This window comes from Triturus cristatus, chromosome 6 (assembly GCF_964204655.1).
Source record: "Triturus cristatus chromosome 6, aTriCri1.1, whole genome shotgun sequence".
Taxonomy (NCBI): Eukaryota; Metazoa; Chordata; class Amphibia; order Caudata; family Salamandridae; genus Triturus; species Triturus cristatus.
This window is the reverse complement of record NC_140589.1, coordinates 1206465634-1206753991: the sequence shown is the minus strand read 5'-3', so window position 1 is coordinate 1206753991 and position 288358 is coordinate 1206465634. Positions and strand designations below refer to the sequence as shown.

The window sequence follows — 288358 nt, the reverse complement described above, 5'->3', positions numbered from 1 at the left end:
GTAGCATTTTCTATGCTTCTGGAAATGGCATGGGTAAGCTGTGGTGCTTCATCAGGCGAGTTTGGCACAACCTGCTTCATGTCTTTAATTTTCTCTGCAATTCCATTTTGTCCTCAGCATCGGTGGAGTGAATACTGGCTTCTCCATTCATTGTTGATAATCCTTTGTTGTAGTCAGAGTGTGAGCTATTAAGATAGATATTTTAGCTACTTTGCCTTTCCTATCACTGTTCATTGAGATAGAAATATTAGTTTATACGAGGTATATATATTAGCTTGTCTGGTGGGCCTACAGCTGTACAGAGACTGCAACCACTGGTAAAACCCGTCCCCAAATGTCACCTTTCCCTCAGCGCAGCCTTGCTCCGGACAAGCCAGAGAACGAAGTCCCAGCCATAGGGTCCAGTTACACAGGTTCAAGATTCAACTAAAAGGTACCGAGCTCAATCTTCCAAGTCAACAATCGCTTTTTAGCGTATGAAGTGGTTTCAGCTCCGGTTGTGCCCAAATTCACCGGGAAAAGCACCAAAGCTTGCCCCAGCAGCTTCCAGAATCATTGAAATTGCAACTGCACATCGCTTTCAAGTTCTACAAAATGCGCAAGAGTGCGACGCTAATCCTCAATACAATGGGACGAGTAGAGTCCTGTATTTAATTTTGTGTGCCATTCCATGTTGTCCTCAGCGCCGGTAGAGTGAGTTTTGTTTCCTCCATTCATGGATGGTAATCCTTTGTTGGAGCCGGACTGAGAGCTTGTAAAATAGATATATTGCCTTGTTTGCCACTCCTCTCGCTGTCCCTTGAGGTAGCTATATTTTCTTATATGAGGTATATGTATTAGCTTGTCTGGTGAACCCTGCAGCTAAGCAGCGACTGTAATAAATAATAAAACCCTTCCTCTTATGTTCCCTTTCTTCTAAGCACTGCCTTGCTCCAGACAAGCCAGAGAATGATGGAGCAGCAATAGGCTCCAGTTACTCACGGTCCAGATTGGACTAAATGTAACTGGGCTCAAATATTCAAGTGAGCAATTGGCTGTTTAGGGCATGAAGTGGTTTCAGCACCAGTCGTTCCGTGGTCTTAAGGATCAGCATTGCAGTTCTGAGCATTCTGTGGAACTTTAAAGGAATTTCCGGTAGTATTTTCTATGCTTCTGGAAATGGCATGGGAAAGCTTTGGTGCTTCATCAGGTGAGTTTGGCACAACCTGCTTAATGTCTTTAAGTTTCTCTGCAATTCCATTTTGTCCTCACCGTCGGTGGAGTGAGTACTGGCTTCTCCATTCAATGTTGGTAATCCTTTGTTGGAGTCGGAGTGTGAGCTCTTAAGATAGATATTTTAGCTCTTTTGCCTTTCCTATCACTGTCCATTCAGATAGAAATATTAGTTTATACGAGGTATATATATTAGCTTGTCTGGTGGGTCTACAGCTGTACAGAGACTGCAACCACTGGTAAAACCCGTCCCCATATGTCACCTTTCCCTCAGCGCAGCCTTGCTCCGGACAAGCCAGAGAACGAAGGCCCAGCCATAGGATCCAGTTATGCAGGTTCAAGATCGGACTAAAAGGTACTGAGCTCAATCTTCCAAGTGAACAATCGGTTTTTAGGGAATGAAGTGGCTTCAGCTCCGGTTGTGCAAAAATTCACCGGAAAAAGTACCAAAGCTTGCCCCTGCAACTTCTAGAAGCATTGAAATTACAACTGCAATTCGCTTTCAAGTTCTACAAAATGCGCAAGAGTGCGACGCTAATCCTGAATACAATGGGACGAGTAGAGTCCTGTATTTAATTTTGTGTGCTATTCCATGTTGTCCTCAGCGTCGGTAGAGTGAGTTTTGTTTCCTCCATTCATGGATGGTAATTCTTTGTTGGAGCCGGACTGTGAGCTTGTAAGATAGATATATTGGCTCGTTTGCCACTCCTATCGCTGTCCCTTGAGGTAGCTATATTTGCTTATATGAGGTATATGTATTAGCTTGTCTAGTGGACCCTGCAGCTAGGCAGCGACTGTACCGAATGGTGAAACCCTTCCTCTTATGTCCCCTTTCTTGTAAGCACAGCCTTGCTCCAGACAAGCCAGAGAATGAAGGAGCAGTAATAGGCTCCAGTTACTCACGGTCCAGAGTGGACTAAATGTAACTGGGTTCAAATATCCAAGTGAGCAATCGGCTGTTTAGGGCATGAAGTGGTTAAAGCACCAGTCGTTCCGTGGTCTTAAGGATCAGGGCCGCAGTCCTGAGCATTCTGTGGAACTTTAAAGGAATTTGCAGTAGTATTTTCTATGCTTCTGGAAATGGCATGGGCAAGCTTTGGTGCTTCATCAGGTGAGTTTGGCACAACCTGCTTCATGTCTTTAATTTTCTCCTCAATTCCATTTTGTCCTCAGCGTCGGTGGAGTGAGTACTGGCTTCTCCATTCAATGTTGGTAATCCTTTGTTGGAGTCGGAGTGTGAGCTCTTAAGATCGATACTTTTGCTCCTTTGCCTTTCCCATCACTGCCCATTGAGATAGAAATATTAGTTTATACAAGGTATATATATTAGCTTGTCTGGTGGGTCTACACCTGTACAAAGACTGCAACCACTGGTAAAACCCGTCCCCATATGTCACCTTTCCCTCAGCGCAGCCTTGCTCCGGACAAGCCAGAGAACGAAGGCCCAGCCATAGGGTCCAGTTATGCAGGTTCAAGATTGGACTAAAATGTACCGAGCTCAATCTTCCAAGTCAACAATCGCTTTTTAGGGTATGAAGGGGTTTCACCTCCGGTTGTGCAAAGATTCACCGGAAAAAGCACCAAAGCTTGTCCCTGCAACTTCTAGAAGCAGTGAAATTGCAACTGCAATTCGCTTTCAAGTTCTACAAAATGCGCAAGAGTGCGACGCAAATCCTCAACACAATGGGACAAGTAGAGACCTGTATTTAATTTTGTGTGCCATTCCATGTTGTGCTTAGCGTTGGTAGAGTGAGTTTTGTCTCCTCCATTCATGGATGGAAATCCTTTGTTGGAGCTGGACTGTGAGCTTGTAAGATAGATATATTGCCTTGTTTGCCACTCCTATCGCTGTCCCTTCAGGTAGCTATATTTTCTTATATGAGGTACATGTATTAGCTTGTCTGGTGAACCCTGCAGCTAAGCAGCGACTGTAACAAATAATAAAACCCTTCCTCTTATGTCTCCTTTCTTGTAAGCACAGCCTTGCTCCAAACAAGCCAGAGAATGATGGAGCAGCAATAGGCTCCAGTTACTCACGGTCCAAATTGTACTAAATGTAACTGGGCTCAAATATCCAAGTGAGCAATCGGCTGTTTAGGGCATGAAGTGGTTAAAGCACCAGTCGTTCCGTGGTCTTAAGGATCAGGGCCGCAGTCCTGAGCATTCTGTGGAACTTTAAAGGAATTTGCAGTAGTATTTTCTATGCTTCTGGAAGTGGCATGGGCAAGCTTTGGTGCTTCATCAGGTGAGTTTGGCACAACCTGCTTCATGTCTTTAATTTTCTCCTCAATTCCATTTTGTCCTCAGCGTCGGTGGAGTGAGTACTGGCTTCTCCATTCATTGTTGGTAATCCTTTGTTGGAGTCGGAGTGTGAGCTCTGAAGATCGATACTTTAGCTCCTTTGCCTTTCCCATCACTGTCCATTGAGATAGAAATATTAGTTTATACGAGGTACATATATTGGCTTGTCTGGTGGGCCTACAGCTGTACAGAGACTGCACCCACTGGTAAAACCCGTCCCCATATGTCACCTTTCCCTCAGCGCAGCCTTGCTCTGGACAAACCAGAGAACGAAGGCCCAGCCATAGGGTCCAGTTATGCAGGTTCAAGATTGGACTAAAAGGTAGCAAGCTCAATCTTCCAAGTCAACAATCGCTTTTTAGGGTATGAAGTGGTTTCAGCTCCGGTTTTGCAAAAATTCACCGGAAAAAGCACCAAAGCTTGCCCCTGCAACTTCCAGAAGCATTGAAATTGCAACTGCAATTCGCTTTCAAGTTCTACAAAATGCGCAAGAGTGCGACGGTAATCCTCAATTCAATGGGACAAGTAGAGTCCTGTATTTAATTTGTGTGCCATTCCATGTTGTCCTCAGCGTCGGTAGAGTGAGTTTTGTTTCCTCCATTCATGGATGGTAATCCTTTGTTGGAGCCGGACTGTGAGCTTGTAGGATAGATATATTGGCTCGTTTGCCACTCCTATCGCTGTCCCTTGAGGTAGATATATTTGCTTATATGAGGTAGATGTATTAGCTTGTCTGGTGGACCCTGATGCTAGGCAGCGACTGTAACGAATGGTGAAACCCTTCCTCTTATGTCCCCTTTCTTGAAAGCACAGCCTTGCTCCAGACAAGCCAGAGAATGATGGAACAGCAATAGGCTCCAGTTACTCACGGTCCAGATTGGACTAAATGTAACTGGGCTCAAATATCCCAGTGAGCAATTGGCTGTTTAGGGCATGAAGTGGTTTCAGCACCAGTCGTTCCGTGGTCTTAAGGATCAGCATCGCAGTTCTGAGAATTCTGTGAGACTTTAAAGGAATTTGCAGTAGCATTTTCAATGCTTCTGGAAATGGCATGGGCAAGCTTTGGTGCTTCATCAGGTGAGTTTGGCACAAATTGCTTCATGTGTTTAATTTTCTGTGCAATTCCATTTTGTCCTCAGCGTCGGTGGATTGAGTACTGGCTTCTCCATTCATTGTTGGTAATACTTTGTTGGAGTCGAAGTGTGAGCTCTTAAGATAGATATTTTAGCTCTTTTGCCTTTTCTATCACTGTCCATTGACCCAATTCAAATACTAGCATCCCCTCTCACCTACCATTTCTCTCCCAGCAGTATGATGTATAAGTGTAACCATTTGGATGATCCAATGCACCATTACTCCTGTGGCAGGCCAATTGGGTAGCTGAGAAAGATACCCAAAATAGTCATTAGGCAAAAAAGACTTCAGAAGCTGACCGCACTAAACATTACAACCCCTCTCCTCTCGGATCAGTCTACAGACCCCGATATTGGATGATCTTGGATGAGTAAAAAGATAATAACAGGACGCTAGAATAGGGAATTGTGTTTACCTGTATATAAATATATACACTCACACATATCTTTAGCACACAATGCAGTCACCATTATGTAGTTATGGTTTAGACAAATGCTCCATTGAAAAGGCTTTTTCGGATTTCACCAAGACCTTAAACCCTGCAACAAAATTTGCAAGGTTCGGTCCAGCACGCCAAACTGTGTACAGTACTGTACAGGGGGAAAAAGTTAAGAGGAGAGTCGAAAAAAGTAATTATTCTAAATCCAATAAATGTCATTGTTCGCTGACCCTTTGAGAGAACAGCTTACTCATACAAGAAGAATGTGTTTACTAACAGTGTTTTTTTCTACAATTTGTAGTTCAGCAGATCAAGCATTATTTTTTATTTCACTGCAGGCAACTTAACAGTATAATCCAATATTGTACTTAATATTGCAAATAAACATTTTTCTGTTTGAAATCCATGTCTTTCAAGTTAATTACCCCAACGTAAATATGTAAAATAACCAATACATAAAAGGTAACACTGCCCACTGGACTGACAGCTATGATGTGCCTGTTTTGTCAAAAGTGCCGTCACTATTTACAGAAAACAGCAAAAAGTTATGAGGTATCTGCAGGGCAAAAAGGGACTACTTTTATTTTGTAATGGATTGCAAACAGTACAAGTGTCAGATCAGGTATTACGCACTTTTAAATGGGGATGTGGGTATACACATTCTGCAGATTTAGGAAGTAAAAGTAAATATAATCTGTGTATCAATGGCAGAATAGTTGCAAGCTCACCTTGAAAAGTGGTTATGATTTGACAAATATGTTTACTCTGCGTAGGTGCAAAAAAGAGATTTGAAGGGAGCATAGGATAGTCTGGAGGAGAGAAAGAAAGGATGAGAGGCAGACAGTCTTGCAAATTGTGCATTGTAAATATTCATTTATGCCAAGAGTTGATTGGTGGCCTTTATTAATCCTTGCAAAAACAGCATTCATTTGCCATTGATAAACCTTCCAGAAAAGTAATTACAAAACCCCTAGACCATTAAGATTTGGATGCTGTAAAGAAGAGATTGCACAGTTTTGCTTTAGACGGGGGGATAGGGCAAAGGATGAGATTTGCTTTGTATACCATCCACCATTGCAGAAGCCAACTAGATCAAATGCACTGAGACAAAGAAAATATTCAAAAACGTGGTGGACTTTAAAATCCTGTCTTACTTACCCTTTCACCAGAGCAAAGTAGCAATCTGTTGTTCGGCCTCATCATTGCCTCTGTGGTGGGCCAGCGTGGCTGCTGAAGTGGTAAAAATGGCATGAGGCAAAACGTACTCCAAGGCCGACTTCCATTATCCACACAACACCATGCCCAAAATAAAAAACCTTCATCAAAGTGTTTAGCAGCTCCCGCGTTTTAGAAGGTGATCACATGTTCCTTTAAATGCCAAGTTTATCAACCTGATGCAATCTCATGAATTGTATGAGAGGCATGTGCATATAAATGTAGGAATATGGATGTGGTTGAAACTAGAGAGCCAAAATATATCCAATGTGTATCAAGATCTATAACTATTGAACTTATTTACACTTTATTTGTAGGTTAGAGAGTAAGTGCCAGAGAATGAAATGGGGATGCTGAAAGAAGATTGACGTCTAATCCAGACATAAGGGAAAGAAGAGTAAAGGGGGAAGAAATTGACAGAAAAGAAGCTTAGGGGACTTTTCACTTACCCATGCTCTTCCAGCAATATGATGTGGGATGTTCAAAATCAAGGTAACACTCATCTGTCTCATGTAGTCTCTAGAAAGGCATACAGGAAGCTGCAAATAATCAAAAAATGACTTCAACAAAGATTAAGGCCAACTCCATCCTCCACTAATGAGGCTCACATTCCCACTCTGCCCACAGCTTTATATGTGAGGATATAAAATTATTAATATTGTACTACCATGTTATAAAATAAACATTAACCAAATATTGAGAATGTAAGTATATATAAATAAGTATATAGTTTTTTTTTATTTCTCTTTGCTAATGGAAGCTTTAGGTCTGCAGGGTCAGCTGACACCTAGATTTGATTTCATGAATGTTTCATGAGGGTTCTTCATTTATTGATTATGGCTGTGGGGGGGAAACAGTTTGGGTCCTTTGGGCGGGTGTCTCGGGTGGTCTCTGCCCTGCCCTGCCCCTTTTGTTATTTTTCCCACATCCATCCTCGGTCTGGGGTGCTCCAGGGGGAGGGGAGTTTATGTACTCATGTCTACTGCAGTGCTAGTTGTATTCTTTTGGCAAGGGGGTCGTCAGCCCTTTTTCTGGGCCTTGCATGTAAGGGATAGGGTTGGGGGAATGCTGTGGGTGACTTTTGTCTTTATACTGACTTTTTCATTGCAATTTTTGTTCAGGTTGCTGGAAACAAATAAGGCCTTATGGTTGTGGATGGTAAAGTTGGGACCAAGAATGATTCTGTGCTGTTGTTCTCTTTCAGGTGTGCTGGTTGTTCGATCAAGAATGTCCAGGTTTTGCCAAGGGTGTGGTCCTGACCAGCATCTTCATATTCTTTTGTGGAATATCAATGGAATGGAGCATTCAGTATGCATTAGATGGAGAAGCCATTAAAGGCAGTTCAAATAGACCAATAAGTCTATGGAGAAAGTGATCTGGTATTACTCCTGGTCGAATCTTTCTTTTGACCCTTAAGATCAACCAATCCATGGCGATGGATTTTAGTATTTTGGTATATGCCATTCAGAGAGATGCAAGGAATGCTGGAGGGAATGAAGGGGTTTGATTATTTTCTTTATAGTTTAGTGGACCAATTTTTGTCAACCATTTACAAGACCCTAATCTACAGAATAGATGAGCAATTCAAATGTGGTGCTGAACAGTTCATGAACCTTCAAAGGACCATTGTACTTTCTATGTCAGTAGGGCGATGCTCCATTGTTGGAGAAAGATGCCCACAACTGGAGAATAAGTTATATATTTTCTACTTATTTTCCTTGTAGTTTTCATTGTACTTTAATGTGTGCATGTGTATGAGTGTGCATTCTTGTGTATGTATATGTGTTTTTATTTCCAAAATAATTCTGCTTATTTACATTTGCCTTTTTGGGAGTTCTTTTTCAGTAGATAAAAGAAACATGCTGCCTGAATAGCAAATGGTTTAAAAAGTGTTTCTACAGCTAGAATTCATAGCATGGGGAAAAAAAAAAACAATCGGTTGTTGGCACTGGTGTTGATGATTCTTGGCAATTTGTTACTTCCATTAGAGGATTCCCATTGCCCACCAACGGTAAAATACTGTCTCTCCCATAATGGTAATATTTCTTGTCAACTTGTGGTCAGACATGGTATAATGCCTTCCCCTAGTAACATGACGGCCATGGGACAATAAATCCTGGCATGTTTTGGTCATCTGTGATCTCTGGCATTACGATAGTCCTTGGAGAATGCTGGGTATTTTTGGCATATTAAAAAGTGCCATGGTCTGATGGGTCTGCCATAGAAAATGAAACCAGAATGTGGCTGAGAGGGATTGGCTAAACATGTTCTTTAGGATATTCTTAAATATTTCGATTTTATGTTTTTTAAGATATCTATAACATAGATGCTAAAGGTAGAACTAGTACTTTCTAGGTATTGCCATGTTTTCAGAGTATCCTAGAGAGTAAGATATTACCAGGAAAAACATGGCATCCCATTTGTCCCCTTATATGTGGTGTCACTAGGGACAGGAACTTTTGAAACAGCCAACATGGAGTTCAAGGGAAAACGGAATTCTTAGAAGCTTATCGTATCCAACATAAACTTCTATCGTTTGGGGCACTGCTGCAGGTGATATGACAATAACTCTGTTGTTGGATAATCAAGCAATCAAGCCAAATATTATGTTTCAAAGTAGAAAGCACTGCAAGGTCACTGGAAAAAATGTTTTTTGAAAAATGTCTCCCATAATAAGGCATTATTAGAAAGACAAGGAAAAGGTGAATGTTAGTTGTCATGCTAAAAACCTACACTAGAGCCCATTTCATCATAGCTAGCATGGGAGGACATTCAAAACATGGTTCCAATTCAAATTCTAGCATCCCCTCTCACCTACCATTTCTCTCCCAGCAGTATGATGTATAAGTGTAACCATTTGGATGATCCCATGCACCATTACACCTGTGGCAGGCCAATTGGGTAGCTGCGAAACATACCAAAAATAGTCATTAGGCAAAAAAGACTTCAGAAGCTGACCGCACTAAACATTACAACCTCTCTCCTCTCGGATCAGTCTACAGACCCTGATCTTGGATGAGTAAAAAGATAATAACAGGACGTTAGAATAGGGAATTGTGTTTACCTGTATATAAATATATACACACACACATATCTTTAGCACACAATGCAGTCACCATTATGTAGTTATAGTTTAGACAAATGCTCCATTGAAAAGGCTTTTCGGATTTCACCAAGACCTTAAACCCTGCACCAAAATTTGCAAGGTACGGTCCACCACGCCAAACTGTGTACAGTACTGTACAGGGGGAAAAAGTTAAGAACGCAGTTCTCCCGAAGTGTACAAGTGTGATTTGTATGCAATGGGGACGGTAACGCCCTCATTGAACGTTAAGTACGTGAAACCCACTGCGCCCGGCACAATTCTTATTACCAGGATAGTGCGGTTATCACGTGTCAGTAAGTATTTTGAAGCAAGAAGATCAGCTTGCAAAGATTGCAAAATAGCTGAATGCTCTGGCAGCCAGCTTAATTTGGAAAAAGTAGGTTGTACCAAGGCATAAAGTGGCTAGATACGCTGGGCATAATCAGGAATGTACGTACGACCGAAATTCAGAAAGCCCAGCAAAGACTGTCATTTTTTCAGTGTAGTAGGAGCACGCAGGCATGTGCACTTCTCCAGAAAGTGAGGAGCTAATCCTCGGCCTTCATTGTTGAGCTCATAGCCCAAAAACAACACTGTATACTCTGCAATGTGAGATTTTGCGAAGTTGAATTTGTAACCGAAGTCTGCAAACATAACAATAATGCGATCAACGCGACACAGATGCGGCCACAACTCGTCGTCTGTGAGATAAATATCATCAACATACGAGTACACATCCGGGTCAATGCTCTCTAAAAGAGAGACTACACGTGTGGCAAAGACACCTGGACTGTTTTTGTTGTCCATGGCTAATCTTGTAAACTGTTTTTGTTTGCCACCAGAAGTAAACGCTGTCCACTGACTGCTAATAGAGGACAGATTGTGGCTGTAAAAGCCATTGGAAATGTCAAGTGTGGTTTTAAACCTTTTTCCCACGAGACTATCGACGAGAGCCGAACTGTGGGTATTCTGTACCTCGCATGTCCGGCAATGAGAGTTTAAATGACTGTAATCCAAAACTAGGCGGTACGACCCATCAGGCTTCGTCACAGTGAATAAAGGATTATTCATTGGTGACACACATGTTTCAATAACACCTTGATATTCCAATTGTTCAAGGATCGCTGCGACGTGAGGTCTCGCTTCAAGACGCATGGGATATTGGGGTTGTGGCTGGGGCATGGACCGCAATGGAATCTCATGGCTGGGGGACAATTTATCCCAGCCCACCTGAGTACGATACAAAGCCGGTGCTAGCACTAGAGCAAACTTTTTAGCGTGGTCCTTTGGCACTGTGTGCGCAAAGGACGGGAGGATTACCTCCTCCCCTCTAGGAGCATCTAAAATGAATTCGGGGGCCAGTCCGCATCCGCTAGGAGAATGTCATAAGAAGAGGTCAGATTATCCCAAAAAATCCCTTGAATTGTACATTGTATATCACCTTCAATCAAGAGGACTATGTTATATAGCCTATCAGGGGGAGCCACTCTAGTGTCAGCAGTTTCAACAGTAATGAACGTGTCAGTTGCTGTTGCCTCCAGATATGGACGCAGTGCTTGTCGCACTACTGTAACTTCCGCCGCGCTGTCGAGCAGCGTTAGTGCCCATGTCAGGTTCCGAAGCTGCGTCCGCACTATCTGTGGCATAACTTGCTGTTAGCGCAGCAACTTTCCTCTTTTGAAACGGGGGTCGTTGTCGTGCAAACTCGTACTTCTTGCCTTTACCGTCAGTCTGACGGGGTTGCTCACGTCCTTATTGGGCACCCCGACCTTTGCCACGGTCTCCGCCACCGGACTGTGAAGCCGATGTTTCTTGTGAAGAACGAGGAGAACGTTGGTCAGAAACCGGAAATCTATCAGGTGACTTAATACTAGATCGATCGCGCAGATCATATGTGCGTTCACTAGTCGACTGTCGACTGTACGGGTGAGGCAGGACGAGACCCCTGTTTCTGTTGCTGCTTTCCCTGTTTCTTGTTTCGCCAATTTTGTTTTGGATAATTTGGGCGTTCGTCTTTACCAGACAAGCTCACCTTAGTTTGCTGTATCAAATCAGGTATTATTACAGTTGGTTTAACACCTAAGGCACTGCGGCCAACCGTTCTATATGCTTTCGCAATGATCTTAGCGAACTGCTTAGGCCTGTCGAGTTCGTCCACGGCGTCTAATTTATTAGCCACTTGGAATTGCATAGCATCTCCTTTGAGGTTGCCCATTATCATGGAAGCAACCACATCGAACACCCCGACAAGCCGCATTCCTAATTCTACGGCTGCCTCCGCACCGTGATTCTCCTGAACACGTTTAATAACGGAGGGAAGCACAGACATAGACGGAGTGCCGAAGCACTTCGAGTATGTCGCAGCAAAGACCTTGCCCCAGTTGGCGCAATCGGCCTTTTCTGGGACTAAGTCTTTCGGAAAACTAATGGTGAGTATCCTGTGTTTTTCCACAGGAGTAGTATACGGAAAAACCGCTTCCAGTTGGTCAAATTTCTCAGCAAGCCAATAAGGCAATTCATCCTTATTTTGGGGGCTCTTGCCCATAACCGAATTAACCATAACAGGACTAATAACCACTACGTGGTGGTCTGTTGGTTGTCCCGCAACAGCAGGTGCCCGCACCTGCACGTTGTGTGACACGTACTGCACTAAAGCCCTATGCACTGTAATAAGGGCTGTGTGAAGTACACGCAACTCAGCCACCGCCACCTGTAGATAGCGGGGATGAGGCATAAATCCGTCCAGCACCGGCCATGTGGCCCCTGCAATAGACAAAGGGCCCATTCGAGCCGGTGTAACCGCATGGGGAAGGGCGCCATTAAACCAAATACTATGCTGCCAGGCTGAAATAGGAATTTCTTGAGTGCTATATGGTGTAAAGTTTGCAGGTAGCTGCGTGGGAGTATAGGAGTGAAACATATCATCGTCTTCCTCCACCGCCGGCAAAGTCACCCAAGAGTAAAACAACTCGTAAGGAAATGACGCATCGGCACTTACCACAAAAATTACAGCCATCCCATTGTCCGGCATCCCATACTGCGTCAAGTGACGTCGCAGAGGTGCACGGCTATGTGCCGGAATATCGACCGCCATAAGGACACACAGATAATCTACAACGTGTGTTATCAGTAGCACAAGGGTTCAGAAACCTTTGTAATGATCAAGCTTGAATGAACCTATCAGGTAAGTAATAGGTAGGTTAAAATCCGTCACTCCCGTTATCCAGAAACAAGAGTGAGGGTGTCATGGACTAATATAAGCACTACTAAGGCGTTTCAAATCAATAGACCAAACGTTAGGTGCGCCATGTTGCAGCGATTCTGCTCATGCACAGAACTATGCGCAGGAAACCAGGACGTCAGTAAATTATGGTGTACCAAAAACTCACCTCAGAACCCAGAACCCCTATTCGACCAGTATCAGTGTCCCATTCGTTATCCGTATTATCACGGAGGTCCCAATGTATAGACAACCCAGAACAAGCGACTTAGAGTACTCTCAGGAATGGTGGGAATCAGAAATACCTGTTCGTAATTATTCTCATATCAGTCCACAACAAGAGTAATTGGAGACACGGTAAAGTTTAAAGAGTTTATTTTATAAACCTTGTGTCCTAAGATGCAGTACTTTGGCTAACATAAGCAGACAAATGATTAAAATCAAAACCATCAGCATTGTTACAATACCATAGAAAATAAAGGGAGAAATCATGTTATAAATGACAGTGGAGTACAGCCACCTTCCCTTCACTAGTAAGCTAATATTATTATACTAAAAAAGGTCTCTAGGCTTGAATGGGGAACCCCATACCGTAAAGATCAGCTTAGTAGGATCACATCACAGGATCAGGTGTTCTCTGCTCCTGTGAAAGCTCTTCTTCAGAATGTATGTTAAGCATGCAGCCTGCAATATTGAAAGCACTCGACTTTCAGGTATTTGCAGCTGCGTGCGTGTTATGGCTAAATAGTGGGCCGATCAACCTGAACTCAAAAACATACATTGTCTAGCGACCCAGACTGTTTCTTTACACAATGTTCAGACCAAGGTCGCAGCTCACGGCTAGGGATGTGAACAACAGACAGTTCTCATGTGAAGAGAAGGCGAGCAAGCAGTTTTCAAATAATAACATGTAACTGCAGTGTCGTGTGCAAAAGCAGCAAAAGTGGCAAGATGGCGTTCTAGCATCTAACGCAGTAATGCTAACTTAGCAATGTATGTATATAAATTGCAGCCCTCACTACACCCACTCCTGCACAGATGAATGTTTAAGTGATTCTGGAACGAGGTCGGAGAAGGCTGGTAATATTACCGTTTCTCCTTTTAGACAATCCATAACAAACTCAGGATGCACAATCTTTTTCATCCAAAAGGCTATCCTATTCCTATCCAAAAGTCAGGTTCGCCCAACAGAAACCTTTCACTTTCCTTGGTATGTCACTCTCCATTTGGAGTGTTATTTCATGTAACTGATGTGGAACGCTTATCCTTGTATCAGGTGTTTCCACTGTGATATTTTCATTCAATGCTGCTGTCACCAGAAATTCCATCAGGTTCTGGCGAGCTATTGTTACTCTGTTGCACTATCTAGCATCGTCAGAGCCTATTCCCCGTTCAGTAGTTGAGTCCTCAGTAGCCTGGGCATTTCTTATTTTAAGGCAAGCTACCGTCTTCTTTTTAAATTGAGGTTTATATTTATGTTTATCTTCTTGTTTGATAATGTAGTCTGAAGTGCGATGTGCGTCTCTTGGCTTGACTCGCTCTTCTGATCTGCATTCTGACCGTCCTTCCCTTTCTAAGCTTTTTGATGAACTTTGAAAGGAACGAGTAGAACATGTATCAGTATCCTGATACCTATCAGGTTTCCTAATATTGTCACAGTTTCTAAGGTTATATTTCCTGTCAGAGGAGACCCACGCAGTAATTGTGATGTGTTCTGCTTGTTCTTTTCTTGTTTATTATCACATTTCTTTTTAGAAAAATTGAGTGCTTGCTTTGAGTTATCCTTTTCAGGGTTACCCATTAATTGTGGATTAACAGGTCTTGTTCTCAAATTATCTCTTCCCAGCAACATAGGTCTCTTTGATAATTTAACTCCTGCTCCTGTTGTGCAGGAGTGTGTTCCCTCAGGCATTGGTGTATAGCCACCTCTGCTGCCTCCCCTTATATGTTTGCTAACTTAATTGCAGATACCTGGAAAAAATTGCCTTGCAATTTCCTCCTTAAGTCCAGGGCAGGTTCTGCCCCATACTCGTTCTGTATTTGTTTTAATACTTCTGATAAGACTGCTATTGAGGGGTACCATTAGCCCTTGTGTAGACTGCAGCAAAGACTGTACCCCAAGTGGTACAATCCTCTATCAGGAAAGCTATCTCCATTGGCAAGCAAATTGTTAATATTCTGTGTTTTTCTTGGGGACCTGTGTGTGGAAACACTGCATCAAGCTGCACTATTTTCTGTGCTATCCAGAATGGAATTTGCTCATGTTTAGTGGGCATTCTTCCCATATAATTGTGTTCAGTGTTTGTTGGGAGATTTTAGTTGCGATCCCTTGTAGTTGACCTGTTTGAGTTACCGTTGTAGGTTGAAGTGTGAGTGTTCGCATTACGAACTGTGTACGATTTCTGTAAAGTTGTATTATTTCTTTGTGAAGTGGGAGTAAGTCTGTTGCTGGTAATGTGTCAATCTCTGGATGCAGTGTGTAAACAGCTAGAACCAGCCAAGTCGCTCCATTGCTGCTGAGTGGACCGAGTCTCACTTTATTTGTGGTATGGGGGAGGGCACCTTTAAACCAATTTATATGCTCTTGATAAGTTAACAGGACTTGTATGCCCTCATATGGGGAGTATTTATCTGGTATTTCACCCGGAGTGTAGAATGAAATGTATGTGTGCGTGCATCTGCAGGTAGGAATTTGACCCAAGAATAGAAACCTCTGTTCTGTATGCCTTGTGTGCCTTAATTACGAAGATAACAGTCCCACCTAATGCTGGGACCCCTAAATCTGCTCCTTTTAAAGTCAGTGTATTTCTGCAATTTTCCGAAATTTTTATAGCACTTTCCTGCTCTCCTTTCTCTGCTGCATTTGCATTTAATGCAGTCGCAGTCGCAGCCGCAGCGTAATCTTGGACAGACATTTTTCAAGGCAGTTTTTGGTATCGGAAAGAGATAAGGTTTAGCACAATATGGAACTATAATCCTTCTAGCTTGAATATATCTACAGCCAATACATAGGAAATACCTACTCAGCTGCGTCAGATTTTCCCTCCCCACTCCAGACATCTCTGTGTAAATGTGAGTAGGGGTCTCTGAGAAAAGCACGACTGAACTACTGAGATTTGACCATTAAATAAGAACTAAACCAAAGTTGGTGGCACCATGTTGTGTAGTTCCCACAAATCTATATATGATCTACGTGTTTAGACAACATAAACTGAGGAATTGGTGTTCAGACTGATTCCAGACACCCCCAAAGGATGTTAGTCTGTAGACCAGTTAGCTCACAGAGCCACTATCAGTCCCACAACCTTACCAAGGAGCGAATAGTTTCTACCAACTATCGACCATGACAACCCTGACCCCTCTGGGATCGTGGAAACAGTACAGTACTTTTCGCTTAGTCACTCGTGCTCACTTTGGGGGTCATTATGATGGCGGAAGGACCGCCACTGCTGGCCAGCTGTCCCTTTGGCATCTGAATGCCCATTTCCCCCGCCACATTAGGATGAAGGGGATAATCGTTCTGCAAGCGTGGCGGGCGCAAAGACCGCCTGCCACGCTTCCGCCACAGGCAAACGCTACGATTGCCTGGCGGAGCGGATAAGACCGGAGGCTGGATTCAGGGGCCCGTTGCGGGCCCCTCTGTGTTGGGGGAGCCAGTTGTGCACGGGGGGTACCCATGGTATCCCCCTACATTTCCATGCACAATGTGGCAGGCACTGCATGGTGCCTGCCACCTTATGCAGGGAAATGCACAACATGGCCATTCAACATTGCGGCAAGTGCTGCAACCAGCAGCACCCTCCTCAATGTTAAATTGCTGGTCGCATCATAATTAGGGGTGCGGGACCGCCGCCTTACATCAATCCCACTACGATGGCGGGCGGACTTTAGTCCTCCCGCCATCGTAATCAGCCCCTTTGTCTCAGAGAGATACACATAATAAACGGTGGAGACGTTTTCAATAAGCATTTATTGAACCAGCGCCATTCTGGCATAAAATATGTATGTTGCAACAACCATTAGACAGAAACAGCTATATACAATTATAAGCGGTAAATAAAAGGTAGAATTCTACCATGGTGCTAAAACATTGACTATATGCAGGCATATAGATACATAGCAGTAATGATGAGTACTCCTACGATGCAAATCCCAACTAGATGTACCTAGGTGTACCTAGCATGTATGTAGGTGTATAGCCAAGAATCCCCCTAGGAAAGAGCTAACCCCATTACCTGATGGGAGAGAATGAAGGACCCCATCTTGGTCTTGAGTTGGACACCCCGCAAGGGATGTCAGTCCACTGCGTGCTGGTGTGTCTGCGTGCAGGGACTTTAGCGTCTTGTGCCAGCATGGTAATTTCTCCTTTGGTTTGCCCAGTGAGGATGTGGTACTTGTATACCCCAAAGGTAACCTCAGGGGTTCTACCTAGATGTGTCATGGTACTGTGGTAATGTTGGCCAAGGATAACGATAGTGGTGACTTTTGCACAGAGTTATTATTCAGAAGATGGTAATCCTGCTGTGATGCTAAGAATCCTCATGCATAATAAATTAGGCTAATTTTCTAAGAAACCACACAACATTTATTCAGCACCTAACTATGTAAAAGGTCAGTGTCGGAGCCGTTATGTAGAGCAAAGTAGGACAAATGTGGGTAAAACGTTGTGCAACTACCTAGGCCTATATTGGGGTAAATTGGGGCTCATAACAGGTGTTAAGGCTTCAGTGCTCGTAGGAGTCCTTAGGTGAAGGTGTGGTGGGGGCAAGGATCTGATGGGCCCCCGAGTGGAAGATCTTCATGATAAAAGTGATTTTGAGGGTGGTATCAGTGGGCCATGAAGCTAAAGTTTTTTCTTGGCTTAATCTGCTGCTAGTTGTTTAAGCTGTGTTTTTAGGGATTGTAGACTTTTTTTTGGCTAGGAGAGTGAGTAAAGATTTGTACAAACAGCATTTTTAGAGGGCAAAGTTTGTTAGGCCCTTACCTGCAGAACTCCAAAGTGTATATTGAGCCTGTCTGTCACCTAGGAGATTCTGAATTGATGAACGGCTTCCAGCCCCCTCGAAGCAGCCTAAGCTTGACGATTGGCTCCCTAGAACCCAAGCAAGCTCCTCTCACACCTGCCCAGGCACCTAAAGGGTCTGTTGAGGAACCCTAAAACATTCACCTCCATTTTTTTCCCAGTGCCCAATATTGCAGTGACCCAAGGACTAGGAGTTGGTAAGAAGGCAGACTTGTGCTGTCCCTTTCCTGAAATTTACAAACCGATTTTGCTCTACCCCTGACTGCATCATTACCCCCTGTTTTGCTTCTGGTTGTTACAGTTTAAAAATGTATGTTTTTACCTGCCTGTGATTGCATCATTTTACACCTGTTTTGTTTAGAAATATGAGGTTTTTCCTTTCCAGTGACCATTTCATTTAACCTGTTGAATTGTGGGCTTCGCAGTCCAAAATCTGTTGTGCACTGATTGGTGGTTGCATCTGGTGTTTCTATTGCATTAGGGTTAGTGTTCTCTTTGGTTGGGTATGTGAGGGTACTGATTGGTCCTTAGGCCAGTGATTCTATTGATGTAGGGCTTGGGGCTATTGATCTGATTGGTGTATAGATTTAGGGTTTCGGATTGGTTCCTGTGGCTGGGCTTTCTCTTGGACGTAGGATTTAGAGTTTCCTGTATGATTGGCTGCTGGGACTAGAGTTAGGAATAGGGCTGGGGTTAGGCGTTCTATGGATGTAGGGCTTAGGTTGTTATGCCTGACCGGATGCTGGGATTAGGGCTATGATTGGCTGTAACCAGCTTGTCTCCTATTGGTCCTAGGGCTTAGGGCTAGTGTTCTGATTGGTTAGGGTTAGGGCTAGGGTTCCTATTGGCTGAAGGGGTCACCTGATTACTAGGGCTATTCAAGCTGAGGGTTCAGAGCGCCTCAGCCCAGGCATTATAGCTAAGAGCAGAGAGGACAAGGAAAATTGCCTGTTTGAGTCTGTTCGAGACTGGTCAGGACTAGAGCCAGAAATGCTGCCCAATTTCATTTACACCAGCTACCACCCAACCCCATCCACAACAGAGAACACACTCACAACACATGCCCCACTCTAAATACTCATGACAGACCCCTTTTTGTCACTAACAAACCTATTCTCAGTCTTCGATCATTTCTCCAAACAACACCCTCCTCTTCTTTCTACCACAATAATACAACCATACAACACTCACATTCCACTGCACCACATATATTACCTCTTGCAGTAATCATATCTAAGACAAACACTCTTAACTCTACTTCATTCCCTCTTACACATAAAATACACTCTACTCACAAACACAACACCACCACCTTTACGTTCCACTCACAAACAATACTATACAAACAAATCCTCCTCAAAAACAAAGCATAACACACTCACCAGCACAACAAAATCTCTCAAACGCAAGACCTCATAATACTTTTCATCACAAACTACAAGCATACGCCCGCCTTTCAGACTACACAAATGAATAAACTCCAATGCCAAGCTTTCTCTCTTCCACTCTACCTAACACACATACAGCAACACCGCAACTCTCTTTCAACCGCCTCTCATCGATTGGAAAATTTAGAACCTTACTAAATGACCCACATGCTGCACCACCACCTCTAAGTCAAACACCTTCTGCCCTAAACAGACACAAACCAAATAAGCAACATGCCACACCTAACAACTTCTCTACTCCATGTCTACTGCACAAGAAGGTTACACTACAAAAACAACAAAGCACACCAACTCACTCTCAACCACCGGCACCACCAGCTACACATGCAGACTCATCAAAATGCCTTCTTAGCCTGCTGGACAAGGACCACGATACAAAACTGCTACATGATTGCTATCCTCATACAGCTAATACCAACACTAATGACACACCTTCTGCAAGTCCACAAAATATTTCTCACTCTTCTACAAAACAAAATCACACTATCGCCAAAGCACATTTTCGAAACTGTCTACTAATAAATGCTCGATTACGCTCTAAAAATAAACATCACATCTACGACCTTCTCACTGGAGCAAAACCAAACATACTATTCGTACCTGAAGCATGGTTGATGATATGGCTCCAGTCCTGCATGAAGCCATTCCTCTAGGATATCAAACTATCACCCAAAATCATATAGGTAAAAAATGGAGGTGGCCTAGCTGTTGTGTTTAGACAAACATTACATATCACTAAAGCTGATGACATTTCCATAAAGAATTGTGAGGCCTTTTCACTGGATGCAATCCTACACCGGCTTCCTCCTGTAACTTCCTGCTCCTTTACAGACCTCCACCTAGCAATGAAACATTCCCAGACACACTTCTAGACACAGTTTCAAACATGATAACACTACACTCCACCTAGAAGTTTTGGGTGACCTCAACATTTGGTTTGACAAAGCCAATATGCCCCATCGAAAAAAATCACCACTTGCCTAGACACTTTAAACCTGAATCAGATCATCCACAAATCCACACACATCGCTGGACACATCCTAGATGTAATTTTTGCTTGCTTTCCAACATAAAACTACACTAAGCAACGGACCTTAAACCACCATACGTGCATCTACCTATCAGACGTGGAACAAACTCAATTTGGAATATAGGAAACACAACTAACATCCAGTACAGATCTAGACACAATACATTCTGTTTAAAAACTATATGAGTGGCTACAGGAAGCTTTTGATATCCTGATACCACAAAGCACCACACAACAGAACAAAAGAAAACAAGCACCTTGGAGGAATACAACAATAAAAGAGATGAAACGTCAAATTAGAAAGCTGCAATGTGCCTGGCTCAAAACAAACACCAATATGCCTACAGAAAATTAGCAGATTACACAAGTCAGCTATCAAAAAAGCTAGGAACAAATACTATTCAGACAGAATTCAAAATGCTGAATATGCAAATATGCAAATAAAAATTCTATACAATTCTCAATTAATTTCGCAAACCAAATTGCCTAGAAGTAGCTTATCTCATTACTCAAGATTTCACAGACAAACTGGCAAATCATTACACAGCTAAAGCAGACACGTTGGACTCATATTAAAACAAAGACAAAGCACCAGCACTGACCCTTTTTCAAATCAACAATCCAAGAATAATCTAACCCAGCCTCTCCATTCCTTCCAACACATTTCACAAGATGAATTTATGGACCTGATCAAAGCAAGCAGGCCAGCCAGCAGCCCTTGAGACCCCTGTCTACCGCAAACCTTCATGACAATTCTTCTAACAACCTCTGCTGCTACTCCAGTAAGAAAAATCATCAACAATTCCTTAACCACCGGAATTTTCCAGAAGAACTCAGAAAGTCATACATACGTCTGTTACTGAAGAAAACAAACTTGGACCCGCTGAACCCTGACAACGACAGACCAATTACAAATGGACCTTTCTGGGCAAACTGATGGAAGGAGCAGCATCCTCCCATATGACACAATTCATTAAAGATAATGCCATAATTTCAGACTTTCAAATGGGAATCCGTCCAGGAAATACCCCCGTGTGGCGATTGGAAACATTATGAACCGCTCGCCTCGTGACCTGATGATCTGGGAACACCGCCTAAAGTATCAAAGGAAGAAAGAAACCTAGGAATGACAATGGACTCCAAGCTTTCAATTAATGCCCAAGTGGACAGACTTGGAAGAGCAAGCTTTGTTACTATCAAAACTCTGGGACGGATCTTCCCCCATTTGGGATTTGCATATAAGGTCCAGGCTACCATCTCCCTTGTTCTGTTCAAACTCAATTACGCCAATAGTCTCTACTACAGATCAACTTTAACAACCTTGAAATTACTACAACGATTCAGAACTTGGTTGCCAGACTACTCTTACATAAAAGACCACAAGACACAAGATCTATCCCTGCCTTGAAAGACCTGCATTGGTTACTGGTTGCCAAAAGATCCACGTTCAAGCTGCTTTGTATCACCCACAAAGCGAAACATGGAACAGGACCGCTCTTCATCAGGAATAAAATCACCAAACACATTCAACAAAGTGGCACCTCGCCTCAAAATCCCCACATACAAGAAAAAAATCATGGGTGGCACTTCCTTCTCGGTTTAAGCAGCCAAGCTATGGAACTCTTCAGCCCCCAACATAAGATCCACGGATAACCACATTATCTTCAAAAAACTACTCAAGAATTGGCTCTAACCACCATACACAAACAGAAATATACAGCATATCCCTCTGTATATAAGCATTTATTTGTACTATAGATATGTACCTATATATGTGTACTGCTCTCTGTAAACGTGTAGAATAATTATGTTTTTAAAAACTATAGATATTAATGACGTCTGTACATATTACTGATAGTTACAATATTCTGTTTTTAACATGCATTTAAGTGACTGTGTAAATAAGTACATCTTTTATCATAACCATCTACAATTGCTTCGCTATTGAATTACAATTTTTTTTTTAATATAAAAAAATTAATTTATAGTACAAAAACAATTGAAAGCCGGAGTTTAATGAATCTTTAATCTACATATACTACCTTCCTTTATGCATCTATATACCTTCCATGTACTAATGGATCTATACATTTATTACTTTTCTTCTAATTCTGCATATCCAATGCACTATCCTATTCCTCACCCTACACCGCTCTCAATATATCCTCTACCTCAACACTAAGACTAATTTCAAACCACTTTCTACTACTCTTTCTAATGCACTACCCTATTTCTCACCCTATACCCCTATCAATATATCCTCTACCTCCAATCTCTCATTCAACCCAAACCCCATACCACTACTATGATCCCCAAAATAACCCTTTCTAGACTCTTCCCTACTCTACCCCTCCTTGCATCATCTCATACCTTCTATACTATTCTGACCTCCCAAACCAAGCCTTTCTGACACCTTCTCTCTGACTCTTCCCCTCCATCTCCCTTTTACACATCTCAAGCCTCCTCCTACTGCTATGAGCTCCAAAACAGAAAAAAGGTTTCTAAATCCTTCCCTCTTCTATCCCTCCACTATACTTTTCAATCCAAATAACAGACTACCATGTCCACCACTCAAATCAATTTCATATTTCATTATGCTAATCCACCACTATTCCTTTATGGGATTCGAAGTAGCGTGCTACTCACCGACAAAGCGCTTCAACACCCTATCAGGAGTAGCAAGTGCTACATAAATGCAAACCTTTTTCCCTCCTCTATCCCTTCACTATTCTTCTCAATCCAAATAACTAACATACCCACCACTCAAATGTCTTTCATATTTCACTATACTAATTCACCACTAATCCTTCATGGGTTCTGGAGTAGCGTCCTACGCTCCGAAACTGCGCTTCACAACCACATCAGGGGTAGCAAGCACTATATGAATGCCAACTTTTTTCCCTCTTCCATCCCTCCACTATCCTTCTCAATCCAAATAATTGACTAACATATGCACCATTTAAATTACTTTCATACTTCACTATACTAATTCACCACTATTCCTCTACGGGTTCTGGAGTAGCGTGCTACTTACCGAAAAAGCACTTTGACGCCTTGTCAGGGGTAGTAAGTGCTATATAAATGCAATTACAATACAATACAATGCAATTATAGGAAGTTGGGTCGAGACAGTGATGGGATCGAAGTTGAAGTAGATGGAGGTAAATTTATTACAGAAAATTTCAGAGAACTTGTCGTAAAAGGGTGATATTGCTGAAGGTACCAGGAGGCATGGTGAAATTTTTGATGATAAAGATAGCCTTGCTGGCATCAAATAAATCTGCAAGAGCTGTGCACTATTGGTGGTAGTGTCCTGTGGCTGATTTGAAGATGTCATTATCAGTGTTGTCCTGACTTATTCCTTATTTGAGCTTCAGTTGCTTGCAGTGGCATTTTATTAGCCTGAGTTCCTTTGTGTACCAACTGGCCTGTGATCGGGATCTTGTCATTGAGTTGAGCTTGAGGGGAGCCAGGATGTTGGTGCATGCAGCTGTTGAGGTTATTGATGGCTTTCTGCAGGTTGCTGGCGTGCTTGGACCTGTATTCGAAAAGCGTGGAATCCCACTTTTCTGTGATGCTTTTCCAGCTGTGTCTTAAGGGTCCAGTGGTGGCAGGTCTGTGATGTTGCGGGATGGGTATGCTGAAGCTAGCGAGGATGTGGTCTGTCCAGGCGATGGTCACTTGCTTATAAACTGCGATGTTGCTGGCTGGGGAGAAAACCATATCCAATAAGTGTTTATTGGTGTGGGTGGCTTCATTAAATTCTGGGTGAGGCCAAGGTTTCTGAGGTTTTCTATAAGGGCCAAAGAGTTTGGGTCTGTGTAATCCTTTAGGTTAAAGTTAGGATCTCCGAGGTGGATGAAGGTGCTGGTGATAATGGCGGCTGTGAAGAAGTCTGGGATGTTGTTGGTACAACTGGTGCAGGGTACTGATGGTCTGTATACAAAGATTCCACCCAATGAGACGTTGCCTGTGATGCATGTCTTGAATGTGAGGTGTTCATGTAGCTGGCAGCAATGTCCATATTGGTGCTGGAGTTGATAGTATATTTGAATATGGTTGTTAGTTAGGGGTGGTAATAATTAAGAAATCCTAGAAACTCACTCAAAAAGCAAAGGTTTAAGTGCAGTTATAGTTGAGGTAAAAATGTCAGGTAGAAATGCAATTTTAAAGTAAAAACACTGAAATTCCCCATTTACAGTTTACTAAGATGCGCCCACCATGCACTGCTTATGAACTCACATATTGCATCGCTAATGACATGTTTGGTGCTGCTCAATTATTTCAGTTGTAAGATAATAATGGTACTTTTCTGCATGTTATTTTTACAACTGGTGATACCGTGTTGGTGATTCATGCTGCTCACATTCTGTGGAGATGATTCATATTCATCACCATTTCTTGCAGCTAATTGACTCTAGGAAGAATTCATTCTGTGCAATTGGTTGATAGTGATCATTCTGAAAAGTTCATTCATACTGACATACATTGTCAATAATTGCATTTTTTTCAAGATACTTCTTAATATATTGATACCATCACTAACCAACAATCTGTGCAAGGCATTACCGCTGCACAACAGTCTATTTTTCAGCTTAATGCTGAGCATTACTGGGACACTACAGTAGTAGATACTTTTTTGAGGTTAGTATGAACTCTACTTGGTGCAAATCATTTTCCAATATTCTTTTTGGTGAGAGCCTCAGACCCTTCAACAAAAGTCTTTAAAAACCACAGGGCATATTATCAAGAAACGGCGTTAAAATTATCGCCGCTAAAGCAGCAATAATGGGCTTGATAATATGCCCTTGAGAATTTCCATAGAAGCCCATGTTCTGGTGTCAACATGGGCTTTTATTGGAATTCGCTGCGGCATATTATCAAGCCCATTATCGCCGCTTTAGCAGCAGTTTTCTGCCGCTAAAGCAGCGATAATTTTAACGCCATGCTTGACAATATGCCCCCACCCTCTTTACACCTACACTCAGTGTCCCCATAGGCTAGAATGGGCAGTTTGATTATAACACCTTATAACCATAATTGACACAGGGAACAAGATCGGAAAATAAAGTTTAGGATGCCTGAACCTTTTAGAAAGTAGGTGTTTTCTTGCCTCAACATCCAGTATGCCTCTGCTAGGTTTGTGTATTGCATGTCTAGCTTGTGAGTGACAGCATCTGGGAGAGGGCTGCAGCTCCAGCAGTGTGATTAGTCAGGGCTGGGCTGAATGGGACCTGGGTTGAATTTAGAGTAGGGGGAGGATATTTTCTTTCACCTGCCTGGGCCAGGTCTGCTTTCAACAATGCTGTCTCCACCTCCTGCCAGGAAGTAGCTGCACCAGTGAGGACTGAACTGGTTTTGGCTGGGTACAGACACTCTCTGCCTTCAGAGACAAAGGATTTGTGTGTATAAAAAGGGGTACCCAGACCCCAGAACTTTATATCACTTCTGGGAAATCAAGAGGAACCTTTGCCAAGGAGAAGAAACTGTAGAAGCTGAAGGAGGATTACTGCCCCTGTGCTGTTAGTGGTTTGGGGTTGGCCTACAGTGGTTACTTGTTGCCAAGGAAAGGAGAGAAAGGACTTTGCTGTTTGCTTTGTCATCTTAAGGAAGATCTCCAAGGGCTTGAAATTGAGCTTGCCTCCTGTCTGAAGTCTCAGGGACACAAAGACTTCACCACCAGCTCCCCTGAATTTCCTTGCTGGGAATTCTAACCTACAGAGAGGTGGCTGCTGCTGTTCAGGACCTCTAGAGAGTGTATGTCGCTGGGAGCTGGAAGAGCGACGCAACGATGAAGAATCGTGTCGCATCCGCACCGAGACCTGACGCACCGCCGAGCCACAAGAAAGAAGTGTGCCACATCTACACCGAGTCCCAACGCATCACCGAGAACATTATCACAGCGCCTGCCATGCGGCTGCAAAAGTTCACGCATCGGACCGGATCATCTCATCACATCAAGCCGCCATTTTGTCGCATCGCAACAGATCATCGCGGCGCCATTTTGTCGCATCGTAACCGGAACGCAGTAAGAAACTGATATATGCCCTCCTCTCCGGTAAGGAACTGACTCATCGCCTTCCCTATGCCGCAGTAAGGACAGGTTCGCCGCCTCCTCCGAAGCAAGGAACTGACGCTTCGCCTTCCCTGCGACCCTTTTGTTTGTTTTGAGTAACGCATCTAAGGTACTTTGTTGAAAAAGTGTTGCATTTACAAATTGCATTGAACTGAACTATTTCTATCATTGAAGAGCCTATTTTTGATAGTGTATTGTGGATTTTTGCCGTTTGGTCTTGTTTTGATAAAGATTACTTATTTTTCCAAACTGGTGTGGTGTCCATTTGCAGTGTTTTCACTGTATTACTGTATGTGTTCACAAATGCTTTAAACACCGCCTCTGAGATAAGCCTGTCTGCTCATGCCAAGCTACCAAGGGGGTGAGCAGGGGTTATTTTAGGAGTGTGTCCCCCTGTCCCTGACTAGAAGCAAGGGTCCCTATTTGGACAAAGGTGCAAACCATTGCCAACTAGAGACCCCCATTTCAAACACTCTGAGTTAAACTGAACTTAGTTTTTTAATTTTTGGTATGCAAGCTTCAAAAGAGAACCTCCACAATAGTGATTAAGATGCAGTGCACTGAATTTGGTTGGTGTCCCTTAGTTGAAAACCATTGTGGTGGTATTTTAACTCCATGATGCAGAGCACACGGCCCACACCATAATGAAATAAATTCCACTGTTTAAGATGAAGCAACACTGAAGGGCTGACAGTCTGTGTTAATGCTGTAAAATGTTATCTCACTATGTGGTCCATGACATTTGCATGTCTAAAATGAACACTAACCACAATGTAAGAACTTCCTGCAGTCATTTTAAAAAGCTTTTGCACAGAACTGTTTTTTTCTTTCATATGGATTATACTGACCCCATGAGTTAAAGCTCTCTTCGACCATATCTAAATAATTATGAGGAAGACAAAACGTGAGCATAAAGATAAACAGCAAAGTAAATTGTCTTTGATTAAGTCTCTGAATAGGAAGCCCTCTGACGTAGAGACACGTAACACAGTAAGGTACAACAGAAAAGATGCTATGGTGAAGACCATCCCTAGACTGCTTTTATAGCTCAAATCCTCCACTGGGACATTTGGAAAGTCATGCAGCTCCCTGGGGGTGGCGCGTAGCTGCTCCTGCGCATTCCCGTCAAATCAAAACCTTGGATGTCCATCCGGCATGGGCACACGCCCACTGCTGCCCTGCCTCCACCAGGCCTCAATCTTGCGGATAAAAGAGTGGCCGAACACCCATACCTTCTGGTGTTCAGTTTCTGCTTGAGGTAAGTGCAGACAAATGTAAGCTTTGCACACTGCATCCTTACCCCCCCTAGTGCTTACTACTCCAATGTGGTGGGTAGAATATTGGGGGGATGGTTGCTAGGCCTGCTTTTACTCTGAATCTGGCTTGTGTACCCTCACATAGCTTTTGTATGTGTTGGAGTGGCATTTCCCACCACCTTGATTCCCTCCTTTGCGACCCTGAACCGGGCAGCTGATGTCGCCGCCCCTATGCGGAACAAATGTGTGCCAAAATAGGCTGCTGATAGGCCTGCCCTGGTCAGGGCATACTTTAGTACCACCTTGAACTAAAATGTGCTCAGGAACACCCCATTGCAATGCTTGAAGAGAGCCCCCTCTCCCATAGTTCCCAGTTCCCAATACTTCTTCAGCCAGCATACTGGGCATAGAATGGGGTTGGAGAGGCAGTACGGCCACACCTACACCCTTTTGCCAGCTGGTCCGTTTTGGACCTCCTCAGCAGCATCTCCTTCTGCGCAGCACTTTGTTGTATGTTTCGCCTTGCTTCTTGGCTAAATGGGCCCACTATTTTGCTGACCCTGAAGGCCTCAAAGAATGCCAAGGTGAAAGCTGATTTGAACACTGTAGCCTCAAATCTATTTTTGCAGACACAATCTAGTACTCCACCAGCTGTTCCATCATTTGGAATTAAATCAGAAGTCATGTATTCTGTGCCACTCAGCCTTCACCACCCTTTCATTGCTGTCCATATGCAGTGTGAGCTTGTGGGGTGTTATCAGGTGGTGAACTTGGGTACGTGGGCAATTGCTACTAGGTGCGCTTGTGCCCAGGATTTTGAACTCTGCTATTCAAATGCCCACTTTATGAACCACTTGGCCAACCCCGCTGTTGCCTTATGATTGTTGAATATGGCCAACCCTGTTACTCGTTTCCCTGTCTCTGCAAATCTCACTTTCTGTCTGTACATGCTATACTTTGGCTAATCCCCTCTGCACCTGTTGCAATCCATTTGGGCTACGTCCTCTATATTGTTGCCTCCAGGCGGCTTTTAGAGTTCTACTCTTTTCTTTGCCACCCTGTAGTATGTTCCAAGGGTGAAAGTGTCCAAATAATTCCAGGAAGCAAGTTGGAGAATATATATATATATATTTATTCTCATCAATGATGGCCCACGACTGATCACCACAAAGTTCAGCTATCATCTGAATACAACATCAAACATTCTGGAATACAATTATGTCATTCAGAATACCTTAAAACTAACATTCTTTAAAGTAACATCAGACTATTAAAAAGAGATAACAAATACTAACTTACTACACATTCCCCTTTTTTACGGGAGAGCAAACTAAACCTAATACCTAAAGAATAACATTCAGAAAATGACAACAATAAAAATATAATAAACTAATACACTATAAGACAAACAAAAAACAAAATATAAAAGAATAAAATAATTAATTAATTCATGACATAATCACGAAAACGGAGATGTGCTGACCTTATTCTTGCGCCTCCATACATTCTACCTCTACCATCACCTTCTCCTTTATGGGAAATTAAAGGATGTGAGATTTGATGCGAAGAAATCACATTAGAATCACCTTCACCAGAAGATGAGATGGAACTAGTGGAATGATCAGAATGACAAACAGGAAACTGAACAGAGGAATTATGTCGTGCAATAATACTGTCGCAAACACCAAACCAATCTGGTTCAGAATTGTCAATTACATTAGTGTCATGCTTGTTTTCACGAATAATGGCAGCTTGTTTATTGGTTACTTTAATGAGTGCATTTTTGTTCCACCATCCCCGGTCCTGGAGGAGAACTGCCATACGAGAACTCTTATAACTTGAACAGGAGCTGGAAATTTTGACTGACCTTTAGAAACTTTAATGGGTTTTCTGATTAAGACCCAATCTCCAGGAATTAAAAGTTTGTCAGAAACATGCATGCGCTTATCATAATCATGTTTGTAACTTTCTTGTTTTTTATTAACACAATCTCTAACTTTGTTTAAATCCACAAGAATATGAGTAGATTTCTCAAGTAACCATGTGGGATTAAGATTAGAAGTAGGTATACAGCCTCTCAACAAAATAAAAGGTGAAACGCCTGTGGTAGTATGAGGTGTGGTATTGTAATTCCAAATTTTCTGAAATAAAAAAGAAGGAATGTTTAAGTCACTGCTCACAGCTGTTTGTACAGCATCTCTTAATAGACGGTTAACACCCTCAACAAGATCATTTGAAGATGGACTGCACAAAGGAGCTAGGGTATGTTTGACATCTAATTTTCTTAAAACCAAATCAACATCATGAGCAGTAAAATGAGAACCATTATCAGTTATAAGCTCTTCGGGTGTACCTTCAGTGTAAAATAAACGTTGTAAAAATAAAATGGCAGTATTTGCATCAGCATTTTTGACAAAAGCAAAATAAATCAATTTTGAGAAATAATCGACAGCAACAATTAAATATTTCTTGTCTGAATAGAAGACTGAAAATGGACCCGAATAATCTAAACCATTTTTTTTCCACGCTCCACTAGGCCACTGAACAGGACAAAGAGGAGAGTTAGAAGATTTCCAATGTTTGTCTGAGCAAAGACATTGAGGACACTGGTTAACATGTGTTTTGACTTGATTGTCAATACCAGGTCACCAATAAGTTTGTTTAATGTTGTTAACCGTGGCAGTGGTACCTGGATGTCCCTCATGAGCTAAAGAAATTATCCTGTCTCTAATACCTCTGGGGGGAACAAATTTATCCTGGCGAAGTAAAATGTTGTTAGAAAAGGATAATTTAGGAGCAATTTGAGCAAACGTTTTATCTTCTAAAGATAAACTTCGATCCATAGGCCAGCCATTGATTAAATATTTTTTGACATTCTGTAAACACTCATCTTCCTCAAAATTGTGCACCCAATAATCCTATGTAATTTTGTAGCTTTGTACAACATCTTTAACTGAGTACACATATTCAACATCATCTTCAGAATCAACTGACTCTTGAATATGAGGAAGAGAAATGCATGAAAGACAATCTGCTCGTACATTTTTCCCACCAGGAAGATATTTGATATCCAAATTGAATTCCTGAAGTCTAGCTAATAGTCTGACCAGCCGAGAAGATGGTTTATTAGATGAACTATCACCCAGCATGTACATTAAAGGCTTATGATCAGTATATAACTGAAATTTTGTTCCCCAAATGTACATTTGAAATTTTTCCACAGACCAAGTGCAAGCTAAGGCTTCACGCTCGATGGTACTATGATTAAGTTCAGGAGATGTTAACGTGCGGGAAGCAAATGCTATGGTGCATTCTTGTCCATTAACAATCTGGCTCAAAACAGCACCAAGTCCTTTAGCACTAGCATCAACTGTTATGCTTTGAACTTCATACGTAAATGGTTTAATAGCAGGAGCATTAACAATTAATTGTTTGACAGATGTGAAAGCGTCATGTGTATCAGCAGACCAAACCAAAAGGGAGTCTCTTATACATGTAAACACTAAATGGAGTTACAAACATAGTCAAAGGTTGAGATTTGACAGCCAAAGGAATCTGGTGATAGGCCGAGCGTAAATCAATGGTGGACAAGAATTTGCTGCTACCTAATTTTGCAAGCATGTCACGAATTTTGGGTAAAGGATGAGCATCCACAACAATGTTACGATTGAGAATTCTTAATTCCGCACATAAACGAATATCGCCAGAATATTTACGTGCCACGACTGCAGCCGAAACCCACTCAGATGATTCAACAGGACAGATAATATCTTGAGAACACAATTGATCAAGATGTTTCTTAAGATCATCCCTGACAGAGAGAGGTGCATGGCGTAGTTTTTGAACTACAGGAAATACTTTATCATTCAATTTAATAGTGTGTTCAAAGTTGTTAACTACACCAACATCACTACTGAACACAGCTTTGTATTCCTCAAATAATTTGCATAGAATAGGGTCCTGTGTTGTATTTTCACAAATAGATAAAACAGGTAAATCCCCAAGCACAACAGGTTCAGGATGACCTGGTTTCAACATTATACCCAAGCCAGCTTGAGGACGCCATCCTAAAATGTCTCTACCATCCAGTGCAACATAAACTTTTGTGTGGATAACTCTACCTTTGAAATCAATTGTGTAATGTGCATGATGATGTCATATTCACCAAACGCCTTTGGGTTAACATCCGTAGAGAGTAATTTTGTGTTTGGCCACAAGTTGTAAAACGTTTTGTCATCTAAAATAGTGATTGGCGAACCTGAATCTGCCATTACGTCAATAGCAATTGGACCAATTAATACTTTGCAATTAGGTCATTTAACCTTCTTGCCATCAAGACAATTTATGTGTATAGATAGAGAAGCAACATTAAGAGCATCGCAAATCTCATCTTCAGTACGAATAAAGTTAACTTTGCTTTTGTCTTTAGGTAATCTACACATAGAGAAAAAATGCCCGATTCTTTTACAATTATTACATCTTTTACCTTGAGCTGGACAATTTGGATTATTGCCCACATTAAATTTTGAGCCACACCTGTAACAGAAAATGTTAGGTTTACGTTCAAACGTTTTTTTATCTTTAAAACGAGTGGTGACAACATTAACATTGAACTCATTACTATTATCTGAAGATACACTCATAACACTAGTGTTGGTATTTGTGCTAGAAGTCTCAGCTAAAATTTTTGATGATGTAACAGAGCACTCAATACTTTTGGTGATGATCAAAACTTCATCCAACGTAGGATTTTTACATGTTAAAATACGTTCTTGTATTTTTTTGTTGTAGCAGTTAAATACTAGTTGATCACAGAGTGCAGTGTCAAGATAAGATCAAAATTCGCATTTAGAAGCAAGAACTCTTAAAGTTGCTAGATAATCCTCAATGGATTCTTCTGACAATTGTTTTCATTTTACAAAAACATGACGTTCAACCATTATATATGGCTCATCTTTGTATTGTTTCCATAAATGAGCTAAAGCTTTAGAATAAACATTCCAAGAATCATCTGAAGATGGATTTTGAGCAATTGGTAAACTGTCAAATAATTGCTGTCCAGCATCTCCCAGATGATTAAATAAAATTTGCACTTTTCCTCGAGGGAGAATATTCAAGAGCATCTATTGCCTCAAGATAGTTTGTGAAAACTCACAACCATTTATGCCAAGGAGGAGGTGGCTTACCTTCAACCTTCAAAAAACACGGTGGTGATAAAATACTATCATTCGAGTTTGCCATTTGAGGAGAATTAAAACTGTAACTGACGATGTTTCTTAATTAGATAGCTGATGTTCGAATGTTCCAATTACACGTAACGAGGTGAGTATCTTAGTAATGAACTATTGTTGATCGTGACACTCCTTAATGTGTATGAAGATTGTCCCAAACTTTCAAAATGGCCGCTGAAACGTGCTGATTTAATCACGTAATTCAAACAAAAAAAAAACCTGCCCAATGTCTCAAAATGGCCGCTAAAACGTATTGACGTAATCGCATACTTGACGAAGGAGTATAAGTCACCATTCAGGAAGTACGAACGTCGATGGTGAAATGGAAACCAGCAGCCAACATGCGCTTAGAACGAATGGGCAATTCAAAGGACAGCAAAGTTCCTCAACGATCGGTAAGCAAAATTGTTGTATTTCTAAAGATGCTGCACAAGCTAACATCGATCAATGGAAGAACGAAACAAATTAAATGTGAATATTTTTACTCACAAATTCACATATTGAATTGATGGCGAATTTCACCAATCCAAATCTTTAAAATGATGTCGCAGAGGTCGGTGGGTCAATGGGAATTTTCCTCGCAGGTTCTCCACAATTCATTAAATCCAATTTGTCGCCCAAATATGTAGTATGTTCCAAAGGTGAAAGTGTCCAAATAATTCCAGGAAGCAAGTTGGAGAATATATATATATATTTATTCTCATCAATGATGACCCACGACAGAATATATATATATATATTTATTCTCATCAATGATGACCCACGACTGATCCCCACAAAGTTCAGCTATCATCTGAATACAACATCAAATATTCTGGAATACAATTATGTCATTCAGAATACCTTAAAACTAACATTCTTTAAAGTAACATCAGACTATTAAAAAGAGATAACAAATACTAACTTACTACACACCCTCTTCCACTATTTGTTCTGAAGGGATATTGCACCTCATCATCACTTCCATGCTGCTCTTTGCCCTTGTCCAATGGTCCTTGCAACCCATATTCTGTTATGTTTTACTTTTGGGTGTGGCTAGCCACGGTTAGCCTGGCAAAATTCATGTTAAACCAACATAATCTCACATTATGTAGTATTACTTTTGTAATGGAAAATTGCTGAATTACACCACAATGCAATAAGGTGTAATTAAGCCACATTGGTAGCTAAATTTTGCATGAGAGACCGAAAACAACACAAACGCCCAGGATACGAGGGGCTGTTGTTCACATCACTTGTGTTATTTGTGCTATTTTTTGTGTGAAATGCAAACTTGCATCCAAAATGGACACAAGAATGCACTTCATGGTAAAACATAGCACCAAATTCTGGTTTTGCATTTTGAATAATTTTGCGTCATTTTTGCAGAATTCTGTGTAATTACGCAAAAGTGAATTATGTGAACTTAGCACGGCCCTAGTCATTATCCTTGCAGGTCCCAAATACTCTTCCTCTCTTTCACCTAACACCCTGCCACTAGGACATCAAGCAAGGGGAATTTGCATGCTTTTTCATCCTCCTTAGGGTGGAGTCCAGAACCAGAATATCAGCTTGCACCCCAGCAGGCACCACCCTTTCCATTGGGTGCTGCATCTTGTCCTCTCGAGGTCTCAGGAGCTTGCTCATCGAATCTTCTGAGTTCAGTGGGCCAGAAGATGTGTGGGGAGCTCATGAGCTCCACTCTCATTGGATCTCTGAGAAATTCTGGAATTTTGCGCTGAAATAATGGATCAGATGACCTTCCTGCTCCCTCAAGCGGTTATGTGATGTTACCCTGCATGCATTTACCCTGCATGCTTTTACCCCGCAGTTTTTACTTCAATTCGTTACAACGCATTCCCCATTCCAACGCAATTACTATTCTAACTCCAGGGGGCATTAGTTTGGGGAATGCGTTGTAACAGTTTTGCGGTGTAAAGCCCAATGTTATAATAGTTATTGCGGAGTAAAAAATGCTGGGTAAACAATGTTTCTCCCCACAAGCTTGCCGGGAAATTAATCATCATGTGCTCTGTGGTCATTCAACCAATGGATGGCCATAGTGTGCCCTCTGACCCTTCCTCATCCCCCTAGTGAGAATGTCTGACTCTGCTCCCCTGAACCTCTTTTTGCACTTCCTATTTTAAAACTGGTTCTGATGATGTCACTTCTCCCTTGTGCCTTCTGATGTATAATTCCAGTGACCATGAACATAACGTTCATTTCGATGATTTCACTGTCCATATGATCACACCTGCATTTTCTACCTGCAAAGAGGCCCTTGCTGGGGTGGGACTTTGTTTCCCAGCATTCCTTGTGACTCAAGGAGGGGCCACCTGATGCTGTAAAAGCTTCACTGAACTTCAGCAGAGCGGTACGCTCATTTCAACAGTTTCTCTGACCGCTTCTTGACATCTGCATGTTTTACCTACAATGACGCCCTCGCTAGGGTGGGACTTCATCCCCCCATATTGCCCTGAGGCAAGCAGAGGCCAATTAATGCTCTAAAAGAGCAGGTGGAATCCCACAGTGCAGGACGAGCCCGGGCAAAGACCAGGCCAAGACCAGGCCCATCTGCACCCATCCACGGCCGGGTGAGGTTGCGCCCAATCTCATGGTCCCTCGTCATTCTGCAACCTTGCAAATGCTGGACCCTTTTGGGTCGGAGAATATATATTTATTCTCATCAATGATGGCCCACGACTGATCACCACAAAGTTCAGCTATCATCTGAATACAACATCAAACATTCTGGAATACAATTATGTCATTCAGAATACCTTAAAACTAACATTCTTTAAAGTAACATCAGACTATTAAAAAGAGATAACAAATACTAACTTACTACACATTCCCCTTTTTTACGGGAGAACAAACTAAACCTAATACCTAAAGAATAACATTCAGAAAATGACAACAATAAAAATATAATAAACTAATACACTATAAGACAAAGAAAAAACAAAATATAAAAGAATAAAATAATTAATTAATTCATGACATAATCACGAAAACGGAGATGTGCTGACCTTATTCTTGCGCCTCCATACATTCTACCTCTACCATCACCTTCTCCTTTATGGGAAATTAAAGGGTGTGAGATTTGATGCGAAGAAATCACATTAGAATCACCTTCACCAGAAGATGAGATGGAACTAGTGGAATGATCAGAATGACAAATAGGAAACTGAACAGAGGAATTATGTCGTGCAATAATACTGTCGCAAACACCAAACCAATCTGGTTCAGAATTGTCAATTATATTAGTGTCATGCTTGTTTTCACGAATAATGGCAGCTTGTTTATTGGTTACTTTAATGAGTGCATTTTTGTTCCACCATCCCCGGTCCTGGAGGAGAACTGCCATATGAGAAACTCTTATAACTTGAACAGGAGCTGAAAATTTTGACTGACCTTTAGAAACTTTAATGGGTTTTCTGATTAAGACCCAATCTCCAGGAATTAAAAGTTTGTCAGAAACATGCATGCGCTTATCATAATCATGTTTGTAACTTTCTTGTTTTTTATTAACACAATCTCTAACTTTGTTTAAATCCACAAGAATATGAGCAGATTTCTCAAGTAACCATGTGGGATTAAGATTAGAAGTAGGTATACAGCCTCTCAACAAAATAAAAGGTGAAATGCCTGTGGTAGTGTGAGGTGTGGTATTGTAATTCCAAATTTTCTGAAATAAAAAAGAAGGAATGTTTAATCCACTGCTTACAGCTGTTTGTACAGCATCTCTTAATAGACGGTTAGCACCCTCAACAAGATCATTTGAAGATGGACTGCACAAAGGAGCTAGGGTATGTTTGACATCTAATTTTCTTAAAACCAAATCAACATCATGAGCAGTAAAATGAGAACCATTATCAGTTATAAGCTCTTCGGGTGTACCTTCAGTGTAAAATAAACGTTGTAAAAATAAAATGGCAGTATTTGCATCAGCATTTTTGACAAAAGCAAAATAAATCCATTTTGAGAAATAATCGACAGCAACAATTAAATATTTCTTGTCTGAATAGAAGACTGAAAATGGACCCGAATAATCTAAACCATTTTTTTTCCACGCTCCACTAGGACACTGAACAGGACAAAGAGGAGAGTTAGAAGATTTCCAATGTTTGTCTGAGCAAAGACATTGAGGACACTGGTTAACATGTGTTTTGACTTGATTGTCAATACCAGGTCACCAATAAGTTTGTTTAATGTTGTTAACCGTGGCAGTGGTACCTGGATGTCCCTCATGAGCTAAAGAAATTATCCTGTCTCTAATACCTCTGGGGGGAACAAATGTATCCTGGCGAAGTAAAATGTTGTTAGAAAAGGATAATTTAGGAGCAATTTGAGCAAACGTTTTATCTTCTAAAGATAAACTTCGATCCATAGGCCAGCCATTGATTAAATATTTTTTGACATTCTGTAAACACTCATCTTCCTCAAAATTGTGCACCCAATAATCCTATGTAATTTTGTAGCTTTGTACAACATCTTTAACTGAGTACACACATTCAACATCATCTTCAGAATCAACTGACTCTTGAATATGAGGAAGAGGAATGCATGAAAGACAATCTGCTCGTACATTTTTCCCACCAGGAAGATATTTGATATCCAAATTGAATTCCTGAAGTCTAGCTAATAGTCTGACCAGCCGAGAAGATGCTTTATTAGAGGAACTGTCACCCAGCATGTACATTAAAGGCTTATGATCAGTATATAACTGAAATTTTGTTCCCCAAATGTACATTTGAAATTTTTCCACAGACCAAGTGCAAGCTAAGGCTTCACGCTCGATGGTACTATGATTAAGTTCAGGAGATGTTAACGTGCGGGGAGCAAATGCTATGGTGCATTCTTGTCAATTAACAATCTGGCTCAAAACAGCACCAAGTCCTTTAGCACTAGCATCAACTGTTATGCTTTGAACTTCATACGTAAATGGTTTAATAGCAGGAGCATTAACAATTAATTGTTTGACAGATGTGAAAGCGTCATGTGTATCAGCAGACCAAACCAAAAGGGAGTCTCTTATACATGTAAACACTAAATGGAGTTACAAACATAGTCAAAGGTTGAGATTTGACAGCCAAAGGAATCTGGTGATAGGCCGAGCGTAAATCAATGGTGGACAAGAATTTGCTGCTACCTAATTTTGCATGCATGTCACGAATTTTGGGTAAAGGATGAGCATCCACAACAATGTTACGATTGAGAATTCTTAATTCCGCACATAAACGAATATCGCCAGAATATTTACGTGCCACGACTGCAGCCGAAACCCACTCAGATGATTCAACAGGACAGATAATATCTTGAGAACACAATTGATCAAGATGTTTCTTAAGATCATCCCTGACAGAGAGAGGTGCATGGCGTAGTTTTTGAACTACAGGAAATACTTTATCTTTCAATTTAATAGTGTGTTCAAAGTTGTTAACTACACCAACATCACTACTGAACACAGCTTTGTATTCCTCAAATAATTTGCATAGAATAGGGTCCTGTGTTGTATTTTCACAAATAGATAAAACAGGTAAATCCCCAAGCACAACAGGTTCAGGATGACCTGGTTTCAACATTATACCCAAGCCAGCTTGATGACGCCATCCTAAAATGTCTCTACCATCCAGTGCAACATAAACTTTTGTGTGGATAACTCTACCTTTGAAATCAATTGTGTAATGTGCATGATGATGTCATATTCACAAAACGCCTTTGGGTTAACATCCGTAGAGAGTAATTTTGTGTTTGGCCACAAGTTGTAAAACGTTTTGGCATCTAAAATAGTGATTGGCGAACCTGAATCTGCCATTACGTCAATAGCAATTGGACCAATTAATACTTTGCAATTAGGTCATTTAACCTTCTTGCCATCAAGACAATTTATGTGTATAGATAGAGAAGCAACATTAAGAGCATCGCAAATCTCATCTTCAGTACGAATAAAGTTAACTTTGCTTTTGTCTTTAGGTAATCTACACATAGAGAAAAAATGCCCGATTCTTTTACAATTATTACATCTTTTACCTTGAGCTGGACAATTTGGATTATTGCCCACATGAAATTTTGAGCCACACCTGTAACAGAAAATGTTAGGTTTACGTTCAAACGTTTTTTTATCTTTAAAACGAGTGGTGACAACATTAACATTGAACTCATTACTATTATCTGAAGATACACTCATAACACTAGTGTTGGTGTTTGTGCTAGAAGTCTCAGCTAAAATTTTTGATGATGTAACAGAGCACTCAATACTTTTGGTGATGATCAAAACTTCATCCAACGTAGGATTTTTACATGTTAAAATACGTTCTTGTATTTTTTTGTTGTAGCAGTTAAATACTAGTTGATCACGAAGTGCAGTGTCAAGATAAGATCAAAATTCGCATTTAGAAGCAAGAACTCTTAAAGTTGCTAGATAATCCTCAATGGATTCTTCTGACAATTGTTTTCGTTTTACAAAAACATGACGTTCAACCATTATAGATGGCTCATCTTTGTATTGTTTCCCTAAATGAGCTAAAGCTTCAGAATAAACATTCCAAGAATCATCTGAAGATGGATTTTGAGCAATTGGTAAACTGTCAAATAATTGCTGTCCAGCATCTCCCAGATGATTAAATAAAATTTGCACTTTTCCTTGAGGGAGAATTTTCAAGAGCATCTATTGCCTCAAGATAGTTTGTGAAAACTCACAACCATTTATGCCAAGGAGGAGGTGGCTTACCTTCAACCTTCAAAAAACACGGTGGTGATAAAATACTATCATTTGAGTTTGCCATTTGAGGAGAATTAAAACTGTAACTAACGATGTTTCTTAATTAGATAGCTGATGTTCGAATGTTCCAATTACACGTAACGAGGTGAGTATCTTAGTAATGAACTATTGTTGATCGTGACACTCCTTAATGTGTATGAAGATTGTCCCAAACTTTCAAAATGGCCGCTGAAACGTGCTGATTTAATCACGTAATTCAAACAAAAAAAAAACCTGTCCAATGTCTCAAAATGGCCGCTAAAACGTATTGACGTAATCGCATACTTGACGAAGGAGTATAAGTCACCATTCAGGAAGTACGAACGTCGATGGTGAAATGGAAGCCAGCAGCCAACATGCGCTTAGAACGAATGGGCAATTCAAAGGACAGCAAAGTTCCTCAACGATCGGTAAGCAAAATTGTTGTATTTCTAAAGATGCTGCACAAGCTAACATCGATCAATGGAAGAACGAAACAAATTAAATGTGAATATTTTTACTCACAAATTCACATATTGAATTGATGGCGAATTTCACCAATCCAAATCTTTAAAATGATGTCGCAGAGGTCGGTGGGTCAATGGGAATTTTCCTCGCAGGTTCTCCACAATTCATTAAATCCAATTTGTCGCCCAAATATGTAGTATGTGCCAAAGGTGAAAGTGTCCAAATAATTCCAGGAAGCAAGTTGGAGAATATACATATATTTATTCTCATCAATGATGACCCACGACTGATCACCACAAAGTTCAGCTATCATCTGAATACAACATCAAATATTCTGGAATACAATTATGTCATTCAGAATACCTTAAAACTAACATTCTTTAAAGTAACATCAGACTATTAAAAAGAGATAACAAATACTAACTTACTACACACCCTCTTCCACTATTTGTCCTGAAGGGATATTGCACCTCATCATCACTTCCATGCTGCTCTTTGCCCTTGTCCAATGGTCCTTGCAACCCATATTCTGTTATGTTTTACTTTTGGGTGTGGCTAGCCACGGTTAGCCTGGCAAAATTCATGTTAAACCAACATAATCTCACATTATGTAGTATTACTTTTGTAATGGAAAATTGCTGAATTACACCACAATGCAATAAGGTGTAATTAAGCCACATTGGTAGCTAAATTTTGCATGAGAGACCGAAAACAACACAAACGCCCAGGATAGGAGGGGCTGTTTTTCACATCACTTGTGTTATTTGTGCTATTTTTTGTGTGAAATGCAAACTTGCATCCAAAATGGACACAAGAATGCACTTCATGGTAAAACATAGCACCAAATTCTGGTTTTGCATTTTGAATAATTTTGCGTCATTTTTGCAGAATTCTGTGTAATTACGCAAAAGTGAATTATGTGAACTTAGCACGCCCCTAGTCATTATCCTTGCAGGTCCCAAATACTCTTCCTCTCTTTCACCTAACACCCTGCCACTAGGACATCAAGCAAGGGGAATTTGCATGCTTTTTCATCTTCCTTAGGGTGGAGTCCAGAACCAGGATATCAGCTTGCACCCCAGCAGGCACCACCCTTTCCATTGGGTGCTGCATCTTGTCCTCTCGAGGTCTCAGGAGCTTGCTCTTCGAATCTTCTGAGTTCAGTGGGCCAGAAGATGTGTGGGGAGCTCATGAGCTCCACTCTCATTGGATCTCTGAGAAATTCTGGAATTTTGCGCTGAAATAATGGATCAGATGACTTTCCTGCTCCCTCAAGCGGTTATGTGATGTTACCCTGCATACATTTACCCCGCATGCTTTTACCCCGCAGTTTTTACTTCAATTCGTTACAACGCATTCCCCATTCCAACGCAATTACTATTCTAACTCCAGGGGGCATTAGTTTGGGGAATGCGTTGTAACAGTTTTGCGGTGTAAAGCCCAATGTTATAATAGTTATTGCGGAGTAAAAAATGCGGGGTAAACGATGTTTCTCCCCACAAGCTTGCTGGGAAATTAATCATCATGTGCTCTGTGGTCATTCAGCCAATGGATGGCCATAGTGTGCCCTCTGACCCTTCCTCATCCCCCCAGTGAGAATGTCTGACTCTGCTCCCCTGAACCTCTTTTTGCACTTCCTATTTTAAAACTGGTTCTGATGATGTCACTTCTCCCTTGTGCCTTCTGATGTATAATTCCAGTGACCATGAACATAACGTTCATTTTGATGATTTCTCTGTCCATATGATCACACCTGCATTTTCTACCTGCAAAGAGGCCCTTGCTGGGGTGGGACTTCGTTTCCCAGCATTCCTTGTGACTCAAGGAGGGGCCACCTGATGCTGTAAAAGCTTCACTGAACTTCAGCAGAGCGGTACGCTCATTTCAACAGTTTCTCTGACCGCTTCTTGACATCTGCATGTTTTACCTACAATGACGCCCTCGCTAGGGTGGGACTTCATCCCCCCATATTGCCCTGAGGCAAGGAGAGGCCAATTAATGCTCTAAAAGAGCAGGTGGAATCCCACAGTGCAGGACGAGCCCGGGCAAAGACCAGGCCAAGACCAGGCCCATCTGCACCCATCCACGGCCGGGTGAGGTTGCGCCCAATCTCATGGTCCCTCGTCATTCTGCAACCTTGCAAATGCTGGACCCTTTTTGATTATATTGTCTCTCCTCAACTATATTCATTTGCCAACTATGGGGAAGAGAAAACTCCCACAGCCCCCTCTGATGGGCCCTAAAAGAGCTTCTTTATCTCCCCTTATCACCTTCTATGTATCCAGAGCCACGGGTGCCGTCTTCAAGGAACTTGAACTAGTTGAAACATACATTGATGAAGTCCAAAAAATGATCAATGTCCCACCTCTCTCGCCATCATTACTATCACCAGAGGGAGGTGCTCTCTCCACACGTAACACCTAAAAAAAAACAACAACAGGTGGTTCTGCCCTTATTGGAAACCCTTGTTTTGTGCACATCCCTGCCGAGGACACTATCATTCTTTGCCCCACCACATCCCCTCTAAACGTCTCCAAATCACCCCCCCCAACAAAAACGTAATGAAGACAAAACCAGAAAGGGAGAGGTCATGAGTGGGAGAAGTTGGCCTGGTATATGCTGTCCACTAATTAAAGTGAGCACCTTGCACCAGTCCAAACGACCCTTATGATTTAGGAGATCAAAGATAACCTTTAGAAAGCTATCCCAGTGGTAGCTGTGGAGAGCAGCCTTCAGGCTTAATCTTGATGAAATGTAAATCAGCTTGTTTTACCAGAATATCACCTTGTGAATTAATTAAATGAAAGGAGAACTACACAGTAGTTATATAAAAGATGTATTTATTAATATAACATTCTCTAATATCCTCTACCCGAGGATAGAACACAAAGTACACAATACGATATCAATAGAACAGTTGTAAGTAGCACAATACACAGTGGGCTCCAGGGGGAGACGAAACCATATACTAAAATAGTGGTATAACAACCACGACTCGGGTCAAGACAAGGTCTGGAGCACGTAGAATCATTGGGACCCCAAGGAGCCATCCAAGGTGAGTAGATAGGGACCCCACAGAGGATGGGTTCAGTGTGCTAACTGGACCGCGGGCTCCGTACAATTCTGTGGGGAAGACGCGTTGCAATCTTACAGTTTAAGGACCCTTCTAGGAGGATCTTGAGGAAACCCTTCAGAACTTAAGAGGTTGGAGAGCCACCCCACCCGTGGATACCGAAGTACCAGAGTTACCTATCCCAGAGGAAACCGCCGTCATTCTCTATGGAAGGCTTCGAAGAAGGGCTGCTGCCGTGAAGGCGAAAAGGGTCCGGTGGAATCCAAGGATGGATTCTTGAAGAAAGGAACCTGAAAGCAGAGGGGACAGAGTCTGGGTCACTTCAGGGTGACGAGGGGTTCGGGAGACGAATGCCCTCTAATGTTGGGTGTTTCAGGTGCGATGAAGGGATGCGTGACTCTGCAGCCACGAGGATCAGGAGACGTCGACGACAGCCAGGAGCCAGATGCCAGCTGTCCCACAAAGGATGTTGAGTGCTGAGGGGTTGGTGTCCGGCTGGAGCACCAACAAGCCTTCGCAAAAACAACCCACACAGGAAGGTCAAGCAGGTTACGGTTTGGACCAGCAAGGTCCAGGGGACTCACCAAGCAAGGAGGAGTCAGGGCACGTTTGGAGCAACCAGGAAAGCCCAACAGAATTCAAGATGACCCTTAAGAGGACCCACAGCCCGAATGACCAGGAGTTGCGAGGGGACCTCGAGCAAGATCACAACGTACCAGCCCAGGGAGCACTCATTGAGAGGAGGACAGAGTTCATTGGTGGAACTACTGCTCTGGGTCAGCACTACAAAGAGTCCAATGCACAAGCTCGGGAATCGCCAACAAGCATATGCACTTGCAAATAGACGCGGTGTACAGGGGACCAGGTAATGCAGTACCCACGGGGGATACTGGCCTCAAACTTGCTAAGAGGGGAGATCAACTTCAGGGACTTTTGAAACCCACCTCCTGAGATGCTTGAGTCTTCAGAGTCCACAGGAGCTTGGGAGCAGCAGAACGGTCAGTTGCATTGTGGTGCCTGTGAATGCGGGGGAGTGACTCCTTCACCCCAAGGGAGATACTTCAGTTGTCCCTAGTGCACTGCAGGTCCTGCACGGAGCCTGTATGGAGCAAGGGCACAGACAAAGCTTTGGACGGAGAGGGGGGCGAAGTCGGGCCCAGTCGAAGTCCAGTTAAGTCCAGGGTGTCCAGACGGTCGAAGGTCAGTGGTTTCTCCTTGTAGAATCTTGTCCACATAAAATCTAAAGTCTTACAGCCAGGTAAGCCCTGTTGTACCCACTGGAGAGGGTTGGACAGATTCAGGGAACCCACCTAGGGGAGGGTCAGGACAGAGTTTAGTTTAGTTTGGTTTATTTAATTTATAGAGCGCTTGGTTACACCAGACGGTGTGTCCCCGCGCTGAGACATAGGAGAGGGAGAGCTGCAGCAATCTAGAAAAGTACTTGCTAGACATCTATGAGATTTCCGTACTGCTGAACAGCCAGGTTTTTAGTTGTTTGCGGAATTTTTTTTCACATGTCTCTGTTCTTAGGGCTATCGGCAAAGTGTTCCATGTTTTAGCTGCTAGGTACCTGAAAGAACGGGCTCCCAATCTAGCTTTGTATATCCTTGGTACCTTCACCAGGGCTTTATTCCTAAGGACCGCAGAGTCCGACCAGGGGTGTATTCCGTTACTAAAGGATGAAGATAGTTGGGGCCACATTTCTTGAGGATGCGATGGCCATAGCACATTGCCTTAAAAGTGACCCTCTTTTCCACTGGCAGCCAGTGCAATTCTTTCAGGGCCTTCTCCTTGTTTGCTCTTCTGGGTAAACCAAGCACCAGTCGAGCTGCGGCATTTTGTACCCGCTGTAATTTGGCTAGTCCTCTCTTAGTGGCTCCGAGATATAGGACATTACCATAGTCTAGTTCCGAGGTTATGACCGCATGGACAATTGTTTTCCTGGCATTAGAAGGTAGAAGATCGAGGATCTTTCGCAGGATCTTTATTGCTCCGTAGCATTTGCCCGCAACCTTCTGAATCTGGTTGTCGAAGTTCAGCTCAGAGTCGAAACATATTCCTACATTTTTAACTTTAGTTTTTGGGGTGGGCAGTTGGCCTAAGGACTCAGGCCACCACGCAGATGACCATATGGTTGGCGATCTGCCCACCACCATTACCTCTGTTTTATTTCCGTTCAGTTTGAGGCAGTGGTTGGACATCCAGTTCGCGACCTCTGATAAGCATTTGGAAAAACGGGTGGCTGCTTGCTCCTTGTTTTGTGATAGGAGAACATTTAGCTGCGTATCATCAGTGTATGAAACAATCAATACATTATGTTGTTCCACACGATCTGCTAAAGGACCTACGTATAAATTAAAGAGCATGACTCAGTATTGAGCCCTGTGGAACCCCCTGTGTAAGATGCATACTCTTGGATAGGTAGGTTTGTTGAGCCACTCTAAAGCTTCGGCCAGAGAGGAAGGACACCATCCAGCTCAGGGCCTTACTCCTAATGCCAGATGCTTCAAGTCTTTGGAGGAGTAGCTCATGTGATACGGTGTCGAATGCCGCAATAAGATCAAGTAGGATCAGTCAGGCAGTATCACCTTCATCTGCATGTTTTCTCAGTGCTTCAGTGGCAAGGAGTAGTGCCGACTCCGTTGAGTGTGCGCTTCTGAAACCTGATTGCGAATGGTGCAGTAGGTCATTTTTATTTATGTAATCAACTAGTTGTTTGTTGGTTATTTTCTCAGCCATTTTTGCTACAAAATGCAGTAGAGAAATCTGGCGTAGGTTTTCTAATACTGTGTCCTTGATTTGTGGCTTCTTTTCCAGAGGTTTCACAATGGCCTGCCTCCATTTAGCGGGGACCAGACCTTCCTGGAAGGAGCGAGATATAATCTCTAAAATGTATGGCATAATGGGGTTAGCTCCCTCCATTATTATCTCTGGTCTTGCAGCATCTACGGGGGAGCCAGATTTTATTCCTTTAGCTATATCTGTAAGTACGGCTAGATCGTGGATTGTAAATTCATCTAGCGTCCCTCCTACGTAGGGTTCTTGGTCAGAGTTATTGGTGCTGGTACCTAGTCTAGCATCTATCGGGAAGGTGTCGTAGATATTCTTTACCTTCATGGCGAAAAACTCTGCTATCTTATTGCAGCTCTCCCTAGAGGCTGGTTGGTCGTTAATCTCTTTCTGTGTTCTTAGTGTTTTCAGTATGGTGAATAATTCCTTTGGGGCATTTCTGGCTCCTTCAATTCTTTCTGTATGGATTGTACCTCTAACTTTCTTTATTTATGAGTGTTATCGTTTAAGCTCGTGTTTGTACTTTTCTTTGGCCCTATTGCAATAGTCCTTTCTCCATGTTCGCTCAAGCTTTTTACACTTTTTTTTGGCCTCTGCCAATTCCTTGTTAAACCATAGTGCAGTTGCACCATGCCTCTTAGGAGTTCTCGTACTCCATGGTGCTATCTCGTTTAGGGACTTGGAGATCCATGAATCCAGTTGGTCATTCGCTCGATTAATGTCTTTGTCCAATCTGGGTTCCTTCCCTATTAGTGCCTGCGAAAATGAAGTGGAGTTAAAGTTGTTCCACTTCCTTGTAGTAATTTCCTTCCTAGGCTGTTGGAGTTTTTTTATTTGTGAGGGTATTGTAAAGGGGACTAGGTAGTGGTCTGACCAGGGGATTGGCCATGGTGCTCCTACAACTAACTCTTTGCAGTTAGTGAAAATAGGATTTAGTATATGACCCTTTTGATGTGTTTGTGTTCCTACTTTTTGAACCAAATTTAATGTCAGTAGGTCATTACATAGTGTACATATTTCATGGTTCTGCTTATTGTCAAAATGAATGTTTAGGTCACCGAGCACCAAAAAGTTGTTATGTCTGAGTGCAGGTTGCACTATTTTTTCTTCCAGACTTGTTATAAATTGAGTTGCTGGGCCTGGTGGTCTGTAGATTAATAAACCAGCTAAGGTGGTACCTTCTGTTGTTGATAGAGTAAATAAAAAAGCTTCACAGTTATCTATGTCAGCTTGTTTAATATCGCATTTCATAATGGCTTTGTGGATTATAGCGATACCGCCTCCAGCTTGACCCATTCGATCCTGCCTCACCAGCCTGTACTCATCGCTAATGGTATCCAGAACATCTGGGATGGAGCTATCATTCAGCCATGTTTCTGTCAGAAATAGGGCATCCAATGTGCTCTCAACTAACAGGTCCTTGATTTCATACTTGTGTTTTGCTTTTGATCTGCAGTTGAGCAGTGCTAGAAGCAGAATTGAATCTTTGGTGATCTGTGTCTCTGACCTTAGGTTGGTTTGGCAATGCCCGCATTTCAGTATTTTACTGTCTACACTTAACTTATGCTTACATGCTGTGTTCAAAGGTTTTGATAACATAAGTAGCTCCTTCCTAGTATAAGTAATCCTGCTCTGAGGTACTATAGAATCAGGGGTCCTGGCCCTTGGGCCTGGTCTGGCACGGACGGGCGCAGACGCGCTTGCCTTTGGCGCGCCTTCGGCATGCCAGTGATGCGCCCGCTGCGCGCATCCGCTGCGCGGGCGCATGCCCATTGGTGTTTGTAGGGAGTGGCAGGTCAGCTCCTCCCCCTCCTCCCTCCCGGAAATGCCTCTGCTAGCTCGGCCGCGCCCTCCACACAATCGGCACACAGCCGTGATGGACCGGGGCGGGCGGAGCAGCAGCGAGGGAATGCAGGTATGAGGAAGGGGTGAAAGATACAATTTAAAAGCACCTAACAGGACAGAAATATCAACAAGTTTAAAAGAATTAAAGCTAAAAACGCGCTCACTCCGCAATCTCGCTCCGAGTGTCTCTGCGTGGTCGCTTGCCCATCGGTGTTTGTAGGGAGCGGCATGTCAGCTTCTCCCCCTCCTCCCTCCTGGAAATGCCTCTGCTACCTCGGCCGCGCCCTCCACACAATCGGCACACAGCCGCGATGGACCGGGGTGGGCGGAGCAGCAGCGAGGGAATGCAGGTATGAGGTAGGGATGAAAGATACAATTTAAAAGCACCTAACAGGAAAGAAATATCAACAAGTTTAAAAGCATTAAAGCTAAAAACGCGCTCACTCCGCAATCTCGCTCCGAGGTTACTCCCATGTCCCTTCCCCAGGTTCGTGCCAGAGCAGGAGCCAACGGCTCCCAGAACTGGTTTGAGCTGGACTATGCACAGGGACACTAAATGTGCCCCAGGTGAAGACTTTCAGGCGCTCTCAGAGTGCACCCATCCAGCCTCCGTCCACTAAATCCTGTTTGGGAGGATGTCACACCTCCCTGTGACAGGATGCCTATTGTGCTGCCTTCCTCTGCTCGAGCTTGTCTCAGCAGCAGGAGGGCAGAAATGTGTCTCTGGTCGGCAGCATCCATTTTGTGCTGATCAGGTCGAGAAGGCTGGCACCGGATAGACCAGTGACCCCAAGAAGGTCGCTTCAGAAGGGTGGAATCATACCTCCTATGATTCCAAGGTGTTTGATACCAAACATGACATACTTCGTTTCAGCCGCTTTCAAGGTTGCATTTACTGCAAGGTTATAATGCACCTCTACCTATATGTCTGGCTGAGTCACAGACAACCCGGGAGAATGGTCTCCGAAGGCTGCAGAGGAGCTCTGCTCATGCATGGGCGCCCTCTCACGTAAAACCCAGCACAATGCCTTCAGGATTGTTAAGGCCTGCTATAGGGCTGACTTTTAAGTTTTAAGTGTAATGACCTATAGATATAGTGAACCAATATCTAAAGTAAGTGGTGCAAGCACCAGCTTACACAGGCTGCATTAGCAGACCTGCAGTTCCATTTTGCATGGCCTCTCATGGGTGGCATAATAAAATGCTTCTGCCCATGGGAGGCCTTTGGGGTACCTTTGCCCTGGGTGTATGGGTACCATATACTAGGGACTTATAAGGGTACCCCAGTATCCAATCTGGAGTGTACCTAAGTACATGTCTAACATTTTAAAGGACAAAGCAGATAGACTGGGGTCCTGATTAGCAGGATCCCAGTCAGACTAGTTAAAACAGTGTAACATCAATCAAAAAGTGGGGGTAACCATAAGAAGCAGATCCTACTTTCCTACAAAGAGTACCGAGCCACCTATTAAAGTAGCCATGCCATCCTTTCTACCAACTCCATTAGTACCTCTGATCATGATATCTTTATTACCAGTCACAGTTTATGTAAAGCCTTCATTGACAAGTTGGAATCTCTGCTGAAGGAACTTTAACATTTGATCTTGTCTCATTTGAATCGACTAAATGATAAAGTACAAGGCTTATGCAATTACCACCAGAAGTCTCACAAGCCCCAGCCTCCCGAGCCCCCACCACCCAAATTTCGTTATACCTTCATTGTTTCTGCATCCACAACTCTGCCGTTAGCCAGCATCCCTAACTGTCCCTCGCTGGCCCACCCAATCCAACGGACAGCTCCCTTAAATCAAGCCAGTAAAGCACAGGCTGACAGCTCTACTGAACAAACACTGCAAGCAAATACTATGGGTCCTGAATCTACCATCCCTTGTCATTCTGACCACGCACAATTGCCTCCTGAATGTACGCCCTATGTTATCCTTCTTGCAGGCGTGACCCATTGTACAACGACAGTCCAGAAGTTTGGTTTTTAGTTAAATGTAGAGTAGACCAGTGGCTTATGTCTAAATCTGGATGATGGACGACCTTATCATGACTATGATGTCACTGAGAAGTGGTCCCAGAGAGTTTACTCCATCGAGCTGTGTTTATTGGCAACAATTCACTCTATCCTCTCGCATACAACTTGGGACCCTCCATAGGGTTGAATCTCTTTCTCCCTCCTTTTTCTTTTTGCGTAGGGTGCATTGTAAGAATGTAGTTTGAATGAGTGTGAATTTCTGGAATGAATGATCAGGTACATATTTTTGTGGGGTGTCTGATATATATATTTTTCGGTATTTAAAGAAATGATTTCTGGAAAACGTAGCAATCCAATTTTTTATAAAATACAGTAGCTTGGCACAAATATATGTATTTTTGCAACAATTTTTATTGAAATGTATGTTTAAATAAATATATAAAAACAATTATATGTATAATAAAACGTTTTTAATATCTAAAGAATATCTGTGATTAATACAATAAAATGTTCTAAAGTTTGTTAAGTTTGCTGAACTTAGGTGGGGTGTTTGGCATGTTAGAACCTGAATAGGTCATATGGAAATCAAATAAGTCGGAACAGAGGTTCCTCTCAGGAAGGGTCTCCATTATTTGGCTAGGTGATTTTAATATCTCAAAATGATCTCTACAAGGGGACTGAGTATGTGGCTTCATGGATTGGCAGGGCGATGACCTATCCCCATTCCTGCATAACCCATACGGGGAAGTTCTGAATCAGATCATTCTAAAGTATAATTTACTTTTCAATGTAGCCTTCAATAAGAATAGCTTGGTGTCTCATCCCACCTTTACTGGTAAAGGCAGTGGTTCGACCATTGATTTTATCCTGTTTTGCTCTCATTTATCCCCTCTAGTGATGGGTTCATCAATCCTATTTTCCAACCTTAGTGACCACAACCAAGTAACTATTTATCTTTCTTCCCCTGTTACTGATATTGTCCCGCCTGCTCCTCCCAGCTTTGTTGACCTACAATATAGTAAAAACAAGGGGATACGTATGAAGTTGAAAAAGATTAACCTTCAAAACTTGGTTGCCGATTTAGTAAATGAAAGGAGTAAGGACGTGCTGTGCTGGCTCTCAGATTCAAGTGAACCACATATTATTCTGGGCAGTTTCAATGCCTTGTGAACGTCTATGTCCGGCTTGATGACCACCAAGAAACCTAATACTTCACCTTTTCTCCCCCATGCTTCAACCACGCCTGCTCAGTCACCTCTAGAAATCTGAAAATGGCAATAAAGTCCTCCCCTAGAAATATGAACAAAATAAGGCATGCCAGGAGGGCCTATAAGGCGACACGATGCAAGGAAGAGGGCAATCAGAGAGAAGGCCTGGGAGGACTTACTTTTGTCTGCCAAGGCTTTTTGGGACGTGATTAATCATCCTTATTTTTCTGATAAAAATACCCCAAAAATCACTTGTCACATCTCCCCAGAAAACTGGTTGTCCCATTTTAGTCAATTTTACAAGGTTACAACTTCCAATCTTTCCTATGCAGGCCCTCCTAATACTCACCTACCTAGCTCGCAGTATTCTGCTACCCCCAAGCCAGCTGGTACATCCCTGTCGTTCACTATAGATGTGAGCGATGTATTCTCTGCCATCCTAAAGAGTATCCCCAGCAAGGCCCCTGGCCCAGATGGGATCCCAATTGACGTCTTCAGACATAATACATCCTTTTGGGCCTCCTGTTGACAAATGTTTTCTGCGCCCTCTTTCAAGCAGAAATCCAGGATTCCTGGACAAAATCCACCAATGTCCCAATCGTTAAAAAGGATGACAGAAGAGATCCATCATGTTACCGACTAATCTCACTGTTGGACTCCTCTGTCAAATCCTGGGAATAGTGGTCCTCGAGATGCTGAAGGCTTGGGCGGAAGACACTGGCCTCCTTTCTGAAGTTCAGTTTGGTTTCCGACCGGGCGTCCCTCCAACTGCTCCTGAACACGGGGAAGTACACCAAGGCCAAGGGAGGCTCAGTACATCTTGTCTTCATGGACCTGTCCAGGGCATTCAACCTTGTGGACAGGGGCAGCTTGTAGTACCTAACGCACCAAGCAGTGGTTGACACATGTTTGTTCGAGCTCTTCAAGCGCTTACACTGGGATACTTTAGCCCATGTGCGATTCAGCACTGACGGATAATGCACGCTGACTTTTAGGGTGGATAAGGGGGTTACGCAGGGGTGCATCTTGACCCCCTTCCTCTTTTTTTCTATAGAAATTCCCTCAAACTTACCCTCAAGCATAAGGGAAAGGATTTGCCCGTGCCCGTACTCTTCTACGCCAATGATGCTGTGCTATTGTTGCCTACTGCCATAGGGCTATAGCTCTTTCTAGATACATTCAATGACTTTATAATGAACCTAAAGCTAGAGGTCAATCATAAGAGATAATTTATTATGACCTTTGGTCAAAGAAAAACTCATTCACGTCGGCTCACCATGGACGAGACTGCCGTCATGAAAGTCTCAAATTGTAATCACTTAGGGATCCTGCTGGATGCCAACTTCAAATGGGATAAACTCTAGGCAGAGATGGCTCAAAATGGATAGTGCAGCCAAGGCAATTTTTAGATTTGCCAGGAAACTCAGACAAAACCAAATATTGACCTTATTCCCCTTTACGAAGCAAAATGTCTTTCCTTGGACACTTATGGGCCGGGTGTTTGGGAGTACGCTAACTGCCGCTGCTTGCAAGCTGCCAAAAACAAATTTCTCTCTAGATTGCTGGCAGTCCCTAAAAGCACTGCTAACATCATCACCCAAACTGAAGTTGGCTTTTCTTATATCGAAGATGTGATCAAACTGGCACCAGTCTTGGTATGGGCTAAAATCTGGAGTTTCCCTTTAACCAACTTCTCCACCTCGTTATAGCAGACCGTATCAGTCTAGATCATGGCAACAACATTGCTTTGTTCACGTATATTAGGAAAAAATTCTAAGACCTGGGTGTTCCACGCCTCTTCCCTTCCCCAGCGTGATTGATAACAGCCCATAGACCTTGATCCGCTCCATTTTTTATTCAAATAGTAACCTCACTTACAAGTCCCAGGTGAGGACTACTGTACGTTATCACTTGGAGATTACTTCACTTGAGCAGCCAAACTATATCTGCCTGGGTTCCTAATCAGGAGCCCAGATTTTATCTAACACGTTTGAGGTTGTGTGCCGTTCACTTCCTGGTTGCTTTCCCTCAGCAAGGCAGTTGGTTCTCGTCCTTGCCCTGCTGTCCTTGTGACAATACCAGTCAGCAATCTACAATGCACTTTGGGGCAGATTTACAAGCCACTTGCATGACTTTTGCGCTGCAGTTGAGTCCCTTTTTTGACGCAACAGCGGCGCAAACAATGCGGCCTATTTACAACGTGACGCATCTAGGGAGATGCATCACGTTGTAAAGCCCTGCGTCACATTATACCTGCGTCAGGTATAATGTATGCAGGATGGGCATTCCCAAGCAGGAAGCCTTGTAAAAGTGACGCAGTGAAACCTACAAGATTTCACTGCGCCACTTTTAGGACGCCACTGCGTCAAACCCTCACGCCTGCTTCAAGGAGGCGTAAGTAGTGACGCGGTGTAGTGGGAATAGGCCTAAACACGCATTGCTGGAGTTGCGTCGTGCTTGCGACACGACTCCAGCAATGCGTGACTTTTCCACCAATAGATGCGTCAGAATTTCTGACGCATCTCTCAATCCTTGCGCCATAGTGCGCCGTATTGTAAATATGGCACATCTATGGTGGCGCAAGGATTTCTAAGGGTGGCGCAGGGAAAGTGACGCATCTGTACAGATGCGTCACTTTCTTGTAAATCTGCCCCTCTATGTTTTTCTGTAGGTTTTACACTGTGCCTAGAACCCAATTTCTCTGTCCTATTCTACGTTCCACAAATTGTAGATTGCCTAGCCAAAGCCTCAAACTCCTGCAGTGCCTGATCTCTGAATATGTTTGTCACGCTATTATTGGCTTTATTTGTCACTCTTTTAGGATTAGAAGAGACACTAGGATATTGTGTACAGTCGACCTGGATCCGTCTCACTGAATTTACTTCTGTTTTAATTTGTTTTTAACCGTTTGCCATTGCTACTGTTGTTGTTATTAATTTCAGCTTTAACATCCGATCGACGTAAACTATTTTAGTCACGGGTGAATCACCAGCCATTCAGGCATTGTTATTGTCTTATAGATTGTATTTCTATTATGTTTTTATCTGTTTATTGCTGCTGCTCGTTAATGGCCAAAACGGCCGAATAAAGTTTTTACTGACTGAAGTAATTAATTTGCTTTAAGTCTCAACAAGTGGTGGCGCATATCCTCGTCCCTAGAGACTGAACGAAAAAAAATTCGCAATAGAACTTTGTGAAAAAGCCTTCACTGCACCACGTCTGTACCAATCCTTTCTGTCTTGATGCGGTGCTGGTGTGATTCACCACGTGCCTTTCTTTGAACGCAGGCCACGCTCTTTCACAAGTTTACGGCTCCAGCAGCATAATACAGTGACAGCTGCTGCCTGCCCCCACACACCCACACTCGCTTCCTCAGTCATCGCGCAAGAACCACACTCCATGCTGTTACTTGAAGCGTAAAAGGCCATTTTATTAGGACAAGGTTGCAATCATTTAGACTTTATTCGACAGTACATTAATGCACTAAATATACTTTCCCCATCCCATACCGACTCATTCTCCTTTCATCCATTCTCAAAACCATCTCATCTGTTAAGACTCTTCCCCCATTCACTCGGTGACCTCCTTCCACTACCCATTCTCACCTTCACTTGCCCTCCAAGCATCCTCTGTTGAATTTCCTTCATTGGTCATTGCTTCCCGCGCCCGCTATCAGTCACCTGTGTACCGTTCTCCCCCCCCGAGGGGTGGATCCGCCCGTATGTAACTCCCCACCCCTCCAAAGTACCGTGACGCCTCTACTCTGCAACCTGCCCTAAACTGGCACGCTCAGCCCAAAATATATCCCAACCCTTCGCTTAACGTCTGTAGGGTGGGTGGGCAGACAAACTTTAGTCTCCCCCTGGTGGTGCTCAGGTGTCAGGAAGAGGCCGGATCCTCCTCTCCTGACACCTTATATACCCTCCCAACTCCCGCCCCCTCCTTCACTCCTATGATCCCACCCCCACCTTGTCCTTCCGGTCGTTGCGCGAATCCCCCGGGGGAAGACTGGTCTGCGACCTTCACTTTCCCCGGGGGCCGTCATCGCGCAAGAACCACACTCCACGCTGTTACTTGAAGCGTAAAAGGCCATTTTATTAGGACAAGGTTGCAATCATTTAGACTTTATTCGACAGTACATAAATGCACTAAATATACATTCCCCATCCCATACCGACTCATTCTCTTTCCATCCATTCTCAAAACCATCTCACCTGTTAAGACTCTTCCCCCATTCACTCGGTGACCTCCTTCCTCTCCCCATTCTCACCTTCACTTGCCCTCCAAGCATCCTCTGTTGAATTTCCTTCATTGGTCATTGCTTCCCGCGCCCGCTATCAGTCACCTGTGTACCGTTCTACCCCCCCGAGGGGTGGATCCGCCCGTATGTAACTCCCCACCCCTCCAAACGACCGCCAACCAGGGAAACCCCCGAAGGGCGGTTCCCTGCCCCACCCCCAGTTCCAGTACACCTTTCGCCTCCATCCAGTCTACCTTGCGGCACCCTGTGGACGACCCTCCCTCCCCTAAACCTGCGTCCCGTATAAAGTTCACTATTGCCGGGACACCCCTAGACTGCGAAAGGTGCACCTATTCTAAGTAGGACTACCTGTTCCTCCAGTTCGCGTGCACCTAAAGCTTCCCCCACCCCAAAAAGCACCAGGTGGACGACCATCCACCCTTGAAACCTGTGTCCTGTGTTAATCAGCAACATTTACCGGACAAACCCCTTCTGTGGAAAAAATGCACCGTCACAAACAACCACCTGTTTCCCTTCCCACCATCTCCTTAACTGCGGACCGTCCCCCTGTAATCCTGTTCCACAGCCCCCAAACTCCCTTCTTGGCAAGGCACCTTCGGTGGATGACCATCCACCCGTAAAGCCAGTGTCCGTTGTAAACCAGTAACCTTTCCAGGCCAATCCCCCATCCATGAAGAGCGTCCCAGCCCCAAACAAGACCACCTGTGTCCCTTCAAATAGTCCCATTGCCTGTGGGCCATTCCCCTGTAAGCATGTTCAACAGCCCCCAAAGTCCATCCTCTGCAAAGCACCATCGGTGGACGACCATCCACCCATAAAGCCAGAGTCCCTTGTAAACAAGGGACATTTCCAGGGCAATCCCCCTCCATGAAAAGTGCTCTATCCCCAAACAAAACCACCCCATGTCCCCCTCAAACAGGCCCATTACAAGTGGGCTATTAGCTGTTAAGCATGTTCAACAGCCCCCAAAAAATCCCTCCTCTGCAAGGCACCCTCGGTGGATGACCATCCACCCTTACTCCCGTGTCCCTTGTAAACAAGGGACATTTCCAGGACCATTCCCCCCGTGAAAGTGCCCCATCCCCAACAAGACCACCAGTTTCCCCTCAAACAGTCTCATTCCCTGCCGGCCATTTCCTTGTAAGCATGCTAGACATCCCCAGAGACCAACCATTGCAAGGCGCAGCGCTTCCCCATACCAACTTTCCCAAGTTCCCTGTCATTGAACCATATCCCCTGCCATGCCTCTCGGAGTAAAAACAGGCCTGCCATTTTCCTGAGTACTTTCTCTCCCACACCTTTGCTTGTATCAGAGCAAGTTCCTATATCGTATGACACAAAGTCACTCTCACTGGCCGCAACGCTCACCCAGAGTCAATTCTACTGTTCCCCCCCGATCATCATACATCCCAATGACTGCGTTCCCCGCCTGGTGACATCCGCTATGTCTCCTCTGTCGCTGCCCAAGGTTCGGGAGAATGTCCGCCTGTCCAGGCGACCACCCTGGATCCCAGGCAACTCCCACTACCTGCAGTAGAAAAAGAATGATTAGTCCTGTAAGGATTATGTCCCTTTCCCCTCCATCACCAGTCTCTTCAAAACCCCCGCCTAAACCCTTTCTTCTGTACCTATAACGTCACAACACACCCTACCGTACTCCCATCTCCCCAATCTCCGACTTCTCTCCCCCCCCCCCCAAACAGCCCTCCTGATGTCACCTCTGTGACAGCCCCCCGGCGTAGGAATCGTACTTCTCCTTAAGGGAGCCCCGCCCTGTCGACCCAGCCCTTGATTGAAACCTAAATAGCCTGCAGAACCGTTAAACTACCTTCCGCATTTGGCAACCCCAATTCCCAAGCCATAGGCCTCCCTTCTCTTGCCCTCAATCACTGCTGCCTCATGCCCCCTCCTCGCTTTCCCCAGCTCCTTTGCCGCATGCTCCACGCCTCAAGCGCCAACGCTGCCCCATTAGAAAAACATTGTGCCTCGTACTTCCACCCAAACAAGCCAGGTACTAACAGCCTGTCACCACAGCCACTGCACCCGTGTCTGCTGCCCCACCGGGACCATATCATCGCGTCTCCTGTGTCCTGCACTACCATACTCCCAGATGCCCCTGAAGAAATCGTCATATAGTCAGTGGCGTTACGACACGACCACCGTGTGCTGGCTCCCTGCTCCAGACGCGCAACAACATCTCCCCGCCCCTATAAATAACACTGCGTCATGTAAACCAAGATCCCTGTTTCTAAATTATTGCCTGCTACAACCCAGTAGACCACCTCATACCCAAATGCCTCTTGCCATGCCCGAAGGCCCCTAACCCTGTCTGGCTCCCTCAAGCAGTGGCCCATCCCTTCCCCGGCTTGTCAGCTCCCCGCCTGGTGTACCCCCTCAGCCTCCCTTACTGCGATGCCTACGGAAGGCGAGTATCTTATCACGTGGCCAACAAACTACCTGTACCAGTCCCATCCCCAGGCAAGTCCCTGCCTATATACCTTTGCCCCGTCACGCCTCGCGACGCTCGCGCTCCAGGTACTGTGACCCCCGGAGCCCCACAATTCTTCATGACCTCAGCCCCCACCCTGTGTGCACCGTCCATCAGGCAATCCCGCTTCCTCTACATATTTGCCCCGTCTAACAGCTGCCCTCGCACCCAGAGACATCCCCCCCACCCCGGAGACCTCAACTACTCCCAGTCCTCGAATGCTCCCTGTGCAGATGGACTTTGCCCCAGGTCTCCCTTACAAAAAAAGGGGGGGGGCATCCATGATGGCCATCCACGTCTCTCCGTGCTCCTGCTTGCCGCAGCAACTGCTTCCTCTTGTGAGGCAACTAGCGCCATGGACCCATGGCCTCCAAATAATCGAGTAGGACCTCCAGGCCCCTGACTACCCCCAAGGGCTTCCCCCCCATTCTAACGGGGTGGCCCAGCTTGACCCCGTGAATGACTCTCCGTCCCCCTTGACGTCGTTGTCCATCCGACACGGGAGCCCTCACCAGTCGCCCCTGTCCCCCATGTGACCTGTCCGTTAGAAGAAGCCCCAGAAACCCGCACCCCTTCCCTCCAGGTCAACCCCTCCTCTGATTACGTGCCCACCAATGTAAGTGCCGAGAAATCTCCTGCCTGCCCCTCCAGCTGTGGGTAGCGGCTGAATATTGCATTGAAACCCCCCCTCCCCCAGTTGAGCTAAGTTCGGGCTGACCTTATCCCTCCTCCCACCGTTCCAGCCCAGCAAATACACCATCCATCTTATAGTACCCCCAGCTGTCCCCGGGCCGCACACCTCAATATGCTGCCCCATGTGTTTCGAGACCTATATCCACAATGTGAGTCAATTGGCACCCCCGGCTCAAAAGTCACCCTTTAAACATGGCAAATAGCCTTTAAACACGGCAAATAGTGATGAGCTACCCCTTGCTTGCCAGCCTTCTTTTCGCCTGAGATCACAATCGGCCGTTTGAAACCCAAAACCCTCTCATCGCTTGGCCCCAAGGTTCCCATCATCTGACGTACGCTGCCTCCACGCATGTATCTCCACCAAACCCCCCACATTCTCCAGCTGACCGGCTATGCGTCATTTGGGCCCTGGCCTCCCCAGGCCCCCAGCATTGTCCCAACCTTACTGAAGGAAATACCATTGCATACACTTATAACTGAGCACCCGGTGACAACCAGGGAGTGAATACCTAATCTTCGAAGTACGAATCCAAGACCTTAACCCATCATTCTTTTACCTGAGTGTCCGTCCGGGACCTCCTCATCGAGACCGAAGCTGCCATCCCCCTTGGAGCTCCTGGCCCCCGCTCCGTCATAAGCCGCACTTGCCTGCAACAAACAACAAAATGGTCTGGTTACCTGAACTCCCCCCCCCCCCGCCCCCCCCCCGGCAACTCCCCCCCCCGGCAACTCCCCCACTCCACATCCTGCTTCTATCGCACTGTATAAGGCATGCCAAATTCATCATCCGTCGCACACTGTCACATTCCCCCGTCTTCACCCCCCCACAACATCCATGCCATCCTTCACACAGAACATACTCATATCTTGGTAGGATTCACAAGGTTGTATTGCTCAATGCGCGAATCCCTCGAAGGAGGGCAGGCCGCCGCGGATCCCCCTACTGCTTCAGGCCAGCGTCTCGGGGCCGTCGTGCACCCCGCTGGCATCACCCCTTATCTGCCGGCCTTATTCGCCGGTCCTGGATCCCCCCCACTCGGTCGCGCCAACCAAGTGGGTCCCAAGCACAACCGGGCCTCGTGCCGTGATAGCAGTCCCTCACCCGGACTCTGATGACCCTACCCACTATCGCCTGCAGCTCCCCGCCACCTCCTAGGCCCACCCCCCCACACCTCCTTCCATAGCAGCAGCACCTATGCACAGCCCTGCCTCGCTCCTCCTATACTGCCACCGGACTCTAGCCCCCACCCTCTCCCACCACCAAAAACCCAGTCCGGACCCTGAGCCTAGCCGTGGATTCAGCCGCTGGGGTGGGCCCACTGCCCGCTACCTTGGCCGTAATCAACCCCCAATGCCGCCCCCCCTCCCCAACCACGTCCCTCTGAACCAACTTGGGCAATGCGCTGAGCCCGGGTTTTAGTTTTTTTTCTTTTTTTTTTCTATTTTGCATATTTATACAGCGCAAACTCGGCCCGAAGGTATTGGAGCGCTTTACATAGCACCTTATGTACATTACACATTCAGGCCCGGGGAGATGAAGTTATTTGCCCAGAATCACAGGATGTGGACGTGCCCTGTGAGGCTCGACCCTGATTTCCTGCACTCGAGGCGGCAGCGCAGCAGACAGTCGGAAAAAACAGATCCCCCTCCCGGGAAGCAGAAAGAGGAGGGGTGCCGCCTCTGCCCCCCGGACCCCCGTGTCCACCCCGTGCTAAGAAACCGGAGCGCTCCCACCATACCGGGCGACACACGCACGCCCCGCCTTCCCCTGCCTCATTTCCGCCCTGGGCCGCCTGACACAAAATCGCGCCGCCGTGTTGTCCGTCCCCTAGCCCACCCTCCTCCCGCATGAACCATTGCGTCCCGCTCGCGTCGAAAACGGCAGACGCGCAAGCATTCTGCGTCCCCCTGCATCACGGACAACCTTGATATTGCAGCCCCTGCCCCCTACCTGAAACGGCCGGTCGAGTCTGCGATCCAGCGCACGCACCTCTGCCCTTCAGCGCACGCGAGGTCATCCCGGCCCACACGCCTGAGAACAACGCCCCAGGACACAGGAGGTCCACCCGGCCGGGCCAGCCAAGACCTCAATGCTGCACAAACGGCCGCCGCGTCGATGACCCCGTGCCTTACAGCCATCTGTGGCAAATTCACTTTACCCTACCCTAACTACCAGTGCCAGCCCCCCGCCGATCGACCAATCGGCAGATGGCCTAACACTGTGGGAACTATCTCACTACAAACTTTATTCTCCCCCCGGTGGTGCTCAGGTGTCAGGAAGAGGCCGGATCCTCCTCTCCTGACACCTTATATACCTTCCCAACACCCACCCCCCTCCTTCACTCCTATGATCCCACCCCCACCTTGTCCTTCCGGTCGTTGCGCGAATCCCCCGGGGGAAGACTGGTCTGCGACCTTCACTTCCCCCGGGGGCTGTCAATACACCCACCTTGAGGCCTCGGAGTAAAAATTGTCAAAGGCAAGTGCGCACATATGATTGAGTGTGGGGAAGAGGCGGGAATTGCCGGCTGCAGCATTCCTACAGCGCATGGCTGACAAGTGAAATTAATTCCTCAAGAGACACCCCTGCCATTCTATTCAGACTGAAAAAAATGCACTTTCCAGTGACAGAGAGAACATGGAGGGCACGTGACAAGTCTTCATAACAACAATGAATGTGTCCTTGTGTAATGTAACTGGTGCTCATGTAAAGCGCTCCAATACTTTCGGGTCGAGTTGGCGCTATATGAATCAGCAACAGCAACAAAAAAATAAAACGTTTTAAAAAGTCAGTCTTCTCTTCGTGCGAATTATGCTTTATTTCCTCTTCCTAGTGGTGATTATAACAACCCTTTGACAGGACTGTCAGTACTCGTGCCCCATAAGACAGCCGCGTTTTCCCCTAAGGGGAATTGTAAATATCTGGCACGGGGAGGCCCCCAGATCCCTGACTCTGTTACGAGCGATTTCAAGTAGCATTAGCGTCATTGTCCTGCTGTACAGTGACCCAAGGTCATGTAGGGGTCATATAGTGGCGTCTTGTTGTCCCAGTTGGACAGGTTAGTCAGGTTGGTGTGAGTGGCAAGAGGCTGAGGGATAGCGGGGCAGGCACTGGGGGTAGACGTAAGGGACCCAGCACATCAGACCAAACATTTATATTACAGGGCAGGGAATGGACCGGCGCAGCTGACTCAGCAGGGCTGGGAGTGGCCCACTGGCACCGAGGTGAAGTGAGGGTGGAGCCTCGCGTGGCGCACCCGGTAACATCAGGGAAGCCCAGCGTGACCAGTAGACGAAGGCCCAGAATGACCTTGCTGGCCCAAACGATTGGCGGGTCTCAGTGGACCGTCGCATCGTCGCGGAATTATATTGAATGTGCAGGGCCCATGGAGGAGTACCGGCGTGTACAGTCGGCTCCTCCACAGGGACGCAGCAGGTCCGGTAGGGCCTGCAGGGAAGAGTTGTCTCAGGACTGGCTCCAGGTTGGGGGCCAGTGGAGTTGGATTATGACGAAGAGAGTCTTGAGGGAGGGGAACTGCGGGACGAAGGGATTCAGGGACAGGGGGGGACACTCTCACGTTTTGGCTAGTATTTTGCAGGCACCAGCAGTGAAACCGCAGAAGGAACAGGGTCCCCCGGTAAGGGCACCGAGGATAACCGAAAGGAAAGAGCCATTAGCAAGGCTGACTGCAACTGTACGGGCACCCTCCTTGGAGCCAGGTAAGGCAAATAGGGTGCGGGACAGGCCTTTGATGGTGTCAGTAGGGGGAGGGGGGAGGCGGGCCAGGGTAGGTGGAAGGGCACTTGCAAAAAGGTAAATACATGATGGACATTGGGTGGGTACGCAGGACATGGGGGTCACAAAAAGCACTAAAGCGAAGAGCGGTACCAACACAGACACAGTCACGGGTGATGGAGACAAATCGGGTGATAAAAAGGAGGGCCCGGAGAGTAGGGAATTGAAAATTTAAAAACTCTCTTATATGGGAGTAACAAAACCTTTAGGGGCTCACTTATTGTTGACGACCAAAGAGCGTATTTGGAAGGGGGAATACGTTGAGCTGTTGAAGCTCTTACATAGAGAAGTGAGGTCAAAAGAGGGATCCAAGGAGGAACAGTATGAACTGCCCAAGAGCCCAAAGGTATCCCTGATGATAGAAAATTGGACGGCGGCCTTTTTTGTGATTTATGCTAGTGTATACTGCGAGAAGTTCCCGGAGCGCTGCGTAGCTTTATTTAAATATACGGACGTTATTAGAAAGGGCCAAATCACATGGGTGGATATACTTGGGCACAATATGATGAGGAGTTCAGGGCACGCATGGCTTGGGACTCAGAGGCCAAATGGGGGGAACTCAATACGGATCTGTGGCAACATACCATGGGGGCAGAAAAGGGGGGAAAGACCATATTTACGGCCAGTGGCTTACCAATAGAGTACCAGCCCTTTCAGGGTAAGACCCCCTGGGTAGGGATGGAGGGCACGGGAAAGATGCAGTCTGGGTCAGGAGAGGCGTGCTGGGATTTTAATAAGGGCATGTGCAAGCAGTAGTATTGCAGGTTCCGGCACAAGTGTTCCAAATGCGGCGGCCACCATGCATTGGTCAATTGCTGGGGCAGACAGCAACAGGGAGGCCAACAGTGGCATCAGCTGGGCAATAGCGCAGCAGGTCACCCACAGCAATTTACAAATAATAGAGGAGGTAAGGGGCCACAGGGACCTGGGCCCAAAAGCTCGCACGCCAGTTTAACTCGAGAATTTAGAAGAGGGGCTGCAGGGTTATTAGGACTTTGGAGCTGCACAGGTACTACGGGAAGGGTTCAGATGGGGGTTTCGTTTGGGTTACGGAGGTCAGAGACAGAGACGGTGAGCGGACAATCTTAAATCAGCGACAGAACACAGACAAGTGGTGCAGGAAAAACTGTCTAAGGAAGTGCATGAAGGGAGAATGGCAGGTCCCTTTGATGATTGGCCTACAAAGATGGGGGTGGTGTCTAAAAAAGAAGAGGGGCAATACAGATTGATTCAGCAATCAGCATCTGTCATGGCCAGAGGGGAATTTGGTCAATGACTTTATTGATGAGGAGGCGGCCTCTGTATCTTACTCTTCAGTTGACGTGGCCGTGTCACTGGTAGTGACCGCGGGCACAACTTCTGCAATGGCAAAATGTGACATAAAGTAGGCATTTCGGTTGCTTCCAGTCCATCCGGATGAATGGGATCTTCTGGTTATCCATTTCAATGGGAAATGGTACGTGGACAAAGCTCTGCCGATGGGTTGCTCTATGTCATGTGCATTGTTTGAACGCTTTAGCACTTTTCTGCAGTGGTTATTCACTCAGCGCACAAGTCACCGGTTGGTGACGCACTATTTGGACGATTTCTTCTTTGTGGGTTCCCGGGCTCCACGGAATGGCAGCACTGGACACTTTCCATGAGCTAACGGAGGAACTTGGGGTGCCTTTGGCACCGGAGAAGAAAATAAGACCCAGCAAGGCCCTGTCTTTATTGGGCATAGAAATCGATTCCATGGCAATGCGGGCTCGCTTGCCCACGGAAAAAAAGGAAAAAATGTTGGATGTGTTGAGAAGGGTGCTCTCAAAAGATAAAGTCACACTTAAGGACATTCAAGTACTGTTAGGGCATCTCAATTTTGCATTCAGGGTGATCCGGGCTGGGCGGACTTTTTGTAGGAGACTGGGGCGTGCGCTAGCAGGACACCACTTACCTCATCACCATGTGCACCTTTCGACAGGAGTGACGGAGGATTTGAGGATGTGGACAGTTTTTCCGCAGTCCTTTAATAGCTTGCCATTGGCACGGGAGGACGACGTCACTTGGGATGTACACATTTTTTCTGATGCGGCTGGTAGCGAAGGCTTTGGCTTGTATTGGCAAGGCAGGTGGAGTGCAGAGCAGTGGCCACTACAGTGGAAAAGTGGAGGCAGGAGCATAGCCTTTTTGGTATTTTTCCCTTTAGTGGCTGCAATAACACTTTGGGGGGAGGATTTGGCTCACAAGAAGGCTTTGTTTAGAGTAGACAACATGGCAGTGGTAGAGATTGTGAATAGGCAGTCAGCATGGGATGAACAAATTCTTAAGTTGTTGAGAGTTTTTGTGTTGGGATGCCTGAGACATGACATTGCTTTCAGGGCTTTACACGTACCTGGTGTGCTTTGTCTCATTCATGTGAGGGAGATTCCGTGGGCTGGCCAAGGAGGCGGACAGGATGCCGACGCCAATGCCCGCTCATTTGTGGTACGTAGGCAACGTAGGATGCTACATTTGGTGGTAGTCTCATTGTCTTCAGCTACTTGGTCAGCATACAGGTTGGCTTGGAGGAACTTCTTGGCATCAGGTGCCCGGCAGCAAGTTGAGGTCTGGCGGCGGTCAGAAGACGTAATTCAGTTAATTCTCAATCTCATTGAGAAGGATTTATCTCGGGTAACAATCGGCGGGAAACTGGCAGGCATAGCTTTCATGGGTAAATTACTATAGGGTTATACTCCGTCAGCGGGTGAACTGGGGAGAAGGATACTCGAGGGGTGGGCCAGGGAGCGAACTGGGGGGGCGGCATCTGAGGAGACCTCTTTCTTGGCAGACTTTAGCACGGGTGATTGAAGTTTTACCGGGGGTATGCAGGGATGAGTTCGAGACTTGTTTGTCCTCTACACTTATGGTTTGGATGCTTTTCGGGGTATTTAGGGTGTCTGAACTTCTGGGCAACAAGGACGGAAGGGGGGTTGTGTGACAGAACGTGTCTCAAAAAGGTTCAGGTTTACAAATTTGGTTAGCAAGATCTAAAGCAGACCAGAGGGGAATAGGCAGATGGGTCAAGTTGGAGGCAGCAGTTCCTTCGGTGACATGCCCGCTGCGGTGGGCCTGGCGTTGGTTCTCCTTGTCAGGCGGGTCCAGGGAAGGGGCGGTATTTATACCCATTAATGGGCTCAAGGTGATGTATTATCAGCTACGAATGGTGTTGCATAAAGCATTACAATATATGGGTTGGGTGGGGCGCTTTATGGGACTCATTCTTTACAGATTGGAGCAGCAACAGAAGCATGCAAAGGGGTCTGGGCCATGGTGGATATCATGCAATTGGGGCGCTGGTCTTCTGATTGTTTTCAAAGCTACGTTAGACTGGATACAGAGGAGGCGCATGCGTCATCCCCCATTTGTGAGTCTCATGCTGTTTTTTCGTTCCAGGTTCGGTTCCAGGCCCCCACGCGGAGGAATTGACCATTTGGATAGTGGGGCATTCTTTTGTCAAATGAGCGCACATTCAGGCATGCCAGAGTTATTTTAGGGGCCACCTGGGTTTCAATGATCATTTGTTTAAAGTGGTCTGGAAAGGAAAAGGGGGTATGCTCTGAAAGGAGTTGATCCCTTGTTTGAACAGATGGATGGTGGAGGGGTAGGTGTCCAGATGTTTTGTTGGTCCATCTTGGGGAAAATTGCTTGTGCAGGAAAAAGGGGTTGTTTTGATAAGGGGCAATGAAGAAGGATTTGACCTTATTAAAAGAACAATGTGCTGTTGACAGAATTTGTCCCCCGCAGGGTGTGGAGGAGTGCATTGCACCCGAGTGCCATTGAAAAAGCTAGGCGGAAGGTGAATAGCGAAGTGTTCCATTTTTGTAGGAGTTTGGGTTTAGGGAGAGTTAGCCATAAGGACATTAATTTTGAGTCGGTTGAGTTTTTTTAGAGGTGATGGTGTGCATTTGTCAAGGCTTGGTATGGATTTATATTTATTGGAGATCAGGGAGGTTTTGTCTAAATGCCTTAATGTACAGAAGCATTTCTCAGAGGACATAGGTTGGCTAGCCTGTTTTGGGGGACAGAATGTTGGGTAGACTCTCTCCGCCCACTTTCTGGGTGGCGGGGGTTATGGAAAGTTTGCCAGGGTTGGCAGATGTTTTTGGTCATTGTTGAAGTTGCGTTTAGGGACAGGGTAAGGGTAGGCAGGTTATTTTAAGCTCAGTTAGACAAGTTGGCAGATTTACTGTTGTAGCGAGGCAAGCACAGGATGTTGGTTAAGTGAAGGGTAGAATTAAAGGGGATATTTTTAATGCAATGCTTTGTATTGTTGTGTAATTTGTAATGGCAGGGTGGGGGTGGGTTCAGGGGATCTTAGGGGCGGGGCGGGGGCGGGGTCTGGGGTCAGGTATATGGCTGTATTAGTGAGGTTTTAAGTATTGTAAGGCAGTTGCCAGGGATGTTTAATGTTATGTGCACCTCTTTCAGTAAAGCAGCCTTTTACACACAACAAAATGGTCTGTGGTCTGCTCCCCCCTCCCTCCCAAGGGGGTTTGGGGGGTAGCCGAACGCAGGGAGGTCTCCCCCCGGGCTGTTTGAGAGGAGCGGTGGGGGCGGGCTTCAGGCGTACATTTTGTTTTGGGCTATTTTATTTTATAGCCCAATTATAGCCCAACTATAAGGGCTTTGGGCTCCCGCTCCCAGCCACCATTTTAGGTTTGGCGACCTGCTGGCTGGGAGCATTGGCATAGTTAGTTTTTTCCCTCCCCCCTTCCCCTAATCATTTTTCTTTTTGGGGGGAATTTTTTCTCTTTTCTCTTTGGCTTGGGCTAGCTTTCATTGGGACAGGTGAACAAGGGGTAACATGTATTGTCGCTTGGAACAGGTGCAGTGCAAGGGTTATGGAAAGATTGCCAGGGTTGGCAGATGTTTTTGGTCATTGTTGAAGTTGGGTTTATCGACAGGGTAAGGGTAGGCAGGTTATTTTATGTTCAATTAGAGTTGGTCACAATCCGGTAGTTGTCTGGTGTGGTGAGCATGATATTGGCGTGGTCCTGCCGGGGCTTGATTGTGAAGGTGGAGGTGCAGTGTTTCCTCAGTAGCTCCACAAGGTCCTTATGAGTGGCTAAGTTCTTCAGGATGATGGGTGGGATCCGCAGTCGCTTTGTAGGGCCTGAAGAGTTCTCAGCTTTAGCCGTCTCGTGTTCCTGAGGGCTGGAGTCACAATCCAGGGTATTTTGTAGAATCTGAAAGCGGTTTGTAATTGAAATTACAGCGCTTCTGGGAGGTGCGTGGGCAACCTTTGTGGCTTTTTCTGGTGAATTTGGGCACAAGTCGCGACTTCTCTTTGCCTTCGTGTACCATTCCATGTCTTAGGTGTTGCCGGGGTAAGCCATGGTGTCAGCTTCCATCATTGATGATGCTTGATAGGGGTGGAGTGGAGTACCGTGGGTAGATATTTTAGCTCAGATTCTGCTTGTTCTACGGTCGCTGCCCCTGTCTGGTGGTGCTACAGATGACCGTAGCGTAGCATCACTTGGAGGCCCTTTACCTTGGGTTTCCATCCCCCTCAGCGCAGCATTGCTCTGGGCAAGCCTGAGAACGAAGGCCCAGCCTTGGGGTCCAGTCACACAGGGTTTGGACTATCAGCCCTTAACCACTGTGGTGCGCAGCCTGGCCCCGTTCAAGCCAGGGTGATGCAGGCCCAGCACCTAGGTGGGTCTAGGGGAAGTCTGTGCAGTTTTTCAGGTATTAAACCTGCAGCCCTCTCTGGTGCGTAGTCTGGCCTTGGTCAAGCCAGGGAGACGCAGGCCCAGCACCCAAGAGGAGTCAGCTGGGTATGTGGGTCTAGCCCTTCTCCTTCCCCTCCCCATTCACTAGTCACACTTCACATTTATTGACTTCACCGCCTCCTGACATTCTTTTCCCTCACTTTTATTAAAGTAAAAAATACCTAACTGTGCCTTTCTAAACACTCAGGATCCCGTCCTTGAGGCCATAAAGAGACAAATGTATTCCAAAAGAAAGACTTAAGTATTCAAACTGATGCCCCCTACATCTTTCACACTGTTTTCTTCAAAGATATCAACTTAAAATGTATGTTAACTCGAGATCTGCACAAACTTGTGAGATTCCTGAACTTGTTACATCTCACACTCTAGATTTAATATTAATGTTTTTCATGTAGCAATCCCTCTGTCCTCCACCAACATTTAACAAAAAACTTTTTGTTGTACAAAAGAAGAAAACAGAAAAAAGCAACATCATTTTGTGCAGCATCAAGACACAACCAATTGACATTATTTTTCCCAATATTTCTATGAACCACCCATCCAGCAGACAGATTAGAGAATAATAGCAGCGTCCATATGGGGAGAGGAGTTGGCCTAACGGCGTGGGCGGTCGAACTTATCCGTATCTGGAGAACCGAGTTGAGTCTCGGCAAGGGACGCGCAACATCCTGTGATTCTGGGCAAATCACTTAATCTCCCAATGCCTAATAAAAATGAATGTGTTCTCATGTAAAACAACTGGTGCTCGTGTAAAGTGCTCTGATACCCAATAACTTCAGGTCAAGTTTGCGCTAAATAAAACTACGTAAAAAAAATAGATATGTTTCCGGCATTGACCATAAGCTCCCACAATCATTTCTGACCCTATTATCAGATAGCAATTCTCAACCTCGTAAAGATAGACCACAAAAATGGATGCAGCAATGCTCCTGTTGTGCATGCAAAACCATGGCTCGATTTGCACAGTATCAGACTCCCTTCCTTTTCCTACTTTCACAGTATTTCAGTACCCATCAAACTGTACCATAACAATACTACCTGTGTACTTTCATATTATTTGCCATCCCCAAGACCATAATGCTACCCTCTTTGAAAACCCATTTGAGCCCATTTGAAAATACTGCTTTGCATTACCATACTTTACCCTGCTGAACCTTCATAATAAAGGGAAATAGCCAATGCAAATTATGCATCAACTACTAAAAAGCATTTCCATGCATTGACTATGTCAAGAACTTAAAAACACATCAAAATGTCTGATCCCACTGTCTACTAAAAACCACACTAATCACAACAGCCATGCTATCATAAATTCTGTCAATAAGTTTGCTCCTGCCACTTAAATATTCACCAGGAAGAAGCCTTCCCCTCCTGGTACATCAAATAGCTTGAAACAAGCAGAAAATCAATTCGAAAACATCTAGAGAGTGACTGGGGAAGATTTAAAACCTCTGAAAAGAACAATTAAGAAAGGCATGGCTCTCCTCACCTGAGCCAATTTTTCAAAAAGGTCACTTGTGAAGATTCAGGCGTGGAACTTTCTACTTTTCTGTTTTTGTGAGATTAATGTTGGCATCTAGAAAGGTTATTGCATTTATTATTAGTGTACAATATGCTGCACTGGATACTGAACATTTCATTTTAGAAGACACCTAACGTAAATAGACTTGATGTCTCTTTATTTTTGCAGATTGGGTGGAGAGGGGACTTTGTTGCTACTCAGGGGCTTGAATGGAGAGACACGTTCTATAAGAAAGCAGCACCAGGGCTGCAATTGAAGCTTGCTATGTAGATCTCCATCAAAACCAAACGAAAGCTTAAATGTAGCCATTGTGCCTTGATTTTAAAACTGAAGCTTGGTAAACATCGGACAATATTAATGAAACCAGACCTTCTATGCATCAAGCAAGAGAACTGGAGCTTGAAATGCAGACAATGGACATTACTAATAAAATTGAGGCATGGAACACAGACACTGACTGTGCTTTGAAATGTAGACATCCCACATGAAAGTTACCTTTCACTAAAGAAAATCGTTTGTGATAGATTCAATATTACTTGAGGTCACTGTTTAACAATGTTGTCTTTGGTGATCATAAATTGCAAATGAAAGTTTGATTAAAATAATTATACAAATGTGTTGTGTAGTTTGTTGTCTTTGCTTTCGTTCCACTATTACCTAACCATTTTTATGCATGATCTTGAACAATGAATTGTTTTATTTTGAAATATGCTGATATTACAAGATTGAGAAGACAAAGACACAAGAAAAAAGAAAAAAAATAAGAACTAAGATGAGAAGAAAGCTGGACAAGTGCAAATGATGTGTGATTTAAACATAAATTCTAGCTTTAAATGTTATTTGCTTATGATCATGGCCATTTGCAGTGGTGGCTGAGATTTTCTTTTGTTTCATATAAGAGACTGCTTCTCATCTTCCTGTCTTGTAGCCATGCCTGTCCTGACTTTACCCCAAGTTCAGGCATGGCCGTAAAGGAAAGGAGAGGAGCCGCGGGGTGGAAGGGGTAGTTCGTGCCTGAATGAAAGGGAATAAAGACGTGTTTCCCCAGGAAGCCCGTGTCCTTGCACTCTTAGGGCGTAGGACATGAAACTGGCGACAAGGGTGGGATGCGGAGTCACTCCCCTCTACCTCCTGCAAGACTAGACGAAGCGCGCGCTACCGCAAAGGAGAGCGGAGCGTCCAAGCCGTTAGGAAGGAGCACGAGCAACTGACAGCACGCCGATGCGGCCCGTGATCGGGGAGATGCACCCGAGGGCCTAAACGCAAAGGCAGAACCACAACCCTATGAAGGGACAACACGCGAAGACAGGGGTAAGCTAAATGAAAATGCCCCTGTGAAGATTGAAGCATGCGTGCATGAGTCCTTTTCAGCAGCCATTTTAAAGTCAGGCACGCAGCATTGGCCAAGCTTAGTCCTAATGCGGTGGCCATCTTGAAGTCAGGCCACATGCTTTAAACCCTCTGGGGCCCACCAAAAGTGATACTGAGCCACACAGACGCCTCTGAAGCCTAGTAGAGCCACATTGCGCCCCACCACGTCGGACCCTGACTCCTCGCAGCAAGCCGTGCCTGGCCCGGCACACAATGCCCCACCGCCTGGACCGATACTCATGGGAGTATCATACCTGCGCCCTCCTGAACCACTAACGCTGACGTCTGGAAACAGCATGGGCCCCGCGTGGAAGAGTTGGCTTTTGAAAACTTCATGAAGGGGTCACAAGTCCATGACTCTAACCAACAACTCATAGCCCTACATAATCTTATAGGTAAAGACATTGGACAAATCATTAAAGACCTACCACCGGCCAATGCTGCGTCATATGAGAGCGTGAGAGACTCTCTGAATAAGAAATTCCTTCACAAGTGGGACCTAGACTACGAGTATTCTACATTCAACCTTGCATCTCAGGAGTGAGACGAATATATGGGCGACTTTATCTAGCCCGCCATTGTGAATTCGCCAACTTCAACACAGAAGACGCACTTCGCCTACATATCATTGACGGATGCCAATCTGAGTCACTACGCCATCCACTACTGAAGAAGCACTACACTCTCAACGAGATAGAAGAACTCACCCACATCAACGACCAAGCAGAAGAGCACGCACGGAAGATGGAGGCCAGAAAAACTTAAAAAAAAGAACAAGCTCTCCGCGTACAATCTCACATAGAACCGAGGTGCCGTCCGGACCACCACACATCAGTAAGATTTACAAGATCACCTCATACGAAGTTACCCCGCAGAGGGACAAAGAACTGTCACTCCCGAAGACAACCTCCACAGTGCTACCGGTGTGGCTAAGACTACCCTCACACAGGTCAGTGTCCAGCCATTGTCCAACAATGCCACTGATGGAAATATGGATTTTCTGGTCAGTTATGTCCCCTATCTTGGACCCCAACGGTTCTATGTACATGTTACAAGTACATGTATGTTCCCTCCAGTTCCAGTTATGAAGACGCAAATACATGTGCGTCCACCGTCAACATGTCCTCTGTCAGATCCACCATGAATAGGCCGGATATTCCCTTCCTAAGTACGAAAGGCCACCGCCTTTATATGGTTCACTTATGCCATTTTACAGTCCAGGCAAGTAGGCCCTAATTCTGTCATCAAAACTCTTCTTGCCTTCTGCCTCTGAAAGCTCCAGTCTGAGCCTGCATCTGTGACCATGAACTTTGTCTCATTCTCTGCGCGGCTCATGAAGCCTGACATCAGTCTATTCTCTGCCAAGAACTGTATTTCACCTTCGAGTTATCTGCTTCCCCCTCAGCCGATGCATTCCTGCCTAGTAGTTTAAGTAAACATTCTTCTAGCTACCAAGCAAAGGGCCCGGTTTCTCTGTCTTAATACAAGTAATTCATAGCCCTGATACTATGGAAGATTCCTGCCCTCGCATTTAGTGTAGACACTTAGACGCTTGTACACGCATACACAGTCAGTATAGAATAGATTCTGTCCGAGAGTCCTTCCTTTGTGGATAACATAGTTCTTTAAACATAGGATGTTAGATATGATTTGGGATTAGGTTGACTTGACCCCCCAGACTTCTTGTCTCCACATGTAGAGCTAAATGTCAAGTCCCCTTCACCCCCTAGTTACACGTCAATTACACGTCATACTGCTGCGCGCGCATCTATGCCAAGTATTATCTTATAGATCCACCTATACATGACATCACAACCAATTATGTTCCTTTTTACTCCTTATTACACCCATTTTTTGGTTACGTAGATATATCGTCATTTTCCTTATCAATTGTTACGCCTACTGTATTCGCTTCATTGTAATGTATGTTCTATAAAAGCCATTTCATGTCAATAATGTATGTACTTCACTTCCTGAACCTTCGTGGTGACGGAACTTGGAGCATCCGATTATAATCGAGTATTGGAATAAAGCCCATTCCGAACCTCTAATACCACGGATTCTGCCTCTCATTTTATTGAGCTATTTTATTATGTTTCTGTATCAAATTCAGTCCCGGTAAAGGAAAATTATTTACCACATGATGGCGCCCGAACAGGGACACTTTCTCATCTCACGCGCCGGCGGTGAGTTGCAGGCCCGGTCTCCTGCCACAGCTGGACGGACAATAACGCGTACCAGCAGGATTTCCTGTATCTCCCTCCGGTCAAGCGGGGGCGACTGAGACTGCGATCAACACCCAGACGAGGCGGTGAGAAGTGCGAAGTATCCCGACCAGAGCCTAGCTGAGAGAGCAAGATCCGAGGTATACAGAGACCCACCAGTTCGAAGTCGAGTCCAGTGTCCGACGAGTCGAGTCGAGTCCAGTCCGATTCAAGTTCAAGTTACCGAGGCCTTCCGTTTCCGAAGCTACCCGGTGAGTACCATTGCTGGGGAGGCATTTCTGACGTGCACATAGGTTGTGCCGGTCAAGACGGGTTTGGGTACACAAATCCGGTCTGCACTGTTTTAGCAGTGTATCTGTACTGTTTAGCAGTATATCAAGTATTCCGAAGTATCTAGTTATTGTCAAGAATTAAGCTTGGTGATTAGTTATGCAGACGATCATCATTGTTGTTTCAGTTAAAGGTTTAATGTTTAAATGTTAAATGTGTTTAAATACGTTCTGTATATTGTGGTATGAATGACTGTTCATTATCGTGTTTATTGTATTAAGTCTGTTCAAAAATCAAGTATCAGATCAGTTGGTCGAAATCAAGTATAAGGTCAGTTCTCAATATGCCGTTCTTTTCGAAACTAAGACAGATCACTACGAGAAAAGGGGTACTCGAAGAAGCCGTTCCCATTCCTCCTAGGGACACTCCAGGGTACTTCATGTATCATAAACATGGCCTAGACGCCATATTATTTCTTGATTTATGGGTAGACTATACCAAGGAATTACCAGAAAGTCAGAGGTGGCCCACAGCGGGAACCTGGGATGCGGAATGCATCATAAAAGTAGAAGAAGAGTTATGGAAATGAAAAGTCAGACAGTCGCAGAAAGATGCCATTGAATTATGGCGTAAAGAATCACATAGACGAACAGAAAAAGCACGTAGACAGGAAGAGAAGAGTAAAGAGAATTCCAATAAAGTTCGAGAAAATCTATTAATTGAGGAAGGTATCCGAGTGAAAACAGAACAAGTAGACAGACAAAGAAATGCCCTTATGAATGGTATGTATCCCCTTCTGGCCGAAGGATTACCTAAGGCTACCCCAGAAATACCAAAAGACTTGCCACCCCCATTGTTCCCAATAAAGGTACATCCTAAGGGGCATCCTAGAACCGCAGAAGACGTTTTTCTTTCCTCATATTTAGATGACGCAGCTCCCGAATATGCTAATTCCGCCCCGCATAGACCGCATACCAGGGAGATCCAACGCCAAGATCCAGTACCCGTATCCCTACAGCAACAAATCGAGTCACAAGTTCCGGCAAGCACATCTGTTTCTGCATCCGCTCCTACAGCTACTTCTATAGCTGTGTCCACACCTATAGTTGCTGTGTCACGTCCGACGAATCCTTTCACACCCGACACCCCAGATGGGGCCACGGGAGGTGCTACCAATATCTTTTCTACGCCGCCCAGAATAAATAAACTTACTTTTCAAGAGTCCGCACATTCACGTACACCCAAACTCATAAGTGCCCGTGCGCTGAAGGAACTTCTTATAGATTGCAGATATGACCCCGTGCCCGGTAAAGAGGACGAAATGACCCTAGCATCATTACGTATCAGACGAGCCGCAGTGTATTTAGGGAAGTTACCAGGAATGACTGCACATCTAGATAATATATACCATTTTGTCCAAACAGGGCGAGATCCAGAATGTATTCACAGAGCTATGGAATACCAGAAAGTAGAGATACAGGGGGAACTGTTACGTTTCCTCATAAACTGTGTGATCAGAAATCAAGACCGACCGGGGGTAGACCCGGAAGCAATGCAAATTCTTACAAGATGGAGCCAGAATATATCAGAAGGGAGACATGATAAACAAAATTGTATAATAGCCATGTGCCGAAAGATCCGAAAAGAAATAGAACGCCTACACGAAGAGAGATTAGAGGTAGACGAGTTCGAACAAAGCGAGGAAGAAGGGTCAGGACCGCCCACAGGACAGTCAGAAACTATAGCCTATGTAGGTAAAAGAAGATCTTATAATAGTACGAGATGTCTTATTGACCCGATACGCCCGATATGTCCAGACAATAACAGGGGTTTCCCAACACCCATAGTCCATATAAGGTCTAACGAGCATTCGTTCCAAACAGCTGACAAACTACTCCGAGAACGAAGGGGTTATCATTTTCTCGATTCTATGGATGAACAAGATTTAGCCAGGGCAGCTGTCCATTGGGTGGACAGTCCCGGAAAATATAGTGATGATACAGTAGTACGCACATTTTTTAATCTCACCCCAGATGAACAGAGGTTAGCTGGGATTTATATGATTCAACAACTCATTATACTATATCGGAGTCAACATTCAGATCCTGGTCCCTTACCCGACATATTGACTGAATTACTCACGAATAGATGGAGAGGTTCAGGTACTAAATTAATTAAAGAAATTCTAGAATCAAGAAAGCAATATATTCTTTTTGTATGTTCAGAACATGTTTCATTGCCCGTCAAGGAAAGAACCACGTATCACATGGATAGACAGAATCCCTTACGAGAAGTGCACCCAATAAAGGGCGAGGACAACGAGTTCAAGCGCGTATTTGTATACACGCCCATATCAAAAATAGAATTGTTACAAATGAAGAAAGTGGTACCCAGTCATGACAAAGACCCAGCGGGTTTTCACCGAGAAATTAAAGACATGTTACTCATGGGAGAGTATACCTATCCCGACATTATGACAATATTAAAGGTATTGATGCCTGCTGGCATTTATGAGAAACTCAAGGAAAAAGAGTGGGAGGTAGGAGACCAAAAGATAGAATGGTCAGTATTAGAAGCAGAAGAAAAGGCCCGAACTGCAGGAGCAGGACTTGGGGACAAAACTAAGGCATTACCAGGTTTACTAGTACAGGTACTGCCACGTTTATTAACTACGAAAAAGGAAGATTGGGGTACAATTTCAGCCTGTAAACAGAAGCAAGATGAAGACACTAGTGATTACTATGCCCGATTTGAAAAATGTTTTGGTATAAATAGTGGCATAAAAGCAAGTAGCGAATCATACCCACATCTGTTTGTAACAAAATTAGTAGAAAATGCCCTGCCCCCAGTAAAGAATAGAGTATTAAAATTCGAGAGTACCTGGCAAGGTAACACTCCATCACAAATGTTACAAATGTTACAGTACCATCACAATAGAATTAGAGAGAAACAAGAACATGAACACAGACGCATGAAAGACACGAAAATGAAAATGTTAGTTTCCCAGACAGTTCCAGCTGAAGGGCATAAAAAGGGTATGACACATTCCGATTCAGCAGGACCTGTAAAAGGGACATGCAATTATTGTAAAAAGCCAGGTCATTACGTACACGATTGTCCAGTTTTAAAACATAATATCGCCATAGGTAAAACGCAAGAAAGATCACGGCCACTTAGACAAGATCAGAATGAACAAGGAGCTCTGCAGCATGCCCAGGCCATGCCAGCCGCACAACAGCCAATACAGTTCGTGCCAGCTGCACCAGCGTTGCCTGTTGCTGCCACACAGACAACAACACGACAAATGTATCAGACCGCACAGTATGAATATCCTGAGTACCAGCGTTACGCATGAACTAGCCTAGAGAGGGAAGTTGACTTACCCCTTATCGAGATACCAGTAGACCAAGAAGGACCTTATATACATAGTGAATTGTTAGGCCAAGACAGAAAATTTGTACTCGATACCGGGGCAAGTCGAACAACCATAAAACGTAGTGAAGTTCCAGGGGCACCCCTCTCAGGCTCACAAAATATTTCCCTTGGTTTTTCAGGAAAACCTATTGTTAATGAAGTGTCACAACCTCTGCCACTTACGATAGGACCTCTGACCCGAACTACAGATTTATTGCTTACTAAATCATGTCCAGAAAATCTATTAGGAATAAAAACGTTAAAAGCTCTAGGAGCCATAATATGTTGTTCTCCGGAAGGAGTAAGATTGTTTTTACGTGATTTTAAAGGTCACTATGTATCTAGAGACATGGATCCCCGACTGCATACTTTACCGACACATCTATGGGCACAAGGCCCTACTGATGTTGGTTGCATGAATATTACACCATATCGAGTCACATTAAAGGCAGGAGTGGTGCTACCACGAATGCGACAATACAAGTTACCGCCAGATGCTGTAGTGGCTTTACTACAAATCATTGACGAGCTCATTACCCAAGGAGTAGTTGTAGAAACAGACTCCAATGTATGTAATTCCCCGATAATTCCGATTCTTAAACGAACAGATCCAAAGGCCCCGCCAGTCTATCGATTGGTTATTGATCTGCGCGAGTTAAACAAATGCATTGTGCCACAATTCCCTGTGGTCCCAGATATCTCGTCATTGCTGACAGCCATTGATTCCGAAGCAACATTCTTTACTGTAATCGATCTCAAGAATGCCTTTTTCAGCGTCCCAATAGATCCGGAAAGCCAATATTTGTTCGGATTTAGTTTAAATGGACGTAGCTTTAAATTCTCACGCGCACCTCAAGGATTTACAGAAAGCCCCAGCATCTATAGCCAAGCACTGAAACGAGAACTCAACAGTATCCACATGCCAGTTAACACTGCTCTGCTTCAATATGTCGACGATCTGCTGATCACCGCGAGAAGCGAACCGGAATGTGAAAAAGCATCACTGACAGTTTTACAATTTCTAGCCGAAAAGGGGCACAAGGTGTCCCCTTCTAAGCTGCAATTCTGTGTCCAGCGAGTTATTTATCTTGGACACTCGCTGTCCAAGGAGGGAAGGCAGCTTACACCAGACCGCATTCAGTTAATAGCTAACATGCCAATACCCAAGACACAAAAGGAGGTGCGGGCTTTCATAGGCCTCACTTCATACTGTAGACAGTGGATCCCGCAATATGCATTTCTAGCAAAACCACTCATTCAGTTGACAACCCAGGAGGCAGCCACATCGACTGTTCTCCCTTGGACCCAGGAACATACGCAAGCTTTTGAAAGCCTAAAGAAAGCTTTATGTCAAGCACCTGTTTTAGCAACACCATGTTACAGAAAACAGTTTACACTCTTTGTTACAGAACGCGAAGGTACTGCCTTGTCAGTACTCACACAGGATCAAGCAGGAGCACACAAACCATGTGCTTATTTTTCTAGTACATTAGATCCCGTAGCTCAGGCTTTGCCTGCATGCCTGAAATCAGTGGCAGCGACAGCTTTAGCAATCAGACAAAGCGATGCCATAGTGTTAGGACATCCATTGACAGTTCAAGTACCACATGCAGTAGAGGTTCTTGTAAATAGAACGCAAACACAACACTTGACTATAGCGCGACTTACAGGATACGAACTTACATTGTTTCAGCCACACATAGAAATCAGACGCTGTAACACATTGAATCCTGCCACACTTTTGCCAGTAACCGGAACAGACCCACTAGCCCATGACTGTATTGAAGTTATTACTATAACGACAAAACCCAGACAAGACTTGACAGATGTCCCATTGTCAGATCCAGACCTGACGTTGTATGTAGATGGTTCATGTATGAGAACAAGTGCAGGAGAATTAGTGGCCGCTTACGCAGTCACAACAGATACTGAAGTCATTGAAACTAATCGTATAAATACTTTGTCAGCTCAAGCCGCAGAGCTCATCGCTCTGACACAAGCCTGTATTCAAGCCACGAATAAAAAAGTCAACATATACACTGATTCACGTTATGCATTCGGAGTTGTACATGACTTCGGCGTGCTGTGGCGAGAGAGAGGTTATTTAACTTCCCACGGTGCCCACATTCAGCACGGACCCCTCATTCATGCCTTATTAGATGCAATACATCTACCTACTGCAATATCAATTATGAAATGTAAGGCTCATACGAAGGTTACTGATATCATTTCTCAAGGCAATGATTTAGCGGACAGAACAGCTAAACAGACTGCTCAAACTCAAAAACATCCGACATGACAAAGACAATAGTCCCGATGCCGACACATTGTATGACAGTTAAAGATCCTACTCTTGACGTGATTGACATACAGACACATGCTACACCAGACGAAATAAAGAAATGGACTGAATTAGGAGGGATCCAAACGGACCAAGGATGGATGATGAAGGAAAAGTCTGTATGGTTCCTTCCTGATTCAATGGTCCAAGTTATAATTAACACTATACATAGTCCAGCACATCTAGGAGAAAAAGCTATGCTAGACAGCATTCAACACATTTGGTTCAACAAACATTTACGAGCAGCAGCCAAACAAAAGGTCCGTACCTGTATGATCTGTTGCCAGTTTAACCCAGGAAAAAGCGTTCCCGTAGAACAGGGTGGATTTCATCCTCCTAATAATCCTTTTGAAGTACTCCAGATGGATTATATCCAGATGGAACGATGTCGAGGATTCAAATATGTTCTCGTAGTTGTCTGCGCTCTGTCTCGTTGGACGGAGGCATACCCGGTTTCAGATTACACTGCCCCGACTACTGCCAAACAGTTAGTTCGAGAATTCTTCCCACGCTACGGTTTACCACGTGTTGTCTACTCAGATAACGGCCAGCCGTTCTCATCCGAATTAATGAAACATGTTTCACTTCTGCTAGGATATCAGTGGAAATTCCACTGTGTCCGACACCCCGAAGCAGCAGGTCTCGTAGAAAGACATAATCAGATACTGAAAATCAGACTGTCCAAAATATGCAGAGAGAAAGGTGTCGACTGGATAGTAGCATTACCAGTTGCACTCTTTTACATGAGAATGGTAGCACACTCTCGAACAGGGCTATCCCCGTATGAGGTGATCTTCGGCAGACCACCAAATATGTGGGGGACGCCTGTACCACGCAAAATAACTGATATTGACTGTAATATGCTGACAGATTACTTGGCTTCCTTGATGTCTGCACTACAATCTTGTCGTTCACAGGTTGCTGCAGCATTTCCCGACAACACTGAGGTGAAACCCCATGACGTAGTTCCGGGTGATATTGTATTTGTGAGAAATTTCGACCGAAAGACTCAGCTGGAGCCCAGGTGGAAGACACCCAAGTTGGTTCTGCTGACCACAAGAACAGCCGTGAAGATCGAGGGCCGCAAGGGCTGGATTCATTCAAGTCATATCAAGAAATTTCATGGACTATCCTCGAAAATAGACATTATGCCCTGCACTCCCTCACAGACTGATTCAAAACTTCCTTTGGTTGAAAAGACTGAAACCGAACTTTACAAACTAAAGCTTAGGCCCAACAAGTCGAGCAATTTGATTGTTTAAGTCCTCTCCAAGGTGAAGCGGTTGAATTGTCTCTGACATGTATCCCTTGGACCTGAGTAGAGAAAATACCCGGAAAATGTTGAAACGACAGGCGTATTGTAAATCACTGCGTAGCCACTGCATAGTGACATTATTAATTCTGTTTTTATTAAGTCTTTTAATAATTATTACAAGTATGTTGTTGCACATATATTACCCTATTTCTAGACATGTTTATAATATTGCTGCTGAACATTCTTTTAGTGACTTACCTCCGCATGAATTATCTTATAGACTTGCGCTGCGCAATAACACTTTCATTAGTATGTTACATCATTCCCATCAGACTAGTAATGCCACCAATTGTTGGGTGTGTGGTCGGCTCCCTCCCTATCAGAATTATGAAGGAGTCCTGCCTTTCTTTCCACATCCATTTACACGTAATGGCTCCTGTGGAGCATGGTTTAGTTTAATCAATTCCATAAACTCAGACACAGCAGTTTACCAAGATCAGTGGGTATGGGGAAACCTGAACCTAGTTTTACTCAAGGTCTGCTATCCTGACAAGGAGGGTCGCCCCAAAAGAACAGGAACTGATCTAGAAAATGAAGTATATGGATTAGGTAATTTTACACCTAATCTCATGATTCTAAATGTCGTATCCGAAGTTGAACTAGTCTTACCCACCATGTCAGTATTCCCAGCGAAGGGTGAATTGTGTGTAAGAAAGGTTGGTTCCATACATATGGGCCATAGTAAGTGTACTACTACAGTAGAATTCAGTGATCAAGGCAAATCTTCATTCAGAGCTTATCGCCACTCCTACTTTATATGTGGTCAGACTGCATATATGCGTCTACCTCTAGATTGGGATGGTACCTGCTACATTGCATTCCTTTTGCCACCTGTCTTCCTAGCTCCTCCTGATTATTATAGAAATATTCATTTAGTACACAATAGAGAGCGGAGAGATCTCCCCATTGTCGATTACACTGAGACGGCATGGGACAAGTATGTAGATTTTAATAAAGGCATCTTTCCCTACATAGGTACCGTTACTAATAGTAAGCTGATACGTAGATTAACTAGAACCCTTGAAGCAGTAGTGAATGAGACTATTTCCGCCTTAGGCAATTTAACAGAAGAGCAGTCTGCTATGCGGATTGTTGTGCTTCAAAATCGTCTTGTCCTTGACGTCATCCTGGCTGATAGGGGCGGAGCTTGTAGGGTCATCGGATCAAGCTGCTGCGTATTCATACCAGAAAATTCGCCATCTGTATATAAAGCCATCACTCGCCTTCATAAGATTGTAAGCCAGATACACCAGAACCCAGGCACTTGGACTTGGTCCAGTTGGTTTTGGAATGTGATATCAGCCTGGGGATGGAGAGTTTTATCCTTCCTAGGTATTGGCCTTCTCCTACTATTCAGTTGCTGTCTATGTCTACAATGTGGACCAGCGATCTGTGGTCTGTGTACCACATCGTGTATTCCACCACCAAGATTTCATTCGTCACGGAAGAAGAAAGAAGAACAAATGATGCTATATGAACAGATCAATGGATTAATGAAGATTGATATCTCTTGAAGGGCAAGTAGGGGACAAGGAGGGAATGTGGAAATATGGATTTTCTGGTCAGTTATGTCCCCTATCTTGGACCCCAACGGTTCTATGTACATGTTACAAGTACATGTATGTTCCCTCCAGTTCCAGTTATGAAGACGCAAATACATGTGCGTCCACCGTCAACATGTCCTCTGTCAGATCCACCATGAATAGGCCGGATATTCCCTTCCTAAGTACGAAAGGCCACCGCCTTTATATGGTTCACTTATGCCATTTTACAGTCCAGGCAAGTAGGCCCTAATTCTGTCATCAAAACTCTTCTTGCCTTCTGCCTCTGAAAGCTCCAGTCTGAGCCTGCATCTGTGACCATGAACTTTGTCTCATTCTCTGCGCGGCTCATGAAGCCTGACATCAGTCTATTCTCTGCCAAGAACTGTATTTCACCTTCGAGTTATCTGCTTCCCCCTCAGCCGATGCATTCCTGCCTAGTAGTTTAAGTAAACATTCTTCTAGCTACCAAGCAAAGGGCCCGGTTTCTCTGTCTTAATACAAGTAATTCATAGCCCTGATACTATGGAAGATTCCTGCCCTCGCATTTAGTGTAGACACTTAGACGCTTGTACACGCATACACAGTCAGTATAGAATAGATTCTGTCCGAGAGTCCTTCCTTTGTGGATAACATAGTTCTTTAAACATAGGATGTTAGATATGATTTGGGATTAGGTTGACTTGACCCCCCAGACTTCTTGTCTCCACATGTAGAGCTAAATGTCAAGTCCCCTTCACCCCCTAGTTACACGTCAATTACACGTCATACTGCTGCGCGCGCATCTATGCCAAGTATTATCTTATAGATCCACCTATACATGACATCACAACCAATTATGTTCCTTTTTACTCCTTATTACACCCATTTTTTGGTTACGTAGATATATCGTCATTTTCCTTATCAATTGTTACGCCTACTGTATTCGCTTCATTGTAATGTATGTTCTATAAAAGCCATTTCATGTCAATAATGTATGTACTTCACTTCCTGAACCTTCGTGGTGACGGAACTTGGAGCATCCGATTATAATCGAGTATTGGAATAAAGCCCATTCCGAACCTCTAATACCACGGATTCTGCCTCTCATTTTATTGAGCTATTTTATTATGTTTCTGTATCAAATTCAGTCCCGGTAAAGGAAAATTATTTACCACAGAAAGACAACCACTTTGAAGCCGCTTGTGAAGCCCGTCGCACAGACGAGACAGACCAAGCAAAATACAGGATCACGTCACCACGTAAGGGCTGTACAAGGACGAAGAGACCACTCGACAAGCTCATCAAGATCCAGTACACAGTCACACAGCTCATACCGATCCCAGCGGTCAACATCCAGAGAGTCGTCCTCCCTTACTCCCATATCACAAGACAGTGATGAATATGTATGCATGGTGAAAGATACCCAGAAAGACTGAGGAAATACCTGCGAGTACACATCCGAATGGGAAGTCATTCTGCCAAGTTTGTTCTAAACACAGGTGCATCGCTCAACTACAGTTGCGCCACTGAATACCAGAGCATGAATCCGAAACCAAAGCTAGAACCAGCCGCATTATGGGTCTACACGTGGATGTCCATAGAACCATTACCATGTCTAGGACAATTTCGTACCACGCTGACCTACAAAGACAGGAAAATTCAAGCACAAATCCACATGATCGAAGGCCCTGAAGCAGCAGACTGCCTTCTCAGCTTACCAACGGTGGAACGCCTGAAGCTAGTCGAGATCCTGTACAAAGTGGACGACTCACCAGACATTGTCAACAAGTTCCCGAAGCTGTTCAGGGGTCTAGGGAAGCTGGCCCCTTTCAAGGTCAAGCTGCACATCAATGAGCAAGTGACACTAGTGCACAGCATCACAGGAAAGTGCCATTTCACCTACAACAAGCGGTAGATGACGAACTCCAAGACCTACTAAAGGCAGACATCATAGAAAGATAAACTGGACCCACTCCATGGGTGTCGCCAGTAGTGGTCGTGCCCAAGAGGGGTCAGGACAACAAAGTACGCATGTGTGTAGACATGCGAGCTCCGAACATAGCCATCGAACGGGAGCGACACCCAGGACCCCACATCAGCGACATGATCACACGCCTGAGCGGAGCGACAGTCTTCTCGAAACTAGACCTCAACAAGGGGTATCATCAACTTGAGTTGCACGAATGGTCACGATACATCACTACATTCACCACACACCAAGGACTTTTCAGGTATAAGCGCCTCAACTTCGGAATCTCATCAGCTGCTGAGATTTTCCAGGAGGCTATTTGGCGAGTAATACAAGACATTCCAAACACATTCAACTACAGTGACGACATCTTGGTTTTCGGAGAGACCCAGAAGATCACGACAAAGCGCTAGACCGGGTGTGCCACGCCCTCCTTAATGCCAATCTCACACTTAATCAGGATAAATGTGAGTTTCACAAGTCGACTCTCAAATTCTACGGCCACATCTTCTCAAAAGAGGGCATGAGACCTGACCTGGAAAAAGTATCAGCACTATCGGACACTCCACAGCCGCATGATGTAAGCGACATCCGCTCGTTCCTGGGTATGGCCAGCTACTGTGCCCGCTACATCAAAGATTACGCAACCATCAGTTATCAGTGGTCAGCCACGTGTGACCAAGCCTTCAACAAAATTATGACAGCGGTGAGTTCAGCCATCAACTTAGCGTATTTCAACCCCAAGCAGAAAACAGAAATCACAGTGGATGTCAGCCACGTTGGGCTAGGGGCAATTCTGGCACAATACGATGACGAAGCGGACCAACGCCACATCGTCACATACGTCAGCCGCAGCCTCACCGACACAGAAAAAGCATATTCCCAACTGGATAAAGACAGCCTGGCGGTCGTGTGGGCGTGCGAGCACTTTCACCTTTTCGTATATGGCAAGCACTTCACACTCATCACTAACCACCAAGCGCTGCCAACCATCTTTGGGAACCCCCGGGCGAAGATGCCTCCGCGGATTGAACGGTGGGGAATCCGCCTGCAAGACTACACATATACCATCATTCACAAGCCGGGGAAGGCGGAGAACCTGGCAGATTACATTTTGCAGCATCCCCAATCTCTGACGCGAGTGCGACACTCTGTAGCTGAGGGATATCTCTACTTCGTCATTGACCAAGCTCGCCCACCGGCTGTTCCACTAGAAGCCATAATTGACGCATCTGCTAAAGATGTTACAATCCAAAACATCATACATCGTGTTCGCACCGACTCATGGTGACACCTAGAAGAACGGAAGACAAGTGACATCATCAACACACAGGAACTCATGGCATTCAACCACGTCAAAGATGAACTCTCCATCAGTGACAATGGACTACTACTAAGAGATCGGAGGATTGTCATTCCCAGCCAGCTGAAATAGGGAACTGTAAACCTGGCACACGAAGGACAACGAGGGGTGGTAGCCACGAAGAAAGCGCTGCGAGAGCGCATCTGGTTCCCTTCCCATGACCAGATGGTAGAGACCAGGCTCAGAGACTGCCCACACTGTCAACTAGTAGGGGAGAAGAATCACACGCTCCCCTGCAGATGTCAGACCTACCAGATAGTGTATGGCAACAAGTAGCCGTCGACTTCTTTGACCCGCTGAAGTAGGGAAAATACATCATCGTCATCATGGACGAATATTCCCGATTCCCCATCGCTCACCAGATTTCCTCTACCAAAGCGACCACTGTAATACCTGTCATTGATGAAGCATTTCCCGCAGTGGTAAAGACTGACAACGGTCCACCTTGTAATGGACAAGAATTTGCAGAATTCGCGAAACACCTAAATTTCAAGCACCGGAAAATCACTCCCATGTGACCCCAGGCCAACGGGATGGTAAAGCGATTCATGGCCACCATAATAAAGTCAATGCAACAAGCTGGGCTAACTCACCGTGATATTCAGCCAGCACTAAACGAAGTACTACAGGCATACAGGACCACGCCACACAGCACCACAAACCAATATAACCAAGCAATGGGGTTCCATTTTCTGTTGATACTAAAAATCTTCACTCCTTTAAGCTTTATAAATGAGGTTCATGATCTTGAATATCATTCTCTGATCTACCGGGAGTCCGTGAAGTGATTTAAACATTGATGTTACTTGATAACTAATCCCCTGTTTTTAACTTTTTATTTAAATGTGTGATATTTCAATTTCATAAATGTTATCCACAAGTATCAAAACTATAATATCCTCTACAGATATAGAATGTCCAGCATATGCATCACTTAAACAAGTCCAAAAGAGTCCTAAGAAAGACAAAGAAAACGAATCCCAATAGAAAGCTCTACATATGGAGGCAAACACAGAACATAATACAACATCTTTTGAGAATATCAGCCTGTTGATTCAGGGCATGATGTCAAAAAGCAGGAAGACAGATAATTCACTTATAATTCTCAGTCTGCCAGATCCTCCTCTTGCTACTTGCCCTGTCTATACCTTTCTGTACTGTGTACCTCAGCCTTTGGCCTTTGTTGTACATTTCTTAACCAAACCTTTCTCAAAGGTGTCCCCTGTGCCGTACATTTCATGACTTTATGCCTCTTGGACAGAATCAATGAACATAATTAAAGTCTATTTTTCCTCTTATCCTTCTTAGATTTGGTATTCATTCCCAACAGATAGGTATTGAGGCTTTACTGTGCAGCTAAACGGGACGATTGAAATAGCTGCATTTGTATTTACACCTAGTCTGCCTCTTGTTACCTAGTAACAATTCTCTCTGTTCTCTCAATATAATAACCTATTGTCAAAAAACTGGAACTGAGTGATCAAATAGCCCTCCATGTTTGGAAGCCTCAAAGCTGCCTAACCCTCTATAATTCAGCAGTTTAAGCACAATAAGGTTAATTAGGTACGTTTTTATGGATGTTTTGGACAACTGTATGCAAAGCACCATTGTAGACGCTATTATAAAGTCTAGAAAAGAAAAACATTTATTGTGATTTCCACTAGGTGGTGGTTGGGTTGAGTGGGAAGTCTCAGCAGAGGATCATCAGTTTGTGTTGTTTTGCAATGTTCAAGAGAGTTTAGTTCAACCAGGATACCATACTGTTTTTTTCACTTTATGTGATAGTAAAAGAACTTTTCATGTAATTGGGTGTATTGAGTTTCCAGATGTATCTACCAGGATCTCTAATGTAGACCTATTGTAGCCTACATAGGTCTTGGTCATCCAGGATTGATTATGTTTCCGATCTTCGTTATTGTTTATGTCTTTCTCCAGGTTGCTCTATCAGTAGAAATTCAGCTGCATGTTATCACCATAAATTGGGATCTGTTAACTTACAGTTACCTCTGCCATGTGTTCTTCGTATATAGTCAAAAGGAACATTGATAATGTTGAGACTTGGGATGCCACAGAAGTGATTTTTTTTTTTTATGACATGGATCTCCAGATGATGATTAGGGATTTTGTATTTCGCAGGCATAAGCTGCACATGAATCCAAAGGCTCAGGACATCTGTCGTGCTGTAATCTATGCAGGCCTAAAGTGTCTCTGTGAACACAGGAAGACTGATCTTCATGTTTGTGGTAGGCCATAAACCTGATTGCCAGTTGTGAAAAGCCATTCTGTGATATTTGTTGTAAACGTAGTGATAATGTTGCCCATGAAGTGTGTTGGATATGGGCACAACTTTTGAATGCTGTAGATATGTACATAATTTGGACAAAGCATAACTGTGGGTACAAAAAAGGCAGATTTGTAAATGATTCCAAGTTTAGAGGTGTGAATATATATTTTTTATGAAAATTCAGTGACAAACACAACTTGAACTCTGTAAAGTTTGTTTATCACCCACCTTTGCATGAGGGGAACATTTATGACCCCAAAGGATTTGAGCAATGAGAGATTTGTCTATTATTTTGTTTTCCGTAACATTGTTCTACTAATAGGAGGTATAGATGGGTTTTGTCCCTTTATCTTCCACTTCTTGTACATGATATTTACAAAACATCATGAACTTTATGAGGTACAGACACTTTGCAACATTTTATGAACTTAATGAAGTTAAGCTAGACAAAGCTTCATGATTTTGTTACCTAACATTTACATGTAGGTGTGTGCAAAGTTGACAAGTTGACTCTCAACTTCACATCATTTGTTTTTAAGTATTTAAATAAGATGGTTAAAAAAGTGGCAGAAATACATGTTCTTGTGGCTCCTCAGGGCCACAACAGTGTACTAGTGTTTATGTGCTGCTATACGTCCTGATGCAAGGGGCAAACATTAACACTGAAATACAATTTTTTTGTACATTATAGAAAAACAAACATTTGTCCTAGTTTGTACCCAAATAATTTGTACCTAAATACCAGCTTTTCATTTGGAACAAGTATGACCAATTCCCCAACCAAAAGCTAACAAAACGTTAAAAAAAAAAAACATTTTGCAATCTAAAAAGCAAGTTTGTTTTAGGGATTAGTCCCCCAAATAGCAGCTTGTGCAGTACATCAACACTCATGTGTACTACAGATACATATGGAATGAATCTGTCTACCATGCACACATGTCAAAGTTGCATGTCAGAATTGTCCATAATTTACTAGTAATAGCGGGCTATTATCAAGGATGTTCACCTTATCCCAAGATTTTTTTTTGTAAACCTTCTTATTGGATTTTACAATTACCATACAGGGTATACTTCAGTCGATAGCTTTCATCATTGCATAACATTCATTGTCCACATTAATATGACGGATAACATCATGTCTACCGAGTAGTCACCTATCTTCTCGCACACGGTATGCTTAGATGTGTGCCTGTTCGGGAATATCGGGTAACATATGGTAGTGTCTAGTTTTCGGGTGTAACTGTTGTACTTTTGATGTCCCTGTATGATTGTGGAAAGAAACAATCAGTTTGTGTAACCGAATTGGGGAGACAGAACTCAGGGAGATGGGGCAGGGGATAAGGGCATTGCTCTTTGCTGTTTCGATGTCATCAAGAGGTGATTCCTCATCAGGGCGAGTGTAGCGTTCCGCTTGGGACAGTAGGGGGGTAATCTCGCTCAGGGGGTCCTTGTCGGGTTTGAGATGTGCCCGGGTCTGGCGCTGCCTGGGTGGCCTGTGGGGTGTCTGTGGGAGTGTCTTGTGATTATGTAAAGCTGTGGAGGAGCATCGACCACTCCATGGATATGTGGTTTTGCTTTGTGCCTCACGCCTCCTCCTGTCTGATGGTGTCTTCCTCAGCAGCCCCCCATTTCTTGACCGCCCCCTGCCATGCAGCTATTGGGGGACCGTCTGGCGATCGCTAGTGCATTGTAATTCTTCGCTTTGCAAGGAGTATGCCTCGTATTGCAAATCGGATCTCCACCTCTCTCTGTTTGCATCATTTAAATATTCCTAGGGCACTAGCCTCCCATGTGGTAAGTCCTGTCAGGCCCGTGACCGTTAACAGTGTGGCGTGCACTCTCGCCCAAAAGGCTTGCAGTGTGGAGCATGTCCATAACATATGGATGAATGTGGCATCAGGCGCGCGGCAATGGGGGCAGTCAAACTGTGTTGCAGGAAAGAAGCACTTGAGCCGCACCGGCGTGAGATATGCGCGCTGTAGTATGTTGAATTGGATATTTTTGAATCGCTGATTGCGTGACACTTTTTTGTGGTTTTCTAGTGCTGAGAGCCATTCTTTATCGTGTAGTGCCCGACCGAATTCATCCTCCCATTGGAGTCGCAGTCGTGTTAGTAGCATGCATGTTAGTTCCATGTTCTATTTGGATATCCACGTGATGAGGTGTTTCCCTGTTCCCATGTTTAAGATCATATGTAGTACCGGGTGTGTTTTAGGTTCCCCGTTCGTGAGATCCCACGTCATCCTGCAGTCGGCTACCAGTTGCCTGTGTACTAAGAACTGTCCTGCGAGGAGCCTGCTCTCTTCCGTCAACCCCGCAAACTAGGTCAGCTGACCATCGATGAACAGGGCTTCTATCTCAGTGAGCGCGTGCTCCATCCACACTCGCAATTCTCCCATTGTGTAGTGCCCCTTACCTTTAGGGAGAACAGCTAGTGGCAACAGTGGGGAGTACATGGGTGCTGCTCTGGAGAGGCGATGGGTTCGTAGTACGCAGGATCGAGCCACCTTCACCAGCAGAGGGTGTGTCGTGTTGGGTTTGGTCCCTGGAAGGAGCATCCGAGTTATCTCTGGAATTGCCAGTGTTCCCACCTGTGCTTCTGTTTCTTCTAGATGTCGGCCTGCCATCCAGTGCGAGAGCCACTGCAGCTGCACTGCAAGGAAGTAGGCCTCGAAGGACGGGGCTCCCAGCCCTCCCTTATCTCGTGGCAGCTGCAGTGCGTCAAAGCCACTCTACGGGGGCCCTTCCCCCAGATCAGCGAGATCAGTAAGGAGTCTAGCTCTTGAAAGAAGGGTCGCGGTTGGATCACAGGGACATTTGCAAAATAATAGAGAAGCCAGGGTACCATTACCATTTTTGATAGAGCTACCATTACTATTGGGGCCAAGGGCAGCGTCTTCCAGAAGTTAATTTGGGGTTTTAACACTCATAGGGCCCTGTAGTAGTTACCCTCCAGGAGATCTCTAGGTGTGTGATAGAGTTGAATTCTCAAGTATCATGGGGCATCCCCCTTCCAGGACAGTGTGGGGTCTCCTACATTGATCTCCCAGTGTGGTGTATCAGGGTGTAGGGGGTAGATAGTGGATTTGGCCCAGTTCACTCTTAACCCCCCTGGCTTCCCGAATAATTCAGTGAGTGTAGCCCAAAGGGAAGTGAGGTCTAATGTGATGTCCCTGATGTAAATGAGGAGGGCATCTGCATATAGGGATACACTGTGTGCACGCCCCTCAAGTGCTATACCCCATATTTTGCCATCTTCCCTCAGTCTCATCGCCAGCGGCTCCATTGCGAGTGCGAATAATAAAAGGGAAAGAGGACATCCCTGGTGTGTTCTGCGCGTTATCGAAAGGGGCGGTGAGATATCCCTGCCTAGTCGAACCCGTGTGATCAGCCCGGTGTACAGCAGCTGGATGTATGCCATGAGTTGGGGCCCTAGTCCCACCCGTTTCAGAACCTCAAATAAGTACTGCCATGCTAGAGTATCAAAGGCTTTCTCGTGGTCCAGCACGCGGCATGCAGCACGTGGGAATCTGCCTTGCACACTGTCCTGGATCTAAAAAAGCCGGCGTATGTTTTGGGAGGTGTTCCTCCTGGGTACGAAACCGCATTGGTCGGGGTGTACTAGATGGGGGAGCACTTCTGTGATTCTGTCTGCTAAGATTTTCCTGAGTATTTTGCAATCCGCGGTCAGCAGGGTGATAGGCCGGTACGAGGACCTGAGCAGCAGGTCTCGGTCCGGTTTAGGAAACGTCACTGGCGTGGATTCACACATGGTCTTGGGGAGCATCTTTGCCTCCAGCACTGCCTTAAAGACCGTGTCTAACTGTGGGACTAGTTGCTGGGAGAACATAGTGTAGAATTCTATGGGGAAGCCATCGTGGCCGGGGGCCCTGTTTTTGGCGAGGTGACGAATCACGTGTTTGATCTCCATTACTGCGAGTGGTTCATCTAGGGAGGCCCGATCCTCTTCCGTCAGCTGTGTTATAGTGTCAGTATCGAGCATCTTGTGGATATATTCCCTTCTGTCCTGAGCCGGTTCTCTATATAATGTCTCGTAGTACTCGTGAATGGCCGATAGAATGTCTGCTTGCACATACAGAATCTCGCCTACGGCTTTTCTGATACTGGTGATCAGTTGCGTTCGTGTGTCTTGTTTTATAATCCAGGCAAGCAAGGTGCTGGCTCGGTTTCCCTCATTGTGGGCTCTAGTGGCGTATGCACGAAAGTTATCCCGTCGTAGGTCTGCGCAAGCTTCCGCATATTTAGTCTTGGCTTCTGCCACCTGTGCAGGGGGGATCTGTTGTTTGTCCGCTTCCTTAGACAGTCGCCCTACCCGCTGCTCTGTTGCCCGCACTACCTGCTCTAGTGTTTTCTACACCCCGTGATTTGCCTAATGCATGGTCCCCGCAGGACCACTTTGAAAGCGTCCCATTCGAGTGTTCTAGAGTGTGTGGTGCCCACGTCCTTCGAAAAATAGTGTTGGATGTTCTCTGTTTGTTTGTGTTGAAACACTGGGTCCTCTAGGCAGTCTCCGGAAGTCGCCATGTGGGGACTGGTGGTGTGGGTGGGCGCCACCTGAGAGTCATGACATGAGCGTCGTGGCACGATATCAACCTGCCTAAATAGTCAGAGTGTTGGAGGAAGGGGAGGATCGTCCGCGTGCACATGAAGCAGCCCAATCGCATTTGCAGATTATGGGGAATAGAGTGGAAGAAGTAGAGGTTTTTTGTTGGGTGTGCATGATGCCAAACGTCTGTCAGTGACCAATGAGTGGCCCAGGCTTGAAATCGGGCTTTGTGTGAAGGCTAGCAAAGCTTTGGCGGGGGTGGGATTCATCCAGAGCGAGATCCAAGAAATGTTTGCAATCCCCCCTTAATACCCATGGGGAAGGTGTAAATTGCACCAAGTTACGCGACAGGGTCTTCCAAACTATTGTCTGTGCTGTATTGGGGGCGTATATGCTGCCTATTAGTATTGGTTGACCATCTAGTAACCCTTCCAAGAACGCATATCTCCCTTCAGGATTCGACTTCCTACCGGTCTCCAGAAATAGGACTCCCGGCCGGAGCCAGACTACGGTTCCCCTTGCATATGCTAAATATATTGTGGCGCCAAAGGTGCCTCGAGTTTAGAGTGGGAAATTTGATATCGGTCATCGGGGTCATGGCGGCTGATGGGTCGCGCTGTAATGGGGGGTGGTCTCGGGGGCCCCTGTGCAAACCCTCTGGTGTGAATAGTTACTGCCTGATGAGTGGTGTAGACCTATGAGCGCGTGCCTCTGCCCTTTGTGACAGGATAGGTGGGAGGTTCAGGTATGATAGGGAGTCAAACTAGAACGCTGTGGGGATGGAAACCCAATACAGGGGATCTTCTGCAACGTGCAGCACATCCAAACCTGTACTGCCATGTACCTATGAACTAAATGAACAGGGGGGTCCATCTGGCTCGCGTATGCCCCTAAGGTCCTCAGGTGGGGGCCCCCATTATGTTGTGGGTCTGGCCCGTGGGGGGTGCCTTGCGCAGATGCGTGTAGGGCCTTACATGAGCGCGGGGCATAATATGTGGTGTGATGCTACGAAGTGTGAATTGGCTACTGGAGTCCTTATAGCTACCATTTTGCAGGAGTTTCAAATGAGTGTGTCCGCAGTCTGTGGTGTGACCTTTGGCAGGGTCCCGGCGTTCTCGCCAGAGTCACTGGAGTCGTTTGGGTCCTCTTCAGGCGTGAAGATGTATGGAGTGCCTTTGTGGTCCGATGCGGAAAGATTCGTGCCCATTTCTGCTGCTACTTGTATTGCCTTCCGGCGGTCCGCTATGATTTGTTCCAGGTTTGGGAATGTCAGCGATTTGTGAAGTGACTATGTGGCAGAGCGGCTTTGGGATTTCTGGGTACGGCGCCACAGAGGCTGGAGCAACTTGAGTCTAGGTGTTCTTGTGTTCCCCTGCAGCGGATCGAGCCGCAGGTTCAGTTCCATCCAGTTAATGGCTTCTTGTGGATCTGTGAAGAATATTGCCGTGGCTTTGTAGATGATTTTGAGTTGCGCTGGGAACAGCAGTGAGTATTGAACCTTCTGGCTCAGGGCAGCGTGCCGGCACCCTGTGCACTCTTTCATTGGAGAAATAGGGAGTGAGTTCATCACGTGGCGTGGAGGACCGAAGCCAGGATTCCATGTATGCGATGGGGTCCCTGCCCTCCACGCCTTCCGGCAGATTCAGTATTCGCAGGTTGCTCCTCCTGGAGCACCCCTCCAAATTGTCTGTTCTTTCCTCCAGAGTTGTGACTTTGGCCTGCAGTTCTTTGATATAGCATTGTTGCACTTTGGTTTGAGGTTGCCAGGGCTTTTTCTCCGTCCGCCACTTTATCTGCTAATTTGCGGTGATCATCCCGCAGCAGGCTGAGGTCTGTGGCCAGGTTCCCCAAACGCTTCTCCATGGTGACTCCTGAGTGCTCTATTGCTGCCAGGACTCTGTACAGTTTTTCTGACATGGGGGCGTTAGAGTCCGTGTCCGCCTTTGAGCCTGCTGGGGTCGGGGACGTCGACCTAGCTGGAGGAGCTGTTTAAGGAGCTCCGGCTGCCTTAAGGCGTCCGATGGCTGGTGATGGCGTATGAATCGCTTGGTTGCCTGATCACGTGGCGCGGCCTCTGTGCCCAGCCCTGTCTGCTTCCCTCTTTGCTTTTGTGTTAGAGGCTGGGCCTTGAGCACACCGCAGCCTCGTTCTACTCTGGGGCACACAGTCCTGTCTCTCCTCCGGTGATGGGGTGAGCCCATGTGTCCGTTCCTTCTGTGATTGTAAACCTCCGTGCCTGCGGGCGCTGTCCGCCCCCAGCACCCGCCTGTGGAGTGCCCCGTGCGAGGGGCGGTGTTCCCTTCGCTAGTCCTGGTGAGGTTCCTGGGGGTCAACGGGGGGTCAGAATGCCCGAGTTATGGGCCTCACTTTAGTCTTTTCTCCCTGCTGGCCCCCCCTGACTGCTACCCCAAGGGTGGGTGCTCATGTGAGGCCACTCAGTGCTTGTAGTCTGTGTGATGGTGGGACGGTTTGTGGTGAGAGGGGAGCATAGGCCCTCTGTTTAGTCAATTTTGTCCTGGGATGCGACCCCCTCGTTTTGCCCCTATTGCGCCGGCCGAGGACCTGGGTAGTCTAACTGTTTCCGGAGTGGTTGGGGGGCCCTGATTTCCTCCCTTGTGGGGGTGCCTGACGTCTTTCCCCCTTACTGGCAGTTTGATGTTGGACTCCTGTCTGGGAGATCGCCGTGTGCCGGGGGGCTTCCTTTTTCACACTCTTTTCCCCGCCATGCTGTGGATTGCGGTCTCTCCGGTGCAGTCGGGGAACCGGACTTCATCGCCGCGCATCCCGCAGCGTCCCGCCATCAACCCCCAGTCTCTGTGACCGCTTTCTCACTCCAGACCTTCCGCTCACTGCAGGGTGCACATTCTCCAGGGTACCCTGGAGGTGCGGGCTGGAGCACCGAGAATCATACTATCTGCGCGATTTTGGAGTCAGGCGCGCTGGCTTGTCACCGTCCCAGTAGGTCGCCTCCGACTCTCCTCACCCTGTTACCGGCATTTCACCGGTGTCACCAGTGGTTAGGGACTCGTCAGGGACTGTCCTGTCATCCCTCTGTGCCCCTCCGCCTCAGATGGTAGCCGCTTGTCGGGGCCCGCACACAAAGTCTCAGCAGAGCATGTCCGCCATCGCGGCCAGCCCTGTTCACCTTATCCCAAGATACTCATCAGAAACCAAGGACGGACAATATGTGCTGGGGATGACCACCACAGTCCTTGGGATGACCACAATAAAGCCAGGAAGGCAGATAACATGCTGAGAAAGGACATGTTATGCCAGGGACACCAGAAAGCCTACTATTGCCACAATATGCCAAGGAGGACTGTGTATTGCCAGAACCTGCATGAAGCCATGACTACCCACAGTATGCAAAGGAAGGTTAACTTTTGCCAGGGACTTCAGAATGCTCTCACTATGCCAAGGATAGACACTTTATGGTAGAGCCACTAAAATGCTTACAATGCTTTCAATATGCTAAAAGAGGCCATCAAAATGATTAGAATGTTGACAGTGAGTACCCCAGTGAGGGCTGTCTTATGCTATGGCCACTGTGCTTTAATGCATGAAATGGTTACATCAATCTGCAGCAGTGTCGCTTAAACCTCAATATACCTGTTTCCCTATCTCATTCAGTGACCCACAGCTCTCTGTTTCTCTCGCCTCCAGTTTTTACGGATTCGTTCTCACCTGATTATCTACAGCTCTTCCTCATATATAGTTCTCCATATTTTTGTCTTATCACCCCTACATTATTGCTTGCACCTCAGTTCTAATCCTCCTTTATATGGTTCTCAATATTTACCTATCTCAGTCCTTCTAGATTCATATTTCATCTTTTTTCCCTTCTCCTCCCCTGTCCTCTTCATTTCTCTCTCCATCTTTCCATTTATCAATCAATCAATCAAACAATCACTCAATCAGGGGTATTAAAGAGCGCTACTCACCCAGGTCTCAAGGCACAGGGGGGCGAGGGGTTGTGCGAGCAGCCTTGTAGGTTATTCGAAGAGTCAGGTCTTCAGGTCCTTTCTGAATCGGTGCAGTGTTGGGCTTCGTCGGATGTGGTGGGGGAGATCGTTCTAGGTCTTGGCCGCGAGGTAGGAGAAGGATCTGCCACCCGCTCTGGCGCTGTGGATGCGGGGGGACCGTGGCTGGGGCAAGGTCGGCAGAGCAGAGGTTTCCGTTGGGGCGTTGAAGGAGATTTGTTCGTTGAGGTATTGGGGTCCAGTGTTATGGAGGGGTTTGCAGGTATGTGTGAGTAGTTTGAAGGTTCTTCTTTCAACGGGGAGCCAGTGGAGGTCATGGAGGTGTTGGGTGATGTGGTCATGTTGTTTGCCAGTTCTATCATTTGTAATGACTTTTCTTTCTCTGCCTCTTTTTGGGCTTTATTTGAATACTTCCTTTCTCGTATTTGATATGGACTCACATTTATACTTTTTTTTCTTTTTTTCATTTCTTTCTTTCTTTCATTTCTGTTTTTGCCACGCTGGGGCACACAGTCCTGTCTCTCCTCCGATGATGGGGTGAGCCCCTATGTCCGTTCCTCCCGTGATTGTGGACCTCCGTGCCTGCGGGCGCTGTCCTCCCCCAGGACCCACCTGTGGAGTGCCCCGTGCCAGGGGAGGTGTTCCCTTCGCTAGTGCTGGTGAGGTTCCTGGCGGTCAGCGGGGGGGTCAGAACGCCCGAGTTATGGGCCTCACTTTTGTCTTTTTTCCCCGCTGGCCCCCCTGCCTGCTACCCCATGGGTGGGTGCTCATGTGAGGCCACTCAGTGCATGTAGTCTGAGTGATGGTGGGGTGGTTTGTGGTGAGAGGGGAGCATAGGCCCTCTGATTAGTCAATTTTGTCCTGGGATGCAACCCCCTCGTTTTGCCCCTTTTGCACCGGCCGGGGCCCTGGGTAGTCTAACTGTGTCTGGGGTGGTTGGGGGGGCCCTGATTTCCTCCCTTGTGGGGGTGCCTGACGTCTTTTCCCCTTACTTGCAGTTTGATGTTGGACTCCTGTCTGGGAGATCGCCGTGTGCCGGGGGGCTTCCTTTTTCACACTCTTTTCCCCGCCAAGCTGTGGATTGCGGCCTCTCTGGTGCAGTCGCGGAACCGAGCTTCATCGCCATGCATCCCGCAGCGTCCCACCATCAACCCTCGGACTCTGTGACCGCTTTCTCACTCCAGACCTTCCGCTCGCTGCAGGGTGCACATTCTCCAGCGTACCCTGGAGGTGCGGGCTGGAGCACCGAGAATCATACTATCTGTGCCATTTTGGCGTCAGGCGCGCTGGCTTGTCACCGTCCCAGTAGATCGCCTCCGACTCTCCTCACCCTGTTACCAGCATTTCACCGGTGTCGCCAGTGGTTAGGGACTCGTCAGGGACTGTCCTGTCGTCCCTCTGCACCCCTCCACCTCAGATGGTAGCCGCTTGTCGGGGCCAGCACTCATAGCCTCAGCAGAGCATGTCCACCATCGCGGTCAGCCCTGTTCACCTTATCCCAAGATATTCATCAGAAACCAAGGACGGACAATATGTGCTGGGGATGACCACCACAGTCCTTAGGATTACCACAATAAAGCCAGGAAGGTGGATAACATGCTGAGAAAGGACATGTTATGACAGGGACACCAGAAAGCCCACTCTTGCCACAATATGCCAAGGAGGACTGTCTGATGCCAGAACCTGCATGAAGCCATGACAACCCACAGTATGCAAAGGAAGGTTAGCTTTTGCCAGGGACTTCAGAATGCTCTCACTATGCCAAGGATGGACACTTTATGGTAGAGCCACTAAAATGCTTACAATGCTTTCAATATGCTAAAAGAGGCCATCAAAATGATTAGAATGTTGACAGTGAGTATACCAGTGAGGGCTGTCTTATGCTATGGCCACTGTGTTTTAATGCATGAAATGATTACATCAATCTGCAGCAGTGTCGCTTTAACCTCAATATACCTGTTTCCCTATCTCATTCAGTGACCCACAGCTCTCTGTTTCTCTCGCCTCCAGTTTTTACGGATTCGTTCTCACCTGATTATCTACAGCTCTTCCTCATATATAGTTCTCCATATTTTTGTCTTATCACCCCTACATTATTGCTTGCACTTCAGTTCTAATCCTCCTTTATATGGTTCTCAATATTTACCTATCTCAGTCCTTCTAGATTCATATTTCATCTTTTTTCCCTTCTCCTCCCCTGTCCTCTTCATTTCTCTCTCCATCTTTCCATTTATCAATCAATCAATCAAACAATCACTCAATCAGGGGTATTAAAGAGCGCTACTCACCCAGGTCTCAAGGCACAGGGGGGCGAGGGGTTGTGCGAGCAGCCTTGTAGATTATTCGAAGAGTCAGGTCTTCAGGTCCTTTCTGAATTGGTGCAGTGTTGGGCTTCGTCGGATGCGGTGGGGGAGATCGTTCCAGGTCTTGACCGCGAGGTAGGAGAAGGATCTGCCACCCGCTCTGGCCCTGTGGATGCGAGGACTGTGGCTAGGGCAAGGTCGGCAGAGCAGAGGTTTCCCTTGAGGTATTGGGGTCCAATGTTATGGAGGGGTTTGCAGGCATGTGTGAGTAGTTTGAAGGTTCTTCTTTCAACGGGTAGCCAGTGGAGGTTGTGGAGGTGTTGGGTGATGTGGTCATGTTGTTTGCCAGTTCTATCATTTGTAATGACTTTTCTTTCTCTGCCTCTTTTTGAGCTTTATTTGAATACTTCCTTTCTCGTATTTGATATGGACTTACATTTATACTTTTTTTCATTTCTTTCTTTCTTTCATTTCTTTTTTGCTTTAACTCCTTTTACCTTGTTGTCTGGAAGGAAACGCCCCCTGCATGGAGATAAACATGTAATTCTACCTTAAGAGCCTCAGTTGCAGTGATACCTGGATGCTTGGTACCGATTTTTGGTCATGGGCATACATGGACCATTCGTATGGCGCCATGACCTAGGCCTGTCTCACAGATTGAGATCTTGTTTGACCAGGAGGGCTGCACAAATCGCTACCCTCACAGTTGTAAATAGCTACTGCTCTTACCAGGAGTTAAGTAGCATAAGCACGGTGGTGGCAGCATGTCCTATGTTTTGTAATAATGATCAGTAGAGTGGACAGGCATTTTTACTGCTGTCACTAGAATGGGACCAATTGACCCACTTATAAAAATGTTTCACTGCTGTGTGCATATGTTGCAGCGTGAAATCCAAAATCCTCCCTTCGTCACAGACCAAATATCTTACTAACGCATTCAATCAATACATTCATTGGTGGAGCCCATAACACCAACATTCACACATCATTGGTCTGTTCTTTCCGAGAGATGAATGTTCCAAACGCTGACATAAAAGGAATACCTTATGACCTAAAAGAAAATATATCTACATAACTATCATACCTAAGCTTCTAGATATTCCTTCCACGTAATCGATAGATCTAATTTAGTTGTTGGTAAGGTGAATTCCCAATCTCCTAAATTACCTTTAGATCTTAAACATGCTTTAGGAAGAAACGACGCAACTCATTCTGTCATTAATCATTAAAAAACGTTATCTTAATTAATGCAAATTATAATGAACCGTTTATTCAAATCACAGATCACCATATTTACCTATTCTGGCTAATTGTCGTCCTCTAAGTCAATCAAGTCGTCCTGTAGCACGCTACACTCCCATAGATTGGGTCGAGACCATAAGCGCATGCCAGTCAATCTATGCCCCTTAGATTGAAGATTTCAGTTCAGCAGGAAATTGGGCAGCAATTCAGTCCGTCAAAGTTTCAGGGAAACAAGTTGTCCTGCAGTGTCACCGTCCTCTCCGTCAGCATAACGTCAGGAAAAAGGAAAGAGCGCGCAACTCCCTATTCTAGTGTCTTTTTATAATAAAATCGATGTAAAATTGTAACAAATATAAATTTTGGACAGTCTTATTGGTGGGTTTGGGGTCGGTCGGTGAAGTTCTCACATAGTTCATAAGGTTAGGTCATTGCACTTGCTGGGTCCGGTTTTTAAAGATAGTCTATTGTTCGTTGCATCTTGGCATCTCTCCCAGTATGTCCTTGGTTAGAACAGCTTGGCTGGGGTCAGGACGAGGCCACTGTTGCACACTGTAGCGCAGGCACACTTCACCCAGAACCTCGTGGAGTGTTGTCAGTCACGTCGAGTCAAAGGGCCGGCCATTTTGTGACAGGCCCAAATGGTCAACTTAAGTAAAACAGACACAAAACATAATTAAAACATAGAAATGGCTAATAAAATGTTAAACCCTCACTAATTCCCCTATGTGTATGTAATTATCTAGCATGATAGCAACATTCAAAGTGTTTATACTCACCCAGTGATGTCATCTGGTGCAACTTACAATTACATCACAAAAGCAACATATAACAAGCAATATTCTAATTTTCTAATATTAGTATGCGTACATATTTTAGTTTACGAAATATTTTGGCCATGCAAATGCAAATCCCACGTGTAATTCATACGTTAATAGGGTTGATTAGTATTCCACTTCAAACACTTAATATGGTTATAATTAATCGATTATTCTAATTAATATACACATGCAAATTAGGGGGGTATACAAAATTTTGTACTACCCGCTCCAGCACATACATCATGTTAGTATGTAGTGCTGTGCAGCGCATGTTTATCTGCATGTGTATGCTGTGATGAATGTGTGCCGCTGTGTGGTATAGTAGATGAAGGTCAGTGGGTTCCACATTGGAAACCCAAGGTATTGAAAAAGCAAGTGGAGGAGCCATTCCAGACAGATTTGTGGATTGCCGCTTTCTTGAGAGCAGTGTTGGACACACACTAGAGGAAGAAAGAGCCAGTGCACTTCAAGAGTTCTTTGATTCTGAAAAGATCACTGGTAAGCGATACCTAGGCAAATCATAAGGATGATGATGGGCCTGATAAGAGAAACACTGCAGAAACCGGGAATCATAAAGAGAAGGGCTAGGGCCTTTTTAGCCTTTTATTAGGCAGGCATTCAGGTGTGATCCAAGAGTCACTCCCATGGCCGGTGTTGTGGGCCTATCACAGTTGGAGCTTCTGCTGTGACAGACTGTTTCCTGGGGGAAGGACGGACAGGATAGAGGAGTGGGCGCTTCAAAGAAGGCAACCTCCCCAACCCAAACTTCAGAGATTGAGGCTCTAAATCACACCTATGTCTGGAAATGGATTATGAAAACAGGAGCTTGAATCTCCCAAATTGTCAAACAGTCAACCCGTGGCTGGATGTCCCACGTTGAGAAATTCAGCAAGGGTTTTGTCTGCTGTGACCAGGACTGGATACCAAGTTCTATTAGTCTCCCTGCTAAGTGACAAGATATCACCCAGGAGAATCAAGACCACTTGCCCTGGAGCCTGGAGCACCAGCATCTGTCCGCCGCTGAGACCAGATGACTCTGTGAGGAGTAGGTGAGTGTCTCGAGGGGAGTGAGGTCCAGCGGACATCCCGTCGAGTGGTTCCCTGAAACATAGTGTGAGATTCCCATCCTGTCGGAACCACTGCACCGATCTTGTTGTCCGTAGTGTGCTGCTGTTTGCGACTCTTGCATGCCAGGTGGGGGCTGTGGTGAAGATTAAGGCCTGCCACACTTGAACAGCATGCAAAAGTGAAGTGTTGTGAATTGAAAATTAAGAATGTCCCCAGACGCATTGCTGTAACTGAAGAGCCATCGTCCTGGTGCATCACTGTGATTGAAGAGGGCAGTATTGCTGTGCAGTGTTGTGAGCCGGAGAAATAGTTTCCGTGTGCCGTTGTGCATGAACCCCGCATGCCAGGTGGGGACAACGATGAAGAGAGGGCCGTTGCTCTTGATCAGAAACGTTTCGAGTTGCAACCCATATAAGCGGAGCATTGCCAGAATCAGGAGGACTTCCTGCTTGACCGGAGGAGCACAGGGGGCGCCTGCCACTTCTGATCATCCCCCGCCCTTTGACACGTGCCTGGGCCTTTCTTATTGCTACACCAGCAGGTAAAGGAAAGACTGATCAGGGGCCACCGAGCAAATGGGGGAACTTGCTCTGACTGTAGTGTTAGGATACTGAGAAACGTTGGGACAGATTTACAAGAAAGTGACACATCTGTAGAGATGCGTCACTTTCTGAGTCACCCTGAAAAACGCTTGCACCACCATGGCTGCGCTGTATTTACAATATGGTGCAGCACGGCGCAAGGATTGACAGATGTGTCAGAAATTATGCTGCATCTTTTGGCGCAAAAATCATGCATTGCTGGATTTGTGTTGCAAGCACGGCGCAACTCCAGCAATACATGGGGATGCCTATCCTCATTGTGCTGCGTCACTCCTTACGCCTGCTCCAAGCAGGCGTAAGGTTTTGACGCAGTTGCTTCCTAGAAGTGGCGCAGTGAAATCTTGCAGATTTCACGGCGTCACTTCTACGAGGCTTTTTTGCGTGGAAACGCCCACTTTGCATACATTATACCTGACGGAGGTATAATGTGATACAGGGCTTTACAACGTGACCCATCTCCCTAGATGCATCACGTTGTAAATGGGCCACATTTTTACACCGCGGCTGCGTCAAAAAAAGTGACGCAGCGGTGGTGCAAAAATGATGCAAGGGGCTTCTAAATCTTCCCCTTTGATTTTAAAAAAAGTTGTGCAACTTCTAAGACTCATACTAGCAGTACCTGGCTTGAATGTTGCCTTAAGAAAACTGGGAATAACCACAGCCTGTAGACAAGGAAGACTCTGGATCTTACCTGGTCAGTGCTTGAGTGCTGGCCTTACGAGGTCTGTGTGTATTATTTGTGGTCTGCCGTGTTTCACTTTGTGTTCCAAATTAAATGCTATTTTTTCATGGAGGCAAGTATCTGGCTGGACATTCATTTATTGAGGTTACAAAGTGTATTTTTGGTTTGTGTCCATGTAAACCTTGCACCTGCTCGCCCTCTAGAAGCCTTTAGCTGCTCAACCCACTCTACCACTTTGAGTCAAATGCTGAAGGGTTAGTATTTGAACCACTTACACAAAGTCCATATTGAGTTTAGTCCTGGGACATCAAAAATGAAAGCCCTCAACCTCCGCCCACATTTGGGCTTCGTAGCATCTGCTTGTCCTGTAGCACTCTAAAAAGGGATTCTGACATTCTTCTTTCTTTTTTCTGTTCTTTGTGTTACCCTTTGGTTCCACCATCCCTTTGCCATCTGAAGTATTTTCTTTATCACCATCTTACTGTTGTATTTATCATCGTGTGTTCCCTTTTCTAACTGTGCTTCTCCATTTTCAATTTTTTATTTTTCAAAATTCTATTCTTTTTCATTTCCCCGTCCCTTACGTCTTTACTTCTCATCTCCAATTCCACCTTATGCTTTTTTCTTTCTTTGCCTTTCTTTCACATTATACTTTTCCCATATTTTCTTTTATACTAGCTTCTGTTCCATTTGCTTTTCTGTCACATTCTTTTAAGACATGTTGTGGATTCATTCAATGTATTCCCCTACCCTTATTTGTCTGTTTTATTCTTCCATCTTTGTCTTCCTCTCCTTATTTCCTTCTTTTTTTAATTTCCTTCATTCTTTCTTTTGAGCGTTCTCATTCAACATTTCTTTTGTTCAATTCCTTTGTTTGTGTTTCTTCACTTTCTCTTTCTCTTTCATCTTTTTTCTTTTAATAATCGTATTTCTCAGTTTTCTGCATTTTGTATTTTTTTCGATTACCATAGACCTTTGTTGTTTATTCTCAATAATTTTCTTACAACTCTGTCTTTCTGTTTCATTCTTACTTCCCTTTCTTTTCTTTTATTTTTTCTCTCATTTCTTATTTGTTTCTTCTTCATTTTTTTGTTTTTCAATCTTCTGATCTTTCATCCTTCATGATTTGCTTTTTCCTTTCTTTGCTTTTCTCCTTCTCTGACTTTTTTCTCTACTTCTCTTTCATTTGTTCTCCTTTTTCCATCTTTCTTTTCATTCTAATGTTCACTCTTTCTTTCTTCTCACTTTCTTTTTCCCATCCCTCATTTATTTTCTTTACTGCCCCAGTTCTTTATTTTTCTATCCTTGTTTTGTCCTCCTTTGTTACTTGCTTCTTTCTTTTTAATTCTTCTTTCTGCTTCCCTGTTTCATTCGTTCGTTCCTTTCTTCTCTTCTCTACTTTATTCCTTTTCCCCTTCTTACTTGATTTTCCTCCATTCTTCCTTTCCTATATCTCACTAGGTTTATTTCCTCTGTTTAAATTTCTACCTCATTCCATGTTTCTTCACCTGTCTTCTTTCTCTTCCCCAATGCATGGCTTCTTTTGCAGTCCTCCTCCCAATCCCTCATCAGTGTCATGCTGCTTGTGCTATTGTTGGCAGACATGTAAGACTCTAATAAAAGTTGAGGTGAAGAACAAGTCAGAGGTTGAGTGTGACCCAGAACTGCTTAATTTCTCAATGTCTAGGTGGCCCATTGCACCAAAAGCAACCTCCATCGTGTTTCAGAGCTCCACAGTAACACAGTTTTGTGAAGCTCTTCTTATTTTTCGGCACAAAAACACAAACCATAACCATATTATTTAGTCCTCCCTGCCCCTCGCAGGCAGTTTGGAGTGTGTAGTGGGGATTGGGAACACAGGCAGTCAAATCAGTCTAATGTTTCTTTCTTCAAGCAGAAGGGTATGAATTTGACTCAGCTGTCTACCATTTTGAGGTCAATAAACTGAGTATCATAAATTCTATAATAACATCTTTTATGTGCAGCACTTACAGACAGAGGTGTGGTGCTATCAAACAAGTAATTGCTATTGTCCTAGTAGAGGGCAGTTGCCCTGCCGTCCCTCAAGTTAATCTAGTGCACTGGCTCTTCATCACTTTATACCTCTCACTGGCATGACATCTTTGACAAATTCTAAAAATAAAATAAATAAATAAAAATGTGATTAGCTAATAATCCATGCTCTTCCTTTTTAGGCCTCGCCTAGCGTTGCAGTGCGCATGCGGTGCTCGCTTTGCGAGGCATGGTGTATATACTATAGCGAGGAAGCTTCGCATAACCTCTGCCCATTTTTTTGTTTGGCTTACAGCCTAAATGCTGTCTCCTGATTGGTTTCAGTCTTGTAAGTCCCGCCTCCTGACGGCCATGGCGTAATTTGTACACTTCCAAGGCTATTGGCACCTTTACTAAACACTATTTTTTCCCCTGTGTTCCCCCTGCCCCCTCACGCAGTCTGTGATTTTTTGCCAATCCCTCATACCCCACTCCCGTTCGTGCTTTTTTTAACAGCACCAATACCATTTCAAATGCAATACGTCTCGCGTAAATGCGAGTCATACTGCATTGCAAATGCTTGTTTAAAATAGTGCGCATTAACGTGCGCGTGCTGCCTTATATTCTACGCATGCGCCAAAAGTCTGCACGCTTATGTATTCCCTGGCTCACCCGGAATCTGCCTGCAGCTCTGTTGCTCGTTTTGTTTCGCAATGCATCAGGCAGCTTTCTCATTGCTGTCCTGCCCCCGGGCGCCGTGCTAAACATTCAGCATTATCAACATGGGCGCTGCTCTGGAATCATGGCGATAGTGGAGACACTCTCACCGGACTGGGAGTTCAACCGCATAGACGAAGGCTTACAGAGTAAGAGGGCGAGAGCGAGGGCAGCGAGTGATTTGTATTGTCCGGGCTTGGTAATTAAGGGTGCGGCTATAAGAGGAAGGGGAGTGGAGTCAGTGTCTGTAATTTCCTTGGACGGGTTAAGATCAGCTTTGACAGGTTACACGAGATGATCATGTGAGGAGCAGTTCGGATAACATAGCTTCCTTTCTGTGCTCTCATGCACACTGTTTTACTCTGCTACATGTCTTGTACACCATTACACAGCAGCCTTGCAAACCTATCAGTAATCTACTCCCCTGTACTTCCAGTGCCCCCCCTTCTATGTGGCACGTTTCTGTTGTCTTTAGACTGTCATCACTCTTAAAAGTAGCCTCTAATGATGCAAAGTCCCTTTTACTGTAAGCCAAATGGCTCAAAGCAATATATATTTTCTGTGCCACTTCCTCTTCTTACACATCATCTTAATACTGCACAAATAAATAATACGTAATGCATGCATAATTATTGTAGCGTTCCACAACGCTACTCAGTTCTATGTGGTCAGTAATACTTAGGGAAATCTAGACAAGCGCAGACTTAGTTGCTGGTCTTTGAACACTTTCTTTGTTCGGTGACCGGGAAGACAGTCTCTCTCCGTACTGTCCTGAGTGACCCTGTAAGAATAGTCGTCTTTGACAATGTTCTGTCCCGAACATCTGCTTACTTGGGAGTGTCATGTTACCTTCAACTTCTGTAGTGACTTCAGTTGAGGGCGGCTGCTGTCTGGAGCAGCTATTCGACCCTGGTGCTTAACCCGCCTCCACCTGCAGTCGTTCGTGTCGGTCTTCCCTCTGCCCCGATTGTATTATGCGTAGGATTTCAATATTGTCAAGGATTGTTTGAGAGGGGCCTATTCATCCTCAAGCCTAGATATAATGAAGAGGGATGTTTGCTAAGTAAAGAGTTGCTAGGATGTGCTTTACTTTTATAAATGGAGAAGTTTGCATCTTTTCTAATAGGAATGTGAGATATAAATGTTTGGCCAGTTCCCTAATCGATATTTCCCATCATTCATAAGTATGACTGAACACTTCATTGGTGCTTTGCACTGTTGCCCAGATGACTAGTGTTGCTTCCAGTGTATTTGGAGAAGTTGAGGGCTGAAATTCAATAGCTACTATGTGTTAAGACGTTAAGTCTGAACATTCTTTTACTGTGTCTAAGGGGGGTATTCACAAGGACTTATCTCCGATTTATCTCCACCTTAAAGCATCAAAAGTGGAAATAAATTGAACACCCCATTCACAAGCTGGTGCAAACTGCAGACATCGCCAGTATTTTCGCGATAACTGCCCCAAAATTTATCTCCACGGTGGACACCACCAACTAACCCTAATGAGATGCAGAGTAGGCATTCCCGTGCCAAAACACCCGAAAAAACCACAACACCACTTTCACAACGAACTGCCAGATCTGCGATGCGAACCAAAAACAGGCAATAAGCCGTGGTAGCAGCAGGGAATCAACACCTGCCTTTGCTGGTGTTAAGCAGGACGACTACCTGCAGCATAAAAGGGAGCCCAGCCAAGAGCCACACCGGAAGACCCACAGATATCATGGAGACAATGATCATGCAACGCAGATACCCATGAGGGCCACAACACCCACCGCAACCACCCCAGGCCCGCCACCACCCCCAGGACCCGTCCCCGGAACACCACAGATGCAGCGTACACAAAGACACCGGCAGCGTACACAAAGACAGCGGACCCACCTGAAACGCACCTGTCGCACAGACCCAACGCCAGAGGAGAACATTGCCCACCACAGGCCCAAAAGGACACCCATACCCCGCCTCCTGACCCACATCCCCCACCTGCTGACGGTACCAACCCAGCGGACAACCAACATCCCTCCGCAGACAAAGCTTCCGGCAGCGCAGCACATGCCGGCCTCTGGTACCATCCAACCCTCTACTGCCAGAGTCAGAGGAGTCACACAGCCAGCCCCATCCAAGGTCATCACATCTGTCCTGGATCCCAACATCAGCCTGGTACCCCAGCACCCCCACGTCACCCACACTGCGCAGGAGCAGCTGGAGACCAAGCAAGCCCCCTACACCATAGCTGGATTCCCTCACGTGTCAGGGACAATCAACTGCACACATGTACCCCTTGTGCCCGCTGCCCACACTGCACACAACTACCACAACAGAAAGCACACGCATACCATGAATGTGCAGGCAATAGTGGACCGCCCGGGACTCCTCAACAATGTCGTGGCCAACTCCCCAGGCAGAGTGCATGAAACTCACACCTCCAGACAGTCCATCATCACTCAGCGCTCCCAGGATGGCACACATGGAAATGCAGTGCCCGTTGGTAAGTCCAAAATAAACACACCACACACCTCCAGTCCACAGTTATGCAACTCACGACACTGCCAATGGGCACGCAGCACAACTACATTCAACATGACACATAATATGCCAACCGACCAGACACGACAACACGACTCCATCGGGAATCTGGCCTTGCCATGCCCACAACCCAGCCACGGCATGGCACCACAGACACACAATAGCAGGATGTGAAGAGAGAGGCATGGAGCAGGCATGTGCGAGAGCGGCAAGTGACTAAGGAATGTGAACCTACCCATTGCCAGGTGTGGTGTGGAGGTGCAAACCACGGAAATGGCCATGTGGAGATCAACTGCTGGTGCATGGAGTATAGTGGCCAGTGGACGCTTCCATGTCCACACAGGCTGTGGGGCAGAACGTGGAAATGTTGCACGTTACGTCCGCCCCTGCATGCACGTGCGTAGTGGGTTGGACCTGCGTACGCCAGGCCTGCGTAGGGGTGTGAACATAAAGCCCGTCGCACTGGTTGTGGTTCTCATTCGGAATGGACAACACGTCTGCCAGGGCAGTGCCTCTCACCCGCCACGAGTACTGCGCCAAGCGCGGCGGGCCTGCGTCCCTGTGCGCCTGCTGCACCCCGGGTCATTGGTCCCCAGACCCGTCATGCCTGCCCCAGCGCTCCAACGAGGCTCCGCTCACCTGCCTACACCGGCGTGTGTCAAAGAGGGCCCACCACGTGCCGGTGCAAGCTCTAAGCACCAGTCCCGCGACCTTTGCAGCCTCCGCAGACCACCGCTGGCCCCCCCGACGCTGGCCCACATTACTCCTTTCTCATTGACATACTCCACCGGTGTCCCCTTCAGCCCAGTAGGTCCCACATGTGGAACTGTGTCCTGAGTCCTGAATGGCAGTGACCGCAAGTCTGTGGCAGCGGCCACAGCACCAGACTCCCTTCGATCAGTGAGGCATAATTCCATATCGCAGGCCTGCCGAATTGGGCGAGTAGCTCTCGCAAAAATTATTATGGTCCCCAGACTTCTATACCTCTTTGCCTACCTCCCAGTGATACCGCCGCGCCCTTTCTTTAAGGAACTGGATACTCTGCTCACCAAACTGATCTGAGCAGGGGGTCGACATAGGGTGGCACTAACTACACTATATTTACTCACGGACCGGGGGGGTCTGGGAGCACCATCTTTTGAGTCCTACTTCCTAGCGGCCCAACTGCAATGGTTGTCACACTGGACAGCAGATCGACATACCGGAGAGGCCACCACTGAGGAGGGTCCGAATACCACTCCCTGCCATTCATTGGATACTGCTACCAGGCACCAAACCCATGCGCACTCGACCCCTCCTGATATCCATAGCTCGTACATGCATGATGAGAATCCATCGCATGTCCAAAGGTAGACCCCCTTACTCACCCCTTCTCCCCCTGTTGGCCTTTCCCAGAGAGGAGAAATACTATACTGCAGGCACTCTTCAGATTTGGACTGATCTAGCAATTACAGAGATGGAGTCCCTGTTTGAGGGGGACAACTTCGGTCATACGCACAGCTAGCGGACCAATACGGCCTCCCGCCGGGACAGTTTCTAACACATAGGCAACTCATAGATAGTAGCCGCTGTTACTGGGACCCCAACGGAGGGGAACCTCCGATGCATCCAGTAATACACACCATCTTACACATGGGAGCGGGCCGACACCTGGTCACGTGGCTATACAAGGCCATCCAGAAACTGATTCTTCCCCCGTTACAGGCACTGCGTCAGACATGGGAAACGGAAGTAGGCAGAGTTTTTAACGATAAGGAGTGGGATACTGCCTTAGAATATCCCAAAAAAGATCTCCAGAAATGCACGCTTTAGGAACATTCAATTTAATGTCCTTCACAGAGCGTACCTCACACCTCACCGACTTCACCGTTTCTATCCAGACACACACTTTGCATGCCCCCGCTGTCAAACCCCTGAGGCAGACTTTAAGCGCATGTTCTGGGACTGCCCCACCATCCGAGGCTACTGGGACCGTGTTCACAAGACGCTCAGGGCGACGACCAACACTATGACCATGACCACACGGGAAGCATGTGCACTCGGGATCTTCTGCAGGCGGAAGACCGAAAAAGTGCAGAACCGCTTTGTATCTCTTGCCGTTCTTTTAGCAAAAAGAGGAATAGGTATGCACTGGCATGCCCCAATGGGACCGCCAGAAGCAGCGTGGATAGGCGCTGTAGAAAAGTGGGGTGAAGCGGAAGAAGAGGTTTTGAGAGACGAGGAAGTAAAGGGCAGTCGTAAACACCCCATTTCCTTAGAATGGGCACAATTGCTCTATGCATTCACACACGAAACAACCGCGACAGAAGCACAGGTAGCCCTTCAATCCCAGACCCCACCCCAGTCCCCTGCAGAGGCAATAGCAGAAGTCCCACATCAGGACCCTTCCGCCTAGACTCAAGGTCCCGTTGAAGTCATACCAGGAGCTCTTCCCCTCCACACAGGGGTACCTCCCATGAGGGCTTTAACCCTCCCCGCTGCATACGCACCATTGCACCTACGGATCGCCACACAGTACACAGACTATGACACCATCCACAATAGTGACATTATCGACGCACAATCTGACAGCTCTTCTATGCTTCCCCTAGTTTTACCCCAAAGTTGGCAATTAGCCGTTTCACATCGGTAGCTTAGACTCCGATGACAGTTAGATGGGAATACATACAGGCACAATTAGGCATGATAACACAGGGAAGGAAAACATGAGAGTGGAATACATTTACATATTCATCGAAAGCAGGCCCAACCAGGGCATAAGACACTACCACTGACAAGTACAGACCAACAGGAGGGATCCTCACAGAAACGTGTAGATTCCCCTTGGGGTTTTTTTTTGTTGTTGTTGCTGTAATGCAGTAAACATGTGTAAGCTATAGCGCACAATCATTCCGTTCCCAATTTCAGTTATGTGTCAATACAACACGATGATGCCAAATGTTAATGTGCAATAAGTAATGTAAAAATCCCAATAAACAAATTTTAAACAAAAGAAATTCCATATCGCAGGCCCACGACACGTGGTACCACTAACCATGGTCAACGCAAGACGGTGATACGTGGTGCCACTAACCCAATTCTACTATCGATCCCAATGAGGCAGGCGGCCGCGATTGCTTGCCAGTACTGTGTTTAAGTTGAACTACGCTATAATGACACTTGTTTGTGGATAAGGCTCGCTAGTTGTGGCCCTTTTTTTCGTGTTGCGTTTGAATTTGTGCTACCCGCAACGTTTAAAAAAAACTGCCCGTAACAGTGTTTTGCTGTTGCCACACAGTCTTCCTTTTAAATTGATATATGGTTAAGTGCTGATGGTACAGACATATATTATATGAGAGGGGGGCCTCTAATTAAAGAGGCGAGTCTATGTAGAATGCTAACAAATTGAGACACAGAGTATGTTTATCGCTATGGCATTTTGCAATTGCAATGGGCTGAGTTAACAACTTGTGCTGACTCTGCCTTTTCTGAAAACCACTCAATCGAGTCCTTCTGGATCCGAACACGCGTGCGTGGATGCGGAGCCAGGGTACATCACCGGTCCCTCATACCGCGCATGTGTAAAGCGGAGTGTCTTTGCCTTGAGCATAATGACAGATGATGTTGCGTCATGTAGCTAGTTGTTATATTGTAGTGTGCATGCGCTAGAGTGAGTATTTCGAGACTCGCGCATCCCGCCTCTCAGGCGCATGCGGATTGGTTAAGGGAAGATCGGCAGCTGATCTAAATAAAGTGATTCTGAGCAATTAAGACGGATATATAAGGAGCTCTCCCTCCCCCTGCCGTCACCTCCCAGACAGCTCGTAGTCTGGTCTGAAGTACCGACGGACAGGTAAGGAGTGGAGGGCGCCTGTTTTTGTCTGTGACACTTGGGTCTTTTGCTGACTAAATTTAGCAGTGATATGGCAACACTGCTTGAACCTCGTATACTATGGTGTTTTCCCTGGACTCTGTTACATTTAGCTTTTGAGTGAGCCAAGGGGGGTCACACAGATAGAGGTTTCTCTTATTTTAGACTGCATGATTTTTGAGTTTTTTTAAGTCTGAGGTTTCATGAAGGACATTGTTTCCTTCTACCCGCAGTATTGCACCTATTAGGGGTTGAGTGTTGTGGGGTCTTTGATTTTTTAGGTTTATCATAATGTTTGATTTATATGTAAAGTGTGCAGACAGACTAGTATGAGTATGCAACTTTTCTGTTTTACTTCACATACAAACAGAGCGGTGCCTCCATCTCCGAGCAGTCAGCCGGGTGAGGTGAGGTTTTTCTCCCACATAAAGCTGGGTAAGTCAAGTACAGTTCTCTCCAAATCTTTTTTGCATGGAACCACTGTTTGGGTTATTTTGCGATTTAAGCAGGGCATAATGGGCACTGTTGAATAGTAGTCGCTGATGCTGTGATTTATGAGGATACGCTTTTTTGATGGTCTGACTCTTTGAATTCTCTCTAGGAAAGAAGAGGTCGCTCTTACCTCCAAGCACGAGGTTTGCTTGTACTGGTAGGGTGGCTATCGCCACATACTTACCTGATTATTATACTTCCTTTATGAGTGTTGTTTTACACTGGTTTATGTACGAATTGTGTTTATCCTGCAGTAGCCTTTACTCTATTACATCAAGGTCCTGAAGAAAGCCGGGTCAACTGACTCATTCGGCTGAAACATGTTGACCACAATAGACTTAGCCAGGAAATAGTCAATTTTTTCCAGACTATTAGGTTCTTTTAAGTATGACACTTGGACAACTGTTAATAAATATATTTTTTGCCCAGGTAGCCGTTTTTAATTTTCACTTACACTAGAGCACTGCACGTCACTAGAGTTCATATGGTTTGAACACACGCCTTGGCAAGAGCCTTTCTAAGGAACGTCAGGTCAGGTACCCAGCAGGTCTAGGTGACTCAAGACTGTGGCCCTAGATCTAGATTTCCTAGAGGTCCAGATGATGAAGCTCCGCCAGTAAGGGTGGGATGATGGACTCTTAACTCTTGCCAGGTGATGAGCAAATTATCTGAAGAGGTTTCTAAGCATTCTTCACAGCGCTCAGTGGTTTTCTGTTCTTCATGAATAGACTGAGCACCTCCTGTTAGTTGTTAGCCACTAACCCTGTTCAACACAAGCCGGAGACATGTGACGCCACTAACCCTGTTCAACGCAAGCCGGCAACACGTGGTGCCACTAACCCTGTTCAACGCAAGCCGGCAAAACGTGGATGAGGGTTCAGGCCTACCCTGCAGACCAGTAGGTCCCACATCAAGCACATAGTCGTGAATTATGAATGGCAGAGTCCACACCAGTGAAGGCATGGAGAGGAGTATGAGGAAGATGCGGCTCAGTCCGGACGAAAGCCGGATCAGAGTCACGGAGGTGATCGAACACTATCAACAACTGACCTGGTGCCATCAACCCTGTTCACCGCAAGTATGCGTCCTGTGGCGGTAGTCCCGTGCAGAACACTGTGCATCCGGGGCCACTAACTCTGTGCAGCACAAGTCATGGGGCCTTTATGGTTGAATGGTTGTGTCCTTTACGATGTACACTGTTGTCGATTTCTGACTGCACCAGGCAGCCCTTGCCAGCTTGTGTGCACACACCCCACACACATCCAACACAGGTGTCACTCGGTATGTGTGCCTGCTAATAAATGTGGCCGTGCGCACATGCCCGTAGCCGTTCACACCATCGGAGCAAGTGTGTCCGTGTGGTCAGTGTGTCAGCATGATGGGCATGGGCCCTGCAACATCACAGTGTGCTGTCTTCAGCAGACGTTACCATGTAACCGCAGCGTTGGCAGTGACCCTGGACATATAGCTTCGCACACACTCCCCTGCATTCACAAGCGGCGTGTGCTGGTCCGGCGTATGTCAGGTCAGTGCAGGGGTGTGCTGATTCAGCAGGGGGAGCAGGGCGTGGCTCGGACCTGGCCTTGGCCAGGAAGTACAGTAAGAGTGTCTCTGTGTTGAGGTGTTGTCGCCACCATGTGACAGTAGTCAATGTTGCAATGTGGCATGCACCAGGGGGGTGGGCCCACAAGTACGGGGACATGTAGGAGCGCAAGACCGCTCGGTGTCTTGGCACCTGCATGCCAAGTGTTATGTGTATCAGTCCTCCGGATGCATGAGTCAGTTGCCTGGCCTCATTTGCAGCGCGATCACAGCCAGCCATGGGCTGTACACCTGTGTCCGCCCTGTCCGGACCATTGGCCTACACTCATGTGGCCGCACACCTTCAAAGGCCAGCGTCACGGTGTTGTTGGTATGCCGCTGGACATGCGCGGACAGGCATTACAATGGTGTGCCGTAGGAGTGCACTTGATGCAACCGCGATGCGCACACAAGTGTGGGGTCTCGTGGGAGGGAGGAGCAGCTGTGTGGCAACCTAACACACAGTGAGGCCACTCATGTGCCACGTGCTGGGCATATCATCCATGATTCCCAGGGTCGCAGACATCCCACCACACCCACAACAGGCCTCTGTACATCTCCTGTATGCATGCAGATGATGAAGTTACTGTAGGGATAAAAGGTCCTTTGTCTGAACTATTAGGCGGTAGCACATCTGCAGCTCCGAGCAGGAACTTGCATGTGGCCAGCATCCCCTGACAGATATGATAGCATTTGCTTGCAACTCCCACACTACACACCGCCCGATGTGATACCAACGTGTACACATCCCACACACAGACGTCCTTGGTCCTAGTTAGCATGCGTGAAATGGCCTTCGCACGTACTCCCACCCAACCCCATTGCACACAGACACCGCTCAGTACACCGAGCTGTGCCATTTCATCCACAGGACTGGCGCAGGGCAAGCTAGTGCCGCTTCAAGCAGAGCCACTGGCGTAATGGCAGACCATCCTAGACACATGCTCAACTTCAGTCACGTGGACCTGTACCGTGGACTTCTACTGCATGTACTGGGGGCACTGCCGTTGGCAGTGCTGTGGATCAGTTACCAGCTGAGCTTCCGCCTTGCTGACATCACCTACGTTCAGCCTGTGTTGCATTGTCGCTCGTGTATTTTCGAGTGGTCCATGGATGTCTGCCTCTTCAACGTAACGGTAGCTGACCTGGATTACAACGTGTGTGTGCGCCCCCTATTGGCCCACGACAAGGATTGTCATTGTGAAGCCCATTTATGGCATGCATGGATGTTTGGCATGCAGGCTGGTAACTGGACCTGGGAGATTGCACGAGCCGTCGTGTGCAGTGAGCACATTGAGCCACTACCCGATTGGGCTTTGGTGCACATTGGGTCCAGTGGTTGGAGTCAGCACATCTGTCCGGGTCAGCTGGTGGATTACATCGACAACATGTCAGATGTGGTGAACAACGATCGCTCATTGGAGATGTTGGCCTACGCAGCTGCACTCACGTTCATGGACGAGTGACAAGGTACCTGCAGCCACAACTGGATGTGACCCATTGAACGTGTCCTGATGCCTGGTTGCATGTTGGGAATCTGGTCACATGTCTCAAGACGACAATGGACATAGCTGCATTGGCCTGGACTCATGATCCAGATGCGGACAACCAACGCTGGTTGGCACTGACTTGTGTTGGTGATGGACTCCCCCGAGGTGGACATGGGCGCTTTCCTACGTTCCTCATTCAGACATGCTGAAGCATTGGTCTGCATATCGTGGGACTTCTCTTGGCCGTACTAACACGCACTTGTTGGTAAAGTTTCCGCACTTTCACTTGTCTCCAACTGTGTTGTGTCTTGATTTGTATGCCAATGTGTGTGTCACGGACTCTCTGGCTCACTGCCATACGTGCATTGCTACCCCATCAGGACTGTGGGTTTGTACTTGTGCATTATCATGTCCCTGTTTCGTGCCTAGACAGATGCGTATGTCCGTTTACCGGACACAGGCGGGTGCACTTGTGTCCTGTGTTCGGTTGTGCAAATGGTGGTGTCTGTACCACATTATGTTCGATGTTGGGGTGCTCTGCTTCCTAAGCGTGTGTGCTGCATTGTGTGTGAGATGTCTCTTCAGCTCTGATTTGGCTCACCCTTCTACCTTTCAGGCAATGTGGTTTTCACTTCTGTGCTTGTTCAGTTGTGTTATTTTGCCGGGTTGTGTGACTTGTGCTCCTGGTTGGCATTGTTACTCTTGGGCATGGTTTGTCTGCAGTTGTGCTGTGCTTAATTGTGCATGTGTACCATTGTGCCCATCTCCCCCCCGTCCCCCCAGTCCCTGCTGGTCCCTCTCGCTGTTGCTGTTGTGTCTGTTGTTTTGGGCAGTTTCCGGTCCCCAAGTCCTGCCACCATCTCCAGACTGATGTGGTAGACACCATTTCCTCCATGTCATCCAGCTCCTGGTGTGGCGCTGGACTCCCACCTCCGGTGTGCATTGCTGCCTTCTTGTTGTTGGCGTGCCTTTCATATCATTCCGTATGCTCTGTTTTTCTTCCATTATCCTCCTCCGCTCTCAGGCTGCATTCACCTTGTTGCCAATGGGGCTTGTGGGGTTGTCTGCTGGCTCGGGTTGCCTCCATTGTGCTTGGCTGTTGTTTTCTGTTTGGTTTGTCTTTCTTTTTCAGGCTTTCCCTCCTGCTGAGTGTTTCGCGGGCCTGGCGGTGCTTATCCCTGCTTTCCTCATCGTGAATGGGCTAATCGCACATTTTTTTGTGTTGTGGTTTGTGTTTTTATCTCCGTCAAGGTGGTTGTATCGTGGCCATTGGCCGCGGTTTTGGCAAACTATCGCATGGTACCGCCTTGTTGTGAATTCCACGTTGACACAGGGTTATTTTCCCACGGTAGGCTGCGATGTGTAAAGTTGCGTTAGCATTTTTTTGTGATGTTTAGCACACATTCTTGTGAATATCCCCCAAAGAGTTTCAAGATGTTTCCGCTATTTAAAATATCAAAAGGCCCCTTGGAGGTATAATGGGGCAGGAGGAGCGGTTTAATAAGTATTTGTGACACTATTGTGAAACAGCAGCATCTGCTAATATGGCTGCTTGCTCGGGTCTGTTTTCTATCAAAGCTATTGGGTTTTGATACATTTTTGACATTATGTCACTTGTGTTAATGATATTTGATGATGAAAGTGCTCCCCTGATGTTATGGATCACTTTGGGGGATTCTCTGTGGGTAAAATGAATCCCCGATCTAGAAGGATTGAGTTCAAATTTTTCAGTGTTTCACAGCCAGTGTTTTCTTGGAGCGCATAACGTATTTGCAAACGGCTATTATTAAGGGCCATATGTAGGAAGCCAAATTGCGATCCCAAATGCTGAAATTCACAGAATTTCAGCGTTTGCAATCGCAATTTGGGCAGGGTGCTATGTAGCAGACAAAAACCCACTCACAAAATAAGCAATTGCAAAATTTGCGATTCCCTATTTTGCGAATGCATTTTAAGGAATCCCAAATTGCGATTCCTTAAATGCAATGTAGGAAGCACTCAAGTTGTGCAATTTTGGCTTAAGGAATTGCAAATTACCACCAACTTCAGGTTGGTGGTAAATTGCGGTTTCTTTGAAAAATTCACTTTTTTGCATTTTTCAAAGTGCAATGTGGTGCACATACATGCCCTTAGTGCATGTATGTGCGCCACATGTGCTCACATGCTTATTTCAGGGGTGCAACAGGGTGTCCTATTGACACCCTTGCAACCTTGAAATTGCATTCTCAATTTGCAATTCTCTAATTGGGAATCGCAAATTGAGAATGTCTTCCCATTCATTCCTAAGGGCCTTCTAGCCCATAGGAATGAATGGGAAGGTATTCCTTATTTGCGAATCTCAATTTGCGATTCGCAAATTAGGAATATGCAGGATTCGCAAAATATTTAGCAAATCCTACCTACATTGCATTTTGCGATTCTCTAATTGCGATTCCCTAAAAATCGCAATTTGGGAATCGCAAAAAACATTTTACCTACATATGGCCCTAAGTCTCTCCTGATAAATTAAATTAATTTATAACACAGAGATTGGTCCATAGAAATTGTCTTCCACGAGCACCTGTAGATAATAATATTTTTTTCAAATCTTGTATTTTGAGTGATATAACCAACAAAGGACCTGATTCTATGTTAAAACCAGAGCTTAGGAGTATACCATTTCCCCCTAAAAGGCAATATTTCTCTCCATGTGTTCCTATACCTGGAGTGTCACGCGGTTTGGTGCTCACTTTCCCTCCATATTAAAGAACAGTAGATATTTCAGCACCCAGGCTAATATGCTGCATTGCTAAATACATATACGGTCCCAAAGGCGAGACCGATGCATTGCAAATGCTTGTTTTTCTTCTATTACATGTTTCACAGAATGTGTCCCAGGCCAATGATATACCAAACATCCTTGTGGAGCTGCAGTTCTATGTTTTAAAGTTGCAGCTCACCCAGTGGAATCACAACTCATATGATTATGATCTGATTATGTCTCAGGCAATAGGGTCTCCTATAGTGTAATCATAATACCACTCTTGAGAGAGGACATTAATATAATCATGACATTGTCTAAATACCAGAGTTGCATGCTATTGTTCCTGAAGCACCACTGTTTAAGGCCTGCATGAGAACAGCTCCATTAAAGCAATCCAAGCTGGGAAACCTAAATTACAGAAGGAAACATTTGACTGTTCTTGGCAGATTACTATGAGACCACCACATCTGGAAACCACCCTTTGCCATTGTGATGTGATTGTTTCATTTTCGGCCACACAGCAAGCAAGCTGCTCAGTACGGAAGCATCTGAATCTCTGAGAGTGACTGGTCATGGTTGGGAGTGGGGGCGCAGTTTATAGGTCATTGCTATAATTTGGGAGTGACATGAACATGGACACCGTTCAGCTGACATAGATGCTGCTTTGGAGACGTCATTTATACTGGGGCATAGTAAAGATCCCCAACAAAGATCACACCAAAATTGCGTACTTTATCTCCTGGAAATTTGTGGATCACCCAGTTCATCAGGCTCAGGTACAGGGGAGGGGGCTGAAGTGATATTTCACAGGAGCACAATATCCATTTTTTGTTATTCTAGTCAGAGTCTGTTATTCTGATTTCACTGTTGAATCAGAAAATAATCAAAGAAATAAGTTGTGAATGGTGCCATGATCATCCTCAAGCTCGAAGTGGAACATTATATCATCCACATGCATGTGATATTCTATCTTGTAGGAGTCTATGATGACAGCATGCCACGTTCTCCAGCTGTTGATTCCTCCCCTAGAATTGGTCTTACTCAGTGATGAGATCCAGGACATTGCCTTACAGTTGTTTGACGCCTCCTCAGGAAATTGCAGAACTCTGCTAAAAAGTCCTTCAGTAATCAGTCTTCCTTTGGAGGTTGGAGTAGTCTCAAGTCATCAGCCCCTTTCAGGATGCCACTATTCTACTGCTCACCAATGTGTTCCTTTTTAAATGAAATCAAGCACTAACAATCCACATTTCCTTGTGAAATATGTGTGTGACTATCCCACTCAGTGGTGGCTGCTACCGACATGGGGTGGTGCGGTGGGGCGAGGGGATGGAATGGAAGAAAAATATAACACTTACCTGGGTATGGCTCCTGCCTCCGTCCTCTGCTCTTCTGACTCGCAGTTCGGGCTGGACTGTTCCCATTGGGCGCAGGGTCAAGACTGATTTGCATATGGCTGGGTCCAAACTGGAATGGCATGGTGAGCAAAAAAACGATGGATTTAGGCCCAGATCTCTGCACTGGGGTGAATGTATGACATTGTTCTGCATTCGATCCATCAATTGTTCTTTTTGCATTTGTCATCCCGAGTGGGACGGGCATGCCCAGACGTAGGTACTGTGCTCTCCATGCCACTGGAATCAAGCTATTCTGGCTGATGAGAGCTGAAAGCCCGAAACTGGTCCTAGGATGACTTGGCCTGGCAGTTCAGGCTGGACTGTTCCCATTGGGTGCAGGGTCAAGACTGATTTGCGTATGGCTGGGTCCAAACTGGAATGGCATGGTGAGCAAAAAACCGATGGATTTAGGCCCAGATCTCTGTACTGGGGTGAATGTATGACATTTTCTGCATTCTGTCCATCAATTGTTCTTTTTGCATTTGTCACCCCTAGTGGGACGGGTATGCCCAGATGTGGGTTCCTTGCTCTCCATGCCACTGGAGTCAAGCTATCTGGCTGATGAGGGCTGAAAGCCCGAAACTGGTCCTAGGATGCTTGTTTCCAGTCCAGGAAGGACCTGGCCTGGCAGTTCGGGCTGGACTGTTCCTATTGGGCGCAGGGTCAAGACCGATTTGCATATGGCTGGGTCCAAACTGGAATGGCATGGTGAGCAATAAAACAATGGATTTTGGCCCAGATCTCTGTACTGGGGTGAGTGTATGACATTGTTCTGCATTCTGTCCATCAATTGTTCTTTTTGCTTCTGACTCCCGGCAGCACGGAAGCACACAGGCTCTTAGACTCCCCTAGCCAATCACAACGCTGCTGTCACCAGTATGACAGCAACATCATGATTGGGCTGTGCCACCTGGTTCAGCGCTCAGACAGGAAGTGGGAGCCTGTGGATTTTTTCCACCCGGCTGTGCAATACAGCCGGATGGAGAAAAGCTAAGTGCCCAAGATGGCCGGCCAAACCATCATGCACACTTAGAGAGTGACCACAACGCCTCCTCCTGCTCTGGCCAGCCCAGCCCTAGAATGTAAACCAACTGAGCCAGTACAGAACAATATAATGATAATAACATTGCATTATTATGATTTTATTTTTCCTTTTTGAACTACTCAGAGAACAGTGGGGCAACTCTCCTCCACCTTAGCGGAGGAACCACCGCTGATCCCACTGTTGGTTATTTCAGTAATTTTTTCAAAGAAGAGAGACACATATTGGGATAAGAATGATTTGGGTAGAATTTGTGAGATAATCTAGCCTTCCTTTTTTGATCCAAGTACCAGTCATTAATAGGCAATATAAAACATGCTATTTTTAAAAGTGAAGCACTGCTTTACAAAAAGTAAAGGAAAACATTACACAACAAGAGTTAAGTATGAAAAGAATGTTGCCCAGTGCATTACAAATTGAAAATTAGCTATGAGTCTTACTTTTTAAAGTTTTAAACTTGAATTCAATTTTAGGCATTGGTAGAAAGGAAATCACAGGCATAATACAAATCAACAACATAATTAGATGATTCAAGGATTCATTTTGATAGTAGTTTAAAATCCAACTTAAATTACTATTTTTGGAAATTACACTTTTAGATGATTGCCATTTCTCTGCCTAAGCTAAAAGGGCCTTTCAGCCAGGGCCCAGTGTCACCTGACTGTTGAAGAGCTACCCGGAGGGAAGATGTGGATTGCCCCAAGACAGTAGACAAAAGCTTGGGTGTAGAGAGGTATGTTTCCTCATTGAGCAGGATGGCCTGGGGGACTGTACTCAACCCCTTCCTGAGCTTCAAAAATGCCTACCCTGTCAATGGCAGATGTAGCTCACATCTAGGCCTTCCTACCTTTGTCTTCCTAGTCAGCTTGCCTCCAAACCTAGTGGGATGGCAGAGCTGCCAGAGAACTGATTCGGCGTGACCACAAGGGCCCGTTTGCCCAATATCATGCCACTCCTCTGGGTGGGCACTGGAAGCTCTGATCAGGGGAAGAAGGGTTTTGCCATGTTTGATTTAGGAACAGAAGGGGACTGTGGGATAGTTTACAGTAAAATGCACAGGGCATACTGCAAAAGTGGGTAAGGTCACCCCTGGGAACTTTTACCCAATTTCTTAGGGAATGGCCAGGAGTTTCCCTCCAAATGTGGCAACCCCAGCACCACCTCAGAACATACCCTGGATCTTTGGAGAATCAGAATGACTGCCCTGCTGACTTGCCCCAACCACAGGCCAGCACTGGGTATAAGAATGGCAGCGCCAGACCCCTCTCAGAACACTCCTGAACCATTGTGGATTAGAAGAAGGACTGCCCTGATGTCAGAAAAACCTTCTGGAAGACTGGACCTGCTTGCCTTGAACCCAGGAACCCTGGAAGTGACTCCAGGGGGCAGTTAGCTAGCCTCCTGTTTGAGCTACAGCGACACAAGAAGCTTCCAGAGCCTCTCTAACTGCAGCTGCCCAGCTGACCAGTTCCAACTGGACCTGCCCTGGATTCTGCTGCTGTCCTCTGCAAGAGTGAGTCCTAACCCTCAAGTGGTGCCCCCAGGATCTGGACCCTTGGCTGCTGTTTGAGTGTACTTCTCCTTTGCCTGCTGCAAAAGCTGGGGTTTAGAAACTTTTTGCCAAAATTCTGCCTGAGATCCAACGGAGACTGGGGTTGCCATTCAAAGCCGTAGCCGTCAATGTTGACAAAAGTCCAATTGGTCGCACACTACTCTACCTACCAGCGTGTTGCCCCAAAGAATTGTGGTCCCTGAAGTCAGCGTCGGCGGGTACGCCTATGCCCGAGTCTTGAGTGCAAGTAAGAGTAGCGTTAGCCATCCCTGGACACGTGTTTCGAGGTAGTTGCCTCTCATCAGCAGGGAGTAGGTAAGTGTGTAGGGTTGCTGTGTAGGCTGCTAAAATAAGTGTTCTCAGGTAAAGTACCTCTCGTAGCGCGCAGGTGCGTAACCATGAGCTCGTCAGCTCCACCGGCTCAAGGAGCCTGAATATTAACAAAAGTCCAATTGGTCGCACACTGCTCTACCTAGCCGTCAATGTTGAATCACCAGTCGGCCTCAGCTTGCTGGTTTGACCTCCTGAAGAAGGTCTGATTTCAGAAAGGCTTTAACGTTTGAACATAGAAGGCTTCATCAGGACTGACACTGACTGAGCAACAACCCATCAACATCAAGGCATTCCTGAGCACAGACTTTGAACTTTTCCTGCTCAGAGCTTTTCCATCTTTGTTGACAACCACACCATGACATTGTTCTCTAGGAACCTACCACTGTTGAGCCCCACTTCAGAACCAGCTTGCAGATTGCCTTGTTGGCTACTCGTTTACGACCACTTTTTCCTCATAAACGTTTGTAAGTCAGAAGGTAAACTTTTCACAGGGGCAAACCTGGTACTTGTATCCAACCTGCGCTCTATCATGTTCTGCCTTTGACCTGGTCTGGCGTGACTAGATAACTGTGGTTGGGGCTTTGCACTTTTTATTGCAATTTTTAGTTTAAAGTTTAAAGATTCATATCTCTGGTTCTACTTATTAGATTGTTGTCATTGTGGTGTAATTTCATTTATTAATATGTACTTTCTTTTTCTAAATTGTTTTGTGATTTTTCTTAAGTTAGTGTTTTCACTTTACTGCTGTTTCAGTACTGCATAAATACTTCACACATTGCCTTTAAGTTAAGCCCGACTTTTTTTGTTGCAATTTTATGTAGCGTGATCTCGACCCAAAGGTATCAGAGCACTTTACATGAGCACCAGTTGCATTGCAGATGGACTCCTATATTTCCATGCACAGGGAGATTAAGTGATTTACCCAGAATCATAGGATGTTTGAACCTCCTCCCAGACTCAAACCTTGTTCCCCAGATTCAAAGTTGTCTGGCTTAGCATCAAGCTATCACAAGCTTAAGCACAAGTTTATTTAGTTCACCTGTCAAGGATTGTGAATATTGTTTGATTCGGGTTCTCACCACCCTCAAATAATACTCCAATTTTATTTATGTAGATGGAGGGAAGTTACATCGTATTCAGGAGTTTTAGTAATATGATGCCTTATGCATGCTCTATACCCACCTACCCCCATGTAGCAGAGGTGCCAATGAGCTCTTTTGGACTAAAAGCAAAGAAAGGCACAGTCTTTTCACTCTTTGAATTCAATAATGTGGGTACATCTTTTTCCTTTTAACTGTTGCCATTTCAAGACACTGACATCAGTCAGGATGGACTTGACCAATACTTTAATAACAACCAGTTGAGTGCTTCCCATCATAGGAGTCTAATGTTTGTAATTTAAGGGAAAAGAAAATTCATATCTGGAAAATTCACAATTTTGAATGTAGCTATAAAATGCCTTAACTCCTGTTCGAATACAAAGTTCATGATTAAGGTAGGTTTGTTTTCACTTTGAAACCCGAAGCATTTCATTAATGCAATGACAATCATTTTATGACATAAAATAGTAGAGAGGGGATTCTATTACAGAATGATTAGGGTCCAGCAACATTGAGTGACATACTGTAAGATTAAGGTTGGGGGAAGGTTAATGATTGGTTATGTGGTAAGGCTTAACATCCATATTTAATTCTCAAAGAGTCAAATAAAAGGGAGCTCAAACGTAGTCCCAAAAAATATGAATATTTACAGATTTTTCAGATAACAGCAGATTATATAAATTATCCCTATGTGGTTTTCTCTTAGTAAATGTATATTAATTGGTTATCCTGCAAATTGGCTTAAGAGCCATCCGACCAGGGCCTACACTGGACACCACTACAAAATAATTTGATGCTATATTGATGGTGGTGTTGCTGAAGTGCTATGCATTCTGTTATGGCTTGTTCTCACCTTTTTTGTTCTAACTCCTCAAGGTGTTGTAATGCCATGGAGTTTTGTGTACATCATGATCTTTGGAATGTGATGGGCACTTCGCAACAAGGAGAATCACGACTGAGAGGAGCTGTGCTGGCTGTAATGTCCTTGTGGTGAATGCATTAAAGAGAACTGAAGTTGACCTGTGTATCTCTCAACACTGGTGACAAGTTGGAGCACCCACCCCTAAGAGAACCCTGCATGCGCCGTTATTACAAGCTGCATACTGTTGTGAAGGATAGAGTCAAGGAACTGCTTTTGACCTGATTTCCCTTATTATGCTTTGAAGTACAGCCACAGTAGGTAATTTCAAGGTACTTTTGACTGAACTTGTTTGGGATAAGTCCTTTTTGCCTTTGCTGTTTGGGACTTGTAAAACATTATATTTATCTCCTTTACCCTGCCGTTGGCCGAGCGGTGCTCTGTGGCATTTGAATTCTGGTGCACGCAGCCTTGGCGCGCGACCACAGCAGCATTAGAGACTGTGTGAGCAGCGTTGCTGAGGAGCGTGAACTGCATCTCCCCTGGAGGCATGTCTGCTTTGGAAGCCAAATGCCTCATGGGAGTCGTCCCGCATACGTCATTGAGGTAGCTTGTGCGCTTCTACAGACTAGCATGAGGGGAGTCGTTGCGCACACGTCACAGAGGAAGCTAGTGCGCATCTTCTGAATGGTGGTCTTGTGCTATGGAAGACCGATCCGGGGACACTCTCGGTTTAATACTCCCGGCATTTCTGGACATTATTTCTATGTTGCCCTGGAACACCAGTTTATTTTATTTTAGTTTCTCCCAGATATTTTTTTTTAGAGATCCTCTAGTGGTGCGTGCACTATTTAGGACACTGTTAGGTGTTCACCTGACTTGCGTGGCACCAACTCCTCGCTAAATATCTTTAGGAAGTAAGTTGGGCAGCTTTTAACTTAGCATTTCCACTACTACGGCATATGCGGTGATAACTTTGCAGGACAAGGGAATTTAGGTGTTTTTTCTCCCTGGCTGCTATTGGTTTATGGGGACCGTGAATTTTTGTCATTTTTGACTTACACTCAATATTTTAGTTTATTTGGTTAATTTCTTGTGGTACTTTATTATTCTAACTTATTACTTCGACTTATTGTATTTGTTAGTTATTTTAGCTTGTTATGGTGTTGGAGTAACAATACAGAATGTTATATTTGCATACCATGGCTGCAGGAAGCATGCTTCCCCTCCTCAATTCCTCTCTGAAGCTGGCAATCCCATATTGCCGGGGATTTACTAAACAATCTGAAATTGAGGGCCGTGATATATATGAAAGCCTAGATGAAGTTTATTTATTTATTTATTGATAAAGTTTTCTATAGCGCAAACATGATCCCGAAGGATATCAGAGCGTTTTCCAAAATAATTGGAAGGAAGGACAGAAATCCAATATCGACATCACGTAAGAGTACACATCAGGAATAATCACATAATACCCAGACAATCAAATCAGGGAGAGTAATACAATAAACAGGAATTTAGCGGGCTAGGAGGGGGGGCACACAATGCGGTAAAGGAGAGCAACAACAAATGATGGTGCAATGGTTGTAGGATCAATAAATTTGAGCAGGAGAAACCTAGACCCAATTAAGGTAAGAATTTGTTCATTAGGATTCTTTTGGCTTCCTATTTGAAAGCAGTCGTTAAAGAAATTCTGCATGCATCTGGTGGAAGAGAGTACCATATCTTTGGGGCAGCTCCGGAGAAAGCTCGGTGACAAGTTCTCTTTTTGCAAAGGATGAGTGGTTTCAGGAGCAAAGTGTCTGCACTTCTTGAAGCTCTCCCACCACAAGATAATTCAAGCTTTTGCACTAGGTACCAGGGAGTTTTGAGATGCAGGGCTTTGTGCGCCAGAACGGCAATCTTTAACTGAATTCGAGCTTCGTAGGGCAACCATTTGAGAGAGTTTAGTACTGGGGATATGTGCTCATTTTGTTTGGTACCTGTGACCAGTCTGGCCGCAGCTTTCCGTGATGCCCTTAGTGGAGCCACGGTGTATTTAGGAAGACCACAGAGCATAGCACTGCCATAGTCTAGTTTAGGCAAACACGCGGAATTACTTGTTCCGCCCGTTCGCGATACTTTTTTCCTGTTCTCAAACGCTGTTTGCGTGCTCGAGGGGGGGGGGGAATATCTCGCAAACACGCATTTTGAAAGCACGAACAAGCAAAAAATTTCGCATTGCCGCGGATCGTGGAATTTTTGGCAATTCAGCGTTCTCCGCTGAACGCGAAATTACCCAAATTCCGCAAATTCCGCGAGTGGAACGGAATTTACTGCCCAGGTCTAGTTCTCAGTTAACCAATTTTGAGTAGACGTTAGGGTACTGTTGAGCGAGATGATGTTATCCGGGGATGAGATTTTCAGATAAAGTTGTGTGTCGTCCGCATACATATGGGAGAGAATGTTCGTGGAATTTAGTGAGTTAGATAGTGGTTCCAAGAAAAGGTTGAAGAGGATAGGAGATAGGGCGGACCCTTGGGGAACACCCATGAGTACTGGAGAGGGCTGGGACAGGAAGTGGTTTGCCTTGACTCTTTGTGATCTGTGTTGGAGGAAGGACGAGAACCATTGCAACACCCGATCCGAGAAACCCATCCTGTTCTCCAGAATGGATAGGAGGTTGTCATGATTAACCGTGTCGAATGTGGAGGAAAGATAAAGGAGGATTAGAAGGCAGGAATCATTTTGGTCAAGCATTTTTAAAATGTCATCCATAATGCGCGTGAGAGCAGATTCGGCACTGTGCCCCCTTCCGAAAGCCGGATTGATGCTTGTTGAGCAGTTGGAAATTCTCTATGTGGGCACAAAGTTGGGATTGTGCGCATTTTTCTAACAGTTTGGCTGGGGTGGGGATGTTGGAGGTAGGGTGGAAATTATTGAGGTCAGATGAGTCTGTGTTAGTTTTTTTTAGTATAGGTGACACCTGAGCCGCTTTTAGGCAGTCTGGGATCGTGCCTTGTGATAGAGAAGCGTTTACAATCCTTGTCCAGGTGGGGATGAGTACATTCTTGAAATCTTTGAAGATGGCCGGGGGCAACAGGTTACTGAAGTGGTTAGATGGGTTGATGTTCTGAAGAATCTTGTCAATGTCTTTTTCACTGAATGGGGTAAAGGAGCCCCATGATGCGGTGTTCTTAGTGTTCAGGCTGATAGGTTTGCTCTTATCTAAGTCAAGGGGAGGTGCGGACCCAGAGGATGGCAGTAGAGCCTTCTTAGAAGCGAGTTCAATGGTGATGAGTCTTGATTTCTCAGTGAAGAAAGAAGCAAGTTCATCGCAAGAGGGTGGACTGCCTCTGTCGTCAGAGTGGTTTGGACCTACCACTGATTGCTGTTTGACCAATTCGAAAAGTTTCTTGGGGCAGTTTGCAGCTTGATCAAGTTGTTGTCGGAAGTAGTCTGCCTTAGTGCTCTTGATTTGTTTGTTGTATAAGCTCCAAACATCTCTAAGGAGTTTTAATTGTTTCAGGAAGGGTTTGGATCTCCAGGAACGTTTGGCTGCCCTAAGGTTACGGCGTTCAGTATTTAAATTGTCATTGTACCATGGTTTGGATATTTTTGTTGAGGCATTTCTTTGTTGGAGTGGTGCAATGTCATCCATGATGTTGGAGATGGTCAAGTTGTAGGCGTCAGTGAGTAACTGAACCTCAACCAGGTCAGCTTGGGAGGAGAGGGCAGATTTACAGTGGATTGAATTTATTAATCTGAGGTCCCTTTTCCAGATCTTTGATTTCGTTGGCTGAGCCTTCCTCAACGACACCACCCTGTGGGGAATGCTGAAGGGGATTGTAGAGACATTTTTGAGATGTTGTTGCTGATGTTAGAGAAGCATTTTGGACCTCTCATAAACGTAGTTATAGAAATACAAACATTTTTCTCCAGAGCCTAAGGCAAAACAGAGAAGGTGGGTAATTATATAGCTTCTCTCAAAAGCTTGGTGCACACTTGTGAATTTAGGATTAAACAGAATCTTTGATTAGGGATCAACTGGTGGATTGCACAAACACTACAAGAGTCAATCAATCAATCAATCATGGGGTTTATACAGCGCGCTACTCACCCATGAGGGTCTCAAGGCACTTGGTGGGGGAAAGAAGACGGCTCCGGATCAGTCGAAGAGCCAGGTCTTGAGGCCCTCCCTGAACGTGTGCAGGGTAGGGGAGCGTCTGATGTTCACCGGGAGCTCGTTACAGGTCTTTGCTGAGATATATGAGAAGGCTCTTCCTCCGGTCTTGTTTCTGGGGATGCGGGGGACCTCTGCCAGAGCGAGGACGGCAGAACAGAGGTTTCTCTTGGGTGCGTGGAAGGAGAGTCTCTTGTTGAGGTATTTGGGTCCGATGTTGTTTAGGGCTTTGTAGGCGTGGGTGAGGAGTTTGCAGGAGAAGCTTTTCTCAAAGAAGCCCACCCTGAAGGATGCAGTGGAAATTATTGAGGCATGGAGCATTCTATGGGATGGGTCAAGGAAATTCAATACAAACTTCCTGAGAGTTCCTTTATGCATGAACTTTAAGGATGAGGATGAACATCATGTGTCAGTACATAAGGTAGGAGCTGCAGGCTCCAAGTCTAGTTCTAGAAATACAAAGACCAAGTGGTTTGGGACCAGAGATTCCGAGGAGGCATCCAAGATGAGCTGTTACAAAAGTGGAAACATCAATCATCTTTCCTCAAGTTTGAATTGCTTTGCCAGAAATCTCACGTCCTACACGTTGTGGGAAAAAGGGGACACATGGTGAAAGTTTGCAAGAACATGAATGTAAAAGCTATGGATGATCAACCGGATGTGTATTAATATGCCATTCTTTGAGTGTCACAGAATCAATGTGGGGGTCAAGCAAGTGAGGAAGTGGATGCTGGGCATGCGCAAATGCCCAAACGTCATATATCTTTGGATGATGATGAGATCACTGTCCTAGCGGATTCTGGTTTCCCATTCACCCTCATAGGGGACAAGAATCTGGAACTTATTTTTGGTAAGGACAACATTGAACTACGTACACAAGATATCGCACCTGGGGGTTACAGTGGATGAAGATTGATCTCTTGGGGTACATCATTAGGAGTATAAACTTTAAAGGGTATGAAACGGTTGGTAAGACCTACATGGCCAAACGGGGAGACAATCTTTTAGGATGGCGACATTAGAAAACTTGGGGATCATTCTTAACCCTTATGGCACTGATCAAGTTATGTGTTTGCCCATGATGAGCGAGGATGAGGATGTGGTGAGAGATTTTCCTGATGTGTTTAGGAAAGGTTTAGACTTGCTATGGGGTTTGAGCACAGGATTATCCTTAAGAGTAATGCCAAAACCGTTGTTCATAAAGTGCGAAAGGTCACTAACCTTATGGTGCTCCTTTGAAAGAGAAATTTGATAAGCTCATGAGCATAGATGTTGTGGCAGAGATTGAGTCATAGGAATGGTTGGCCAATGTGGTCCTTGCACCCAAGGACAATGGGTCCAACATTAGGATGTGTGTGAACCTCAGGGACCTGAACCAATGTATTTGGATGGACCGGCAGCCTCTTCTAAACATCATAGAAACCATGTCTATGTTAAACGGAGCCCAGATGTTTGGTGTGATTGCCCTTTCTGTGGCCTAACATCAAGTGGTGCTGCACAAAGATTGCCTATTGGCCTAGCTTCAGCCGCTGCCTACTTCTAAAGGCTAATGAAGAGGGTCCTGGAAAGCATCAGTAATGTATTGTTCTTCCACAACAACATCTTGGTTTATGGTAAGGACAGTGAGGCCCATGACAACTGTTTGAGAGGCTAAGGACCTGTGGACTTACTTTGGAGCGTGAGAAATGTAAATTTAGAGTTGGCACTGTATCCTACCTAGGGCATACGATCTCTGGAAAGGGTATCAAGCCTACTGTGAGTTTTACTGAGTCCATCACTGAAGCTCCGGCTCCTATAGACATGGATGGTGTCCGGTCTGTCCTTGGATTGGCTTAATATTATTCAAACTTCATTCAAGGCATTCAAGGGTTTACAAGAATAGTAATGCCTTTGAGATTGTTGCTGAAAAAGGGGGTCACGTTTGAGTGGTCAAGAGAATGTGAGGACATTTTTGCAAGTATTAAGGAAGTGGTTTGAAGCATGCCCACTTTGGGGCATTTTGATGTACCTAAAAGAGCTATTCTAACCACCGATGCTAGCCTTAAGGGTCTAGGGGTTGTCTCCACCCAAATAGTGGACGGTGAGGAAAGGGTGATAGCTTTTGCCTCACGCTCGTTCAAAGGTGCCAAAGAAATATATTCTGTCATTGAGCATCCGACACTTGCATGCGTTTGGGCTGTTCACCACATCAAGTTCTTCCTTTGGGGTTTGCCATTTACCTGGAGGTCTGATCCCAAGCCCTTAGTGCAGATCTTTATGTGTAGAGGTTCTGAAAAAGCCACTCCCAGGATCAGGAGATGGCTAGAGGGTGTAGCGGATTTTAACTTCAAGGTGGAATACCTTTCAGGGGTTTCCAATGCTGCTGCAGATTCTCTATACAGATTGCCTTTGGAAAACAACATTATCTCTGATCCAGAGACTCCAGTGTTGCGGGTGAAAGAATCTGCACTGGGTGAGTTTGAATGGGGTGAAGCTTGTGAAGAAGTTGTGGTTTGGATAGAGGTGGAAAGGAATGTAGTGGAGGGTTGACCTGAACTTAAATTCATTGCAGATGAGGTTAAGACGTTTTGGGGAGTGAAGGAGGAGCCTAGCATCATGGATGGCAAGTCGTTCAGAGGAATCTGCTCAGTTCCACCAGTGGTTTTGAAGGAGAAAATAATTTGACTCATGAAGGCCAAGTAGGTTCGAATCTCAACAAAGCAAGGGTGAGGGACAGCTATTGGTGGCTGGGACTTGATAGACAGACAGAGTCTAGTGAAAGATTGTGGGTTATGCCCAAGCAGTGACAAGTCTAAAGTGGTAAGGACAACACTTTTGTTTCCTGTAAAATGCGGGAGGAGCCATTGTATAAGCTAGGTTTGGGCATTGTTGGCACTTTCAATGTGTTAATCCCCAGTGAAAGATATGGACTTGTGTTAGTTGATTATACCTCTAAATAGGTGTCTGCATGTTCTACTTATCCTATAACCACCACAAGTACAATGGCGTTCCTCAAGTATGTTTTTAGTTGTGAGGGGATACTAAGAGTTATTGTTACGGGCAATGGTGTCTAGTTTGCTTCTGTCGGTAGAGCATCAACGAACAGCACTATATTCCCCCACTCGGCCGATGGCCTGATAGAGAAAATTAATAATCTGGTTAGGGATTGTGCTCAAGCTGCAGTAACAGGCAGGGGGTCCATTGGAGAGCTATTAAGAGACCATTTATGGGCACACTGTACTGCTCCTAACATGAAAATTACGATTTCGCCCTTTCAAAGATTGAAAGGCCATATAGCTGGTTCAAAGCTCAATTCCAGGTGGTTGGCGTGGAAAAGTAATTGGGGAAACCCCAACAGAGACAAGGTGGTGCACCACCAGCGGAGTTTTAAAGAACATTTTGATCCCAGATTTGTTGCTACTTGCAGGAATTGGAAGCTGGGGGAGGGTGCGTTTGTGAAGAGACCGAGGTGGTGTGCCATGGGTGGATCCAAGTTTCAAGGTCTTTCCGCATTGTTGCGGTCATGAGGAATGTAGTGAAACTTGAGAATTGTGAAATGTGGAGCAAATATCAAAGACAAATGGTAGAATTCATTCCTATTTGTAATGTATTTCAACATTTTAGATGCTCAAAGCAATATATGGAGTGTGCCACCCTAGAATGTGTTCTGTCTGAGTGCATTAATGTCTCATGAAATCTGTTGGAGCCTAGACAGATCCCACAGCCGAGGATGCACAGCTTAAAAGAACATAGACCATCCAATGAGTGCAAGCAGTATCTTTTTGTTTTATCCAATTTTATTCCAGAAGTAATCCAAACTTATTCCCAAACTTTTTGTGTGTTTAGTCTGTTTACATAGTTCCACAAGTGCATATATCGGCTTTGCACTTAGACACGAAAGATTCACAATCCATATAGTTCAACGTGAAGATGGTAATCCAAATAATTCAACGTAAATGCGGTAATGCCAATGCATTTCGGGCGGATTTGTCCTACTACAGTGAAAAACATATACATGAAAACCATGTATCATCCAGCCTCATAAATAAAACAAATGAACATCAGCACTAACATCATTAAAACAAAAAGTCATATGCTGCTTTACGTGACCCTACTTTTGTGCTCAATCGTAGTGTCCCTGACTAAACAAACATGCTCATTCCGATACCGCCACTGCACAAACCATGTGCTATGCCCCAACTCTTTAAATCCAGTGCTTAATGTATATGCTACATGCTACATGCTTTATCTCTCTCCCACAATGCCTTCCCAAAAACCACAAAGTTCAACAGCTAGTGAACAGTGAATGCAAACATGCATCCAAGAGAACAAGTGAAAACAACAATGCACCAGTGACTTACCTCCATCACCCAAAAATCTTGCACCTGCCAAACAACACATGCATGATCAAATACATCTTGCATGTTCTAAAAAAAAACACTGTGATGTGTCGGACTTAGATAAATCTTCATGTGATAAATCCACGTCACGTGACATCAAACATCCATGAAAACATAAACAAAATACAAGGGCTTTGGTGCTTAATCCCTTTTTTGTTAATCCTTTTTCCCCGGTGCCAAGCCTTTTTTTGGGCTATTTGGGGTAGTTTGCGCTTAGACCCCTGCAACCTTTTTTCCACATAACATATCCACGTCAACTTTGCATCCTTTTCTTCCAGTATCCTGAGGATTCTGAAGGTACCCAGGGTTTGTTCATATCCCAGGAGGGAACCCAGAAATTAGCCAAAATACAGCAAAAACTTTGGGGGGGGGGGGGAATGGGGAAATAGTGGTGCAGAAGAAAGCGTCATTTTTCTCCCCTGCAAATGATATCATCAAAGGGTTTGAAACAGGCAGACTTTTGTCAGAAAACCAAAATTCTCTATACAGTTTTGGCATTTTACTGGGGCATAGCCTATTTTCCTATTTCTTGTGCTTTAAACCTCTTCCCAGTTAGTGGGAGAAATGGGTAGGAAAGCAATAATGGAATCCATAAAGCTATACATTACTGAAAAGTGGACAACATTTTGAATTTAGCAAGGGGTCATTTGTGTAGATCCTTCAATGTTTTCTTATAGAAACTAAGGGGCAGATTTATGACAACTGGCGAATCCCTGCAAATCAGCAGGGATGCGCCAGGTAAGATGCGCCACGCAAGTTTACCCTTGCGCCACCACAGATGCGCCACATTTACTATGTGGCGCATCGTGGCGCAAGGATAAACAGATGCGTGACGCATCTTCCGTCGGAAGGGTGGCTCATTGCTGGAGTCGTGTCACAAACGCGACACAACTCCAGCAATGCTCGTGGCCTGCCCATACATAACGTGGTGCGTCACGTCTTACGCCTGCTTCAAGCAGGCGCAAGGTTTTGACGCAGCGGCGTTGGAAAAGTGACTGAGTGGAATCTTGTAGATTTCCCTCAGGCACTTTTCCGAGGCTTTACTGCACCGGAACGCCCCCCCCCCCCGCGCCAGAAAGCCAACATGAAACCTGAAGCAGGTTTCATGTAGCGCAGGGCTTTACAACGTGACACATCTCCCTAGATGCGTCACGTTGCAAATAGGGCACAATGTGGCGCATGGTTTACGCCGCTGCATCACAGAAGTGACGCAACGGCGGCACAAAAGTGGCGCAAGGGGCTCGTAAATCTGCCCCTTTGAGTTGAAGTAACAAAATATTGAAATTGAGTTGCAAAAAACAAACATGTGTGCCAAAGTTTTCAACCTGTAACTTCTTCTAAGTACAGCATATTTTTTAATACAATATACCATTACGTTGATTGGATCATTATAGGTGTTGTGACATATAGGACTTGTAGGTTCACCAAGAACCTGAGGTACGCAGAGCCAATAACTGATGTGTACCTTGCAATGGGTTTTCATTGTGTAACGGGTATATAGCAATTTATTTGGTAAAATATAAAGAGTGACAAATAGGTATCAAGGACACCTATGTATTTCTGAAAGGGCAACAAAATATAGTCTAGAAGCAGTAGTTGTGTGCACATCTCCGATATTGTGGGTGTCCATACTAGCCTGTGAATTAGATGACATTTTTCAAAATAGCTTCTTTTTTACACATTGTCTTACATTTGGAAAACAGAAATGCATAGAAAGTCAATTGGTAATAACACTTGTTTTACAATTCTGTGTTTCCCTCATGTGTGTGGGTAGGCCTAGTGCCTGCGACAGGAAAGGGCCATAAACGGCCCTAAACGCAACATTTTTCCAGTGAAAACAGACTCATTTTGCACATTGTATCTAGCTGTGGATTTTAGAACCTAGCTCAGCTGGCACCTAGGGAAACCTAGCAAACCAGTGCATTTTGTAAACCAGACCTAATGGGAAATCCACAATGGGGTGACTTGTGTGGCTCTTACCAGGTTCTGTTACCCAGAATTCCTTACAAACCTCAAACTATGTAAATAACCAGTTTCCTCAAATTTCTGTAACGGAAAGTAATGGAACCTGAAGCGAGCCACAAAGTTCTACCCACCCTGCATAAGTCTCGCAATAAAATTGGCACACCAATTGTGTGGGTAGGGCTAGTATCCGCAACAGTTAACGGCCCAAAACGCAACGTGGACACATCACGTGTTTCCACAGAAAACTAAGTCTTTTTTAGAAATGTGCATAGCTTTGGATTTTGCACCCTAGCTCAGCCATCATCGGGGGAAACCTAGCAAATCGGTAAATGTTTCAAAACTAGACACCCAGGGAAATTCAGGATGGGGTGACTTGTGTGGCTCTCACCAGGTTCTGTTACCCAGAATCCCTTGCAAACCTCAAACTGTGTAAAAAAACACATTTTCCTCACATTTCTGTGATGGAAAGTTCTGGAATCTGCTGGGAGCCACAAACTTCCACCCACCCAGCATTTTCCCCAGTCTCCTGATAAAATGGTACCTCACTTTTGTGGATTGGCCAAGTACCCGCGGCAGGGAAGGGACCAAAACGCGTTGTGGAGAAATCAAAATGATCTATCACAAAACAACCTGGTATCCCATTTTGAAAATGTATTACAAAACAACCTGGTTTTGCAAGAGGGTTACAATACATTTGGCCCCTTCCCTGCTGCGGGTACTTGCCCACCCAAACAAGTGAGGCCCCATTTTTATTGGGAGACCTGAGGGAACATTGGGTGGAGGCTACATTTGAGGTTTTCAGAGGATTCTGGGCAGGAAAAGTTTGGGGAATCCATGCAAGCCATACCACTCTTGCCCCCCCCGGCTTTCTAGTTTTCAGAAATATCTGGGTTAGGTAGGTTTCCATAGATGTCCGCCGAGCCCGAGACCAAAAACGCAGCTGCCCTTCTTGCAAAACCAAGTTGATTTGTGATAGATAATTTTGATGTCTCCACAATACATTTTTCACCCTTCCCTGCCACGGGTACTTGGCCCACCCACACATGTGAGGTATGATTTTTATCAGGAGACTTAGGGAAATGCTGGGTAGCAGGATATTTGTGGTTTCTTTCTGAATTTGCAAAATGATGGCACGATATTACAAGGAAAAGGTGACATTAGTCAAATTTTTTGGTTTGCAGGACATTGGGTGTAAGATAACTTTTTGGTATCCACAAAAGAGACGTCACCTGCACTCCCCTGGGTGCTTAGTTTACAAAAATATGTAGAGTTGGTATATTTTCACTAGAGCGGATGTACACCTTGGCAGAGAAAGACAGCACAACCATCTATTCATCAAGCACACACACATACAGGTTGGATTTGACATGAGGTTTCACAAAAATGAAATGTACTGTTAATAATTGAAAGGACAGAAACTGAGCCAGTGACTCTCAGCACGTGAGCTGTAAAGCTACATCAAGGCCCCAACCGCTTTTTAGGCCATTCACACACTTTTCGCACCGCCAGTCGCGGAGCCAACACATTAAAACATTCACAAAAAGAGACAAACTACTCCCTGCCAGAGAAAGATAGAAAAGACAAATATTACTGCACAACAATCTATTCCTCAAGTAAGCACACATACTGGTTGGATTTGGCACACAGTTGCTTCCATTCACTAAAAACTATTTCCCTGGAGCTAGTGGGTTTTCTACCCCCCAGGGGGCAGATGTGCCTTCAAATAGGGATGATCGGCCACTGGGTAGGGGCAGAAAACAGCCACGAGTATCAAAAAAAAAATTGGGTGAGATCCTTATCCAAGGGATTGCACCCAGCCACAAACGTGCACAAACATTAGAAATCCCTGGTGCTACTCATGTCTTCTGCCTCAAATAGGCCCGATCTGTCCCCAGGGGTGGCAGAAAAGAGCAGATACAAAATGCTCCCCCTTTGGAAGTGACCCTTGCCCACGGAGTTGCTTCCATTTACTAAAAAAGAAAATCCCTGATGCTATTTGGTTTTTTACCCCCTCCGAGGGCAGATGGATCTCAAATAGGGTCAATCCGCCCCTGGAGCAAAAAATGGCCACAAGTATAAAAAAAATGTGGGCGAACTTTGCCCAAGAGATCGCCCCATGCACAAACATCTAGAATTCCTGGTGCTAGTGGGGTTTTTTTACCCCCGCCAAGGGGCAGAAAATTACCAATAGCAAATACCCCCAATAGGAAGTGACCCTTGTCCAAGGGGTCGCTTCCATTCTGTAAAAAAGAGTCCCTAGTGCTAGTAGTAGCATTTCTGCTGGACGATCGTGACCCAATGTGCGATCGTGCAGCAGGAATGCCCCGCAAAGAGACATCAGGGAAGCGGAAAAACTCGTTCCTCTCCCCTGATGCCTCTGAGCACTAAGAAGCTCCTCCCCCCAGGAGCAGGAAACACCTATCTCCTTTTCTGATGCCTGGAATCAAATGGCTTCCAGAGCATCTAGGGGCTCCTGATGATGTTGGCATGAGCCATGCGTGCGGAAGTCATGGGATTGGCAGGGGAGCGGGATCGGGAGAGGCCGCGGAAACTCTTCTGCTGCCATCTCCGTTTGAAGGGGTTAGATGGGCTGCCCATGGGGAGAGAGCCAGCGCTTCCCCCATGGGCGGGTGCAATGACGGGACGGTTCCATCATGAGCACACGCCCACTGGTGATCATGACGGAACTGTTCTGTCATGAGCACTGAAGGGGTTAAAAGAAAAACTGAGTGAAAAACAAAATATTGATTCCAACATGCCCAAAAGTAACATCCTGCTCAACAACATGAAATGTTTGTGTAATAAAACGAAAACTGCAAATATATTGCAACCAATAAAATTATAGTTCCATAATAATTAGGACCAAGATGTTTGCTAGAAAATGCAGTCACAGCAGAAACAGCTGCTCGTATTCTCAGTTCATTGAACTAGGATCTGAAAGTGAACCTCCGGTGTCCTGGGTGTCCTATATTCAAAAGACAGCTGACTTTGCCACACAACACTTTTCAAAACTTTAGTCTTGTATGCGAGTGCAAACTGCACAGTGGACGGAAAATTATATATATCAAAGGCAAATGGTAGAATACACTCCTAATTGAAATGTATTTCAACATTTTAGTTGCTCAAAGCAAAATGTGGGGCATGCCACCCTGGAAGGCACTTTGTTTGGGCGCGTTAATGTCTCATGAAAGCAAATGGAGCCTCGTCAGGTCCCACAGCCCAGGATGCACAGCTTAAAAAACATGGACCATCCAATGAAGTCATCCAGTATCTTCTTGTTTTATTTAAGATGGTAATCTATGTAATTCAACGTAAAGGTGGTAATCCCAATGCATTTCGGTGGATTCCGCCTCCCTCAGGGGTAACTACAGTAAAAAACATACACATGAGAACCACGTATCATCCAGCCTCATAGATAAAACAAAAAAAATCAGAACAATCATCAGTGCACAATAGCGACCTAAAGAATAATTAAGTAAGTGAAATAATTTTAAATAAATGTGTATGTTTTTCTCTGTAGTTCCCCTTGAGGAAGGGCAAATCCGCCCAAAATGCATTGGGATTACCACCTTTACGTTGTATTATATGGATTACCATCTTCACATGGAACTATATGGATTGTGAATTTTTCTTGTCTAGGAGTAAAGCCGATATTGGCACTCATGGAACTATTTAATATGACTGAACACACAAAAAGCTTGGGAAAAAGTTTGGATTACTACTGGAATAAAATTGAATAAAACTGGATTAAACGAGAAGATACTGGTTGACTTCATTGGATGGTCTATGTTCTTTTAAATTGTGCATCCTGGGCTGTAGGACCTGACAAGGCTCCAATTGCGTTCATGAAATGTGGAGCATGTCGCGTCTTGCAAGAAGAATTTCATGGTCAGGGGGGACTGCTGGTGGTGGTTTGCATGTTGTGGATGGTACTAGTGTTGCAGGGATTCATCTCAGGAACAGAACTATGCTTGGGACCATAGAACATCAGTAGTTAGGGACTGCATCACCATACCACCTCAGTAACAAGAGTCCGAGTCTGACTAGCTGTAGCGGCTCTCTTGCCCTCCTACTCATAACCAGAGGAACAAGTGAATTGATACTCAGAACACAACGCTCCCAACAGTCCCAGGGATCGTGGTGATAGGACAATTCCTTTCACTCACACACTCGTACTTGTCGACAATAACTTATGAAAGAGACACGAAGGAAGTTTGAAATGTTTATTTAAACGAATGTGCTCTGAAATGCAGCAAATGTGCCACAATCGAAAAACAACCTCCTAGCAAAACTTCCATCAGCATTGTTAATAAACCGTATATTATGAAAATCCTTGTTAAATTATGAGCCAGTATAGCCGACTCACCCTCCCCTTCTACAGAAGCAAAATTGTTAATACAGCAAAGATCTCTGGGTTTAGCAGTGGACCCCGTACCTTAACATACACTGATGAACGGTATTCATCTCATATACAACCATGATTTTCTCTCTGGAAAATCTCTCTCTCTCTCTCTCTGTGTTACAGTGATGTGCATACCTATATGAAAGGTTTGACATGTTCATAAACAACAACTGTATTTCTGTGTTGTGCTTGGTGCAAGTAAAATAATAAGGGACATCTGTGTTTGACCTTGTCTGCTGTTCAGACTAAATCCCAGAAAAGAACAGAACTAGAAAACAACTGCAGGATCTGTGTGAAAATATAAAGTGGCACAGAAGCAAGCATAATTATGTAGTAACATGTAGAAAGCTAATGCTGCCTGAGTGGTGCACAATTAGGCTAACATAGGATAAACTACAATAGGCCCTATATAGAACACATGACACTTTTGCATGTGATGTAAATCCTGGACAGGGCAGGGGAAGTGCAACTTCTGAAGAAGGGTTTGCCTACTGGTTTGACTCACCCCGTGATACTCAAAACAAGAGGAAACCCTCATACCTCAATGACTAGGGGGCATGTTTACAAGCCCCTATTGCAACGGGAACATTACTTTTTGTGACTTTTTAGGGCGATAGGGGCTTCGCCTTATTTACAAGGCGCGTTAAGCCATTTAATGTGACTTAACTCTGCGTTGTAAATAAAGCCCTCTTTCATGCTAGACTTAGCGTGAAAGGGGTGGGCAATGGGTGTTGCCGTGGGCATTCCAACGTCGTAACACCCTTTGATTTTGACACTGCTCTCTATTTACAGGGGTGGCGCAAAGGCAGCACCAAAATTAAGATTAGGGAAAACCTGGTCATAACATGGTGGAAAGAGGAGAAATGCTTTATTTCTCCTTGTTTTTGCTGTTTCGATGTGTGCTGCATTGTGCAGCATGCATAGGAACATCAAATTGCCATAAATTATTGGTTATGCGCAGGAAGAAGTTCCTTCCTGCACATAACCAATAATTTTAAAAAATGACTATTTGCAAGTCCTATGTGTGCTGCACAATGCAGCACACATTGGAATTGCATATCACCATTCTGGATTGTTTATATGCAGGAAGGGACACCTTCCTGCACATAAACAAACATTCCCTCAATGCAGACACCCTTGCACTACAGAACAAGGGTGCCTGCGTTAATGCTAGATGTGATAAGTGTCCTCTTTCTCATGGTTGCCCCCATTTGTTGCTGAATAGCTGATGTGCTTTGACTGGGTGTGCCCTGGGCTCCTACTGACCAGGTACCCAGAGCCTATGTTCTTTCCCTAAAACTGCATTGAAGCCTAAACCCAATGGGCATCTCTGGCCACAGGTCAGCCCCTTGTAAATGATACCCAGGGCACTGTGACCAGAGAAGGCCTCTAAGGGCTGCAGCACTTATTGTGCCACGCTTAGAGGTCCTGTACCTTGACACTCAAACACGGCCTTTGCAGGCTGCGTGTTTTGGTGCAGAACAAAGTGAAGAGTTGACATGCCTACAACCCACTGCCCTGGCATTGATCAGTCACCCATTTAGCTGGGTGCACTATACTAGTGGCGAGGGTACAGGTGCATGAGCCCTGTACCCCTACAGTGTCTAAGTCCATCTTAGACATTGTGAGTGGAGTGCTGCCATTAAGAGTATATGTTGCTGGGAGTTTGTCAATACGAACTCCACAGCACAATAATGGCTACACTGAAACCTGAGGAGTTTGGTATCAAACTTCTCAGCACATTAAACCCACACTGATGCCAGTGTAGGATTTAAGGAAAAAGGCACACAGAGGGCAATCTTAGAGATGACCCCTAAAAACTAACCTACCACTAGTGTCCAGGCTGAGTGGCTGCTTTCAGCTGCCATCACCTTTGTGAGCTTCCCCAAGCCACTTGCTGCTTTCAGCAACTGATCCCCACTATGCGGGGGGGAGAACCGGCGGGTAAAACAAGTGAGTAAGAGAGGTGTACCCACCACTGCCAACTCCACCCCTCAGGTGGGGGAGGTGAGCTGAAGCACAACTCTCAGTCCCTGCCATCTTGCAGATGGGGGGACTCAGCCAACTAGGGTAAGGCTTATGCCCCCCTCCCACTGGAGGGTGGTATAATAGGGGGTGTACCCACCCCAGGGTAGGGACCCATTGGTACCAACCTTTTACCTACCTGTAACGCCCCAAAAGCTAGTATTTAGGGGCACCCCTAAACCTTGCTTCCTCAGACCAGAAGAAACTACAAGAAAAGAAGGACCGAACAGCTGTGCCGAAGCTAGCAAGAGGAAGACGCCCACTGACTTGGCCCCAGCCCTAACGGCCTGTCTCCACCTCAAACCTGCTCCTGCGAAATCCCAGTGTGTCCTGCAGCCAGCAACCTCAAAAAACCCCAGAGGACCTGCCTGCCTTCAATCACAAAGACTGTGTCTCCCGTGAACACCGGATTTGTTCATCCCCAACCTCTGGCTCCGGCCGGTCACCATGAATCCCCCCCACTCTGCACCCGCCGTGCACGGCCCGAGCTTGAGTGGGCAAACAGCACAAGGAGGTCCCCCCCAGCAATCCTGACCCGAGATCCAGAGTCCGCAGATCTGCCTCAAACCTCGAGCCGACACCTGCAGCCTAAATCCGGAAGGTCCCCCCAACCGCCACCTGGAGCTCGTAAGAAGATCTGACCCTAAAAGACACCCCTGCACCCAAAGCCCCACGTCCTTGGGGGTCCAAACGACGGTGCCTAACCAGCCCCCAAGATCCCAAGTTACCTCTCGAAGTGGTGGTCGCACCCAGAAGACCTTCGTCCCCAAGCCTGCAGCGCCTTTGCAAACCAGAGGTTCCACATTGCAAACAGCAGGGCGCCCAACGTTGAAACAGCAGCCTGCACCCAGCCACCCTAGTGCTGCTGAGGGTACACAGTTGGTGCTACATTGTTTCCCCATTTGCCCTGAGCTAAAGTCTAGGAGCTTTGCTCCCGCAACCAAGTGGTCTCAGCACTCTCAGCCACAAACCGGAGGTCCACATCCCCCGTTGGATAACCTTGGGCCTCAGCACTCTGCAACCGGCCGCCCTAGTGCCACTGAGGGTGTAACGTGAGTGAATCCCTGACCATGGGGGACCCCTGAGTCTAACCCCAGAACCTCAACTCCCACTACTGAATACTTACCCTAAAACCGATAACACTATTTTCCTCTGTAGGATAACATTGACTGTTTTTCTTGGAAAAGTTTCAAAGTGTGGAGTTTGAAAACCTAAAGAAATTCTTTAAAAAAGTACTAACAAACAAAAACTATTTTACTTACCTGTTTACAGGCAATGTCCCAGTGTAGTATTCAGGTATACTACACTGTGTAAGAAAAATAATCTCAAAAGTAATGTACCTGTAATTTTACTCAAAAACCTATAAAAAGTATATGTACTGTATTTACAAAGCATTGCATTTCTCAGAAACAATACTGTAAATCAAAACAAAGTGCATTTACAATTGCAATCTGTTAGATTCGGGGATCTCTGGTTGGCGCAAGGTTGCCCTTGTGTCAAGCAGGGACCCTCTCCTCCACGTCAGGGCGCAGGATAACCCCTCGCGAATGACCCTTGCTCACCCTCTAGGTGCGTGGCGTGAGCAGCCAAGGCGATTCCTCAGGCGTTGTTGGTTAAGCACTTACAATCGTACACACAGTAAATACATCAATCCCCCCAGAAACGGACACCAGACTTGGATATATATAAAAATACGCTTCTTTATGCAAAAATAAGGTATATATATCTCAACAGACTTATCACAAGACCAATAACGTTGCCGCTAGGCCACCAGGTTATACAGTAGGCAAATGTTCTTGGTTCGTAGTTTCAAATGGATACTTCGTAGTCTCTTTACTCGTAGTTCCAGTACTCACAGAGATCGACTCCTGCGAACGGGGAAATAAGGCGTTGCGGGCCCCGAGCCCGATGCTGGAACTTCTTTCGTGATGTGGAGAGTCAGCACAGGTCGGTGCGACTCTCGGCTTGGGAAGTGTTCTTGGGTCCTCAATCAGCAGGTGTAGGCACGTAGGCAGGCGCGGCCAGCGACCCTTTAGCACGGCCGTGCAGGAGGGTCTCCACAGCGGGGGCGGCGCGGCCTGAGGTGTCCGGGGATAGCGAAGCGGGGTCGCAGGGCACGGTCAGTGCAGCTGGATGACCCGGCGTAGATCACAGTCGTCGGACGGCTTCCGGCAGGAGGGGTGATAGCGCGTTCAGCGCGCTCCAGTAGCAGGCGGTGACAGGGATGCAGGCGACCTGGCCCGGGGACAGAGAGCGGCTCGGGACGGAGCGGGGCTCTCACGGGTTTGAGGCAGGCGAGCTTCTGAGTGTCACGGCCCTAGGAGGGGCGATGAGGGGCGCAGTCTCTTTTCCAGCGGGATGCCCACACGGCTCGAATTGGAGGATGAGCAAGAAGCACAGAGAACCCACTGGTCCTGGGGTTCAGTTCAGGGGGCAAGCTCAGATCAAGCCCTTGGAGAATGTTCAAGCACAAAGTAGCAAAGTCTTTTCAGTAAGTCCCTTCCTCTCCTTTCTCAGCAAGGCAAGCAGCAGGCCAGCTCCTCCAGCGTCTTCTTCTCCTTCTAGTCGGGCAGAGGTTCTTTGTGGTAAACAGGATTCTGATTTCTTAGGAGCCAGGCTCCTACTTTTATACCATGATTCTTTTGTTCTTTAGCGCCAGGGGGCCTAGGCCTGGCTCAGTCCAGTTCTGGAGCACTTTGTTATGGTGACTCTGCTCTTTCCTTTCAGCAGCAGGGCAGAGACATCAGCCGCTCCACAGGGGGCGGCGCCGGCTTTGTGGTGGCAGAGCACAGGTCTATTCAAGAGTCAAGGTGTACTCCTCCCACCCATCCTGGTGTCATCTCTCTACCCACCACCTGGCAGCCAACCTGTCTCTGGGGATTCCCCAACCCTGCTCCTTACTGTTGCTAGGCAGAACACACATACACAGCAGAGGCGGACTGAGATGGTCAGGTCAGTAAATACTAACTTTCTAAAAGTAGTATTTACAAACCCAGGATATTAAAATAAACTTGACTACAAGAAGTATTTTATTATTCTGAGTTCAGGCATACTAAACTTGACACTCTACCATGCTCTCTGAGTCCACTGGGGTCACAGCGTTGGCGTGATCCCAGCAGCCCATTCTGGCCTATGGAGAGCAGGTAGCCTTCAATAGTGAAAAACGAAAATGGCTGTAATTCACTACTAAGACATGCCACACACATCGGGGCATGTCCTACCTTATGCCTACAATGCACCCTGCCCTTGGGCCTACCAGAGGGGTGGCTAATATGTAGGTAAGGGAAGGTTTAGGGACTGGCAAGTGGGGGCACTTGCGCAGTCAGCGCGACAGTCCCGGACCGCGCACAGGGTCTGCGGTGGCAGACCCTAGACACATTTTACAAGGCCGCTTCTGTGGGTGGCGCAACCAGCGCTGCAAGCCCACCAGCAGCATTCACATTTACGAGCCCTGGCACTCCTGGTGCACTTTACTAGGGGCTGATAGTAAACCGAATAAGCCAAACATGGACACCAATCAATGTATACATTTTACCATAGGGAGAGCATATGCACCTTAGCACTGGTCAGCAGTGGTAAGGTGCCCAGAGTCATAAAACAGCCAACAACAGGTCAGAAAAAATACAGGAGGAAGGCAAAAAGTTTAGGGATGACCCTGCAAAAAGGGCCAAGTCCAACACAACCCCCTTCCAGCCAAAACGCAGGGTAGACCAATCACCACCGTGATGGTCTTCCCTGCTTGGGGCGATAGAACAAGGACCTGGTCCGCAACTGCAGGGGCAGACTCCATTTCTACGCCAATCTGAACCTATCGGACCCCCTCTGTCCATACTCTCAGGGCCCACCAAGCCAATCCATGGGGAACCCTTCTCCTCACCTGTGGACACCACCTGTGCAGCACCTAACCTTAACTGGCCCACAGGTGTGTCCCAACAGACAGACAGCAAAATGCTACAGTGGCCACTGACAGTAGTCAGGGATGAGACCCAGGCCGTATGCCTCTCAGGGCTCTCAATCCTCTGTGGCGCCAGGGAGCGGGGGGCAGTAGCCCCAGGTGCTTGGCACCCTTTGTCCATTCTCCCCCTTGTCAGGTCAGGTATGACATCCTGGCACTGACCCACCAGCCCCAGGACGGTACCTGGTGGCTGGACCCAAGACGGGGGTGGCCTCTCCCACACTCGGTCCTTCTCCTTGGGGCTCTGTACCCTCCCACCTGGAGTGGTACCCCCTTCCAGAATTGCCAGGGCACCTGGGGCAGGTGTCCTGCGCAATTCGCCCACCAGTTCAGGTGTTCTATCCTGCAACTGGGCGTCCAGGTCAGGGGGGACACCCTGAACCTGGCCCTCCAACCTAGGGTCTAAACCCTTCAGTTGAGCCGGGGTCAGGGGCGAGGACTCCCTCCCTCTGCACCCCCTTCCAGAGTACTGCCCACTCCCATTTGGCGTGGCACCCCCAGAAGCAACATGGGTCAGGACACTGATTACAGTAGTCCCACCCTTCAAGCCAGACAACACCTGAACCTGGCTTCCCAACCCTGGGACCAACCCATGCGGCTGAACGCTCGCCTGGTGCACCAGGACTTCCCGGGGAGCACGCATGACCCCCCTGAGGGTGACACAGAACTCCTGTGTCGCGTGACAGTCTGCCTGGCGCTGATCTCCCGACCCCTGTCCATCCGACAGTGCCTGAAGATCCCCCAGGACAGAAGTGGTGTCACCATGGTCATTCACCGGTGACGCAGCCCTTCTGGCTGGCCCCTGACCCACTGGTTCTTCCACTGGGGACTCTTTCCCCCTCTCACCCCTCAATCTGGACCTCTGCACCCTCCCAAATGGAGCGGTACTGCCAGACACCAGAACTGATGGAGGTCTGATTATAGACACTCCTAGCTCACCAGACACTAGGGGATCCCGCACGACGGGCAGCCTCTCAGGACAGACTAGGCTCCCCACCTGGTGTTCCCTCAAAGAACCATCCAAGCTCTGAGACTTAGGTTGGGCACTACCGGGACATAACCCATTCTCACTCCTTCCCCTTACAGACAGGACGTGAGGCCCTACACCCCTCTCACTATTACAGGACCTAGCTGGGCTACTCTGAGCCACTTCCACCACACTGGGTTTGAAGATACCTGGACCACTCATCGTGGGATCACTCCCCAATGCCTTTCCAGACCCTCTGGACTCCACCAAAAGGTCTGCCTCCAATGTGAGTTCCCTGCGGTCAGAGAACTCACTCTCCAACAGGTGTTGGCATAGCTCTGGAAAACAGGGACTTACAATATGCTCTCCCACAATTGGATCACACAGCCCCCTAGCAGGGTTAACCAAACTATCCTTCACCTTACCATCCAGTGCCTCACACACGTACTCCACACCACTCTCCTGAGACTGGCAAGACAGTATCTGACTGTCTCTGTCCCGCAACCCACACTCTTCTGGGCGGTCTTCACACTCACCCACCAGGACTTCAATTTGGGGGGAACCCCTCTCCCTGTACCTCTCAGCTAGAGTCAGTAGAGTGTCCCTCCCTCCACTAGGACTATGAACCCCTGCGCCAGTTACCCTATTCCCTTCAGGGATACTGCGCACTACTGGAGCTACCTCATGCCCTTGAACCTCCTGGTGTATGTTAACCCCCTCCTTCAAGTCAGGCGCCACATCTCTGGGTGTGCGTACTACTCTCTCAGCACTGTAAAACTCAATATTGCTGCCACCAGAGGGAGAGCGGTCTAAACTCTTGATCTTGAGATCCAACTCCCTCATTCTTATATCATGATCCATTTGGCGTTGCTGTGCCTCCAAGGCCAACTTCTTCTTCTCCATTTCCATTTGTCCTGCCAACTTTGCCATCTCCATTGCATGCGCCCTGTCTGCTGCCCTGTCTGCCAGCTCCTCTGGGGACAGGACTCTGCTGGGCTTCACAAGGTTGTCGGGTGGGACGATGTCCCCCGCATTCTGTGGGTCTCTTGACTCTTTCCAGGCTCTCAACGCCTTGAGGTACTGGTTCTTCTTCTTGAATCCAGTATGGGGAACTATGAATTTTACACTGTAGCCTTTCAATTGCTCCGCTGTGTAACCTTCCAGTCTCTCCCAATCCACCTCATCCATTCCAGAAATCACAGAGAGTGCTCTTCCAGCAGAGAGTGAGCCAGGCATGGTTGCAGTAATGGCAGATGTCTCAACAAAGTTCAACAAATAAAAACCTGTGGCTGCGTTACTTGGTCTGCTCTCACTATCTGGTGATTAATAATTCACTGTAGGCAAATTACAAGTGCAAATCCGAAATCCCACCGCTGCCACCAATGTTAGATTCGGGGATCTCTGGTTGGCGCAAGGTTGCCCTTGTGTCAAGCAGGGACCCTCTCCTCCACGTCAGGGCGCAGGATAACCCCTCGCGAATGACCCTTGCTCACCCTCTAGGTGCGTGGCGTGAGCAGCCAAGGCGATTCCTCAGGCGTTGTTGGTTAAGCACTTACAATCGTACACACAGTAAATACATCAATCCCCCCAGAAACGGACACCAGACTTGGATATATATAAAAATACGCTTCTTTATGCAAAAATAAGGTATATATATCTCAACAGACTTATCACAAGACCAATAACGTTGCCGCTAGGCCACCAGGTTATACAGTAGGCAAATGTTCTTGGTTCGTAGTTTCAAATGGATACTTCGTAGTCTCTTTACTCGTAGTTCCAGTACTCACAGAGATCGACTCCTGCGAACGGGGAAATAAGGCGTTGCGGGCCCCGAGCCCGATGCTGGAACTTCTTTCGTGATGTGGAGAGTCAGCACAGGTCGGTGCGACTCTCGGCTTGGGAAGTGTTCTTGGGTCCTCAATCAGCAGGTGTAGGCACGTAGGCAGGCGCGGCCAGCGACCCTTTAGCACGGCCGTGCAGGAGGGTCTCCACAGCGGGGGCGGCGCGGCCTGAGGTGTCCGGGGATAGCGAAGCGGGGTCGCAGGGCACGGTCAGTGCAGCTGGATGACCCGGCGTAGATCACAGTCGTCGGACGGCTTCCGGCAGGAGGGGTGATAGCGCGTTCAGCGCGCTCCAGTAGCAGGCGGTGACAGGGATGCAGGCGACCTGGCCCGGGGACAGAGAGCGGCTCGGGACGGAGCGGGGCTCTCACGGGTTTGAGGCAGGCGAGCTTCTGAGTGTCACGGCCCTAGGAGGGGCGATGAGGGGCGCAGTCTCTTTTCCAGCGGGATGCCCACACGGCTCGAATTGGAGGATGAGCAAGAAGCACAGAGAACCCACTGGTCCTGGGGTTCAGTTCAGGGGGCAAGCTCAGATCAAGCCCTTGGAGAATGTTCAAGCACAAAGTAGCAAAGTCTTTTCAGTAAGTCCCTTCCTCTCCTTTCTCAGCAAGGCAAGCAGCAGGCCAGCTCCTCCAGCGTCTTCTTCTCCTTCTAGTCGGGCAGAGGTTCTTTGTGGTAAACAGGATTCTGATTTCTTAGGAGCCAGGCTCCTACTTTTATACCATGATTCTTTTGTTCTTTAGCGCCAGGGGGCCTAGGCCTGGCTCAGTCCAGTTCTGGAGCACTTTGTTATGGTGACTCTGCTCTTTCCTTTCAGCAGCAGGGCAGAGACATCAGCCGCTCCACAGGGGGCGGCGCCGGCTTTGTGGTGGCAGAGCACAGGTCTATTCAAGAGTCAAGGTGTACTCCTCCCACCCATCCTGGTGTCATCTCTCTACCCACCACCTGGCAGCCAACCTGTCTCTGGGGATTCCCCAACCCTGCTCCTTACTGTTGCTAGGCAGAACACACATACACAGCAGAGGCGGACTGAGATGGTCAGGTCAGTAAATACTAACTTTCTAAAAGTAGTATTTACAAACCCAGGATATTAAAATAAACTTGACTACAAGAAGTATTTTATTATTCTGAGTTCAGGCATACTAAACTTGACACTCTACCATGCTCTCTGAGTCCACTGGGGTCACAGCGTTGGCGTGATCCCAGCAGCCCATTCTGGCCTATGGAGAGCAGGTAGCCTTCAATAGTGAAAAACGAAAATGGCTGTAATTCACTACTAAGACATGCCACACACATCGGGGCATGTCCTACCTTATGCCTACAATGCACCCTGCCCTTGGGCCTACCAGAGGGGTGGCTAATATGTAGGTAAGGGAAGGTTTAGGGACTGGCAAGTGGGGGCACTTGCGCAGTCAGCGCGACAGTCCCGGACCGCGCACAGGGTCTGCGGTGGCAGACCCTAGACACATTTTACAAGGCCGCTTCTGTGGGTGGCGCAACCAGCGCTGCAAGCCCACCAGCAGCATTCACATTTACGAGCCCTGGCACTCCTGGTGCACTTTACTAGGGGCTGATAGTAAACCGAATAAGCCAAACATGGACACCAATCAATGTATACATTTTACCATAGGGAGAGCATATGCACCTTAGCACTGGTCAGCAGTGGTAAGGTGCCCAGAGTCATAAAACAGCCAACAACAGGTCAGAAAAAATACAGGAGGAAGGCAAAAAGTTTAGGGATGACCCTGCAAAAAGGGCCAAGTCCAACACAATCCAAACTGCGTTACAATCTGTGTATTTACTGCAAAGTACTTATCTAATACCTGTGCCAGGCTTGCTTGGTTCTAGGAAATAAAATAACTAATAGAATACTTTTATACAAAAACAATTGGTCTGAAGTTCAGTCTTTGAGTGTGTGAATTAGTTTGTTGACTGAGTGTGTACAACAAATGCTTAACACTGTCCTCTGATTAAGCCTTGCTGCTTGACCACACTTCCACAAATAGAGAGAGGGGTGCTATTTAACTTCACCGCTGCCTACCTTTGGGGTTCCACTGGACTCTGTGCACACTAAACCTCACTTTGGTATAGTATATACAGAGCCAGCTTCCTACACTAGGCAGCTGAATATAGCGCCGGCACAGGGAGAAATGCAGGGATGTGCTGTATTATTGTAAATACGGCGTATCCCTGTGTTTCTAAAGTGACGAAGCACGGCATTAGCAATTTTGGAGCTAATCTGCGCTTTAATTGTTTTTCGAAAATATGCCCCAATGTCTGATGTTATTCCCTGTGTCATCATATTATTGCACAACTTGTGCCCGCTTGGTTATTATCAAAATTTAGTGTTCTCATCATCATTTCCTGTTTTATTATACTATGATGACATTATGGTATCTGTTTTCTGTTGAGTTATTATAGTATCTTTAGCATGTGTTTGTTTTGTTTGCTTATTGTTTTTTGCTTGTTTTTGTTGGTTGGTATTGCTGAGAGGTGGGAGTGTTATGGCCTGTTCTCATCTTTTTTATACTATCTCCTTAAGGTGATGTAATGCCTTGGAGCTTTGTGCACATCATAATCTGTGGAATGTGATGGTCACTTGGCAACAAGGAGATTCACCAGTGAGAGGAGCTGTGCTGGCTGTACTGTCCTTGGTGTGGATATATCAAGGAGAATTGAAGTTAACCTGTGTATGTGTTCCCTCAACACATTCATTGCTGAATAGAAATAGCAAGTGGGTGAGTTCCTCTATACCTTTCCTTCAGTGTCACTTATTTCTAGCTCTAGCGATGCTGGCTGTTAATATGCCATTGTTTTATGATTATTTAGTGATATGATTACTTACCATGTAGAAAGGACCCACATGTCCAGCTATAATTTTTTATATGGCCAGTCACCAGCCGCCTGTTGGCACTGAAACTCCACTCAATGACCTGTGTAAATCATGGACAGAAAACACACCTTGAAAGGGCTGGGCTATTTCACAAGCGCTTTCAGAGCATTAGACTTTTGAGAACGTGCAAGTCAGAAGTGGGCTGTAAAAGGCATTATTGGACCCAATGTTTTCAAATGTTTCTCATGTGGGAAACCCCACTTGTGGAAAGAAGGCTAACTCGCTTCATTAGCTTGCTGCAGTCTTGCGTTAGGTATCATTCATGCAGGCATAAGGTGGCATAAGTGGTGTAAGTGGCTGGGGTCAAAGTTGGACTTGGACATGCCAGTGGGTGGTGATCTCCTAAGAAAACATTTGTGTAACTGTCCATATTCATTTTTTTTTTAGAAATGAAGCAGTGCTTAGCTGTTCCTACTAAAACTAACATGATAAAATATAGGCTAATTATATTTAAAAATGGAAGGGCGATATATATAGAGAGAGTATGGTGAGTTGATGTAGAGCCCTTTCAAGTGGTCTAGCATTGTTATTTAAAGTTGAACAGGCGATATAATTAATCAGAGTTGAACAAAAAAAACGTTTTTCATCTATGTCTTAATATTAACTAAATTAGCATTATTAATTCTCTGATGAGCCAAATCAATATTGAAGTGGTAGAAGTAGTCTTTATACTCTTTATTTTATACTTTTGTGCTTTTGTTGTTTGAGGTTAGGACTATCATTTTATAGCAGACTTGGCCTATAGCATGATTAGCATTTCTAAATCTCACTGGGGTGAGCACGAGACCGGCTTTCAGCTATATCACAGAATCCTCTCCGACCTCTGCTTCACAGTCACCTGAGCGACCTCTCATGCCTAGAGAGATACCTCTTGCGAACTCCCCCTGTTTATTATGTGTTTCAATATCCACAGTAGATTTGGAAACCCTCTCTATTGGCAGATGCTGATCCATATTGTCCATTTGCCTGAAAAAAAATATATATATATATACATATATCCACTCTGGGGAGAGGATGTGGCCTAGACGCTGGGGAATTGGGTGCGAGTCTCGGCAGGGACGCCCAACATCCTGTGATTCTAGGCAAATCACTGAATCTATATATATATATTTACTGAAAAAACCATAGGTTTCAGGGGCGTTATAGTTAGCTGGATATTTCCCTCATACAAAACCTAGAAATTCCCCCGTTAGAGTTAGTTCAGCTAACTATAACTCGCACCCCCGCAATGCACTGCTGATGACGTCACATATTACATCACTCATGACATGGTCAGTGACATCACTAATGATATCACTGATGACATCTGAAATGACATCACAGATGACATCACTGGGAAACGCACCTGAAACCTATGGTTTTTTCAGTGAATATATATATATATTCACTGAAAAAACCATAGGTTTCACACATGTCATAGTTAGCGGAAATTTTACTGATAAAAAACCAGTGAAATTGCCCCGTTATAGTTAGTGCTGGCAACTATAACTCACGCGACCGCAATCCTCTGCTGATGCTAATACTGTATTTAGACACTTATTTGCCCATGTCTTCTTCCATACATTTTTAGCTATACATATATTACAAATATTTTTTTTTCATAAAGACACATATGTCATCAGCAGAAGATTGCGGTCGCGTGAGTTATAGTTGCCAGCACTAACTATAACGGGGCAATTTCACTGGTTTTTTATCAGTAAAATTTCCGCTAACTATAACATGTGTGAAACCTATGGTTTTTTCAGTGAATTTGCAAGGTTTTTTAAATGCTAATTCCTAACTATAACGTGTGTGAAACCTATGGTTTTTTCAGTGAATTTGTACGGTTTTTTAAATGCTAAGTTACTTTACGCCATTCGAGGCGTGCGCGCCCACTTAACGCAGTTCGTTCCGTGCACGGTTTTTATCAACTTTAATAAGCCCTGTACATTTGGTGGCCTTCGGCCACCAAAAGCACAGGGGGTGGGGTCAATGTGGATAGTGTTTTTTTTATTTCGATTTTATAATTTCATGTTGCCAAAATTTAGTTTTTTTTACCTATTAATAAGCCCTGTACATTTGGTGGCCTCCGGCCACCAAAAGCACAGGGGGTGGGGTAAGTGTGGATAGTGTTTTTTTTTTTTTTTTTTTTTTACCGTACGCTTACGGTAAGCGTACGGTAAGCGTACTCGGCGAAATTGCCGAAAAAAAAATAAAACCGTTTTTGCTCTTGGGGGATGTTTGGGGACTCCCTCAACATGACTGTGTGGGAGGGAGTTGTCAAAAATGCCCCGTAACATGTTTTTGGGCATCAAGTTTGAGAAATAACTCTCAATGCGAGAGACAAAATGGCGGACGCCGCTTCCTGGTTTCGGCCGATTCGAATGTTTACTAAGATCTAAGAGCCAATCAGAATCGCGCTCGCGCACGCCACCGTACGCTTACGGTAAGCGTATGGTAAGCGTACCGTAAGCGGTCTCAGATATATATATTGATTTAAAGGCTATTTTCTCAGAATCTACTGAACAGATTTACACCAAACCTACAAAAGGCACTTCCTTGACCTAGGGACTACCTCTCTGCCAAATTTCTAGTAATTCTGTTCAGCCGTTCGGGCTGTAGCTCATTCTAAAGGTCCTATGGAAAAATGCATGGGAAAAACGCGTTTTGGGACCCCCCTTTTATCTCAGCCCCCGCTTGACGAATCCCCCCGAGACTTTCAGGGTAGGAGCGGAGCGTAGCGCCCCACCTATTTTGAGAAATTCGCGAGGATTCATCGACCGGCGCCAAAGTTATTCAAAATAGAATGTTGAGGTTTTCCTATGGAAAAGGGGTCCTAACTATAACTACCTACTGGCGACCGCCAGTAGGTAATATATATATATATATATATATATATATATATATATATATATTATCTACTGGCGGTCGCCAGTAGATAGTTATAGTTAGGACCATGTTTCCATAGGAAATCTCAAAATTCTATTTTGAATAACTTTGGCGCCGGTTGACGAATCCTCGCGAAATTTTCAAAACTAATGGGGCGCTCCGTTCAGCTCCTACCCTGAATATTTATATATATATATGTGTGTTCAATATTTTCAGATTGAACATTATTGAAACTAGGGGAATCCCCAATTGGAAAATAATTTTTTGGGGTAATGATAACATTTTATTTTTTATATCGGGATTTGCAGAAAACAACTGGAGGATGGCCATGTCCTTTACATCCGGCCACCCGGAGTTCTTGTGACTCCCGGATGTTAGAGTGGTTCTACCTGCCGCATTGTTATTATTCAATACTGCTGCAAACTGTTTTATTGGTTTTTAAACTGTTATACGGCAGCGGCCGTGGGCCTTGGCGCTCACAGCCACAAAGGCCCCTCAGCTCCTCAGAATGCAGGTGCAGCGCACATTCGCATTACTTAAAGCGTCATCTCGGGATTTCATTTCCTGCCTAATGAGATGCAGCAATCACAGGCAGCGCTGCTCACCTCTCCTCTCTTAGAAGCTCACCTCGCCTCCACACAGAGGCTATTCGAAAGGTACGAGGGGTTTCAATTTCCAGAAATTATTTTTCTTTTTCCTCAGCGTTATTGCTTTTCGTGTTTTATGTTCACCCCGGTCATGTCACCCAGATTCGTGGGACTGTGGTGGAAATTCTGCACACACCCAAACTCAAAATGGCGAGATAGCACAGCAGGTTGAAGTCACAGCTTCATATAGATCTGCGCATCCTGCATGTTTGGAATCCCAGCGCTTTCTTGGGCGACAGTGACACCTGTTAGTCAGAACAAGGTAAAAATCCAGCATTTTAGCAGTAAGTGCTGTGTAGAATGGACTCACTAACTTGAAACTTCACAACCAGTTACCCATATCTAAGAGGTACAAAGCGCGTGCTGCGGACATCTGTGTAAAACTTGCAAGTCGCAGGTTCCTATCTCAGGCTTTCATCCTTCCTAGGTCGAACATATTGGTCCCATTGAGTTGCTTATTACAATACATGATATTTTTTAGCGATGTCACAGTACAGTAGAGTGGCAACAAGAGCCTAACTCACCCCTGCCATAAAAAAATCCTTTCTCCAAAGTCAGTGTTAGCTCAGTAAGTTAATGCACTTAAAATATGCGTGCAATTTACTAGTCACAGGTCTTTGCTAATTCGCTCAAGCTTTCAGCCTTCGCATGTCATTAAATGCTAGGTAATTAAATGCTAACTATCGCACTGGGTAAGGATGGCACTTGTTATTAACAGCGCTTGGAAACGTGAAAGGTGTGCTGCAACGGTATATCAAATTTGGCATACTTTTGAGAAAGTTGCATTTATTAATATTACGATTAAGTGTAAAATATAGCAGATTTATCACGAGGAGCTATGATGTCCAATCTGGTTCATGTGTTAATGTTTATAAGAACAAATCCGTCCTTCTGCTCGGCGCTGTACTCGGCACTTCATAGCACTGCTGAATATATTGGCGCTTTTGAGGTTATTTGCCTCAGATTCTGTCCATGTGCCTTGGATTCCAGCAGAGAGGGAACCCCACTGTTGGAAAATAGTTTAAATTAATTTCAATTAATAATACCACAGCCTTTAAGTAAAATTGTCAGCAGCGATGCTCGCAGCGTCCCCTGCGTCTTGTAATGTAATAACTTTATGAATGCAGGGCCTCTGTCACAGGCTTGTGGCTTCGCTGGGCTGTACAGAACAGGTGCTATATTAATTAGCAAATTGTTGGGAAGCCTTTTATCGACACTGGAAGGATGAAATGCTGAGGCTGAAGTTGAGATTTTCAGAATGCTCACAGATTTCTGCAGCAGAGTTACTTACACTATTCAGTTTTAAGACATCTCTCCAAATATTTAACTTTCAGAAAGGGGGGAGAGAGGGTTACATGCCCCTCTACTAAAAGAAAAGTTCCCGTTGTGCCTGACAGTGAGATCACTGACTCTCAGTCTAATTAGACACAGTTGTCAAACACAGGACTACATGAGTTGAGGTAATCCAAAGCATGCGATGGATTCGGGATGCCTCTGTCCACTGATATGTAACCAATTGCTGTGGTGCCCCAGTGACCTGCACACTACCACTTTGGTGTCTCATTAACCTGGACTGTAACCAATGACCAGGCCCAAGTAGACTCTAACCCATTGCATTGGTACCAGAGTAATCTTTAATCAGTCACTTGGGTGTTTCCTGATACTGTAATCGGCCACCTTTGCTGTCCCAGTAATCTGTAACCTGTTACTCTGGTACGATAATCTGTAATCTAACCCTCTAGTTGCCAGTTAATCAGCAGTGGGCCACATTGGATCCCACTGCAATCCACAAGTCATTACTTTTCTACAATGTTGACTTTAGTGTCACAATAACCATCTATTAACTTGGTGCCACAATAACCTGTCATCTATTACTTTGATGGTTCACTAATGTATGATGCTGGTACCCCAGGAATCTGTAATCTTTCAATTTTAGCGGTTGTTATTGTTGTCATTTTCATACTGCGATGCATTAGAAAAGTGTAATCCATTACTTTTAGCTAGATAGGTGCTGCATATTCTGTAATGCATTTGTTTGCATCCTTTAAAGATACAGTCTACCTTTTCTTCCGGTGCGGTTCTGGCAAATAAGGCGCGTTGGGAATGTGCATTGTATTTAAAAGTTTCAACGCAGCGTATGTTTTGTGTTTCTTTGTGTCCTTGCCCTGGTTGCTGTCAGCCATGCTCTGTTGTGCGTTTAGATGGCATCGTCGCTTTGGTTGATCTATTGTTAAGTTATCACTCAGTCTACAGTAGTCGTTGTCAAACTGCAGGGTTGTTCATTTATGGAAAATTAGTTTTCTCTAAGTGCTCCCATTGTTCCCATATCTCGATACTAGACCACAGAGAACTGGCCCAGGGTCACAAACTTGTCACGGGTGGGTTGCTGGGATTACGATTTAGATCTTATGATTCTGCAGCTCACAATTTGTCCATTATTTTGTGTCTCCTTTATTATTGGGTTAACTTTGATTAATTACAAAGTGAACCGGTTGGCCCATATATTGGTAACCCCTTCCCCCCCAGAACTTGTTATTGCTGTTGATTTGAGTGTGTCTGTAATATATATTTTGTTCCACGTCACAGTGACGTTCTATTCAATATTTTTGAAAATGTTTTCTTCATTAGGCACTGAGTTGTAAAATGATGTTGCAGAGGTGTAATTCCAGTGTGCTCTATTATGTGGGAAAGGTCCTGTTTAAGTGAAAATAAAATCCTGTTGTGCTTTTTGAAATGATTTGAGTGAGTTTCATAGCCCTGCATGGAGAATTGTGTGGACTTTGTGCATGGTTGAAAGGGTTGGCAGTGCATGCACCCGCCCTTTTTGTGCTGTAAATCACTGGGGCATTTTTCAATGTGTGCATGATTATATTCGGGCACAAAACTAACCTTACACCCAATAGTATATTGGTTTCTTTTTGAGCACCAAGGATATCAGCAGAACAAGCGATAGACAGTTTTTCCAGTCACTGTCTTTGTTAGAACAGATTCACAATTGCTTTATTAACCTAACTGCTTTCTCAAATTTGCTTGAAAATGCACCATTTGCCCACTCATTTTTCAAACTTTTCTTGGGGAGAAACCTCCCCCGAACCCTCCATAGGTGCTTTGGGCTCGCTCGCTACTCTCGCTCACTGCAGTGCTGTACAACAGTTGGTTTATGCCTCACCACTTTCAAATGGCACCAGCCACCACTGGTGTGAGGACGGGAAAAATATCTAGTTTGTGAAACTTGTTTCATTGGCTTTGTTATCTAAAGACTTTCAGAGTTCACATCTTTTTATACAGGTAGATTGATGAAGTAGCCACTGTTCATTTCAATGTATAATTTCCCAGGTGGATTGTCAGAGTTGCATGGAGAGTAGGGACGTGCCATGGATATTTGTACACCTCATCACTTCTGCTTCCCACTTGGCCTGTAACAGCGGTGGTGATGGGCCTGTTCTCTACCCCTCTTGATATAAAAAGGGTTTGAGGAAGTTAGAAAAAGAAATGGAGGGACAGAAGGAACTGAGAAGAAGAGAGAGTCAGAGAGTGGATGAGAAAATTTACAGGTGAGACAATTTGTCAGAGGAAGATAAATACGTGTAATTGAGAGAGATAACCTAGACATTAGAAGAGGGGGTAGAAGAAAAGGGGAAAGAGAAATACATTTGGAAGGATGGCAGTGAGAGATTGTGAGTGAGGGTAATAGGGTCAAAGCAGAAGTATGAAGAGTGGCACACTGAGATGTGATGAGACAGGTAGGGTGGGCTGTTACGCCACTCCTTCTGGATGCCCCTCCCTCCATCACCATATTTTTAGTTAAAGATTGCCATATATGAAGAAGGAATATTATAATGACATGTGTTTCAATTTCTATTTGATGAATACTAGATTTTTCACACAGTGTTCACGTTTTGGAGATGTAGTGTCTCTTCAGGAGAAGGCAATTAACATGCCGGAAATAAGATATGGGGATGCCCCCTTCTCTGAATGAGGGCTGATCCCAATAGGGGTCTCCCCATCCTAAATAATTGCTTTAATCAGAATGTAACGCAATGACCTTTAACCGTGAGTGAAGAAGTTGCAGATTTAACAAGGAGCTTAATAAATCGCCGATTATGGCTTTTGGTAACTTCCGAACGCTTGATAGAGCCTAATGCAAGGTCCAATCAGAGAGGTCCGGTGAACCATGCCAAGCAGTCACTGAGCTCATATTGAGCCTACAATGACACATTTTCTCTACCAAAATTACAAATGGGTATCACAGAACATATGATACGCAAACAGGTGGTCCCTGGTGATGCCATGGTTAGTCTAGGAAATGTGGGAAAGACAAACCATGGATTATATACTACACTTACGGGCATCAAACACATTTTGTGGCTTTTTTGTCATAAAGAAGTGTATGAAATTGTGTATTTTGTTTACAAAATTTCATTAAACGTTTGTGAAATTATGATTTTTGATCAAAACAAGTTTTGCAGGTATCTTGTGGGACTATTTTCGTGCAAGTATGAACTTTGCATAAAAAAGATATATCGATTTGGGAAAAAGGGGGTGGTGATGGACAGAGTTTCTGAATGATGCAGAATCCTCTTACCAAGTCAAGAGATCATGGTTTTAATCCATCACCGTTTTTTAGCTCACTGCACCATCCCAGCTCAGAACTTGGCTACATGCAAATTAGTCTGTACCTGTCCCAGTGCATGATGGGAACAGGACAAACCAAACTACCAAGCCAATTCTTATACTGGGAAGGAAACAAGCTTCCGGGGACCGGTTTCTGGCATCACAGCCTTCATCAGCCCGGCTTGCCTGAATCCTGATGGTGCAATGAGCAAGGGACTCACGTCTGAGCATACCCTCCCACACTGAGTATAGATAAAATCGATTTGGGAAAAAGGGGGTGGTGATGGACAGAGTTTCTGAATGATGCAGAATACTCTTACCAAGTCAAGAGATCATGGTTTTAATCCATCACCGTTTTTTAGCTCACTGCACCATCCCAGCTGAGAACTTGGCTACATGCAAATTAGTTTGTACCTGTCCCAGTGCATGATGGGAACAGGACAAACCAAACTACCAAGCCAATTCTTATACTGGGAAGGAAACAAGCTTCCGGGGACCGGTTTCTGGCATCACAGCCTTCATCAGCCCGGCTTGCCTGAATCCTGATGGTGCAATGAGCAAGGGACTCACGTCTGAGCATACCCTCCCACACTGAGTGTGGATAAAATCGATTTGGGAAAAAGGGGGTGGTGATGGACAGAGTTTCTGAATGATGCAGAATACTCTTACCAAGTCAAGAGATCATGGTTTTAATCCATCACCGTTTTTAAAAAAGATATATCAACAGGAGATAGGTTTGAGCGGAAAATGTATGTCTGTGAGACATTTTCTGCTTTAAAAAGCCTTCCGTGTGCAAACACTTGTGGAATGTGGAGTATAAATGTATTTCACCAGCATTATAATTTTTTTTGCCCAGGGCTACTTTTTACCCACTTGCAGTGGCTAAGGTCAGGGGTCGATGAACCTTGCAATCTTCTTTTATTGAGAATAAATAATGTGATTACAAACTTGAAAAATATTTCCTGGTTAAAAACGAAACCTTGAGTTTAGTCACCAGGAACTCTGTACTCATTATATGATGTGAGTTGAAAAATGAACTTTGGGCCCGATTATGAACCTAGCTGTCGCTGCAGCAGTCTGGAACACGTCGCCAAGGAGGCGGCATCCCAACTGATGCATTACAACATCACCGCAGGGCTGGCGGTGTGTCTGTAGCACAGTCATGGCGGTGGCATGCTGTGGCTCTAGGAAAGAGCATGCAGCCAATGCCAACCATGCTGCTATGCCCCCTGCAGCACGGTCCTGTGGAGAAGGAGTGTGTGCAATAGGATTGATGGCATGGGGGCAAATACAGTTGGCACCAGTAACATGTCTCAAGGGCACACTCACCTTAGAGACATGTTTGCACCTCAAAACCTGCCTGTCTTCTGACCATTTCATGGCAATGTCTCCTCCATGAAAAGCTGATCGTGAACAGCCCTGCAGTGGTGATGCCAGGACCGGCTCTATGAGCCACCGCTGGCACTGTGGTAGCAGACAATTTGGCGGTGGGAGTGGTCCATCCGCCCTGCTCATGATCCAGCGGTCATACTGCCAAGGTAGTGGGTGGTCGGACTGCCAAACTGCAACGGCAGTTCAAAGACCGCTAGAGTTATAAATGGGCCTTATGTCTCTCACATTTTCAATGCACATGCCAAGAACAGGATGCCTGTATTTCCGGTTTAATTTTAGAAGCATATGGCCAAACATAGGTATTAAATAAGTACGAGAACTTTTTCTGTTCAACATTCTGTGCTTTACAGAGAATAAATAAATGTGAAAAGTGTATATTAAAACATATTCTGAAGAAGAGAGAAAAGAGGATAAGGCCGGTTGGCTCACAGAATCACTGGCATTTTGCAAACCTCACTGTGAAGGTCAAGAAAATATGGTACAGCCATGTCATAGTGAGTAACCACCTGTTCCTCAATGTGTCTAAGTTGAGATGTGTGGCCATTTCTGTTCTGAGAGATACACATTGGGAGGCTTCTCTGCTTCTTCTGCTCTTTTTGACAAAAATATTGGTATTCAGAGTCTACCTTTTCATGTAGATTTTCTTCTGTGTTGCTGGATCCACATTTCTTTTTTGTAGAAGTTGGTCTGAAGAATCCATCTTCTTATGAGACACAAAATCTCTTGTTGGAGATTATATTCATGTCTTTCGAGACCTTATCCATCTTGAGAGCCTCATTGGTTCTTGAGAGTAGAAAGCTATACCCCTGAAGGGTTAAGGTCCGGTTTGTAAAATTTTGGATATTTGCTTTGAATTTGGACTGCTTGCTAGGGAGTCTGAAAGTGGAGCATTGTCAACTTTTCACACAAGTTGGTGAGATGTTCTTCAGATCATTGTTATAATATAATACAATCTACTTGTGAAATATGGGCTAATTACTTTGAATATTGGCTACTTGCTTTGTGGTATAAAAACTGAATGTTATCACCTTGTCACAAATAATTTGGCAAAGTTGCTGTTTCAGTTTTTTTTGTTTCACCAGTTCTTACATAAGCCACTGCAGTTAACTGTGGTTGGGTTAGAGAGGGAGAATAAGGGACTGCATTGATGTTTGCTGGAATAGGCCTATACATCCTGCTGCCCGAGGGCTCACTGAAGTCTGAATAGGAAAATGTTTTTCTTTCCTTGTAGTGTTTGGTAAAGAAACTGCAGCATGAGTGAGGGCTACATGACGGAAAGAGAGAGTCAAACACAGTCCCCCAGGTGTTGCAGTCGGCTAAAGGATGGAACCAGACCATTAGGCAAATACATGGTTAAAATTCTATGTTTTTCCTGTGGACCTATAAATGGAAATACAGCATTAAGTTGACCAATTTTCTAGGCAATCCAAAATGGAATGTCCTCCTGATTAGGCGGGTGTTTGCCCATAACTGAATTCACAATCACTGGACTAATAACTAGTCCCGGAGCTTGGTGTGCTTGAGCAGTAGCATCAGCCCTATCGGACCCGCTAAAAAGGCAGGTAAACAAATTGTATTAAGCGTTGATATAAAAGAACAATCTGGTTACATAACGCATGCAACTCAGCCAAATTTCGGATCAGCCACATTTGAGTGACATGTAAATCCAGCAAGAGTAGGCCAGGTGGCCCTGTCAATACTTAAGGGGCCCATACAAACAATGCTGTGAACATGGTGAAGGGCGCCATTAAACCAAGTCTGGTGTTCCCAGACCATATGAGGAACTTCAAGAAGTGCATAAGGACGATAAACTTCCGCCGCAACAGTATAAATATGAAAGATATTATCATTAGCGTCGACAGCCGGAAAAGTGACCCAGGAATAGAAAACTTCAAAGCGGTACGCTGCATCCGCTTCAATCACAAAAACCATAGGAGCTCCAGCATTAGGGACTCCATGTGCCAGTAAGTGTTGAGTAACTGTCGGGCGGCAATAAGCCTCAATGGTTACAGCCATAATCTACAAGCTAAGGATTCAAAAAGGCAGCACAAACGTGGGTAAGAATGTTTTAATATTCAAGCTGAAAAAACAAGTAAGTGGTCCCTAAAAACTGTGGAGAATAAGTTCCAAACAACACGGACGTCTCTGCAAGATGGTGTAAGGGTATCCTGTAAAGGCATAAGTGCTAGTCAGGGTTCTGGTAAGTAAGTACCAGACCAAACGTTGGCAGATTCATGTTGCAGGGATTCTGCTTAGGAACAGATCTATGCATGGGACGATAGAACATCAGTAGTTAGGGACTGAGTCTCCATGCTACCTCAGTATCATGAGTCCAAGCCCGACCCGCTATAGTGCCTAACTTGCCTTCCTACTGATAACCAGAGGAACAAGTGAATTGACACCCCAGAAAACAATACTCCCGATCCTCGCAGGGATCACTGTGACAGGACACTCCCTTTCACTCAGACACTCATACTCATTCACAGTAAGATATGAAAGAGAGACAAAGGAAGTTTCAAATGTTTATTTAAACTATCGCGCTCTGAAATGCAGTATACGTGCCACACTTAGAAAACAACTTCCTAGCAAAAATACTATCAGCAATGTCAATAAACCATATATTATAAAAAGCCCTGTCATATTATAACACAATATAGCCTAACTCTCCTCCCTTCTACAGAATCAAAACTGTTTATACAGCAAAGATCTCTGGGCTTAGCAGCGGACCCCGTACCTTAGCATACACAGATGAACATTCTACATCTCAGATACAGCTGTGATCTCTCTGGAAATCTCTCTCTCTCTCTCTCTCTCTGTGATACAGTGGGGGAACAACCTTTACAACGCAACTTTTACAACGCACTACACTTACAACGCATTTTTTACAACGCACAATCCATTACAACGCATGACATTACAACGCATGACACTACAACGCATTTTTAAAAACTACCTTTACAACGCATTCCATTACAACGCATACTACCATTACAACGCATACCATTACAATGCATAATATTACACTACACTATCCAACACTTACCCTACTGTTGCACCCCCTGGAGTTAGAATAGTAATTTTTACCCCTATACTATCCAACACTTACCCTACTGTTGCACCCCCTGGAGTTAGAATAGTAATTTTTACCCCTATACTATCCAACACTTACCCTACTGTTGCACCCCCTGGAGTTAGAATAGTTATTTTTACCCCTATACTATCCAACACTTACCCTACTGTTGCACCCCCTGGAGTTAGAATAGTAATTTTTACCCCTACACTATCCAACACTTACCCTACTGTTGCACCCCCTGGAGTTAGAATAGTAATTTTTACCCCTATACTATCCAACACTTACCCTACTGTTGCACCCCCTGGAGTTAGAATAGTAATTTTTACCCCTATACTATCCAACACTTACCCTACTGTTGCACCCCCTGGAGTTAGAATAGTAATATTAACCCCTATACTATCCAACACTTACCCTACTGTTGCACCCCCTGGAGTTAGAATAGTAATTTTAACCCCTATACTATCCAACACTTTCCCTACTGTTGCACCCCCTGGAGTTAGAATAGTAATTTTTACCCCTATACTATCCAACACTTACCCTACTGTTGCACCCCCTGGAGTTAGAATAGTAATTTTTACCCCTATACTATCCAACACTTACCCTACTGTTGCACCCCCTGGAGTTAGAATAGTAATTTTTACCCATATACTATCCAACACTTACCCTACTGTTGCACCCCCTGGAGTTAGAAAAGTAATTTTGACCCCTATACTATCTAATACTTACCTTAAATGGAATTTAATATTATGCGTTGTATTGGTATGCGTTGTAATGGTAGTATGCGTTGTAATGGAATGCGTTGTAAAGGTAGTTTTTAAAAATGCGTTGTAGTGTCATGCGTTGTAATGTCATGCGTTGTAATGGATTGTGCGTTGTAAAAAATGCGTTGTAAGTGCATGCGTTGTAAAATTGTGCGTTGTAACGACATACATCCGATACAGTGATGTGCATACCTATATGACAAAGTTCACATGTTCCAAAACAATAGCTGTATTTCTGTGTTGTTTCTAGGTTCGAGTGACTGACCAGAACAAAATAACAAGGGGCATTGTTGCTTGACCTTGTCTGCTGTTCAGACTAAATCCCCGGAAGGAACAGAACTAGAAAACAACTGAAGGTTCTGTGTGAAAATATAATGCGGCACAAAAGCAAACATGATTATGTAGTAACATGTATAGAGCTAATGGGGGCTGAGTCATGCACAATTAAGCTAAAATAGGGGAGATTACAGTAGGACCTATATAGAACACATGACACTAGTACATGGGATGTAACTCCTGACTAGGGTGGGGGAATTGCTATTATTGAATAAGGGTTTACCTACGGGTTTGACTCACCCCGTGACACTTGTAACAGGAGGAGACCCACATACCTCAAGGACTAGGGGGCATATTTACAAGCCCCTATTGCCTTAGGAACATCACTCTTTGTGACGTTCCTTTGACGATAGGGGCTTCACCTTATTTACAAGGCAGTGTTAGGCCACTTAACGTGGCTTAACGCTACCTTGTAAATAAGGCCTCTTTTCATGTTAGCCTTAGCGTGAAAGTGGTAGGCAATCAGTGTTGCGGTGGGCGTTCCACCGTAGCACCCTTTGATTTTGATGCTGCCCCCTATTTACGTTACAACAAACAAATGATGGACGGAATGCTGACAATGCAGACATTCTCCCCCAGTCAAGAGATCTGGGTTAAATCCATCGTTCTTTTGCCCACTACGCCACCCCAGTTTAGACATGGCCATATGCAAATCAGTCTTGACCCTGTGCCTCATGGGAACAGTCCAGCCCGAACTGCCAAGCCATGCCTTCCCTGGACCGAAATCAAGCATCCTAGGACCGGTTTCTGGCTATCAGCCGTCATCAGCCAGGATAGCTTGACTCCAGTAGCGTAGTGAGCACGGGTCCCACGTCTGGGAATACCCATCCCACTTAGGGCGAAAAGCGTTACAACAAACAAATGATGGACGGAATGCTGACAATGCAGACATTCTCCCCCAGTCAAGAGATCTGGGTTAAATCCATCGTTCTTTTGCCCACTACGCCACCCCAGTTTAGACATGGCCATATGCAAATCAGTCTTGACCCTGTGCCTCATGGGAACAGTCCAGCCCGAACTGCCAAGCCATGTCTTCCCTGGACCGAAATCAAGCATCCTAGGACCAGTTTCTGGCTATCAGCCGTCATCAGCCAGGATAGCTTGACTCCAGTAGCGTAGTGAGCACGGGTCCCACGTCTGGGAATACCCATCCCACTTAGGGCGAAAAGCGTTACAACAAACAAATGATGGACGGAATGCTGACAATGCAGACATTCTCCCCCAGTCAAGAGATCTGGGTTAAATCCATCGTTCTTTTGCCCACTACGCCACCCCAGTTTAGACATGGCCATATGCAAATCAGTCTTGACCCTGTGCCTCATGGGAACAGTCCAGCCCGAACTGCCAAGCCATGTCTTCCCTGGACCGGAATCAAGCATCCTAGGACCGGTTTCTGGCTATCAGCCGTCATCAGCCAGGATAGCTTGACTCCAGTAGCGTAGTGAGCACGGGTCCCACGTCTGGGAATACCCATCCCACTTAGGGCGAAAAGCGTTACAACAAACAAATGATGGACGGAATGCTGACAATGCAGACATTCTCCCCCAGTCAAGAGGTCTGGGTTAAATCCATCGTTCTTTTGCCCATTGTCTGCATTGTCAGCATTCCGTCCATCATTTGTTTGTTGTAACGCTTTTCGCCCTAAGCGGGATGGGTATTCCCAGACGTGGGACCCGTGCTCACTACGCCACTGGAGTCTAGCTATCCTGGCTGATGACGGCTGATAGCCAGAAACCGGTCCTAGGATGCTTGATTCCGGTCCAGGGAAGACATGGCTTGGCAGTTCGGGCTGGACTGTTCCCATGAGGCACAGGGTCAAGACTGATTTGCATATGGCCATGTCTAAACTGGGGTGGCGTAGTGGGCAAAAGAACGATGGATTTAACCCAGATCTCTTGACTGGGGGAGAATGTCTGCATTGTCAGCATTCCGTCCATCATTTGTTTGTTGTAACGCTTTTCGCCCTAAGTGGGATGGGTATTCCCAGACGTGGGACCCGTGCTCACTACGCCACTGGAGTCTAGCTATCCTGGCTGATGACGGCTGATAGCCAGAAACCGGTCCTAGGATGCTTGATTCCGGTCCCGGGAAGACATGGCTTGGCAGTTCGGGCTGGACTGTTCCCATGAGGCACAGGGTCAAGACTGATTTGCATATGGCCATGTCTAAACTGGGGTGGCGTAGTGGGCAAAAGAACGATGGATTTAACCCAGATCTCTTGACTGGGGGAGAATGTCTGCATTGTCAGCATTCCGTCCATCATTTGTTTGTTGTAACACTTTTCGCCCTAAGTGGGATGGGTATTCCCAGACGTGGGACCCGTGCTCACTACGCCACTGGAGTCTAGCTATCCTGGCTGATGACGGCTGATAGCCAGAAACCGGTCCTAGGATGCTTGATTCCGGTCCAGGGAAGACATGGCTTGGCAGTTCGGGCTGGACTGTTCCCATGAGGCACAGGGTCAAGACTGATTTGCATATGGCCATGTCTAAACTGGGGTGGTGTTGTGGGCAAAAGAACGATGGATTTAACCCAGATCTCTTGACTGGGGGAGAATGTCTGCATTGTCAGCATTCCGTCCATCATTTGTTTGTTGTAACGCCCCCTATTTACAACAGTTGTGTAAAAAGGAGGCAGCACCAAAATCAAGACCATGGAAAACCTGGTCCTAACATGGTGAAACGAGAAGAAATGCTTTACTGCTCCTCGTAGTTCTCCTCATTTTTGCTGTTTCGATGTGTGCTGCATTATGCATCACACATAAAAACAGGAAATTGCCATGAATGATTGGTTATTTGTAGGAAGAAGTCACTTTCTGCACATAAACAATAATTTAAAAAATTACGATTTGCAACATCCATATGTGCTGCACAGTGCAGCACATATAGGATATGCAAATCACCATTCTGGATTGTTTATGTCCAGGAAGGAACACCTTCCTGCACATAAACAATCATTCCCTCAACGCAGGCACCCTAGCACTATGGTGCAAGGTTGCCTGCGTTGCCTCTAGGCAGCTGTCTTTAGCACCAGGGCAGGGAGAAACACAGGGGTGTGCTGTATTATATTAAATACAGCGCATCCTGCATTTCTAAAGTGAGAGAGCACTACATTAGCAATTTTGGAGCTAACCTGCACTTTGCCACTTTCTCAAAAATATGTCTGTGTCTGATTTTATTCCCTGTGTTACCATATTATTGCAAAACTTGAGTCCTCTTGGGTATCATCCAAACTTACTGTTCCAATCATCATTTCTTGTACTATTATGCAACGATGACATTATGGTATATCTTTTTGGTTGCGCTATTATAGTATCTTTAGCATGTGTTTGTTTTGTTATCTTATTGTTTTAGGTTTGGTTTTTGTTGGATGGTATTGGTGGGAGGGGCATATAATATGGCCTGTTCTCACCGTTTTTGTACTGTCTCCTTAAGGTGTTGTAATGCCTTGGAGCTTTGTTAACATCATGATCCTCGGAATGTGATGGGCACTTGGCAACAAGGAGATTCACGAGTGTGCTGGCTGTACTGTCCTTGGTGTGGATATATCAAGGGGAACTGAAGTTAACCTGTGTATGAATGTTCTCTCAACACATTCAATGCTGAATACATGTAGCCAAAGGGTGAGTTCCTCTATACCTCTCCCTCAGTGTCACTTATTTCTAGCTCTAGGGACGCTGGCTGTTAATATGCCATTGTTTTATGGTTATTAAGTGATATGATAACTAAACATGTAGGAAAGACCCAAATGTCCAGCGTTGTCTTTTTACATGGCAGCCACCAATCGCCTGTTGGCACTGAAACTCCACTCAATGACTTGTGTAAACCATAGACAGAGAAGTGGGAATCCTACTCTCAGTACACTACCGATTGAATGAATAGGATATGCACACAGCTGGCCACAAATGCAGTAGGCCCAGGGTTGTGGAGTGTGCGGCATGTTTGGCTCTCACTCTCTGTACTGTAAGGTTGGTAGAGTGGCCAGAGAATCTCTAAAACTGAGCACTCAACACCAATCTAAGGTGTACCTCTCTGCATAGAGTCTGATACCTCCCTGTGTTAGAAACTAGCATTTTCTGCTCCCAAACACACCTCGAAAGTGCAGGACTATTTCAGAAGAGCTTTTAGAGCTTTAGATATTTTGGAACGTGTAAGCCTAAAGAAAAGTGGTCTGTAAAGGCATTGTTGGACTGAATGTTTTCAAAACTTTCTCATGTGATGAGCTCCACAAGTGGAAAGAAGGCTAACTGGCTTCACTTGATCACTGTAGTCTTGTATTTGGTATTATTCATGCAGGCGTAGGGTGGCATGAGAGGTGTACGCAGGTGGCGTCAAAGTTGGACTAGTTGGATATTTGCTGGAATGGGCCTATCCATTCTGCTGCTCGGGGGCTCGCTGAACACTGAATAGGGAAAAAATGTATTTCCCTGTGGTGTATGGTTAAACTGCAGCATGCACTTACCAGCTGATAATAACACCAACAGGAGACATTGCGAGCAACAATAGACGTGTTTCTTCTCAGGCTACTGCATCAGGTCAACAGAGCCTTCTTGTCCCACCATTAAATGTGGGTCAAGGAGGGTTGTGGTAGCTGACAGCAGGGTATGTGTCTGGCTAGTCTATTGGGTGTTGTATAAATGCTACAGTACCTGCTGCTGTCTGCAAATCCCAATATTGTTTCTATTGTACTACGTCTAGCATACTACTAGGACCCCAAGGGTGCTGTCGCCTTCTCCAGCCCTCCTTCTCTCACCAATTGAGGTGGGAGATGGTGACTGGGTCATTTGACAGCATAATCTAAAGCCCGTCTTAGAAGCACTGTTTCATGCAGGTAGGTTGAGGGAGTAGCCACTCTCTCTAATATAATCATATTCCAAAGTCTTCCATCAGAGTTGCATGATCTGTTTAGACTCTTCATTGAGGGATGGAGAGGGTTGTGCGAAGAAGAAGGAGTGTCAACATGGCTAGGAAAATGGACAGAGTCAATGCAGGGTAGCAAAACGGAATAAGGCAATGTATTGGCGTGCCCAAGAAATCTGTAGAGGGGTAGAGTGAACAGAAGAGGGGCAAGAAACAGTGAGCTAAAGATGTGGAAGTGTGATAATATGTATTCTGAAAGAATATTTATGGCATCATGTGATCTGATTTTCATCTAGATAAAAGAATGACATTAGAATATTATTTTATTTTAGGATTGCTATTTTTGATTTATGCAATTCTTTAAAATGTATGCTTTTATTTGTTTTATGTGCACCTTGTTGCAAGGCATGTGTGCATTATAAATAAATAATAAATTGGGAAGAAAAGAGAAAGGCATAGCAGTGGCAGTGTTTCTTCCAAATGGGGATAGCTGGAGTATAATTAATGATTGCCTTAATCAGGAACTAAAGGAATGGTGACTAACAGAAAACAAAGAAATTACATATTTATTGAGGAGCTTTATAAGGTAACGTGTGTTGCCCTTGAGAGCGTTTGGCAGATGAAACAACAATTGCTGATGAGAGTAGGTTGGCGTCTAGCAAGACAGGATCAGTGACCTTTCCCACTGTTCACTATATTGAGTGTGCAAGATCACCCTTTCTCACTGAAACCTGTCCAAGGGTATCACAGCATTTGTGCTACTTTATTAAGTAGTGCCTGATGATGTTACCGAGGGATACAATTTGAAAGGGTAAACATGAAAGCAAACATACTCGAGGGCATCTAACACATTTTATTATAAGTTAGCCACTATTATTGTCTGAGGCAATGATTGATGACTCTCATCTTGCCCCATTATTAAGCCTTTCTAGCATTTACAGTGCACATGTCCAAAACAGGAGGGTGATATTCCTTGTACAATTTTAGAAGTATGTGGCCAAACAGAATAAATTAAAATGATGAAAATAAGCCTTTTGCTATTAAAACAACTCCACAAAGTACATTAACCCCTTCGATGCTCATGACGGAACGGTTCCGTCATGAGCATCGGTTGGGCTGTGCTCATGACGGAACCGTTCCGTCATGAGGACAGCCCACGGGGGAAGCGCTGGCGCTCCCCCCCTTGTGCCTCGATCTTGCCCCCCTTTACGGGGGTGGCAGCGGAAGAGCTTCCGCTGCCACCCCCGACCCCCCCCGAGCCCCCCCACGCTTTCTGATGACGTCAGCGCGCACAGCGCGCGCCGGCGTCATCAGGAAGCGTTGGACGCGCTGGAATCCATTTCTTCCAGCGCGTCCAAGGGGAGCAGAGGTAGGTGTTTGTCGTCCGGTGGGGGCCGCGGCGGTGAAATCTGTAGTATTGAGGCATCGGGGGAGAGGAAAGAGTATTTCCTCTCCCCCGATGTCTCAATACAGGGCATTCCTGCTCCACGATCGCGCACAGCGTCGCGATCGTGGAGTAGGGATGCCCCACTAGACACCAGGGATTTAGTATTTCGAATTTGGGAAGCGACCCCTTAGGCAAGGGTCGCTTCCTTGGGGATGAAAATTTGGCGAAGTCTTTTCTGCCCCCCCTGGGGGCAGATCGGCCCGCTTTCTGCGCGTTTCTGCCCCCAGGGGGGGCAGAAAAGCCCACTAGACACCAGGGATGTCGTTTTTACTATGTAGGAAGCGACCCCTTAGGCAAGGGTCGCTTCCTTGGGGGCAAAATTTTTGGAAGTCTTTTCTGCCCCCCCTGGGGGCAGATCGGTCCGCTTTCTGCGCGTTTCTGCCCCCAGGGGGGGCAGAAAAGCCCACTAGACACCAGGGATGTCGTTTATGCTATGTAGGAAGCGACCCCTTAGGCAAGGGTCGCTTCCTTGGGGGGCCCAATAATTTGAAGACTTTTCTGCCCCCCCTGGGGGCAGATCGGTCTTCTTTCTGCCCGTTTCTGCCCCTAGGGGGGGCAGAAAAGCCCACTAGACACCAGGGATGTCTATTTCGTTATGTAGGAAGCGACCCCTTGGGCAAGGGTCGCTTCCTAGGGTGGTAAAGTGAATAGAAGACTTTTCTGCCCCCCCTGGGGGCAGATCGGTCGTCTTTCTGCCCGTTTCTGCCCCCAGGGGGGGCAGAAAAGCCCACTAGACACCAGGGATGTCTTTTTCTTTATGTAGGAAGCGACCCCTTGGGCAAGGGTCGCTTCCTTTGCGGCCTATTTATTTAGAATACTTTTCTGCCCCCCCTGGGGGCAGATTGGTCGTCTTTCTGTCCGTTTCTGCTCCTTGGGGGGGGGGGCAGAAAAGCCCACTAGACACCAGGGATATAAATATTATTGTAGGAAGCGACCCCTTGGGCAAGGGTCGCTTCCTTGGGCCCCTAAATGTTTTGAAGACTTTTCTGCCCCCTCTGTGGGCAGATCGGTTTTATTTTTTTGCCGTTTCTGCTCCCATTGGGGGCAGAAAAGCCCACTAGACACCAGGGAATTAGTTCAATTAGAAATAGAAGTGACCCCTCGCTTCCAGGGTGCAATTTGTTATATGTATTTGGCTCACCTGCCCCGGGACTGAATAGCCTTTTTTTTCCTGATGTTTTCTGCCTGACCTGGCACACAAACCGATTGACCATTTGGGTAGTGACATGGCATGTTATAATGTTTATTGTTATATTTTTTGTGATTTCCAATTGTAATGTTTTTTTTGTTTACTTTTTTGTTCTAGGTGAAGGCTTTTCTTCTGTTCACGGTGACGTTTTGGTTCTGGTGGTTTTGCTGTTTGTGTAGTTTGGTAAGAGACTGTTTTTTTGTACAATGCAAATGTGTTTGATTTCTCTGCCTGTTTTTTTTTGCAAATGGTGTAATAATAGCAGTATGTTTGGTTTTTGAGTTTCAAAAACTTTTTGCATTGGTGCACGATGTGTATTTTGTTGTCTTGTGAGTAATTTGTTTTTTTTTCTTCTTTCTAGTTTGATATCGTTGGTCTTTGCTGTGTCACTGCAGAGTTTGTTTCTGGTGAGTGCAGCTGTCTCTTTTGATTTTGGATTGTATAGTTTTTGAGTACATTGATCTTATTGATATAAGGTACACATTTCTTTACTTACTTGGTTTGCACATTGTTGGTTGTTGTTGACTTGTTTGTGCAGTCTTCCATCTTAGTAGGTATAATGGCTAGCCGCAGGATGACTGCTCAGCAGGTTGTTGGTTTGCTGTTTGAGTCTTCCTCTGATATTGGGTCAGAGACTGACTCTGCTTCTGAGGGAGAGGGGGCAGGGGACGATTCTGGCAGTGAGTTTTCTCTCCGTATGGGGTCATCGGATGATGAAGATACTCTTAGTGCGGATGAAGTGCCTGTGTTAGAGGAGGAGACTGATGTGCCGATAGTGCGGCAAGAGGCATCTGGGCTGCAGCCTGCGGCTGCAAGGCTTCCCGTTGGTGTAGTGCGGCAAGAGACATCTGGGCTGCAGGCTGAGACTGCAAGGCTTCCCGTTGGTGTAGTGCGGCAAGAGGCATCTGGGCTGCAGGCTGGGGCTGCAAGCCTTTCCGTTGGTGTAGTGCGGCAAGAGACATCTGGACTGCAGGCTGGGGCTGCAAGTCTTCCCGTTGAAAGTGATGACCTCTGGGTTGCCCCTGGCATGGTGCAGCCGGAATTTCCTGAGTTTACTGGTGTTCCAGGGTCTAGAGTGAATACCGAGAACTTTTTGCCTGTAAATTTTTTTCAGTTGTTTATGGACGATGTGTTTTTGGCAGAGATTGTTGAGCAGACTAATTTATATGCCGAACAGTTTTTGAGGGACAACAGTGCCAGTCTTAAGCCACACTCTAGAGCTACCCGGTGGACTCCCACAAATGTTGAAGAGATGAAGAAGTTCTTGGGTTTAACTTTTTTGATGGGCTTGCTAAGGAAGCCATCATTGGCTTCATATTGGTCTAGCAGTCCCTTGATGGCAACGTCTATTTTTCCGGCAGTCATGAGTCGTGACAGGTATTTGCTTCTGCTTCGGATGATGCACTTTGTAGATAATGGTTTAGCGTTGCCACGAGATCACCCTGATTGTGACCGTCTTTTTAAGATTAGGCCTGTCCTTGATCACTTTGTTGATCGATTTTCTGAGATTTATGCCCCTGGTAGAGAAATTGCAGTGGATGAGTCTTTGGTGTTGTTCAAGGGCCGCTTGGTTTTTAGGCAATACATTCCTAGTAAGAGGGCACGCTATGGAATAAAGCTGTATATGCTGTGTGACAGTAGGACTGGATATGTCTCTAATTTCAGGGTGTACACCGGTAAGGAATCTAGGTTTAACCTTCCTGGTTGTCCGTCCACTTTTGGAGTGACTGAGAAAATTGTTTGGGAACTTGGAAGAGGATTTTTTAACAAAGGCCACCATTTATATGTAGATAACTTCTACACTGGTGTACGGTTGTTCAGGGAATTGGCCAAAGTGGACACTTTTGCTTGTGGCACAGTCCGCTGTAACCGTAAAGATTTTCCGAAAGAACTTGTTTGTCAAAAGCTTGTGCGGGGACAGTGCAGTGCGTTGCGTTGCCAGGAGCTTCTTGCTGTGAAGTTTACAGACAGGAGAGATGTCTACATGCTGACTTCCATCCATGATGAAAGCACTGCACCTGTGACTGTTTGGGGTCAGGTCGCTGAAGCGCGCAAACCTGTATGTGTTTTAGACTATAATAGGTACATGGGTGGTGTTGACAGAGTAGATCAGAGGTTGGAACCTTACACTGCTCTTCGTAAGGCTTACATTTGGTACAAGAAGTTGGCTATCCATCTTTTCCACTTGGCAATGTTTAATGCTTTTGTTGTGTTCCAGGATTCTTGCCCTGAGTCAAAGATGACTTTTGCTAAGTTTCAGGAGTCTGTAATAGGCAGCCTTGTTGTAGTGGAACAGGCAAGTGTTCCTAGAGTTGGACTGGTGGAGGATGTTGCTAGATTGAAAGAACGCCACTTTCCAGATCACATTCCTCCCACACCCGCAAAAGATTTTCCCAGTAGGAGATGTAGAGTCTGTTGGCGAAGAGGTTTGCGGAAGGAGAGTCGTATGTACTGCCCCGATTGTCCCTCTCATCCTGCACTGTGTCTCTCTGCTTGTTTCCGAGCGTACCACACGCGTAAAAACTTCTGGGAAGATTCATGAGTGGTAAAGTGAACTGCCTGGTCTGTATTCTTTGGAAAATATGATTCTGTTTCAAGGTTGGTGTTAGTGCAATGTATTTAGTTGCTGATTTTCTGTTAGAAGATTTGTATCTATTTGCAATTTGTTTGTGTTTTTATTTTTTTCAAAAAAAATCCAAAATGTGATGGCGGTGTGTGTAGGCTTGCGCTTGGCTGTTGGTGTGTGTGGACTGGCACTTGGTTGGTGGTGTGCGTGGAATGGTGCTTGGCTGACGGTGTGCGTGGACTGGCGGTGTGCATGGACTGGCGGTGTGCGTGGACTGGTGCGTGGCTGGTGGTGTGCGTGGAATGGTGCTTGGCTGGCAGTGTGCGTGGACTGGTGCGTGGCTGGTGGTGTGCGTGGAATGGTGCTTGGCTGGCGGTGTGCGTGGAATGGTGCTTGGCTGGTGGTGTGCGTGGAATGGTGCTTGGCTGGCGGTGTGCGTGGACTGGTACTTGGCTGGCAGTGTGTGTGGACTGGTGGTGTGTGCGGACTGGTGTTTGGCTGGTGGTGTCCGTGGACTGGAGCTTGGCTGGTGGTGTCCGTGGACTGGAGCTTGTCTGGTGGTGTGTGTGGACTGGAGCTTGGCTGGCGGTGTGCGTGGAATGGTGCTTGTCTGGTGGTGTCCGTGGACTGGAGCTTGGCTGGCGGTGTAGGTGGATTGGCGATTGGCTGCCGGTGTGCCTGGACTGGCGATTGGATGGCGGTGTGCCTGGACTGGCGCTTGGCTAGCGGTGTGCGTGGACTGGCGTTTGGCTAGCGGTGTGTGTCGACTGGTGCTTGGCTGGCTGTGTGTGAGTAGTGACTTTCTGCTGGTCACTACACACACTGCTAGCTGAGTGCCACTCCACGCAATCCTTCAGCCTGTGTAGTTGCTGTGTCTGGATTGTGGGCGTGTGAAAGTGATGGGCCCTTGAATGGCGCTGTGTGCTGGTGTGAGTTTTGTTATGTGATGGGCCCGCGGCTGGCGGTGTGAATGGTTTTGTATGTCTCACACGTATGAAAGGTGTATGAATGGCCTGTAAAGAGGTTGGTGCCTTGTCGTGGCTTTACAGCTCACGAGCTGTGAGTCAATGGTTCTGTTTCTTGCCCTTTCAATTATTACCAGTGCATTTCATGTTTTGTGAAATCACTTGGTAATACAATTTTATCTACTGAACCATCACTCACCCTCGTGCCAAATCCAACCAAAATGTGTGTGTGCTTGCGGGTTAGATGACTGTGCAGTAATATTTGTCTTTCTGAAGCAGGGTGTTCCTTGTCCCTTTTTGGTGATTTTTGTACTGTGTTGCTTTTGTACCTGGTGGTGCGAATGGTCTTGTTTGTATCACGTATGAAAGGTGTGTGAATGGCCTGTAAAGCGGTTGGTGCCTTGACGTGGCTTTACAGCTCACGAGCTGCAAGTCATTGGTTTGGTTTTTTGTGAATTTAATTATTGACAGTGCATTTCATTTTTGTGAAATCTCTTGTTAATAAAATTTAATACACTGAACCATGACTTGCCCTCGTGCCAAATCCAACCAGTATGTGTGTGTGTTTGAGGAATAGATGGTTGTGCAGGAATCTTTGTTTTTTGTTTCTCTGCCAAGGTACACTTTCCATGTAAGATTAACCCACCAACTGTAGATATTGTCGAAAACCCTTGGGAGTTCATGGTGATGTCTCTCTAGTGATTTGAAAAATATTTTTTATCCCCATTGTCCTGTAAACCTCAAATTGTCTGCCACATTTTCTTTGCAGTATTATTCCTAAATTCTCACGCTGTAGTAACAATAGGTAATCTGGTTTTGCAAGGGGGGTTACTTTGGTTTTTTGCCCAGGGCTCGGCTGCCATCTAGGGAAACCTTTCCAACCCACGCATTTCTGAAAACTAGACACCCGGCGGCTTCCAGGGAGGTATGCCTTGCGTGGATCCCCCAACGTTTCCTTACCCAGAATCCCCTGCAAACCTCAAATTTTGCTCAAAAAATCACTTTTTTCACACATTTTGGGGTGGGAAAGTAGTGGCATCACCGGGCTCACACAAATTTACCACCACCCAGCGTTCCCCCAGGTCTCCCGGTAAAAATGGTGCCTCACTTGTGTGGGAGGCCCAAGTACCCGCGGCAGGCAAGGGCCCCAAACGTAGTGAGGCGACATCAAGATGGCCTATCGCCAAACCACCTGGTTTTGCAAGGGGGGTCACTTTGGTTTTTGGCCCGGTGCGCGGCGGCCATCTAGGGAAACCTACCAAACCCAGGCATTTTTGAAAACTAGACACCCGGCGGCTTCCAGGGAGGTATGGCTTGCGTGGATCCCCCAACGTTTCCTTACCCAGAATCCCCTGCAAACCTCAAATTTTGCTCAAAAAATCACTTTTTTCACACATTTTGGGGTGGGAAAGTAGTGGCATCACCGGGCTCACACAAATTTACCACCACCCAGCGTTCCCCCAGGTCTCCCAGTAAAAATGGTGCCTCACTTGTGTGGGAGGCCCAAGTACCCGCGGCAGGCAAGGGCCCCAAACGTAGTGAGGCGACATCAAGATGGCCTATCGCCAAACCACCTGGTTTTGCAAGGGGGGTCACTTTGGTTTTTGGCCCGGTGCGCGGCGGCCATCTAGGGAAACCTACCAAACCCAGGCATTTTTGAAAACTAGACACCCGGCGGCTTCCAGGGAGGTATGGCTTGCGTGGATCCCCCAACGTTTCCTTACCCAGAATCCCCTGCAAACCTCAAATTTTGCTCAAAAAATCACTTTTTTCACACATTTTGGGGTGGGAAAGTAGTGGCATCACCGGGCTCACACAAATTTACCACCACCCAGCGTTCCCCCAGGTCTCCCGGTAAAAATGGTGCCTCACTTGTGTGGGAGGCCCAAGTACCCGCGGCAGGCAAGGGCCCCAAACGTAGTGAGGCGACATCAAGATGGCCTATCGCCAAACCACCTGGTTTTGCAAGGGGGGTCACTTTGGTTTTTGGCCCGGTGCGCGGCGGCCATCTAGGGAAACCTACCAAACCCAGGCATTTTTGAAAACTAGACACCCGGCGGCTTCCAGGGAGGTATGGCTTGCGTGGATCCCCCAACGTTTCCTTACCCAGAATCCCCTGCAAACCTCAAATTTTGCTCAAAAAATCTTTTTTTTCACACATTTTGGGGTGGGAAAGTAGTGGCATCACCGGGCTCACACAAATTTACCACCACCCAGCGTTCCCCCAGGTCTCCCGGTAAAAATGGTGCCTCACTTGTGTGGGAGGCCCAAGTACCCGCGGCAGGCAAGGGCCCCAAACGTAGTGAGGCGACATCAAGATGGCCTATCGCCAAACCACCTGGTTTTGCAAGGGGGGTCACTTTGGTTTTTGGCTCGGTGCGCGGCGGCCATCTAGGGAAACCTACCAAACCCAGGCATTTTTGAAAACTAGACACCCGGCGGCTTCCAGGGAGGTATGGCTTGCGTGGATCCCCCAACGTTTCCTTACCCAGAATCCCCTGCAAACCTCAATTTTTGCTCAAAAAATCACTTTTTTCACACATTTTGGGGTGGGAAAGTAGTGGCATCACCGGGCTCACACAAATTTACCACCACCCAGCGTTCCCCCAGGTCTCCCGGTAAAAATGGTGCCTCACTTGTGTGGGAGGCCCAAGTACCCGCGGCAGGCAAGGGCCAAAAACGTAGTGAGGCGACATCAACATTGCCTATCCCAAATGTCGCCTCACTACGTTTTGGGCCCTTGCCTGCCGCGGGTACTTGGGCCTCCCACACAAGTGAGGCACCATTTTTACCGGGAGACCTGGGGGAATGCTGGGTGGTGGTAAATTTGTGTGAGCCCGGTGATGCCACAACTTTCCCACCCCAAAATGTGTGAAAAAAGTGATTTTTTTCAGCTAAAATTGAGGTTTGCAGGGGATTCTGGGTAAGGAAACGTTGGGGGATCCACGCAAGCCATACCTCCCTGGAAGCCGCCGGGTGTCTAGTTTTCAGAAATGTGTGGGTTTGGTAGGTTTCCCTAGATGGCCACCGAGCACCGGGTCAAAAACCAAATTGACCCCCCTTGCAAAACCAGGTGGTTTTGCGATAGGCCATTTTGATGTCACCTCACTACGTTTTGGGCCCTTGCCTGCCGCGGGTACTTGGGCCTCCCACACAAGTGAGGCACCATTTTTGCTGGGAGACCTGGGGGAACGCTGGGTGGTGGTAAATTTGTGTGAGCCCGGTGATGCCACAACTTTCCCACCCCAAAATGTGTGAAAAAAGTGAATTTTTCAGCTAAAATTGAGGTTTGCAGGGGATTCTGGGTAAGGAAACGTTGGGGGATCCACGCAAGCCATACCTCCCTGGAAGCCGCCGGGTGTCTAGTTTTCAGAAATGCATGGGTTTGGTAGGTTTCCCTAGATGGCCGCTGAGCACCGGGCAAAAAACCAAAGTGACCCCCCTTGCAAAACCAGATTAACTATTGTTCCTACAGCGTGAGAATTTTGGAATAAAATTGCACAGAAAATGTGGCAGACATTTTGAGGTTTGCAGGACATTGGGGATTAAAAAAACTTTTTGAATTCACAAGAGAGACATCACCATGAACTCCCATGGGTTTTCGACAATATCTACAGTTGGTGGGTTATTCTTACATAGAAAGTGTACCTTGGCAGAGAAACTAAAGACAAAGATTGCTGCACAACCATCTATTCCTCAAACACACACACATACTGGTTGGATTTGGCACGAGGGCTCAGTGTATTAAATTTTATTAACTAGAGATTTCACAAAAAGGAAATGCACTGTCAATAATTAAATTCACAAAAAAACAAACCAATGACTCGCAGCTCGTGAGCTGTAAAGCCACGTCAAGGCACCAACCACTTTACAGGCCATTCACACACCTTTCATACGTGATACAAACAAGACCATTCGCACCACCAGGTACAAAAGCAACACATTACAAAATTCACCAAAAAGGGACAAGGTACACCCTGCTTCAGAAAGACAAATATTACTACACAGCCATCTAATCCGCAAGCACACACACATACTGGTTGGATTTGGCACGAGGGTGAGTGATGGTTCAGTAGATACAATTGTATTAGCAAGTGATTTCACAAAACATGAAATGCACTGGTAATAATTGAAAGGGCAAGAAACTGAACCATTGACTCACAGCTCATGAGCTGTAAAGCCACGACAAGGCACCACCTCTTTATAGGCCATTCATACACCTTTCATACGTGTGAGATATACAAAACCATTCACACCGCCAGCCGCGGGCCCATCACATAACAAAACTCACACCAGCACACAGCGCCATTCAAGGGCCCATCACTTTCACACGCCCACAATCCAGACACAGCAACTACACAGGCTGACGGATTGCGTGGAGTGGCACTCAGCTAGCAGTGTGTGTAGTGACCAGCAGAAAGTCACTACTCACACACAGCCAGCCGAGCTCCAGTCCACACACACCGCTAGCAGAGCGCCAGTCCACACACACCGCTAGCAGAGCGCCAGTCCACGCACACCGCTAGCCAAGCGCCAGTCCAGGCACACCGCCAGCCAAGCGCCATTCCAGGCACACCGCCAGCCAATCGCCAGTCCAGGCACACCGGCAGCCAATCGCCAATCCACGCACACTGCCAGCCAAGCTCCAGTCCACGGACACCACCAGCCAAGCACCAGTCCGCACACACCACCAGTCCACGCACACCGCCAGCCAAGTACCAGTCCACGCACACCGCCAGCCAAGCACCATTCCACGCACACCGCCTGCCAAGCTCCAGTCCACGCACACCACCAGCCAAGCTCCAGTCCACAGACACCACCAGCCAAGCACCAGTCCGCACACACCACCAGTCCACGCACACCGCCAGCCAAGTACCAGTCCACGCACACCGCCAGCCAAGCACCATTCCACGCACACCGCCAGCCAAGCTCCAGTCCACGCACACCACCAGCCACGCACCAGTCCACGCACACCGCCAGTCCATGCACACCGCCAGTCCACGCACACCGCCAGCCAAGCACCATTCCACGCACATCACCAACCAAGTGCCAGTCCACACACACCAACAGCCAAGCGCAAGCCTACACACACCACCATCACATTTAGGATTTTTTTAGAAAAAAATAAAAACACAAACAAATCGCAAATAGATACAAATCTTCTAACAGAAAATCAGCAACTAAATACATTGCACTAACACCAACCTTGAAACAGAATCAAATTATCCAAAGAATACAGACCAGGCAGGTCACTTTACCACTCATGAATGCTCCCAATAATTCTTTCGCGTGTGGTACGCTCTAAAACAAGCAGGGAGACACAGTGCAGGATGAGAAGGACAGTCGGGGCAGTACATACGACTCTCCTTCCACGTACCTCTTCGCCAACAGACTCTACATCTCCTACTGGGAAAATCTTTTGAGGGTGTGGGAGGAATGTGATCTGGAAAGTGGTGATCTTTCAATCTAGCAACATCCTCCACCACTCCAACTCTAGGAACACTTGCCTGTTCCACTACAACAAGGCTGCCTATTACAGACTCCTGAAACTTATCAAAAGTCATCTTTGACTCAGGGCAAGAATCCTGGAACACAACAAAAGCATTAAACATTGCCAAGTGGAAAAGATGGATAGCCAACTTCTTGTACCAAATGTAAGCCGTACGAAGAGCAGTGTAAGGTTCCAACCTCTGATCTACTCTGTCAACACCACCCATGTGCCTATTATAGTCTAAAATGCACACAGGTTTGTGTGCTTCAGTGACCTGGCCCCAAACAGTCACAGGTGCAGTGCTTTCATCATGGATGGTAGTCAGCATGTAGACATCTCTCCTGTCTGAAAACTTCACAGCAAGAAGCTCCTGGCAACGCAACGCACTGCACTGTCCCCGCACAAGCTTTTGACAAACAAGTTCTTTCGGGAAACCTTTACGGTTAGAGCGGATTGTGCCACAAGCAACAGTGTCCACTTTGGCCAATTACCTGAACAACCGCACACCAGTGTAGAAGTTATCTACATATAAATGGTGGCCTTTGTTAAAAAATCCTCTACCAAGTTCCCAAACAATTTTCTCAGTCACTCCAAAAGTGGACGGACAACCAGGGAGGTTAATCCTAGATTCCTTACCGGTGTACACCCTGAAATTAGAGACATATCCAGTCCTACTGTCACACAGCATCTACAGCTTTATTCCATAGCGTGCCCTCTTACTAGGAATGTATTGCCTAAAAACCAAGCGGCCCTTGAACAACACCAAAGACTCATCCACTGCAATTTCTTTCCCAGGGACATAAATCTCAGAAAATCGATCAACAAAGTGATCAAGGACAGGCCAAATCTTAAAAAGACGGTCACACTCAGGGTGATCTCGTGGCAACGCTAAACCATTATCAACAAAATGCATCATCCGAAGCAGAAGCAAATACCTGTCACGACTCATGACTGCCGGAAAAATAGACGTTGCCATCAAGGGACTGCTAGACCAATATGAAGACATTGATGGCTTCCTTAGCAAGCCCATCAAAAAAGTTAAACCCAAGAACTTTTTCATCTCTTCAACATTTGTGGGAGTCCACCGGGTAGATCTAGAGTAGGGCCTAAGTCTGGCACTGTTGTCCCTCAAAAACTGTTCGGCATACAAATTAGTCTGCTCAACAATCTCTGCCAAAAACACATCGTCCATAAACAACTGAAAAAAATTTACCGGCAAAAAGTTTTCAGTATTCACTCCAGACCCTGGAACACCAGTAAACTCTGGCAATGCCGGCTGCACCATGCCAGGGGCAACCCAGAGGTCATCACTTTCAAAGGGAAGCCTTGCAGCCCCAGCCTGCAGCCCAGATGCCTCTTGCCGCACTACACCAACGGGAAGCCTTGCAGCCCCAGGCTGCAGCCCAGATGCCTCTTGCCGCATTATCGGCACATCAGTCTCCTCCTCTAACACAGGCACTTCATCCGCACTGAGAGTATCTTCATCATCCGATGACTCCATACGGAGAGAAAACTCACTGCCAGAATCGTCCCCTGCCTCCTCTCCCTCAGATGCAGAGTCAGTCTCTGAACCATGGTCAGAGAAAGGCTCAAACAGCAAACCAACAACCTGCTGAGCAGTAATCCTGCGGCTAGCCATTATACTTACTAAGATAGAAGACTGCACAAACAAGTCAACAACAACCAACAATGTGCAAACCAAGTAAGTAAAGAAATGTGTACCTTTATCACAAAGATCAATGTACTCAAAAACTGTACAATTCAATTACAAGAGACAGCTGCACTCACCAGAAACCAACTCTGCAGTGACACACCAAAAACTAAGGATATCCAACTAGAAAGAAGAAAAAAAAACAAATTACTCACAAGTCAACATAATACACATTGAGCACCATGTGGAGGAGTGTGGCTCAATGGTTAGAGCGGCAGACCCTGAAGCAGAGTTCTGGCCAGGGACCAGGGTTCGATTCCTGCCTCGGTGGGGCTTGGGCTCAATTTCCTTGGACCTGTCTATTCTCGCCTCAGTGCCTATTCTAATCATGGGCCCCACACTGCAACTCTGGGCAATAGCTTGCTTAGCCTCCACACCGGCCCCAACAGCGTTAAGGATGCCTGGCTTCACCCTGGGGGTGCCCAGGAGTGAACATTTCACAGGGAAAGCCAGGAGGAGTTCCACAGCGGTATGAGTATCAGTGCCAGAAAACCGCAAAGGCGACACCGCAAGGTGGCTGTCTGGTGACAGTGCGCTCTATAAGTACCTTGACATTTACATTTACATCACCAATGCAAAAAGTTTTTGACACTCAAAAAACAAACATACTGCTATTATTACACCATTTGCAAAAAAAATTCATGCAGAGAAATCAAACACATTTACATTGTACAAAAAAAAGCCTCTTACCAAACTACACAAACAGCAGAACCACCTGTAACAACACGGCAAACTGAAAAGAGCAAAAGCCTTCACCTAGAACAAATAAGTAAAAAAAAAAAAACATTACAATTGCAATTCACAAAAAATATAACAATAAACATTATAACATGCTATGTTACTACCCAAATGGTCGATCGGGTTGTGTGCCAGGTGGAGCAGAAAACAGCAGGAAAAAAAAAAGGCTACTCTGTCCCGGGGCGGGTGGGCCAAATACATATTATAAAAATTGCACCCTGGAAGCGACACTTGCCAAAGGGGTCCCTTCTTTTTTTATTTACACTAATTCCCCGGTGTCTAGTAGGCTTTTCTGCCCCCCCGGGGCCAGAAACGGCTACACAAAAAAACGATCTGCCCCTAGGGGGGGGGGGGGGGGGGTAGAAAAGTCTTACAAATAAAATGGGGGCACAGGAAGCAACCCTTGCCCAAGGGGTCGCTTCCTACAACAACACACACATCCCTGGTGTCTAGTGGGCTTTTCTGACCCCCCTGGGAGTGGATACAGCATCAAAATGAAACCGACATGCCCCCAGAGGGGGCAGAAAAGTCTCACCAAAGAAATGGGGGCCCAGGAAGCAACCCTTGCCCAAGGGGTCGCTTGCTAATACTAAAAAAGACATCCCTGGTGTCTAGTGGGCTTTTCTGCCCCCCCTGGGAGCAGAAACGGCAAATTATAGGACCGATCTGCCCCCAGGGGGGACAGAAAAGTCTTATAAAAATAAATCACCCCCAGGAAGCGACCCTTGCCTAAGGGGTCGCTTCCTAATACTAAAAAAAAACATCCCTGGTGTCTAGTGGGCTTTTCTGCCCCCCCCCTGGGAGCAGAAACGGCAAATTATAAGACCGATCTGCCCCCAGGGCGGGCAGAAAAGTCTTATAAATATTTATCATCCCCAGGAAGCGACCCTTGCCTAAGGGGTCGCTTCCTAAATAAAAAAAAACACATCCCTGGTGTCTAGTGGGGCATCCCTGCTCCACGATCGCGACGCTGTGCGCGATCGTGGAGCAGGAATGCCCTGTATTGAGACATCAGGGGAGAGGAAATACTCTTTCCTCTCCCCGATGCCTCAATACTGAAGATTCACCCCCGCGGCCCCCACCGGACAAGGAAACGTACCTCTGCTCCCTTGGACGCGCTGGAAGAAATGGATTCCAGCGCGTCCAACGCTTCCTGATGACGTCGGCGCGCGCTGTGCGCGCTGACGTCATGGGGAAGCGTGGGGGGCTCGGGGGTGGCAGCGGAAACTTTAGTTTCCGCTGCCATCCCCCTCTGTGGGGGCACGATCGATGCCCCAGGGGGGGAGCGCCAGCGCTTCCCCCGGGGGCTGTGCTCATGACAGAGCGGTTCCGTCATGAGCACAGCCCAACCGATGCTCATGACGGAACCGCTCCGTCATGAGCATCGAAGGGGTTAATACCTATTGTTGGTTCTAAAATAAAACAAGCATATATATTTTTTATATATAAACCATTGGCCTAGAGTTCGGTTATTGAGTGTGTGAGACCATTTGCTGACTGAGTGTGTACAACAAATGCTTTACACTGTCCTCTGATGTTGCTTTACTGCTCGACTAATCTACCACTTTAGAGAGTAAGGTTATATTTAACTTTAGCATCTGCCAAACCCTTGGGGACTGTGGACTCTGTACACCCTGTACCTATTAAGGAACAGTATATACAGAGCCACTTTCTCACATTGGTGGATCAGCTGTGGGATACAAACTTGCATTTGTTGGACTACTTGGTTACCATCTGATCACACGACAGAACACTTAAAATTGCCTTTAGAATTCTGATTGGTATTTTCCAAAATTACTAAAAGTCTTGCTAGGGCATTGCTTAAGTCCCATTAGAATTTTAGAAACATAAGTCACTATAGTCAGGATAGAGGATTAGAACTGTCAGGTTAGAATGACTCAAACAAACCCAGCTATTAGTGAAAATAATAACATGGACCTGGTGGAGGAGCTCGATCTCACACCTTACTTACACTTGTCTTTCAGGGAACTGAGGTCCCTATGCAAACTTAAAAACTTAACAACGGGCCTGCATCCAACCAAACTAGGGCTCCAGGAGCTCTTGGCTGAGTATGCCAAGGACCACCCATCTGAACATGGTGATGGCCAGTCAGATGAAGAAGGGGAAGAAGAGGAGGAGGTTAATAACCCCCCCCCCCCATACTATCCCCTAGGGAGGAGAGGGCACCCATACCCTTCAATCCAAGAATTAGCATCTGGGCACCTAGAGATCACACTGGTGACTTTGGAACCATAGAGATCACTGGGGGACCCACCAGTGAAGAGGACAGCCTTGTGAGGCTGGGCAAAGGATTAGAGCTAGAGACCAGGCTCCTGGCTCTAGAAAAAGAAAGGAGAGAGATGGGTTTAGCACCCATCAATGGTGGCAGCAATAATAAAAACAAGGAAAGGGAGGAAACTTCTGACCTTAAAATCCCCAAAGGGATTGTCCCTAAGTTTGAGGAAGGTGATGATATCACCAAATGGTTCACAGCGTTTGAGAGGGCTTGTGACATCAGAAAAGTAAAAAAACCTCTCTGGGGGGCACTCCTGTGGGAACTGTTTTCTGGTAACTGCAGAGACAGGCTTCTGACCCTCTCCGGGCCAGAGGCAGGATCCTATGACCTCATGAAGAAGGCTCTGATTGAGGGATTCGGATTCACTACTGAGGAGTATAGAATTAGATTCAAGGGGACTCACAAAACCCAGACCCAGTCCTGGATTGATTTTGTAGACTTCTCAGTAAAGACACTGGATGGTTGGTTAGCTGGACATGGTGTGCAGAATTTTACTGGTTTGTACAATCTATTCATGAAGGAACATATATTAAGTAACTGCATAAATGAAAAGTTGCATCAGCATTTGGTAGACCTAGGTCTAATTTCTCCCCAAGAATTGGGAAAGAAGGCAGACCACTGGGTCAAGACTAGGGTGACAAGGACAACCACTGGGGGTGACCAAAAGAAAGTGGTCACAAAACCTCCCCAGGGGAAAGGTGGTGAGAATCCCCAAGATAAAAAGTCTGAGTCTTCCAAAGGGCCCCAAAAACCTGTTCAGGTGGGTGGGACCCAAACTACTCCCTATGTGCCTCAACCCTATAGGGGGAAGAACTATGATCCCTTAAAGGCCTGGTGTAATAACTGCAAGAAGTCAGGACACCTAACTGTATCTTGCCCCACAACAAAGCCCCTAAGGCACTAAGTACAGCTACTCCTGGGGCAGCAAGTGTACAAATGGGATCAGAGGTGTACCCTGAGCAAATCTGGGAACACACTGAAGCAAGTCTACTCTCCCTGGGAGAAGTGGAGTTTGCCACTGTAGCTGTGTGACCACCCAACTTAAAGAAATACTTAGAGTACCCCTGGGTGAATGGAACTAGGGTAGAAGCTCTGAGGGATACAGGTGCCAGTGTCACTATGGTGAAAGACACACTCGTTTCCCCTGAGCAATATTTGATTGGGAAGTCTTACCCAGTCACCAACGCTGACAGTGTCACCACTAGTCATCCCATGGCCATGGTAACATTAGGCTGGGAAGGGGGGGGGGGGTTACTGGCCTGAAACTTTGAGCCCATGCAGCCATGCTGGGCATCCCTGAATTGGTGTGTGTGCAAACCAGAGCACAGAGCAAGAGGAAGGGTGAAACAGTAGGTCTGGAGCCTGAAATAATGGCCCTACCAACCAAGAGAAAAGGTAAGAAGACTGGGGAACCAGCTTCTGTACAGCAAAACATTCAGGACCCCTCTCCACAGGGAGAGGATGTGGATACCCCTGAGGGAACTGAGTCCATGGAGCTTGACCCTTACCAGGTTGAACTCCTTGGCCCAGGGGGACCCTCTAGGGAAGAGCTGTGCCAGGGTCAGCGAGACTGTCCCACTCTTGAAAGCCTGAGGCAGCAAGCTGTTTCAGAAGCAAAGGGAGATGTCAGTGGTACCCACAGAGCTTATTGGGAAGAGGGATTACTGTACGCTGAGGTAAGAAACCACACTCCTGGAGCCACCAGGAGGGTGGTAGTGCCACAGAAGTACAGGGAGTTCCTCCTAACTTTAGCTCATGACATCCCCCTAGCTGGACATCTGGGGCAAACCAAAACTTGGTAAAGGCTAATGAGTCACTTTTACTGGCCCCAGATGTACCAAAAGGTGAAGGAGTTTGTCAGCTCCTGTGTTACCTGTCAAGCCAGTGGCAAGACAGGTGGCCACCCAAAGGCCCCCCTCATCCCACTACCAGTGGTGGGGGACCCTTTGAAAGGGTGGGAGTGGACATTGTGGGTCCACTTGAACCGCCCACAGCCTCAGGGAACAAGTTTATTCTAGTAGTAGTGGATCATGCTACTAGGTACCCTGAAGCAATTCCACTTAGGACTACTACAGCTCCTGCAGTAGCCAAGGTGTCCTGTGTGTCTTCACCAGGGAAGGGTTTCCTAAGGAGGTGGTTTCAGACAGAGGCTCCAACTTCATGTCTGCTTACCTAACACACCTGTGGAAGGAGTGTGGAGTGCAGTACACGTTTACTACACCCTACCACCCACAAACCAATGGCCTTGTTGAGAGATTCAACAAGACATTGAAAGGTATGATCACGGGTCTCCTTGAAAAACTCAAAAGGAGATGGGATGTCCTGCTACCATGCCAGCTTTTCGCTTACAGGGAAGTGCCACAGAAGGGAGTAGGTTTCTTACCCTTTGAACTTCTGTTTGGTCATCCTGTAAGGGGACCACTTTGTCTTGTAAAAGAGGGCTGGGAGAGGGCTCTTCAAGAGCCCAAACAAGACATAGTGGACTATGTGCTTGGCCTAAGGTCCAGAATGGCTGAGTACATGGAAAAAGCATCCAAGAACCTTGAGGCCAGCCAGGAGCTCCAGAAGCACTGGTATGACCAAAAAGATGCACTGGTTGAATTTCAACCTGGGCAACAGGTGTGGGTTTTGGTGCCAGTGGCACCCAGGGCTCTCCAAGATAAATGGAGTGGCCCTTACCCTATCCTAGAGAAAAATAGTGAGGTCACCTATCTAGTTGACCTGGGCACTAGCAGGACACCCAAAAGGGTCATCCATGTAAACCGCCTCAAACTCTACTCTACAATGACAGGGCTGACATCACCATGCTGATGGTGACTGATGAGGAACAGGAAGCAGAGAGTGAACCTCTCCCTGACCTCCTCTCCTACAGCCCACAAGATGGGTCAGTGGATGGTGTGATCTTTTCAGACACCCTCTCTGCCCAACAGCAGACTGACTGGAAGCAAGTCTTGCAAAGGTATGCTAGCCACTTTTCCCTGACCCCTGGTCTGAAAAACTGGTGTACCCATGATGTGGACACTGGTGACAGTGCACCTGTCAAAAACAAAATCTATCAACAGTCAGACCAAGTTAAGGAAAGCATCAAAGCTGAGGTCAGCACGATGCTGGAGTTAAGGGTTATTGAACCCTCTGAGAGCCCCTGGGCTAGTCCAGTGGTTCTGGTCACCAAACCTCATCAACAGGGTGGAAAGAGAGAGATGAGGTTCTGTGTGGACTATAGAGGGCTCAACTCTGTCACCAAGACAGATGCTCACCCTATTCCCAGAGCAGATGAACTGATAGATAAATTAGGGGCTGCCCAATTCCTCAGTACCTTTTACTTGACTGCAGGGTACTGGCAGATTGGCATGACCCCAGGAGCAAAAGAAAAGACAGCATTCTCCACCCCTGATGGGCATTATCAGTTTACTGTAATGCCCTTTGGGTTAAAGAATGCCCCTGCCACTTTCCAAAGGTTGGTGAACCATTTCCTGGCTGGGCTGGAGTCCTTTAGTGCAGCTTATCTTGATGATATTGCTGTCTTTAGCTCCACCTGGCAGGACCACCTGATCCACCTGGGAAATGTTTTAGAGGCTCTGCAAAATTCAGGTCTCACTATCAAGGCCTCCAAATGCCAGATAGGGCAGGGCATTGTGGTGTACTTGGGCCACCTTGTAGGTGGAGGCCAAGTACAGCCCTTACAACCCAAGATCCAGGCCATCATGGACTGGAAAGCTCCAACAACCCAGAACCAGGCCAGGGCATTCCTTGGCTTGACTGGGTACAACAGGAGGGTTGTGAAGGGATATGGGTCCATTGTGACCCCCCTCACAGAGCTCACCTCCAAGAAGATGCCCAAGAAGGTTAACTGGACAGTTAGTTGCCAAAAGGCTTTTGATACCCTAAAGGAAGCAATGTGCTCAGCACCAATTCTAAAAGCTCCAGATTATGCCAAGCAGTTCATAGTGCAGACTGAGGCCTCTGAGCTAGGGATAGGAGCGGTCCTATCCCAGACCAATGATGAAGGCCAAGACCAACCTGTTGCTTTTATAAGCAGGAGGCTACTCCCCAGAGAGCAGCGTTGGAGTGCCATTGAGAGGGAGGCATTTGCTGTGGTTTGGCCCCTGAAGAAGTTGAGGCCATACTTGTTTGATACTCACTTCCTGGTTCAAACTGACAACAGACCTCTCAGATGGCTAATGCAGATGAAAGGAGAAAATCCAAAACTACTAAGGTGGTCCATCTCCCTACAGGGAATGGACTTTGAAGTGGTATACAGACCAGGGACTGCCCATGCCAATGCAGATGGACTTTCCAGGTTCTTCCGCTTAGACAATGAAGACTCCATAGGGCAAGGTTAGTCTCATCACCTTTCGTTTGGGGAGGGGGTTGTGTGAGAAAGTGCCATCTTTCTTGCATGGTATGCCCCCACTTTTTGCTGAATTGCTGAATGTACTTTGACTGAGTGTACCCTGGACTCCTGCCAATCAGGTGCCCAGGGCCTATGTTCCTTCCCTAAAAACACATAACCCAAATTGGCAAACCCTGGCCACATGTCAGCACCTGGTAAATGGTACCCTAGGTACCCAGAGCCCTGTGACCAGGGAAGGCCTCTAAGGGCTGCAGCACTCATTGTGCCACCCTTAGAGGCCCTGTACCCTTACACACACACTGCACTTGCAGGCTGGGTGTCTGGGTGCAAGACAAAACAAAGAGTCAACATGGCACACATCCCTGTGTGCCATGCCCATCACCTACACTGCCATGGCATACATCAGCCACCCCTCTAGCTGGGTGCCCTATGCCAATGGTGTGGGCACAGGAGCAGGAGCCCTGTGCCCCTACAGTACCCAGTTCCATTCCTGGGCTCTGTAAGCGCAGTGCTGCCCTTTAAGAGTACATGGTGCTGAGAGCTGGTCAAACACGAACTCCACAGCACCATAAAGGCAGCACTGAAGACTGAGAAGTTTGGTATCAAACTTCTCAGCAAATTAAACCCACACTGATGCCAGTGTGGGATTTAATGTACCAAGCACCCCAGAGGGCATCTTAGAGATGCCCCCTAAAACCTAACCTACAATCCACGTCTGTTCTGAGGCTGCCCAGGCTGCCACACAGCAGACAGGTTGCTGGACCCCTGGGTAGAAGAGCCCCTGCTCTCCTGGGCCGGCAACAATGCACATCCTGGGTGAGGTGCTAAATCTCCTCCCCCAGGATGGGCAGGGGGAAGCTTCAAAGTGAGTTTCCCCAGGCCACTGCAACCCCCCACTCTGGCGGGAAGCTTGGCCGGAAACCACGAATAAGGACAGGGGATGTGCCAGCCTGCCAACCCCACCCCTCCGGTGGGGGAGGCGAGGTGAAGCACATCCCCGGGCTCTCGCCATCTTGAAGATGGGAAGCCCTAGCCAATCAGGATTAGGCTACTGCCCCCCTCCCACAGGAGAGAGGCAGGATAGGGGGTGTACCCACCCCAGGACAGAGACCCATTGGCCCCTGCCCTTCACCTACCTGTAACGCCCCTAAATCTAGTATTTAGGGGCACCCTGAACCTTCCTTCACCAGTTTCCAGATTCTAAACTACACAGAAGAGCAAGAAGACAGAAGACCTTCCTTGCAGCTGCGGAGAAGAGGAAGACACCAACTGCTTTGGCCCCAGCCCTACCGGCCGGTTGACCCTCGAACCTGCCCCTGCTCCAACCCGGCATCTCTTGTGACCAGCAACCTCACAAACCCCGGAGGACCTGGCTACCCTTCCACTCTAAGCCCCTGGGACTCCCATGAGTAGAGGCTCTACTCAAGAACTTACTTCAAATCCCTGGCAGCAGCCCGGAACCGCGAACCCAGCACACTCTGCACCAGCCAAGCCTGGCCGGTGTCGGAGTGAACAAAGACCCCGAGGACGACCCCACGGCGACTGTGACCCCGAGTCCGGCACCCAAGGACCTCCCTCGACCCTCCTGAAGGAGCCTGCTGCCTCAGAACAAGGTGCCCCCCTACCGCGATCAACTGAGGGTAAGATTTTCCAACACCAAAAGGCACCCCTGCACGCGGCGCCCCGCGTCCCCCTGTGCCCACTCCCGGGGTACATACATATCCTCCAACTACCCAACTTACCTCTCAAAGTGGTGGTGGCACCTGAAGAATCCTCGTCCCCGAGCTTGCAGTCTTTTTCTAAACCGGAGATTTCCCATTGAAATCAATTGAGCGCCCGAAGGCTCAAAAGCACCCTGCACCCAGCCGCCCGAGTGGCCCTGGCAGTGCAACCTCTACACCTATCTACTTCCCCACTTGCCCTGAGTAAGTGACCAGGAGCCCAGCTCCCACAGCCGCGTGGCTTGCTAGTCAACAGCCACCAACCAAGGCCCCCCTATCCCTCATAGGATAACATTGGGCCTAACTCTCTCTGCACCTGGCCGCTCTAGTGCCCCTGAGGGTGAACTAACTGTACCTACCTGACCCTGGGGGACCCCTGAGTCCATGTCCAGAACCTCAACTCTGCCAGTCGAGAACTTAACTTTAAACCGATAACTCTATTTTCTTCTTAGGATAACATTGACTGGCTTTTTCCTGAAATTTGTTCTAAGTGTGGACTTTTCAAATCTTAAAATATTCACCAAAAATCAGCTGAGTAACGAAAACGAAAATACTCACCTGCTCTTAGGTGAGCTCCCAGTGCTGGATCTTGGTGCCCAGCACTGACTCTAAAAAATACTTACAACTGTACTTACCAGTAACCCAATTTTCTCCCGTAGGAAATCATTGACTGTTTTTCTGTGAAATTTCTTCTAAGTGTCAATTTCTGCAATCTTTAAATATTCTTTAAAAATCGTATAATATCTGAAAACGTAATTACTTACCTGTTTTGGATAAAGGTCCCAGTACTGAGTCTCGGCACCCAGTACTGGATTACAAAAGTAACCAGAACCTACTGTACCTGTAACTTGCATTTCCTTCCATAGGGAATCATTGACTGTTTTCTCTGAAATATTTTGTCAACTTTTGAAATAGCTAAATATTGGTTAAAAATCATCACAGTAATTAAGTCGACTTTCATCACTTGATTTTAAGTACTGACCCAGGACTGAATCTAGGATCCAGTCCTGGAATTCCAAAAGTAATCCTAAAAGTAATCTGTTGCAAATAACTTGAAACTTCCATTTAATACAATGCATTATTGTGTTTAATATGGTGTTGCCTATAGCAACCACTTGTAACTGTTTACAAAAGTCAATTGCCTATTGCAAAAGTATTTATATAAAGCATCTCATTCTGAGAAAGTATATTTTAATACCTATTGTTGGATCTAAAATAAAACAAGCATATATATTTTTTATATATAAACCCTTGGCCTAGAGTTCAGTTATTGAGTGTGTGAGACCATTTGCTGACTGAGTGTGTACAACAAATGCTTTACACTGTCCTCTGATGTTGCCTTACTGCTCGACCAAGCTACCACTTTAGAGAGTAAGGTTATATCTAACTTTAGCCTCTGCCAAACCCTTGGGGACTGTGGACTCTGTACACCCTGTACCTATTAAGGAACAGTATATACAGAGCCACTTTCTCACATTGTTGGATCAGATGTGGGATACAAACTTGCATGTGTTGGACTACTTGGTTACCATCTGATCACACGACAGAACTCTTAAAATTGCATTTAGAATTCTGATTGGTATTTTCCAAAATTACTAAAAGTCTTGCTAGGGCCTTGCTTAAGTCCCATTAGAATTTTAGAAACATAAGTCACTATAGTCAGGGTAGAGGATTAGAACTGTCAGGTTAGAATGACTCAAACAAACCCAGCTATTAGTGAAAATAATAACATGGACCTGGTGGAGGAGGTCGATCTCACACCTTACTTACACTTGTCTTTCAGGGAACTGAGGTCCCTATGCAAACTTAAAGACTTTACAACGGGCCTGCATCCAACCAAACTAGGGCTCCAGGAGCTCTTGGCTGAGTATGCTAAGGACCACCCATCTGAACATGGTGATGGCCAGTCAGATGAAGAAGGGGAAGAAGAGGAGGAGGTTAATAACCCCCCCCCCCCCCATACTATCCCCTAGGGAGGACAGGGCACCCATACCCTTCAATCCAAGAATTAGCATCTGGGCACCTAGAGATCACACTGGTGACTTTGGTACCAGAGAGATCACTGGGGGACCCACCAGTGAAGAGGACAGCCTTGTGAGGCTGGGCAAAAGATTAGAGCTAGAGTCCAGGCTCCTGGCTCTAGAAAAAGAAAGGAGAGAGATGGGTTTAGCACCCATCAATGGGGGCAGCAATAGTAAAAACAAGGAAAGGGAGGAAACTTCTGACCTTAAAATCCCCAAAGGGATTGTCCCTAAGTTTGAGGAAGGTGATAATATCACCAAATGGTTCACAGCCTTTGAGAGGGCTTGTGACATCAGAAAAGTAAAAAAACCTCTCTGGGGGGCACTCCTGTGGGAACTGTTCTCTGGTAACTGCAGAGACAGGCTTCTGACCCTCTCTGGGCCAGAGGCAGGATCCTATGACCTCATGAAGAAGGCTCTGATTGAGGGATTCGGATTCACTACTGAGGAGTATAGAATTAGATTCAGGGGGCTCACAAAACCCAGACCCAGTCCTGGATTGATTTTGTAGACTTCTCAGTAAAGACACTGGTTGGTAAGCTGGACATGGTGTGCAGGATTTTACTGGATAGTACAATCTATTCATGAAGGAACATATATTAAGTAACTGCATAAATGAAAAGTTGCATCAGCATTTGGTCGATCTAGGTCTAATTTCTCCCCAAGAATTGGGAAAGAAGGCAGACCACTGGGTCAAGACTAGAGTGACAAGGACAACCACTGGGGGTGACCAAAAGAAAGTGGTCACAAAACCTCCCCAGGGGAAAGGTGGTGAGAATCCCCAAGATAAAAAGTCTGAGTCTTCCAAAGGGCCCCAAAAACCTGTTCAGGTGGGTGGGACCCAAACTACTCCCTATGTGCCTCAACCCTATAGGGGGAAGAACTATGATCCCTTAAAGGCCTGGTGTAATAACTGCATGAAGTCAGGACACCTAACTGTATCTTGCCCCACAACAAAGCCCCTAAGGCACCCAGTACAGTTACTCCTGGGGCAGCAAGTGTACAAATGGGATCAGAGGTGTACCCTGAGCAAATCTGGGAACACACTGAAGCAAGTCTAGTCTCCCTGGGAGAAGTGGAGTTTGCCACTGTAGCTGTGTGGCCACCCAACTTAAGAAATACTTACAGTACCCCTGGGTGAATGGAACTAGGGTAGAAGCTCTGAGGGATACAGGTGCCAGTGTCACTATGGTGAAAGACACACTGGTTTTCCCTGAGCAATATTCGATTGGGAAGTCTTACCCAGTCACCAACGCTGACAGTGTCACCACTAGTCATCCCATGGCCATGGTAATATTAGGCTGGGGGGGGGGTTACTGGCCTGAAACAGGTAGTGTTCCCTCCAAAGTTGCCAGCTGCATGTCTGCTGGGAAATGATCTGGAAACCTCAGCCTGGGCTGAGGTTGAGCTAAAAGCCCATGCAGCCATGCTGGGCATCCCTGAATTGGTGTGTGTGCAAACCAGAGCACAGAGCAAGAGGAAGGGTGAAACAGTAGGTCTGGAGCCTGAAATAATGGCCCAACCAACCAAGAGAAAAGGTAAGAAGACTGTGGAACCAGCTTCTGTACAGCAAAACATTCAGGACCCCTGCCCACAGGGAGAGGATGTGGATACCCCTGAGGGAACTGAGTCCATGGAGCTTGGCCCTTACCAGGTTGAACTCCTGGGCCCAGGGGGACCCTCTAGGGAAGAGCTGTGCCAGGGTCAGCGAGACTGTCCCACTCTTGAAAGCCTGAGGCAGCAAACTGTTTCAGAAGCAATGGGAGATGTCAGTGGTACCCACAGAGCTTATTGGAAAGAGGGATTACTGTACGCTGAGGCAAGAAACCACACTCCTGGAGCCACCAGGAGGGTGGTAGTGCCACAGAAGTACAGGGAGTTCCTCCTAACTTTAGCTCATGACATCCCCCTAGCTGGACATCTGGGGCAAACCAAAACTTGGGAAAGGCTAGTGAGTCACTTTTACTGGCCCCAGATGCACAAAAAGGTGAAGGAGTTTGTCAGCTCCTGTGTTACCTGTCAAGCCAGTGGCAAGACAAGTGGCCACCCAAAGGCCCCCCTCATCTCACTACCAGTGGTGGGGGACCCTTTAAAAGGGTGGGAGTGGACATTGTGGGTCCACTTGAACCGCCCACAGCCTCAGGGAGCAAGTTTATTCTAGTAGTAGTGGATCATGCTACTAGGTACCCTGAAGCAATTCCACTTAGGACTACTACAGCTCCTGCAGTAGCCAAGGCCCTCCTGTGTGTCTTCACCAGGGTAGGGTTTCCTAAGGAGGTGGTTTCAGACAGAGGCTCCAACTTCATGTCTGCTTAGCTAACATACATGTGGAAGGAGTGTGGAGTGCAGTACAAGTTTACTACAACCTACCACCCACAAACCAATGGCCTTGTTGAGAGATTCAACAAGACATTGAAAGGTATGATCACGGGTCTCCCTGAAAAACTCAAAAGGAGATGGGATGTCCTGTTACCATGCCTGCTTTTCGCTTACAGGGAAGTGCCACAGAAGGGAGTAGGTTTCTTACCCTTTGAACTTCTGTTTGGTCATCCTGTAAGGGGACCACTTTGTCTTGTAAAAGAGGGCTGGAAGAGGCCTCTTCAAGAGCCCAAACAAGACATAGTGGACTATGTGCTTGGCCTAAGGTCCAGAATGGCTGAGTACATGGAAAAAGCATCCAAGAACCTTGAGGCCAGCCAGGAGCTCCAGAAGCACTGGTATGACCAAAAAGATGCACTGGTTGAATTTCAACATGGGCAACAGGTGTGGGTTTTGGAGCCAGTGGCACCCAGGGCTCTCCAAGATAAATGGAGTGGCCCTTACCCTATCCTAGAGCAAAAGAGTGAGGTCACCTATCTAGTTGACCTGGGCACTAGCAGGACACCCAAAAGGGTCATCCATGTGAACCGCCTCAAACTCTACAATGACAGGGCTGACATCACCATGCTGATGGTGACTGATGAGGAACAGGAAGCAGAGAGTGAACCTCTCCCTGACCTCCTCTCCTACAGCCCACAAGATGGGTCAGTGGATGGTGTGATCTTTTCAGACATCCTCTCTGCCCAACAGCAGACTGACTGCAAGCAAGTCTTGCAAAGGTATGCTAGCCTCTTTTCCCTGACCCCTGGTCTGAAAAACTGGTGTACCCATGATGTGGACACTGGTGACAGTGCACCTGTCAAAAACAAAATCTATCAACAGTCAGACCAAGTTACGGAAAGCATCAACGCTGAGGTCAGCAAGATGCTGGAGTTAAGGGTCATTGAACCCTCTGAGAGCCCCTGGGCTAGCCCAGTGGTTCTGGTCCCCAAACCTCATCAACAGGGTGGAAAGAGAGAGATGAGGTTCTGTGTGGACTATAGAGGGCTCAACTCTGTCACCAAGACAGATGCTCACCCTATTCCCAGAGCAGATGAACTGATAGATAAATTAGGGGCTGCCCAATTCCTCAGTACCTTTGACTTGACTGCAGGGTACTGGCAGATTGGCATGACCCCAGGAGCAAAAGAAAAGACAGCATTCTCCACCCCTGATGGGCATTATCAGTTTACTGTAATGCCCTTTGGGTTAAAGAATGCCCCTGCCACTTTCCAAAGGTTGGTGAACCATTTCTTGGCTGGGCTGGAGTCCTTTAGTGCAGCTTATCTTGATGATATTGCTGTCTTTAGCTCCACCTGGCAGGATCACCTGATCCACCTGGGAAAAGTTTTAGAGGCTCTGCAAAATGCAGGTCTCACTATCAAGGCATCCAAATGCCTGATAGGGCAGGGCACTGTGGTGTACTTGGGCCAACTTGTAGGTGGAGGCCAAGTACAGCCCTTACAACCCAAGATCCAGGCCATCATGGACTGGATAGCTCCAACAACCCAGAACCAGGTCAGGGCATTCCTTGGCTTGACTGGGTACCACAGGAGGTTTGTGAAGGGATATGGGTCCATTGTGACCCCCCCTCACAGAGATCACCTCCAAGAAGATGCCCAAGAAGGTTAACTGGAAAGTTAGTTGCCAAAAGGCTTTTGATACCCTAAAGGAAGCAATGTGCTCAGCACCAATTCTAATAGCTCCAGATTATGCCAAGCAGTTCATAGTGCAGACTGAGGCCTCTGAGCTAGGGATAGGAGCGGTCCTATCCCAGACCAATGATGAAGGCCAAGACCAACCTGTTGCTTTTATAAGCAGGAGGCTACTCCCCAGAGAGCAGCGTTGGAGTGCCATTGAGAGGGAGGCATTTGCTGTGGTTTGGCCCCTGAAGAAGTTGAGGCCATACTTGTTTGATACTCACTTCCTGGTTCAAACTGACCACAGACCTCTCAGATGGCTAATGCAGATGAAAGGAGAAAATCCCAAACTACTAAGGTGGTCCATCTCCCTACAGGGAATGGACTTTGAAGTGGAACACAGACCAGGGACTGCCCATGCCAATGCAGATGGACTTTCCAGGTTCTTCCACTTAGACAATGAAGACTCCATAGGGCAAGGTTAGTCTCATCACCTTTCGTTTGGGGGGAGGCGTTGTGTGAGAAAGTGCCATCTTTCTTGCATGGTATGCCCCCACTTTTTGCTGAATTGCTGAATGTACTTTGACTGAGTGTACCCTGGACTCCTGCCAATCAGGTGCCCAGGGCCTATGTTCCTTCCCTAAAAACACATAACCCAAATTGGCAAACCCTGGCCACATGTCAGCCCCTGGTAAATGGTACCCTAGGTACCCAGAGCCTTGTGACCAGGGAAGGCCTCTAAGGGCTGCAGCACTCATTGTGCCACCCTTAGAGGCCCTGTACCCTTATACACACACTGCCCTTGCAGGCTGGGTGTCTGGGTGCAAGACAAAACAAACAGTCGACATGGCACACATCCCTGTGTGCCATGCCCATCACCTACACTGCCATGGCATACATCAGCCACCCCTCTTGCTGGGTGCCCTATGCCAATGGTGTGGGCGCAGGAGCAGGAGCCCTGTGCCCCCACAGTACCCAGGTCCATTCCTGGGCTCTTTAAGTGCAGTGCTACCCTTTAAGAGTACATGGTGCTGAGAACTCGTCAAACACGAACTCCACAGCACCATAAAGGCAGCACTGAAGACTGAGAAGATTGGTATCAAACTTCTCAGCACATTAAACCCACCCTGATACCAGTGTAGGATTTAATGTACCAAGCACCCCAGAGGGCATCTTAGAGATGCCCCCTAAAACCTAACCTACAATCCACGTCTGTTCTGAGGCTGCCCAGGCTGCCACACAGCAGACAGGTTGCTGGACCCCTGGGTAGGAGAGCCCCTGCTATCCTGGGCCTGCAACAATGCACATCCTGGGTGAGGTGCCAAATCTCCTCCCCCAGGATGGGCAGGGGGATGCTTCAAAGGCCTCTGTGAGTTTCCCCAGGCCACTGCAACCCCCCACTCTGGCGGGAAGCTTGGCCGGAAACCCCAAATAAGGACAGGGGATGTGCCAGCCTGCCAACCCCACCCCTCGAGTGGGGATGCGAGGTGAAGCACATCCCCGGGCTCTCGCCATCTTGAAGATGGGAAGCCCTAGCCAATCAGGATTAGGCTACTGCCCCCCTCCCACAGGAGAGAGGCCGGATAGGGGGTGTACCCACCCCAGGACAGGGACCCATTGGTCCCTGCCCTTCACTTACCTGTAACACCCCCTGAACCTTCCTTCCCCAGATTCCAGATTCTAAACTACAAAGAAGAGCAAGAAGACAGAAGACCTGCCCAGAGGAAGACACCAACTGCTTTGGCCCCAGCCCTACCGGCCTGTCGACCCTCGAACCTGCCCCTGCTCCAACCCGGCATCTCTTGTGGCCAGCAACCTCACAAACCCCGAAGGACCTGGCTACCCTTCCACTCTAAGCCCCTGGGACTCCCATGAGTAGAGGCTCTAATCAAGAACTTACTTCAAATCCCTAGCAGCAGCCCGGAACCGCGAACCCAGCACACTCTGCACCAGCCAAGACTGGCCGGTGCCGGAGTGAACAACGACCCCTAGGACGACCCCACGGCGACTGTCACCCCGAGTCCGGCACCCAAGGACCTCCCTCGACCCTCCTGAAGGAGCCTGCAGCCTCAGAACAAGGTGCCCTTCCTACCGCGATCAACAGAGGGTAAGATTTTCCGACACCAAAAGGCACCCCTGCACGCAGCGCCCCGCGGCCCCCTGTGCCCACTCCCGGGGTACCTACCTATCCTCCAACTACCCAACTTACCTCTCGAAGTGGTGGTGGCACCTGAAGAATCCTCGTCCCCGAGCTTGCAGTCTTTTTCTAAACCGGAGATTTCCCATTGAAATCAATTGAGCGCCCGAAGGCTCAAAAGCACCCTGCACCCAGCCGCCCGAGTGGCCCTGGCAGTGCAACCTCTACACCTATCTACTTCCCCACTTGCCCTGAGTAAGTGACCAGGAGCCCAGCTCCCACAGCCGCGTGGCTTGCTAGTCAGCAGCCACCAACCAAGGGCCCCCTATCCCTCATAGGATAACATTGGGCCTAACTCTCTCTGCACCCGGCTGCCCTAGTGCCGCTGAGGGTGAACTAACTGTACTTACCTGACCCTGGGGGACCCCTGAGTCCATGCCCAGAACCTCAACTCTGCCAGTCGAGAACTTACCTTTAAACCGATAACTCTATTTTCTTCCTAGGATAACATTGACTGGCTTTTTCCTGAAATTTGTTCTAAGTGTGGACTTTTCAAATCTTAAAATATTCACCAAAAATCAGCCGAGTAACGAAAACGAAAATACTCACCTGCTCTTAGGTGAGCTCCCAGTGCTGGATCTTGGTGCTCAGCACTGACTCTAAAAAATACTTACAACTGTACTTACCAGTAACCTAATCTTCTCCCGTAGGAAATCATTGACTGTTTTTCTGTGAAATTTCTTCTAAGTGTCAATTTCTGCAATCTTTAAATATTCTTCAAAAATCGTATAATATCTGAAAACATAATTACTTACCTGTTTTGGATAAAGGTCCCAGTACTGAGTCTAGGCACCCAGTACTGGATTACAAAAGTAACGAGAACCTACTGTACCTGTAACTTGCATTTCCTTCCATAGGTAATCATTGACTGTTTTCTCTGAAATATTTTCTGTGTCAACTTTTGAAATAGCTAAATATTGGTTAAAAATCATCACAGTAATTAAGTCGTCTTTTATCACTTGATTCTAAGTACTGACCCAGGACTGAATCTAGGATCCAGTCCTGGAATTCCAAAAGTAATCCTAAAAGTAATCTGTTGCAAATAACTTGAAACTTCCATTGAATTCAATGCATTATTTTGTTTAAAATAGTGTTGCCTATTGCAATCACTTGTAACTGTTTACAAAAGTCAATTGCCTATTGCAAAAGTATTTATATAAAGCATCTCATTCTGAGAAAGTATATTTTAATACCTATTGTTGGTTCTAAAATAAAACAAGCATATATATTTTTTATATATAAACCATTGGCCTAGAGTTCAGTTATTGAGTGTGTGAGACCATTTGCTGACTGAGTGTGTACAACAAATGCTTTACACTGTCCTCTGATGTTGCCTTACTGCTCGACCAAGCTACCACTTTTGAGAGTAAGGTTATATCTAACTTTAGCCTCTGCCAAACCCTTGGGGACTGTGGACTCTGTACACCCTGTACCTATTAAGGAACAGTATATACAGAGTCACTTTCTCACATTGGTGGATCAGCTGTGGGATACAAACTTGCATTTGTTGGACTACTTGGTTACCATCTGATCACACGACAGAACTCTTAAAACTGCCTTTAGAATTCTGATTGGTATTTTCCAAAATTACTAAAAGTCTTGCTAGGGCCCTGCTTAAGTCCCATTAGAATTTTAGAAACATAAGTCACTATAGTCAGGGTAGAGGATTAGAACTGTCAGGTTAGAATGACTCAAACAAACCCAGCTATTAGTGAAAATAATAACATGGACCTGGTGGAGGAGCTCGATCTTACACCTTACTTACACTTGTCTTTCAGGGAACTGAGGTCCCTGTGCAAACTTAAAAACTTAACAACGGGCCTGCATCCAACCAAACTAGGGCTCCAGGAGCTCTTGGCTGAGTATGCCAAGGACCACCCATCTGAACATGGTGATGGCCAGTCAGATGAAGAAGGGGAAGAAGAGGAGGAGGTTAATAACCCCCCCCATACTATCCCCTAGGGAGGAGAGGGCACCCATACCCTTCAATCCAAGAATTAGCATCTGGGCACCTAGAGATCACACTGCATATATATTTTTTATATATAAACCATTGGCCTAGAGATTAGTTATTGAGTGTGTGAGACCTTTTGCTGACTGAGTGTGTACAACAAATGCTTTACACTGTCCTCTGATGTTGCCTTACTGCTCGACCAAGCTACCACTTTAGAGAATAAGGTTATATCTAACTTTAGCCTCTGCCAAAACCTTGGGGACTGTGGACTCTGTACACCCAGCACCTATTAAGGAACAGTATATACAGAGCCACTTTCTCACACACGGGCTCCGGGTTGGGAGGCTCCGGAGCATTTACGGAGGAAGGGCTGGACTGGCTGATGGAGATGGGGTTGACAGATCTCTGGCGTTCCCTACTCCTCCAAACAGCTGACAACTCAGTTTTCTCACATGCCCCATAGGATATATGACCGCCTAGACTACTTTCTGGGAACTCGAGAGGTCTCACTCAGATCACTCTGCCTTAATCTTGGAACTCAAACATCCATCCTGGGGGGATTCTAAGTATAGATGGCGGTTCAGAGAGACTAAACTACAAAGACCAGCAGTGGTCACACAAATTCAGTGGGCGATCCATGATTACTTACAGTTTAACGACACCCCAGACGCTTCTACCTTTACTATATGGGATGCTTTAAAACAGTTATACGGGGGGTAATCTTAGCAATAGCGGCAGAAGAAAACCGACAACGTAAGGCTAAGCGAAGAGAACTGCCAGAGCAGGTCAGAGAGGTAGAGCAACTGCACCAACGACTCGGGGCTCTGAGAATATGGCGTCAGCTGGACACTGTGCAAAAGCAGTTGGCCAGCTTGGATTTAGACAGGGCAGAATACTCACTCCTCAGACTAAAATATTCCTTTTATGTTAACAGTAATAAGTGTGGTAGGTTGCTCGTGGCTAGGCTCGGCTCCCAGAGGCAGCAAGCCAGAGTAGACGCTCTTCCTAATGGTGTTAATGAAGAGATAAATGACGATGGCCAAATAGCAGCATGTTTCAGAGATTTTCATGCATCGCTGTATACCGAGCAAGTTGCCGCCTCTGATGCCCCCTCGCACTATTTACGGCAGGTGGCAACAACCCATCTGACTGAATCCCAAGCAGCCTCTTTAGAAGCACCCATCCGTATTTAAGAGATCATCTCCGCTATCTCCAGGCAGAAGGGCCTAAAATCCCCAGTGCCCGATGGTTTCTCAGCAGGATTCTATAAAGATTTTTGCTCTGACCTAGCTCCAGTCCTCACCCGACTTTTTAATGACATTGCATCCTCGGGCCTCCTCCCTCCCACAATGGGAAGTGATGTCATTTGGGATGTCATCAGTGATTTCATCAGTGATGTCACTGACCATGTCATGAATGATGCAATATGTGACATCATCAGCAGTGCATTGCGGGCGCGCAAGTTATGGTTAGTAGAACTAACTATAACGGAGGAATTTCTATGGTTTTGTACGAGTGAAATGTCCAGCTAACAATAACACCCCTGAAACCTATTGTTTTTTCTGTGAATTTCTAAGGCTTTTTAAATGCTAATTTCTAACTATAACGTCTCTGAAACCTATGGTTTTTTCAGTGAATTTCAAAGATTTTTTAAATGCTAATTTCTAACTATAACGTCTCTGAAACCTATGTTTTTTTCAGTGAATTTCAAAGCTTTTTTAAATGCTAATTTTTAAGTGCAATAGTAGTTATATCTATTTTTTTGTACTGATTTTCTACAGTTTTTTAACTGTTTATTTATAAATATTTTATTCATTAAATAACATTATATTTTTCAGAAAATTGCAACAAAATTTTTTTTAAAAAATTACAACTGAAATATTGTTTAATTGTTTTGTTTTATTTTTTATTTTAATATATTTATATTATTTTCTTTTTTGATTTTGATTTTTCCAAATTTTTTTCGGAGTCGCGCACCCAAAGTGTACACTTCACTGTGGGTGCGCGGATTCTAGCCGCCATTTTAGAAACGTTGTGAAGGATCCGCGTACGGCGTACGACGGCTGCGTGTTTTTCAGTTACATCATATACATTTAATATTACGTGATGTGCGCGATTGGTATGCGACCAGTCCGCGACTCCTGTTCGCGACACATGCGCATTACGGTACGCGACGCTTGCGCGGTGGCGGGTCCTGCGTGACGTCATATATGTGCTGGGGCGCACTGGGTGCGCGACTCCCGCAAAAAAAATGCATGTTCTAAAATGATATGTATGTGTGTTTAATATACATATTAGGGCAAGGGACTATCTAAGATATTCATAAAAATAATATATTTGTACTTTTCATAAACTTATATTATTTTTAAATATATTTTCGCGAAGTCGCGTCGGGTGCCTGCTTCGTGAGTGCTGAGTGCTCGGATCCCATGTGACCTAAAAAAAAAAGATTTAATTGGTTCATAATATTTCCCACTGTAACTATTGAAGGACCCCACCCATTTTAATGATTCTTGTTGGAGCATCTTTAGAGAGACATCTCTTTTCCTACAAGAACCCTTTTTGCTTGTTTTTTTTGGTGTTTTTCAAAAAATATCAAACAAAATGGCATCATCTGGACAGCAGCAGGAGGAAGTATCTTCTGAAGAAGAATTCTTGCAGGAGGCACCATGTCCACAGAGGCCGGAATCTGTCGTGTGGAAATTCTTCACTTTTCCACCTGGAGAGAAGAAAGTAAATGCGAGAAAGGTGACATGCAAAATTTGTGACCGGGTCCTGTCAAGAGGCAGTGAAAAATAATACTCTTGTGGCACTGCTTCTATGTACAAGCATTTCCGGACCACACATCCTCTCAATCTTGCTCGGGAGGAAATGAGGCGAGCTGCTTTGAACCCCTCACCTGCTGTGGCAAGTATATCTGGAGCGTCCTCCAGAATATCTGCAATGGACATTAGGCCAGAATTCGCCTTTCTCGAGCAACACTGCGTGAAGTGTAAGAAGCTGATATGCTTCGGTGAGCAGTCGGTGGATGCAGTTTGTGCTGCACAACGCAAACATCATTGTTCATTTTTTTGTTTTTTTATTTTTGGAATGATAAGTAATTCCAAAATGTTTCCTGTTTTATTTGTTCTTTTTTTTGTTCATTTTTTGAAAAAAACAAAAAAAATACTAAATTGTTCAAAAAAATAAAAAAAAATACAAAAGAAAAAAGAAGAAGAAAAAAGTTCTTATCAGAACTACTTTATCTGGTTAAAGAAAGAACTATAATTGAAAGGTAATGTGTGAAAGTTTGGTTGAATAAATGTATACAGCATGATTGACTGAAAGAATGCATTAGTAGTGTATGGTGAATTTATAGGTGAAGATTTATGAGGAAGTACTGCAGCGTGACACTGCAAACTCTTTAGCTGCACTGCACTGTGGCACTTCCGAAGCACAGGGATGTGACATATGTAAATGTATATGTTGCAACTCTGTGCTTCCCTCTGCACTGCTGCACAAACTGCAGCCATGTAGTGACACAGGCACCCTTGCACCATGGTGCAAGGATGTCTGTGTCATGTGGAGATTGTTTTTGTGCAGGAAGGAAGACCTTCCTGCACAAAAACAATCAGTAAAGGCATTTTCCTCTTTCAATGTATGCTGTGGAATGCAGCATGCATTGAACGAGGAAAAAATGAGGAGAAATGAAAACAATTCTCCTCATTGCGCCTTGCTACACCAACTCTAGGATGGCGCAGCATTCACACACATGTCCAGATTTACGATTTCTCATAAATCTGGAGATGTGTCTTGTTCGATGGGTGTTGTGTGGGAACACCCACAGCAACACCTATGGGACACCCCTTCAACGCAAAGTTCTGTGTATGAAGGGGTCGTATTTTTAAGGAGAGGAAAAACCACGCAGGGTGGCTTTTCCTCTCCTTGTAAATATGGAGGAGTGCCTGGCGCCACCACTACGTTACAAAAAGTGACGTACTGGGGCCGCAGGGTGCTTGTAAATATGCCCCATAAGTGCTTAGGTATTGGCAGACTGATACAATAAGAACATAGTGCTGGGTAGGTGATTGAAGAATTGCATGAGACTGACAGGAGGTATCCTACGCTGCATGGGTACTACTTCAGTATTTAATGGAGTGGACCAATAGTATGTATCCGCTTAGAGATTTGTAGGGATTATGCTCAGAATATTTTTTTGTACTTGTGTTGGTGCCTAGGTCATTTTATAAGAATACCACTAGTAACTGGAATGATGACAGTGCTGCAAACAGAGTGAACACTTAATTTATAAGTGCTTACGTATTGGTGGAGTAATAGGATGAGTAGATAGTGGTAGATAAGTGATTAAAGAAGTGCACGGGACAGACTGGACGATCCCTACACTGCATGAGTACTAACTGGGTATTTAGAAGAGTGTATCAATAGTATGTAGCTAGTTAGAGGTCTGCTTGGATAGTGCACAACATATTATAGATGTACTTGTGTTAGTAGCTAGGCCATTCCATAAGTTCATGACTACTAACTAGATTACAGTTTTACAAACAGAGTGTATAGTGAATTTATAAGTGCTTAGGTGTTGGTGGAGTAATAGGATACGTAGATAGAGCTGGATGGGTGATTGGAGAAATGCATGGGACAGACAGGAGGATTCCTACACTGCATAGGAACTAACTGGGTATTTAGAAGAGCGTATCAATAGTTTGTAGCTGGTTAGAGGTGTGCATGCATAGTGTACAAAATATTGTACCTGCACTTGTGTTTTTGAACACGCCATTCCTTAAGTATACGACTAATAACTGGAGTAATTTCAGTTTTGCAAAGAAAGTGCATGCTGAATTTATAAGTGCTTAGGTATTGGTGGAGTGATAGGATACGTATATAGTACTGGATGGGTGAATGGAGAAATGCATGGGACAGACAGATGGATTCCTAGACTGCATAGGTACTAACTGGGTATTTAGAAGAGCGTATCAATAGTATGTAGCTGGTTAGAGGTCTGCATGCATAGTGTACAAAATATTGTATCTGCACTTGTGTTAGTGGCTAGGCCATTCCTTAAGTATATGACTAATAACTGGAGTAATTTCAGTGCTGCAAAGAGAGTGCATGCTAAATTTATTAGTGCTTAGGTATTGGCAGGGTGATAGGATACGTAGATAGTGCTGGATGGTTGAATGGAGAAGTGCATGGGACAGACAAAAGGATTCCTAGACTGCATAGGTACTAACTGAGTATTTGAAAGACTGTATCAAAGCTATGTAGCTGATTAGAGGCCTGCATGCGTAGTGCACAAAATATTGTAGCTGTACTAGTATTGGTGTGTCTATGGTTTCGAGAATAGTAGTCTGTATTTTAGGGTGTGAGGAGGTGCATCAGATGATCACGTAGATGATGTCATCAGTGATGTTATTTGAGATGTCGTCAGTGATGTCATCAGTGATGTCACTGACCATGTCATGAGTGATATAATATGTGACGTCATCAGCAGTGCATTACTTTAATCCAAAAAGCTGGCGGCCATATTGGCCTGGTCACGATGTGAAAATTCAGGAATTGATACAATAAAGAAAAGGAAACAAGTGTTAATATGCACACAATGTCATTTCAGCATATCTTGCCCCATGACTGCCATACCTGTATGTTTGTCAACGTGACTTATTCATAATAAACATACTTAGAATTGCAAACATCAACATAAACAATGGACTACACATTACTTTAAAGTGAAAGGCTATCGGCCATATTAATCTGGGCACGTTGCGTTTTATAATGGTTCTTACACGAAAGAAAAGGAAAAAAAGGGGTGTTAATATACACACACTATCCCTAAATAAAGTTCTAGCGATTATTGTTCCATTCCATTCACAGCTCATTAGAGATGTCATGAGTGATGTAACTGACCATGTCATAAATGATGTAATGTCTGAGGTCATTAGCAGTACATTGCGGGGGTGTAAGTTATAGTTAGCTCAGGTAACTATAACTGCTGAATTTCACTGGTTGTGTATGAGTGAAATCTGAGTCTAACTATACCGTCCCTGTAATCTTTGTTTTTTTCAGCAAATTTCTATTTTTTTTAAGGTTAAGTAAGATGCATATCACAATGGATGGTGGGGGGTTGGAAGCAGGGCCTGGCATTGTGCTGCCCCCACCCAAGCTTGCTGCTCCTGCCTTCCCTCCTCCTAGCCATCCATTGTCCAAGTCCATGTCCCTGCTCCCTTATTACAGCCCTGTGTGGCCGTTGTTCTGCCACTGGCCTTCCCGCCTTCTCTGAACAGTTAACTTCAACTTGCTGCCCCATCCACCTCCTCCCTATCCTCTGTTGTCTGAATCCATGGACTAGCCTCCTCCCTCCTGCCATGCATGGTCTGATGTGCTGCCACTGCCCTCCATTTAGCATGATGTACCAGTCCACTCCTCCTGCCCTCCATTGCCCAATTCTATGCCCCATCATTGACCTCCTGCTTAGCCTCTGTGCTTAGCTTGCTGCCCCTATTCCCCTTCCCCCTGCCCTCCGACGTATTTGTGCATGCCCCTGCTCCATCCTTTTTGCCCACCATGTTCCATGGACCTGCCACTCCTATCTACTCTGAGTGTTCTGTTGAGCTGCCACTCCCCTCCCACCTGCCTAGCATTGTCAGATAACTGTAACCTGTCCCTGCCACCTCCACCCTGCCTGTCCACATTCCATGCCCCTATCCCCTTCCTCCTGTCCTCCATGGTCCATTTTACTGCCACACCCTTTTTCCCTCCCTGGTCTGTTGTGCTGCAACTGCTTCTCTTGCCTGCCCCGCGTGGTCTGTTGTGAGGCCCCTTCCCCTGAACTCTTTTGTCTGTGCCCAGTTCCTGACCCTTCCTTCTATCCTCCATGGTCCTTGGTGCATGCCCCTGCACCCTCCTTCTTGCCCATCATAGCCATTGTGCTGCCACTAACCCTCCCGCTTGCCATGCATGGTCTTCTGTGCTGCCACGGCCCCTCCCACCTTCCCTGTGTGGTCAGCTAGCTGCCCCTGAACCCCTCCCACCTTCCCTCCATGGTCTGTGTGTATGCCATCATAGTCTCACTGTTGCTCTCCATGGTGTGTCTTGCTTCTAGTGCCCATCCTGCCTGACCTCCATGGTCATCTTGCTGCTCCTGCCCTGCCCCCTTGCCCCCAGCCCTCTGTTTCCATGTGCAGACCCATATTCCCTCCCTCCTGGCTTGTCTTTCCATTGTAATGCCCCTGATCCGTCCCTCTTACCCTTTATGGTCTGTTATGCTGCAGCTTTCTCTCCTGTCTGTCCATTATGGTCAGCTAGCTACCATTGCCTCTTTCCCCTCTGTTCTCTGTTGTCCATGTGCATGGTACTGTCCCCTCCCTATTGCTTTCTATGGATTGTTGTGCTGCACTCCCGTCCCGCATGCCCTGTGTGGTGTATTGTGCTGCTGCAAAACCTGATGCCTGCCCTGTAGGGTCAGTTTGGTGCACCTCTACATGTCCCTCCTGTCCTCTGTTATCCGAGGCCATGTCCCTACCCCAATTCCTCCTGCGTTCCATGATCCAATATTCCATACTTGCGAACATTTTGAATTTGGTAAGAGGGAGATTTTGAAAAAAAACTAGGCTATTGATTTTCCCCTTTGAGTTACATCGAAAAACAGGAGATTGTAGACAGGAGACAGATCAAATAAAGCCCATTTGAGCCTAAAAACATTGGACGTTTCCTGGCTGAATCGTGTCTGTTGACATGAATGGTTGGACTACCACTGCCTCTTCCTTCTACCCACAATGGTCTATTATATTGCCACAGCCTCTCTTGCCAGTCCTGTATTGTTGGTTTGTTGCCCCTGCCCCCCTTTCCACTGCCCTCCATAGTCTGTTGTGCTGCCACTGCCCTTCCTGACTGCCCAGTGTGGTCAAATTGTTGCCTCTGCACCCTCCTAGCTGCCTTCAATTTTCAGAGTCTGTGCCCCTGGCCTCTGCCTCTCAACAGTATCCTAATGAACAACTAGATTGGTAACGCTCTATATTTATGACAAAAGTGTGGAACGCCTGACGTCATCTTGATGTTATCAAAACTGTAATACCTAGAGCATTTCCTTTAGAAATTACATATATGAGAGGGTCTTATTTGCATCAAAATGATGGTTAGTGCTCTAAAAAACTAAAATGAGGACATATTTTCTGAGTTTTCAAATAGCGACAAAGCACTTTTAAATGATTTGTTATCTTTATGTTTTTTTATCCAGTTGACCACTTGATTAAATGTTGCACTTAGGGGAGAGGATGTGGTGTTACTTCCAGAGCTGCAGGCCTTGCAACTGGGGAACCAGGTTGGAGTTTCTGCTTCAGCTCGACATTCTGTGATTCTGGTCAAATCACTTAATCTTCCCATGTCTACAACCAAAATGAATTTGTTTTTGTGTGATGTAACCAATGCTCATGTAAAGCACTCCATTACCTGACAAGTCTGCACTATATAAAACTGCAAAAACACAAAAAATAAACAGTGTTTTGCACACTTCTGTCATTGGGCTACATGTGGGCTACATATGGGTGATATCTGTGCTACATTTGGGCTCTTTTGTCTCTGGTGGCCATCTTGGGAGATTTATTTGTTATGAAGTTTCCTAATTTCCTAATTTCCTGCAGTCTCCTTAGTAGGATGTGCTTTCAGTTTTTTACTTTGATTCCATCAAGAAGGTATTCAGATATGTCACACATTTGCCATAAATTCTGAATGTTAGCACTCTAGTTGCTCATTAGATCACTGTAGTAAAGCTACTGCTCACCACGGAAGTCTACTGCTGGTATTAAAAGAGCATGTTTCAGTCTGCATGTCAGAATTTTTTAATGACATAGAAGAGGATTTGAGAAGTCACTCAAAATGTGCCCTAATTTTTCTTTCTTCAGCACTAATCATAATTTCTATGGCCAAATGAACCCCCTCATTGTGTTCCTTTTTAAATTAAATGTTTTAAGTGTTACCAGTTTATTCCAATCAAGATGGCTTCAGGTGTGCCATACTTTTGTCATAAGTAAGACAGTAAGCGCTCTAGTTGTTCTTAAGAACACTCTGGGACATTCTGTCATTGGGCTATACTTGGGCTACATCTGGGTGATATTTGTGCTACATTTGGGCTCTTTTGTCTCTGGTGGCCATCTTGGGAGACTTATTTGTTATGAAGTTTCCTAATTTCCTCATTTACTGCAGTCTCGTCAGAAGGAAATACTTTCAGTTTTTTACTTTGGTTTCATCAAGAAGGCATTCAGATGTGTCACACCTTTGCCATCAATTCTGAATGTTAGCACTCTAGTTGCTCATTAGATCACTGTAGTAAAGCTACTGCTCACCAGGGAAGTCTGCTGCTGGTATTGAAAGTGCATGTTTCAGTCTGCATGTCAGAATATTTTAATGAAATAGAAGAGGATTTGAGAAGTCACTCAAAATGTGCCCTCATATTTCTTTCTGCAGCACTAATCATACTTTCTATGGCAAAATGAACCCCCTCATTTTGTTCCTTTTTAAATTAAATGTTTTTAGAGTTACCACTTTATTCCAATCAAGATGGCTTCAGGTGTGCAATACGTTTGTCATAAGTAAGACTGTTAGCGCTCTAGTTGTTCTTTAAAACACTCTGGGAAGCTGCAGTAGAACACAAAGGAATCAACTGACAGTCTCTGCCCTTGTTGGATGTACATGTTTTACTGAGAATGTCAGACTTCATTCTCACATGACTGAGAAAGATAATGTGAATTTACACAAAATATGCTCTTAGTTTAGCTTATAGATCACCTTCCAAACCTCTGTGGGAAAAGCATGCGAAAATTGTTTTCTCTCAAACATGAGTCATGATATCCCAGCAGAAGGCTTTTTCACATGGTAAAATCACATTAGAACATACCACAATTCCTAAAATTAGTATGGTACTGATTCAGCGCAAAACCCCTGGCAACGGGGAAACAACCCGTACCGGTATCCTCCCTGCGTCACAGACCTAACGTCACACTAGCTCATTCACACATGCAGTCATTGTTGGGGCCCATAACACCAACACTCACATGTTACTTCCACACTGGTCTGCACACACAGGAGGGATGAGTAATTGAAGCGCCGGACATATGAGGGGAACACCTTATAACCTATAGGGAAGGAAAATCATTTACAAAATATACATTTACGCCCTTTCACCTACAGGTCCTTAATCCTAAAACATCAAGGCACTCCTCCCACTTCGGTCAATGGACCAAATTAGTTGGATTGGTTGATGGTGATTTAGAACCAGCTAAAACACATTTTAAGACTTCGGAATCTATTTCTTAAAAAACTCACAACTCATAATTTCTTGTTAATCAATAATTGTTTATCAAAATCTCATAATGATTTAAATTTGCATTTGTCTCGTCAAGTTTAGAAAGTTTTATATCAAAATGTATGTAAATCGCAGAACATCATATTTACCTAATCTGGCTATTTGGAGTCCTCTAATTCATTGGCTCTGCATAATTTTGTCGTAAATCATCCGAAAGCAGGCCAAAGCTCAAAGTTCTTTGCTCAGCACGTTACAGTCCCAAAGATCAGCAAAGGACCAGAGACGTGCAAGCCTCTATCATTGCCCGTAGATTTAGGAAAAATTCGCAGTCATCAGATGATCGGGCAGCATCCGGACCCTCAAAGATTCAGGAGAACGCACCAAACGTAGCAAGGCAACGCAAAGCGACGTGACCCAAAAGTTAGAGCGAAGCGACCAGAGCGATAGATTTTCCTCTCTATTCTACTACTTCTTTTATAATACAATGAAGTAAAGAAGATACAATTTAATATTTTAGGACAGTCATGATTGGCTGGTAGAGATTGTCTGATGTAAGTTTTAGGTTCTCAGTTCAGTTCGAGGGGTGAGGTCATGAGTTACTCCAAAAGTCGGCTTGTTCCGGTTTATTGTAGGGTTGATTGTTCTCTTGTTCCGGCAGACTTCCCGTTCTACATCCTTGACCAGGGAAATGCGGTACAGAGGTCGCTACGAGGTTTAGGAGATTTCTTGCGCATGCGCAGCTCACTCAGCGCCTCATGGAACAGTGGCCACTTCGTCGTGTGGAGTTAGCGGCCATCTTTGATTTAGGCCCAAATGCCAACTTAAGCGAAACAAACACAAAAGAGTAATTAATACATAGAAATAATGAATCTAATGTTAACCCCTTACTAATCCCTCTATGTGCTTGTATTTACCTAGCATATAGCAACATTTAAATCCATTATATTCACTTTTTCGGTCCTCCTCTTGGGCAACATTACAAAAGCAACATATATCATGCAGTATTCTATTACCATATATACTATTGTTAATATGCGTACAAATTTTAGTCATAAAAGATTATTTAGCCATGCAAATTGCAAATCCCACGTGTAATTTGAATATTAACAATGTTGGTTAATATACATGCAAACTCGTTTAATAATATTAGAGTTAATAGATTATGTAATTAGTATTTTCATGTAGAATAGAGGAGGTAAACACAATTTTGCTCTACCCGCTCCATCAGTACCATCAACAAATGATTTATAATGCAACTAAAGTCTTAAAACCTTCTATTAACTGCAATGCTTTTTAATGAGGTGCTATCATGTATATTGGTCCCAAGATGGCTGCCAACACTTCTTGGATGAAGTGCTGACAGCCAATCAGATCTCACGATGAGATGTGTGGTTAGGCTCCGCCCAGATATATATGTGATTTTACTTTTGATTTTCTCAGGAACTACTGGACGGATTTACACCATTTGACCAAAATGCACGACTCTGAACCAAGGGCTACCTTTTTGCCAAATTTGGTGTAATTACGATCAGCAGTTCGGGGTGTAGCTGCGACTAAAGGTTCCTATGGAAAAATTGCATGGGGAAAACATGTTTTGGGACACCCCTTTTTCTCATCCTCCGCTTGACGAATCACCCTGAGACTTTCAGGATAGGAGCGGACCGGAGATGGGCAAAAGTTTTGAAAATTTCGCGAAGATTCGTCAACCGGCGCCAAAGTTATTGGGAATAGAATGGTGCGGATTTCCTATGGAAAATAGGTCCTAACTATAACTACCTACTGGAGACCGCCAGTAGGTAATATATACAGCTAAAACACTTACCTGTGCCAGACTTGCTTGGTTCTAAGAAACAAAATAACTAAAAGAACATTTTTATACAAACAAAATTGGTCTGAGTTCAGTCTTTGAGTGTGATTTTGTTGATTGAGTGTGTACAACAAATGCTTAACACTCCCTCTCTGATAAAGCCTTACTGCTCGCCCACACTACCACAAATAGAGAGTAAGGTGCTATCTACTTTTACCTCTGCCTACCTTTGGGGTTCCACTTGACTCTGTACACACTATACCTCATTTTGGTATGGCATATGCAGACCCAGCTTCCTACAAAATGCGCAAATCTATTTCTAAAGGTATTGTCAACTATTGTATTTATTTCATGCTGTATTTTGTGTTTTCAGTTTCCTGTTTTTGAATGCCCCATCTGCCATCTCCAGGAATCTACGAACTGATTAATTTAAGCCAATTTCAAAATGTTAAGGGTGAGTATCAATTTGTTGTTCAGAGTACAAAGGTGCTTTATTGTTGAAAGAGAAGGGTCAGTGTTCCCTCTGGTTCTCTGGTAAATTATCCGCATGTTTGCCCTGGTTTGGTGGCAATCCTAATTGGTACTTGATTGATGGAGGCATGGCTGTTAGTCTGTTCTTGTTAAGTTTATGGCTGACATGGCCTCTTTTTCTGTTTTGCATTTGTTATCATTTGACGGATTTATGGGGCTCCAAAATACAAAGCTAGCTATTTGAAGCAGAATGTGTTTCACCTACTCAATGGCATGATGCATATTTATCTCACATTCTCATTGGAAGCAATGGGGACACTGTCTAGCTCTTCATGCCTTGGTATTTTATAGCCGAGATATTGAGGCAGAGGTAGAAGCATTTTCTGGATATGCCAAGCAGATGACTTTGGTTTTGCTACTGGAGGCATTTGCACAATAATGCATAACACTCTGACAAGAAACTAGTCTTAGCTCACCAAACACATACTTAGTACCATGAAACAATCACCAACTGAATTCAGGACTTTCTTGTGTGTTTTGTTAAAGACAAATTACAGTGCAGTGCAGTGCAGCACACATTTTGTTTCACTTGGTGGCTGTTTTCTTTTTGGCTCCTCCATGAATGTCTCTCAGGATCTGGTAGCTTCTCTATGACAGGGAAGAGTTTGTCTGCATGCGCAGGGTTGATGTGCAGTTACTAATGATTTGTGGTCTGGCAGGGCCTTTGCTTCTCTGAAATTTGAGGGTTTGCTTTCTGCTTGGCCTTGTTGCTTGTTAATGGCAGTTGGCATTTTGGGGTCTAACTTGGCCCTTGTGTCTTCTTTACATCGCACATTGTTCAGGGTTGGGCAGGCTAGGTGAGGCCAGCCTTACATCGCAGTATAGTTCCTATGAGAGCCTTGAGTTTAATCTGAAGACTAACTGAGAGCAAGTACTGGTTGCAGAGAATAGGTGCTACCTCCTGAAAGCAAACAATGAGGTGCAGAAATATAAGCTTCTGGTATTTATTTATTTATTTGAAAGGTTTTATATAGCGCTAGCTACACCCGAGGGTATCAGAGCACTTTACAATGACAATGAGAAATAGATTTGGACACAACAATATCAATAATTAAAGCAATTAAACACACTGATATATAAAAATAAAGGAAGAAATGAATATTACATATTTTGTGGGTTGCGTAGATTGTAGACAGAAAACAAAATGAGAGGACCAGAATGAAGTTATAGGTAGTAAAATGACAAAATGCCTGGGGGGACATATTGCACATAGTAAGGAGGGGGGGTATGGTGAGCGGAGATCAGGGGAGTGATTACCCCAATAATTTATTGAGAAGGTGAATTTTAAGGTTTCTTTTGAAGCTGTCGTAGGAGGGGTTGCAGCGGAGGACTTTGGGAAGGGCGTTCCAAATGGTTGGGGCCTTGCCGGAGAAGGAGCGGGATTTCGCAGCGTTTTTTTTTTAGAAGAGGGGGTATGAGCAGAAGAGTGTTGGAGCTTCTCAGCGTGCGGGCACTGCCAGCTCTTTTGAGTTTGGTTGAGAGGTAGGTTGGAGCATTCTGGTAGAGGGCTTTGTGCGTGATACATGCAATTTTGTAGGAGGATCTGCCTTCGATGGGGAGCCATTTGAGGGTCTTGAGGGCAGGGGAGATGCGGTCGAGGCGGTTGCAGTTGGTTGTCAGTCTTACTGCAAGGTTGAGGACGGCTTTGATGGGGGCAAGGTGGATTTTGGGAGTACCGGAGAGAAGGGCATTCCCGTAGTCAATTTTGGATAGGACCAGCGATTGGACAATTAGTTTGAAGTCATCAGCTGGAATGAAGGGTTTGATTTTTTTGAGATGTTGGAGTGTGAAAAGTGCACTTTTTGCTGAGTTCTTTATATGGGAGTTGAGTGTGAGTTTATTGGTGATGGTGATACCCAGTGATTTGACAGATCCGGCAAGGGAGAAAGAACAGTTAAGGGCATTAAGGTCAGCGATCCATGATTGGATGGGGAGAGGGTTGTTTTTGGGGGAGAAGAGGATGATCTCAGTTTTGTTAGGATTTAATTTAAGATGGTTATTATGGAACCAGGATTGGATCTTGGTAAGTGTAGTGTTAAGGTGAAGGATATCTGCGTGGGACTTAATTTTATAGTACAGTTGTGTGTCGTCAGCGTATAGGTGATAGTTGATATTTGCTTGTTTGAGTATGATGGTCAGGGGTTCCATAAAGAGGTTGAAAAGGGCGGGGGAGAGGATGGATCCTTGAGGAACACCTGGGGAGACAGGGGTTGGCCTGGAGAGGCTGTTTTGAATTTTGATTTGTTGGGTTCTATGTTGGAAGTAGGATGTGAACCAGGAAAGGACCGTGCTATTAATGCCGAAACGTTCTTTGAGTGCATTGAGTAGGGTAGGGTGGTAGACTGTGTCAAATGCTGCGGTGAGGTCAAGGAGGATGAGGAGGTAGCTCTCGCCCTTGTCCAGGGCTAAGTGAATATCGTCGACTATGTTGAGCTGTGCTGTTTCAGTGCTGCATCCTTTGCGGAAGCCCGATTGAAGGGGGTCGAGAAGGTTAAATGTGTCAATGTGTTTGTCCAGTTGGCGGAGGGCGCATTTTTCGAGGACTTTGGAGAGGAGGGGGAGGTTGGAGATGGGGCGTAGATTGGTAGGGTCATTGGGGTCAGCTTTAGGATTTTTGGGGATGGGGGTGATTTGTCCGAGTTGTAGGGAAATGGGGACATTTCCTGTAGAGAAAGAGGTGTTAATGATGTTGGTCCAGTAGGGAATGATGACGTGTTTGAGATCTTGGACAAGTGCGGAGGGGAGGGGGTCTTTAGTGTTGGAGGAGGGTTTGAGTTTCGTTAGGATGTTGAAGACTTCCTGTTCATAGACGGGGTGGAAGTTATGCCATGTGGCATTATTTTTGAGCGGTAGGATGTTGGGAAGGCTTTCTGGAGGGGTGTCCGAAGGGATGAGGAGTGAGTGAGTCAGCGTTGGGTTCAAGGGGAGAGGTGAATAAGGTGTAGTGTCCAGGGGGTGTTGAGAATTGGGCGAGGGTTGGGGGTGGCGGAAAGCACGGTCTATCCCAGCGATTTTTTCACTGAAAAAGTTCGCGATTTCTTCACATTTGTCAGTGGAGGCCATAGGGTTAGGGAGTGCAGGTGAGGTTTGATTTCTAATAATATTGAACAGTTCTCTAGGTCTGTTTATGGCACGGGAGAGTCGATGACGAAAGAAAGATGCTTTTTCCGAAAAAAATTGTTTTTTGTAGGAGGATCTTGCATTTCTGAGGAGAGCAAGATGGGATGGGGAAGGGTGTTGTCTCCATGTTCTTTCAGCTAGTCTCAGAGAGCGTCTTTCTTTATTAAGGTCAAGGGTGAACCAAGATTTAGAGGGGACATTTTTTAGCGTTTTTGTTTTCAGGGGGGCAAGATGGTCTAGAACCTCAGTGACAGTTTTGTTAAAGTGCTCAGTGAGTTCGTTAGCATTAGAGGAGGGGGCAGTGAGACTTAGTTGGGATTGGAGTTTAAATTCCAGAGTGCCGGGAGGGATTTGCCTAAGATTTCTGGTCACAGTTGTAGTCTTATTTTTTTGTATCGGGGCCGGAGGGGCAGGAGGGAAGATCGAGAACAGGATAAGGTGGTGGTCAGACCAATCGATGGGGATGATGTTGGATAAGGATGTCAGATCAGGGTTGGAGATGATGGCGTCAAGCGTTGCTCCTTTGGCGTGGGTGGGGGAGTGGCAGAACTGTTTGAGGTCACTGATCTCAAGAAGGTTGTTGAGAAGGACAATTGGAGGGTCGTCGGGCTCATTCCAGTGGAGGTTAAGATCTCCAAGGAACAGATCATTGGAGTTGGAGAGTAGCGATTTGGTAAGAAGGTTGGATAGTTCTTCGGCAAAAGGAAGGGATTCGCCAGGAGGGTGGTAAATGTTATGGAGTCGGATTGGGGGGGAATTTTTAATTTTAAGTTCGGCTCCTAGGTATTCAAAGGTTGTGTAGTCAGTGTTGGGAATAGAGGAGAGTTGAAGTTCTTCTTTGTAAATATTTGCTAAACCTCCCCCTATTTTTTCAGTTCTGTCTTTTCTGATAATAGAGTAGCCAGGGGGGGGCAGGAGGTCAAGGATGGGTGTGGAGTGGTCGTTGAGCCATGTTTCAGTAAGAAAGGCAATATCAGCATCCTCGTTGAGGATGATTTCAGAGATTTCGGTCGCATATCGGACAGCCGAGCGGCAATTAAGGAGCATGCAGGAAAGGGGTTTAGGATTTGTATTAGGGGCGGGGAGAAGTTGAATGTTGGTGAGTTGGGGGGGGTCTAGGGGCGCTCGGAGCCTCAGGAATTCTGCTAGTCCCCAGGATAACTGGGATCTTGGAGTGGGTGGGGGAGGGGTCAGTAGGAGGGAGATGGTTAAGGTAGGTGTTGCAGAGAGGCGATGTTGTCCAATGTTTAGGATATGGGTGTTTTCTGTTGCTAGTATTAGGCGCATAGGGCCAAGTGGGGCGGGATATGGGTTTGTGGAAGTTGATCCCAATGAGATCCTTTCTGAGAAGGGTGAGTTCAGTGGTTAGGTTGGAGAGATTGTGGATTAAATTGCGAAGTGTCTGACAGAGGTCTGGTAGGAAGGAAGTGGAGGAGACTGGGATGGAGGAGTGGTTAGGGATGTAATGTGGAGTAGGGGGGGATGTTAGCAGTTTGTAGTGGTCGTATTGCTAGAGGGCGATACAGCAGGTGGTTTTGTGTTAGGAAGGGGGTTGGGAGAGGTTGGGGGAAAGGAGGAGTGAGTGTGCTGGTGTTGGCATGGAGGGCTGGGAATTGCATGTGATGGCTTGGCGGGAGTGGGGGGGAGAGGGGGAGTGGAGGGGGTAGAGTATGGGGGGTGAGGGGGGATGCAGTAGTGGTAAAAAGGGTGGAAGTGAAGTTTGTGAGGGGAGGGGTGGGCATCTGAGGAGTAATGGTTGTCAAGGGACTGGAAAGAGGGGTACAGGGGAGGTTACAGGGTGTTAGAGTGGGTCGGACATTGGAAGGCAGGGGGATTCGGGGGAGTGTATTGTGGGGGTGAGAGGGGGTTAGATCCAGAGAGGAGGGTAGGATAGGCGTTAGAGCGAGGGCTTTGTCACTGAGGTTGGGAGTAGCATGGGGGTGGGGGGTTGGTCTCAGGGGGCGGAGGGGAGTTGTGAGGGGGTCTGGAAGGGGGTTGGTGAGGTGATGGGGGATCGGATTGTGACGGGGGATGGTTCAAGAGAGGGTGACTGAGTAGGAGATGTTGAACTAGGACTGTCATTAGGGAGAGGGTTGAGGGTAGGGGCGGTTTGGGGGGTAGATAGTAACAGCTGGTCGGTAAGAGTGCTAAAGATGAGTTCAAAAATTGTGAGGTGCTGTTCGGAGGCTTGAATCAGGATGTTTCCAGTTTTGTAGATGGAAATGGTTAGTTCACCAGGGAAAAGAGAGGTCGGGGAAGTGGCGAGTTTGTGACCATGGGGGATTTTAATCGAGCTAGATACTGGGAGGTGTTGTAAAAGGGTGCTCTTCCATTTGGAGGGACGTTTGGTGTAGAAAATGTAGTTGGTTTTAATGGGGGAAGTGAGGCTGTGGTAGTTGTCTTCAATAAGGGTTTCAGGATTTCGGATTAGGAGCTTACGTTTGAGGTTCTTTTTGGCATTTTTTGAAAGGTTGGTAGGGTATGGAATTGTCCAAGAGTTGGGTCCATGTTTGGAGAGTGCAGGGAGCTTGTCAGTTAGAGCTTGAGAGGAGCGTGGAGTATGGGTGGGATTGGGGAGGGGCATGGTGGAGAGGTTTGGCTGGGGGGGGAAGTGGCGGCGTACAAGGAGAGGTGGGTGATGATAGGGGGGGAGAACAGGGGGAAGGGTATTTGGGTAAGAGCGATGAGGGGGTGGGTGTAGGAGGGGCGGGCGGGGGTTCGTTTTTTTGAGACCCTGCTGCCGATCCGGAGGGGGAGAAGAAGATGCAGGTGGGTGGGGTTGAAGGGTGGTAGTGAGCGGAGGGCAGGGGGGAGATTAAGGGGGCAGAAAGAGGTCTATGTTGGTGACCGAGCAGGGGTTCAGTGCTAGTAAGGAAGGGGGTTAGCGGGTTGGGGTAAGGGTTGGGGTGAGGTGAGCAGGAGGGTAAGGGAGAGGTAAGAATCCGAGTTTGGGCGGGTAGTGGTGATTCTCCTAGGGTGAGGAGGGGGAGGACTTTGAATAGCAGAGAGGGGAGTAGAATGGATCAGGAGATGAGTGGTAATACAGTAGAGAGAAACAACAACAGTAATGATGAATATAGGATAGGATGGTAGTTTAGATCAATGAAAGACACTGCAATGTCATACTATTTGCAGATTCTTACCTGTACGAGTGCTAATTAATAACAATGTATGAACATTAATTCTATGTATGACAAGGTAACCACTTTTCTCTCTAATGTTTCAGAGATGGTGCTGTTTTTCCCAATGTGGTTCCCGCATGGTCCAGGATGGAAGTAAGATCAATCTTTTTTTCTTCATTGGAATTAGTTCAAACTTCATTGAGTTTTGATAAGCTATGAATAGATATTCAAGCCTGTAATCCATTGGTGATGACCAATAAAAACAATGAGATCAGGGAGTAAACGTTTAATCAAACATTACAATTACAATGCCTAGTGCAAAAGAAACTTTCACTGGCACTAAATGCCAGTGGTTAGCATAACTAAGACACCTTCTTAGGTAGATAAACCCCCCCTCTCCCTCAAAAAATGATGTAGAAACATCCAACATAAGGCATCTAGTTAAAAGAAACTGAAGATCAATAAACACAATTACAGTTTGAAACATGGAACCTCTGCACACTCTTTGAAGAGAAGGAAATTAATTGGCACCAAACATTATGGAACATCTTTTCTCTGGCCCAAGGTATAGGAAACTTACCATAACCGGTAACCTATGTCAAGTGATTCAAACCACTCTCAAAAGGAATCTCCTGTAATCTTCACCTGTCCAAAAGGATTCTTCTCCCTGTCAGGTGACAGTCAAAGGCATTCTCTTGATAAGTTTTCCTAGGATTCCATGCAGGTAGGTTTGGAACTCCCTGACCCGGTATGATTTTTTACGCAGGAAACTTGTGACAAAAGTCCACTGAGAGGTATTTTCGGATTTGGATGTTGCTCACCAGCACAGTGCTAGAATCTGTTGGGTGATGACTGTTTCAATGACCCGGCCATGACACTGGTTTGTGAAGCTGATTAATGCTTATGGGATGAATCCCAGTGGAGGGAGTGCATACAATCTTATCCTATGTATATATGTACAGTCTTTCATGATTGGGTCTCCTCATTCCTCTGATTGTATGTGTGATTATTCATTGCTTACATAAGTGGTGATGAACCTCTCAATGTGGGTCTATATAAAGCCCTTAAGGCTGTAGGATGGTCAACAACGTTTACTGGTAGTTGGAGCTGCTGTCTCCTTTTCTCATCTCTCCCCTCTGTACTGTTCTCTCATTCTACCCACTCGCAAAGGAGAAACCATTGTAGAGCCAATGTATGTGCCTCAGTTCAAATCACAAATTTTAAGACAGCCTTAAAGTTCCTTTGTGTTAACCTTCTGTAGCCCAAACTGGTTCCAGTGGGTTAGCCTATGTCCATCATCAAAGTTGTATACTTGGTGAGACCAAAAGCAAGATAACTTGAATGCCACCCTTTAAGCAGTAGGGAACTCTAGAGCTGAGGTGAATACTTTGTTTCTGCTGCAACATGAAGACGAGAAGGAGAAAGACTCCCTGGAATGTAGAAAATATGACTTGCTTCAGCCCAGAGTTCAAATCGAGCTGCACAGTACACCACAGTAAGAATCCTTGTTCAATAGTCACTACTGAGGCTTGAGGTCTCCAACCACTGCCTAGCTTTAGCAAGATTGTGACGAGTAAGCATTGAGAAAGATAGAGAGTAGAGATGCATTAAGGTGAACCACTAGTTGTCAGTGTGGATACTACTTCCATTGTCTGTGTGTACCCCTTCAAGGCACCAATTCTGTGCATGAGGGCTGTGACAATCTGATGGTGGTGCTGACGGCCCGTGCTGTGCATTGGTGCCGATGAGCATCCAACCTGAGCTTATGCCTGCTTCACCAAGCCGGGGTTCTCCAGCTGCAAGTCTGATGAGTTTGAAGACTCTGCCTGGTGCCATCCCTCATGTAAAACCAGAAGTGCAAGAAACTGTGTCTCATGGGCCATGATATCCATCTGAAATTTCCTATCTGTCCTTGTATCCAGAGACCTTCAGAAGGCACTGCCATTTCTGAAGCAGCATAACCCTCGTCTGCCACCTGCAAACTGATCTGTGTACCTTCTCTGCCTTTAGGAGCTTTGGCTTCAAAAGTAGAATCCTCAAAAGATGGGACCTAGTAATTCAATGAGCTTGCATTAGAATATGGGTTCTCTGGCACCGGAGGCAATAGTACTACTTGTCAAACATTTTCACAGGCCCAAAAGATCTGTACCAACATGGAGATGAACCTTAGATAAGCATTCTACAGTGCGTTCAAACCCTGAAGCCTACAGTGTCTTTAAATAAGGCGGATAAAGGGAATATTCTGGGAACATATTTATCAAGATACCAGATAACCACAACCCCTCCAACATGATGCATTTTGTAAGATTTCCCTCTTGGCCAGCCTGTCTGTGTTAAGGTATCAAAATGTCAGAACTTATCAGGAATATATGCTCTACTCAGTTACCAGCTACATGGCTGGAGCTGTTGAAAGTCTCATTCTTCTATGATATTGGAAATTATTTCTTTACCTTAAGCACTTTCTACCAGGTTGTTGGACTATACTGTAAAATGTCTTGTACATTGCACATCAATGTATCGCTTATCCTTCAAGCTGTAAACTCCATCGATCTGCTCTTCCCTTCTCAGCAGTTGGAAGCCCTGAAAGCCGCAGTATTGATCTAGTAAACATCAATGCAGTTAATGTAGAGTCTCTAAGGCATGTTTACTCAGGCATGAAAGGCAAACAATTGCCTGATGCACAGAGAAAAATAGTTGGACATCAGAGCCGCGTACTTTTAATTTTCCTCTAATTAGGTCATGATTTTGTAGTTTGGTTGTGAAAAACAAAGGATACCAAGCGGCACAAAAGAACATCGTGCTTGCTCAACATTCAGTTGTACCTACAGGGCATGAGGGCACTGGCAGATGCACTATAGAAAGAAATCCTTACTAGGTACATGGGGCTTTCTAAATATGCAAGATTATGGTCCAAGGCAAAGGCTTCCTGACAAAACCATACTCTTGCTATTTCTCAGATTGAAAATTGATTATTTCTTTGTATCTTGCTGGTTCTAAGTTAAGGATCTAGAGTCTTAAAGTAAAATACTTTTCTGGAGAGATAAATTGATCTAAAAATTCTGGCAGATAAAAACATATTTTATTTGGAGAATTCAGCATGTTTCTTTTTTTATGTATTTTACCACAGTTCCAAAGATGAAGTATCTGAAAGAGATGGACAGACCCACAATCCTACGAATACTGGATGTCTGTGCGACGTGCTACCCAGATAAAACAGCCATCTCCTGTTGTCGCTATTTGGAGTGTTTTAAGAAAGTAAGTCTGCTCATGCGAGTACAGCTTTGCCTACCACCTCCACTGGCAGAGGGTGAGGGAAAGCAATGGTAAGAACTGAGGAAGTGGGCTTCTTACACTTATTATGAGCAGTCAAATTTAAAACCATATTTCTTTCTTATCATAGCTTGTATGGGAGCAAAGACTGGCAGTGTTGGAAATACTTCTCCTCATCCTGCAGCGCGAGACACTTGACTTCAAGAATATTGAGTGCATCTCTCAAACCTCCTTAAAGTTCCTGCAGCAGCCGGTATGTTGCCTGAAGCAAGTTGTGACAAGTGTGGACTGATATGAGGGAAAAGCATAAAGCCTGTTACAAGCTAGATTCAACTCAACTATGTTGTGTTTGTAGAGCTGTCCAAGTCTAATAGTTTATTTATTAAAGAGTTTTATATGGCACTGGCTAGACCTGTGGGTATCAGAGCACTTTACATCATTGTCAAAGCATTATCAGTCAGTAGCAATACAATATACTTAGAGTGACGAGAGTCAAGTCAGTGTATAGTCCTTGGGCAAAAACAAGATAGAAGGAAGTGGTAGTTCCAGAGTGAGTTAGAGGTTATATCCTGGATTGTTGAGGTGCTGAACGAGCAAGAATTCTTTCAGTTGTCTTTTGAAATTCATAAAGGAAGAGTTAGTTCTGATATTTACTGGGAGAGAGTTCTAGATTTTGGGGGCATTGCCTGAGAAGGAGCGAGAGAGGGCTTTTTGCTTGTGGAGAAGTTTATTGGAGCTTCTTCGATTTCTTGTTTAGCCTGCCTTTGTGAGTTTGGAAGTGAGGTATGCTGGTTTACCAATGTGTACAACTTTATGGGTGAGGCAGGCAGTCTTAAAGCAACAGTATGCTTCGATAGGTAGCCACTTTAGACTATTGATTCCATGGGAGATGTGTGATTTGGTGGGAGGAAGGACTTCATTTTGTTAAGGAGTTTTAGGTTGTAGAAGCATCCTTTGCTGTAGGCTTTATGTCATTGCTCATGTTCAGATTTGACTCCAGGGTGATCCCCGGAGATTTAGTGGAGTCTGCCAGAGTCAGTTTGAATTTCAGGGCATCTAGGTTATTTAGCTATTCTTAGGTCTGGGGGAGCTGGCTGTGATTGGACAAAAGGAGGATTTCTGTCTTTTCTTGGTTAAGGTTAAGGTGGTTGTGTGTCAGCCAGTTTTGCACTTGTGTGAGGGTGGAGTTCAGCTTGCGTATGTCATCCAAAGAGGATATTTCCAGATATAATTGGGTGTCATCTGCATATAGATGGTAGGCAATGTTTGCTTGTTTAAGTATTACGGTGAGAGGTTCCATGTAGATATTGAGGTTGAAACTACAGAGCCATGTGGGACGCCTTGGGTGATGGCATAAGCAGTGGAAGTTGAGTTGTTGTTAGAACTGGGGTCTCTAGTTGGCAGAGGTAGGTACCTTTGACCAAATAGGGACCCTTGCTTCTAGTCAGTGTAAGGGGGTACACTCCTAAAATAACCCCTGCTCACCCCCTTGGTAGCTTGCACGAGCAGGCAGGCTTATCTCAGAGGCAGTGTGTAAAGCATTTATGAACACATACAGTAATCCTGTGACAACACTACAGATGGACAGCACACAGGTTTTATATAAAAAATAAGTTTTCTTTATATAGACTTAACACAAGACCACATAAAATGGTAGAAATAGCTTATTTCTCTTAAGATGGTATATGCAACACTTATGTTCAATATACCTTTGCATGCGTAATGCTATACAACGAAAGTATTGCAGGGAGGGTGATGTGTCGGTTCCTTACACGCAAGAACGGTGGTGCGTCGGTTACCTACTGCTGAGTAGGGGACGATGATGCGTCGGTTCTTCTCAGCGTGGGGAGGTGATGCGTCGGTTTCTTACTGCGATTCCGTGGCGATGCAACCAGCAGCGCCGTGATGCGATGAAGATCCAGTGCAATGAAACAAAATGGCGTCTTCTTCTTGATGCGACAATGATGCGTGCACGCCCGACGGCCGCGCAGCGACTAAACTAATCTTCTGAGCCGCGACAGGCACTGCAACACGCTTCTCCGGTGATGCGAGGGCATCTGCTGCAACGGCGACACTCTTCTCTGGTGATGCGGGGCACTTCGGTGAAGCGACGACAACTGCTGCGGCGGCGACGCGCTTCTCTGGTGATGCGACGGCATCTTCTGCGACGGTGACACTCTTCTCCGGCGATGCGAGGCGCTTTCGATGATGCGATGGCGGCAGCGGCGGCACGCTTTCTCGGCAATGCGACGACAACTGCTTTGGCGGCGACATGCTTCTTCGTCTTGAGTCGCGCTTCCAGCTCCCAGACGCAGTCTTTCAGAAGGCCCAGCTCAACAGCAGGCACTTCAATTCCCAGCAAGGGAATGCAGGGGAGCTGGTTGGTGAAGTCTGTTGTCCCTGAGACTTCAGCAGGAGGCAAACTCAATCTTCCAGCCCTTGGAGAGCCTTTACAAGTTGATGAAAGTAGCACAAAGTTCCTTTATCCTTTCTTTGGCAGTCAGGCAACCACTGCAGGCCAATCCCCCAAACAGCACTCAGCTTAGGGATAGTCTCTTCCTCAGTTTCTCTGGTTCCTCTCCTCAGCAAAGGTTCTTCTTGTTTCCCAAAAGTGATCTAAAGTTCTGGGGTCTGGGTCCCCCTTTATACTCATATTGTCTTTGTTCTCTGAAGGCAAAGAGGCCTTTGCCTAGTCCAAACCAGTTCTGGTCAGTCCCGGAGCACTTTGTTTACATGACTTCTTCTTTCCTTTGAGAGTGTGGGCCAGGGACATCAGACGCACCACAGGAGGGAAGGCACAGCCCTATTCAGACCCAGGTGCAGCTCCTCCCACCACTCTCCATGTAGATCTCTCTATTCAGCCTTGTGCTGACTCACCCTGTCTCCTGGAATCCCCCAGCCCATGTCACTTAAACTCCAGACATGGACTACACAACCTAGCAGAGATAGGCTTGGATAGTTAGGCAAGAAAATACCTACTTTCTAAAAGTGGTATTTTAAAACACAGAATGTTAAAACCAATTTCACTAAAAGATGTTTTTCATCATTCTGAGTTCAGGCATACTAAACTCGAATTTCTACCATGCTCCCTGGGTCAGTTAGGTTTATAAGATGTTATCATAAAACTGCCCATTCTGACCTATGGGGAACAGGCAGCCTTGCAATAGTTAAAAACGAAAATGACTGTAATTCACTATCAGGACATGCCACACACACCAGGGCATGTCCTACCTTATACTTACAATGCACCCTGCCCTGGGCCTACCTTAGGTCTGATATGAAGAAAAGTGAAGGTTTAGGGACTGGCAAATGGGTGCACTTGGCCTGTCAACACGGCAGTACCACACTGCACACAGGCTCTGCAATGGCAGGCCTGAGACACACTTTACAGGCTCCTTCTGTGGGTGGCACAACCAGTGCTGCCAGCTCAACAGCAGCATTTGATTTACAAGCCCTGGGCACCCATGGTGCACTGTACGAGGGTCTGACAAGTAAATCAAATAACCCAATCATGGAGTCACTAATCCATACATCAATTTATCATCGGGAGCACTTGCACTGTGGCACTGAATAGCAGTGGAATAGTGCCCAAAGCATCTAAAACCAGCAAAAACATGTGAGGCAACAGCAAAAAATGGAAGGGAGACCCACACCAATGGTGCCAGGTCTAAGAGTTGTTTATTTTTTTTATTTGAGATTGGTTATGTAGAGACGATGAGAACCACTTCAGAACCATGCCATCTGCTCTGATTCGTTGTTGTAGTGAGTTCAAAAGTAGTTTGTGGTCGACCTTGTGGAAGGCCACTGATAGGTCACAAAGGATGTACAGGGAGCATTTATCTTCATCCAAAGAATTATATATATCATCTGTTATAATCATCATAGCTGTTTCTATGCTCCCTCTGTTCCCGAACTCGGGTTGGTGGAATCAAATAGGTTGTTGCTGTCAATGTATTGGTTGAATTGGGAGAGAACACACTTCTCAATAGTTTTTGCCAGGAAGGGGAGGGTGGAAACGGGCTTGAAATTGTTGAGGACCTCTGGGTCTGCCCCTGTTTTTTTTTAGCAGGAGAGTGACGTGGCCCTCCTCGATGCAGTGAAGCAAAGTCCCATTAATAAGACAGCTGCTTTATTATCTTGGTCCAGAGAGGGGTTGTAATGTGGTTGAGACTTTTAGCCAGAGAGGCTGGAAGAGGGTCTGTCTAGTATGAGGAGGGTTTGGATTTTGCGATCACCTTGTAGATGTCTTCTTCCGTGACTGGGTGGAAAGTCTTCCAACTCCTGGGTGCTGTGTAGGACCTTGTGTGTTGGTAAAGTCCAGTGGTGAAAGGCAGAGAAGCCACTGCCGGCGAGATCGGTAAGTAGGTGGAGGAGTTGTTAACCTCTGTGATGTGGTGGGGGATTGCCAGTGGACATATGCGTTTGGCAGCCTAGAGAGAGTTTGATCTTCATGATTTTTTCGTTGAAGAATTTGGCAAAGTTGTTGCATCTTTCTTTGGAGACAAGAGGGGCTTCTTTGGTAGGTTTGATGTTTGATGATGTTGAAATGCTCTTTGTGGAGGTTTTTTTGCTTTATCAAGCATACTATGGAAGAAGGTGGCTTTCTCTGTTAAAATGGGATTTTTGCATTTCCTGAAATATAATCTTTCTGCAGCTCATCGTTGTCCGAGTTGAGATCAATGATTGAACCAGGATCTTGGTGATGTCTCTCTGATCCTTTTTAGTTTCATGAGCCTACTTGGTCTAGGATGGCTTTCATTGTAGAACTGTAGCGGGTTTGTAAGCTCGTCAATGGTAAGGTTGCGGGAGGGACATTGTTCTTTCTTCCGGATCAGAAAGGGGTATCTGATTGATGTTTCTGGACCATTGGAGAGAGTTCCGAGATTGGTTTTGAGGTACTTCTGTTTGGTTCAGTTGAAACAGGATGATGTGGTGATCTGACCTGTCGACTGGCAGGATGTTGTCTATGGTTATTGAATTGTTTTGTGCTATGATGGCGTCTAATGTTGAGCCTCTGTTGTGGGTTTGGCATTTGCAATATTGGGTATGATCTTTGCTGAGTAAGAGTTAGCTTAAAGATTGGAGAAGTGTGTCCTTCTCGTCATTCCAATGTAGGTCGAGGTCTCCTAGTATTATGTTGTTGGTGTTGGAGAGACAGCAATGCATTATCAGATACGACAGTTGTTCGCTGAAGGGGGAAGTGTGTTTCCTGTTGGGTGGTAGAGGAAGTGACATTTTGGTACTTTATTGCCTTTAGGCATTATGCTAGTGCTGAGATATTCAAATGATGGGAAGGAAAAGGAATCTGTTTCTGTCATAGTGATGTTGCACCCACAACCTTGATGCCCTATTTCTTACCGAGACTTGACTACATGCTGGGTCCTTGCCGAATATAATTATGGCACTACCTGACAATTTTTCCATAGTAAGGTTAGAGAGACAAGACCATATAGGTGGAGGCATTGCTAATATTTTTAAGAAGGAGTACCACTGTAAAATTGAAGATTTTTTGATGTCTGATTTTGAAGCATTGATCTCTACAATTGCTTTTACTCCTAAATGTTTGTTCTCCAGAGCTTTGATTTACCTCCCCCCCGGGGTACGCTGGCTCTCAACCTGATCTACTGGCTATCCACATTTTGCAAACTGCAAATTTTGCAATACTTGGGGACCTAAATCTTAATTTAGATGGCTCAAAGAGCACTCAAAGTGCCTCTTTGATTGAGGATCTAAAATGCACTTTATTTGGCACTTACTAACTAACTGCCCACTCATGTGGCTGGGCATCTTTTAGATCCTATTTTTCCAAATATAAAAGACTTAAAGACAGAGCCTCCCCATCCACTCTGCTGGTGTGATCACTTGGCTGTGCCTTTTACGGTCAAGCCCCTTTCTTTCCTTTCCCCAGTGTGGCTAAAGTTGCAATCAGAATCCTGAAATTGGCCTAAACTCAATATTGCTGCACTGAATGAGCAACTGCTTTATACTAAACCTACTCTACAACAACAGATCGATTTAGATTAAGATCCAATTCGTCACTGGCTCACGGAGTCCATTGATTTTAATCTGCCAACTACTAGTAATACGTGTACGCAGAATTCACCCACCAGCCCATTGGTTTAATGATGCACCTGAAGCAGAAAGGAAACGCTGCAAAGCGTTAGAAAGACGAGGATGAAATAGTTTGCAGAAGACGGCAAGATTATGTATGGGGATTCTCTAAAAGGCTATCATGCCTGCTTTAACTATTACACTTAAAAAAATCATGAACATGCAAAATTGCCAGAAGACACTCTTCAAAGTGGTTTCCGTACATTTCTATGGGGAAGTCGCAGTTGCAATTTTACAGTTTAAGGAGCCTTCTAGGAGGACTTCGAGGAAACCCGTTGGAACTTAAGAGGTTGGAGAGCCACCTGACCCATGGATACCGTAGTACCGGAGTTACCAATCCCAGAGGAGCAGGGTGCATAGGTCTGGAGTGGTGTCGGAAACCACCGTCGTTCTCAATGGAGGGCTGCGAAGAAGTGCTGTTGCTGTGAAGGTGAAAAAGGTCCGATGGAATCTCAGCTGGGATTCTGGAAGAAAGGAACCTGAAAGCAGAGGGGACAGAGTCAGGGTCACTTCAGAGTGACCAGGGGTTGGGAGACGAATGCCCACCAATGTCGGGTACTTCAGGTGCGAAGAAGGGATGCTTGACTCTGCAGCCACGAGGACCAGGAGATGTCGACGATGACCAGGAGGCAGATGCGAGCTTTCCCATGAAGGATGCCGAGTGGTGAGGGGTCGTTGTCCGGCTGGAGCACCAACAAAACTTGGCAGAAGCAACCCACGAAAGAAGGTCAAGCAGGTTACGGTGTGGACCAGCAAGGTCCAGGGGACTCACCAAGCAATGGGGAATCAGGGCACATCTGGAGCAACCAGGAAAGCCCAACAGAATTCAAGATGACCCTCTGGAGGACCCACAGGCCGAATGACCAGGGGTCGCAAGAGGACCTTGAGCAAGAGCCCACGGAGCACTTGGTGCGAGGAGGCTGGAGTTCTTTGGTGGAAATACTGCTCAGGATCAGGACTACAGGGAGTCCAATGCACAAACTCGGGAATTGCCAACAAGCATATGCACTTGAAAATAGACACGGTGCACAGGGAGGGGTTCAGGGTATGTGGTCCCCACGAAGGATACTGGCCTCAAACTTGCTGAGAGGGCAGATCAACCTCAGGGACCTTCGAAACCGACCTCCTGTGTTACTGGAGTCCACAGAAGAGTACAGGAGCAGCAGACCGGTCAGTTGCGTTAAGGTGCCTGCGAATGCAGTAGAGTGATTCATTCAACCCAAGGGAGATTCTGCAGTTGTCCTTAGTGCACCACAGGTCCTGCACCAAGCCTGTATGGAGCAAGGGCACAGACAAAGCTTTGGACAGAGAGGGAGATGAAGTTGGGCCCAGTCGAATTCCAGCGTGTCCAAACAGTCGATGGTCAGTGGTTTCTTCTTGTAGAATCTTGTCCACATAAAATCTAAAGAGCTACAGTCAGGTAAGCCCTTTTGTACCCACTGGAGAGGGTTGGACAGATTTGGGGGACCCTCCTAGGGGAGGGTCAGGACAGAGGGGTGTTTACACCCATGTCTTTTGTCCAGTTTTGCGCCACAGCAGGAGCCAACGGCTCCCAGAACTGGGTTAAGCTGGACTATGCACAGGGACACCAAATGTGCCCCAGGTGCAGACTTTCAGGCACTCTCAGAATGCATGAAACCACACTAACCCCAGGGAAATACTGGAGGAGGGAACTAGAGGCACGCGGCGCTAGTACAGGCCAGCCTCCAACATAAAGTGTTCAACACAAATGGGGCCGCTCCCAGTATAGTGACCAAAGGTGCTCAAAGGTTAAATTGTGAGTGCGGACATCTCATAAAAAGTGAAGGACTGGCCTCACACACCACCAGGTGTCATGCTTCATCATCGGCAGTCCTCGCCCTCTAGAAACTCGGTTTGGTAGAGGGCGGGCATTCACCTGAACGACAGGGATGCACTTCTAAACTGAGTGGGGGCCCGTGAAAAGTGAGTGAAGTTTAAAAACCATTACAGTTACCAAATTAAATTTTAATAGAGTAGGCAGCTGTATGGTACTAAAAAGGTGAACGGTTGAAGTGGGGAATTTATTATCCCCTCACCGTAGTGAATAGGGTCAACATGTTTCTGCCGAATGGCCCAGAAGGGTCCGTGGCATTCATCAGGTCCTATAGCAAGGGGGCTCCGTTATTACCAACTTCGTGGTGAGAAGGCACCACTTGGTGGGGTGACCTGGGTCACACTCCACCAGAGAGGGGAGGGCTCTCAGTAAGCCTGTAAAACATAAATATACACAAGAGTACCATCAGAAGTAGGCTCGGTCACTGAATAGAATCATTCAGGACCACATACACATATATTAACGTGAGTGGCTATATGTGTGTAACATGTGACACTCATCTGTGCACACACTGAAATAAAGAAACATCATATGTGAGACATAATCTCTCACATCTTACCCTAGAAACCAAACCTACGTGCCCCATGGGAGAAGGATGGGGGGAAGACCCTTGTTGTCAGACTCTGGAAAATTAAAAACAGTAGTAGCCATGGTAAAAAATAAACACATTGTATGCGATTTCTAAGAGCATGGAGCCAATAAATGATCCTTTTCAAACTCACAGGCATTCACTAAAAACTGCATGCATTCCCTTAATGCCTCAAGTTGCGTCTCCTTTGGTAGCACCTAATCGTATCCTTCTGTCCTCCCCAATGGTGACTGAGCGAGGGGTGAGCGTGGTTTAAATAGTGCTCTTAATTGGGCGTGAGACAAGAATTGCACCGTAATTAGTGAAAGTGCCTGCCAGTTTGTGGGATCCGGTGTCCCAAACTGCGCTGAAGGATGTATGCAGAATCTGTGCCTGGCCTGCTCAGAGCGTGGTAATGAGTGTCGCCTAGCCTGCGATGAAGATCCGGTGTCTGCGTGGTAAGCGTGTAAGAGAAGTCGGGCTTCAAGCTAGCCTGGCTGATGATGGGTTCAACCCAGATCTGTGACCGGGGGTGAGTGCCTGAAAAGTTTCAGTTCTCTGTCCTTCATCTCCTTGTGTTTGCTTTGTTCACCCTAAGCTGGCAGGGTATGCCCAGATGTGGGTCCCTTGCTCACTTTGCCACTGGATTCAAGCTAGCCTGGCTGATGAGGGCTGTTAGTCTGAAACCAGTCCCAGGATGCTTGTTTCTGGCCCAGGGAAGACATGGCTTGGCAGTTCGGGCTGGACTGTTCCCATGAGGCACAGGGTCAAGACTGATTTGCATATAGCTGTGTCTGAACTGGGGTGGCAAAGTGAGCTAAAGAACGATGATGGATTCAACCCAGATCTGTGACTGGGGGTGAGTGCCTGAAAAGTTTCAGCGCTCCGTCCTTCATCTCCTTGTGTTTGCGCCATTTTAGAGATAGCATTTACCGCAAGGTAATAATGCACCTGTGCCTATATGTCCGGCTGAGTCGAAGACAACCCGGGAGAATGGTCTACGAAGGCTGCAGAGGGGCTCTGCTCATGCAGGGGCACCCTCTCAAGTAAAACCCAGCACCCTGTCTTCAGGATTGTTAAGGTGTGCTATTCGGGTGGCTTATACGTTTTAAGTGTACTGACCTATAGATATAGTGAACCTATATCTAAAATAAGTGGTACACAGTTTGCAGTAGCAGACCTGTAGTTCCATTTTGCACGGCCTTTCATGGGTGGTATAATACATGCTTCAGCCCATGGGAGGCCTCTGGGGTACCTATGCCCTGGGTACATGGATACCATATACAAGGGACTCATAAGGGTACCCCAGTATCCAACATGGAGTGTACCAAAGTGCATGCATAACAATTTAAAGGAGAAAGCAGATAAACTGAGGTCCTGATTAGCAGGATCCCAGTCAGAGTAGTCAAAACAGTGCAACATCAAGCAAAAAGTGGAGGTAACCATAAGAAGCAGATCCTACTGTCCTACCCTACCAGCCGACTCGCTCCCTAAGATCTTCAAATCAAACACTGTTCTCTGTACCGAGGTTTCATCTAATCCACATGAAAGTCTGCTCCTTTGAAAATATAGGCCCTAAACTGTGAAACTATCTCCCCTCAGCTTTAAGGAATTGTAATTCACTCCTGAGCTTTCGTAAGGGTCTGAAAACCTGGTTATTTTAGCGTATCACATCAGACCTGTGCGCTATGTTGCGCCGGTTAACACTCTGGGGTAGCTGCATGCATTAGAAATTGCATAATAATAATAAGGTCGAGGATAGGATAGGAAGATTGAATGTGATGTCAATGTCGTAGTTCAGGATTGTTTCTGCCAGCTCTGTTGCATGCTTGAACGCCGATCTGCAGTTTATGAGCATGCAGGTTGTATTACTGCTGCTTCTGGTCTTCTGGCAGAGGGGTGCATTGGGTATTTTGATATACTGTGCTGGTGGCCTGGCAAACCAAGGAGATCACCTGTATCTTGAAGGTGGGTGGGTCCATGGATTTTGTAGGGTTGCATGTTTTATCTAGATCTCTCATCTCCCTTAAGAACATCATGGGGCACGATCTTTCAGCCTGTGAAATTGGTTATTGAGGGAAGTTTTGTGCCAGCGGTTCATCTGGGTCTGAGATAAACGTAGGGGTAGGCTGGTGAAGTTGTAGGAGGGTCGATTTAATTGTCAATCGTATGCAGGGGAGGGTTTAAGAATCTTACTGATGTTGTTGATACCCTTCGATACCTTATCGAGTGGATTTTCCAAGTGAGTTGAACGATCGGTTATGCCGATCGTGGCTATATAGTTCAATGGAGATAGTAATTCAAGTTGACTTTCCATGCCGAATGAGCCATTTCGTTATGTCTTTCGAGGGCGTACGTTTCAGTGGCGGGAGTGTGGAGGTGTTGAGGGGCGAGTTGTCATCTCTGTTGGGTTCTGGGCTCTAATTACTTAGAAGCACAAGGGGCAAGAAATAAGTGCTATTCTCAGATGTTTAAAAATATGTTTTGACCCCTACACCAATAGCACATGTTTATCTGCATATAAGTAGGCAGGATCAGTTCTCCACCCTTTCAATTATTTTTGTGGAGTTAGAGAAATAGATGCTTCTAAGTAACGCATTAGGAAACATTGTGAAAGTCTCTACCAGATTATCTAAATTCAGGAAATTTCTGACTTTACACATTCTTTTCAGAGATACAGAGGCTATTCGATCACCACAGGAGTACCATGAGCTAGACATGATTAGGAATACCTAGATGAGGGATGTGCGGCAGTTCTCGTTAGTTTCAATTAAGGGTTAAAGTTACTGCTGTATATTCATACTAGCATTCATGTTTCAGTGGTCAGAGCATTTATTAATGCATTGATAGAGTATAAATATATCTTATGTAGGATAGCTACATAAAAGATTGCATGTCACAATATTAACTACAAAAATATTTGCTACTAGAATATCATAGCAAAAATATTAAAAAATTATTGTGGAAGTGTAAATTAGTAAGTATGGATTTAACTCAACATACATGTACAGTAAAGATACAAATGTCATAGGTACGTGTATGTGGAGTTTAACAAAGCTGAAATACCTATATTTATACTTTTATATACTTGTCAATGTTTTGTCTGTCAATACGTGTAACAAGTTAGCAATGCATAAAAATGGTCAGGTAGACGTATTGCAGGCTCACCTACATCTAGACCTGTGTCAGCCCCTTTTGAGGTTCTCCTAGTTTAGGAAACTATAGATAATAAGCTTCACTGTCTAGGATAAGTGAACTGACTACTCTTACAAAGAGACAAACAAAAAACCCAATAACAACTGCTCAAGTCATATCTGACATCCTTCAGGTGACAAGACACCTTCCCCCAAAAGTATCCCTCCTCCACATTGCAGACGCTACAGTGGGCTCATTGCTCACTTGTTTGACAAACATCCCCTTTTCGAGGTGTAGTGAGGAGAGATGAGGACTGAGGAGGAGTGTAGTGAGGGGTAGCAATCCTGACCATCTACATTTTGTTTACAGGATTCTTTCCCTCATAGAGAAGAAGCCCACTGAATTATTAAAAAAAGCAGATGACCAGATTATATAGTATTCCCAGATCGTATGATGTTTCTTTCTCAGAATTCAGGCACATAGGGCCTTATTTACAAGCCCCTTGCGCCACCCGTACGTCACATTTCCTATGATAAAAATGACGCAAAAGTGGCGCAAGGGGCTTGTAAATAAGCCCCATAGCATTTACTAAGGGATGTGTGAACAATTGAGTTGAGTAATTTTGTGTTATGCTTTGAGTGCACCTGTGAAACATCTTATTAAATATATCCTAAGTGCTCATCCCTGGAATGTGTTGTTCCATGCAGCATACACATACATGCTATGTGCTTTGGTGTGCATAGACCATGTATCTTCTGACACACACTGCACTCATTGTACTATTGCAGTGCAGTTACTCCATGCAGCACACGCATACATGCATTGTGCCTTGGGCTATACAGGCCTTCTATCTTCTGACACTGTATTCAAGGTTTATTGGTGATGTATCTTGAGCTCACAGGCTCCCAACTGCAGTCATACACATCATATTAAGGGAGTTTTGGCACCACAGTTAGTATTTGACAACAGCTATGTCCCCAGCCTCTGGTTTAGATTTTGCATTCTACAGAATTGAAGATTATGGTCTGCCGGTTTGATACTAGGGATTGTTTTTTAAAGTAGTTAGTTTTCATTGTAACTGATCTCTCATCATCTTGATCAGCTGTCTGAGTTCACAGACGTGGAGAAAGTCGGCTGCAGATTGATGGTGTATCTTGCTCGCTGGCTTCCCAACGTGGTGCTTAGGAACATCCTGGGTCTTTTTGAGATGAAGGCCATTCCACATCCATATGTTGCGTTGTGCCTACGACAAGTCATTCAAGGTCATGGTAAGTTGCCTGGCATTTGAGAGATCCTTACATCAGGGAAGACCATGCTAAGTGAAGTGGGACATGGATTAAGTTCTGTTGGACACTGTTGGTACAATGATCACACAAACCAAACTAGACGGTATTCAAAGCACAATGGGGTAGTGATAGCTACAGACATGGGTCTCTGGTTAGGAGAGTACAGTCCTGTAAAATCTCAACCTCATTAGTTCTGGCAGTTCAACTTAGAACCATAGGGTTTAACAGCAGATAAAGACTGCTGAACCATCAGCCTGCTTACTGCCTGCTTCTCAGAATGTATAATCCAATCTGGTCCTCAGCTTCAGACTTCCCGTTTAGGACTTCTCTTTGCCGGTCTCACTTGAACATTTTAAATGAAGTTACTGATCCCTAGAATTTCTGTCAGAAATTTACTCCCCGTATTTGGTACTCTCTCTGTGATTTCATTGATACTCATTAGCCCCTCCTCCTCCCCCTTCAGTTTGTGAGCTCTAATTTTGGGGAAATTGATGCTCCCAGGTTTAGGGCCTAAGGAGTTCATAAGCAACCCTTCTAACAAGTGTGGCCTCTTGTACATGAAACACCACTAACCAGATACTATTGTGAGACCACAGAATGAAAAGAACCTCCTTTCAGACTTTGACCCTCAGGGAATTTGCTGTCCATTTCCCAGAATCTAAAACAGTACTCTTCTAAAACTTTGTGTGCCGCCTGTGTCAGATCGAAGGAAGCCCAAAGGCTGCGCTCTCTCTCTATTGTGCCACCCATCTCATTTCAACGTACATCCCAAGGCTCTGCCTCTATATTGACCCAACCATGTCAGTTCAAAGTGCACCCCAGTCCTAAGGTCTACCTGTTGTATGTTTGAGTTTGAAGGGCACTACAGAACTCCTATCTCCGCTGTGGTACCTGTTTACACCCAGGCACCACAGGCTTTTGACTCCATTATTCAACCTGTCTGAGCTGTGTTTTTTGTTGTCACCTCACAGTGTCCATAATGAAGTACTCTGAGGATTTCATCCTTGAAAGCTTTTTACCCATCATGAGGAAAGCAAGAACTTTTGTTCACTGCTGGTATTTCAGCCGTGGTAAGTATAAATTAGTATTAGGAAGCTTCTCTGAAACTGGATGGAGTGAGCACCCACTGCAAGAATCCTTTCCATTTTTTAGAAACCACCAGAGAAAATTTTATATAATTGTGTGTATCATTTTAATCAAAGGGCGCTGAGTTTGGCTGAGAATTTTGCCAAAATCTTCTGGGTGTTAAATTCATCTCTGAGAAATGATTTCGCTTTTCTTCATAAAATGAACAGATTCTGTACATTGTATGTAAAATGTATATGCTCTGTGCTATTTTGAGCAACAGCTGAGGTATTAGAATGTGACAAAAGTAATTAAAACTGCTCACCCTCCCCTTTTTCATTTTTATGAAACACAAGCATGCATTCTGGGGAATGGTTAAGGGTGTGTGTTATCAATACAATAAAGGCCTGGCTATCAGAGAGTCAATAATTGTTCTCTCTTAGGAACTTCTTCTGCCGTGGGGATACCTATCTCCACCCGATCTCTGACATCCTGTCCAGTTTACTACAGTCCCTGAACTCTTAAATCAGATGTCTTAAAAGAAGAACTGCTATCAGTCAATCCGCAACAATGTACATCCTCCCCCGCAACATGTGAGTGAAAGACACTTACTAAAAAAGGGAGTGAGAGAGTGAGAGGGCACCTCACGTATGCAACACCAGGGAGGCTACCAGCAGGTTCTCGCCAGTATTCCCACGTATATCATCATCGGTTGCCCACTCACAGAAACAAAGAATATATAGTGTCCAATAATGAGACAGAAAGGCAGAAAGAAAGAATTAACTGTCCCAAACAAAACCCCGTGATTTGCAGAGAACCGCGTGTTCTATGCAATTAAAATTGAGCTAAGCCTCACTGTTAGGTTGCCCTCTTTATTCGCAATTGTGAGCTTACTCAAATTAAACGCACTGCATGTTGCTAACCTTTTCCAAGAAGACCAACATGTTTCATTGCCATTTACTTATGTTGTGGCAAATTCGTCAGGGCGTGGGGTTCAGTCACTCGCCTCACTGGACAATAACTTTTAAGTTGCGGATAGGCTGATAAAACAGAAAAAACAGCAATTCTGTCTTAACAAAATCTGACCAACCAGACACTGTAATAGTCAAACATGATGTGTATTGTTCAATCATGCATTGGGTAATATATATTTACCAGGTGCAGGCTGAGGGCGCTCATACCAGCCTCCACCAAACCATGCGGGGTTGTGTTCATCACTATTACCCCTAATTAAAAAGCACTTCTGTTGCTTATCGTTACACCTGTGGAAATAATGTTTCAACATTAGATCAAAATCCTTCATATAATGTGTACGCTCTGTTTAGCTAGCGTGCACCATCTTTATCTCAATGTCAGAGTATATCTGATATCATCTTTCTCAGGCTGGCTGCTAACTGTTTCTTAGCCTACTGGTCCATCCCGTTTCACTGTATACACCTCGGTACTCAATACATATCTATAATCGAGAGTTTTCACTAGCATGCCACTCTCATATGCTATATCCTGCCAGCAATTCAAGATGCCTCTGATTATTGTACCATCTCCGTGTGCTAACATGTATTGTACGCCCTCATTACACACTTACCATCATCATCATCATAGTCTTTATTCAAATTAAAAATTATTCATACAAGACACAAACATATACGTAAAACAGAATTATAGGGAGTCCCATTCGCTAAAAAATGTATAAAATCTTTCTATAAATAACTAAAATTTAGATTTAAGAAAAGAATTAAACATTTCAGCAGACTTAGGATGAAGTGCAATACAGATGAATAATAAAACAGTATGTAAAGCTAAAATTTTTTGGCAAATAACAACCAAGGATGGAGCCCTACGAGGGAGCCTCCTCAGTACCCCGGAGGGCATTGCGTCTTAAAGACCATGCCCAGTCCAAGTATTTGGCTAAGGCAATTGAATGGACTGGGAAAGTGCTTGTGCTTAAAACTCTAATAGCTGTAGCGGAGCTCCTTGTGCCCATTGATTTACACAAAGGAGCAAGCCAGAATCGTCTGGGGTTAGCGTATACAGGGCAGACAAACAAGAAATGGGCAATAGATTCTTCTTTGGCACCACAGACAGGACAGGTACCTATACTTGCACCAGACCACCCGCTAGTTAGGGCCCTGAGTGGAAGGGAGCCTGCTCTAAGTTGGAAATAGAGTTTCCTGTCTCTTGGTATGGTAATCATATCCCAATAAGGTTCGAAGAGTGGGGTTGCCTTTGCCTCTAAGAATCGGCTGGTCATCGTAGGAGAGATAGTGTCGCTCCACACCCTATGATTTACCCACTCCCAGTAGAGCGTTTTCAGAAGCTTCTTAGCGGGAAACCCAGCAGCAACTGGGTCACTCCATAGGCCTTCCAATCCCAGGTCTAGCAAGGTTTCTCGGAGGTTCCTAAGCCACCCAATCTTGTGAAACTTGTCGGCCTGCATTACATCCATGATGCCCATTGCATAAGGCCGAAGCTCTGGTGTGATCCATAGTCTCCTCCAGTATAAGACCGGGCGGAGTTTGGCCAGATCCTTAATGGCCTTTCTACCTAGGTCATAACGTAGTGGGACCAGAGGGGTGCTTTGTGGAAGACCGGTTATACAACGAAAAAAATTATTTTCGGCGGCTGTTAAAGATGTTAATGCGTCGAAACCCCAAAGCTCGGCCCCTTACAGCACTGAGCTAAGGGCCTTTGCCTCATATACTTGAAGCACGGGTTTGACCAGCTTAGTGAGGGATTTTTTGTGCTCGTTGACCAATGTTCCCGTAATCTGGGTAAGTTTCAGCCTAGACAGTTCCAAGTGTCTATTCCACTTATTGTTTTGAGTCACATGTATGCCCAGATAGACAAAAATTTTTACCTCCTCGAGAATTTGGCCATTCATTATAAGCTTGCCTGTTCTGTAACTTGGGTGCGGGTTGAATGTCATGAGTTTAGTCTTGGTCACATTGACCTCCAAGCCGTGTTTTTTACAAAAATCTTCAAAGACTATCAGGGCCCTTTGCATGCCACTCGGAGTTTTAGATACTATAAGAGTATCGTCGGCAAACATCAATATTGGAGTAGAAACACCGGCCAACTTGGGGGCATCAGTGTTGACTTGAAGCACGTAGTCGACCACTCCATTGATGTACAGGGAGAAAAGCGTGGGTGCCATAGCACAACCTTGGCGCACAACTCGCTCGACCGGAAACTCGGGGGTTGTGTCCCCCGGGCCTCCCCACTGTATTTTTGCAAAGTTAGGCTCATGGAGCCTCCTAATTAAGGTCAAGAGTTCCAAGGGGAGCCTAAGCTTTTCGAGGACCCTCCAGAGTTGCTCTCGGGGGACAAGGTCAAAGGCAGCTCTTAGATCCACGAAAGTGACATAGAGACTACCTTTCCCTAACGTAACAACCTTCCAGAGCAATTGTTTGAAGCGAAACACCTGATCCACAGTGCTGGTAAATTTACGAAAACCAGCTTGGAGGCTAGAGAGAATCTGATTGTCTTCGATCCTAACCAGTACCTCATTCAATACCATCCTCCCAATGTCTTTTTGAATTGTGTCAATTAGGCTGATGGGCCTATAATTTCCTGGGAGGGTTTTATCACCCTTTTTAAATATTGGGATTATAATTGCGCCCCCCCCAAGATTTAGGCACTGGGGCTCCTACGGCCACAGCATTGGCCACTAGGGCGATATACTTGCTCCCGGAGGACCTATTGTTGAGAAAAAGATTGGATGGAACACCGTCCAAGCCTGGTGCCCGCCCTACAGCTACACAGGCCAAAGCAGCTAGGACGTCCTTGGGGCTAAAGGGACCAGACGAGTAGAAGACATATGGGGTTAGCCCCAAGCTTCTGTAGAGGGGGTCACATGCATATTGGGGTTTGAAGTACCCCAACCAATCTTCTTAGGTGACGTGGTTTGAAGGATTTTCAGGCGAGCCACCTCTGTTCCACTTGATCACATTCCAGAACAATCTGGTGTCCCGGGCATGGCAAGCCTCCTTCAGGTCAAGCCAATACAATTCGTCCCATCTTTTTTTTGCTTGGGTGAGGCACTTCTTATAAGAGGATCTGGCTAGTTGAATATATGGCTTGTTCCCACTAGAGAGGGCTTGTGTCAAAATTCTTCTAGCACGTTTACATTCTTTGTCGTACCACCTCAATCGCTTGCACGGTGGCTTGTTACCCTTTCTTAATTGTTTGAGAAAAAAGCCACGTAGACCCTCAAAGAAGGACTCGTGTAATCTAGTTGCTTGATCATTATTTTCTTTGACCCTCAGAACATCCTCCAGTCTCGCAATAGTTACGGAGAGCTCGGTGTTGATGCTAGCAATAGCTGTGGCATTGGTCTTTACCTGGGACCACTTTAACCTCCGCATATCGTTAGTTCGGACGCAGCCAGTGGGAGCCAATATTGGTTCCTCGCTCACCAAGCGGGGATTCCCCCACCAGCTGTGGGAGACGCAGATAGGGTTATGGTCGCTCTCTATTCTTGGCTCGACCACCATATCAATAGATTGGCGCCACAGCCTCGAGCAGCAAAGGATATAATCGATCCTGCTTGTTGAGCGGCCGTTATCGAAGGTGGGTGCTCCCAGCCTATCCCCTAAGGTTCTGCCATTCAAGGCCCTTAAGCCTCTCTCGAGGCAGAGTGCATTTACCTGCACTGCTACCGTAGACCACCTTTTAATGGGGGGGAGTGAGAGGGCTGGTATACCCCAAAGTCGGTCCTCTTCAGGGTCAAGGCCCCATTCTGAGTCCGGGTCTAAAAGGGGTTCAAAAGTTACATTGAAGTCACCAGCAACAATCAGGTCCCTATTGCACGATTTAGTTTCTATAAGGCTGGTTAGGATGTCCAGTTCCCTTGACTTTTTCCCTTTTGTGCCACGGAGATATAAGTTATAAATATCCAATGAACCCCTGTGGTCAAGAGTTAATCTCACAAGTTGAATATCCAGGGAACCCGTGTCAATCATGACAGCACTCGAAAATAAGTCCTGGCGAGCCCAAATGATTAGTCCACCCATTGGACGGCCTATCGGGCCTTGGGTTGCTGGGACGTGAAAGTTCAAGTATCCCGGCAGGAACCGAGCCTCACAGGTCCATGTTTCCTGTAGAAGGCAGACATCATATTTGTTAACAAAGCTAATCCATTCAGGTGAATCTAATTTAGTCTTGATACCAGCTAAGTTCCAAGACAAGAGAGTGCCTAGGTGATTACTAGGCAATGTAATGTGATGCACAGCGATCTGGCTAGGTACATTTTCCCTCACTCCCAACCTAGGCTGAGTCGGCGGTAAGGCCCTGAGTGTTACGGACGGCCCTGTCAAAGCCAGGGAGGCGACGTCGTGGCCAGCCGTAAGTGTACTTTCATTTACCCTCAGTATCTTAGGAGGTGAGGCGATTATCATGCTTTGGGATTGTCAATAACGGAGACCTGAGTTGTAGAAGAAGTTTAAGTTATGGGCCTCTATCCCTGATCTAGGCCCGTAGGGTGTATATTCAGTGATGAACCTTGGGATCTTCAAAATTGACAATAATGCAATCTCCCTGAATGTTTTTGGGTTGAGAGCCTACCCATTGTACTCTTCTAGCAAATAGAATCCGCCCATTCAAGTAATTAGGGATTGGTCTATGCATGTTAAGCCAGTGACTCGCTTTGTTTTTTAGTTGCTGAAAGGATTCAGTTTTATTAGTTGGAAGTTCGGGAACACCGGTTAAAACCACAACATAGGGGAGGGATTCAGGTGGTAAGTGTATTTGGGTTGAGGGAAGCCTAGGTGCATTGCCTGAGGGGGCTGTATCATTATCCGTTCTCATACCCACACATTTCTTGGTGTTAGTGCCCAAGGGTGCGTTACTTGGCCGTCCCTCCCGCCCCAGTGACTGTTGGGTGTTTAACACTCCCTCCCGCCCTGGTGACTGATGCGTATTTGGCGCTGGTGTAGTTAAATCTATACCTGGGCCGATGCCTGTATTGGTTGAGGCAGGGGGTTCGTCAATTAGGGGCGGTACAAAGGTCATAGGGTTTGTGCCATGAGGGCAGTTAATTTTACCAATATCCCTAGTAGACAGCTTAACGACATTCTTTAACGAGCAAAAATTGTCCAGAATAGTTTGTTCCAGCTTATCAACTTTTTCTACAACCGTTTTGATCCTTTCCAGTAGTGGTAAGATTAAGGAACAGACGGTGTGTTCTAACTGGGAGATCATGTCGTGATTATTTGGCGAGGAAGGAGTGTGTGTACTGGCATCGACCATAGTTGGACAGGCTGTGGGGCTTGAAGTGTTGGGGAGTACCATGTTTTTAGATAACTTGGATATTTTCGCCTGCCTAACACCATCCGTAGCCCGACCCCTTTTCCTTTTCTGATTAACTGGTCTAAAGGGTTTGGCCCCTGCCCTGGTCTGGGGACGAGTGGCTTTAGACTTAAGTGTGGCCACAGATTCCACTTCTGGTACAACGTCCGTCACAACAGGGGATTCTGATAACCTCCCGGTGGATGATGACAAATTGTACAGTATTTCAGGCTCTTTAGGCGAAGGTGCATCCCCCCGTGTATGCTCTCTAAATTTATTTGGTGATTTAACAAAAGCTAGCGGGCCCAATGAAAAGCGTCTAGCAAGCGTGGGATCTATAGAGAGGCGTCTTTCGGTGATAGCAATTTCGTGTTCAAGTACCGAGACGGCTCGAGTGATAAATTGGTCCATGGTACCAGACACTGTTGTGGAGGCCGTGGCACGCTTCCCCTTCCCGGTCATTTGACACCGTGCAAGTGGGGGCCCAATATATATTGATGGTGGCTGGGTAACGCAAATGTCAATGGTCGTAAGACAAATCCTCCGGCGACTTACTGCTTGTACTCAATTGAAAGGGGGATTTGCCCAGCCCGGCCTAGACGGCCCCGGACGGCCACAGACGGTCCCGCCCTTGTCCCGGGCTTCTCCCGGCGCCGACCCGCACGCGGACCCGCGATGCGGTGGCACGGGTGTAATTTAAGCGCCTCCAGGCGCGAAAGAACGTCCGGCGGCTTCCGGGTCCGCCGCTAAGGCTGTAGGGAATTGTAGTCCAATGCTACTCCGCTCGGCGGGTTCGCCAAGACCACAGCGGCGAAGAGAGGCAGGCTGCCAGGGACCACACCGCACACCAGCAGGAAAACACCACCACAGGTAACGGGGGCCAAGCAATAAGGGTCAGCAAAGGTTCACCCGCTCTGTCAGCGGCACGGGTGTAATTTAAGCGCCTCCAGGCGCGAAAGAACGTCCGGCGGCTTCCGGGTCCGCCGCTAAGGCTGTAGGGAATTGTAGTCCAATGCTACTCCGCTCGGCGGGTTCGCCAAGACCACAGCGGCGAAGAGAGGCAGGCTGCCAGGGATCACATAGCACACCAGCAGGAAAACACCACCACAGGTAACGGGGGCCAAGCAATAAGGGTCAGCGGTAAGAGTGTGTGTGCTGGCTCTGGGGGCTGAGTTACTGGCAAGGCTATCACAGTGCCACTAACTTGTGAGGATTGTTAAAATTCATGGTGCCCCCGTATAAGAGTGTAATGAATGCGGACTATACATGTTAGCACACGGAGATGGTACGAGTAATAAGAGGCACCGCCACTAACTTGTGAGGATTGTTCAAGCGCATGGCGCCGCTCGTGTAAGTGTGTAATGAGGGTGAACAATACATGTTAGCACACGGAGATGGTAGAATAATCAGAGGCGTCTTGAAATGCTGGCAGGATAAAGCATATGAGAGTGACATGCTCGTGAAAACTCTCGATTATATATACGTATTGAGTACCGAGGTGTATACAGTGAAACGGGATGGACCAGTGGGCTAAGTAACAGTTAGCAGACCAGCCTGAGAAAGATGGTATCAGATATACTCTGACATTGAGATAAAGATGGTGCACGCTAGCTAAACAGAGCGTACATATTATATGAAGGATTTTGATCTAATGTTGAAACATTATTTCCACAGGTGTAACGATATACGATAAGCAACAGAAGTGCTTTTTAATTAGGGTTAATAGTGACGAACACAACCCCGCATGGATTGGTGGAGGCTGGTATGAGCGCCCTCAGCCTGCACCTGGTAAATATATATTACCCCAACGCATGATTGAACAATACACATCATGTTTGACTATTACAGTGTCTGGTTGGTCAGATTTTGTTAAGACAGAACTGCTGTTTTTTCTGTTTTATCAGCCTGTCCGCAACGTAAAAGTTATTGTCCAGTGAGGCGAGTGACTGAACCCCACGCCCTGACGAATTTGCCACAACATAAGTAAATGGCAATGAAACATCTTGGCCTTCTTGGAAAAGGTTAGCAACGTGCAGTGCTTTTCATTTGAGTAAGCTCACAATTGCGAAAAAAGAGGGCAACCTAACAGTGAGGCTTAACTCCATTTTAATTGCATAGAACACACGGTTCTCTGCAAATCACAGGGTTTTGTTTTGGGACAGTTAATTCTTTCTTTCTGCCTTTCTGTCTCTCTATTGGACACTATATATTCTTTGTTTCTGTGAGTGGGCAACCGATGATGATAGACGTGGGCATAATGGCGAGAACCTGCAGGTAGCCTCACTGTTGTTGCATACGTGAGGTGCCCTCTTACTCTCTCACTCCCTTTTTTAGTAAGTGTCTTTCACTCACATGTTGTGGGGGAGAATGTACATTGTTGCGGATTGACTGATAGCAGTTCTCCTTTTAAGACATCTGATTTGAGAGTTCTGGGACTGTGGTAAACTGGACAGGATGCCAGAGATCGGGTGGAGATAGGTATCCCCACGGCAGAAGAAGTTCCTAAGAGAGAAAAATGATTGACTCTCTGATAGCCAGGCCTTTATTGTATTGATGATTTATAAGAGAAGGGCGGCATGGTGTATTCCCTCTAAAGCTCCCTGTTGTGAAGAGTTAAGGGTGTGTGTGTCTAATGTTACTGTTGCATCAGTGTGTGAGTTTTGGAATGAAGCTTCCTGGTGCATGAGTAGAGAATGAAGAAAATGACACAAATTTTAGAAAGTGCATGTCCTTTTGGCTTTCTTCACTTCAAGTAGTACAGACCTCATATCCCTACTTGCTCTGTATTGTATTGAAGTGGTATTTATATAGGGCTCGATTAATGATAAAGTAGCTATTCCCATTGTATAATTTATACAAGGCTAAATGCTATAATTCCTCTGATTACCATAGTTTATGAAAGGCAGCACAAGAGGTTCATGCCATCTGAAGCTGAAACCAAGACAGGGGCATGCAATCGCTAGTAGTATATGAAAGGGCAACTGGCCTAGCCTTCCGTAGTAGAGTAGGGTTCCCATTAGGTATAGAGAGAGCATAAGTGGGAACTGGAAAGAACTGATTTGTATTTTCTTTGCAGCCTTTGAATCCTTAACTTTGGCATTCGCCCAGAGCACAGAAGCAAAGCTTGTTCCGCAATATTTGAATGGCTATGTTATCTGCAAGCTCTATCTTGACATACCATGCATGAACACCAAGGAAAAGTGCAAGGTAAGTTTTCAAGTCAGAAAGGGTTCCTGAGGGTAACAAAGCATGCTACTATTATGTACCAAGACACCATTAATACATGCAAAATAAAAATTTGCAAAAGTGTCAAATATAATATCCCTTTTATCACCATGAATTATTTGAGGAAGGGGCCATGATTCACAGAAGATTGAGCCTTTTGAGGGTCATGATGCACCTCTCTTGCATGAACAGTGGTAATAAAAAGCATGCAGCTATCAGTGAGTGTGCATCTATGGTGCTTCACTGAGAAAAATAAAACAGGACTTGGCTGCTACTGCCGGAAGACGGCTCAGACTGATACCATGTGGTTAGTCACTGTCTTTAGTAGCAAAGTCAACAAAAGACTTTGGACTTAAATTCAATCCCAATTAATTACCAATGGCTCAGATTAAAGCTAGCACTCCATTCATCACTTTTTTGTTTTTACAAGTGAAACTGCCTAAGTGCTGATCATGATGGCTGCATCAAGATGGGGGATAGTCAATTGTGCCATAGGCCTCATGCAGAACGGCACTAATGAGGCTCAGTCAGCCAGAAATTGGTCTGCATGTGCATATACTCCCATTCAGTCCAAACATACTAGTTTGAGATGGAATGCTCCTATTGTAGAAGGACCAATGGTGATTTGCATACTGTTGATCCTTATCTGTAGCGGCAAACTGAGCAAAAGAGTGATGGATTGGAATTCAAAACTAAGTACAAATGGTTTAGGTTAATCCATTTTACCCATCACGTCTGAATTTTCTCTTAGGCGAATGCCATGCTGTCTTTCATGTGTAGAATTTGTTAACAATACTATGTAACCATTACCAGAAAGTAAGACTTTGAACCTGGACATGGGATGAAATCAAATTACGTGGATCTTGTGAATATGGGGCAAGTTGGTTTCCTCTGTAAAGGGATTGTAACATGGGATAAATAAAACAAGAAACTGTGACTTCTCCAATTAGGAAAGAAATGTTAACTTCTGACCGTGGTAAGAACTTCCTGAATGCATGCATATTAGTACAGGTTTTCACATGACATGACTTTTTTTATGTCTATGCATAAACATGCATCTCCACCACAAGTACAACTTTGCTATACAATAAAAATCAGTGTCTCCTTGCTTCACACATACTGAGGTCAGAAGCATGTACCCTCTTCTGTGTTATTTCCTGTAGATCCGTGAACAGGTGTTACTGACACTTGGCCCAATGGCGACTCTGCTTCCCCCAGACCAGCTGGCCCTGGAACTACCAAGGGTGTTTCGGGAGGTATTATACCTTCAGGCAAGCCTGCCGAAAGAGAACACCTTTGGCCTGATAAAGGTATGCCTGGGGCTAATGTACCCCATAGTAATGTCTACTGTATGTCTGTATGAATTTTGTCCATGATGTATCAAAGAGAATCACAATCATAAGGTGGTGTCTAGTAAGAGAATGTTGTGTTTGGGGGTATTCTCTGCATGTCTTTCAGATCTCTGCTGGATTTTTCTGTAGCTTTTGACACATCTGACCAAGGGCACAGATCTGAGTGGTCATTTTCTGGGTCTTCTCTTTTTTTCACCTGGGATATCATAGTTGGGCCCTCATTACAAGTGGCCCAATAATTCTGATGGCACTAGTCTCATTGGAATTATGGGTGTGGAGGAGTATGGCAGCTCTATTGTGTTTCATCAAAAACCCGGGGAAAAACACGTACAGTAAATGAAATGTGACTCCCATATATTATTGCCCCCAAAATTAGATTCCTTGTTATTTGCCCTCCTCGGAATCACAGTGAAATACCAGATTTTGATAGGCCACTTATAAATGAGGGTCACAGTAGTGCAGATGGAATCTAAGGAATTACAGAAATTATTTACACTGGTGCATTATTTTAAAAACCCTTTAATTTTCAAAACATTTCTCAGAAACTGCCTTCCCATGTGGCCGTTGTCGCACTACATAGAAGAAAGTAATGCTTTCGGAGAATCATTGTGTCAAAAAGGCAAAACTTTAAATCAAGACCATTCTGTTTTTTCCTCCTTCCCTTTGTTATCCTTCCTGCATCACTAGGAGTTAAAAACAAACTTGTTCACAACTTTGTATGTATAACCTATTTTTCCTTTTTTTATAAAGAGACAGAAACAAGAACCAACTAGTTTTATTGGTACAATTGTACTTGATACCTCCCATAAGAATTCTAATCACGGGCCCCTACTAAGGATCCAGATCACTTCTCCCCTTTAACCTCGAACGTTGGACCAACACCTACCTTATTTTTCATGAGATGGTTTATATACTTTGAAAAAGGTTTTCACATTTTATAAAAATCTGTACTTGTAGTTTTCTTAATAGCTATAGTTCACATGTGCCTTGTAAATGTGCCATAGTAAACATCTAGAAGCTTGGAATCTTACCATATACACTTTGTAACACCCGTGATCACCCCTGCCACGGAGCAGCCTTATCATCAACTTCTATTTTAAGATTCTTATCAACTCTACCCTCTGGGAATTCTAATCACCTCTCCCCTTTGGGTATTTGCATCAAATCTCTTAGATCCTGAACTCCACTTGCCACAAAAGATAATACTCTTCTACCTCTTGAGGATTCTTACCTTGTGAAGCTTCTGATCACGTTTTCCTTCGTGATGATACTGATTACCTCTCCCCTAAGAGTTCTGATCACCACTGCTCCACAGATGTTCCCAATGAGCCTTTTCTGGAGATCTTGAAAACTTCCATAAAGTTTCTAATCAGTACACTCACCTAGGACTCTAAGCTACTGTCCTCCTACAAGAAGGCAAATAAATTCCCACGAAGACGGTCAATCATTGACTCCCTTGTGAGTGCGGATCACCTGTCCACCACAAGGATCTACATTACTTCAATCCCCTTGACGGCCTTGAACTCTTTCCTGAAGATGGAGCTTGATCCTTTCCTCTACTTTCTAAAGTGGTGCTTATTCATCACTAGGAAAGGCCATGACCAAGTGGTGTCAGCAGACGGCTGTGATTGAGTTGCTTAGTTAGTCAATATCTGTAATTTATGAGCTGTAATCATTTAATATAGTTGGAAATTAATGTGGTAAATGAAATTGAAAGCCATATGGATGAGTGATTTGAGGGATCTCTTTCTAAAGGCTTCCCCCTTATTAATTCCATGTTCTTTTCCATTCAGCCTCTCGAACACTTCCTTAGAGCTGGTGTCACAAAAGCTTGCAAGGAGGCTTCTTTACCAGAAGGGTTTGCAGCACTGCACAATATGGTAAGGGATTTTTTTAGGAGACTCTTCTACCATGAAATCACAGTATCTTCTGAACAATACAGATGACCAGTTGGTGTGAAGGAGACAAACACTGATTAGATTGCAGAGATGTGGACTCCAGTCCTGCCTATTCACTGACACCTCTCATGAGAGAGCAGAGAAAAAGTCCCCTGTTATCTCCATCACAAAGTGTTGAAAATACCACTTATTGTCTTTAAAGAACAACACTTCACAGGTAATCCCCTGTCTCCAAAGGTGATGAGAATATTACCTATAATTTCCCTAACTTGTGAGTGATATCATTGCCCACTTTTATCATAGCAAGAATCTCAGAATGTCAGCCACTAGGTCTATAGAAGGAGAATGAGCACATTATTCACTTGTCCACAGCCAAGGAAAGATAAAGATATTCTGGTGCCGATTCCGATCCTGTAAAAATATTCCCCGAACGAATTGGATCCGTTTTTTTTCCCGTCCGAATCGAACAAGTAGCGTACAAACTGCCAAGTACGATTCGCATGGGAAAAAGACCATCCGAATCGCATTGGGAAAATTTCCCCACACGTCCTCGGGTCGGAAAATGTGTCCGACACATCCCCGGTCAAATAAACGTACCAAGCGGAAAAATAAAGTCCGACTGCGCAAGTACGATCCCTCCCGTCCTTCCGATTTTACAACCGTATGCAAAATACACCGTACGAACGGAACTCCCATAGCAACCATGGAGACATGTGCCCGCATACGCGCCAAACACCCCCCCCAGCCCCCGTATGTACGCGCAAAAGGCCCCCCCCACACCCGCAGATGTACACGCCGAACCCCCACCCGTGTATGTACGGACCGTACCCACACCCCACCCGTGTATGTACGGACCGTACCCCCACCCCACCAGTGTATGTACGGACCGTACCCACACCCCACCAGTGTATGTACGCACCGAACCCCCACCCGTGTATGTACGGACCGTACCCCCACCCCAACAGTGTATGTACAGACCGTACCCACACCCCACCAGTGTATGTATGCACCGAACCCCCACCCGTGTATGTACGGACCGTACCCCCACCCCACCAGTGTATGTTCAGACCGTACCCACACCCCACCAGTGTATGTACGCACAGAACCCCCACCTGTGTATGTAAGGACCGTACCCCCACCCCACCAGTGTATGTACAGACCGTACCCACACCCCACACGTGTATGTACGGACCGTACCCACACCCCACCAGTGTATGTACGGACCGTAACCACACCCGTGTATGTACGGACCGTACCCCCACCCCACCAGTGTATGTACGGACCGTACCCACACCCCACCAGTGTATGTACAGACTGTACCCACACCCCACCCGTGTATGTACGGACCGTACCCACACCCCACCAGTGTATGTACGGACCGTACCCACACCCGTGTATGTACGGACCGTACCCCCACCCCACCAGTGTATGTACGCACCGAACCCCCACCCGTGTATGTACGGACCGTACCCCCACCCCACCAGTGTATGTACAGACCGTACCCACATCCCACCCGTGTATGTACGGACCGTACCCACACCCCACAAGTGTATGTATGGACCGTACCCACACCCCACCAGTCTATGTATGCACCCAACCCCCACCCGTGCATGTACGGACCGTACCCCCACCCCACCAGTGTATGTACAGACCGTACCCACACCCCACCCATGTATGTACGCACCAAACCCCCACCCGTGTATGTACGGACCGTACCCCCACCCCACCAGTGTATGTACAGACCGTACCCACACCCCACCAGTGTATGTACGCATGAACCTCCACCCGTGTATGTACGGACCGTACCCCCACCCCACCAGTGTATGTACAGACCGTACCCACACCCCAGCCGTGTATGTACACACCGAACCCCCACCCGTGTATGTACGAAATGTACCCCCACCAGTGTATATACAGACTGTACCCACACCCCACCAGTGTATGTACGCACCGAACCCACACCCCACCAGTGTATGTACGGACCGTACCCACACCCGTGTATGTACGGACCGTACCCCCACCCCACCAGTGTATGTACGCACCGAACCCCCACCCGTGTATGTACGGACCGTACCCCCACCCCACCAGTGTATGTACAGACCGTACCCACATCCCACCCGTGTATGTACGGACCGTACCCACACCCCACAAGTGTATGTATGGACCGTACCCACACCCCACCAGTCTATGTATGCACCCAACCCCCACCCGTGTATGTACGGACCGTACCCCCACCCCACCAGTGTATGTACAGACCGTACCCACACCCCACCCATGTATGTACGCACCAAACCCCCACCCGTGTATGTACGGACCGTACCCCCACCCCACCAGTGTATGTACAGACCGTACCCACACCCCACCAGTGTATGTACGCATGAACCTCCACCCGTGTATGTACGGACCGTACCCCCACCCCACCAGTGTATGTACAGACCGTACCCACACCCCAGCCGTGTATGTACACACCGAACCCCCACCCGTGTATGTACGAAATGTACCCCCACCAGTGTATATACAGACTGTACCCACACCCCACCAGTGTATGTACGCACCGAACCCCCACCCGTGTATGTACGGACCGTACCCCCACCCCACCAGTGTATGTACAGACCGTACCCACACCCCACCCGTGTATGTACGGACCGTACCCACACCCCACCAGTGTATGTACGGACCGTACCCACACCCGTGTATGTACGGACCATACCCCCACCCCACCCGTGTATGTACAGACCATACCCACACCCTACCCGTGTATGTACGGACCGTACCCACACCTCACCAGTGTATGTACGCACGGAACCCCCACTCGTGTATGTACGGACCGTACCCCCACCCCACCCGTGTATGGACGCGCCCAACTCCAGGCCCCTACACCAGCACGCTCAACCAACATCGCGCATGTACGAGTTGGACTAAGCCATAGCAAAGGTCAGCACTGTACAACATGGCCCATGTACGCACCCTACAGACGCCCAAAACACTCATACTGAACCAGGACTAAGCAAAACAACACAAGGAGAGTCAATTCGATTCGCACAACACCACAAAACATGCCCAACAAGCCCAAAAACATCCTATACACTGACCTGCAACTGCCAAACAGCTAAACAGAGGCCCAAAACACAACCACTCCTTATAACACACCCACCCAAAGTTCAAACACAGCCACACCCACAAATGGGCCAATAAAAAAGGACCACACACAAACCATGAGCCTTTGCAACAGACCCACTGCTGCCAGAGCCCACAGACAACACACAGCACCATACTTGAACCTTACACCTTACACTTGCATACCTACACACAACCACCTTCACAAACACACCCTCATTACATTCACACACACACCTTCACTACCACACTCACACACCCACAACCATCCACACCCACACCCCCACAACCATCCTCACCCACACCCCACACCATGTCCACTACCAAGAATCCAAAGTTCACAAAGGAGGAGCCACAGCTCTTTGGAACATTGGTCAGACAGACCAGCATAGCCGAAAAATCTGCCATGTGGCAGAGGATTGTCGATTCTGTGAATGCTGTTGGGGCCACCAGAAGGACCAGGCATGAGTGCCAAAACAGGTGGTACGATCTGCGGAGGACGGTGAGGAGAAAAATGACGGACGAGCACAACCAGGGGAACATCACTGGAGGAGGGCCGGCCCGCAGACCGGTACAATACCATCCCTGGGAGGAGAAGGTGATGGCCACGCTGGCGCCGGAGGGACTCCATGGACTAGAAGGACTCCCAGACCCTGGTGAGTACACAAACAACTCATCTCACATGGGGGGAATGCTATATACAACCAAAATACAAATCATGTACGCACCCCCCCAAGCCAGCACCTGACACAACCACACTCCACAAACACACACATGCCACTAGCGCTTCCATGCCCCATGCACCAATCACGGCCATGCCAAGTCACAGGCCACACAAAACAACAACACAAGACAGGATGTCCCCGATGCTGGGAGGGGGGGCATCAAAACTAACATTGAGCAACTCACAAGCACACAACAATGCCCTCAGCCTATATGGCCCAGGGCACAGCCATACAAACAGTGTGTCCCCACACAGTACTGTGTTGCCTGCAAAGGGTGGCCGCGTAGCAGGATGACATGGGTATGAAGGCACAATTTGCACATAACAGCAGCCAAGGAAGATGCATCACTCTGAAAGAGTGGCAGCACACACCGCCACAGCAGCAGCACAGACTCAGACACACTGCCCAATGGGAGCCCGGAGAATAGAAAAAAACCCACATGAACAAGCCAATGGCCATTGAAAGACCTGCAAACTGTGTGTGCCCATGAAGCTGGCCTGAGGTGACAGAGGGTGGCACACAGAGGGAGGGAGAGGGGGAGAGAGAGGGAGGCAGAGAGAGGGGGACACAGGGAGATGGACAGAGGGAGGGAGGAGGGTTACAGAGGGAGGGAGACAGAGGGAGACGGACAGAGGGAGGAGGGTGACAGAGGGAGGGAGACAGAGGGAGACGGACAGAGGGAGGAGGGTGATAGAGGGAGGGAGACAGAGGGAGACGGACAGAGGGAGGAGGGTGACTGAGGGAGGGAGACAGAGGGAGACGGACAGAGGGAGGAGGGTGACAGAGGGAGGGAGACAGAGGGAGATGGACAGAGGGAGGAGGGTGACAGAGGGAGGGAGACAGAGGGAGACGGACAGAGGGAGGAGGGTGACTGAGGGAGGGAGACAGAGGGAGACGGACAGAGGGAGGAGGGTGACAGAGGGAGGGAGACAGAGGGAGACGGACAGAGGGAGGAGGGTGACAGAGGGAGGGAGACAGAGGGAGACGGACAGAGGGAGGAGGGTGACAGAGGGAGGGAGACAGAGGGAGACGGACAGAGGGAGGAGGGTGACAGAGGGAGGGAGACAGAGGGAGACGGACAGAGGGAGGAGGGTGACTGAGGGAGGGAGACAGAAAGAGACGGACAGAGGGAGGAGGGTGACTGAGGGAGGGAGACAGAGGGAGATGGACAGAGGGAGGAGGGTGACAGAGGGATTGTGTCACACTTAGGAAAAGTCTTGAAAGCTGTGGCCAAGGGACATACCCATGCACAAGTGCACTGTGGGAGGAATGCAAGACATATCCAACTACCCAGAGGAACTGTGCCAACTCAAAAACGAAGGAAACATGGATGTCGCATGTTACACAATTAACATTGTCTCTCTCACACACAGGTCAACGTCGTCAATCTCCCCCAACACTGGGGGGGAAGACTCACAGGACCGGGCTCTGCGTGATGAGGACCCCACCGGCACCGACGACTCTCACCACTCCGTGGATGACCCAGACCAACCTGGCACCTCTGGTGTCCAACCACCTGCAGCACCTGCGTCAGGTACAACTGTGCCAACCACCACCCCCATTCCTGCCACATCCCAGGAGACATCCAGGAGCCCTGCCCGGACACGACAACGCAGCCAGTCTGCCCAGGAGGGACACGGTCCTCCAGGCACCCAGGAGGAGGCAGGCGATACCGCAAATGCCATCCCTCAGGGGTCCCGGAGACCCGATGTGCCCACAACGGCAGGCCAGGTGCAAGTGGGCAGGGGTGGCAGGAGTGGAGGACGGCGGAGGCGCGAACCTGACCAGTTGGCTCAGGAACCGGTATTGACCCACGTCAGCAACATCATTGACACATACCGGCGTGACACCAGGGGCATGGACCAGCTTGTGTCAACCCTCACAGACATCAAGGGGACCCTCGAGGAGATGAAGACCCTGCAGGCCGAGCAAAATGCCTGTCAACAGGAACACCAAGGACAGATGGAGGAAAGACAGGCTGAGCTCGTGGCGGTGCAAACCGAAATGACCAGTGTACTCCGTCGGATTGCCGACAACATGGGCAATCCTCCCTGTGCCACCAGGCAAAGAACATCACCAGCCACAGGGAGGGATGAGGAGGAGGAGGATTCATCCAACGGAGCTACACAGACATCGTCACGGCCTGCTCCTGAGGGTCCCCGCAGGAAGGGGGGTCGTCCACGAAGAAGACCGTGAGAGTCGGCGGAACATCACCATCTCCCACGTCACCTGGCCTGGCACCTGGCCCTCTGGCCCCACAGCAGCACATCAGCACATGACATTCTCTGCCACATGGACTTGCTGGTCACCGTCTGACCAATGTTGACAAAGACTGTGGCATAGACTCTGAGGATTTCCAATGGCAAGGATACCAACTCCCCCAGTGAACTTTGGATTCTACACTCCCGCCAAGCACCTCTTGTCATCCCCACAAACCTGTACCCCACCACAAATAAATTCATCACAATCACGAGTTGATGCCGTCATTTTGCATTATTCCACTACATGTGTGTGTCGTAAAGTCAAACCATGCCTGATCTCAGAAGTAACTCCAACCATCCAAACCCTGGGGTCTCAGTCTGGCACAGGACACACATGGGTCACAATGTATCAGCCCATACAGACATGGAGCACCATACTCACCTGTGCCGGGCCAAACCAGCTGAGGGGGTGCCTGCACAACTGTGGCTACAGACATATTCAGGGGAGCAACAGTCATGCGCAGAGGTTAGGGATCATGTGGAGTGTCCTGGGTTGCTACTCCCAGGTATGTGTAGACATGTGGCCCAACCATGTCCTGCATGTTTGAGTCAGGTGGATGTTGAGAATGGTGGCCAGGCCAAGGTTGGATGCATGGAGATGGCACAATGGGGTTTGGATCACAGTGCCACAAGGTTGTGTTGGGCTTGTGGGCTGCATCATGAGTGTGGGCGTGGATTGTGAAGCTCATCCTGCAGCTGGCAGTGAACCATTCCCCCCATCTCATTTGGACGTTGATGTGGCCTGGTTGCCGGATGCAGTAGCAGAGCTGTGTAGATGCACCCTGGATGTGGACAAGTATCATGGGAGTAGTAACGCACATGTCCGTAGACTGCAGGGTAGGATAAGACACAGATGTTGTAGTTGCCTTGGGGGATGATCTCCCTTGCCTTGAGGTGGATGGAACTGTGCATCTTGTGCATAATACAGATTCTAATCCCTGACAAACCGCTAGCATCTTGCTACTCTACACATAGACTCATATGCACCACCTCTGTAAACTATGACAGACATGCCACATGCACAGTGGCAACAGACCACCATTGACAGAGATGAGGCACCTTGAAGACAGAGGGACACATTTATTAGTCATGTGTGTTGGAATGACAATGCAACTCTGTCAACACATACACAAGTCATGTGGATGAACATGTGGGAGCAACACTGGCACCCCCATTGCAACACAGATGCTGGTAATCCATTGAACTGGCACACAAGTGACGGGTAACAGCTAAACACCCCCTGCTGCTCACGGAGAGGCTGCTATACACCATTGAGGCTCTGATGGGGCAATCACACACCATGTCCACCCGGTGCAACCTGTATGTTTCCGAGGCCAGTGTTACACACACTGATGGCTTCATCACAATCCACAATCCCATGATAGATGACAGTCACCAAGTCTGACCATTGAGTCAGGTGAAGTCTGCTCCATGTCATGTACCCCATGTTGAATCTACATGTATGCTAATTGACCAAACATGAACAGGAGCAGTGCACACACATTACAAACTAGTACCACACCCAAAAAGCCGTGATGCATCCCTTACCCTAAGGAGATTTCCAAACTTGTCCGTGCATGTGACGCTGATTCAGCACATGTTGCTGTGTTCATGAGGAGTAGCAGGAGCTCAACAATGCCACCAGCAGACAGCATGCGCAAGTACCTGTGGAAGAGAGACACACAAGGAGTCAGCCCAAAGAAGCACATCCGCAAGCATGTGCATGTACTCAACACGTATCAGGTTGTCAACATGCTAGGTGACAATGATGACTCTGGAAAAACATTCTTATATTGCGCCATCACTCGAGTGACACATCCACACACACCACTGACTCCCTTGGCAGACATGCAGATGGACACACACATTGCAACGCATGCCACACACGGCCCAATGCGTGCACACACAGACACTGGAACTCACCACTAAGCAAAGAACTCGCGTATGAGCCGACTCCGGATGTCCTCTACCGCCTCCTCCTCCTCCACATCACTAGCCCCGTCACCAAGCCCTTCATCCTCCACGGGTGGATGGTCCTGGTCATCTTGATCCAGTATGAGTGGAACAGCTTTCTCCACTGCTGTGTTGTGCAGAATGCAGCAGACGATGATGATCTTGCACACCGGAATCGGCTCTTCAGGAGGCCAAACGTCCTCTCTATGGCTCGCCTGGTCCGCCCATGGGCGTTGTTGTAGCGGTGCTCGGCAGCCGTGCTGGGGTTGCGGACAGGCGTGATCAGCCATGGTATGTTGGGATAGCCTGCGTCCCCTACATGGAAACATCATGGGCAGAAGTGGGTCAGGAGAAGCAGTGAGACAGGAAGATGACGCTAAACACTGGACTGCCAGAGTATACCCACCAACAATACATGCTCGCTCGTTCCACAGCTGCAGCATAATTTCTGGCACCCTGCTACGCCTCATGATGTAGGCATCATGTGCTGATCCTGGAAAACGAACACGGACATGTGAAATCACCATGATGGCAAGACACACCACAAGGGCATTAATGGAGTGGTAATGCTTGCGGTTCCTATACACTACCTCCTGTGCCTGTGGTGGTACCAAAGCCACATGTGTCCCATCTATGGACCCAATGACATGGGGCATCCCTCCCAGGGCATAGAACTCACGCTTGACACCTGTCAACTGCTCAGGAGTTGGGAATTTAATGTACTCATCCAGGTGAACCAACATGGCCTCTAAGAAATCATGCAGAACACGGCTGAACATAGTTTGGGACATGCCCCCGACATCAGCAATGGTATGTTGAAACGTACCCGTGGCAAGGAAATGTAGGGCTGCCATCACCTTCATCTTGGGTGTCAGTGCACTGGGATACCTGTGTCGCGGGAGGAGGTGTGCTTCCAGCCGGCCAGTCAACTCATCAATCAACCGTTGGCTGAATCTGTAGCGGCGTATACAGTCCCGTTCATGCAGGGCAGCCAGGTCTGGCATTCGTCGAGGTAGAGGCGGAGCCCTGCAGTAACATGGAAGGGACAACGAAGAGTGAGTACTGTACAACAACAATGTCAATGTACTGAGCACATGTTAAACAGCCAATACACATATGCTACATACGGAGTCAGGTCTGTGCAACATATCCTGGACACGTATGCCAGGCAGGTGACACTCCTACCAAGAGCCAGCCACAAACGTTGAGTCTCAAGCTCACCATGACATGGCATGAGACTAGATGTGGGCCAGTGTAAGTGAACAGGCAGATGCATCACAGGAGTCACAGACATCCACACATGTGCAGAAGAAGGATGTGTATGGTACAGACAGGTTGGGGAACACTAGATGCACAGGTCACATGTCATAGGAAAAGGACAGCCCACACACATTGCCATGGAGGAGTACATGTCAAGACTGATCATACATACATTGAGAGCATGCAGATATGTCCTTGTTTTGATACTCCGTGTAGTTGCATACATACACACCTCACGTCGGATCACACATGTGGGCTGGTGTGCGTAACAGTGTGCCATGCCCATCTACACACAGACACATGTTGGTTGCAGCAACTGCAGATGCATTTGACCAAACACCTACAGCAAACCTATGGAAACACATGACACACACATGACATGGTTACAGCGTGCAACGCGGCCATTCACATGTCAGGTGTAATATTCCGTGTACCTGGCATCAGGGGACAGGTGCGGGTGTCTGTGACTGTGCCATGCCAGTGACGCATGGCTCTACAAGTCTGGACTACATGCACACATGTCAAAGGTGTGAAGGGGATGTGTGGCACATAGTGCACCATCACACATGACATGTGTACACAGCTCATCGTACATTAATTTGCCTCACACATCTGGAGTAATGTGCCACATCACAGCCTGACACACCTGTGCCTGACACATGTAGTAGTGCACAGACAATGGCTTGATGTCCAGCCTTGGCCAAGAATGACACCTCCATTCCTGTCTGTGTGCCTCCTGTCACCACTGTCAGGTGTGAAACACACCGTACATACGCTCTGAGGGCGTGTGTAGGGTCCCTCTGACAATGTGAGTGCTGGCGTATGCGTACGCCACAGTAATACGCACCGTACACGCACGTGTACGGTCCGTATCACTATGTGAGTGCTGGCGTATGCGTACGCCACAGTAATACGGACCTACACGGTTCGTATTACTGTTGCGTACGCATACGCCAGCTCTCACATAGAGATCCAGACCATACACGCGCGTGTACGGTCCGTATTACTGTGGCGTACGCATACGCCAGCACTCACATAGTGATACAGACCGTACACGGTTCGTATTACTGTTGCGTACGCATACGCCAGCACTCACATAGTGATACGGACCGTACACACGCGTGTACGGTCCGGATCAATATGTGAGTGCTGGCGTATGCGTACGCCACAGTAATACGAACTGTGTACGGTCCGTATTACTGTGGCGTACGCATACGCCAGCACTCACATAGTGATACGGACCGTACACGCGCGTGTACGGTCCGTATTACTGCATTTGGGGTGCCCTAAGGCCGTGGAACGCACCGTACCTGTGTGTAAATATTGAAAAGACATAGGGGACCCATGAGGGACAAGTATAAGGGCCTATATGCATGCTGGTTGTCATGGAGACCGAGTTTTAAGTTTGAATTTGAGCAACAGGTGCACAGCAGAAGTCGGTTGGGAAAAATATACTTTGTTGCGAAGTGGTTGTTGACTTGACATCATGCTCAAATTTTTTAACCATGCAGAGCCACACACTGGGGTAGGTTTAAAGGGATTGGAGGAAACGTAGGATGCAAGTGTCACTGGCCAATCACTCTGTACCCCTGCATATCAAACAGGCAAGCAAGGCAGATATAAGGCAGCCAGGTCCCATGAGAGAGCACTTGCCTGCACATCCTTTCATCCCTGACCACTGCTGCTGCCCGTGATTCCTCTGGCACCATGTCCAGGTCTGTGGAGAGGTCACAGCCATTCACCCAGGAGGAGAACATTGCCCTGCTGGATGTGATCCTCCCACAGTACACCATGCTGTATGGTCGACCAGGGGAGCAGGTGAGTGCAGACTCCACTAGCTTAGACTGTGCCCCTTTCATGTGACTGTGACTTCTGGCATTGTGTCCATGTGTGACAGACATGCACTGTTGTTTAGAGTGGGTCCCAGGGTGGAGAAGGCCTCATGTCTCCCCTGCAGGGCATGCTGTTGTTCCTGTGTGCACTCCTCACTTGCATGGTGCTTACTGTGACAATGAATGCATGGCGCATGCCACATTCTGCCTGCCTACTCCTCCTGGGAATGTTTTCCTCACAGTCCTGATGTGATTCTGTGGTCCCCCCAGTGTGACAGGAGACAGTTCCCATAGATGTGTGTTTGTTTAGTGTACCTGTGCTGTGAGTGTCCAAATGATGTGATTGTCCCCTGGACATTGGTGTGTGTGTGTAAGTCCCCTGTCATGTGGGTGAGTGCATATGGGGAGTGTTGCACACCAGCTGCATGAGGGATGGATATACCCTGCCCATCTGATGTGAGCAGGGAGCACTGCTGTGTGACTGCCGTGCTGAGCCAGCCCCACACCTGTGACACACCCCAGTCTCGTGGCACATGGGCAGAGTGCTGTTTGTACCCGCAGTTGGCAATGGAAGGTGATTGTCCTGTGCCTGTGTGTGTCTGTGTACTCTGCTGAGGTTGCGTCAGTGTGCTGGTGCATGTGACTGCTTTGAGGTGCTGTACATAATCCTGGTGTAGCTAGTGATGCACAGCGTGATCCAGGATCATTGATTGTGTTGCACCCCTCATGCCACCTATGTACTTTCAATGGCACGTAGTGCATTTTGCCTTCCCCAGAGGATAATGTCCCTATGACAAAGGTGCAATGAGTTGCCTGCATAACATGGCCTGTTCCAACATGACTAATTATTGTTCTGTGTGTCTCTGGGTCATTGCTCAGGTGGATTAACGTATTCTCACATTTGCATCCTCACAGGTAGGTGTCCATGCCAAGGCGGAGATTTGGAAGCGAGCCGTCAGTGCCATGAGGAAGACTGAGGGTCGGAAGCGGCGCCTAGCCCAGGTGAGGAAACGCTGGCAGGATATCCAGTGCGGGACGAGGAGGATTGCACGGGTCCTGCTGGGGGACCCACCTGAGAGCCATAAGAACCGTGGGCGCCGGCGTCTGACCCACACCCACAAGCGTGTGCTGGCGGTGGTCTTCCCCGATATGGATAGGCGCCTACTGGAGAAGCAGCAGCAGGAAGGTGGTAGGTACATGTGTGTCTGTTGTGTGTCCCCAGCTTTTGTAGGTGCGCAGTTGCATGGATGCACTGCCAGGGTTTGAATGTGCAGTGCGTAATTGTTTCACAAAAGTAGACTGGTGCTGTTCTCCCTCCCTTCCCCTCCTTGCCATGTGTTCCCTGGTCATGTGTAGTCACTCTTGCACAAGGTTATCTAGTCTGGAAGTTAATCCAAGTGCACAATGCGTGCAGCATCATGTGTGGGGGTGATGTGTCACATGTCTTGGGACCTTGCCTGTGCCCTGGGCAGTTCAGTCATTGTGGGGTCCATGTAAGTTGGCCCTGATGGTGAGTCCGGACATAGGAGTATGTCTTAAAAGTGTGCTGCCTTACAGCATGCATGTCCTAATCTGTGCCCTCTGACATGATTTGCATGAGTGGGAGTACTGCATAGTGCAGGGATGGTTGCTTCAGTTGCAGTCATATCCATCCAGGTCCATGGAGGAGTGTGGGCACTACCGGGCCCTGGGGCACCATTTCCTAGGTATCATGTGCGTCATCCAACAATATGGACATTCACTGTGTCTTCGGCATAGGTTGGGCTGGGTGGCAGTGTACCCTGGCCTCATCTGTACTTACGTAAACGGTGCTACATGTGTCCACTGTACAGGGTGGCCCCAATTTTGCTGGTGCATACTCACAGTGGCCAGTGCCTGTGTGTCTTGGTACGACAATCTGATGATGGTTGATTGTCAATGATACATGTGGACAGGCGCAACAGGGGTAGTCTGTGTACAGTCAGGATTCAGTGGAGGCCATGTGTTTTTATCCCAGATTAAGGGGTGTAAGTACTTCCTCTGTCTCAATGACATTGTCTCCGGTGTGGGTGGTTTGTGCGGCCAAGGCCTACATGTCAAAAACATAAGTGTCCTTTCTGACTGTGTGTGATGTTTGTCTGGACATACACTCAAGGTGCAGTGACCCAGTCATGTTTGGCATGGTTTAATGTATTAGCTTTGCAGCATGTGCCACAAGTTAATAGACATGGTTCCTGCTCATCCCTTTTTTGGCAACGTTGTGTGGTGCAGATGCTGTGCACGATTGTCCCCAGAGGCTGGCTCCTCTGTCAAATTTGATGTCAAGTTATTTGCTGTTGTGTCATGCTCTCCATTGTTTCTCAGTGGCATGGTGGGTCAACCAACTGTGTGTTGCATGGCCTACATATGTACATTGTATTGTAGATGGTACTCATGTTGCTTTTCAGGGTATGCACTGTGACCTATGTAGATTTGACTCAAGTGACATATGTATACAGGTGTCTGATTATCTCCTGTCTCTTCACCTTGCCCACAGCATCATCGGGGGACACCGAAGGAGACACTGGCACGGACCGGGAGGAGGGAGCGAGCACCAGTGCCAGCAGTGCTGTCCCGTCTGGCACGTCGAGTGGCACGGAGGCCGAGGGGAGTGAGGCGGAGGACCTGTTGACTGGCACCACCGACTATGACGCAGACGGGTCCGAGGCTGAGCTCACAGAGGTGGCGGAGGCTGCCCCCCCAGCTGAAGGCAGCCCTCCACATCCACCCGCCACCTCACTTTCCATCACCGGCCTCCCACTTGCTCGTGGCCCTTCCCTCCGTGCTTGGTCCCCACATGTCTCCTTCTTGCCAGGCACTGCACCCCCTGCCCCTGTCTCCACTGCTGCCGTGAGTGCCAAGTCTGTGGACATCCTGCGCCAGTTGCAGGTTGGTCAGACTGCGATGCTAAATGTCCTCCATGCCCACACACAAGTGCTGACCCAGACGGAGGCATACATGGAGGGCATGTCGGCTACGCAGTCTGACCAACGCCAGTTGCTGAGGTCCATAGACTCAACACTGACTGCAGCAGTGGGTCTCCTGCAGCGCTGCCTCCCCCCCTGCCCCTGCACCATCCACACCTCCCCCTCCCATGCCTGTCCCACGCACACCCAGACGTCCCCATGCACGCACCCCAACAGACACCACACTCCCAGGGAAGGGACCTCCTCGCACGCACACACAGGGTGAAGTAGGCACACCCACTAGGGCGGGGGGAAAACGTAGGACACGCAGCCACAGTGGGAGTCCACATACATCACAACCCCCTCCCTCCAAATCCACTCCCCTTAGCTCTCCTGGCCAACAGTCGGTGAAGGCATCCTACACTGCAAGTGTGTCCACCAGCCCCAGGATGACACCACCCCGCAAGCGGTGGAGGCAGCACCCGGCCAGGGGAGTTGAGTCCCCCCCCCTGTCCACACCCTCCCCCATTAGCGCTGCGACCCATCCCTCTGACCCCCCCCTCCTTGGGGCCTGTGGTTACATCGGGTGCAGGTGAGACGCTGGGAGAGCTTGCGTCCATGTGCAGCGCCATCCTGACTACCACCTTTGGCGCTGCCACCCCCCTGTGTCGGAGTTGTCCCTCCCTGCACCCACGACACCTGCCCTTGCCCCTCCTGTCTCTGCGGTGCCTGGTCCTTCCCCCCCACATGATGCCCCCTCTTCTGTGAATGAATAAACTGTGCAGGCAAGCAAGGGGTGACGCATCCCAGTGTCCCCCACCCACGGATTTACAAAATGGACTGGCCTATGTGCCTTGTAAATAGTGTCTATATATTTCTAATATCTTTCTTTGCGCTGAATAAAGCATTTTTTTTTCCACACATATGCTTCTCTGGATTTTCTGTTGGTGCTGGTGCTCCCTGAGTTGGGGTGGTGATAATGTGTTAGGGGTCTGGGAAATGTTGTAGTGTGCTGCTCATGGGGTGTACCCTGGTATCTGTGTGCCATCACAAGGTCTCTGCAAATAATCTTTGGTCATGTTTGCTCTCACTGTATGGTGACATTGTCCCAAGGTGTGTTCCTTCCTCTGTGGGGCCCGGCATTTTCCCTGCAGGGTGTTTCCCAATTGTTGTGCTGAGCTGTGTCTACATTTCCTGGGTATGTGAGGGATCCCTTTAAGTTTGGCCATGCAGGCTCAGCAATGTCTCCACCTGCATCATTTGTGTCATCCTTGGTGGTCACTGTACTTGTGTTTGGGGTATATTGTCCTATGTCTGGGCACTGCTGGGAGGACTCTGCACTCACCCCTCCTATGTCTGGGCACTGCTGGGAGTGTTAGGCACCCACCCCTCCTATGTCTGGGCACTGCTGGGGGGACTCTGCACCCACCCCTCCTATGTCTGGGCACTGCTGGGGGGACTCTGCACCCACCCCTCCTATGTCTGGGCACTGCTGGGAGTGTTAGGCACCCACCCCTCCTATGTCTGGGCACTGCTGGGGGGACTCTGCACCCACCCCTCCTATGTCTGGGCACTGCTGGGGGGTCTCTGCACCCACCCCTCCTATGTCTGGGCACTGCTGGGGGGACTCTGCACCCACCCCTCCTATGTCTGGGCACTGCTGGGAGTGTTAGGCACCCACCCCTCCTATGTCTGGGCACTGCTGGGGGGACTCTGCACCCACCCCTCCTATGTCTGGGCACTGCTGGGGGGACTCTGCACCCACCCCTCCTATGTCTGGGCACTGCTGGGGGGACTCTGCACCCACCCCTCCTATGTACAAACACACACGTCTGTTGTCGAAATGTCCACTGTCCCCCATCAAATAGGTAGCTCCTCCCAAACATTCACAATGTACCCAATCATGCTGTCTGTATGAAAACATGTACAGTGCGACAACATACACGTGGGCACATTGTTAAACTGCATCTCCCGTTCACATTGCAGAGGGAGAATCAACACCTCCTGCAGAGCAGCCCGACCCTCTCTTCTCTGATGACGAAGAGGACCACCACAGCTTCGACTCCGACGCCCTCCAACAGCTCGTGGACAGCCTCCGTAGCCCACTTCCAGGAGCTTGGCAGCCCAGCAGCTATGAGGAGACCCCACCCCCTGCACAGACCACACAACAGGCAGCACCCACCACCACGGCTGCTTCTCAGGACCCCCACGAAGAACACATGGCCTTCCAACGCCATGTGTTGGGGGTGCTAGGAGATTCTGGCTGAACAGGTGTGGGTGGGCTTCGACCGCATGGCAGACAAACTAGATGCTATACGTGGGTGTCTAAGTCCCATCAGGGACCACTCACGGTCCCTAACGGACACCCACAGTCCACTCCATGCTCTCCAACGGACCATGGCTGACACCGCTGGAGCCCCGACTCAGAGAATAGAACAACTGTCCAGTCAGAGTGGCTCTAGCGATGTCACACGGGAGTTGGGAAACTTGCGGAGGTTAATGGAGACCATGGAGCAGGCGAATGCGGAATGAGCGGCTGCCACGGCTGCCCACCAGTGAGTGATAGCTGGGTTTCTCAATGACCACAGGACAATCCCCATGGCATTGCTGCCACAAGGCCTGGCGCTGATGCATGCTGCTGCTATCACTCCATCCACATCTCCGCCCCCTGAAGTGTCAGTGCCACACAGTGCGAAAAGGCCTTCGAACTCCGGCCACTGATGTGACCCTCTCTTCTCTGATGAAGAAGAGGACCACCACAGCTTCGACTCCGATGCCCTCCAATAGCTCGTGGACAGCCTCCGCAGCCCACTTCCAGGAGCTTGACAGCCCAGCAGCTATGAGGAGACCCCACCCCCTGCACAGACCACATAACAGGCAGCACCCACCACCACGGCTGCTTCTCAGGACCCCCACGAAGAACACATGGCCTTCCAACGCCATGTGTTGGGGGTGCTAGGAGATTCTGGCTGAACAGGTGTGGGTGGGCTTCGACCGCATGGCAGACAAACTAGATGCTATACGTGGGTGTCTAAGTCCCATCAGGGACCACTCACGGTCCCTAACGGACACCCACAGTCCACTCCATGCTCTCCAACGGACCATGGCTGACACCGCTGGAGCCCCGACTCTGAGAATAGAACAACTGTCCAGTCAGAGTGGCTCTAGCGATGTCACACGGGAGTTGGGAAACATGCGGAGGTTAATGGAGACCATGGAGCGGGCGAATGCGGAATGAGCGGCTGCCACGGCTGCCCACCAGTGAGTGATAGCTGGGTTTCTCAATGACCACAGGACCATCCCCATGGCATTGCTGCCACAAGGCCTGGCGCTGATGCATGCTGATGCTACCACTCCATCCACATCTCCGCCCCCTGAAGTGTCAGTGCCACACAGTGCGAAAAGGCCTTCGAACTCCGGCCACTGATGTGTCACTGCCACACAGTGCTGGAGACAGAACACCCCCACCCACATGTGGGGCACATGAGACAGCAGAGGACGAAGATGAAGATGATTCTGCCCTCGTGGTAAGAAGGACGCAGTAGCATGCATCTCCACCATGGGGCCGGCTTCAGCTTGGTTCTGCCCTCTGCATCATCACCTTCCACTGTCCCCCGATGCACTCTGCAACACTCACCTTGGACCTCGACATGGACTGCCATATGCTGTTTGATGGCCAATGACACAGTAATCTGACTGCGGACTGAACTCTTCCTTTGGACTTGTCATTCCCTGAAGGACTCTGGCTGGCCCTCCACTGGCCAACATCGTCATGTGGGGTTTGCATGGCCCTGTACTGCTCCAGATGCAACACTCCACTGAATGTGCATTAAACATTCATGATCACACAGATGTGTCATGTCTATGGTCTTTCAAGTGTGGAATTATGGATGAATGTTGGCTCACTGGACTCCTCTTTCGTCCATGTGGCTCATGTCGTAGAACAGGGGTCACAGGGCAACACATTGCCGAATGTGGTCCGGGTTGCGCTGACACAACAACAGGGACACAGGCATGAGTTACTTCCTTGTCCAGGCCAGTACGGAACCACGCCCAGGGCAACGGGGTAATTTACAAACCCTTACGTTGGACTGGCATACGCCAGGCCAGCCCACTCCGCTTACGCTCAGAGGGGGGGACAGCAACGCTACATGTCCCAGGTTTTCCTTGTAGTGATCTACTGATCACAGGTCTAGTCCTCAGCATGCCACAGCCACACCCATCCAGCAAACGCATCACAGCAAATGTGACCCTGCCAATAAAAAGGGCCGGGCGCACGTGCTCAATGCCATTTCCACTCTCTATCTGGGTGCATCCGTGTGGTGTTAATGTAGGCATGAGGGCCTTGGGCCCTGCAATATCACATTCCCCAGGACCGGAGGTGACATGATGGCGTCCGCAACACGATACCCAATCATACAGGGTCCATGACTGGGGCCACAGACTTGGTGGCACCGGATACATAGCGGCCGGTAGAGGCACACCGCCATTGGACGGTGACTTTGGGTGCACTGAGGTAGGGGCACCTTAAGTGCTGAGCGGGTGTGCAGCCTGCGATGATGCCCCATCCCGGCGGTCCGGACTGCTCAGGATTTGTGTGCCCTGCTGGACCGCAGTGTAGGCCAGAGCCAGCGGGCAGCGCGGGCCTACCGCCATGTGGCGTCGCATCCCGGATCACAGAGTTAGTGGCACCTCAAGGGCTGAGCGGGTGTGCAGGCTGCGATGATGACGGGTGCACTGGTATGTCCTCTTCCATGGCAAAATCAAGACCCAGAATCAAATGTGAGACCTGGTGGCCTACGGAGCGGAGCTGCATGATGTGGAGGGTGCCATGTTCGAGGGCCTCGAGCTTGGGGCTTGCACCGGTACGTGGTGGGCCCTCATTGCGACACGCCGGTGGCGGAAGGTGAGCAGTGAGGCCTGGGTGCGCAGGGGCGGGCATGCACTGCTGGGCGGCGGGAAGGACTTGGGTGCAGCTGCCTGGGTGCGCAGTGGCGGGCATGCACCGCTGAGCTGCTGGAGAGGCTGGGGTGCAGCTGCCTGGGTCCGCAGGGGTGGGCAGGCGATGATGTTGTGTGCAATTGAATGTACTCTGCCATTCACGTATCTGGACTCTGTTTCAGATGACGGATCTGTTGCAGATGTGGGACCTGGTGAACTGCACTACATACTGGCACGTGGTTGGAGACACACCGGAATCAGCAGGTGAGCAGTGAGGCCTGGGTGCGAAGTGTCGGCAATCTCTCTCCCTGTCCCTCTCCTCTTTTCTCTATCCCTCTCTCTCACTCTCTGTACGTTTATCTCTCTCTTTCTCTCTCTCTGCATCTCTCTCTCCTTCGCCTTCTCTCTGTCCTTTGATGTGCGCAAGACACACCTTCTCATCATGATTTTTGTCTTTCAGGCTGTAACCTACAGATTGTCTCGAGGGGAGCCGCCATGTGTCTTCATTTCTGTTCTGTGTTTATTTGAATATATTTTCATTTGTTAATTCAAAGGTGAATGTGTGATGCTCATTTTTGTGACGACACATGCATGTCACCAAATGTGATTGTGCGACATCAGGTGGATTATTTGGTACATGATTCCGTGTAGTTGATGTGGCATGTCTTTGACCGAGGGGGGGGGAGGGGGGGTCCTGGGGGTGGTGGTGGTGGGTGTTGTGGTCCTCTTGGGTGTCCGGGCTGCATGATCAGTGGCTCCATGGCATCTGTTGCCCTTTAAGTGTATCTCTGGGCTGGGCTTCCTCTTCTGGTGCAGACTGTGGTCCGACTTTACACCAGGCCAGAGCAGGCGTTAATTTCTTGCTGCTAAGGCGCCATATCGCATGTTTTGTGATCTTATCGCCGATCTGGCTGGTCGTTGAGAAGGTTGCGGAGTGGTGTTGTCGCGGCTTTTTGCACGGGAGCGCCTACTCTGCATCTCATTAGCGATAGTTGCCGGGGTCATCTGTGGCGATGTTTTTTGTGGCTGCTATCGCAAGTATACTGGTGATATGGGCTGTTAGCTTGTGAATGGGGTCATCAATTTATCGCGAATGTGGCTGCGGTAAAGGGATGATAATTCGGCGATAACTCCTTGAGAATCTGCCCCTCAGTGTTCATATCGAGAGCTTTGCCTAAAACCGGTTTGCCTACAAGTTTAGGGTTAGGTTTTTGATAGAAGTTGCAAACCCAAATGTGCTAATGAGACTGGCTGAACAGCTTGGTGTGCAGGAAGGAAAGATCTTGATAATGATCTCATATAGCATGACTAGACATCTCACTTGCTGAGGAAGTTAACATGAGGTCCAACAAGGGCAAAACGCTCAGTTTTGCTAGCAAAGGTGTTAGACGTCTGCATAGATCAGCATTATCAGGGGATCATCTATGTATGTGGTTTAGGAATACTTCTAATTGTGCTCAAGTCACTCAGGGTAGAGAATGACCCGTGTTCTATTCTAAGTCAGATGAACAATAGTGTGTACTGTGAAATGACAGCTGGAGGGTAAGTTACAGAGGTGAAACAAGCACATGTTTACACAGAAAGGTGAGTGCACACCTGGCAGAGTTAGCACTCAGTCCACCCGTATATGGAGGTTGATCATGGGCAGTCTCTGTTAAGGGGTACAAATATTTTTTTCATATTCTGGTGCAGCTTGTCTGAACTCCTGGGCTGTCAGGTGTTTCCATGAATAGAAGGTCAGCAGCAGCAGGGCGGAGCAGGAGAGCTCATCAATTGACCTCAGCTCTACAGGACAAAGGTACTGACACCAGACGCGGCTGGCACAGGTAACCGCGGTGGGGCAGGGTGGGGTGGATGAGGGGGGAAGTGGACGGACGACGGGATAGTGAAAGTAAAATAAAAAAAATAATAATACCACCTCGATGAGGTGATGCAGCGAGTGCAAGGTAAGTGGTTTTATTTATTTTTTATTTTACTTTCTCTATCCTGTCGTCTGTCCACTTCCCCCCTCACCCACCCCACCGCCCCTCCGCCCCACCATGGTTACCTGTGCTGGCTGCGCCTGACTAAAACAGCCTTGTTGAGGTGCGACTCTTGAGATGGAGGGAGCCTCCATATTATATGCCCATTCCATGGCAATTGCACAGCAGCACAATCATAAAGAGAGCATTTTAACATGAAAAGTATTTACTCAGCAATTGATTGAGACCAGCTTTTAAAAACAGTGGCACACGCACATGACACTCATCGAAGTAATTTCACCGAAATGCTCAGGGGTAGTGGAACTGACATCACAAAACCTTTGATCGCCCAACATCATGATAGGGTTGCTCATTTGTTTAAGCCTTAGCCCCTCAACAGCCTTCTATTTTCCACTATGGCCTCATTATGAGCTGGCTGCAAATTGGTTTGAGGATACCGGGTGCCGGGATCTGTAATTCTTGACTGTTATCCCGCTCCAAATTCTGGCTATCCCAAGTTTTCCCTAGAATGCAAATAACACCTTGGACCCAGAGTTACCAACATATTTGGGATGGTGAATAGGCATTTAGGCTCCTAAAAGAGAGCTGGGGTTGTGAAGAAGGTCTTAACTACATACAGCTCTGTTATCTACAGTATCAGAGATCCTCTTGTTCTGCACATTACAGTATGTGAGACCATAAATGATAATCGCACCCTCACTAAATTTTGTCTTCTTTTCTCTGGCAGATCTCTGCCCAGGAACCTCTGTCTCACAATGGGCAAGCAGCAAAACAGACGGCAAACGAGCTCCTCCTTCTGCTTGGTGAGTACAGGATTGGTAAATCCTCAAACCCCATTTATTTTTTAGTCTATAAATGTAACTGTAATTGAAAAAGTGAACTTATGTATTGGTCATTGTCTTGTACTATGCACCCTTGCTTTTGGCCATGCCCTCCTTACATATCTCTATATTGCCTCCTTTGACAATGCTGCTTCTGCTTGTGATCTTGCTAGTGCCACCTATGCCCATACCACTGCTATTGCCTTTCTACCCATGCCTTGCTGATAAATCACATGAATGCATCTCCACTGTCCATGGATCCTCTAAGCATTACCTTTTCTCTTGCCTCTAAGCTCATTCTGTTACTTATAACTTTCCTCAGAACATTATAAATGCTTCCTCTGTCCACACATCTTCTTTTTTTCTCATCCCTTCTTTCCTTGTGTCTGCACACTGCCCATGCAGCTACGCAATCTCTCCAACAATGGCTGTTTATAGACGCCTCCTTTGTTCATGTCTCCTCTGCTCATACATATGCCCATACATTCTCTGTTATTGCCTCCACTGCCTTACTCTTTACTACATCTGATCAGTTGTATTTTATAACAAGTATGATTTCCATCAAAACTAGTTCTTGATGCTAAACAGGAAAACTATTGCCAAAATTCAGTGCAATGCAAACAAGTAAATCTTTGTTTTATAGTACTTTGTCAAATGTTATGATGGTGAACACATTCTCAAACGCTGATGGCAGGGGCTTTGGACTGCTATGGTTTAACTGCCCGAATTTAGAGAGCTGAATCTGATCTAAGTTGGCAGTCTGGTACATATCTAGGAAGCCTAACTTAACAATTTTTATTCTGTACCTCTAGCCTTGTCGCTCCAGTCTTTGGGTTCCTATTTACATGCACCTCAGTTTAAGCCTAGATTCTACCCTGCCAAAGAGCATCTTGGTTACAGGTCTCAAATACTCATGGTTTGCATCTTGGCAGTATATTTGTGAACATAAACCAATAGGCTTAGCTTATGTTAATATGATGTAATATCATGCACAAGTCACCACAAGGCTTCATCATCATTGAATTCTTTTTTCCAGATTGAGTGTCCAATGAATACCAGAAATTTGACTACCACAATGTTTTTCAGTTCAAACAGTTGCTAAAACATTTCTGTAGGTCTAGCTCCAATTGTCCTAGCGAGGGGTTGTCTCTAAAATGTACCTTAGGTACTGGACTTTGAGCACTGTTAGAAAACTTTCTTTGTGTGGATATGCCGTCGCTGGTGTGATGTTCGTGATAGGATGGCTTCTGGTTTACAAACTGATTTCCGATGCAGCTTCTCGGCATGAACAGCGCTCAGGGCCCTTGTCTTTCCAACACCAGTTGGTGAGCATTCTGGCCCTCCTCTTTCCCTTTTGAGGGTTTCTTACCATGCTACTGATCTCTACCTCTAGGTTTGTTTGGCCAGCAAATATGCTCTTTATAATATTCTGACTGTGAATTGTGCCGTGATCTCTTTAAGAAGACTAGGGTGCAAAGGGAGAAGACACTTCTCTGCATGCATGCCGCATCTCTGAGCCACTCTCGTCTTGTTGCACTGCTATGGCACAGTTCTAGGTCCTACTAGCTACTGTGTCTCATAGTAAACACAGAAGACATTTATAAAGTATGAATATTAAAGTTATTGTGAACAGGTGAGAAACATTTCCATTTATAGTTCATAGATTGTTTTGCATTAAACCCTATAATTGGTGATGATCTGAAATCAAAGACAATAATTCAATAAAACAGTCTGATAGACCAAGGGCCTACCATCTGGTCAGAAAAGTAATTGCTAATTTTAAATATGTTTTGCTTATCTCTAGAGACAACTCAAAGTAAACTACTGGAAGCAGGAGATCAAGCGCCTGGTATTGAGGTAAGTAGTATAAGGCTGTGTCTCATCAGGGAGCCTTTGCCATGGGTTAACATTCAGGGGAAGGGGCAGCAGTTTAAAACATGCTTATCAGGATCTAAAATGCCTAATTAATTTTATTAAGAGTGCTAATTTCCCGGTTAGCACAAGGATTACGTAGAGAGACAAACTGAAGAGTTTGCCAAAGTTTCTATAGTGTATTAATGTTATGTAGAAAGCTCTAGAGCAGCGGTGTCAAACACAAGGCCCGCGGGCCGAATCCGGCCCGCCAGACCTCGTCATGTGGCCCGTGTAGCTTCCGCCGGCCGCCAGCCTTCACCGTTTATTCTCGCTTTTATTCTGAAGCCTTCACCTTATTCTCGAAAGCCGCCTCTTCCGCGCATGCGCGGCCGCCTCTTTAGCGCATGCGCGGCCGCCTCTTCAGCGCATTGCGCGCCAGCCTACAAGCCAGGGAACGTCTGGTGTAGCATATCTAGGACCCTCTGGGCCGGGTCTCTCGGACTGCTGGCACTAATGGCCTCATGAGCGATGCTGTCTGGGCCTCTCAGCAGTGTGCTTCTGGCACAGGGGCTCTCTGGACACGCCCACTTTCCACTGCGGCTTCAGCTCGGCCCACCGCGCTGCGCATGTTGCCGAAAGTACCTGGCTGGATCAGAGGTGCCGACGGGGCTGGCCATCCAGTGTAGGCTCCCCTGGTTTCACTCTCATAATCGTGACAAATTGGGACATGAAACACAGGTGAGAACCCAGAACTTCTTGGAAGTCATCACAAGAAATGTGTTTTACATGGTTTAAAAAGGAAATACGGCAGTAATTACTCACTTCCTACGTGTCAAATGGCCTGTTGCCAGTTAATTCTGCTTTATTATTTTGTTGCACTGTTGTGTAGAGAAACAGGCCTCACACTCCGTGCACAACATTTTGCATCTATTGCCAGATCTGAACCGCAAGACTTGACCTCTGATGTCCCACAGGGCTCAGTTTTGAGTCCTTTGTGTTTAACATCTACGTCCGCCCTTTGGCTGATGTAGTGGAAAGCTGCGGCTTGACCCTTGTTTCCTAAGCAGATGATGCACAGATCATCTTTACTTTGTCATCTTCACAGAATCATGCACCTTCTGACCTTAACCTGGGCTTGAAAACGCATTTCCGCGTGGATGAATAAAAACTTGCTCAAGTTCAATGGGGATAAGACGGAAGTCATGATTCTGTGAAGCCACTTCTCTCTCTGGGACTCACAACATTGGCCAGCATCTTTTGGCTTCTCTGACGACTCCTTCGCCAAAGGTAAAAAACCTGGGATTCTGTAGTGTAGGATGAGACACTTTCCATGAAGCCTCAGGTGATCATGGTGACTGCCACTTATTTTTCTGTGCTTAAGTGACTAAGAAAGATAACCTGGATGATAACAGTCTCAGCCCAAAAGAGGGTGATCCAGGCCCTTATTTTATCCAGATTAGACTATGATAATAAATAGTGGACACATAGTCCTACAGAGGGTGACCAAACTGCAGATGCGGCCCCTGATGAATTTGAGTTTGACACCCCTGCTCTAGAGCGTGATAGTGAAATGCTTTTATGAGTACTCTCTTGACCATGCAGGTATTACAAGGCAGGTTTCTTGGTGTTTGGGATTCCAACTGATGCATGAATGAGAGCAGAACAGAGTAACAATGCTATGCCTTTCAAAACAAACTACCATTGCCACTTTGTGAACCAAAACCAATGAAGGATATATGGGTGGAGGTGGGAGAAAGGTTGAGGGGGACTTAGCCTTCTGGTACCCTGCAGGGACAGGAAAGAGGCGGGATTACATCTTTACATGCATGCTGTTGACATTCATATTCTTCACAGTCTAGGGGATCTCAGTGTGTCTGCAGCCAATTTAAACATTGCCTAGTGTGGCATGGGATTGAATAGGGCACAGGAGACACATCGTTGGACTTCTTTTGGTTTAGATCATATTGATGAGAGGTGAAAGTGATTTAGGATGGCTGCTCATCTGATTCATGGGCTGAGCTCTCCAAACAACAGCACTTGGGGACATATCAGCAACAGTCGGCGATAATTATCACTAAGCGTGCTTAGCGTGAGGATAATTATCGCTGCCTATCGCTGGATTATATCACCGAGATAGCGTGCTATCAGCAACGCTTATCTCCGATGCGATATATAATCCAGCGATAGTTGCAAAAAGTGCGATTATCGCTGGAACTCCAGCGATAATTGCACAGCGTCAGGCGGTCTCAGCCCTATAATCCACCACCCATAGGCTAAAATGGTTTAGTCAGGTTACAAGCAGGGGTAATGAAACCTGCGTTAGGTGCGGTTAGCGCTACATTTCTCGTCGCTGTGAAGGTTAGCGTGCAGCTTGCTGATAGGAGAAATGTCTGTTAGCGACATTTCCCCCGTTATTTTGGTGAGGAATGCCCACTTTGCATATCATTAGAGATGCAAAGCTGGGCGTTAGGGAAACGGGCGCAGAGGCATAGAAACACACGCTAGCGTGTTCTTGCTGATAGTGCGATAAAATTATCAGAGCTTTTCGCCCGAAAACGGACGCTAAAGCGGCGATAATTTTATCACTTCCCCTTGATGATATGCCCCATGGTTATTCATATTTCTCAACAGTTGGCGCTATTGCTTTTGCTGCTTTGAGAGTCCTGTTTGGTTCAATGGAATTCAGAGGGATAACAAAGGGCCCTTCAATCCCCCACAGTGTGAGGGATGTGGAGCAGCCTTTTCTCCTGATCCTCCTGAAGGCAAGGGTGGCATGGAGAAAACCCTTTGTGGGATTTTTCAAATATATTGTTCCCATTCATTCACATCTCCTGTAGACCCACATTCAATTGAATATTTCATTTGAAACATTCCTTAATTGAGGTCATTATGTTGACTAACTGTCTCAAACGATGTTTTTTTCGGTCTATCTACCTAAGACACCAATTCAACACACCATATGACAAATGAAGAGGGATTCTGGGACAACCCTTTGCCTGTGTGTTAGAGATTCCTTTAAGTATTGGCCTGATGACATGTTTGTCATGTTTTGATATCAGTCAAATGCATTTTGTGGTTGTGTATATTTCCTGCTTTTAGAAATTGTTTTCCTCTTTTACTACCGCCCTCATTATGGAGTGCATAAAGCAGCACTAGCTCTTGTGAGTGGTTGATTGAGGGGTACAGTTTCATTTGCTTTGCAAAGTCGTGTTTTTTTTAAATTGCAAACACTTGCAGTATTCAGAGCTGTGACTTTTCTGTTTAAAGTTCTGACTTTATTATATGGGTTTTGAGAGCCTCTTTCCAGGAGGGGCTGCCTGAGGGAACCTGAGGCTATTCCATATACGACTGCGAGGGTTCAGTGCAGAACCAAGCGCCTTTTTAATGCGTTTCCACAGTTTAAACGTGCCCATTGCCTATGAATTCTACCAAGTCTCTATAATTTTCAGACAGCACAGACGTAACTACAATAAACGTGTAGCTGAAAAATGTGAAATGACTGTGCAACCAAAAACTCCAAAAGAAGCTAAAATATGAATTGCTCAAAGGTGTATTGAGAGCGATGTTGCTGGGGAAATGTTATTTTGCATGAGTGCAAAAAACAGCAAGTGCAGGTATTAGTGGCTATATCGTTAACCTGAGATCCCCCTTGAATTCACAGGGGCATATTTAAAAAGATTTCCGAGAGTTCGGTGCTACGCTAAATTTGGCAACACCGCGCTGTCAATTTTTAAACGCTGGGATGCGCCGTATTCACAAGAATCGGGCACACCCCTGTGTTTCCGCTAGCGCTGGTGCAAGAGAAGCTGCCTTGCACCAGACCAGTCACCCGGCCACCATGCACCAAGGGTGCCTGAGATGCAGGGGGAATAGTTTATGTACAGGAACATAAACTATCCTGCACATAAACAATCAATAATGGTAATTTACTCTTTCTATGTGTCCTGAAGAATGCAGGACACATAGAAAGAGCAACAAACATGGAGAAATGTATGAAAAGGATATTTTTTCCTTGTATCGTCATTCTAAGATCAGGTATTCTTTGGTGTTTATTTTTGGCTCTGCCTCAACCTTTTAAATCAGGGGCAGTGTCAAAAAAAGCAATGGGTATTGCGGTGGTATGCGCAACGCCCACTGCAAAACCCATTGCATGCCCCTTTGCAGCAGAGTACTGTGGCAGAAAAGGGCATATTTACAGGGTGGCATTAAGCCACATTAAGTGACTTAGCGCCACCTGGTAAATATGGGAAAATGGCGCTAGGCCACCGGAGCATTCGAAAAAGCGACGCACCGGTGGCGACAGATGCCCCTGAGTGCCTTATTGAAAAATAGGTTTATATTCCCGCACAACATGTGGGAAAGCCCTCTTTGGTATTCTGTGTCCCTGGTGGTCACTGATCTCTCCTGACACACTATTCTTGATAAAATATTTCTCCTGGCATTGTGTGTAGATGTGCATTATTTCTGTGGAACAATGTCATACATTGGCACAATTACTCTAGTACACTGAGACATCTGCAATTAGTTTTGTGGTATTTAACCATTTTAGAGTGCAGCTACAGTTTATAGTAGACACAAATAATCATTATGGCCTCATAAAAAACTTTGTTGTGAATCACGAAAATATCCAGAGGGTATTCATGTACTGCTGATCATTACTTGTGCAACTTTTCGGCACAAGGCTCTGTGGAATACTGTGGGAGTCTAGGAGTTGCAGAGGTCTGTCTCCACTGCAGAGTAGAGTCAGCTCTTGCTTGGTAAGAGCTTGGGCTACACACTATGGTCTTGATAGATGAACTTAGGGACTCTTAATGTATTTTAAGATGAGACAAATCCTAAAACTACTGTGCTCCTAATACAAAATTTCAAAGTTGTTAACTATGTTTGAAATATATTACAGTACATACATTTAATTCCCATTTTCTTTATGCCACTGTGCAGGTAAACGGCCACGAGTCTAACTCAATAGGTCTGTTTATAACTAAAAATGGCGATCCGACCTCTTGGCTTTGCCAATGTATGTTAAACTTGTATATTTTGTTCATAAAGCTAAAGCTGTGTGTGGGTTGTCCCCGCAGTTTCTCAAGGGAAATGCTGCCTGACTATATGGCTTTTCAGCCTTGGTTCCTCCTCCTCTTCTGCATTCAAGAGGCCAAGTCAAAAACACTTTATTCGATTATTAAAAATCATAAAAGTATACTATACAAATAGATAATTTTAAAAATTCCAGAGCATATCATAAATACATAAAAGCCAGTAACATATACATAAAGATCAGTTCAAGTATACACTGAGGTTTTATATTAACAGATATTTCATAATTCATAACCCTGGTATTTCATATAATACAGGAAAATTAATTTATATTATAGAATTAGAATTTAAAGAAGTATTTACTGTACCAACACCTATATTCATCCGGAGTCTCTTCCCTCTGGCACGGATTGAAGCAATCAGAAAATTAGCTACACCAAACATCACTTGAGGGGTCTCCAATAACTGAAGATAATACAATGCAGGTTTATACTTTACAAACCCCTTTTCCCTTAACAGTGGTTTGATGAACTTTTTCCTACTTTCCTCATAAAAAGAACAGAAAAACACAAAATGTGTCTGATCTTGATCGGAGAAATTGTCACATTCACAAGGCACATTCTCCCTTGGATTACACCATTTATCGTAAATACCCAACAGGAAATGTGCCTGGTTAAATCTGAATTTTGTTAGAAGCCACCGATGGTAAGGTCTAGTAACAATGGTCAGATAAGGTTGGATTGACAGTGTCGAAATCAACAAGTAGTGTGACCTAACTGTTGGCTTAATAATTTCCCTTGCTTCTCGATCTAATTCTCGTGTTTTCATAAAGTGAGTTTTTACCCAAGTAATATCTTCCTTGGTCAGATTTTCCAGATGCAGGTATAGTTCAGGGCGACCCAAAAGTGCTGCAGATGTTTTAATAAATGTCAACAACAAAATATCTGCCGCTTTGTCGCGCCCCATACAATCCTTAATAATCTTATGGTTTAAAGTAAGGTTGGGGTTCAACCAAATTCTAATCCATAATAAAAGCGGTGCCATATTTAACATATCTGTAATATACCCTATCCCTATTTCCAAATGCACTGCAAAGGAAGATGTAGATTGAGGTAGCCCCAAGACAGATTGCAAGAATTTGTTTTCTTCTCTTTGTAACGGTGCTAGGTCTTTATAGCCCCAAATTGCTGCCCCATACCTTGCTATGGCTAGAGTTTTTGATCTGTAGATCTTTAGTATGGCCTCAGCTGGTTTGCCCCCTAGTCTTTTCGCGAAGCCTAATATAGCTGCCGCAGATCTTTTCACGGCTACTACTTTATTAGTAACTTGGGGTACCCAAGACCCAATGTCATCAAACACTACGCCAAGATAGGTGAAAACTTTCACACTCGATATTACTTGGCCATTACAAGTGAGAGTTTTCATGTTGTTCCTGCCTTTCCCTATAGCCATGACATGCGATTTCTCTACATTTATCACAAGGTCCAGATTTTGCATAAAGTCCCCAAAAGAATTTAACAGATGTTGTAGACCCACAGGGGTCCTTGACAGCAGCACCGTGTCATCAGCATACAATAAAACAGGCACTGGGACTCCCCCCATGCGCGGGACATCAGCAGATGCTGCCGCCAAGGTAGAACCCAGTGAGTTTATGTATAAAGAAAATACCATTGGGGCCAGGATACACCCCTGGCGGACTCCCCTGCCGGACTTGAGACCAGCAGTACACTTCCCGTCTTGTGATATACGAATAACCGCAGTCAGATCTCTATGGAGCTCTGCCAAGAAATTCACCAAGGCCCGATCTAAACCCAGCTCCAGGAGCATTGTCCACAGTTTCGATCTGTTAACTAGATCGAAAGCCGTGGCCAAGTCCATGAAGGCCAGGTATATTTCCCCTTTTGTCGCAACTGTATATTTACTGACTATTAGATGTAAATTCAGGCACTGGTCTTCGGTGCCTCGACCACTTCTAAAGCCATACTGTGCATTACACAGGATATCGTTATTAGATGCCCATGCGGAAATTTTGGACAGAATAACCTTTCCCAGTATTTTAAAGGAGGAGTCCAATAATGATATGGGCAGATAACATCTAGGGTCCCCCCTCTGGCCCTTCTTAAAGATCGGGACAATAATAGCCCGTGACCAGGATGTAGGGAATATGCTATTGTCAATAGAAACCACATTAAAAACATTAGTAAGGACTATTGACTATATTTCAGGATGTGCTTTAAACATATCAGCAGGCACCCCATCTGGGCCAGGGGCCTTATGACTAACCGTCTCCTCTATAGCCTTTTGTGTTTCTTTGATCGTAAATCTCAATGGGGGCTCCGATTCCTCGCTTACTGTAGAAACAAAAACGTCTACTGGGAGGTCACTACCATAAATTTTCCCAAAATGCTCAAGCCATTCTCGTTCCGGTATGTTTAGTTCAAGCGGGGTATTATCCTTATCATTAAAAAGTGGAGAGTTAACAATTTCCCAGAATTTGGAGCTGTCCCTCAAGCTAGCCTTGTCATACAATGAGTCCCAAGCATTTTTTTTTATATCACTCTTCCGTGCCTCAACAGTCATTTTGTAGAATTTTCTTTGCCTGGCCACTTCCTCGCTATCTCTGGGGGACTTTTTTAGTTCCACCAGTAAATTACTATGGGCTTTGGAGCATTTTGTGTCAAACCATCCATGTGGTTTTTGCTCCTTATTTGATGTCTTGCATGTCAGATCCAGGGCCACTTGTTTACAAATAGAATCAAATGAGGAGATAATATCCCCTCCCTGCCTTAGCGGGTCTAAACAAGTATTAATTTCCTTGCCCATCTTCTCGCTTAATGTGGAATAAAACACCTCTGGGATTATCTTACTCCATTTTAGACGTCTTCCCTGGTCCTGAACAATTAACTCCCAGGGGGGTACTGTATTTATATTTTCAATAAGTAGATATGGGTTGTTATTGCTTAATTCCAGTAACACTGGATTATGGTCGCTAAATGTAGCTTGTATTGCATTGTAAAAAATGACATTTCGCAACAGACCTGGCGAGACAAATATAAAATCTATAATTGTATTACTGTCCCTAGCACTATATGTTGCTATCCGGTCATTAATATCAGAAAATTCCGGCTCAACTAGATTAACATCGGACAATAGTTCTTCTAGGGAAGCCCCCTTTGATGAGTGTTCAAAATGTGAGTAGGGCAAGCAATCTACATCTATTTTATCCCTATACTGGCAGTTTAACTGGCACAAGTGTATATTAAAATCCCCAAAGAGAATAAAATGAACAAAAGTGGTTTGACTTTGCTTATAATTCATTAAAACTTTGCTAATTCATTAATGTTTTCATTTCGGTGCATACCATATGGGGCATTATAAAAATTAACATACAACATTTTGTGCTTATTAGGTAAAGTAAATTCCAGTGCTAAGAAATTAGGGCATGTGGGTCTTAAGATTTTCGCAGTTCCCATATGATTCACAGAAATTAGGAACATAAGCCCCCCTCTGTCTCTCCCTGAGCTTGAAGCTTGGGCAGCTTCAAAATACGATGAGTATCCATCTATCCAGAAATTACATTCCCTATCCCAGGTTTCCTGGAGGGCCACTACATCATACTCCTTAATTTGTTCCAGCCATATGTTGTCAGCCCTCTTAGAACGAAGCCCTGCAATATTCCAGCTAATAAATTTAACTGATTTCCCAGCACCCCTAACTGTGATTGGAGTACCATGTGTATGATGTGTGTGAAACTTATGGGGTGCGTAGCAGGACAGTCAGTCATTTTCATCCAGATGAGATAAAACTGTATATCTATTTGTTAAAGCCACAGTGGACCTATTAATAGGTCTACTAATATCAGTAAATTTTGAGGTAGAGCATGGTGTCTGAAGGGCCCAAGTTGACAAACCGGCAGGACGTCTCGGAGCATCAAGTTGACCCACCTCACCCAAAAATGATAATTGTGGGGGATTTTGGCGGGGGTAAAAATAACCTAGAGGTACCACCCGGATCTCACCTGCCTTAATGTCTGATGCATCCCAAAACAAACGAGCAACCTCATGGGGTCTATTAAAATTTACAATGATACAGTCTCCCAGTAGCTTTTTTGCCGTGTACCCCACCCAATTGACTCGTCTCACCGTCATGATATGAGTAGATATATTTTTAGGGCCTGAACAATTTTCATCACACCATAACTTTACACTTTCTAGTAGAGAACCCTGTGACTCTTCCTCCTGTGGGCTTAAAGGTGGTATATTTACTAGGACAGCGACAAAAGGAGTTGCCTCCGGTGGTAAATTTACACGGGGCTTCATACGCAGCCTTGTTTTCCCCTGTGGGGCCCCATCTTTATTGGTAATAAATTTTGCCGATAAGGCATTGGAGCTACCCGCATCATGGCCCAGTTCGAAATTATCATTAGTCTTAGGTAATACAGTAACTGCTTTAGATGATATTGGGCATGATTGGTTGTGTGGGAGTAAGGGCCGCTTTGAGCCTAAAGACGTGTCATTCCCTATTACTTCCATAGATGGATCATGATCAGTGGCAATCCCAGATTTTTTGGGTTGCGAGCAATCCGGCGTTATTAATGTTACCAACTTATTTATCTGATCACATTTCCCTAGTATTTCTGACACACATTCTTTCAGAGTCTCAATAATATCGTTAGCAATCTGAACAAGAATAGTTTCAATCTTGTCCGTAAGTACTTTTTCCACCATCTCTCTCATGCGAGTTTCAGAGTTACTTGTGGCTGGGCGCGGTTTAGGTGAAAGGTCCGTGATCTTCTTTAATGGTTTCTTTATGAGCCTTTTCACGCACTTGGTAGCTGTACCAACAGACTCTCGTGTGGGCTTTGAAACTATGTCTGTACCCAAAGGGCTGGACTCCCCATGGTTTGTTAAAGTACACTGAGCCTGAGATAGCACATCCTTAGCAGACACAATCTGGATCACAGGTTCCAAAGGCATAACTTGTCTGCTGACCAATGGGGACACAGGGGGTTCCAAACAAGATTTTTCTAACCCAAGTTCCAGTTCTTTCTCTGCAATCTCTTGGTTTAGTTTCCCCACGACAGTGGTAAGGTAGGACATGATGTTATTAGATGTTACAGATATACGGGGAACTTTGGCTTTCCCCGCCCCCCCGGAAGTTGATGGTTGTAATTTTCGCTTACCCATGATGGTATCCTGAGCTCAGGGGGTGAGCCCGGCCCGTCCCCTGTCGTCCACTGACGGCCACAGATGGCCCGCCCTTTGCCCGGGCTTAACCCGGCGCCGCCCGCGCGCGTCCCGCGACGCAGAGGGAGCCTCTGCAATTTAAGCGCCTCCGGGCGCGCTGCTCAGTGGGACCAGGAAGTGGCACCGGGAACTCTGGGAGCTGTAGTCTCCCCCCACAGCGGCCAGCGGTAATGGTGGCGGCGGGGGAGACCAACAGCGTAACCGCCCCATGAAAGATGTAGCAGGAGATGTCTGGAGATGTCCTCGGCGTCAGGTGAGTGTTTCCAAACGCCCCCGCTCCACCGAGGGAGCCTCTGCAATTTAAGCGCCTCCGGGCGCGCTGCTCAGTGGGACCAGGAAGTGGCACCGGGAACTCTGGGAGCTGTAGTCTCCCCCCACAGCGGCCAGCGGTAATGGTGGCGGCGGGGGAGACCAACAGCGTAACCGCCCCAGGAAAGATGTAGCAGGAGATGTCTGGAGATGTCCTCGGCGTCAGGTGAGTGTTTCCAAATGACCCCGCTCCACCGAGGGAGCCTCTGCAATTTAAGCGCCTCCGGGCGCGCTGCTCAGTGGGACCAGGAAGTGGCACCGGGAACTCTGGGAGCTGTAGTCTCCCCCCACAGCGGCCAGCGGTAATGGTGGCGGCGGGGGAGACCAACAGCGTAACCGCCCCAGGAAAGATGTAGCAGGAGATGTCTGGAGATGTCCTCGGCGTCAGGTGAGTGTTTCCAAATGCCCCCGCTCCACCGAGGGAGCCTCTGCAATTTAAGCGCCTCTGGGCGCGCTGCTCAGTGGGACCAGGAAGTGGCACCGGGAACTCTGGGAGCTGTAGTCTCCCCCCACAGCAGCCAGCGGTAATGGTGGCGGCGGGGGAGACCAACAGCGTAACCGCCCCAGGAAAGATCTAGCAGGAGATGTCTGGAGATGTCCTCGGCGTCAGGTGAGTGTTTCCAAATGCAAGAGGCAATATTGGATGTCCCTGCTTTCTGATTTCATCTCCTATCACTTGGAAAAGATTTCTAGAACAACTTTCTCCCATCAAAAGTTTCTGCAGCAGCTTAAGACTTGGTAGTTCTAAAATGTTTCCTTTGATTCCCAGCAGGTAGGATTCTGTTACGTGACAACCCCGAAAAAACATATCATGTTATTTAACATGTTAACGGACTTGTGTAGTGCTTATTGCCATTAGTAACGTATATAACATTACAAAAAGTAACATAACATTGGATTGACATTTAGGAGAAATACGCTCAGGGGAGCTTACAACTTAGGGGTCTGTAAATTATTAAAAACCACATGTTCTATCTGGCCCATGGTACTGATAGGTACCACTGCTGCTTGCTTCATGGGGTCATATATTGCCTATGTGATGTAGCCATTATACTTCTCAGTGGGCCACTGCCTCCAATAATGCTGTTTCTCTAATGTGCTACGCAAACAAATGATGGACGGAACACTGAATAAATCATACATTCACACTCAGTCAAGATATCTGGGTTAAATCCATTGTTCTTTTGCTCACCATGCCACCCCAGTTTAGACCCAGCCATATGCAAATCAGTCTTGACCCTGTGCCTCTTGGGAACAGTCCAGACCGAACTGCCAAGCCAAGTCCTCCCTGGACCGGAAACAAGCATCCTGGGACCGGTTTCTGGGTATTACCCTTCATCAGCCAGGCTAGCTTGAATCCAGTGGCAGAGTGAGCAAGGGACGGACGTATGGGCATACCCATCCCACTTAGGGTGAAAAGAGCTTTTTGCATTTCTCACCCCGAGTGGGAAGGGTAAACCCAGACGTGGGTCTATGCTCTCCATGCCACTGGAATCAAGCTATCCTGGCTGAAGAGGGGTGAAAGTCCCAAACCGGTCCGAGGATGCTTGTTTCCAGTCCAGGGAGGACCTGGTCTGGCAGTTCAGGCTGGACTGTTCCCATTGGGCGCAGGGTCAGGACAGATTTGCATATGGCTGGGTCCAAATTGGAATGGCATGGTGAGCAAAAAAATGATGGATTTAGGCCCAGATCTCTGTACTCGGGTGAATGTATGACATTGTTCTGTATTCTGTCCATCAATTGTTCTTATTGCGTTTCTCTAATGTGGCTATTCATACTGGTCTGCCTCCTTATAGCTGCATTGTCACATGCCGCTTACCTCACAAGGCCATTGTTTCTCTATGCTGCCTAAGTGTTGCCACTGCCGCATTTTGGGCTTACATATTGTGGTTTGATTAATGATGGACAAGACAAAGCTCTGTTTACTGGCCTTCTTCAGATACCTTATTGTATTTAGAAAAATGGAATCTGCATTTGTTTTAGTGTATATACATCTGTAAAATCCGTTTTTACTTTCACATGTTTATCCCCCTTGATTTGCTTCCAGCACTTTAAAATGGCTGCTTGGAGTCATTAGGGCAGGGTTAAAACTGCAGCTGTTTCAAGTACATATTATTACCAATTCTTCAAAATATACATAGAGCAGGTGTTGGCTTCACCCAATGGAGTACTTCTCTTACACCTAAGGGTATAGTTGTTTAGTGTATTATTCTGCTTCCTATGCAGTGCTGAGTGTTTTAAAATATACACTAACTCATGAAGCGGCGGCTGACATGCATCGGAGGGAGAAAAAGAATTGAAAAATATATAAATAAATAAAAAACTAACCTTACCTTATCACCACCTCCGTTTCTCCACTGCGTCGGAACAGAAACCAGGAAGCAAACCCAGGCTCCCCTGACCAATCACAGTAATGCAAGGCAGTGTTGTGATTGGTAAGCACCCAGGCTCCCCTGACTAATCACAACACTGCAATACAGCGTTTTGATTGGTCTGAGCGCCGTGGTTTGAGCTTAGATGGGGACTAGGGGCCTGGGCGTGTTCTCCACCCAGGCTGTAATGCAGCCTGGACGGAAAACATGGAAAGTGCGAATGACAGTTTGGCCATGCCCCAGAAGGCCGGCCATAGCATCATTTGCACTTCAGTGTGCGCACCACTCTTCCCCTGCCCTCTTCTTTTTTTTTAAAAACTTTCTTTATTGGCATTTATAGATAAGAAAACACGTATGCACATGCTATAGCATCATTATCACAGAAATTCACATTTCGAGCGCGCCCAGTCGCAGTTCGTACAATCCAGCGGCCTCTCGACCCCCCAGGCCGTTCATCGCTGTTCTGAGTGGGGCTGCAGATGTGTGCCCGGGTCTAGCCTCTGAGTGTGCCCTACTGGAGTGCGCCCTGTTCGCTTCGCGGCAGGGATGCCGTGTAATGTGACTGAACCCCCTGTGAGGGGCGTCGCAGAGGCTATGGAAGTGCGGCCATTGAGTAACTACGAACTAACTGGAGGGTCAAAAAACCAGGGAAAGGGGGGTGCACTGTGTCGCCCATCAGGGGTACTATTATCTGCGCGCTCTTGAGGTCAGACCATCATGCGAGGGAGGGCCGGTGTGGCCG

General features: G+C 46.2%; 1 protein-coding gene across 1 annotated transcript; it reads left to right on the top strand.

The window, feature by feature from the left end:
- Window positions 1-105397: 105397 nt before the first annotated feature.
- LOC146821169 (maestro heat-like repeat-containing protein family member 1) lies at window positions 105398-275820 on the top strand. The gene is made up of 11 exons (XM_085609813.1): window positions 105398-105461; window positions 224063-224190; window positions 224336-224458; window positions 236977-237142; window positions 238132-238230; window positions 247587-247717; window positions 248899-249045; window positions 250881-250967; window positions 272708-272783; window positions 274606-274658; window positions 275761-275820. Exons 1-11 carry the CDS (start codon window positions 105398-105400, stop codon window positions 275818-275820), a joined length of 1134 nt encoding a protein of 377 aa, XP_085465939.1.
- Window positions 275821-288358: the final 12538 nt, after the last annotated feature.

Coding starts and splice junctions, on each gene's coding strand:
- LOC146821169 (XM_085609813.1), top strand. CDS start 105,398: ATGGCGATAGTGGAGACACTCTCACCGGACTGGGAGTTCAACCGCATA. Junction 105,462..224,062: donor CATAGACGAAGGCTTACAGA/GTAAGAGGGCGA, acceptor ATTTTACCACAG/TTCCAAAGATGAAGTATCTG. Junction 237,143..238,131: donor ACAAGTCATTCAAGGTCATG/GTAAGTTGCCTG, acceptor GTCACCTCACAG/TGTCCATAATGAAGTACTCT.